Source organism: Anser brachyrhynchus, assembly GCF_964034855.1.
Source record: "Anser brachyrhynchus genome assembly, chromosome: 10".
Classification (NCBI taxonomy): domain Eukaryota; kingdom Metazoa; phylum Chordata; class Aves; order Anseriformes; family Anatidae; genus Anser; species Anser brachyrhynchus.
Window position 1 is genome coordinate 21,292,223 of NC_137705.1, and position 216,775 is coordinate 21,508,997.

Genomic DNA, 216,775 nt, shown 5'->3' on the forward strand with positions numbered 1-216,775 from the left:
AGTAAAATTATGTCTTGGTCATCATTCTTCCGCAAGGTTCTGCTCAACAGCAGTTCTGCAGATCCACCTGAATCCACCACTGTTCTCAACAGCTGCCCGCTATTAATAACCAGTCCTGGCACAGAAGTTCATCCAGAAAAATGAAGTAAGACAAAATTAATGATCTCCAGGTAACAGGGAAAATCCTAAAGACTGCAATGGGACTTACTCCAGCCTACACAGCAGGTCAGCCATAAAGCCAAAACCAGCGAGAGCTCTCCAGGTGCCTGGCACTTGTTAGGAATCCTCACAGATACTTAGCCCACATCCCCAGAGACAACCTCTCCAATTCTAATTCTGAAGGCAGCCTGGTTTTTGACCAAAACCTGAAAGAGCAACATCAACAGCACTGAACAGATCAGTGAATTTAGCTATACTTAATTTTTTGTGCTAAGAAGAACCACAGAAAAAATTGCACCTAGCATCTTGTAGCTGCTGACTAGAGAGAATGAAATGAGCACTAAGAAATATGTTAGGTATAGTTTTTCTAATCTAATAAACAAAATCTGAATGCTGAAGAAGTTTCTACATTATTTACAAAGTAACTGAAAGCAAACAAACAACAACACACAAGTAAATACTCTTTTGGGTTATTTTATGCCAATAACCTAAATAACATCCACTTGAGAAGGACAGGGAGCCAGTTATTTCTTTTTAAATTCCCTAAGTTTTTAGGAGATGTCAGAACTCCTGGATATCTCTGGAAAACCTCGACAGACTCCAGACCCCCCAGCACAGCAGCTCAGGGGTCTCTGGCCACATCCATCACATATCCCATAGCTCCGAGAGCGCAGCAGTGCCATGGGCGCACTCAGTGGGGCAGGCTGGGCCAGACGCTTGGAGGAGCCTTAACAAGGAAAGGCAGAGTCTGTGGATCTGCTCCTTTCCAAGAGAAAAAAAAATAACAGGCAACTACAACAACATGCTAAATATATGCTGCAAATCCATACAGTGGCACTACATCAAAAGAAATTAATGCGAGTTTTCCTTCCTCAGACTTCAAAAAACCATGAGCTTGTCACAAGAATTCCACTGTTACAACAGATCCTTAATCAGACTAGGTCGTCTTCTATGCATAGCTTCTCCACACTTATCAAGGAAAATCTAAAGTTTAATGAGGCTGTGCATGTAAGAGTGAAGGCTTGAATTATGCAGCCTCTAGACTTCTCCTGTGGAAGTTATTTCAAGTGAGAAGTTTTATAGTCAAATATAGATCCAAGCACATATAGCAGCAGTCTTGATATTACACCACAAGTATCACACGGGAGGAAAAAAAAAGCAGAAAGGACCACATAATTCACAAAAGTTACTGCCTACTGCTACAAGCCTGACTTCCAGATGAATCAATTACAAGTAATCTATTTACTGACACAGCCAACGTCAGCACCACGGTACATCCAAATCCCTCTGAGCAACAAATTCTTTCATAATGCAGAATTTGTAACCTGACAGCTCCTAAAATCCATTTCATTATGTTGCACTTCTGCAGCTTATCTGCATTAATAAAAGAACAAACACAGCCAGGGCTTGAACACCCCCTTCCTGCTGCATCCGCAGGGATGGCTCCACTGAGACCTTTGTGAAAACACAAGTACTGCTCCAGTCAAAAACCACTGGCACGCGTAAGTCACAGCACAACTCACCTCTGCTCGATGGTTAGTTTCAGCAATATAGACTGGAAAATAATGGTATTTACCAGGTTCATTCAGGAGAAACAACACAAGGATCAGCCCAGCAGTCAGCCTGCATGAATACTCAGCTGAAGCTCAGCTCAGATCTGCACTGGCGTAAGCACAAGCCAACGAGAGCCCAACACCACAAAACAAACAAACAAAAACTCATGCTGAAGGATTCAATAAATAATAAATAACCATCGCAAGAAATTTCATGTGATCATATTTTTGCTGTTTTATAAATTCAATTAGCAAGATAGTCATCCACAGAATCCCTTAGGTTGGAAAAGACCTCCAAGATCATCAAGTCCAGCTATTAACCTAGCACTGCCAGGTTTACTACTAAACCACGTCCCTGAGCACCACATCTACACGTCTTTTGAATACACCAGGGATGGTGACTCAACCGCTTCCCTGGGCAGCCTGTTCCGATGCCTCACAACTCTTTCAGTGAAAACATTTTTCCCGATATCCAACCTAAACCTCCCCTATTTGCTTGTGGACTCTGCAGAGATTTTGCCCCTGTTCAGCAAACACATCCTTCTCCAGCACAGCCATCCTTTTCCACAAACATCACCAGAAATCTGTGACTGGGAAGGACAGATGAGGAACCAGGAGAATGCAAGAAACCTCACTAAGGTATTAAGCACAGTCCCAAACTACTGCATTTGTAACTTCTGTCCCCAAGCCAACACTTTCAAAAACATTATGGAAACTCAGCTGGGGAGCCCTCAGCAGCAAACCAGAAAACTAGGCAGTTTTTTGTCGTAGTAGCTAACTTCTGAGATACCCATCTTGCTCAAAAAGACTTGAAATCTTTGCCTATTTTGAAGCAGGAGGAGGAAAGCCATGTAGTGAGGTCAAGTAATTTCAGAACGGAGACTTCCGATTAAAACTCTCCAAAGCTGACTCCAAAGAATGTAGTACAGATGTTTTTCCCCACTCCAACAATGCCTGTAAAAAACTCATGCTAATTGAACAGTACCGACACAAACACGCTGAACGCAAAGCCTATGGAGCTTGCTTAGAAAAATTCTGAATGTTCTCTGAATTGAAAATACTGGGGCCACAAAAATGCCTTAATGGAAAAAGCAACTATTGAAAAAGTCAAGTTAAACTCTAACTGACTCAAAGGTATTAGTGATTTCCTTCCACAAATATCAAATGGCAAAACTTCCAATTTGATTAAGAAGTTCATCTCCGGAAATATTGGCATTTAATGTTAGGCACCTATTCCTGAATACAAATCTCTCCACGGGAGCACACAGACTGCTACACTTGGCCAGCCAACTGGCCGTTCAATTCATCATCTCGTCTTTGATAACAGTCCATGTCAAATATCTCTGAAAAAAACTAAAAGCTACATCAGACAGTGATGAAAGAGGAAAAAAGGAGAGCTTTGCAGATAGGTGTCAAGCAATAGCTAAATAATATTTACTCTTAAAGTTGTAGAACGAAGACCAGAGTTTACGCGTGAGAAAAAAAAAAAGACAGTTTCTTGCATCATTCCTTTGAACAGATGCAGCGCCAGGGGGGCTGAACCAGGACCTGTGGCAGAAGAGCCCTGAAGCATGCAGGTTCCCCCAGCCTGCTCCCAGGCCAGGGATGCTGCGGTAAAACAGGATGTGATTCCGCAGCCAGATACTCCACCACGATGCGAGGCAATTGGAAAGCCTAATTAAGGGAATATGGGCAAACTTAATTTGGCATCTCTTAACTACTGGGTGCGTGACTTGGCAGCTCGAAGTACTCCTTCAATATTTTGTGCCACCCTCCAGCACTGCAGCACTGACCCCTCGGGTGCCTCCTGCTCCAGGTCAGAGCTGAGTGAAAGGAAAGGTCTCGGCCCAAGTAGTCTCACAGTCTGGCACAACAAGCAGGCTGCTGACGGCTGGCTCACGCGCTGCGGCGTGCCAGGCAGCCCTGCTGCCCGAGCAAGTACTGGTACCTGCAGTGCCTACACCCTTTCCTTTCCAAAAACTTTACGCAAAACACATGCATGTAGCTAAAAATAAAGTACTCGCTCACTGGTCCTATTTAAGTGGACTGTATTTAAGCGGACTTCCAATAAACAGTTTTGTAAGAAACAAAAATTGTTTCTTAAAGCACGAGGAAGACATCCAATGACAAACAGTAGTTTGGAGCAAGTCCCTCCCCCCCCCCTTTCAAGGATGCAGGCAAAGTGCTATGGCCAGCACCTTTGCTCACATTTTACTCAAGAAGTTGTCCCCATTTGCTTAATTGCCACCGAGGGTCAAGGCGCCCTTCAGCACGATCAAGGATAATGCAATGTAGCTGGAACTTAATGGTCGGAAGAACTGAAGCCAAGATGGCTATCAGAAAATTAAAATCACGAATATTGAAATGAAAGCATCGACCTCTGGTCCCAACACTAGCTAAAGACGCCCTAGTTAGGAACGCAGAGACTAGAAGGTTGAAAGTTTCATTTTAGAAGAGCAAACCAACACGTCTGTCTCCAAATCAAAACTGGCACCTGGAGGCCCTGTTGGTCACGTAGGCTGCACGCTGGGTGCATGCCGCATCACTGGCTCTACGCGGGTGCTCGGCGCATGCAACGCAGCCGTCTGCCTGGGAGAGGAAAGGGGAGGGGAGGAGAGAAGAGGAGAAGGTAGGGGAGGGATGCTCCTAGCAAACTGCAGTGCAGGCCTGGTGCTTGGAAACGTGCGCAGCACGCACAGCAAAGCCGTGTGGGTTGGATGCGCAGGAACACAGAAGCAGAAGTACTGAACCCCTGCCTGCACGTCCCTTCCTAACTTCTACTGCAGCCCACACCGATGGAAGCAACTGCCAGGAGCATGCATGTGGCAGACTTGTACCAGGGCCAAGTTTCATATCTGCCCTCCCTCACTTTTAAATTATGCCAAGATCAAGTTAATGGGGCTTCCCTGGTACTTTTCAGTGTAGGATGTACCTAGTCCAAACACCTCATTCACCACCTACCAAACTCTAGCATCCTCATTTGTACCATCTGAAGATACCAGCTGCTTAAAATAACCCATTTACTGTTCTGGTCTGGCCTGCTCTGCAGCAGCAGAACACCAGAAATACCGCAGCAGCAGGGAGGTCTCAAGCAACGCAGCCTGCGAGTTGGCACTACGCCACTTCTGGTGCACACTTTCACGTCTACAGCTGCAGGAGGTGGGACATGGCAGCTCTGGGCACAGGCTGAGGAACAGCAAAGGCATTGCATCTGCTCTTTACGCACAAGACAAAGGATAGCAGTCTGGAAAACAAACGCAGAGTTACCCGGGAGAGCTGGGAATTAATACGCTTCTACGTTTCAGAAAAACACTGGGGTTTTCACACAGTTTTCAAGCACAAAATGTTTATTTTTCTTCTTTTTAATCTATACAATTTCTTGGGCCTTTTAGTGCCACTGACTTTGTCAGTATACAAGGGATGGACTATACAACAGGCAATAGCGACATAAACTGTAAGATTCAGTGCAAGCTGAAGGAAAACTGGTGTGAGAACATATTTTCCGTGTTTGCTCATGAAGCATACAGACATGAATCTAAAAAACCCAAACAAATTAAAAGATACATGTTACAGAGAACAGAAATCTCTTACTACAGTAAGTATTTTGCCCAGGCAGAAGACTCTGCATAATTGTCTATAAAATTCAATTCTAACTGAATTGATGGAATAATATATTCAAAGGGTACAAACAAAATAATTTAGACAGATATAATGCTCAAAGTACAATAGAACTATACAATTCACAGCTTGGCAGCACAAGACATCTCTGCCCGTCAGCAGACAGTATAGAATGTCATTGCAGTAGAGATACAGAGCAACGCGCCTCCAAATTTGACTGCATGTTTTGTTACCTGTGCCTGTAATGATGGCCCTTAGTGCTTTCTATTAAAATGAAACTTACCATCAGCAAATCAGTTTTACCGGTTATCTTGTGCCTTTAGACTGAGAGGTGCAGATGTAGACTCTATGCACAGTAAAATGGGCAAAAAGCAACTTGCAAACAGGAGAGAGGTGTCCATGCCACCTACAGTACAAACTTAATTAAAAAAAAAAAATCAAAAGGTGGTGAGACTCCAAAACTGAAGCATTCATTGGTCATATAGGAAAAAAGAAAAATAAAAGCTTCACATTTTTATTCCACTTCGATGTGAACATGGTTAGCACTTCAGTGACAAAACCCCATTCTTAACCTCGGCTGCTGAACTGAAGGCAGAGCGCACGCACGTGCTGTACTTACACGGCTCTTACAGGGACCTGGGGACGTGCTCCTGTGATCGAGGTTTCAGTTAGAATTTTCACTTAGGAAACATGCATGGCTTTGTAATTTAACTAAATTATAAAAGCCCAGTAGGGGAAAGAAAACATAGTCCGATTCGGTGCTGATCTGGAAGAAAACAGTATTTGCCTGCCTGTTATGAAGTAAGTTGCCGTCTACAGCAACTTCACCAGAGACTGCGTAAGGGAATGAATTGCACTGCCCGAAGGAAGCTATTACCTGTTCTTATATACAACTGACTGGGATCATCCTGTAAATGCTCCTACTTTAAAATGTGCATTTGACTACTCCTCATACAAACACAAATAAATTTCGATCAGTATCTCAAACAAATCTCACCTCACAATTTTTTTTGAAAGCCTCAGCAATGAAAATTCAACCCATGAATTAAAAGTGAAGCATTTACAGCAGAATGAAACTGATGAAGAACTTCAACTGTAAACCTTCGATATCATTGCAAATAAAAAGAACTTTAACTCACAAGCAAATTGTAAATAAAATACACCTTTCAAATATTTGTATATCTCTTTCCAGCTGGAACTGAAAAGCTTATATTCAAGGCACTGTACTCCTGCAGGGTTAGTACAATTTGCTAGTCATCAATTCAAGTACATCAACTTTAAGGATTGCAAGTGTAAAACATCAGAACACAACATAATAAAGTGTCTTTAGCAATGAAATATATGCAAATATTGCCATAACAACAACCGATCTTTTGTGAAAACCCTTCACAGTGATTGCTTGATGCGGTGTATGGCTGTGTATGCTAGCAGGCCTGGCCTGGGGCCAGCAGCAGACCCACACCTCTTCCGACACGTATGGCAGCTACAGATCAAACACTCCACGTTACAACGTCGAAATCGTCGTTACCTATCAACAGGCAACAGAGCTATGTCGTTCTCATGTGTGGGCCCGGCGGGTCGGCCGCGGGCTGCTGCAGCGGCACGGGGTACATCTGCAAGCAAGTTTTGCCGAGAGCCGAGAAGCGAGCAAGGCTCTGCCCTCCTACCAGCCCCGGCTGCGCTGCCGCCCCTGACCACTGCACTCCGTAAAGCGGCGTAGGGAACACTCCTCCGTATTGACAAAGAGGCATCACATAGGGCGTTACTGGGCCAGAAAGGGTAGTACCTGGCATAGGCACTGGCAGGGATGGTGAAACTCCAGGAGTTAGTGCAGCTGACATGGGGCAAGACACTGGAACAATGCACCTTTTCCCCAATCCTGTTCTTACTGAATTAACCTACAAAAAGAAAAATAAAAAAGCATGGCTATTAAGCTTCTATTTTCCTAACTGCAGGACGCAGCGCTGTCATGCACGGAGAGGACGGCTCGTTTCTGGCCCGCTGGCAGCAGCAAGTAGCTCCCACGCCTGCGCTGCTCCCTCCAGCAGCACGATCCAGCCCCAGCCCGCAGGGCCTCTTGCTGTCTGCACACACTGGTGGTGGTGATTTTTTACTTTTGTTTTTTGAAAATTAACAGCAAAGGTTGATATAGGGAGGAGGGGAAGGGTGTACTATTGAAGGAGCCAGGAGATATCACTGAACAGGTGAGAACATAATGCCACAAAATCTGTGAAAAACCTCCACTGTCCATAGTAGCCCTGTTATCCCTCCTTACTACTGGATATCATCCACAGAAGTAAATGAAGCAAGCCAAATGCAAAATATTAAACCAAATCTCATACTGAACTTATATCCCTTCCCAAAGCAGGTTTTCAAAAATCCAGCAAGTATTTCTGTAGAAGGGTATTTGTGCTCGCTGAACTAAGGGTGGCAAGAATGGAAAGAGATTTTCCACGGAGGTTAAATATCCATGCAACATCCAGTGCTGGTGGTGGCTGCGATCAGGTCAGGTAAATGAGCAAGGACCCAGCAGGAGCTGGTCCTGCCCCAGGGGCTGCTGGAGTCAGTCCCACTATTTTGCTAAGATTCTATTAGCATTCACTTCAAATATTCTGCTTTTGCATGCTAGGCTCAAGGAAAGAGCTTTCCTCCTAAACATGGGGATGGCAGGGCTTCCCGAATTATATGCTTCGTAATGCACAATGCCACAGAAACAATAATTATACAAAATGCTGCCCGGTCTCTCTCTGGATGGGATTTACAATGTTTCCTCGCATTTTAAATTCCACGTAATTCACAACTCCCTGCCATGGTTCCCACCAAGCCAGCACCTATTCATGACATAAACAATACTCTTTCAGTTTGGGAGTATCCCATTAATACCAAAATATTTCACATTAAACTAATAAAATTGGCATGAAGGTTAAATTTCAGAGGAGACATGAATATATGTATAAGACTGCGTGGAATGCTTACTCTAAGTTTCTGGTTTTAGTCTCTCATCTCAATTAAAAATCAAAATGGCAACGATACTCTGATTTACTGATATGGGGCATTAACCTGTGATCTAGAGTGAATTTTAGAAAACCCCAAAAATATCCAATACCCTTCATTGCTTCACTACCTCCAGTTCTAAACTGAAATTTGAATCTGATGGTGAGCATCAAACTAAGAGAAAATGCTACTTTGGTATAGTGAATGCTAAATCACTAATGTATAAAAATCCACCAAAACTAACAGCAGAATCCAAAGAACAATAAACAGAGGAACTAGGTACATATAAATTTATAAGATGTGATGACATCTTTAAGCTATTATTATAACCATGCTTTAACATCCTCAAAATGATGGTTTCCACCAAACTAGACAGCTTTGAGTGGTTGACAAAGGATAGCTGTAAAGGTACCTAACCAAAATATGCAATTTCTTATAGAACCCATAGATTTATAATGTAGCACTGAAAATGTAAGGTGGCATTTTAAATCATTTACAGGACATTTTAGGTCCTGTTTAAACATTATAACCGGCAAAAGCTTTTTCTCAGATATTTTCAAATGCTGAGAAATCTACTTCTACCCAATTCTTTATCCTTTCTTTCTCAGCTACATTCCTCAGTGAAGCAGCAGCTATATTTAAGACTATCTATGTGCAGCCATGAATAAAGTGTCATCACGCTGCAAACCCAAACATTACACATACACATTAAAATCTGTTTGTGTCGTGACAAATGCATATTCACGATTTAAGGTTGCTTCCTCTACCTTCGCGTGCTTCAGACAAGCAAATCACACACCATGAGAGGCAACACGACACCTAGCTCCTGCATCTTCCCCTGTGCAGAAGCCCCTTCGTCAAAACCATTTTTAAACCGCGACTGTTGGACCATCTGTAATGAATCGATACCGATGGAGGCTGAAACAACGTTTCCTCCAGCATGCCAATACTGACCGGAACATCAAGATCAGCAAGCACCGGTATGGTCCTCAAAACACACAAGGAGTTATGTTCCCTAGCTTTAGGAAAGCCATGGAGACTGCAGTCACCTTGCTGACAAAATTCAAAGCTCCCCACTTGCTTGGGTGTCCTCTCTTGGTAGCTATCATCCCGTCATTTTTGCAAGATTGCTCAAAAAGTGCAAGTTCTGGTATCAGCAGCTGATTCCAAAATGTGCAGCGGTTACTAAGCACTATGACACACTACGTCCTAGTGACAACAAGGCTTCAGTTTCCACAGCATCTTCTGGGCTTTGGTGCTCTACCTGCAGCTTGAAGCTGGGTGCAGATCAGTTACTTCATACTGAAGCTATCTTGGGAATTGAAAGCAAGAGGTACAATATCAGAATCCTGCAACAGCTCAAGCAGCCCATGTTTAGAGGTCACTGAAAACAGATTGTTCTAACAATAGCCCGCATTCATACTTTTTTTTTTTTATTAATCCTAATTTTCCTGCAGGAAGGTGAAGTAAAAGTGGTGTTTTTCCTTTCTAATTCAACTTTAGATGATGAAACACTAGCAATGCAGAATGAGATTATAGGACTTAGCTAACTATGGATAGCATTACTTCATTTGTAATATTACAATATTAATTACTTCTGTTTGTTCTGCTGCCTGTCTAGAGCTCTGTAACATCAGCTGACCTGGCCATAAGCATGCTGAATTGACAGACACTTTCAAACTTGATGAATTTGCACAAGCAGTGCAAAATTTACATCTGTCATCACCACATAAAGTAAGTGTCTGCTAGAGATACTTAACAGGGATTTTAAAATTATTATTATTTTTTTTTGGAAGGAAGAAGAGGTTAATATCCTAAAACGTATTCTATGTTGAACAGGAAGGGAGGTTTTGTTCTCCCTCTTTCCCTCTGCATCTGAATTAGCCCTTTCTACAGAAGCAATATACTTAATGAACATACATCACCACACAAAGAGCGCTTAACCACTTCACTATCTAAGGGGAAAGCCTTGAAAGGGGACCCACACAGACACGGGCACCTAGGGCTGCATCTCTGCCCACTGCCTTCCACCTGCTCGCTCGCCGCCCCCCTGCATCAAACCCTGCCCCAAGGGCTCACACACATCCCTGCCAGCTACGAACACCTTCGTGCTCCTGCTCCCCAGATGTCTGCTTCTTACTGCCAGTCTTCACTTTGCTGCCATTTGCTCCTGGTCCCCAAACCATACATGTTCATTTGGAGAATAAGAATAATATACACATGAACAAGAACATACACAAGAAACATATGTGAAAACAAAACACACCCCAACTGGACAAAAGCTATGGTAGTACAGAAAAAAATATCTGTTCTTTGGACTCATTTTTTCAATTCTCTGCCTTGTCATCATGTGTCACCAAGCTCTAAATTTCCCCTTTAGCAATATTCATAGCTACACTACTGTGAATGTATATAGCTAATAGTTATGTATTACCTATAAATTTATAAATATTTGTTTTTACGTTAGAACAGATGAAACCAGCTAATTCTGCTGTGAAACCATAACTATCACAACACATTCTAAAAAAGAAGGATTTAAATATTTTTTCTTTCAGCTGCATGTTGACGGCTATGTATTAGCATTACTGTTGTACTTCTGCACAGCCCAACTACCACTGAAATGAAACCGAATAACAGAACAGGTTAGTGCTGGCTGCCAGCACGAGCAGGGCAAGGATGCTAATACTTGTTTATCACCCTTTTCCAGTTTACTGAAAACCCAAAGTTACGAGGTGTTACTAAAGATTTGTGTTTGTATCCTTCCAGGCTCCTGGAAAGCTATTCTGACATTCAGAGCGAGAAAGCAGCTCTGAACACTCCAAGCACAGATTCATCATATTTTTACTATTCTTTCAATCCAATGGACATGGAAGACACAGTAAAAGGTGTTAATAGTCCTTCTGCTCTGTTTTCACATCTGTAGCTATCTCCAGAGCACCTGCTTCCCAGGCAGCCAGCTCATTAAAACCAAGATGTACTAAATGCAAACAGATGTGCAGCTATTACTGACAGTGCCTAAACCACAGCACACGTCACTGACTGACACAGACCCGCATGCTTCACAGAAACAGCCGCGTTATTGACTCAGAGCACGTTTACAGCTTTTTTTTGGTAATAGGTTTTTCTTTAAAACCCACGTAGCCATGTCACAGTATGAGGGAAGAAAACATTTTTGCTACACCTTTTACTCCCAGGTATCCTCAGATAATACCTTTAAGCACACAATATCCAGTACTCTTTACATGCAAAGCAGCTCACGTTCCTAGATGGCGGTAACCACGATTACCTGGAAGAAAGAATTATTTCATCATGCCTTCGACATGGATGAGCATGCAAGAAATAGCTATTTTCAGGCAGTTTGACTTTAATTTTTCCTAGTATCTCCTACTACCTTTCAAATTACTGAAAATGAGAATCCATTCATGTTTCCATGCTCACATAAAACCTCTGAAGAGGAACATCTCAGTGCTCTTGTAATAGAATTGGAAGCCTGAAGGTTCCCCCACAAGCTTCTATGTATCAAGATTTGCAGCCAAACTGACAGGCAATTTTTTGCTGATGGAATTGTCACTTCCAGAGAAATAAAGCAGAATTTCAAGTCTACTCTTGCATCCCAATTATTTTATTGCTTTCTATACTCTGACAACAAAGAGGAAGAAAATAAAACCACTAACTCTTGAGGCAGCTTATTAAACACTCCATTAATTTCTCTTCTGAGCCAATTTCCACCTTAAAAAGTAGCCTTAGTTAAAAAAAAAAAAAAGATACCAATAACATATAGTATTCACACAGCAAACAATTTGCTGCTGTTCATTAGAAGCATCTTCGGGGGAGGGAGGAGGAGGGGGAGAGGGACAAATCCAAAAACCAGAACACCTCAGGAAAGTTGTGATCAGTATGTTATCAGGAAAGTTAGTTCTCTGTTTCCACAGTGAAAGACCTGAAAACAGCCAAACTACCTTATGTATTGATAGCAGTGGTTGGACAGCAGGAGAAAAACAACCAGCAAATGTACCCCTATGGATGTTTTGTTGCAGTTTTACTTTAGCCTAGAGATTGGGAAAACGAACACAGAAGAAAGGGGCCATCTGGTCCGATGCCTTCTTGGTCATACTTTGTGTAACACAAGTCCCAAACCTGCACCCCAGGAAGATGCCCATCAGCTACATGGAGGAGCTCTGCATGGTGCTGAGTCCCGGGGCTTTCCCTAGAGCCAACAGAGCACTATGGGATAATTCACGTTGCTTCTACTCCTGTTTAAAAGCTCTTCAAGCTTGGACATCTTTCTTTCCAATAAATTCCAGAGGATATTTCAAAACAAAGGCATTAACACCGCCTCCTGGCCCTCATTGCCAAGTGTGACACTGGACCAGCATTAGCTTCTCCCACAACAAAATACCCAGTTTGAAGGTAGGAGGCAACCTGCTCTCCTGCTTTGCTGCTTATTTGTTCAAATGTTTAGCCATTGGCACTGCCAAAAAAAAAAATAAAAATAAAGAGCTAAGTAACACCACATTTCCAATTTATCTAGCCTTTATTTCCAACATAAAGCTTTTTTTTTTTTTTTTTTTTTATAACTTTCTCTGGTGGGCTGGAAATCTGTTTAGTGCTCCTCAATTCTTTTATTGCAAAGGTATTCTTGTATTTAACCAAAAGGAAAACAAAAAGATGGTGTTAACAGATGGACTGAAGAAGAACAGCCTGAGCTTTATATTCTCCCTGTCAGGAAACTATTTTTTCCTTCCTTTATGTGACTTCCTGAGTTCTTTTTTGCCTAATACCTTTTTAAAACATGGACTCAACACTGATTTAGTGCAAGTATAACATCTCCCCATATAACTCATTACTCCAAGAACTGGCATTTTTGGGTCACTTGTCTGGCTGGCCAGGCTAAGTGTCCTTCCTCACAGTTTCCCCCCTGCTCTTTGGGCTATTCTTCTCCTAACACTGTGAAGCATTCTCCTGCCTTCGCTTCAAGATCTCCTCTAGGGTGAATTTGAAAAGGCACAAACAGCAGAATGATGCTCAACTTCCAGAACAGCCTTTGTACTGTCCTAAAAGTCTTTTAAATCACATCCATGGCCCTGTTTTCTGCTTTCTCCTCCCTGAGAGGGAGGATGGATGCAGCACAGCGGCAGCTCCTGCTCCCTGCACAGGACGGTGCAATTCAGAGGGGCTCGTCTGTATCGGAAGGTCCAAAATCATCTGTGGCACGCTCTGCCATCCTCGCGGCCAAAACACCCCAGCAATAACCTTAAGCACACTAGGCAGATTTGCTGTCTACCTCTTCTGCAGCCCCACTCCCATAGTAGGCCTTGGTGCATAAAATGATCCAGGGCAAGCTGGCGCAGTGCTTGTAGTCTGCCTGAAAGCTTTCCAAGCAGCAAGTGGCAACGTGAACTGAAGAGCAGGGAATCCCAACCTTTCTATTTCTAAGTTCTTTGTAAACAATCTGAGTTACTTCAGCCTCGTTCATTCCTTGGAACAACAGGCATATTCTAGAAAAGCACAAACCTTCTAAAACCAGCGTGTCAAGACAAGGATGTTCCTGTTCTCTCAAAGAGACATTCTGCCTTTTCCACAGGCTTGAAACAGCACATAGCAGAAGGGAAAATTAACCCTAAATTGATGTTAACAGCCCATTTAGATAAGAAAAATAACCACTCGCTTTTCCAGAGTTGAAAATAGGTGAAACACCCCCACCAAATACTTCAATCTATCACACTAGTCTCAGGGAAAAGAAATCAAGGTGCAAAAAAGCACATTGAAAAGAATAAGAAGTGACTTAAAGGGATCAAAATCCTGTGCCCTCACCATCACTTTCTAAAGCACCTCCAGAAACCTTTAATTTGTATTTACTAACATCCTCTTTGACCTGTTTTGTGAGTACTAATAGGGTCTTAAGTTGCTGTTGCTACTACACCGAACACTTTTATGCTGTTCAAACCATCACTACATAGCAGGGTTATTTTCTCTCTGTTTTTTGTTCGTTTATGGTCACTAGGAATTGATGTAAAATTGCTTAATAAACTTACAGAAATGTTTTTTTTTCCTGTGAAGTCAGTGATCTACCAACTCAGAAACCAGCAGGTAGCAAGGCAGACACAGCAGCAAGTCCCTGCTTCAGCAAGTTTCACCTCCTGAACAGCTACACAGCTGCCCTGCTGCATACAAATGCTTTTTCCCTTCTACACGCTGAATAGGCAATGGATTTCTGCTCAGGTCCAGTTATCTTGTTTTTCAGTTATTATTATCAGGTATTATATTCAAGCAGTCTCTCATTAGTTTTGTTTTCACTGTTTGTTTGCCTTTAAAATTATTTTCCTCTACTTTTGCTCAATTTCCACTCTTTCAAAAAATGAATCCAGCAAAAGTGATTAGTCAACAAACCACCCATCTGTGAGGAGGAGGAAGGAGTCTGGAAAACCGGACCAGGGTGGGAGAGGACTGTAAATTGGGATTCATTTGCTTTTGTGCCTGCCTCTATATCATCACACAGTCATAAAAACAAGAGCTAAACACAGACACAAACACACGTCACAACGTTGTTTTCCTGCTACTGAAAATGAGAGTGGATGAATGGGGGCACTTTTAATTCCCATTTTATTGTAGTTTACTTTCACAGAATTTCTGCTTTCATGAGGCAGAGAGCCTTAGAGATGCACAAGTTTAGCACTGCACAGTGCAGCACAACAAGCAAGGGTAAGAACAAAATCTGTCTGTCCCATAATCTCAGCACGGCATCCACACCGCTTCTGCTAAAACAAAAGCTTGCTGCCACCAAGCCACTAGCCCAGCCACTGTTCTGCCTAAGGAAGATTCGTGTTAAATATCAAGAAAAAGAAAATTTTAGCAATAGTAAAAACTTAACTCAAAGAACATATGGTTGATGGTACGAGTATTGCTGTATATTTCTGTTAATGAGTAGTTTGCAATTAAAAAAAATATATTTATATACATATTGCAGCCCATGTATCTCCCAATATTATTCCAAATTTTTAAAAATCTATTTTAGAACTTAATGAAAAGAGTTGGACATTTATACGAAGCATCTATTTGATGTAATTTAGTTTATGTCCTCCTCCAAATCTGAGTTCTGCAAAGGCTTTCAGACACATAGCAAAAGGTATTTTCTTCAAGGAGTGCCACTTACTCCACATGTCTCATTCTGTGTTTGCATGGGATTAGGCTTTGGCTCCATGTCCTGCCTTTTTTGGTTCTGCTTCAGTTGGTTTAAAGAAGGTTTTGCCTGGGCAGCTCCAACAGTTTTGCTTGTCCACTGGTCAACCAGCTTGTGCAGATCGTCTGTGAAGGTTCCCTTCTTGTTGTTACTGTTGTTGGCCTGAACCTGCAGAGTTGATTGCGGGAGGGGCTCAGGACACGTTACAAGACTGTTTGTGGAGGATCCTAGAAAATCACACACAAAGAAAGTTGACAATGGCATCTCCGTCTCACCACTTTGCTGCTCAAACAGTTTCTCACATACTGCGATTAATCAAATGGTGGCATTTCTGACTTAGCCTTCCCCCTCCTTTCTACAGAACACCTTTGCTTAAAGAAATGGTCCAGGTCCAATGCATTCATATTTGCAATTACATGACCTTACCTGAGCCACTAGCTGTAGTACGCAAAACTTCTCTCTAGCTGAAATTAACGACCAAGAGAGAAGAAACAACTCATTCCCAGTAACACTGACCTCCTAAGGCTTGCAAAGTGTCTTCATGGAAGACTACCACAAGAGTGCGAGGCAGCGTGTTACTTGCTAAAGCTGCGTGCATTTTAAAAATGAATTTACCATCTATTTTACTTTGATAAGTTTACTGTCCTCCTGGAAAAACTCAATTACCATACAGGTTACGAGTACAGCTGGCTACTCTGCCTCAGAGGCTCTGGGAACCTGCAGCCTCTCTGCGCTAGGACCATTTTTGCTGTCGTCTTCACATTTTGGAAAAAAACATCAGGACCATGAGTGCACAGAAGAAAGAGGAGAGAGGAGGACGTAAGTGGGTGTTTGAGTTTCTGAAACAAAGATATAGATACAGAACTTCTGGGATAGGTGAGAGCAGACAGGAAGAGTATTGACAGAGATTTAATTTTATAGGCTCACATTTTTTTTCTATTTTTTACAGAAATAACATCCTATTTATCTGTTGGCAACTACAAGTCTGACACAGCAAGATCAGCAGTGAACAGCAACCAAAGGTGCCTGAATTTGACCCGAACAGAAACTATAAAGTAACTTTCTGCAAACAGTTTTGATGCATCTACGTATTTTAAATAAAGACCATCTCTCCAAGCAAAAAGTTCAGAGAACTGTAGTAAAATTATTATATAAGCAAACACAAACATTCAGTCTTTTTTTTTTTTCTGTTAATCAGTTACCAGCCAATGAAACTGAGTAAACTAATTACTCTTACGGTTATATAAAATGTTAATAACCTTTAAATGATCATGCATTCAACCTGCAACATAACATTTAAGTCAACACTGCTCATTTCCTTTTCCTTTTTTTTTGGGGGGGGGGGGAGGGAAAGGGACCAGTGAGAAAATAAGTATTTTGACCGAAAAGCTCTTCAATTAGTGTTTAATATTTCATGCATCTCAACAGGAACAAGATAGTTTTAAGCTATAAATTCCTCTAGCAGAAAACTGCAGTCATATAAAGACGTGTATTTTAGAAAAACATATACACATAATCCAGTTTTCTGACTGCATGCGTGCACAGTCTCACACACAAAGAATACCACAACTGTCTTGCAGCATGCGTGGTTCCCCAAACATCACAGCACATGCATTATCATGAAAGTATCACGATTTATACAGTCTAATTTCATACCAGTATAAGTGCATCAGCTCTATTCATTAAACAAGTAGCTTTTAGTAAAAATTAAAAAACAAAACCAAAAATAATCCCATGCCATGAAGAAAATACTGAGAAACAAAAATGGGATAGTTACTACTACTGTGATCTTTGCCTAGACATAGTCGTTTCAAGGTGGACCCTACAAGGTAAAACAATACAAGACATACAGAATTAGGTAAGACTAAACACAACAAATCTGACGGACAAGCTTCTGTACTTTTAAGCAATCAGAAAGTAGTTATTATGCAAGAAAGGACAGACAAAGTCAGCAGTTCAGGTGAGTAAAGAAAGTCTAAATAACTGGACAGCTCAAACCTTTATTAATGTGCAGCCATTCAGAAGCTTTGAAAGGTACAATAGCATGCCAAAAGCAAGGTCCCATGACTTAAAGATGCATTTTTGTTTGTTTGTTTCAAATTGCCTTGGCTTCCTACTAGGAGATTTGGATTCCTATTTTATGCAGGAAATGATGTCAATTCAGTTTGTGATAGGAGGCCAAAAATGCTTTCAGGAACAAGTAAAACTAGTCTGGCTGCAAAGAGAAACTGCAAAACAACCCTAAAAGTCCTGTTTTACAAGTCCAAAAAGATACATTGTTCTGCAGGTCTGAGGCCAATTTTCTCAAATATTTATTAGTATGATTTGTGTCTAAATGTGAGATTCTGAACTTCAATTAAAGCAACTGTGAATGAGTTTCCCTTATGTCTTGTCCAAGTGCAGAAAAATAATCCAGCAGAGTTCTCATTTAACCAAACTAGGTGGTTTTTTGTTCTAACAAGATGTTAGATCCTTCATTGTTATTTTACATATTCTGTTGGACAGTTATCTACAGTGCCAGAAGTGTACAGAGAACCCTATTTGACAGTCAGATCTCGCCAGACATGAGCACCATTTCTATTTGAGTGCCAAATTTCCTGAAAGGTATTTTGGACTTGATAAGAAGAATATCGTCATGGTATGGCAGGAGATGAAGATCTGGTATGGGGCATGGCAAGTTTATTGTGAAGAAGCACTTGAACACATGAGCAAAATCAGGAGGCTGGGCAAAAGGCAAGATACAGAATGTGTGTGCTTTTCCTGCATGGTGAACTGGTGCCATCGGTTTATGTTACTGTGCCAGAAATGCAGCTTTAAACTCAGAGATTGCAGGTCCAGGTTGACAGAGGCTCTGAATGAGTCTTCAAAGGAGAAAGGAGAGACATCACTCAGAGACTGGAAAAGAGAAAATAAAGAAAAGAGGGAGGAAAAAAAAGGGAGAAGAAATGCTTGTGTTCTGATATGGGTGGCATGAGGAGGAACAGAAAGATTGTTTTGAAAGATTTTCTTGTTATTTGCTATAGTTTAATGAAGTTTAATGAAGTTTCTATTCCAGGGAAATCAGAAGGACATGACTACAGTAATGTCTTATGCAAGCATGACCAAACGTTTAGTTTCTCAGCTCAAAGCCTAGAGGAAAAGTACAAGTCACATTCACAACTGAACATTGTGTTGCATTTTTTATTTGTTGGTAATTTTTTTCTCTTTTTGCTCAAATGTACTTTACCTTACTTATCTCTTAAAGTTAGCTAGCACCTGCCATTATAAAAACAGCGGTAGTGATATTGGAATGCTATTTTCTTAACTATCCTGCAGCATTTTGCAGGCAGCAATGGGTAGCGTTTGGCACAATATGTATGTAAATGAAAAGCAACTGCCTGCAAAAAATACGAGCAGGCAGCTGACTACAGTACGTGCTCAAAAGCATGTAAAAACGTTTAATCACCAAACCCTCTACTTCCTGAACACCAAGTCACAAGCTAATGTGCACCTTGGATGCCAAATCAAACCTGGGGCCCCGAATCACGTGGGAAAGTAACAGAACAACGATACTAGACATATGCACAAAATATCCACATGAAGGGAGCCTACTTTAAGAAAAATGCTACGAAAGAGTCAGTCACCAAAAAGTGCTGTTTCTTCCAAGCTGTATCACTCCAGCACATTGCTTGGGAGTTGAGAAACATTATCTAAATAGTGATATTGCCTGAAACAGGGACTGCTGATCACCACCTAAAATTCATTTAAAATTCAATTTCAATTAAAAGTGCACTTGGTAATACAATTAATCTGGTGAATTAGTTTTACTTCTACAATAAGGGTGTTTAATAGCTGAAAAGCAAAGGAGATGAATCTTAATTAAGATTTAATCTCAGACTGTAAAAGTTAAGCAAAGTGTTTTACCTCCAATTCCAGAGATAATATCTGAAAAATTAAGTAGCTATTGTATCGTACAGGACAGAAAAAAATGCAGTCCCATACTTGTACTGTAACAGCTGCCAAAAAACTTGAAAGCTAAAATAAAATTGAAATGGCAATAAATTGTTAGACCATTTCCATAATCACGTATTCATGTACAATATATTAATGACTATAGACCTGACAAAAAGAGCTTTACAGGAGATCACAAGTCTAAGCGAAATGGAGCTTTTGAAAATCCCACTCACAATCAGCGCAAACTCCTCCCTAAGATGCCCTTGGAATTTAACCCGTAAAAGAAGCTAAGGCTAAAATTATGCTGGAGACCATCAAAAATATTTTATTCCACAAAAAGTACACGGAAAAGTCAATCCTGGACAAAGGGGACAGATACCAAAAGCAGCCCTGGGAGAACACTGTGAAAGCATTTAAGTTTGATGGGCTTTGTAACTAGGGAAAAGTACTGGGTAAAACTGTCTGAACATTTATTTTTAGAAACGTGCTGCTGATTTCTCTACTAATACAATAAATACGTGCCTCACTTTGAAACACCCAGGCTCCCCAAAGCATTGTTATTCCTCCATCAAGTGTATAGATTCAGAGCATTTCTGAAAACCCAGCACAACTTCTCCCAGCAGCTCTCGAACTAAAAAAATCCCTAGGAAACCTTGACTTGTGGAAAGGACCCAGGCACCTGAATTGCCAAGACACAAAGAACTACCTGTATTTGAAGGTTGTACCCCAGTTCCACGTGCACTTGCTCACCGCGTCTCAAACGCTCATGCTCTTTGCTCAAGCCTGCAGCAAAGATGCCAACACACCGCGCTTCTGGCGCCTGCTCCAAACGCTCGGGTCTCCTTCATGCTGGGTCAAACTACCTCCCTTCCAGAGGGGAAGGGGCGCGAGCTAGCGGCATTCCCACTGTCATCACCATCATTTGACACTATTTTTTCTGAGGCTCGTGGTCACGGCTGCCCTGGACACCACTAGATGGAACCACTAGACACACGTCTGTCCAGCTTTTGGCTATGGCTGCAGCAGCCCCAGCCCTGGGCCAGGTGGGACGCACACAGCCCCATCTTCTTCACAGGTCCCTTCCCACGCACACAACCAGCCGGGTGGGCCCACTAGGAAAACAGGCCGAAACAACCTTCCATCCCCATCAAAAGCTACCGGGAATTCAGCTGCGGAGAGCTGTCTAGCAACTGAAGCGACTGGCAGTATTTCAAGCTCGGGATGGATGTGTCAGGGTGAAGCGCCTGAAATCAGGTCCGTGTTCTCATATGACTCAGAAATGGGGGAGTGCCAATCTCTGAACACTTTGCCCAAAAGAAACGGAGAAGCGAGCATATGGGCCGAGAACAGAAACCAATTAGTTGTGCTGCTGAATTATTTAAGTATTGGGAAACTTTGTGATTTGAAGAATTTACATATTCCCTTGGTTTCATTCACAATATCGATGCACCCAAACATCTTTAAAATGCTGTTTTTTAATTGCCATCTCCCAGTCTTTTTGCATCCTCCCGAATAGTAATTTTGTGAAAGATTAATGAAACCACTTCTGAGAATGATATGTGCAGAAGAAGAAACTATTATGTCTATTATAACACCAAATGGAACAATTCGTGAACTGAGAATTTCCCTCAGGTTCTCAGAGAAATCCCTGAATGCAAAATTGTCTCAAAACTTGTTAAAAACTTGCATGAAAATAAATGCAGTATGCTAAGCAGTAAACATCAGTTTTCAAGAACCTGAATGATTGAATTTTATGGGCCTCAAACAAAAATCAAGATTATTTTTAAAAATATTGTTTATTCATAAAATTAGGAGGAGTGTTTTTGAGTGCTCTTGTGCCTTTGATGTATACTGCTTGAATAATTATGAGCAACACAGAACTCCGGTAGGAGATCTGCTATCAATGCAAACAAACAGTCAGTTAACCAAACGTTTTCTCCAGAAAGTTATTATCCTTCCTAGCGTTATATGTAAGTGGCCTATAGTACCTGGTCAGCCCAACATATCTTTATTGTACAAGCAAAATCTGTTTGCCTAAAAGGCAGCATATACTGCTTGGTAAAAAGGTTTGCATTTTTTAATTAGAAAGCTTGATATCATTTGGTTGAATTGCCAATTACTTTAGATGTCATACAAATAAGGTATAAATAGTAGGTGCGCAATTATCTGAATTCAGAAGTTCTGGATCCTAGCAATCCGTTTCAAAGTATCATATAAAAATCTGATACTGCTTTTTATTTGTTTCTGCTTTGATGAACTGCTAATTGACTTCATCTCTGAGGTCACATAAGGTCATAAGAAAATCAACTGAGTGAAGTGCTTCAGCCAGATCAGCTTACACAAAAATGTTTGATGGTACTCTACCTTGGAGTAACCAGATCTTCCCACTACTTATGAGTATATAAAAAATTGCTCACTTACACTACTTAAAGTGAATGCATGGGGAAAAGCCCACCTAGAAAAGACATTTTGAAAGAACTAGCTGGAGCACTATCGTCTCAGCATTTCCACATGCAAAGAGCGGGGGGAAAAAATTAAAGAAAATAGAGTGGATATAAACAGTACTGTATATTGTGTTAATACAGCCCTTGTATGGAAGTTATACCCTTCAGTGACCTTCTAGTATTGTATCAGCTTGCTACATGCATGTCTTCATAGTCCAAACATGTGTGAAAGAGACCATTCGTCTACAGAAGGATGGATTTCTTTTTGTTGTCGCTGGAACCGGGACAGCAGACATGTATATTTGCCACATTGCAAATAAAAAATTACTTCAACATAAATCACATAAAGTACAAAAGCTTTGATAAGTCCAGGGTAAAATTTACCATAAGGCTATATAATAAATGATGAGATCTTCCACACATGCTTTTGGTGCCCAGGCATGAGCCAAAAGCAGTGCAAAAAAAGCTTTCATATGAAAAATTAATATAAATAAGGTGTGTTCATGATGATTACTTAAAAGAAAGATAAAAAGAAAGAAAAGATGGTTCAGAAAAAGGGGCATCCTGCCAAACATATCAGAGATATAAAACATGAAATTGGAAAAAGGGGGTAAAAGAAAGATGGACTGTGATAAAATACAAAAGAACAAATACAAACAGATGGACAAAGACACAGGTCCACTGAGGAATCTGGTACGAGGTTTGCTACTAGATTTATAGGTCACTCTCTCAGACGTTTGGTGGAAAACCGTCCAGCCTGCAAATGAATATAAAGGGAAGAAAACAAAGACACTTATAAAGTACAAGTAGCTGTGATCAGATGTCCTATACCATCAGTCAAATCAGCTTTGTTAGTTAAACATCCACATCTCCATTTTAACTTTGCCAAAGAGGATTAAGTTAATTGACCATACACAAAGGATGCAATAACAGCAGAAGAGAACAGATAGATATTTTGTAGATTAGTTTGGCAGGATGTGCAATGCGAGGAAGGTATCTTAATCATCATTATAACTTCCAATATGCATGGCAACAAGATCAGTCAAAGCCTACAGAGGTGTGTACTACACAGAAGTATCGGAAGTCAGGACTGGGGAAACAGCCAAATCTACCACTCTACAGTCACTTAGCTGGGACTCCAAAAGCATGCACAAAGTTAACCCCTTAGATAATGGAAGCATAACTTGTTTTTTTTTCTTTTTTTTTTTTTTTTCCACATCTGAAATGGATTGCTACTTTATAATGAGGAAATCTGGGTCTACCAGTATCAAGGGCCTAGAAAAAGCTCAAAATGAAAAAAGGGAAACAATCTCCTATCCTTCATCTTTTTTTTTTCCCTTCCCTTTATTTTTCTCAGAAATCCATAAGACAGACTCCAGAAAAGGTGTCAGTATAAAGCCACTGCTGGCAAAAGTAAAAGGTAGTTACTTTCTAAAAAAACTAGTGTGCCTTCTTGAGCGTTGATTCTTAATACTTTGTAAGATACTTTATTTTTGTTCTTCTGACAATACTGTAGTGGCATTTTAAAAGATAAGCCAGTAATTTGGATTGCCAAAGGTTCATGTTCTTATATCTCTAAAAGTGAAATCCACTCCTAAAAGTTCAAGCATAAGGGAAGCAAATTAATTTTAGCATGTGCTGGAAGATATGCTGAACAGCTGGTATGAAAAAATCACCTTGGCCAGAGCTTGCATTCACATCACCTCCTTCGGGGCCTAAGCCGGAGCAGATGTCAGAAGACAAAGAGGCTTTGACAGAGCATGGCTGCTGTGTCTGAACAGACTTCCCAAATGTGGCTGATGCAGAAGAAGTTACTGCCGTCGTTTCTGGAGATCCAGATTGAGCTTTAGTTGTTTCTTTGTGGGGTGAGTCTTTAGAGTCTGAAAGATTACCTGAAAGAACAAACAAACAAAATACAAGTAATGGCAAATGCTAGGAAACTACTGAAGAAAAAAAAAGTGTCTAAAAATAATTGTTAATTTGCTACCAAGAAGAATAGTAGTCTACAATTCTGAAGTACTGTATTAAGCACAGACTTTATAGATTATTCTGTGGCACAGAATAACCTCATATGCTATTACTGATCCAGATTCTCCAAGAAGCTCTTGGAGTAAGTTTGATTTTTACAGCGTTTCTTTTCCACATTTTTAGAAAGACTGGAGTCAGGAACTCAAAGAGCACTGTTTAAACAAAGCGAGTTGCAGAAGTGCCTGACTAGGAGGATGGAGTCACAAAATGACAGAGCAGAATAAGTAGGTTTCCACTCAAACATGAAAGGTGAAAGCAAACAAATGGAGAGAAATAAAGTTGCTGAAAAGACATGAGGAATTTTTTATTTATGGCTATCTATAGATACACGCGTGACGAAATATAATCTGCATCTATATATCCACCTATATAGATATATCAAGGCAAAGAGGCTTTAACACCTGAGTAACTTTGTAATCATTTGTGACATGGATTTATCAGCAAAAGCAACTAACAGTGGCAATGCTAATTAGCGTATGTCAGTAACTAACTGCATTACAGACTGCCTGTCCTTGATCACTGAGAGACAACCTAGAGGGAGGCCCAGAAATGAGGAATGTAACTAGTCAAGGATGAGAAAACTCAGGCAGTGAATGCAGGTTCTCAAAGATATCATAAACTTTACACAATGCCTCAAAAAAGTGAAAAGTAACACTGAAGAAATGCATGAAGGAAGCATGCACTGAAGAAGCACCCAGACTGAGCAGACTGCAGTTCTCTAACTTAAAGTGACAATGAAAAGGATGGAAAGGAAGACATTGTAATGTAGAAATAGGCTTAAATTCTTTGAACTAAGGTAATGCACTGATATGAGCCAAGATCCATGAGCGGAGGCAAAAATATGGGTTTCATGTGTAAATAGAGAAAGGCTACAGACAACCCAAGAACAAGTGGGAAAATGGATGGACAAATGATCACAGACGTTCGCAGCATCTCACCACAAGGAAAGGAAGTAAAACGTATGCAAGTTAACCAAGCAGCAGCTAAAAACTTATAAAAGGCTGAACATTGCTTCAGTTCCTGTGCAGAAATAGAGATTCAAGATGGATCACAGAATGTCTTGCCTCTGAATATCTTTGCTATTCCTGTCTTAACTGAAATTCTAAATTAAAAGCAAAACCCTCTAAAAAAAAAGTCTGTTAAGACTGATGCAATTAAATTCTATAATACATTGACTTTGAAAACAAGACCTACCAAATTCAAAATACAGGGGTAATACTGAAAGTGCTGCTACTCTTCTACATAACAGCATGAACCAAGTTGAAGGAAAATATTTTTATTCTGTTCTACATCCTGCTGAAGAAATAGGCATGGGGTGTATCAATATTTCCCACGTGAATGTTATCTTCATACTTTCCAAAGAGACAATGACTCAAGACTGTCACACTGTTTGAGAGCATTTGAAAAATCTCAAAGTTCTTCAAATGGTCAAAGCATCCATCACAGCTTTTATAACTGTTTTTTACTTCACATCCTTAGGGAAGCAAATGCAATCCAATCTTATTTATATGGCATGTCATAGGAAAAAATAAACAACATGATACAGCACACAATCAATAGAGGGTAACAGTTCCTAAGAAGTGAATACAAACATCAATAAACTGTATTTGGAGAAAAGATGAGAAAATGTAACCAGGCCGTATTCCAAATTAAAGTGGGATATTGTTTCGCTGCCAAACATTGTCAGTGATGCAGAGAAGGTATGGCTCAGTGCTAGGCAGCTGTAATAAGATGTTCTCAAAGAAGGACCACTTCAAAAACAGTTCACAGTATGCAAACTTGAGTCACTGTATTAAGGAAAAACGAAATAAAAAGATTCAAACATTCAGGATGTTTTCTGCAGTCTGTGCAATTACACAGCAGAACCACAACAGCAACAAACAACAGGGAAATGGAAAGTAACCTAGTGTACCTACTTGTGCTTGATGTTCCACTCCTGAGCTGTTGAACCAGAGGATTTAATAGTTTTCCACCTTTCAATTTATTTTTGCTGGTTCTTCGGCGACGGCTGCTTGGTGGGGCAGAGTGAAGGAACCCCATGTTGGGAGGAAGGGGTTTCCCCAACCGAATGTACAGCGCCTCTATCTCATTCTTTTGCTGAGTCTGAAGTTCAGCAATTTCTTTCATATGCCTAAACATAAAAAATAGATTCAAAACTGTTAGCAACGTATTTGATAAAGCACCACATCTTGACAGCACAGTTAGTTACAAGATGAAACAGAACAGTCTTCAGTTATAAGACAATCCACTGCCTAGCCAACAGTACGTACGAAGTTAGAACTATCTACCTAGCACATGTGGTGGCTGACTTCTCATATGTTCATTTATGAGACAGAATCCTAGACAGCTAAAAAGATGTTCAACATGCTAAGTAAAAACAATCAAATTCAACATGAGATCTAACATGAACTCAAAACTATTCCAGAACTTCTCTTTTCAAACCAGTGGCTTCAACAAAGTTACCTCTTGAGGAAAGTATGTCAGTTTGAAATAGTTCGATGTAAAGAAAAACAAAAGTGTTTCCCAAAAAATGGGAGCACATGAATAATTACCTTATTAATGCAGATTTAATGATGCCATAAAGTGAGTTTAAGGTTTTTGTATTACTGTAGTTCTGTTTAAAACAAGAACCATGTTCAGTAAAACTATCATATCTTAAGCTAAACATTTTGGTTACGCTACCAGCTAATGCTAGTTTTTAGCCATCACATGCCAGGAAAGAAAGAAAGATTCAAATTTTAAAAAGTTGGTTCTGGGAACTGGCAGCACAGACAGACTCCATACAGGCTCAGCCAGCCTACCCCTGAGATTGGATAGATTACTGCATAGATTACATTACGAGAGCTACTGTAAAACTGAGTTCAGGAACAGTGATGGGTCTGTGGATCTGCTAGTCCAAACTACCCTCTCAGAGAAGGATGTGAAGATAACTCCATTTCAGCTGTCTATGCAGACATCCAGATTACTTTTATGCAGCCTTAACTGGCATCCACATTGGAACGTAACACTACACACAAACATGTTGCAAATGCTATTGCTTGCTACCAAAAAAATGCAGCTTTTCAGTAGGGAAACCGGACATCATGGCAGAAATTCTTTGCTGTTTTGAAAAAGTTACTATGGAATTGTTCTACTTCTAAATGGAATTGACAAATAAATTGACATAAAATGGTGCAGTATGACATTCAGGGGAAAGTCCCAGTGACGCCTAATTTGCTCAGGACCTGTTTACTCATTACAGCTATGCAAAACACACATTTGCTTAGCATATGCAGAGATGCTGCCCAGGTATCTTAACACAATCTACCCTAGCACCGTTTGCAAACCCGACGTACTTTTCTCTCAGGTTCTGCAATTCTTTCTTCATATCTGCATCTTCAAATTCTGAGTCATTGTCACTGCTCATGTATGACGACTGCGAGTGGAAAGATGTTATGTTGATGGTAGGAATTTTTGTTCCTTGCCCACTAGGTGAATCGAGGCCTTGTGAGCTAGCTTTTCCAGATCTTTGCAGAAAAGCAGCTGCTTTTTTAATTAAGTCGGTGGCCGCACTACTGCTCGGTGGGGATAGTTGAGCAGCAGCAGCCTGCCGATGGAAAGGCTCATCGGCAGAATCACTCGAACCCTGGTCACAAAGGACATCAACAGAAGAGGCTGTCTGCACCCGTCGGACAGCTGTCTTCAGATCAGGGCTGGAAGGTAGCTCATCCAGATAGACGTCTGGGGGTGCAGAGAACCTTAAGCAATGCGGCGCTGCTAAAGTTAATTCATCTTGCGTGCTGATTACTGAAAACCTGCCAATAGTTTTGGCTGGTGTACCACTATCATGAGTTTCAGCCTGTTTTCCATAGGAACCGGAGTCTAGAGAGTCATCCCTTTGAAGGTTATTTATCACCCCATCTGCTGTAGATATCTGCATTACATTATCTGTGTGTGTAGATGAAGTTGTAGTCTTTGCGTTCTCGTTCCTTTTAGAAGTTTCCATCTGTTTAGCTATGCTTGGTGATGTAGGTGCAACCTGGAGAAAATAACGGAGATGAATTTTGAAAGTAACTGCAACAACCAAACATAAAACTGTCCATAGTTTCTGCTTACCTGAAGGAGGCCTTTTGCTGGAGCGATGCTTGCAGCCGATCCTGTTTTATTAGTTGGGAAAAGAAATAAAAAAATCAATGTCTAGAATACCTTAGCATAGAAAAAGCCTACAAGTTTATGATCATAAACTGAAGTCTAATGGTGTAGCACTGAAGAACAATGTAAATATCAATTCCTTGTAATGCAGGAGCTAGGATTTTTATTTGTTAAATGCAGTAGACAATAATGATAACAATATAACATATCTGCAGGTAAATACTCTCTTCAGTCTATTCATTTGGGGAATTCAAATAATAATAGGAGTATGGAATTTCATTAGCCAATTGGATAATTTTAGAGAAAAACAGAAGAATGAAATCTACATTGGGCCTGCACTGCACTACCGAAGTATTCTTAATGTCTTGAAAAAATAATTAATGTCAGATATTCATGCACACAAAATGCTGCAGTTGACCATACATAGCCCATTACTTCACACCTTTCATTTGACAGATACCTACACCAACAATTTAAAGTGCCTGAAAAGAAGTTAAACACCACATTGCTGAGAGTGCAAATTACAAGCTCAAAAGATGACCATATGGACCACAGAAGCACGTAAGAAGCAAAGTATTATTTGTAATAATCAAGACAGCATTATTTCACAATGTGAACACTGTTTTTGAAGTCAAAGCAATACATGTAAGCTTTTCAGAAAGCTGCTTTCTTATGGCACATTGCACCGAGTGAACATAAGGCAGAAATCTGTCACTTCATATTCCTGAAATGGTGAAATACATTCTTGCTTTATGGTATCTAGGATACATTAATTTTACTACACAGTGCTGCATTCCACTTGCATATGCTCTTCTCTGGCTTCAGTCTGCCAAATTAATGTAAGCAACCCAGAGTCTTCCTCTCACACTGACTTAAGTGGTGGTGGACTCCAACGATCCATGAGCGTTTTTGGCACTTGACACTATTTAAGGCCCCTTATTTATTCTAGAACTGCACTACCGTGCAGTTTGGGAGAGGCAGTGTGTTAGCTCCAGCTCTGCTGGGTCAGCCAGAGATGTCGCAAGCAGTTGCAGGTACATCAGTTAGGAGTGATCTCCATCATCGCACAAACCTGGGACCCAGCTTTGCCACGACAATCTCGAAAAAGAAATTACAACCCCTTCCTGACCTATGGCAGCAGCAGTTTCAGGTTCCTCAACACTTAAAACTTCCTGTAACTTACAAGACAGGTAAATAGAGTGTTATAACTGCCCAGTTTCTTACTGTGGGGCTCCTGCTGTGTTATTATGGAAGTTGCCATTATATCTACAAGTACTTAAAGAAAGGAACTCTTTTTCCTAGTTCTCTGTGGGACTCTCTTAAAAACCTAACAAGCATCCTCCTCCCAGAGATGCTACCCTCAACCACATTATTTTTGTGAATGCCTTTTTATGTAGCCCCAGAAATCCAAGAGATGTTCTGATAGACGTTTTAATGGCACCAGAAATTTACTGTTGGGAATGTAGCCTTCCACATAAACACCTACACCATGGGCATATATTATCTATTTATTTCTAGAAGGCTTAGCAGAAATGAGCTATTTAATATTTGTTATATTACTGAAGGATCAGAAATGCACGGGGCTGGGCACAGCTCTGCAGTTAAGCAGAAGAGCTGGCAGCAAGGGGACACAGCAGAAGAGGACCAGGCAGCAGATCCATCACTGCAGTTCATTGCTGAAAGGAGCATTACCTTTTCTACTTGCTGACCCACCTCTTGCTTCTGCAGAATCAGAACCGACACCAGGGACCTCAGACTTTTCAGACTTTTAGTAAAAAGAAAAAAGAAAAGAATTTCAGTCTCAGGCACAAAGCAGGAAGCCAATACATTCACATTCTCTCTCTGCCCCCACACCCTTCTCTATACTCACACTACTGTGGAGTATGAGACTACTTTATACTCTTTTGTGGAGTGGCCTCCTAGCTTTTCTTTCAACTCCTCCATTTTCTTTTCTCCCTTGGAAGAAAAAAAGAGGTGGCAGTGTCACAGAGGGGACTGCAGCCTAAGTTACTAAAAGCAGGCACTGAATTATATATATGAATTTTGGTTTTGTTCTGTTTTGCTTCTCCAGCCAAACTGTACACTCTTCATCTTTTTTTTTTTTCTTTCAGAAGTCTCTCTTCAGAAATTCTATGCCTCTCTTTTCTTATTGGCACAGATTTTAAAAAGACAAGTTCAAATTACTGGAAACACACAACATCTTTCATAGAGAATTTTAACTGCTGTAGGTGGTCATTTATCATTAAAAACAACATTATAACTGGAGACTCAAGTGCAGCCATCTTTTTGGTAAAATACAGCATCTTTCAAACAGCTTAGACAGTTCATCCAGCTGACTCTAAATGGAACAGACTCATCCTTGGTAGTGGTGATGTAATTATCTCCAAAAGTACTTCTTTTCAAATAAGGCATACATCGATCTTCTACCAGAAAGTGCTGCAAATCTTTTGAATATCATCAACTCAACATTTTATCTGAGAGAGTGCAACGCATGTCCACAGTTAAGACACTGAGTGAATAATTACCAAGACTGCCTACTCCAGTAAACAAAATTAAAAACAAAACAAAAACCACAACAAATCAAACCCGCTCAAAAAGCTCACTTTTCCTTGGATGCCCCCCAGTGAAATCTTGCTCTGCTAAGTTCAGAGGAAGAGAAAAATCATTCCTGGAAGCAGAGCAATCTCCTACCTATCATGTCATGCATCAGCTGCAGCACTTGAACAAAACAAAGGGTCCTGAAGCATTTATTTTATTCAGACTGACTTAGAAGGCAGGTATTATAATCACACTGCCATTAATTAATATTTAAAAGCTTCCTATAGCAGTATAAATATTTCACGTTCAGTGCTACTGTACCTCACTTTCAACGTGACAGCAATATAGGCTATATTTGGTGTCTAAACTACTTCAGCAACCTACTATGTATTCTAAAATTGGTCATAAATGCATAATATGCAAATTAGACATTTATTATCACCAACTTCATGATAATGATACAAAGCACAACTCTATTTATAAACTATCATCAGTCTTTAGAGGAGTTCTGTGTAACTACTCTAATTCCACCTCACATATAAACATGACACTCTCTGCAACTTGCCTGCTGCTATTTGCATTTGCTGTGGTGTGAGGCAAGGTGAAGAAGGATATCTCCATCTAATAACTACACACAGGAACAAGGAACAGATGATGCTATGTCAGAGCCAGATGACCAAACACTACCTTCTTCATCAGAACTTAATGACTACACCCCGATGTCTTTTACCTTCTTAAACTACAAAAAAATTATCACATTTCTGCCTGCTTTAGAAACAGAATACAAAGGGAAGAGAATGCATTAAGATATAATGCCACTTTAAAACCCAAAGGAAAAAATCTGGCTTTCACTAATGAGCGTTTATGGAAAATGAGTCAGAATGCATCTGGCACAGTAAGGACTTGAGAGAACTTTCACAGTGGAAAGCAGTCAGCAGACAAAAGATGATATACCAGAGAAGCCAGAAACCCATGCATATCCTGCCATGGACACCCTTGTTCCGACCTCTGCTTTGGAGCTGTTCATGCCAGCTGGATTTAGGGGTATAAAGGGCAAAGTAATTAATGGACTAACCAGTACTGGGTAAGGTGAGATCTCAGGTGGTACATGCGACACAACTTGGGCCTCAGCAGCTTTCACTTCCTGGCCAGTGTCTGCAACATTACAGCCTGGTTCTCTTAAATCCAACACCAACTTGGGAACTTGATCCTCAGTAAACTGTGGCAAGTTAAATTCACTGTCTGCCTGTTCCAACGGCACAAAAGTGTCTGGAGTTCCTGCTGATGCAGAAGAAGTAGGGACATATTCCTGGTAAAGCAAATTGCGCAGTTTCTCGTCAAGGCTTTTTATTGTGTTGTCAACAAAGTCCACCCTGGGCGGCCCCTCTCCATCTGACTCCACGGTGCATGGCTGCTGCTGCAGCAGGCTGATCCCCACGCCGGTGCAGGTTATGGGCTGCGGCTGGGGCAGCATCACGTGTTGCTGGGACGCAGCCACTGACACCTGAGTAGGACTCTGAAGTTGAGACCCTGCCAGACTGAGAGAATCAGATGCAACAGCTGCAGGAAACACTTGGTTCACAAAGGAGTGCTGCACCATGCCAGGCTGGCTGGCCTCTGGCAAGTGAGGGATCTGAGCCGCAGGCTGCCGTTCCAAAACGACAGCATCTGAGAGCACAGGGAGCGGGCAGAGCTCTGCCGCATTTGCAGGAACTGGAGGGACTGATTTGGGTGGCCCAACACTGCAACATGCTATCTCCACATCAGGGATACACGTGCCCTCGTCTGCCGGCTGCTGCACATGCTGAATGGGCTGAGGAGTAAGGTGAGCATCGGTAGGCTCCTCCAGCAAGGCAGCATGGGGGGCAGGAGTGCCAGGTTGAGCAGGCATTGCTGCCTTTAGTGGAGAATATTCCAGCTGACCTCCGTTAGCAGCCGTCTGCTCCAGGATATTTGGAGCAGATCCCGGTGGTGCTGGAGCTGAAAACTCTGCCTGGCTCTGTAAGCCGGCTGAAGATGCTGCAGCAGGAATTTGTGCCAAAGATGGAGAGGCTCCAACAGGGCTGTCACATACACTTGCTTGTAGAGGAAGCTGCTGACAAGCTAAGACACCAGGCACATCCATCACCGCAGAGCTCGCTTGCTGATCATCTGACTGCTCCAGGTCTAGAAAGAATACAAACATCAGTTCAACTTCTGATGAGCTGTACAGAGTGAAACAGCCACAGCACAGCTTCCCTGTTGGCTGCAGTGGTAACTACACCTAGCCTGAACTGATAACCGCTTCCTCTCAGAAAATAATTGTCACAGAAGTCAAACTAGAACTGAAAATTGCAAATTATGCAAAAATATTTCACTGAAAAGACATTGATTATTAAATTAGCAGTGACTAGAACTTTGACTACCTTATACTATAAGGCAGAGTTTTAAAGCACTGGGACTTTCCTGAAACTCAGATAAATATTCCTAATTTGGTTCAGTAGCATAAACACACTGAAAATGCGTGATTTAAGGAAGGTTCTTCATAGTTGACATAAAAGACACACTCGTTTTGCATGATAACCATTTCCTAATCAATAGAAATTTTACTCTGAAGTATTTCATCTCAACACTGGAATGAGGACACGAAGGCCTGGGTTCTTCAGACTATGTGAAGTCTTGGGGATGTAAAATTGTCTTCAATTTAAACTGTTAAATGAAGACAAGTAGTCCTAGACTTCATAAGGCACACCACTGATAAGATAAGGAAGAAGAGCTTTTCTAGATCTCAGGAGTTTATCCTCAACATCTTGAAACTAATGACTGATGAGTGCAGCTCTAAGCCAAGGCAGACATATTCCGGGGTTTGTTCCTCTCCTCTCCTGTCTTCCCCAGGCCACAACAGCTTTCTAAGGGATTGGCAGGAGTGAAGATCAAAGCCAAGGGACCTTTTTTTCTCCCACACAGTTTATTAAGCAGCCATCTGATAATTACAAAGTTTTTTAGAACAGAAAGGTCACTTGCAGTATGTTTTGCCACACAACACCCAAGTCTTTTAACTACTAAGTAATATTAGGTAACAGTATTAAGCAGTATCAGATCATAGTAATAAACTACCACAGCACCAGAGCGGTAGATTGCAGCCCTCTGGGATCAAACTAACCTTGAAGTGCCATTATATACACGTTTGCCTGTCATTATTAGGTAACTTATTGAATACCACCACTAAAAAATATCCATCATTTTCTTCCTCTGACTAAATGCAACTATCCCAGCTAAATTATGCAAGACTAGGAGAGAGATGACATAGCAACTTCTGAGAAGAAAATTTTTTCTGAAAACTTTGAAGTCTTTAAATACCTGGACCTTCAGACTGCTGTGTACTCTGAGGAACCGGTGGAGAAAACTCTGGTGCATCAGTAGTAGCGTTTTCCACAACAGGACATATAATAAACCACCTTTTTCCAGTATGCAAAACTAGAGATGAAAATAAAATAGGAAGTAAACAATAGTTTCTGTTCATTCCAGACCACCCATCATAAACTAGTCTTAACTTCTATATTTAGATAGAAAGACAGAATATTTGTAGTACTAGCCAAGATTAAAACAATGGCTCCAATTTGATTCCTATCCCACAGAAGCCACGATCTGGAAGGGAGACAGCAGTACCTCCCGATTCCACCACGTACTTACAGTAAGTTATTGGAAAATGTATTTGCAAGTGTTTATTAGCCTTGGAAGGGTAATAGTTTCATACACAATTTTATTAACGGTACTGCAAACAGTTCTCACTATGGAAAAAGTTCTTAATTTTGTGAAGTTTATCTATTTTAACTAAGGACGGAGAGTTACAGCTAATACTCACTTTCAAGTCTTATCTCAAGGTGTGGCATATGAAAATGGCAAACCAGAACTGTACACACTTTGCACCTTCCACCAGCATAAATATAAACGTTATGTTAAAAAAGCTGTGCTAAAAAATTATATGACTTCTATAGGCAAAAATAAACCCTATCTTTTCAGCAGAAAATCTAGTTTGGAAGATTATCTAATTCCTGTACCTGTCAAGTTTTAAATTATCCTTCTTTCCCTGTAAGAATGAAGCAAATACACAGTACTACCCCCAGTAAGAAGAATTTTGGGAACAATGCTTCTTCCAGCAGAGGTTTAAATTTTTCCACCAACATCCACTTACAAAGAGACTAAAGGACCTATTCTTTTCCCTTCCACACTTGGCTGTAAAATCTGTAAGACATAATGATGTTCAGAAGGCCAAGATTCCTCTCAGTAATACTGAGGTAGCTAAAAACTTACAGGTTAGAAATTTCAAATAAATTACCAATGCAAACACAATCTTTTAGCTTTTTCTTGCAAATATATTAATTGTTATGAAGAGTATGCTTGCCTGTACCTTCTTGACTTTTCCTAGACTCATTATCAGCTTGTGTAATTCAGGGCTTCCCTAAACGTCCCCAGATATTAGACTAATCCAGCTCAGCCCTGCGATCTTCAAGGCTACTAACAGCAGAGACCACTGTTACACCCTTATTTCTAGATATATTACCAGCCACCAGTAGCCAGTGGATGTCTTCCTGAATTAGCAAACTTCTGCATAAGCTAATCACTGACTTAAAGCTAGAGATTAAGTTTGTATTCAAAGGTACTTTTACCATTCTGTTGATACACGGGTGTCTTCACCTGAGATTGCCGCTTCTCCTATTAAAAAAAAAAAAAAGGAACAAAAACAAAACAGAGGAACTAGCTGTCTTGGTATCAATAGAGCAGCATTATTCCAAGGAATATGTATATTGTAAGCCTTAACTGAGTAGAAGAATTATTCTTATAGCTAAGAAACCTTGTTTTAGCACGGGATATAAAACTAATTTACAGTAAGGGGATGTCAAGAAAAAGGAATCAAACTAGTAGTTTTTAATGTTTCTTACCTCATTCATTTCCAGTCTATCAGTATCCTGCTGGGGACTTGTTCCCTGATCAGAACTTCGTTCTCCTTCTGTATCTTCACTAAGCATATCTTCTGCTTTATCAATAATATCTTTCATTTGTTCAATAAATGTCTCTTTTTCACTCTGCAATATGAATTCATTCTCTACCTATAAGGTCACATCAAAATAAAGAGCAAAAGAATAACATTTTGGTTAATGTCTCATTCCACAGCTACCAGAAAGCTTGTAACAAGCCAACTTAAGAATAAATTGGCTGAAGCAACTTGTTATAGTAGAGACTGTGGGCAGCTGCACCATCAAGTCTTACCATGTATGTAGCAATTTCCTCTGGCGCATCACCATCCAAATCAAACTTAAAAGTCACCATTTTGTGATTGTGTGTTTCGAGCTGGCACTCCACCATCTTATCGCCTGTGTTACAAACCTGCAGACAAAGATTAACAATGATTATTTCTGGCACAACCAAACTAATCCTGAATTTATCCTCAGAGAGAGTGTACTTGCATTTAATATGGTCAGTTTGGGTCTGCTGGACTTCTCCTGGCGTGAACGAGCACGTGTAGATTTCTTATGTTTCTTTGAAGACTTTCCTTCTTGTTTTCCACTTCCTATTGCTCCTTCGAAGCTGTCACTCATCTCTTTACCTGAAGCAACATCTGGACTCATGTAGCTTTGCAAGAGAAAGGAAGAAACCCCCCAGGATGAAACTGCCATCACAGATGATGGAGTTATGCACAGGCAAAATAGAGGAAAAACAGAGGCTACAAAAAAAAAAAAGTGAATGTCTGCACTTCTAGACCAAATTGAGCCAGCTATGGAGAGATACTCAGTAAGTCGACAGAGCTACTCCAAGTCAGGAATGTACTCTTGCTATCACACTTAACAAGAAGTGACCTATCAAGGTTGCTCTCAATACCATAGGGAAGTCCCATCACTCTTAATACATCACTACATCCCCTAATCCATTTTCTTTAGGGATCCTTGGGGTCCCTGTCCAAACTGCACACGTTCTTATTTTTCTAAGCTTCAGCTTTCTCAATTCCAGTTTGTTCAAACTCACAGCAGAAAGTCTGAACTTGGTCAAGTTGTTTGTCAGAGATGAAGGAAAAGAAAAAACTTGGTACAGCACCCCTCAAGGACACTGTCTCCCATCTCCACAGTTCTCAAGAACTGAAAAGAGGGTATTGTGCCACAATATCCCAGATGACAAGTGTCCCAGCTAGTACCAGTCCACTATTTTTAGCAACCAAAACAGTAGCCGCTAACAACCTTATCGTAAAATAATGCGTATTGGAAAATGTCAACACGCAGTTTGTGAAGCTGCCAGAAATTTACAAAGATTCATAGAAAATGAGTCAGGAAGGAGTCTTGCAAGGTCATCTGGCCCATTTATTACCCTAAGGTATGATCAGCTCTGTCTATGCCAGTACTCACATACACTTGTGTAAAATTTATCTTAAAAACCTCCCATGAGATTTCATAACCTTCCTGGACAATTTATTCCTGTATTTATTTATCTGTACAGGAATAAAAGAACTTAAGACTAACCTACAGATTCCTACTTAAATTTAAGGCCTTTACTTCCTGTTCTAACTGCAGAAGTTGAACTGAACTGCTTAGTACTACCCCCTTCATGGGTATCTTGTATGTGCAAGTCTTATGTCAGGAAAGAGAACACATTCTGCAAGTAGGATATACCCTGGATCATACCTTTGCTGCAACTGCCAGCCTTTTTATTCGTGCACTGTTAACCTCCACTCTACAAAAATACAGCCCAACTTCAACACTGAGTTCCACGTGTACATGGAAAACAGAGAGACCTGTCTACAACTACGAGACGTGTTCTGACACAGGCTTCTCATGTTACTGCAGTCATGATAGTCAGCTTTTCACACACAGTTCTGGAAGAGGCAAATTAGAAGATGACAAAAAATTTGACATACCTTTCTACAACACATTAGATAGCAAAGTGAACTCATTTTGTCTAACTTATTTATAGTCAGAACTAACCTATAGTTAAGAAAAATTAGATTTGACTTTCTATGCAGTGTTTAAAAGCAGCAAATTCTTGAGGGGAAAAAAAGTTCAATTTTAGGGCTGCGGGGTTGCACGGTCTTGTGTCAGACTGACATTTTTTTTTGGTAGGGCAGATAGGAAACGGTAAGAGGTCTTCAAGTTCATAAATTTAACTCACCTTGTCTCTTTAGGAAAACAGAAAAAGGTCAATAAAATCCTAACCCAAAGCACAGAGGCCTGCAGCTTTATAATCACTGAAGACAAACCTGGTGCTAGCTCCTGCAATTGGCAAAGGACTCAGCTGCTTACAGATACACGCTGTTCATATCTACCTTATCCATACCCTTGCACTGAAAACTCTGTTACTGCTGCCACAAAGCAGGAGTTGTGGGATGGGAATAGCAGCATGACTGCCCCAGAAACAGCAGCCACTGCCCCCATTCAGCTCTCTCTCCAGTCAAGCAGCCACAGCAGCAAGCCTTCCTCTCCTGGGCTCTTCCTCACTACATCTTCTAAACCTTGCTGCTTCCCCTTCTGCTTTTGAGTACAGGAATGGACAGTCAAGGGCTGGCAAAAATTAAGGTTTGCTTATGTTTCTGAGGAGTGCTGAGCTGGCTGTATGAGTTATTATTTACCATTACTTCTGCAATTAATGCATTACTAGGCTTAAGTTTGAACTTGTGCACTGCAAAGCCACAGAATGGGCTCTGGCTGCATGTTCCAACTCCTATTATAATGATATGTTTGTGAATGGCTCAATACACAGTTCTCACCAATACTCCATCCCCCGTAGCATACCTGGGGAAAGATCGTTACAGAAGGTAAGACAGGATTACCCACTCCAAAGAGGGAATAAGCTACAGACCCAACTAGTATAAAATATCTTTATATAGATTCAACAGCATCAGAATCAGTGATCATACCACTTCAGTTATTTTAACAAAAATAAATTACATGGTGAAGTGAAAGCTGTTGTACATACATCACGGCTAGGATGCAATATCCAAATTAAAGCATGAGAAGTGTTGGAAGAACCAAAACAGACTCTGCATACAAAATAGTTGTGACTTTTTCCCTATGCTTGCACCCTTGCATCTTTCTTCCGCGCAGCGCCTGCTGCTCCTTCTCCTCTGACCCAAGCCAAAAAACAGGCATTTGATTCAGCCTTGTAAAGATAGAAGGGGAAAACAGCCTCCAGAAAGAAAATATTTCTTATGCCAAAAAGATTATAATGATACCTTTCACAGCTCTGTGACAGAGTTTGAAGTTTCTCCTGTATTGCCTGCTCCTAAAATGCAAGAAAAAGTTGTTTAAGTAAATGCATTATATTGCTGTATGAAATTTAAGTAAGTTTTGTTGAGACATCAGTAATCCTAAAACATTGTTTAACCTCTTCTTGGAACTTGAAAATGCCCCATTTGACCCTCCCATCATTACTCCTGACCACAGCATCAATACCTGTGCACACTCTTAAGACAGAGCCACTAAAATGCCAGTTCCCTCCTGCTGTCTCTTAGGCAGAAGAAGCAGTGAAAGAAACAAAATGTTCCTTACCACAATGGAAAAACTTCAATGCAGGACAAATCCACATCAGCACCTGCCTTTCTTTATTTTTTTTTTAATGGATGTAAATTATACCCTAATTTGCTTTATTGTTCTCTATAGTTTCCTGAAATATGCTAGGTATTTTCACTGTGTCTGGCTTATTGTGAAAATTTCTGATGAACTTGCAAATAAAAGACAAAAATTCATTGTTTAAAAACATAGCCCTCATACCATGTCTCCTCTTGCTCTTTACATAATAGAAATTTTCCCTAAAATCTTCCCTCTTCACTGGTTGCAATGCTAGCATAGGCATCAACAGCCTACAGAGCTGTTTTCATGGAATTTGTGATGATGCTGTTACTGGCCCTACTAGTACAATCTTACCACGTATGTAGGTAACATACACAGACACACACACCTTGGTTTGTATATAGCAGTATAGGTATATACACACACCAAATGTATTAATAAATATATATAATCATATATATACTTATGTAAACATACATTTATAGACATATATAGAAAATCCTTCTATAGACACACTGTCACAAAGAAGCCCCTGGACTGTCATCACCACATATTCATACCAGGGCAGTTTGTAGACCATAGTTAAAAGCATAGAGGTTAACCAGTCCACACCCCTCATTGCTTATAATGCCACACACTTGCCATGCCAAACTTGACCGCAGTTTCTATAAAGCTGCAAAATTAATGAACAGTGAGAACACAGACATAATGTATCTAGATTTTAGTAATGCACTTCATCAAGTGTCTTACAAAATCTCATTTGCCTGATCAATTCAAATTGGTTTGGATATGAGTACTGCCACACATTTAAACAAGAGACAGAGATAAAAGCGTCATGGCAGAGCAGCAACAAAATGGTGATTTGAATATTTACAGATATGAAACTCCTCTTACACCCAAGAAAACCTTAGCAATATATGTCATAAAATCAGCATGGGAAGCACTTGGATCAGTTTGACCTTTACACAGAAAGTTTGATGCCCATGCACTTTGCACAGAAGCCAGCTGCAATGATCAATGCTTACGGCTCATTACAGCTCCGAGATTCCAGTGTCTCCCGTAACAAAGGGCAACAGAGGCAGCACCTGCACTCTGCGGGGCTGGGTTCTAACTGGAGATTTTGCAGGTGTGAGAGAGAGAGAAGGGAGAGAAGAGGACCATATTGTCACTCAGAAATTCAGCTTCTCCAACTCGAGAAGCCTGTTCTACATTTCTCTAGAAAAAGACGACAAAAGTATGACATTGGATTGATTTCTTAAACTGCATGAGAGAGTGGACTTAATTTACAGGTGAAGTACAAGAATGAAGTTAGCAAAACAGCCGTTACATGTTCCTAGGTATATGATGAAATGACAAGTCAGACATGTGCCTCAGTGGGCACTGATTTCTCAGGTAATGTGGGACAACGTGCATCCCCCATCTCACACTCCACTATAGCAATTAAGTTTGTTCATATTTCCAGAAACACTATTGTTTCTGGATACTGTAACAGGATGGACCCTGCATTGAAGGCTGTAGCTTTGACATCAGCATTGATTCTAACATGAGCTGTGCACAGAGAAAAAAGGAAGGCTGGAGAAAAATAACTCGAGTAAGGGATGTGTCTGATACAGCCATTCTTTACATGGGGACTCCGCACATGAATACTACAGTCTAGTTCTATTTCTGCTACCTACATCTAACCTATAGGATAAAGGAATTCACCAGAAAATACCCTACACCACAGCGCAAATAATTCCTGACAAGAACTAGACTGCCACTGGATAGAAGGACTGACAAAATGTGGAACTAGAATCTAGTTTCAGTGTTTGTACCATTCTTACTTAACATCTTCTGGAAGAGAAGTTAAGTGGTACCTCTAATGAAATTCACAGGGTGTGTTGTGTAGGAAAGGGATGCAACAAGTGTATGGATGTATAGGTTAAAAGAGGAGATTAATTCGAAAAGATGGAAAGGGTTACTTTGGGAGAAAAGATAATTCAGAACAGAGAAACACAAGAGGAAGCAGAAACATGAAAGCAGAATTGATGAGGGACATTCCCACTTAGAAGCAGAGAACAAATTCAACTTAATTACAAAAATCCGGTACAAATGCCAAAACCTTTATTTTGATTTGCTTATAGGTATCTATTAAAGAATTGAAGAGAAGACATTCTGTCAAGACTGAGGTTTAAACAACTATGGGAGTAGAAAGAAAAGTCAAAATAGCAGACAGAAGACAAGCTTACAGTTTTATAAGGAAAAACAATAAAACCTATCTTGCTTATATGGCCACTGAGAATTGGCAATGCCTATGAGTACTTGAAGAAACAAAAAAATCCCAGGGCTAGAGTAGAATTCAGGCAATACAGGAGGGTAAAACGCTGATGAAATGCAAACAAGGCTCAAATTGAAGAACATGAAGAGCTTTTACATAGTGAAGAATCAGATTATGAAATAGTTTCTTAAGGCAAATGGTGATTGGTTGCACAATGGCTTGAGACATTTAAAATGAGACTGGACAAAACACAGATGGAACTTTATAGAACAGTTTCTTACTGACCCACAGCACTTAAAGAAGGTAATTTCTGCCTGTATTTGTGCTGGACTACTGACAAAGATGTGCTCTGTGGCTGACTTGTCCTGCTGCCTGATTACTTCAAGGAGACATTTCACAAGTAGCAGAAGGTAAAACATGCCGTTTCCAGATTCATTGGAAATAGCCAATTATTTGCCTACTCGGAGTTACTAGCATCTAGGAGAAGCAGCTCTATGTGGTGAGAGTGGATCATCTCCCTTGTGAAATAAGCCCGTGCCCATAAGGAAGGTTAAGGGGGAGACAGCACTACCTCTTGCGATGTCTCTGTAACTGCCTGGACAGCTGAGCTGGGAGCTTGGAGCTGCTGACCCAGAGGCTGGGAAAGATCTGGCTGAAGCTGCAGAAGACCAGAAGGCTGAAGAGGCAGACAGTGATCTATGGGCACTGGTGGGCTAGCTGTAGCAAGGCTGCCATGGATCTGTGAAATACTTTCTGGAGCGACGCGGGGCGGCAATAGTTCTGGCTGCAACTGCAAAGGCGGTGACATGACTATCGAAGGTTGCACTGGGAGTACCGGCACCTGGGCTCCAGTTTCCAAAGCATACTGAGTATGTCCAGTAATCTGCTGTAACACAATAGACACCTATTAAAACAAATCTCTACTTATAGTGCTTGTGACTTATATGACAAAGTACTAAAGTCACTGCAGTTCATGGAAAAAGGATTACAATTCTGCATTGAGAATATATCCATGTGGTTTCTGATTGGAAGGGCAACTAAAGAGTTTGGATTTGCTTTAAAATGACCAAATAACAAAGGGTTCTTCCTATATAGTTGTGACAGTGTGTATTCCACAAGCACTATTTTCTTTGTAGAAAGAAAACCATGTTTTGCTAAGAAATTAAAATCTTAGATTATGAATTCCTTGTCCTGAATAGTTTGTTCTGTCTTCAGTGAGCATACCACACCATCCATGCAGAGAAAAGTATACTCTATCCATAATTTAGATTTTTTTTTAATGTTGCATATGCACCATTAGCTAATATAAACATGATTAACTCTTTTGAGACTGAATATATGCCAATGCCTTACAGAACACATTGTTTTCCATTTAGTTTAAACATTTCAGATACAACTTCTCTTGGCATACTAAACACTAAGGCCTCAATCCCGCAAGCGCTTCCTTGTGTAACACACAGAGGAAGTTTCATTTATCTCAGTGGATTTCTTCAATGCATTAAAATAACTTGTGTGCGTAAGTGCTTTGTGGGAACTGGACCGATACGATTAGATGTCAACTACCTTAGAGACTAGGTTGTTATTCTGCATAACAGTTCTTTGAGTTGTACACTTAAGAACAGAATATTCGCCTTTTAGGTACATTGTGTATTTTTCCAAGGGGACTGAGCTTGTAGGAAGAAGGAAAAAGGGAGAAAAGAAAATACAAAAAGAAGGCTTTTTAGTACTAGGTACAACTGCATAGTTTTAAATTATTTTTGAAGTACCTGTCATCACCTAGAGATTTAAAATATTTGGACAATTAAAAAAAATAAAAATCAAGACTCAGATGAGAACTAGGGCACACAATTTCATTACTGCATGCTCTGTGCAGATTCTGGATATGAGCCAACATTACTATTCCAGGTTTTAAGTGGATAAATATAAAGATGCAGCGTGCCTTGCAACACAATGGTTACAAGACTACCTAAGTGGAGGTTGTTAGAGTAGTAACTGTGGTGTACAGTGCAGAAGAATAGTGAAATGCTTTTTTCATCTTATGTAACTAAAATAATCCACAAAATGTTTCAATTTATAATTTACCTGGGCAAGACTGGACATAAAGGTGCTAGACATCAATTGCAGAAATAGCCCTGCATTGGAATGCCTTTATTTACAGAAATACCTTCCCATTAGGAGCACTTTAAAAGATGAACAATCTATTTTTGAATAATCCTATGTGCTTGTCCATTTTGTTTGTATTAGCTATTTCATTAATCCTAAAAAATACAATGGAAGTCTTCTGTGTGTATTTGGTAAATAATGACTGTCTGCACTGTTTGCAAATATCAGTTCTTTGGGTTTGGTGTTTGCCACACCTGGTTCAATTCTTTCTACAGCCATTGGAAAAAAGCTATGGCTAATTAGCTCAGTGGTAACAGTCTCAGGGTCTGCATTGCCTACACTTCCACAAACAATATTTCTGTACCAAATATATGGACGAAGACAAATTTAAAAATGATGTACTACTTGGAAGATGCCATGATATGGCAGGTTGAAATGACATGTTATGAATTTTAATTGGTACATTACAGCAAAGTGATGTAGTAGAACAGAGATTTTCAAGAACGCTATTATTAACAGATTTAGTGCTCTCTCCTGCTTGGGTCAGACTGCATTTCATGTTGTCATATCACAGATGTGGCAATACAAGTGTTTACAGACTCTGTCAACGGGTCCTGAATCAGTTCGCTTGTAAACAGTGCTAATGTTGGAAGCTTCATTTTACGCTTCATTTCTTTTAAGGGGGAAAAAGGGTCTGCAGCTAGTGTTCATTCTTGTCTGATAGACCGCTGCCATGCAGATTTCTGAAGTTATCATCAGATGGTCATTTCCCTTGGCTTTACAAAGCGCGCTGTTCTAAAGCAGGTATACATCAAAACATTTCTATCATTTCACTCGCTTCTGCCAGCTCATCCATATTTTGCTATCTGTATATGAAGTCTATGCATCCTGAATGTACTGGCAGCAAAACCTCAGCATCAGCAGTGCTGGGTAGCTGCTGTCACGGCTTAGTCACCTCTCCTGTTCTCAGGAGAATGACAGCTCATGCTTCCTTGCCACTCCTTTCTAGCTCAGATAGGAGAAAGAAGAGGGAATTCAGAAAGTGCACATCTCTGCCTGCTTTTCAAAGCCCATTAGATCACTCCTTATATCCACAATATTCACCTGTCTCTGGTTTAAGACCTCAGTGCTCCACCTGAGTCCAGCTCTAGCTGAACTGCAGTCAGAATCAAGGACAAGGAGTTAACAAAACATCTTAAGGGCAAGAAACAAATCTCCCAATTGCACGTTTACAATGGAATGAGCCCCAGGAATGCCTGCGTTCAATAACCACCCTAGGGTCTAGCAGCGACACAGCCCAACGGCGAACGGATTACCTGGTTACCAGCCCCAGCCGCGGGCAACGTCTGTTCTGAAGGATGAATTATGCTTGGCTGAAGTGACTGAGGAGGTGGAGGTTGCTGCGGCTGGGAAACTGCTTGCGTGCTCTGTGTGTGATGGGGAGAGGGCGCTTCGCTCTGAATTATCTGCTGGAAGGTGGTCTGGTACATCTGCTGCTGGGAGAGCTGGGACACTGCGTGATGTGGCGGCAACGCTGACACTCCCGGCGGAGCCACAGCAAGCAATGGTATTGTAGCAGCTGACATATTTGGCACTATTGTTTGGCAGGGCAAGACCAGAGAAGCCACAGTTGTATGAGGAAGATTCACTGCCTGCATGGGGAGGGCTGGGGAGTTTGGTGCCATAGGCAGAGTGGGGTTCATGGGGAGGCTCGGTAAAATCACAGCTGGAGCAAAATATTGAGAAGGAGCAGGTATGGGGGGCACATTTGCAGCAGGTATATCAGAGAGGTTTGGAGGAAGGTTGTCAAGTCCTGCCAGAGGAGTAATTGCAGGAATGACAGGAAACTGAGGAATCTGAAAAAAATATAATATCACATAAATTGCAAGTGCTTTCATTGATGGTACAAAGTAGTTTCATTTGCCATACAAGTATGTAAAGATCACCTGTGTCATGATGATAATTATGTCTGTTTGTTAATCACTTCATTTCCTGATGTTTATAAACAGTAATAAAAACTTAATTGTTCTTTAATCATTAGAAAAAGAGCAAGAATTTCAGTTTGGGGGGGGACATTTTTATACCTTGGGAGCTTAAAACTATCTCAAGCCAGTTCGAAGCCTTCAAGCAACATCGTAACTTAAAAAGTTGCTTTCGTTTTAACAGAAATTAAAAGGAATCAGAGCAGACAAAATGCTACACTCTTTCATGCAAAATTCAATGTGACAATATAAAACTCTTGTCTTTAAAAAGGTTGGTTGCATCCCAGGCAGCACAGGAAATTCTGTAAAACGGTTTTTAAAATCAAAACGTCCCAGTGACATAGCAGACCATGATAACTGCACTGTTATCATCGAAGCAGCTTGCTTCTTCCTTTGTGGGTAAGCTGCTTCACATCACAAAGGCTGTCACTAGAAAGCACAATAGCTCCAACAAACCGTTCCAGGCCACAGAAAGGGTCCATCCCTGCTACTGAACATGGAAGCAGGTCTGAGAGCTGGGAGAGGTTTAGGGAAAGTGGTGAAGTCAAGAGCTCAAACACAAAAAACGGGCAACTTCTCATGCTCTAACGCCTGGGATGGGAAAAGAGTACACCACAGGGGAAGATGCAAAAAAAAAATAAACTAATGGGATTATTCAGGCATGACACAGGATTTTTCACAAAGTATATTTTTGATTCTCCAAACAAAAACAAATAGTAAGAAAAAAGTGTATTCTTATGGACTAAATGGGCATGCATTCAAAATAGCCATACAAAAACTGCAAATCATATTAATTATTAGCTGGAAAGCTTCACTCAAATGGATGTATTCATACGCAGTTTTCAAAGGTATTACCTGGGAAGGGGCAACAGGTGGAAGTTGTGGCACAGTTGAAATCTGAAGTGGTTTTAGTGGTGTACTGCTAGCTGCCACCTGAGAGGTCTGGGGTTGATACTGGGGCAATAGATGGGTTGCAGGCTGGATTGGACAGACTGGCTGACTGGCAAGCACCTGCTGCAGAGGAGTTTGCTGTGATATGGGTTGCTGCCAGGAAAGAGAAAAAGAGAACAAAAATGGGTTAGAGCATGTGTATTATGAAAGAATCAGTTTATTGGACACAACCACAGCTTTCTCTTTCTAGTTAATGCTGCACAGTTAGAACAGAACAGCCACTCAGAGTAAAACTGCTCTCTAGAAGAAAAGGGTGCTCCTAATTTAAATGCTATACAAGAGCCAATGTTTACAACATGTTTAAATGCAAGATACATTACCTGAAAAGACAAGTTCTAACTGTCTCGGAAAGGTTATTTGTAATGACTCAGTCGTTAAATCCCAGAGATCGTTCTAGTTGGCCCAGTAAAATCCCCACCTACTGACTTCAAAGATTCCCACTACGCAGATTATACCCAGCTAATCTTGGCATTTAAAAGCCAACTGTGTAATGCAGCAGGCATTGAAATATACAACATATTATCTGAGATGTGAATAAAACACAATAATTATAGTGGAGGACTTGTTAGTGTTAGGTCAGAGGTTGGACTCTGTGATCTTGAGGTCTTTTCCAACCTAGATGATTCTGTGATAGCAAAAGTTCTAGCTGGATCCCAGTTAATTGTGAAGTGCGGGAGTAACAGTGGGCCAACCAAAGAGGCAGCTTTACCATTTCATGGGACCAGTGTTCCACTGGCCAGCCAAATTCTATACAGTAGAACAGAAATAAAAAGCTGTATTAAAGCTGAAAATAACCAGTAAGTTTCATATTTCATGGTACTGATATCTCCCTCTTTAGCACAATTAATTAATGCTAAAAGTAGTTTAAAAAAAATAATCTTCTGTTTCAGAAGCATGGCACTGAGGCACCAAGCTGACTCTGGCCTGACCTACTTGGGACCACGGGATTAATTGATTAGCCCAGGCTCTGCAGCACATAAAATCTCATACCATGCCTGATGTTCAAAAGGTGACTTTCAAACGAATAGCCAAGCAGCACAATCTTTCATCTTTGCCACTTCCACCATAAACCAGTATTATAAAATTTTGCTATATGCTTTTTCAGTGGTGAGATTATTCAACCAGAATTTTTAGGTATATTAATGCAATAAAACTGTATGATGTGCATCAAGGAAGCCAGCTGCCACCCCCCCTTAAACTGTTAAAATTCCACCACAGTTGGTAAGTTTCCAATACAAGGATAAGTGAACCAAGGAACATTTGGCTACTGGTGCCTACTGTTTGGGTCTGAATGCATTGAATGCCACAAGCAGTGTAAGATACGCTAGAAGGCACTGTACAGGTGTTGAATAACTGCACAACACCCGTTCATCTCCCGCAGCATTTACTTAGTCTCGGCTGAGTATTCATCTTGCCACATTAAAGAAAAAACAAAGAACTGTCTCTGCGTTGCAGTTCCTGCCATTCCAGGTTTAGGAGAGCAGGGGCATTTAGCCAGGTGAAATCCCAAACTCCAGGGAGCAGCGGTACAGGTGCAAGCACACAGCATGGCCAGAGCTGGCCTGACACTGGCGATGAGCAAGGAGGAGACAGCTGAGATAGAGCCCAGCTGAGGCATTGAGCCTTGGTGGGGAGCACAAGGAGCTCCCACAGCACGGGCTCTGCTACCCGGGCTGCTCAGCTCTGCAGCAGGGACCCTCCTTCCAGGAGCAGAAGGGGCGCCTGCGCATGGTGCTGCGCTTGGGCTGATAAACCTGGCCAGCACACAAAGCCAGCTCAGGTATCTCAGCATCTGTGCTGGGTTAATCTGCAGCTCAGACAGGCGGCCAACAGATAACTGGGAATTGGGCACGCTGACACTGGCTGTTCAACCTACCTTCCGCGCGAGAGGACATTGTTAAAAGCAGAAAAACTGCCTGAATGGAGCTAAGGTAGCTAACTAAGGCCTCCATTTTCAATTCAACTTATATTTCACAAAATGCTTGTGAAGTGGATCAAGCACAGGGAGTGAAAAAAATCCAAATGAACTGCACTAATTTTGCCTCATTATAGCCTTAACGTTATAAGTGAACAGACACACAAATTGAAAAGAAAAAAATTGAGATGCAATATTGATCACGTATGTCTGAGTCAGTGTATATTCATAAAAGATCAATATATTTCATTCTTTTAAACAGACAAGTTTTATCACCCTGATTTCCCATTCTTTTGCTGACATGCCCTACCATCTGTTTACAAAAAGATCGCAGTTTTCTACTGCTCATAGTGTCATGCACGAAGACACATTATCTAGTGCTCTACCGGATTTGGCCTTAAGGAATATGTTCTGTGCTAACTGCAAAACCAGTTACCATTCCTATAACTTATCACTGTCTTCAAAGTAGGTCTTCCTAAAGGCAACCAACTAAGAATGACACAAACATTTAGGAATTCCTACATAAACGCCCAAACCAACAAGTGTTACACTGTCACGGTAAAGCTCCAGAGGCCACTACAGAGATCTCCACAAGGGGAGAGGTCCTAAATGTGTCTGAGAAAGAACAAAACTTTTGGCTGAAAGAACCATATCATCCCTGGCCGTTAGAATAAAAAGAAAAAAAAAAATATCTAATACATCATAAAATTTCACATAAGTGTGCGTTTTTCAGAGAGACCAAATTACATTGTTCCTATACTGATGCTTTCAGAAGAGTAGGGCATATTAAAAAAAATAATAACATGTAACACCGATAAATACTGATAACTGGAAAGGTATGAAGAGATATGTTATGTGTCAGACACAAAGTATGCAGGCATTTCTCAGCCTTGTCAACAGTTTCTACCCAAGGAAGCCAATGTTTTGGTAGGATCACAAAAATGAGCCACAAATTAACACATTATATAGGTCTGTGGCTACACTTCTTTCAAGCTGATACCACCTGTATACAAGGAAGCAATTGTAACCTTCGCAGCTGTCCCAGCTTGAAAGAGGTGTTCTGTAAACACTATAGCAACAGAACTTGTTGGGGAATTTGATAATCCAAAATGCACAGAATTACTATTTGGAGACAGCTCAGAGGGAGACAGATTCTTTTTGAAGATAAAGGGATCTGCTGGATGTTTATAATGAGCTACATTTAACATGCATGCACAAATCCAAAGGCAGTGTCACTGAGTGTTTGAAGACAACTGACACCAGCACCAGGCTTGCTTTATGACCTTTTAAAAATACTTTGAGCTGGAGGTGCCAAATGATAAAGTGAAATTAATACAAATCCTATTTCAAGGTATCAAACACTGATTGTGCTCATACCCATTACTCTTCTGTCCCTTAAACCCAAAGCCCATCCCCGATCCTACCTGAGGCTCTAAAGTGATGGTTTCATAGTTTCAAGTAACTCAAACTTATTGTAGGTGTCAGCTTGAGCAGAGCATGGCTAAGGACTGGGGTGAGAAAGGTGCTGTGGGGCAGCAGTCAGCCTCTCACCTGCTGGCTGGCAAGCACCGGCTGCGACTGCCCCAGCTGCAAGGAAGCAACGGTGGTCGGCTGTACCACAGGGAACGTCATCGCTGGCTCCTGGTAGTGCTGGGGTCGCTGGGGCACGACCGCAGGTGGAGCCTGAACCACAGGCAGGGCAGGCTGCAAGCAAGGAGAGCACAGCGTTAGGGAAAAGAACAGCCCTCATGCTAAAAGTCTCTGCAACTGTTAGGGATACACACGCCGGCAAATAGTCTACTCAATACTTGGTTCAAAACAGAGGAAAAAGACATAATGTGAAGCTGTTATGCAAGGAACAGAAAGTTTGTTAATCTAAAAACATGGAAAAAAGCTGTCATTCCAAAGGCCAATGAGACAACCACACTGCATTGCATTTCTTTCTGGAAGCAAGCATGCAAGCTAGTAAAACCACTGACAGCACATACACGATGATGGAGAACATAACAACAACAAGCCACTAAGTAGGTACAACAATATCCTCACAAAGACTTTTGTAATTTCATAAAGAATCTTGATCTTCGAAATTACGAGTTAATTTACTTGAAATTAAGGCCAAGAAAATGAACAGAGAAGTGAAAAAAATAAAACAACCAGTGGAAGTAAAAACAACAACAACAAAAAAGAAATGCAGATAAGGCTTGTAAAACAGCAGTTCTCTAAAACTTCAACTCCAAGTAGGTAAATATGTTGAAAATAAACAGTATGTCAGACTGATATTTAAAAGTCTAAAACAAAAAAACAACTACAGCTCCAGCTATGTGCCGATACGTTATCTTGGTAAATAACCTCCTAGAAAAATACACTGATACTTATTCTTTCTTGGAAAATGGAAGAATTTGAGTCAGACTTGAAATTCCCAAGAAACACAGAAGACAAACTCTGGAACATTTTATCTATGATACTGCAGAAAGAAAAAAATATATGGAAAACTCACTAAAAACCAAAGAGCTATTTCGCTCATGAATAAAGTTATTATCCTTTCAAAACCTTAATCAAGAAAAAGTAATGCATTTAAGGTTCAAATCAGAGATATATCAATGGAAACAATGAGTCTGCTCTAAAACAGCATTCTGCACAGCTCAATTTAATAAAAAATATTTTAAGATGTGCCTTTTGAGTGCTACATTAAATTAGTTCTTCATGCAAACAAGAAATGAGGAAGAATGCATCCCTGCAGAAGTATGCACAGAGGAATGGTGGTTTCCACAGTGGAGGGCGCTGGCTACAGGTTTTTCCTTCAGGTAAATGGAGCCATGTTTCAGTGCATTCACAAAATACAGTTCACAATTTCTTGCAGGCATTTTGGAAAATATAAGGTAAAACCAGGGAAAGTGAAGCACTTCCAAAATACGTTGGGTAAATCTGGATCAAGCAGGAAAACCATTGGTCCTGGATTTCATTTTTCTTCTGTTAAATCAAATAGCACGAAACAAAAAGTTAACCTACCACATCATTACTGTCATTTTTACTAGGCAGGCTGCTTCCACCGCTCCAGGTAGCTGCAATCACCCCATTGTTCTCTGCCAGTGGTGTTTTGCCAGAGCAAACTTCACAACAGGGCTGGAACAGTCCAGGCATGTTGACTTCTCCACAATCAGAGGATTCACAAGGCAGAGTACTTTCCGCAACTCTTGCAGATCTCATGGGAGAACTGGTCTTCTGGCTAATTATGTACTGTAAAGATTCACGTAACAAAGGCAGGTCTAAACTCCTGCCACACGGCCTGCTTATTTGGGGAAGAGGTTGTGACACTGAGTTGTCTGGAAGTTGGCTGCACAGGAGTGAGCACATTCAGCAGGCATTAGAACTTTTGACATATTTTGGTCTTTGCCAGGCTGAAATAAATAAGCTAGGCATGCCTGACAAGACTGCTTAAAGAACCCTACCTCAGCAGGGTTTACTGAGAACCCCATTGCCATTGGGGGTGATGTGCCATTGGGGGTGATGTGCCTGCTTCCCCTTCTCTAGTCTGCAGGGCTGTGTTCCCCTCTCTGAATTCTTGGGGAAGGGACATCGCATCTGGAGTCAAACCCATGACCGAATCACTGTGGCGACGAGAAGCACACGGAGCATTGCCTGTCACGTGCAACAGGTGCAGGCTGCGACAGGAACATGGTGTTGCTGCAGTTTCTGAAGGACATACCACACTTATGGCGCACCTCTCGCTGGAATCACCTCAAGATTTATGTTCACTCACATGTGTTTGTTCTTGCACCAGTAGTTCCATTAGCTGCTTTTGGTCAAGGTCATAACAGTATGAAAGTGGGAACAAGTGTGAATGTCTGACTGGGCTTCCAGTCCTTGATTTTGGAGCCTCAATAATGGAAGTAGTTTGCCATCTCTCTGCAATATTAAATCCAAACCCAGAGCCACAACAGCAGTGAATGGATGTTTGACCCTTGTCACAATGGGGAGAAACTCATACCCAAGAAGCTCTTGAACAAGTGAGAAAACAACGTGTGGCTATATTGACAGTAAACAAAACCAAACAAAACAGTTCTCAAATCTAGGCATGACTTTAAAACTAGTATTTCCAAAGCTGTTACTGTAGCTCAGTGAAAACAGATTGATGAGAAGCTCTTTAACTGAAAAAAAAAAATGACAGCTGCCAGTGAAGCATGTCTTAAGAATGGCGAAATGAACTACAAGTACATGATCTACTTAATGCATGGTTTAGATCAAGTAAAAACACAGACTAAGCAAGTCACCATTGGTAGAAACAAGTGAGGACTATATAAAGCAAGCCCTGGAATTCATTCCTACTGACAGCAGTGTATAAATTGAGTCCTTAAATATAATCTAGGCTACAGAACAGTTCTGAAAAGCTTTAGACTTACCCCTGAGGGCTGCTGGTAGTGCCCCAGCTGCTGAAGGCTATGGGGCAAGGCCTGGCTCTCACTTAGTGGTGGGCTATACACCCGTTGAATAGCCGGAGGTACTGAATCGGGCAGAGATGAGTAGATGACGCTTTGCTGGCTGCTCTGGGAATCTGAATAAACAGTGGACCCCTGACCACTGTCAAATGTGCTGTCAGCTGAAAGAAGAATAGTTTTTGTATTACAGGTTCAGCAACTCCAAGTGTTCACATAATGATTTCAGAGCAAGGTCAACATTGGTTTGTATAATTTACACTTTACTAACCTAGCCCTTTCCGTTATATAAATAAATTATACAACACAAATGTTATTTTCTACAAAAGGCAAACGCTGCTCCTTCTAAGCCAAAAATCAAGAGTAATCCCCATGGATTTCTGTCTACAACGATATCTTAGGCACATCGATATTTCCTTTAAAGGGCGCAAGGTTGACATTAAGAATTGCAGATGTTTATGGATTTTGTACAATGAAAAGACAGGAAACCCCAATCATAATGTTCATAGCAGGTCATGGAGTCCTGGAGTTAGTTCTTCTAGGGATGCACTAATTTTAATGTCTTTGTGAATTAGTAGTATTGAAAAATCACAAAATTCTTCAAACTATATGTTTTGTATTAGTTCAAATAATAACCAACTTGAGCAATACCTCAAGATGATGAATGGATAGCAAAATAATTCAATTGGATTAGGGGAAAACATACAATGAAGAAATCACAGAAAAATGTATTATGGATTTTTTGATTGATGTGTGTGACACAAAGTAAAGCAGCATCATTTAAGCAAGTCTGCAAAAAGAGGCCCTGCATCACAAAGCTGCAGGGTTAGGGCTGCACTGGCTATAAACAGACTAAGCAGTGGTACAAGAACAGATCCTACAGGAATTACAACTGAAATGCATCCTAATTTTGTTATTTGTAAGTGGAAAGCTTTAAGCTACCTGTATTTAAATCAAAATCACATAATGAAATAAAACAGCTACCTCAGTCCAGCTTTGTGGCAATTGAAGAGGACAACTCAGAGCTCTGTCAGTGTTTCTCATGCTAAGCCCAACTAATGTGCAGAATTGCATAACTGTGGTATTGGGCAAGTGTAGTATCTTTTGTTGAACAAAAATAAATCTTATAACTGTGCAACTGAGTATTACTATTTTTAAGATGTCTTTTCATGGCTTTTGAAGCCATATCTATCCAGTTTCTCTTGTTTTTTTCCTACTGCTTTTTCATTTGAGAAATGGCAAGAGACAACCAAGACTGTAGCTATAAGTAACCAAAAGGCAAATGGATTGTAACAGAAATTTAAAACCCAAACTGAAAGAGAACTGTTACCAAAAAGTTTACATCCTTTTTTTCCCCGACACTTTGCATCTTCTATTTTTCCATATTCTGAGTAGGTTTTTACTTATTTAGATTTTAAATAACAAATAGCTTTAATAGTGTCAGTGATAAAATTTCTTCTCTGTATTCATAAACTCATCTCCCTACTATTTTTCGCAAAATTAAACTCACCTCTCTATTTAGCTCGTTTACAAAAAGAGTCAGCATGGCCCTACTATAAGAAGGCAGAGATTTCTGCACCATACACACTTTCATTTTATTACAAACAATTATTCAGAACCTCAAAGGAACAAAACAAGAGCATGAAAGAAAATGTTGAAAGACATCCGATAGCAAGTTGTCAAGTAATATCAAATATTGATTAAGAGTTGAGGAGCAGGAAATAAACCAGGGGTGTCCTATTTTGCATCAAATTCTGCCAACTCGTGACCAACAGAACCACGGGAAGCATGAGCAGTGTCATTGTACCATTGGAAACAAAGAATTATAATTAGTGTTTCTCAAAGAAATTACCATAAAATAAATACATGATCTAAGAAAATGAAATGACAACAATTTAGCTTCAGAAAAAAAGCTTTGTAAATACTGCAACATTCTTAGATTTATGCAAATATGGCATTTCTCCTATCTTTTGAAGGTTTGTTTTCTTGTAGAGGCGTGCTTGGTTATTTTAGTATTCAGAGCAGACCTCTGTATAGCAATTTATACAATACCTGAATTAAAGTAGCAGCTGTCTCTTTGCTAAAGATAATGTGTCTTTAATTTAAATACACTTGCATAAAAGTCCAGAACAGTAGAACAAAAATATCATGATAATAGCTTAGTAGCAGAATAAGTACATCAGATTTTATCAGAAAAACTGGCTAGAAAAAAATCTTACAAAATTTCAAACCTTCCAAGCTAAAACTATCCAGCAACACTGCCTTCAAGATGTTAAAAACTACAAATACATTAAGATTTTAATAGCAGAGCTTGACTTGCTAAAAAAGGGGACAGACACGGCGTCAAGTTTTTTTAGCTAGCTAAAACCACTACTTCCTCATGCCTTGCTGTTTGCTGGAGATAAGTCTGATGCTGAGAAGTAAAAAGAAACAACAAGCTCTGCAAGCAAGGCAAGGTAGTTCTTTTTCAGAGATAGACCACAATCAGTGTTTGAATTTAAAACAGGAGATGGAAATGCACTTGTCTTGAAATAACCCAGTGATTAGTCATTATTCGTGAATCAACCACCATCTGAATGTAATGAGTTGGCAGATCACTGGCTTGTGGCCATCAGGGCCTGGAGGAATGGAAGCAACTACCTACTCTGGCTCCCACTGCCCCCCAGTGCAGATCCAACTACTTCCTTGCTTCAGATCCATGAGCTCAAAATGAAATAAATAGCCTGGAGGAACAGACAAAGCACCTACATCATGACTTAAGAACCCACAAAATAATTGTCAGCCCACAAGGTTTGATGTTTCTAACAAGTGTGACCAAACCATAGTTATTTCTCACAAAAAAATAGGAAATCTTGAGTTATACCATGTACCATTCAGAGGTAGCTTTTTTTTCTGCTGTAGATCTTTGCACAGTTTCACAAAAACATCACACAAACTATCAAGAGTAACTTGCAAAATGCAAGAAATTACAGGATTTTTTTTTTCATGTCTAGCAGTAGGTATCCTTGCTGTTCTATTTACAAATATATTAGTGTACATTTGTTTTTTGCATTTATTTCTACTGAAGGAGGAGCTATCTCTATACAATGTTTTTTCTTGAAACTTTTTTTTCCTTTCAAAAGGGTTCAAGGCACTTGTGGTCTCTGAGCTAATGTGCAAAAACATGCCTAATGTCTCACTGCTGAGCTCACGTTACTCTTGATTTTTACTGTAGGACATTCATCATCCTGCACACACAAAACTAACGTGAGACTTACATGCAACAGACGTGACGCTGGTGGGCAGGTTTTGCTGAAAGGGGTGCTGGTCTGCCTCGGGCTCCTCCGACTCGGACAGGATATGGTGACCGGTGTGAGAAAGGTATGTGACTTGAACCTGTTGTGCATGTGGGGTCTTCAGCTTCTCCAAGCATTCAGAATCTCGACGTTCCTCTGACTGTATTCTAGGCCAAATTCTCTCTCTTCTCCATAGTATTAATGCTACTCTGTCACGTATTGACTTTGCAACTATCTTGAGATCGTTTTCATGGAAAAATCCAGAGTCAATCTACAGAGGAGGAACAAACTTAGCAAGATCATGTGCACGTAGAGGTGCACACATACAAGTACACACGTATTACTGGAATCTCTTTCTAACAGAAAATATCACTTTGAAAAAAACACATACAATTTCACTCCTCACTAGGAATTCAAGAGCTCGATGGTTTTATGAATTAAACTTCTGTCCCTAGTGCATTTTAAAACAGCAATATTTAGTTTCTAAGACCTGAATATAGATCTGTTTAATTGACCAGTTAATATACAATGATGAGAACAAGCTTAACACAGATGGGTGGTTTTCTTTTTCTTTTTTTTCCTCCAAAGATTAACAAAATAGTCAAAGGAAAAAAAGCGCTTTTGAAATACGTCCTTTGAACTGCAGTAAATCTTATTACCCTTAATCAGAATTTATTGCCTTAACCTTTCTAGCATACACAGTTCCCCCAAGTGCTGTGCTTGATTTCACAGCAAGTCATGAAAGAAAACGTGTTAACAGAGTTTAGCCTCAAATTAACTTCTCTTAAAAGGTGAAGTCAGGGAGTATTGACTGACTTTTTATAAAAGCTTTTGCTTATCATTGAGTCAAATACAGACTGTTCACATCTGACTGAAAAGGGGAGCAAGATTTCTCAGAATTCATTTGCTCAGCAGATAAAGCGGAAAATCTGTCTTTTGCTCTTTGTTTCCATGAATCTCCTTGTCACACTCCTACAAATAGGAGCACAAACGTTAAATCAATAGTGAGCTGCCAGAGGATTGTATGTTAAGATCTGCATCTTCTGAAGGATGCATATTCTACAGATTTGGAAGCATTTATCTACCTGGAGGAAATTTAGAGGTTGTCCTTCTTTGCTCTTGCCCAAACACAAGACAGTTTTACAGCTTGGATTTTTTGATGTTTCAAATAAAGTAGTTACAAAGGAGCTTAAAATACAGCTGCAAATGGATGCTGGTATTTTCCAGTGCCAACGCCCTCAGACCTTACTGACATTCCTGAACTGCTGATCCAGCAAACGCTAACAACGGGAGCAAGTTACTATAGAGATGAACCACACAGGTCCAGAGAACCTTGTATGGTATTAACCGAGGTTGCCAGCAGATTCTTCTTTGCAAAGCCTAATGGGAAGGCACTAAAAACCTGGCGTATTAGCAAGTTTCTAAACAATTCTTATGCCTACATCTCTACTCAGAGAACGGTTAACATTTAATGAAGACATGCTATTTTACCGTACAACTGGCTGTGAAACAGGTTGCAAACCCAGCAGAACATTTCAAGTTCTTTTTGCCCATGCCATTTGGACAGTTTAGAATGCCTGACAACTGAAAACCCCATCGATAATGATAAATAATTTCCTGTACTCAAAAGATCTCCTGTGTTATTCTCTTCCACAGCATATAAATCAACACAAACTGATGAAAACACATGGCTGTGGTGTTTCATAAATCATTAGGGCTAGAAAATGACATTTAGGAATGATTGGCCACCCAACAACCTCAAGTTTGTAAGTATTTTACATGCACCCGGGTAATTGTTAATGTAATCGTAAAATGCAGGCTTTAAATTTGGGAAAGGGTACTGTATCACAGTAGTTTGGGAGTGATCTTTGAAATATACTTTATACGAGAAGTACTTCCCGATTAAAAATAAATATCACAACTATAAGCCTGGTACACTACAGAACTTCGAATCTCCAAATGTTTCCATAAATATTTAAATATAAATGTAAGATATAACAATAATTCACTGGACTAGAGCAACTTCAAAATTAAGTTCTGTAACAATAAACTACTGGAAAAATATTGGATCTATTGCAAACTAGTGACAAGATGACAGAGAAGCCTGATTTTCTCATTGATTTTTGGATACATGGTGATAAGCCCAAGCATAGTAAGGTAACATTACCAAAATGACTGCCTCCTAAGCAGAACAGGAATGGTGATGACAACATCATTAAATAGGATCCCTTGAGATTTAGGGTATAATAATAGAAACATATTTGCATGCACAAGAACATTCAGACCCTTGACTAAGGGCTTACTGGTTCTGTTTCCACGATTTTAGAAAACTTAAACAACTACAGTAAAGACATCTTTAAAATATGAATTCAAGGATTATGCATTGAAACTTGAACACAAAATAGTTTTTTCTAACAAAAAAACACAAGTCATGAAGATACAATTAAACTTTTTGTTAAAAAATATCCAAAGTGTACTCCTAACTCTTTGCAGTTGGCTTGAATCTAGCTCCCTATTTATGTTTAGTGATAGAGTGACTGAGCAGATTCCTCCTCATCTATATTCCTCCTAAGTAACACTGATAGAAAAAACAAAGTGCTTTGAAAAATTCCGTGCAGAATATTTTTGATTGATCTTTTGAACTCTTCTAATTTATTTCAAGCTGCTGTCTGAAATTAATCAGATTCCAAACAAATTTAAAGACATGCAACAGCTAACAGAAATTAGCAGAAGACTTTTCAAAATTCAAGAACAGAAGATACCTCCTTGGTCCCTAAGTGACTTGCTATTTTGAAATGCCATTTTAAGTATCTGATTCCATATTCAGTAAACGTCTTTTTCAGTTATTAGTTCTTCCCCATTTACCCTTTCTTCTAGCATTCACTCTAAAAAAGCAATGCAAACTGCTTAAACAATATCTAGAATGGTTTAAATGGAAGTTACTTTACCAGACTTGCTCCTGCTGTCCTTTGAGATTTATGCACTAATTACATATATATTTTTGTCAGGAGAAGTTTATTTTACCATTTCTTGTGCAACATCATCAGGAGTTTCCTTCTCCAGATCAAAAGTAAACTCAATGGCTCCATTATCTTTGGGTTTTCCTTTCAGTTTCTTAGGATCTTCTACCCAGAGTCTTAAGGCAATAGAGGATTTCCTACCATGGTCTTCTTCTGCAAGTTCCACTCTTACCCCAGTATCTTCAGCAAAAAAGGCATGGCTTAATAAATCTTTAATTTCATATCTGCAATGGATATAAAGAATATTCAAATACTTCAAGTATTAAGCACTTTCAAAGAACTTTGTGACAAGAAATTTGTATTAGAGGCAAAAACATTTACAGTCTTTTGGTGCTTATCCAAAACAACTTGTGTTACTAGCATAAAGAGGTAGTATTTCTGGTGTTACTGAGGATTGCTGAAAAAATGGCATTGCCTATTTCACAAAGCTTCAGCAATATTCATACACCATAAACATACTCAGAAATTGAGATTATAGCCTTGTTCAACTTTCCTCAAGTATCTGACCTTAGTGAGTTCTAAAATGAGGTTCTCTCTAGATAGTCATCTAAGGTTCCTAGGGCCTGTATTTCTTAGAGTTAAGATATATATAGAGACCAGTATAAGAAGATTAGGTTTTTAAAACCTAAGCTGGAAACAGGCCGCAATTTATCTTCATATACAGATTGATCTAAAGGGATGTTAGTCAATCCTCTACCGCATTCAGTCAGAACCAACCTGCACCACACTTGATGCTCCAGTCAGAACCTCCTGACTGAGATCCTATGGCTAGCTATGCCACTCATCCACAATTATGTTTTTTAACATTACTCTTTAAAAGTCAGAGAGACACAGCAATGAAGTTTATTCTATTATCCCGACAGCAAAGTAGGCAATCGTTTATATTTTTATTTCCATTCTGTATTTTTCCTGCACAGAGGAAACCCAGAGGCTAGAACAGAAATCCACAGTCTCGAAATTTCTGCATACACATTATTTAATACAAAACTTGCTTATTTGAAACAAACCTTTCTTCCTTATTTTTGCAAATGCACTCCCCAATTATCTCCTTAATTTCAGGATCAGTAACTTTCTCAAAGCTTGCTGGCTTTATACCCTAAAAGGGTAGGAAAAAAACAAGTTAGTCTGAAAAAGAATGACATTTTAGCTCTTCAGTAAGGATGTTTTTATTACACTGTGCAGTCAATTCAACTCTTGGAATAACTAATAAAGTTGATTGTCTACATTTAAAACTAAATTGAAGATTTAGAGCTATCATATTTCTAAGTACTGTTGCAGTTTAGGCTCATTAGTTTGTACATGAACTCAGTCATACACTATGCAAATCTCCTTTTTCTTTACTAACACTTGCAAACCTTTCTTTTGCATCCTGTGGACTCTGAAGTCCTTATTCAAGAAACAGCCTTAACTCTCAAAACACTAAAACAAATAAAAATAATTGTGTTTTTCTTCAGATAGCCAGTTGCAGGAATGGGTCAAATATACCTTCGACGACCCACCAACTATTCCAGATTCCTGTTTCCCACAAATCTTTTGCTTTTCTATGCTCCCCAGTACTCTCAAGAGCTCCCCCTCCCCACTTCAAACCAACCCAAAACCAAGTAGGGCAGAGAAAGAATGTGCCCAACAGCTCTGTGTTGCTCTTGCATTCCCCAAGCACATTGCTAGAATCTTATTGGGAATGAGTGAAAGGGCAGGCGTAACCTATAAACTGACATGAAGTTAACTTTTTTCCCCCTGGAAATGCTGGTCACTTCTAGACGTGGAACATCTAACCCATGAACACGGTCTTCCAAGGACAAAAGCCAACTACTGTTGACCGCAGAATAAAACTTACAGAAGCAGAATCTCATTCCCCATGTTCTGGCTCTACACAGATGCAACAGGAACAATTTGAAATTTCTCTCAGGTTAAGAAGGGTTGTTTTAAGAAGATGGAGTGGATTAGAATAAACACACACACTTCTAGGGTAGTCAAAGTTCACCTCTCCCTACTCTCTAGTATTTCAGGGTGAATATCTTAACATGATCCTCCTCAAGGTATAGAGACCCTTAATTAAACAAACGAACAAACACATACACACCTTACCAACATAAAGAGAGACTGTAGAAGAAGTAGTATGCAAGTACTCAAACTAAATAACAGTTTATATCTCATATCTCTGTACATGTAATCAAAATGTACTATAACAATAATTACCAGGAAGATCTGGGAAGTTAGCAGACATGTCTAGCTGCCAAGACTGACAAGTTTTCCTTTTGTGAGGTTGCAGAGAGCAAAAGAGGGAGGTTCACTCTGGATTTGGCAAAAGCAGCCATTCCCAGTGAGGCCACCCCACCATGCTCCTTGTCAGCTGAGGCAGGAGGAACTAACAGACAGCCACCATCGGTAATGCTGTTGACTTACTTCCATTCAGTTCAGCACAAGGTTTCCTGTGAATGCTTTTCATGTACATATTCAGCTATAGATAACAGTATTAACACAGGAAGTTTTCCCTTTTGTGATGTTCAGCTTAATTTAGGAACAAAAAGTCATCCTTGAAAAAATACATATACCTACTAAAACAAGGTGTGTATGGACAAAAATTCAGAGACATGTATTTTTAAATAGGTTTTGCAGTTAGACTCTGTTATTTAAGGAAACTAATACTTACAATAAAATCAATAAGCAGAACAAAAAAAGGAAACATGATTTCCTTTATCTTATAATAGTAACAAAACAACAACAACAAAACAGAATCTGATTAAGCACATAATTGAATGGGAGTTAGCCATTTAACTCCAGTCAAACCCTTTTAAAAGTTTCATTCTGAAAGAACAGTAGTAATAATCATACAGTGGCAGATAAGGATGCCTGAGGTCCTGAAAAGTGGACTTTTGGCTCACCTAACACTGTCTTTTATTAAAAAGAACTATCCCTCACTGAATTTGGTCTTGAATAAATTTCATGGATGAAATTCAATGAGGGCTGGCATCTCCCTGAGAATTTCTGAGTATTCCAAATGACATCATACTTTTACCTTTTTAACAATATTCTGTTGCCATTTAGGCCTTAGATTTGACTTTAAGCTTGGATTTACTTATTTTAATTTCAAGACATGGAGTGATCAACCTAAGATTCAAAAGAGTAAAATATGTAATTCATAGGTTTTGAAAGAAAACCACGGATGAGTCACACAAACTCAGCTTCATACTTTGGCCTAGGCACAGAGCTACTGAGATCAAAAAACATTCAGAACAAAACAGAATAGTCCATACATGTGATGGGCTCACTGCAACCAGCTAAAAATAATTATTTGAATAAGCAAAACTAAATCTTGCTTACAAAACAAGGGTTCAGTTACTGTACATTAGTAAATTGTGTCAAAACAATAGGGGAAGTCTAGTCGACCAAAGCCCAGACTTGTCTAAAATAAGCAAAAGCACACCACAGTGTACGAAAATTGTTTCATAAAAGGGCTCCTGTACGTGACTAGAAATGAATGAAAACAAAGTACCAGAAGACATTTTTAGCACTAATCTCTAAAATTCTTTACTAAAGCCAACACGATCTTTTATTTTGAAAGCAGCACATTTCTAGCTCCCCTTATGACAATAACCTTGGGAAAAAAATAAGTCAATGTAAAATGACTATGAAATCATCATCCTTGAACTGGTTTTCTTCCCTTGTATATCACAGGGTCATTACAATCTCACCTCAGAATAACAGCCTTTGAGGAAACAATGCCACGCTGACAAGGGATATGCTTTTCAGATCTGCAATGCTGTCTCCCAGTGTTTCAGGTCAGATTGGTATCACGATTCTTTCTCTATAGTTTTAGGAAATGTATATCACTGTTTCCATGCTAAGCACCAAATATTTGGGGCCCTCAGACTGAATAGGTAGATAAAGCTACAGGAGGGTGTCTTGTTCTCAGATGGGGAGGAGTTTAAAGAAATCTTTGCAAATTCACAATAAAAAACAATAGGACATATTTAAATATATTTTCAGACACTTCACTTTGCTATAGAAAATTATGGAATTCTAAGAAAACCTTAAAACATAACCCTTGAGGCAGCTTCCACCCCCCACTACTTGAGGAGCTTTCACCTTCCTAGAGGAACATACTGCTCCAATATCTGTGTGCTCACATAAACCTGCCAATTTCTTCTTATAATTGCAGAGTGCCTCACGAGTATTTTGACATAAACTGAGCATATGAAGTAGAAACAGCTTAAGGTATATCACTATACCTCTTGATTTAATTTTCTTTTCAGAATTCATAAATATCCTTCGTTTAAGTGGTCTGATGAACTCTGACACGGCTGGGATGGAGCAGGGCAGGACACCTTGGGCACCAAGGAATTAGGTTTGCCTCAAAATGTTTCTTTTGACAGATCCCTGATGACTGACCCTGATTTTTGACAGTGCAAATCCCTTTCATAAAAATAGCATCTCCTACAAACACCATTTTACTTTCCACATCCGAACATCTATTGTATTAATCTACTAAACACCTAGGCTATGAATAGATCACCAAAACAAACAAGGATAGCATATATCCTTGTGAAGTACCAAACAGAACTGCTTTCCCAAAGTGTTTTCTCAATGCCCAGATGCTACAGAATGCTTTAGCTTCTTACTCTTCATTAAAATCTCCAAGGCCACCTCATTGTAATGCCGCAAATCCTCCCTACAGCACTGTGCCCTGATGCTTACAAGCCTCCTGACAATGGAGGGGGTTTATGTGAAACACAGGTTTCTATTTGGAATCAAAGGATCCATCTCATTCATTTATTCAAAAGCCATCTGTCTTTCCTGAGCATTCCCAAGGAAACATGGCAACAAAATTCAAAGTATATTGGCTAAGGAATTATCCACGGCAGTATGAAAACTGTACAACTCTCTCAAATAGAAGTAAATTTAACACCACTACATCCAAAATAGAGGGTTAATTAGTTGACAGGAGATGTACAGGGATAATTTCATACAAATTCTTTATGAAAAAAAATCAAACACCACCAATAACAAAAAACACATGAAACCCTGTATTAAATAACGAAAGAACACCTCAGTCCAAGAACAAATCCCCACCACTCCTTCAAGAATCTCCTCACCTTCGTTCTAAAAAGGATTAGATTTGAAAGGCAATACACTACACTCTGGTATAAGATAGTTGAGTCTGCAGACAGGTACACGTAAGACGTTAAAGTTTTCACCTCTGCGTTAGGGGGAAAAAACATGAAACTCATTTTTCAGAGTTCTGAGAATACCTGCTTGTCACTTTTCCATCAGCAGAGCGCTCTTTTGAAACAGTAAGTCATGATGCTTTATGAAACGCACAACTTATGCCAGACGAGTCAATGGTAAGTCTGACCCACGTCAGGCAGTAACTTTTCTAAGGGCTTTCCTTGCACCCAGAAGGTGTCCTCCTAGACTAGATACATTCTTCTTTGAACTCCGGATCCACCTTCTGCTTGAGCATACAGTACAGTGTGCTACCTAGAATCATGTAGTTCCTGGAAGGCAAAAAAACATTTCCTCCGAAAAAGCTGAAACCACGTTTTCAACTGAAATTCCACTCTACCACACTCCTCCGAAGTCAGTAAGGTGAAAATAAAGTTCTCAGTTCTGTCAGGATTTTGTTCCAGGACATTCACCAGCGAGATCACTGTTTGCAATTATAAACTCATCTCTACTTCACTCCAGAACGTTACTCAATCCTAATGCTCATCTAAGAAGATTATCTGCAGATCTAAGACGATATCTGAAATACACCAGTCAATGCAATGACATTGATAACACTTTGTCTGCTGTGGCTGTGCTACAGCTATACAATTTATCCTATCTATACAAACAATATATAACCTGCAAATGCAGTTATATGAAAATTTATATGAAAAATTTAACATGATAAACAACATGAAAATTTAACATGCTAAGCAGAACTCTATAGACACATGGGTTGTTTTAAAGCATGAGTTTGTGCAACTAAAGCCAACAAGGTAGCCATGAACCCCCTGTGGGCACAGTTGGTCTGCAGTGAATTCTGCAGTGCATCGTTAAGAAAACATTGGTCTGGAGTTGCATGGGAAGGCCACAGACTCTGATGGTTCATCACTAAATATGCCTATTGTCTACATTAAAATCTCTTGGCAGAATGATTAAACACAAAAAAAACTGAGTAAGAAAAAACATCAAGTTATGCATGAAAAATGAGATTATGGCATCAGAATGAAGATGACTGCAAATATGCTGACAAGGAAATCACTCCAAAGTTAACTGCAGTAAATGTGGCTTTGACCTGTTGCTTGAAAAAACAGGTTACTTATGTTCTCTTATATTATCACATATGCTTAAAATGAGCCAAAAAAAGTTTTGTATTTTATCTTTTCCCCCTCATGTACATTGTTGGGTGCACCGTTGCAGTAGGCCCTAATGAGGAGTCCATGATCTTCCATAGCAATTCCAGTTTCTCTTTGCAGACTCAGTCAGAAACATTCTTCATCTCCTTTAGTTGTTCTTTACGGTGTGACAAAAAGCATAAGAAATCATTAGGAGAGGACCAGAAGAAAGGAGTGAAGAAAAATGTGTTGATTTACACTCCAGAGTTCTAGATGACAGGGCAGAGAGAAACCTCCTAACAGAGATATCTAACCTGGCAAAACAACAAGCCTCTCTGTGCATTTGGGAAACACTTTGGGAAACGATTGCTACAGTACCCTGTAGACACATAATAGTCCTCAACTAAACCTAGGAATAAAACAGTGCAATTCAACCTCTCGGTTTTCATCTGCAGTCTACTTCTATGCCACATTCAGCCTAGTAAAAAACCAACGCCAGTAACAGCTGCTATATGATGACTGCAACCCTGACTCTTCGTGAAGAGCCATTTTAAATCTCTTCCTCTGGGAGTGGTCCCCAGCCCAGCTAGGTGGTCAGAGCCAACCCTCCTTGATGGCACACGGCATGGAGAAGGCGTAGGGTCCCCAGGCCCTGTATTCCGACCCCCGACCCATAGCAACAGCCCCCCTCAGCCCCAGCAGCGCCTTGCCGGGGTGACTCACGTGGATCCATGTGGGGTCCTCTGCAGCCGCCAGCTCTTCTGTGGACACAGCTTCTCTACAGAAGCTGCAGAGCCCCCGAGAGTCGTTCCCTCTGGGAACACGGATCTTCTCCAGGGCTCCTGCTGCTCCCCTCACACACTTGCCCTGGAGGTCCTCCCCCTGCTCCTCCTCCATGTCTGACAGTTCATGCAGCTCATGGCATGCGACAGGGCATTTTTCCTCTCCACAGAGGCTTGGTTAACCCCTTCCTCATGAGGACAGTAATGCCAGTTTTTCCATCAAAGGAATCCTGGTGTCTTTGCCCCGGCTGCTATTGCCTTAAGATCAGCAGAAAAAAAGCAGTACCTTTGTGTCTGTACCTGACGCATCCTGCTTCAGCTTCCCCTACCAGACAGGTCCGTATCAAAAATACCACTTACAAGTAATAAATTGACCTTCTAACAGCTTCCTCACTGTTACTTGTTCTTCACAATAATCTTTATTTTCCATCTCTCTGGAGTTGCAAGTATAAGACCACTCTTACAAAGTTATAATAATTTACCATATAATCCTCAGCTGCGTAAAGGTTATTGTCACAAAACATAGTTGGCTCAGACTTTCAACAGTGTTTAAAAAATGACTACTTATGTCTGCAAATTGAAATATAGCACCTAATTAGGAACCCTCTGATTAATCTTTATTCTTTGCCGTCTTGGATATTGCTTTGATAAATGAGGCTATTGAGTCTTATGAAGTCTTAATCACCAATATTCCAGATGGCAAAGAGCTGTACACAAAGTTTTTCTAAGAACGTGGAGCAACGGGAGAAATCTATATTATTTGTGGCTCTGAATCCATACACACACGTACTACAGGTCAGCTTAACGTTAGCTAAACACGACGGCAGCTCCACAAAGAAATTCAGCATACTGCTCACACAAACTTCTGCCCAGTGCAGGAGACAACACAACAAACACCCCTCAAAGCCATTACTAAATGCCTAGGATAACCAGACCAAAAGGGGACCAAAAGGGGACCTAGTATCACATTTAGGAGATGAGACTTCATAGCCTAACATCAGAGTAGTCTTCTACTGTCACCACGTGAAGTGTTAGAGCATAAGGAGATCTTTCTTAAGATACATACAAAGATGGCATTTTGAGCAGATCCTAAGGACTACATACCTAAACGAGGCCAACAAGCCATTGTGCCAAACGAAATAAACTTTTCCTTGTACGGGAGGAGTGAGCAGAATAGCAATGTGAACCAAGCAGCTATCCTCATAAGGATTCAGGCAAGCAACTTCACCGAGCCATCAACTGTATTTCACTTCTTTGAAAAGATGCAGTGTGTATTTGCAGCCAGCCCATGCTGCACAGCAGAATAGCTTGTAGTCAGCAAACCAGATGTCCCATCTCTGCACACACTTCACACTACAACACCCTACAGAGCAGGCCCAGCTGTTAGTGCATCAGCTAGCAACAAAGCTAACTGCGCTGCAGAGCAGCTTCTGATGCCTCCCCCCCCCCGCCCCCCCGAGTAGCAATGGGTTGAAGGCAGCACTCCAAGGAGAGTTAAACTACCCAAACTCAGGGCTGCAGTCCGTCGGGAAAGATTCATTTTTGCCAAGCTACAAATGTCAGCTTGCAACCATTTACACAGAAATGAGATAAAGCTGTTACCCTCTTCAGATGCAACCTCCTGCTTTCAGCAAGTCATGACATCTCTTTCATTTCCAGCAGGGACACACTCCTGTTTCTTGTGATACTGACTTCAACTTTTAAACAGACTCCTGAATCATTGTATCCTCCCTCTCCTGTCAGGTTAGCATCATCGCAGCTGGCTAGCACAGCAATCTACAAGAGCACTAACCTCTTTGCAGCCTGGTCTTCAGTGATGAGGAAAGACAGATATTAGACAACACAAAATATACTTATGAAGAATGAAGTGCACATCAAATTGTACATGCAAGTGTGTGGGTATCTGACTAAAGCATCTCTATTACCCTGCATGAGAGACTACTATTCACCAAGTCAGAAAATGCAATTTTGAGCAGCGTTAGCTGACTGCAGTACTTTACAGGACCATATTTGTACTAGCGTGATTCACAAAACCTTTTGGAGAAGAGTGATCTCAAGTACATTTCAAAATTGGGAAGTTATTACTAAATATCATTTGTGAAGATTTTTATTCATCGCAAGCAGTAGGACAAGAGGAATACTAACTAATTTTGGGACCACGTTTTTGAAAGCTGAGATGTTTTTTCTCAATACATCTATAATGTAAGCCTAACAACTCTTTTTACCTTATAGGTAAAAATAAAATAAAAGCAACCTTATCTGTAGCTATTTTTGCAAATTTTAGTGCAGGCTACTTCAGAGGACTACTCTCGTCACATCCTGAGTGTGTAGACTGCATCTTTTGGTGATGGGGATATACAAGGGTCAACCCGTACAGCTCAGTAGCTCCTTTTGCAGCAACCAGATGGAAAGTAGCAGCTGGGAAAATCTTTGACAAGCTATTCTTTTTAGCATTATCTACCCTGAAAAAAAAAAAAAATACAAATCCTATACTCTTGGTTTTATTTATCCAAGCAGAGCAGAATATAACCACCTCTGCCAAAGCATTTGGCACGTCCCATTTCTCTGCAGTCAGTGATTCTTTCACCAATTTGCAGTCTTACAAACTCATAAGTTCTTTCAGGCATTCGCAGTGCAGCTCACATAGACAAATATATTTATCACCTGGGGGTGAGGGTGTTGGGAAGGATAATTTTTTTTAGTATAGAAATAATTTTAGATTGGCTTCTCCTCCAGCCTAAGTTAACCTGAAAATGCAGCAACCCATTTCCATGGTTCCAGTCTGGCAATTAACAAACCATACAGAGTTCCTAAATGCAGATGTAAAACTCCTCAGGCTCACTCCAAAACTAGACATGGGTATGCTTTCCCTTTTATACCTTCTTACAATTTGTTACACACACAAGCTGAAAGAACCCATGCTAGAAATCTGAATCAAACATCATGCGCCACATAAATATTTAGGCTGCAAACTAAAAGTTAGTCTTTTTGGCTTTGTGGGAAACTTGACCAGCTCTGAATAGTCCCTCTTTCGGAGGTAAGACTACAGCAGAGATTTTTCCCTGCTCATTATTCCCAAGTTTCATGCACCTTTAGCTGATGGAGATAAAACAGCAACAAATATTACTGAAAATATTATCTGTAGCTGCAGTATACACAAACCCAATCCAACCGTAGAACTGGAAGCATTCCAAAGAGACCTGCAGCAGTTCTCTGCAACCCAGAGCTAAGATACCTCAGTTCCTACAACAAACCACACACACACACAAGACAGTACTGACATCTCACTGAACTATGTTTTTAAACCTTCAGATTACAAAATACCAAGGTACAGATGTTAACTAAAATTAAGGAAGTTTACTCACACAGGTTACTTTCCGGTAAATTTGAGCAGCATTCTGGCATTCTGAGTAAGGGTATTCTGAGGTAGCCATTTCCAACATGCACATTCCAAAAGCATAGACATCAACAGATTCATCATAGTGTTCCTCATACATTTCTGGGGCCATAAATTCTGGTGTACCTACACATAGATGAAAAGATTGTAAGTTATTCATAAAGTCTGAATGGCTTTAATCACAATCTTTTTGCTGTGCAATCACAGCTGTGCAAGGGTGCATGCAAGATTATTTCAAAACAGGGAAGCAACTAGAAGAAGCTCAAACATCCTCCAGGGAAGAAACCCAAAGTCAATACACCCACAGCTCGCTGGTAATATACAAGGGGAGGGGATACATATCAAAACTTCAAAAGAGAGTACTGAAATGAGATACAGAACAATGCCTGAATACACTGGAAGTTACAAAATGGTTTCCTTCTCTGGATGAAGGGAGGGACGCGGTTTGTAGTGGTGAAAAGGACAAGAAATAAGAAGCTTTGGTCTTGCTTTTGACAAGGCAAGTTTGCATTTTTTCCTCCAGGGAGATACACAGCAACTACCCAGCAGACAGACAGCACTTTGAAAGCAAGCGGTATCACAAATTCATCTACAAAGTCGTGCACAAAACATTAAACATGGTTCTGTCACTGGTTCAGTGGTACAAATCAGTGAGACTACTTGCAGAATAAGGTCCTACTCCACAGGGATTAGGGTGTCAAAAATCGGATATAACTGAATAAATATTAAGGGAAACGTTGTACTTACTGCTTCATAATGGGAAGGTGCAGCTTTGTGACAAGTGGCTAATTACAATGCCTGCAAAAGTTATCTTTTATACAGAAAAGCAAAAACGAACACACGATATGTCATCAACAACTGCAGAGTAACTCCTACACTTCACACAGACTGGCAAGTTCTGTTACAAGTGTTGCTCGGCCTTTGACAAAGAACCTCTGCACAGCAAAGTACTCGGGAAGGTGTGGTCTTATCATAAAATCACAGAATCCTTACGGTTGGAAAAGACCTCTGAGATCACTGAGATCATCTGGTCCAACCATCCCCCTACCACCACTATCACCCACTAAACCACATCCCTAAGTACTTATAGAGCAAAACAGAAAATTAACATTTAGGTAGTTTATCTCAAGAACTGTATCTCCTAAAATATTGTATGCTTGGGAGTCAAGACTGACCTTTCTTTTTGCATATAGAAAAGATGAAGGAAGAGAGATAAACAGTCATCTGCTGTGGGAGAGGACAACTGTCCAGCAGTGAGCAACGGGTTAACAACAGAAACATGAGGGATCCTGGACCATGTAACCTCGCCTTCAGTGTGGTAAAATCCATCCCAGCACCCACATCCCCCTCCCCAGAGCCCGCTGTCGGTATGGCAGGTTGCTAGCAGCATCTGATTTTCAGCTATGACATCTTTCCCATCAGCACAAGCACAACTGCAAGACTCTCAAAGAGTCTTTTCCAGAGCTGCTACATCACTTGAGAATGAACAAGACTCAGACACAGAAGTGAACCTCATGAATTATGGAGCATTTCAAGTAAGTTTCTTGCAAATCTGAAAAAAAGTGATAGCAATAGACTAAGTAGCAAATGATATTCTTGACACCATTCCAAAACACCATGAAAATGACATTTTCCACCCATCCCTTGGGGGTGGGAAGGAATATATACAAGTATTGCTAACAAAACAGACCACCTAAAATGCAAAGCTGCTCAGCAGCTGTTCAGCTCCTCTCTGCAGCACGAGTTGTGCCCTGGCTGGACTCCCTGAAGAGACACACCACAAGGTCAGGCGAGCATCAGTGGAGGCACAAACACAGAGAGGGAGAAATTGGACCTCGGCCATGCTGACTTCACTGTTAAAAATGATGTGGAATTGCAGCTACTAATATTCATTTAAAGCTACTACAGCTAGGGAGAGGGCTTGCTGTAGGCAAAGATAAGGTGAGCGGTGAGGACAGCAGGGTGCACGCAGCCCTGGAAAGCCAGTCTGGGACACGCAGCAGGAGGGAAAAGCCAGAGCCTAGGGCTGGTGTCCACAGGACACCCTTCCCACCCTGCCCCTGCAGAAAGCCCACCTTCACCTTTTCAGTCCTCCCACCTCCTTGCCTACACTTTCAAGTCTTAGCTTCCCACTTGGGGGGAAAAATGCATTTTTCTACTCTGCTGTGAAGGTGGGAGCTGGCCCAGCATCAGGAGCAGAACCAGTCATACCACCAGTGCTTCCAAGTCCCCCTAATTCTTTCCTCGGAGCAGCACTACTCATGAAAAAGGTGGGTTCCGTTATACTGCCAAAATGAATATAGACAGCTTGCCAGCAACCTGCAGCCCTTTTCATTATTCAATTTCTGTTAGACACGGCCATGGCTTGACAGCATTGTTGTAAAACTCATTTTGCAAAAATCTATACTGGTATTTCTGATATTATTGCTAGTCCACAGGTAACTGCTATACTGCAAAAAAGGAGAAAATTAGGGGAAGAAATGCTGATCCCCCCTCCCCCCAAAAAAAGCCATTAGAAGGTAAGAACTAGAGAAACTTAACAAATGTAAATCAACATGATTTCACTGAAATCAACAAGGTTAAGCAGACCCACAGTAGCCAAGCACACACCCAACATTTCAATCCCAATTTCACTTCAACAGTACTGGGCTCCCCATGTAGGAAGGGTGAAACTTTTGTATAAGTAGTTATAAAATATAACTGAAGAAAACTTGAGATGCTATAACAGTTATTTTAGAAACTACTGCTTTAAAGATAGCATGCTATTTTCTTTATAGTTATGGAATAGTGGTTGTCACTGGCAGTTTGCTAATTCTAATCATCTCAAGCCTAATTTCCATTTATATAGCGAGCTGAAATACAAATATATGCATGATAACTTCCCTCACTTTCAGCATCCTTTCTCAGGAATTTACATATTCCAAGAACTATCGCATACATATCTGAACAAGGAAGATTTGCTAAGAAAGCTTAGGGTAAAAAATAAAAAATGTTTGAGAATTCGGGAGAAGGATATCCCAGACATATTTCTCACACAGAAGGCATTTAATTTAACTTTTGCAAGGGAACGACATCCTTCAAACAATCATTCAGAAAATGTCTCCTTCCAGTTCAAGCAAAGCCAAGTTATAATGCTCCTTGCATGGGTACCATTTAAGTACATCAGCTATTGTATATCCTAGTGGAAATTTCTTTTAATTTTGTAGATACTGAGTTTTAATAAATTGCAGATGTTAAGTAGGACTCTGCCAGGACTACACTGAGGCACAGACAAGCTCTGCAGTTGCCTGCAGAAGCAACTTATTTTGCTGATGCCCCAGTAAACGGGGATAAGCTGTTCCAGCAGGACCAGCTCTCTTGTGACCTCCCTGCAGAGGAGAGAAGCCTGGCTCTGCAGGGCACTACCCACAGACCAGGCTGCCTCTCCCTTCAGCAAAAGTAACTGTTATCCCAGCACTGCTGGCAGCAGAAGTCTTCCCAAGGGCTTCCCAGAGCCTTTCACAGTGCCACCTGGTTTGTGAAGAGCAGGCCATCATCTGCCTTTCCTCCTCCGCCCCTTTTCTCCTCTCTCCCCGACAGGCACTGAGCCTGTTCTCAGGGGGATGGTACACACAACCTGTTGGGAACTGTTGCTGCTTCTTTTGGAGGAGAGAGGAGAAGGATTTGTGGATGGAAAGTAATATTTCGATTAAAAATTTAACATTGTGATACAGAAGGAAGATAAGATCAGGGTACCGTTTCCAAGATAGGCCCTACAGATTGAGATTTTTATGATGGCATAAAGGGAACAGCCGCTAAAACCACTTAAGTCTCTGCTACCAGCCTACAAGTGAAAAAAACACTAACATGAAGTGTCAAAGACAGACAACTTAAAAAGACAATCACTATACCAACAGAAGGAAGCCAAAGAGAATAGAATGATTACCTATTACACTTTTGGCAAATGAAGCTCTCTTGAGGGTTGCCAGTCCTAAGTCTCCTATTTTCACAGATCCAGTTGGTCCAGTAATAAAAATATTGTCACATTTCAAGTCTCTGTGAATTATTGGTGGAGTTCTTGTGTGCAAGAAAAGAAGACCCTTCAGGATTTGCCGGCACCAGCTACGCAGAACTTTTGGTTTCATCACTTTAAATCTCTTCAGATACCTGCAGTACAAACACACAGAAGTGGTTATAAAGAAAATGAAGTGTTATTATAGATTCTAGGGGCTTTAACAACTGAAATTCATTTTGGATAAAAGCCTCTTATTAGATGCCATAATAGCAACTCAGAAATATCTCCAAATTGAAAGAAAGATCTTTTTAGAAAAGGAATTTAGAACATTCATTTTTAGGGAAGAAGATAATAAGCATTTGTGGTGCAAATACAATCAAATATTTGCAGGACTAATAGAAAAGCAATTCACTTCATGCAGAGAACAGTTTTAGAAAATATGTTTCACATATTCAGAACAGAATAATACTGAAGTTTAATTTTAACCACAAGACTTTGACCTCTGTATCACGCACCTGCATTTTTTCTATGCCCCTAAAACACTGATGAGGAGGGTACATTTTGGAAAAATGTCCAATCGGCTAATGCACCAGCAGAGTAGCACACTGGATATATGCAGTGATGAGCATTGCTCCCATTGGGGCTGAAAATCTGTTCCCGAATTCATGCCAAGTGCTTTGTATCAACCTTAACCAGATTGTCAGTATCAAAAGCTATTAAATAATATTGTTTAGCAGATAACCTAGAGCACCTCTTGCTTCAAAAAGAGATTCTACCATTCAAGTGCTATTCTGTCTGAATTTTGTAACAAAACATGCAAATACAAGCACAAAAGCGACCACAAAAATCACACCCTGACAAATCGAAACTTCACATGCAGATGAAACAAACCAGAGAACTGCTTCCAGTTACATAACTGAAACAGAAGAACGGGGAAAGGCAGATGGAGGCCGAAATTCTTCCTGTCAAGTCAATGCAGTTCAAACATAGGGACACACGACAGACACCAGAGAACAGCTCCATTTTTTCCTTTTATCTTGAGATACTTTTTTTCAGAATGTGAAAGTAGGATTTTTCTAAAAATTTCCATAGCTATTCTTAGACTGCTCACCAGGAGCACAGTACTTACGTCTTTAGTGTTCCAGAGGTCATCAGTTCGGTAACCAGTACGATGCATCTTTTTCCTTTTAAACAGGATTCCCAGAAGTCATAAAATCTTACAATGTTTGGGTGCTGTAGACCTTTCAACATTTCTGCTTCCTCTTTAAATCTCTGTCTCTCTACTTTTGTTAATTTTCTGTCCTATAACCCAAAATAAGACGTTATTAGTATTAAATGGACAAAAAATAAAGCCACTGTGCTGATACAATATTCAGAATTCTAGATTTGTTTTATGCCTGTATCAAGTACACTTATAAAATCTTTTACGTAACAGATGAGCCATGTGTATGAACTAGGGCACTCGCCTTAAATCCAGCGTCAAGAAGACAAAGACTTGCCTCGGAACAAAGAGATGTCTGTGCTATGCCACATGACAGCATTAATATTTCAGGCAACACAAACATACCAGCGTCTTGATGTATCAACATATGACTATTTACTTCTTGCTTTCGTAAGGATCATTATCTGTCAGATTAATAAAAACATTTTCATTTCCAGGTGTGCAACACAGCCATAGCAAAGCCTCTGATTCCTTTTACAGCTGTGAATACTCAGCACAGTAAATGACTGCACCTGGGAATTTATGGCAGGGACTACCAGGTGAGGTCCCCTGAGTAACCACGCTGGGCAGTCCGGATCTTTCCATTTCTCTAGGGACAAATTAAGACAATACCACCTCAAGAACAAACACATCTCTCTATTCACTTGCAGTTGTGCTTAATTTTACAGACTTTTCTTGAAAATTGGCAAAAATTAATTCAAAACTGCTCTTCAGCTCTTTCTTTAGGCTACAGGGCAATATTTATTATTTTAGATTAGAAACGTGAGTAATGTTACATTCTACTACTGCAATATTCCTAAAGAAATTTGGGAGCATTTAGTCCAGGCTGTAAAGTAAGAGTTTAAAATGCATGTAAAGCCCGAGAAAGGCTTTTTTTTTTTTTTAAACTCCCCAAGAGCTCCTACTGCCAGAAATGAACATATGCAATTCAGAGCCATAAATCAACCAAGTCCTCCCAAATGGCTTTTTTGTGCTTCCACATCAGCTGCCACCTCCTGCAGGCTCACAGACAGGTGGGCTCCAGCCGGGAGCCCCCCAGCCCACGAGGCAGAGCCCACGTCCTGGCTGCAGGGGGACGCACACAGGGTCTAACTGCCTGGGTCAAACTAACACCATTTAAACCTTACAGCAGGAAGCTCAGCTTCATGCTCTGGCCTCTTTAGAGGCGTATCACTGAAGACCACATAGCCACGGTCTAGCTCATCTCCCACGGCCAGCCGGTGGGGCTGGGAGCGCTCCAGCCCGCTGCCCTAGAAATGAAGCGTGTTCATTCCCTAAAAGGCACAATTGTGTAACTGTTCTTACTTACAGGAAGGCAGGCTCGTGAATCACTAAAATTAATTAGTTCACATATTAACCTCGGACATTCTCCTTTTCTCAGTTAACTCAGGTATGTTCACAACATGAATTCAACTGGCAGCCGGCTTACTTGTAACCGAGATCCGGAGCAGCAAGGTCACTGCGTTTTGATACGGTCTGCCCTCGCCTGTGGTTGCAACGAACTGGGCACAGCAAGGAGAACTTCGGGGGCTGCAAACACGCCAGCTTTGTACAGAGCTTTCACAAGAATAAAACCCGTGTTGAAATGGTGACATTTTAGCTCTTCTTGGAAGACAGAAAGCCTGCTTCTCCAGCAGCACGGGGGAGGAGAACCTCTTCCCAGCAGTAGCGCTCTCTGGGCTGGCACAGGGGTGGCCATGGGGACCTGCGCCCCCATCCCAAGGGGTGGCTGGGAGCACCCCGTGCCCTGGCAGAGCTGCTGGAGCAGGCGGGCAGCCACACACCAGGCTCCTACTGCCAGGAGCAAGGCGGTATTGCTGCTGCTGCTCTGGACTTACTGCGTTTTCTGTAAGTTAAAAAAAAAAAAAAAAAGGCAGGCTGTCTAATGAGCCAGCACAAGAGAGCCTGAGAATTGCTTTCAAATCCATCACTACTTCCCCTACTGCTGAGTTTCCTCTTAATTTAAACCCTGTAGAATAAATCAGACACACTGCTATTAAGGAGGAAAAGGAGCAAGTCCTTGCGTGAGGCAGGAAGAGCATAGTGTGGGCTAGCAGAGAAAGGAAAAGAAGGCAATGCAGATCCAGCAATTTCTGAAAAACCTCCTAATTAAAAAAAGTAATACTGAACCCCTTGACTCTCATTTCCAGATTTCTGAGCATTGTGAGAAATTTTCCACTGCTACTTTACGGGTAACATTTAAAAGACCATTCAGACATAGCAGACTATCGTGTTCCATATATTCTACGTATTATGAGCATTTGGATTGACAACTGACTTCAAAGTATTAAGACGGCAAGCTGAGCAACAGCAACGATGATTTTGGAAGACAAATACATATTTCATATATAACTACAGGGAAGAATCTGGATTTTTTCCCCCCAATCAAAACAATAGCTGAGCTATCATTTCCCAGGAGACAGCCCGGGCCCATTACTAACATGAAGCAGCAGAGGATGAGGCTTTGGACAAAGCTGCTGCCCTGGCAGACTGAGCTCACACCCACCGGAGGGGTCTCCGGCTCAGAGGGTACAAACCAAGCTTTTTAAATTCCACAAGGCTGAACCTGACACGAGTCATCTGCCAAAACGTAAACTGTTTCTGAAAGGACTTAACAGTTGAACTGTTTTCTACTCTGGAGCAGCAAAACCACCTCTGTTTAACTGTGTGACTCACTCGGCATTTATTCCGAACCCAAAAAACCTTCACTGGGGTCACAGACACTTACTCCCTATCATACAATCCCCCCAAGGTGGAAAGTTTCTGTGCTGGACACAAGGATATAAGTCTGAAACAACCTTAGGATATCAAATTTTAAGATGAGGAACAGGATTCTTGGGAATGGCCATGCCAAAGAAAGCTGACCCACTTAGCTTGATCTAAGGCATCACTTTGCATAATCCAAATTCAAATGAAATTTATGAAAATTTGGGGGAGTAAAGTGAGTTTCCAGATTCACCCACTGAGTCACCAACCATCGCGCTGTCTGCATGGGAGACGTTTGCGACACCATCCAGCTGCACGGGGAGGCTCCCAGGGCTGCTGCTACACACAGCGTTGCTCCAGAGCTGAACAAGTGCAACCACAGCATCGCACCGAGCTGCCGAACGGGCCCATGGTTGGTCTGCCTCACTGCTTTAATGGCACCACTTCTACTCTGAGCTTCCTCAAGGTACAAGACTTGAAAAGAAGCTGGAAAATATTTGCAGGGTGATCAGAGAAATACCAGTATCAACCTGCAGATATCTCCATGTTTCGTCTCCTTTTAAGGCACCCATGGTGCTCGGCTCTTTCCCTCCTCACAGGGATGCAGTCTTGGCCCGGGGGGCTGCATTGTACTTCCATTTACAATAACTGAAAGCTTCTTAAGTCTTCTACATAGCACCTAGGCTTCCAAAATAAACTTCAACCTTCAAAAGCTCATAGCAATCACACCGAGCTGGTTCAACTTTTCCAGACTAGCTGAATTTAAACAGAACCAAGAAGTGAGACAGCTGCTCAGCATGTCTTACTGCTAAGAAGGAATCTGTAAATTTACCTTGTTCTTCCATTTTAATAATCTGTGAGGAATAGTCAGCTTAAAAGGATTCAGTAAATAATTTGTCTGCAGCACAGTCGGAACAAAAGCCACAGCGAGACCAGATACAACAAGCAGCAGCTTTCTCACACCGTCAACGTATTAATTTTGCACATACATGCACAATGCAAACTCAGATTCAGCCTGTTATTTACTGCAGTGACATAACTAGAATAACGCCTAGCAGCACGGAAAGTACTAAGCTATACAAATCACAAGAGGAAATTCACTCTTTTAAGCAGATAAGAGATTGCATCCACTGCCACACAGGCTACAGAGCAGAACAGGTTGAAGCCTCATTCCCAAGTGCAGCCACACCGACCCGTGGTCAGCTACCTTACCCAGCGTTCAGAATTTCCCATTTTATTATCACAGCTACTCTGGCCTCCTGCGGTTACATATTTACCGAGTGCTTCTGCAGGAATAAGCCACAACAGCGTGCATTAATGGTGCATCGCAGGCACAATATCAGCAGGGGTACAGGCACTGCCCAGTCACACATGCAGCCTGGGTGATTTATGACTCCATAATTTAACCTTTCATGTAAATAAATGAGCATTAATTGGTTTAGGGTTGCTCAATGTATACTTCACTATGAAAGGCAGTCTGTAACAGACAGATAGTAAGTGGTAAGAAGAGGTACAAATTGTGAAAGCTACCTTCTCTTCGTTAATTCTCTTTGCCTTCTAACTCTCCCTGCTGCAAACCAGATGATACCTATGTGATCCATTTTAAGCATCAAAACGCTGAAAGCTATTCACTTCTTTTTGGAAGGAAAAATAATTCCCCATTAGTACTTCATATAATCGCTGTTGGTAAATTACATACTGATTCATAGAGACTTGAGTAAAATGATGTTTTTTAGCAGGAAGACACATTAAACTGAATTTCCTACTTGTAAATCATAATTCTGCTAACCAAACACCATTCTATCACACACGCTCTCTGCTTCTCCCCGCTCTTCCCAGGCAGAGCTACCAAAGCTCTCCCTTCGTTAACATAAAATTTATCCCTTCATTAAGTTCCTTGGCGGGGAACAATAGCAAAGATTGGAATTAGTAAGTAAATGTGTTAATAAAATCAAAGGGAAGGCTTACGAATTAAATTTCTGGAATGACACCCAAATTAACAGCAGGAACATGTTCTGTTAGTCATCCCCAAGCATCATTTCCTCCAGGTTGTAACATATGGGCTCTGACTAAGTCTTGGTAAGTTACACAAGCATGAGACTGGCTTTCACCTGAGTTATAGAAGATTTCTAAGAAAGATTAACCACTGAGGACAAGTTCCTTCCCTACTTAGTTGTGAGGGGCTAATAGATTTGGGAATAAACTACATTACCACCCTGTAAAGGAGACAAAAATGGAAAAAAAATAAAAATAAGATCACAAGATTTTTTTATTTTTTTTTTACATAGAAATACCTAAAAATGCTTGAAGTTGCAGAGTTATACTTACAGATAGTTATTTGATTTTGCGTAAAAGGACAAAGTCCTCAATTCAGAACCTATTTTGGTCAGTCAGTGAAGACAGAGGCAAGCAGAAGCACTAGGCCAGCAAATGAGGGAAGGACTCACCTCTGTCACGTACATGCTATGTCAGCTACAGTCCCATCAAGGGCTGCTGTCATCTTTCACCCACAATAGTGATGAAAAGGGAACTGAAGAGGCACTCCCAAGAGGGGAAATCAGGTATCTAAATCAGCAGAATGAACACCTATTCATGCTGATTTCTACAACCATATGCCAAATCTGTACATTTGCTCATGCACTGCAGCTGCTGTTCTAATCGGACATCACCTTGAGACATACATCAGCAGTGGGATCCATTGATAGCTTTCTCCTATGTTGCTATACATAATTTTACTGTAGATTTATGAACAAAAGCACAGTTCTGGTCTGCCCTACTGTCACAAGTTTGAGAGTGGGACACCCAGCATCGAGGGAGCGCACAGCACGCACCAGACCCTGTCAGGTAAGGGAGGAGCTTGATTTGTTCCTGCTGTGAACCTGGGACACATTACCTGGTACCTGCATATCACCATTAACCCCTTAAATTCTGTATTATCGGTACTGTCTTTTTCAGGGAAACACCATGATTTTGGAAAAAGTTTCAAAAGTAACTAGTAAAATAATAGGATCTACGAGTAATAGAGCTCACACCTGTGCAGGGCAGCTGCTGTGGGGACTGTTTAGTGTTATGGAGGATGACCAGATTCTCACTCCAAGTCAGGGCTGAAGACAATGTACAATCCAAAGGATATTATGTCATTTATAAAACATGCAAGATGCTGGTTTCAGAATTGTCCTGTGTTTGGCAGAGAAATGCATGGTACCAGATACCACATCGTCGTTGATGGGTCTCCCCTTTCCCCATCAGTATTTCACATTTCTAGAATCTGATTCTCCAATTTCTTCTACGGAATACAATTTCAAAACCTTCACATGCTAGAGAAAATTTGCCAAAAGAAAGTTTTCAAACAGCTGATTTTTTTTTTTTTTAAGTTAATCCAAGAACAGCTTATTCAATATTAATTGAAAAATTCTGGTAGAAATATCAATGATTGGCAACTGAACAAGATATAATATAGAGAACTATAAAATCTGATCTCACCCATGTTCGTAATTTTTTGTACCTTCTTCTACAAGAAGTAGCCACTGATTTCAACAGGAATAATTATGGCTTACCTAACCTTTCGATACTGTAATTCAGAAAACTACAGCAATTTCACAGGCCTTTAGAAATAAAGATGAACAATAAAAAATTTTAGAAGAAAACTAACTGCAATTTTTATTTAAAATGAAAACTTCACTCACATAGTACAATCACTTTTTGCATTTCAGACTTGTTTCATCCACTATCAGAGGAACTCCCGAAGACAACTGGGAGCACAAGCAGGCTCAGACACAGCATTTTGGACTGTAAAGGGCTCAAGATGTTACTGAAGCAGTTACACTCATGTACCAGGTTTATGCCTTTATTATTATTATTATGTCTATGCTGTGAATTTTTCAAGACATTTAGAACCTTTTATTCCCACTCCCCATATATTCAACAAGTATGTGTCATTTAAAGAAGTCCTAATGCAGAAAACCCCCTTTCTGCGAACAAACAACAGATGCCATTAGACAACTTGCGAATGAGGAAAAATTTTTACAGCTTCATTACACATCCGCTTTCAGAAAACATTTTTCTTCACTAAGTCACCCTCTGTGAAATCACAGCCTACTATTTGTTAGCTGTATTAGTGAGGTTTCCCAGTGGTAGCTCATTTTCCAAATGCAGAAAAATCAGTCCTTGCCCAAAAGGACATTCATAATTCAGTGAGCAGGACCTGCAGAAAAGACTAGGATAAATTACACTTATTTGCCTGAGTTCTTGCTAGAAAAATTTACAGAAAATCTGGAGCCAAATTCAAATTTTTATGGCTACATCTGGCACTGTAAAAAAGCCTGAGCTTTCTTTCCTGCTGGATGCAGGTACAGCTTGCAACTTTTTAAATTGCTTAAGAGAAGAGGCTGAGTAACAATGAAATTCACCTCTGAATGTCAGAACTTAAAAAACTTGTCCTGCAAGGTGCAGGAGAAAGGTGAATCAACATCTCAAATCAAAGCTGTATGCAAGGATCATGAAAATACATAAGAGACCCAACACCTTGGGCAGAGACTGCTTTACGGATCAAAACCCTGAAACTCAACTATGCTATGATAACCTATGGTTAAAAAGAAGTTCATGTCACAAGCAATTGAATTAAATGCAGGTAGCACCCCATTAACTCTCTTAATTACCGGTGCTTCACAGGTCCCACATAAGCCTATAAATCTAGATGAAATACCAGAAACAGTCCAGGCATGTCTCACAAAATGACTATTTCAAATGAAACTGAAATAAATGTGTTAAGAAAACAGACAAAACCCATGACATCAGATCACCAAAACACAGCTTCTGCTTCTCAATGAACACAGAAATAATAATTAAAAATAATAACAAAAAAACACCACAGGAAAAAGAAAATGAAATTTCATGTTTGTCATGAGATTTGATATTTTCCGGAATTCACTTCTGAACTAGTGTTCATTAAAGTTTACACAACAGTTCATGCTGCTTTTAAAAAGCCTTTTGCTTCACTTACTTCATGTCATCCATAAACACAGTATTTGGACGCATACAATGTCTAGTGCTATGAGACAACATCCCAAAGAGCTGAAGCTGAATTCCCACGTGCTTGTAATCCTGTTCTTGTGTCCCACCTGCAGTGGGCAGGGTACAGAAATCATCATCCTGACTTCTGCTTTCATTTCTATGAATTTTAAAGAGTACCTGCTGCAGGCTGGATACCCAGGAAGACCATGCAAATACCTAAAGGTACAAGGGCTGATGTCTGGATAATTTAATAGCTGTGGTTTTGAAGTACCCTTGTGCCAGTGCCAGCGGTTGCAGCCATCCTGGCCTGGGCTGCCACAGCAGGAATGGAAAGAGAAGTCTGGCAGCTGCCACTGCCCTGTAACCATCTGCAGGTGACTGAAAGCGTGTGAAAGGGAAGAGCGAGGAGATGCCACCACCCTCGGAAGGCTGGTGTCTCCCAAACCTGGTGAGAGGAAGAGAAGCTGGGCAGCCCATGGCAGATGAACATCATCTACAGACCAGGACAGCAGCAGGGCAGCCACTTGCAAGCATACAGAAGCCACAGATGTTTTTTCTTTAAGCTTCTCTCCTTCAAGACAATTTTCTAATTAGCTTATTTTATGGGCATGAAACCCCCATCACTTTACTGCACACAACTCCGTGCTTTACTATTCTCTGAGGCCAGCTCTCTCCCCAAAGGACAAGGTGCCACTCCTGGCACCCAAGAGGCCCAGCCTGAGCAGCGCCGCTGCTCCCAGCCTTCCAACATGAAGCAAAAATGTTATTTATCCCATGTTAATATTCAGCATGTAAATGGTAATGCTCATTTGACCAATTAGCTTTGACAGCAAAATTAACCAGCACAAAAAAATTAGCAGAATAAGGCAAGTTTTATTTAGATTTGCCCTAGCAAATTTAATTTGACTGCTTCTTGTGTTGCATGCAGTCCTGCCTTTCCAACAGCAAATTTCATTTTCCTTTCAATTTCATCCCATTATTGCTACCGTTTCCCATCTTGCTATAACCTACCAATTTGGTCCTTTAGTTTGTAAAGTACATTGATAAAGTGAGATGTCCTTACCCGTGAATTAATTACAACCCCTGATAACCCTAGGTGAAGAAGAGGACGCTCATTTACAGCCACAAGCATTCAGAAAGAACAGAGCTGTTCCCTCAGTAATGCAAATGCAGCTGCCTAGCACAGACCTTCCAGTGTCAGAGCTGTTTTGAATAGTAACATTACCTTTTGTCAAGTGGTTTCACATGAACATCTGATATGAACACAAATGTTTGCATGGGTTTAAAGTTTCATTAAAATAAGTTGTAAGTGATTTAAATTTTCTTTGCAGTAGTAGCAAAGGTAGATACAAATGTTTTTTAACTGGTTCTTACCTATTGACACCTGGGGACAGGAGGAACACATGACATTTGCATACTGACTTGTATATTTTCACTACTTATTAGTTTTTATTGTTCACGAAATACACTAATCTAGAAAAGTCACTTAAGATAAACCGTTGCCTTCAGAACTGACGTCTAACCACAAATGCAGTAAATACGTTATCATGTTTAGTATGGAGTACTATTAAAATCAGAACATGCATTTTCTCCTTCCAAAATTAAGCCTTTGAACTGTGCTGTATTCATTAGTCGCAGGCTTAGGCCACCTTATCAATCTTAGAAGGCATCGACCGAAGAAGCCTTCAGGCTTGGTCTTTAATTGCAGACCAAATATATTTATTTTAGGAAACTAACTCAAAAAATTTCAAATTAGCAGAAAAAGAGAAAACACCCCAAAACTCCCCACCGAAGCAGACAGCTGGGCTGAAAGCCATTTAACAGCCCTGGCTGCAGCAGGCCGGAGAAGCATTTGTAGAGTTCTTTAAACCTTTATCCCTACACAGTGATGAACACACCTTAAATTCTTCTCAGAAAAGCTTCCTCCCATTACATAAACACAGTTAAGAGCCATTTCTCCTTAGTTGCCATCTACACAGTACAATGGGATACTTGAAGACCCCACAGCAAAGCCAGGCACAGAGCAGATGGCCGCAGGGGGCCCCGGGGCTCCCCAGAGCTGACCGGCCGCTCAAGGCCTTCTCCTCACACAGCTAGAGGCAGGAGGTGACTCCACGTCCCCGTGTTGGGGCTGGGAGCAGGGCAGCCTGGCTGTGCCCAGGCACAGGAAGGGTTTTGTGCCACTGAGGATGGCACAAAATGGCAGCGGTGACAGGGCTGCACCAGCCACAGCATCCAGGCCAACCTCTGCTGCCTGCGCTCTGGGAGGCCTACTTCATCCACACCAAACGCCAGTTAGCTCTGTGTCTTTTCCACTATATGCAGAAAAAAAATAACACAGAGGCAATCTTAGAACTTCTGTCTCCTTCATCACCCTCTAATAACTGCAGCCTTTGTTTACCTGCATGTATATCCTGTTCTTCCCAGAGAACGGGAGAGGTGGGCAAGAAATAATGAGGGCTGCATAAGCAAGTTTAAGTTTAAGTTAAGCATCTCAAAACTTCTCACGTATTTGTTTTCACAGAAAGACTAAGAATGAACAAGCACACATTCTATCACATGCTGAATTTAGTTATATTGAGGGAAAGGAATGTAAAATGGCTAGACAAAAGTGACAGGTCTCTGCGCACCTCTTAACTAAAACTCTAATAAGGGCTTAATGCATTCTGGAGAAACTTCTTTATTTGTGACCCACTCTTCGGCCCGCTAAGTCATCCACACACAGGCACCTCACACCTGTGTGCCCAGGTTTCTCACCTATGCGATACAAAACTGAGAAGGAGCTCCTTAGTACGCCCTGCAGATCTGCGGATACACAGCACCATGACCTGCAGTATGGGCAGCTCATCTTTCTCCCACCTTGCTTTTTTCCTTGGGGTGCCCAAGGAAGCACCAGAGCACACTGTGTACCAGCTGCTTGCTGCCACTGGAAACAGATATATGGGAAGGATATAAAGCAGGGTTGAAGGGAAAAGCCAACAGAAAATCTTTTGTGTTGAAATAATATAGAGACTGGAAACAAGCTTTCCCTGTAGCATAACTGCAAAACTTGGAAAATAGGGACAGTGAACTTTCAGCACGACAAAAGCACTTTGCAAACTGGGGTATCCCTGCTCCTGAACGTTCACACAATAATTTATCTGGAGTTTGGAAACATCTTGAGAGAAGTTTTAAACGCTAAAGAGAGAGCTGTCACATTTCTTGCATTCCTAACACCATTTGACAACCTGTTAGAAAACACTCAAAGGCAAATACTGCACCCCTGACCGGGATATATTAATCAAAGTCTCCCACAATGGTTAAGAACTAAGCTAACTAAGCTGAGAGAATCACATTTGTAACTTTTTTTTTATAGACCCTTCTGCAAAGCTTGACATTCTGCAGCCTTGCCCAAAAGAATAATACTAGCCTGTCAGCTAAAACATAGTAACAGCTAAATATATAACTTCCTTTCCCTTCAACAGCAAAGCATGAAAGGGTAACATCAACACAGTTTTATAAGAAACAGCTCCTGGCTACTTTCCAATGAGATTATATGTTTGGGTTAATAAAGATAATAGCATTGACATAATGAACCCAGATTTCTCTAAAGCATTTGCTTCACATTAAGGAAAAAAAGAATGATACAGAAAAGAAAATACCCATTTAGAAAAGTTGTTTAAAATTAAGTAATCAGTCGAAGTGTAAGTTTTACATACAAAAATTGCACATCCTTGGTGATAATCAAGAGGTTCTGCAGGGCTTCGCTCTTGTTCTAATGAAGCGATTTGCATTCTTACAACAAACCGCGAAAAAAGCACAGTCACTAATACATTTTACACCTTGAAAAGAATTAGGGGAGTGTTGAAGCATAAAGATTAGAGGCCACAAAGAGATCCAGGTGCTTGCGTAAGCTGGGCACAAGCACTCTAACAGTGCTTCACCCACACTGGGTTGTGTAAGTTGGGCCGGAGGGAGGAGGCGGCTGCGGGCTGGCAGCCAGCCTTATCGAGCCACAGAGGCAGAGACACGAGGGGCACTGCCAGCCAGCTCTCCCTGCAGGGCAGCTGTAACGAGAGGCCCAAGGGGGAGCAGGAAACAAGAACGATCTTCTGTGTTGCAAAAATGCATTTCCCACTGCAGAGCACACTTTTCAGTATGCACCTCAAGACCAGTTAAGGATGGGCAATGAACATCACCGAAGAGTTGGGGCATCCTGGCCGTGACTCAAGGAGCTCAATCTACACATCTCAGAGAGGGAAAGGGATTATTTGATGACAGTCTGTAAGTACTTCAAAGCAAAACAAAGGACATCAAAACAAAGTTCATCATGGGAAAACTCTTTTTATCAAACGCATAGCTATTCTACAAGCTGCAGTTCAACAGATTCCCATCAGCGATAAAACACTTTCTCTTTTCCTTAAAGCACTACGAAGCACTGTGAGGTAGCCAGCAGCCTCCATTGCTGCTGCCTGTAACCTCAAGGCTGGGTGTTTTCCTAACCAACACGCTTCACTTCAGTCAGCAGGCCTGGCCATGAATCAGAGATTCCTCCAAGGAACTCCTATGAACAAAGGTGTTCAGGAGATCTGATGGGATGATCACGGTGCTACTTTCCGACTTGAAATCTGTGAAACTATGCTATAAGCAGCGTGCTCTTGGCCAAGGCCCTGGAATACTAATTTGAATGCTAGTTATCAAATGCAATCAAGAGCGTTCAAATCTTGGCTAGACAGGACCAAAAAAAAGCATGAAGTCAGCAGCACCAAGTCTAAACAAATTTGAGCTGTGCTAAGTGATAGGAGATCCTGCAGCCAATCATGGCAATAGTTTGAAAACTAGATAAGCAAAAGAACCCAAAACATCAAAAAAAAATCAAAGATTTTTTCAGACATATCCTGCACCAGCATATTCAGAACTGGTAGGCATAGACAGGTTTTTTTCCAAGTCAGTGTGCTCAGATCCCTTGATGGCAGCTGTTTAGTTAGCTAAAATCTTAAGACCACATACATATGGATTTTAGAATGGGATGCAAAGAATGTTTCACATACTGGATTTAACAAATGGCATCAGACATTCAGAGACTCTGCAGAAAGCAGTATCAATCAGAAAACTGAGGACAACATTTTATAAGATACTTCAAGAGTACATACAGCATACATACTTCAAATACTTTAAATGGGAAAAAGGAAGTTATGGAAAGGAATGGCCTGGCAGTTTGCACTTCCAGCTCAGGTTTCATGAGCATGGCAAAGAGAAGATATTGTCAATATAGAAACATTGTCTGTCAAAATAAAGAGCTTAAATATATTTAATTACATATTATTTCCTACGTTGCTAAAACCCAATACTGAACAAAACTGGAAAGTCAAAATATCCAAACCAATCAATATGCATTCAATGATATATATATATATATACACACACACATATATATATAACACAACAGGTAAGATGCTTGATCACGCTATTAAATATTGGTATTTAGTAGAATATTTTTTCTCATAAAAAAAGAGATATTTTAGACCCCAAATGATTGCATAGTAGTTGCTGAAGTTAACTATTGGTACATCGTACAGCACGCTTCTATTGACTTATACCAAGATAGCAGTGCTACCTGCCTTAGAGATTAGTTTGTTTCAAAGACATCAAAAAGCTACATTTGAAGAAAAGAGAAAACAACAACAACAAAAATATCCCTAAGCAGCCTGAAGGTGAGCTCCCTGGATTCTCATCTTCATCTGAAATATAATAAGAACAACACAAAAACTTTCTTTCCTTTATTCTCTCTCCCTTCTCCCCTTCCCCAAAATGCTCTGCAAACAGGAAAGAAAAAATCCAAAGCAGACTATGAAGTCCCTTACAAAGAAAATGTATAAAGATGCCATTATCCTTGGCTATCTGGCACACTCCATAGTGACGTGTACTTATGCAAAGCAAACAAAACTCCTTTCAGTTTAGCCGGTGTTTGATTTCAAATGCACTAACAAGGTGCTACAGAACTGACACCCCCCTGCTCTAAGAACTAACCCAATGGAAGCGCTTGCTCTCCTCTATTAATTTCAGTAAATAAAGAGATGAAAATCTCTTATAATGAAACAACCAAAGAAAAAAAAAAGACAATGTTACATTAATTTGAATAACACCACCTGGATTGACTTTTTTTTTTTAATTAAGACAACATTACTCCCTCCAAAGATAGATCTCTCTACTCAGTACAAGTTAATCTCCTATAAAAATAAAGAACAGTAACAAAGTTTACTAGCAGCTAAGCTAAATTACCTGGGAGCTCTGCCTATAATGCAGTTTTCAAATTCATTATACATATTCTTTAAACTTTCTAAAATTCAACTATTTCATCTCTCCTTAGAGATTTTCCTATTAATAAAGACCAATCAATATGCCCTTTTAAGACTACAAATGCTGTTTTCTCTGAAGTCCCTGTGGCTTGCACAGCATGAAAGCTTTTTCCTAGTACGAAACAACAGCTTAATTACTAGTGATGGAGAACCAGAAATTCAAGTAAGACTTTTTTTGATCACCAGCGGTAATGGACGCTCACTGTAAAGAATGCAAATCCTGTAAATATGTTTCCCACAGTCACCAAGATTAGTGACAGGTGAGTACATAGAAGGGCTTTATCGGTCAACAAGTTATTTTTCAGTCATGGGGAAAATGGTACTCGGAGAAAAATGAAAGCACAGATGTCTGCAGAATAGACAGAAAAGAACAAAGACAGAAAAATGCAGCATTTAACCACACATCAGAGGATGTACCAGCAACTGCCCTGGCACAACGACGTGTCATGGGATATAGCCTCACAGGAGAGTTCAAGACCTACTGAAATTAAAAGCAAAACTGACACCTTCAAATTATTCTTTGCCTTCTATTTCTGTGTCAATCAGATCATGGTTCTGTGCGGCACCACCTGTGTAACAGCTGCTCAGCTCTGGCTTCCCCAGCGCTCAGCATCACCCCACCAGCGCAGCATTGCGCCGCAGGGCTCAGCCACGAGGCTGCCGCGCTCCCGTGCAAGAGCAGCTCGTGAATGGTTACGGATGCAATCACAAGAGGCTTAAGTCCAACAATGGTAGATCATCACTAACAATCATTCTTAAAAGTTTCCTCAGGAAACCAGAGAAACTGGTAGGTACATGGTTTGCGTAAAATACTCACATCTAGGATTTCTGAACTGAAATTGCCTCTCCCCTGTAAAACAGCAGTAACAATAGGTTTTAGAGCCTCTGCATGGGCATTCATGATTTCCAGTTTTAATATCTTCATCCTTTTAAATGAGGTATTAAAAATCCAGCTTTATGTTTGAATTGATTTTTATAGTTTATCTCTTTATGCATTTTCTACAGACATTTCAGCAAAAGCTAGACTCATGCAAGGCACAAAAATACTGCAACAGGAAAACTGAATTTAGGTCCATAGGTCTAATTCAAGTAATCAGTAGGGTGATCAGAAAGGTCTTGTCACCACTCTTGCCTCCCAGCTGACCAGTTTCACTCTGGCACAGACCTGCTGTCAGCAGCCCACGTGCCTGTCACTCAGGGAACCCCTCTGCCAGGTCCTTCACCTGCAGGTGGCCCAGCAGAACACCTGCAAGGAGCAGGACGTGCCAAATAGCAAAAGGACACACCTGCTCTTTAACCATCCAAGCTAATCGAATTTGGGTTCTGTTTTTAGGTTCTTCCCTCTGAATTATGCTACAGGCATGGATCATTTATTGCAAACTTGCTAGAAAGAGGCAGCTCTGCCTGAGGAGGGGAATTCATTGCACAGCTTCCCCAGTGCAAAATGATCCAGAGCAGCCATGCCACCTGTCTGCTTTGGGGAAGGGGGCAGATCATCTTCCTAAACCTTCCCAAAACATCCTTTTCATCACACCCCACCTTTTCTCAGTGGTTCCACTCCTCGCTCTTCTGTCGCTGCCAACCTGGTGCCAAAGAGGGCAAATCCTGAGCTAGCTGCCAGCCTGCACGGCTCCTCCTCTGACTAGTGGCAAGTGGTCAGGCAGAAATACCCCCAGATCACCAAAACAGTTACCACGCACTGCTTTTCCACCATCATACAGTAAACAGATCCTAAAACAAAGTTAAAATAAGAGGAGGGGGAGAGGACGGAGGACAGAGAGACCATTTTCCAGCTCCACGAATTAGAAGTCAACTCTCTGCTAACACCCACCCGGCCATCATATTACCTCTGTCTGCTGCTCTCCCTGCAGTCTGGAGCAGTGGTTTTGCCTGTATTTGGAATTCTGGAAATGTATTAGGTATTGAGAGTCATGCCTCCTTCGATAAATCAGTCTCACTTAAACCGAATCATTTCCCTTGGGCACTGCTTCCTTTTTAAATCAGTCACCGAGATGAATAATTGCATAGTAAATTCAGGTAAGATACCATGATAAATAGCACAAACAAGGCATGAAAATACTGTGAAGGCTTATATAAGAGGGCAGGGCTGTCTTTAAAACTCGTCGTTACATTAAAGTGCAAGGCCACGCACTTATTCACAGTTGACCATACCCAAGCCCAAAGCATATGCTGCAGTTTCAGCCCAAACAGCTCAAGTCTGAAACAGCAGCTTGCCTGTTTATTTTCAGCTCACTCTAATATGCATGCTAGGGTGAAAGTTACAATGGAAAGTTCAGGAAGACATTACAGGAATCATGAAAAAAAATACTAAAAAAATCACTGTGCAACTGAACATTTACTTTGTTTATATTCGCACGCAAGCAGATCTCTGTTGCTGAAAGCTGTAAAGTATTTTTGAACCTTTATACTAGTTTCTAAATGAAGCTTTGTTGTAAATCCCAGGCAGTGCATTAGTGCTCATTTCTCAGCCACTCAAGGACCACAAAGTGTTTTAAAGATGCTAATTGTGCCAGATAGACTACAATTTGCCAGGACAAGTCAGATGCAGTGGGAACACAGAGGTGTTTCAGAAGTCACAGCAGGCCCAAACTCATTCAGGCTGTCCTTTCACACATGATATCCGTACAGGACTATGCACAGACACGCAGTAGAGCTGGACAGAGGCCTCCCAGTAAGCCTGGTCATCCAGGACACGTTGGATTTACTGTGCCCATACAGACGGGCACACACGCGCACCCAAGGTTGGTCTGAACACAGCCTGGCCACCTGCCTCAGCTCTCTGGACACTGTGCAGCCGAGCCCTCTGTCTGACCAGACAAAGCTTACAGACACAAAAAGGGGCACACCCAAGGAAGTTCAGACACTCGACAGCACTACCCTGCAAGAAAGAATACAGGAGCTCTTTTTTCTTCCTTCTGGTGGCAACCATAAGTCAAAGCTCTCAATCCTATAAATCATTATCCTGTTAGTATGCCAAGCAGCACCAGATTGGACATACGCTTATCTGATTTGTTTAACACCATCTGCCTTTATGTGCAAAAGAACAGTTCCAGTCACATAGATGCTGAATTGCTCTCCAGAACAGCACTAGTGGAAGTGATTCATGCCTTTATTAAATAATACTATGCATGTCCTGTTAACAGAGGCACAAAGACCCATTTTTGATTAAGAAAACACTGTCAAGGTCCATTGGTTTAATTTTACCCTGAAATGGGAGCATATGGAAAATCATCCCATAGGGATTGGTGGTATTTTCCCAAACAGATGTTCTTGCCACAGGACACATTTGGAAGGAAAGCAGGTGTGATTTATGAGATGGCCCACAAACGTAACCCTTTGCCATAACAGGAACACCATTTCCATTGAATTCCTGCATGGTGTCAAGCCTTTACAAGAAAGAAGAATGATTGTACAACTTAGACCAAAAGACTGGAAGAGAGGACACAGAATGAGTGTGCATTGGCTATTCTCATAGAACGAACTTTGTGAATTAAAGTAACACCTAGTCAAACAGCAGTAATCTTTCCCATAAAGTGGTATTAAAAAAAAAAAGATACTTCACCATAAAGATATCTCTGTAACCAATCAAGAGCTGATTTGCCACAAATCAAATTCCTGTCTCTGGTTATTGCTACTGCCTCTCACAACCAATCTTAAGTTAATAACCAATGATTTCTTCTTGTCTATTTACTGGGTTGCTTCACGACATACGCACCCCGGCAGTAACAGACCTACTTGCAGAGACGAGGTTCTGTGGAAAACCCAGCATTAACTTCAGTGTTCTAGCATCAGCCAAAACAACACATTAATGCTTCACTTCTTTTGACATCAAGCATGCATTTTTCTCCACCACTACCAAAATTCATTGAGTATATTCTGAAAGTAGAGACACCAGCTGTGCATTTTCAGGTTACACTGAGCAGACTCCAGCAGGCCACTTGGTACCCCACCCTCAGAAAGGCTGGGGCCTTACAAACAGCGACCTTGGCAAGGGCTCCCCAGCAGCACGGCAAGAAGCTATTGAGATGATGCTCATTTATTCTGCAGGCTTGCCAAAAGATGCAGAGTTATCCTTTCAAAGTTGGACAGAAAACCTTTTTTCCCCAGTCCTGTAAATTAAATACAAGTAGTCTACTTAAAACAAAACCCAGGAAGGCAGCAGAGAAGACCTTACCAGCACTTGCACAAAACCAGTGGCAGCACAGCACTGCTGCCGGCTCCCTGCTCCAAGAGCAGCCACTCAGAGGTTTCGGGGGCTCAGCTGCTGAGGAACTCCCATCACCGCCGCAGGCTGCTTAAGTCCGACAGGCTGCTTGCACAGAACACTGTCTTGCTTAAAGATCGAGTTGACGTGCTTTGTGCAGGATAAGCAGCCATCGGATTGCATCAATTTCTCTAAGTTCTCAAGTTCAAGGTTTGCTGGCATCATTGGGGTTAGTTTTCTGACTCTCAGCCTCCAGCTACTGCCAAAAATACCACCAAAATCAAATTTATAAGCAAAAATGTAAATGCATAAGCTGAGAGGCATCATGGTTCATGAACAGAATGAGAGCTTTCCTTTCCTTATTTTTTTTAATAGGAAGCACTGACAGGAAAACAAAAACCTCCACATTTTTACAGGTACATTCAAAACACACTGATTAATGCAGCTACAAACCTGACCTAACTACAGTGTTAAAAACAGACCTTTAAAAAGCTCAGCATTTGACCAGCTACATAAGCAGGTACAAAAAAAAAGGGGGAGGGGGATTTCAAGTTAAAATCTCATTTTCATGTTCCTCTACCTAAATTTTCTACTTTAAGCTAGCATGTTGTAGATGTTGGATGACACCTGAAAACTTTGACAATAAGGCTTCTGTTTTTCAGAAAAAGATACATGCAATAACTCGGGCTGTTAACAGGAAGAGTTGCTTCTGGAGACATCGTACACAGGAACTTGCGAGGTCAATTGCAGGACATGTCATATAATCTTGTTCAAAAATTCAGCAACATTCATCTTAAAACAATCAGAATTCTTGTCATGCCTTTCCTAAAGCAAAGCTGGGCTAAAACGCTGTTCCCCCTCTGTGTTCAGTTTATTCACAGCCAGTTCAGATACACTGCTTCCTGAGCCAATTTCATCCTTTAGTCTTCCTTCTATTGAGTTTTTCGCCCTTTTTCTCCAGAGCTACTGCAGCCCCCCTTGGTTTTCAGCTTGCCAGGCTAACCAAGCTAAGGTCTATCCTCCCGTAATAAACAGGGTGTTCCTCCTCCAGTAGCCCTTCGCCACACATTTGTCCTTCTTGAAGACACTGACCACAACCACAATGGTCACTGCACGCAGACAAGTCTCTGCTTCTCTTGGGTGCTTTATGGCTCTGGATGTGAAATAGGCACAGTTTTTGTTGGCTTGGCTATTAGCTGAAGTTGCACCATAACCCGTGAACTGTCTGAAACCAGTTCAACACACTCTTAATTAAATTAATGCAAATATAATTTGCCAACAGCTCAATCTGAAGATGACTTATGACTGTTCAGTTTAGACTGGCTCCTTCCCAAACTTACATCCAGCACGCGCTGATTGAAATAAGTGCTCACAGGTCTCAGCAAACCAATACAGATGCAAATCTTAAAACCTTGAATATGTGACCAATGCCACAGTATAGAATAAAAGAATCACAGCAAGTGGGTCTGGAAGTGACCTAGAAACATCATTAGTCCACCTCCCTGCCTTAAGACAGACTCAATGATTTACAAAATATTCCTGACAGACCTTACACCAGCTCCAGTGAACCTCCCTAGGCAGTATTTGTCAATACTGAAGTGCTCTGAAAGTTGGAAAGTTCTCTTTCATCTATAGCCTACATCTCCCTAGTTTCAATTTAAGCCCATTATTTATTTGCCTCAACGTAGCAGGCATGAAAAATCATTTATTTACCACCTCCCAAATGCAGGCTTTGGGGTTTTTCTTGAGAAACTGTTCTTCAGATAACTTTGTGTCAGTCCCCCCCTCCCAGAGTGGATAAACCTAACTCCATCTCACAACCAGCCCATGGTCCAGCTCTCAGCCTGCTGCGTACCCACACGCTGCACTCCGACCGATTAGTCCCTATCTTCCCTGAAGTGAGATGCATGAAGTGGTTTGCACCAGACAGCAAGCAGTTAGTTATCTGACGGAGTCATCCTGCATTTTGTACACGAAGACTGGGAAACAGGGGAACATCAGCTGGAACCAGAGCTGATGGTTCACAGCTCCACAGCTGATACACATTCCCTCTTTTGGAGACAGCTGAGACCCAATAGGTGTTGCACAGATACTTGGTTAATGTTCAACCTGAAAAACAGATAGCATTTCAATGGTCAGCAGCCCCTTGAGGTTAATATGACTTTTCAAGCATCGAGCTATTAATTTAGTTTACCCGTGGGATCTGGAATGCAATACTGCTCCAGTCCATTTTCTAGAAAAAACCTGAGAGTATCTCAGTGCACTGCTCTGCCTCCAAACCACGCGACAGGACACCCCAATTAAAGGAAAGATCCAGACAAGCCTACAGGCGTAGCAGTACTTGGGGTATTAATCTTTAAAACAGCAGCAGTTTTTCAGGAGGGTTTGAAGAAGCTCATATATCCCAACCAGACGCCCTCCTGAAACACCTCGGAAGGGACTGTGCTGCTCACTCTCATCAGGGCATTTTCCTTCCCAGTGACAGCACTCACAAACGTGCCACCAGGACAAGCTCGCTCACTCCCTCGCCCCCCCAGCACCACTGCTCTGTACCTGATGCGCCTGCTTGCAGCTCCCCACTGAGGGCACCCAGTTCCCAGCCCCAGGGCTCGGCTGGGTCCCCATGGCCTCTCCCACCACACAGGGACCCATCCCCGCTCCCCTCAGCATCCGTGCCCTGCAGAGTCCCCAAGTCACCCCTCTGTGAGCTTCCACCTTATCTTCTCTTGGAAGACCCCTGCCTTGGCAATTTTCTGCTGTGCTGAGATCACATTATTCCTTCCCTAACTCCCTGAAGGAAAAAAAAAAAAAACAAAAAAACCTGATTGGCACAACATGTTTTGATTCTCACAGGTTTCTGATTGGCCAAATTCAAGCCAGCACCAGCCGGGTGCGTAGCAGGTGAGGCTCTGTATATCCCTCTGGATGACCTGCTGGCAGAGGGCTCTCTGCCCTGTGTGTCCGACCCACAGGGAATGCCATTTTACGCTGCTCACGCATAGAAAGATGTTAACTCTTCTTCTAGACAGTGTTTTCCCGCCGCAGTACTTAAAGAGCAGTGAATATTATGGAGACATTTGGGGATCAAACAACCAAACCATCTGAAATAATCTCATTCCCCTTGCTCTGTAGTTGGCGTTCAGTGCTCAGCCTGCCTTTTCCAACCGGCTGCATTTGAGCTGTGCCACAGCTCGCAAGCAGGCAGCAGAAGTCGTTGTCCTCTATATCCACATTATGTAACTGTACCTCTGCGTGTGGCCAGATTTCTCCAATACCAGTGCTAACCACGTTTTCCAATGTACGTTCGCAGCAATTCCGAGAGGAAGGAACATTAGGAACTCACTCTTGTGAATCATCATCTTGCCTCAGTGCCACATGTGACCGTGCTGTCAGCCTGCCCACCAGAGAGCCTCTGAAGAAACAGCCATGCAGAAGGAAAAGAAGTCCTAATGGCAATCTGATCTGTGAACAGATCCAGTGGTCAATGGCATTGACTGGCTCCTGGTACTCCAGCACCCCACTCAGTTTATTATCTGCCCTGGATGGAAGAAGCCAGGCTGCTTCCCCTAACCAGGCTTTGTTAACTGCTTTCAGAGGGTAAAAGCACTCGTGCGCATCTAGTTTTGAAGTTTGTTTCTGAATTGTAGTTAATGTAGCACAAACCATTGCAAACTCCCCTTTCTGCCATGTTTTCAGCTTCAGTTCCTTACAACATCCACCCTCACTTACCCCTCTCCCTCACAGAAAAAAGCAGCAGTGTTATGAAATACACTAAGATGTCAGTGTTTCACATCCCAGTCAACATAACAAAGGTACGTACAGAAACACATCTCTGTCAGATCCCACTCAGCAATTTTCAAAATACTTCTGTAAGATCAAGTGGGAGCTCATGTGCTTCTGCTGTCAGAGAGCTTCGCTTCTTGGAGACGCCGGCACCAGCACAGCACGTGCTGAAACTCCACCCTCACGATTGTTTTGAAAACCTGTGATTATTTGGATTACTATCTTATCCCAGGTTCCACTACATGGCAAGAATATTCCTTGTAATGTGGTGGGGTTTTGTGCTCACTTACACAAACCAAGGCCATACGTGCCTGGTATGCTCAGACTGTATTTTACCTGAATAAATTCCTTCTGAGCTGATCTCTGACTGCACCAACTGAGAAATATGGTTCTTTTATCATAGAAAAAATCTCCTTAATTTTCATATTTTAACTTCACACTGAATATATCTCATTAGCTAGAGAGCATTATACAGCACAGCCAAGTGCTATTACATGTGTTGCCTTCTTCATTATAGAAGTTTGATTCAAGACAGAATAACTTATTTATTATGGGTAAAGTGAGGAAAGAGTTTCGTCACACAATGAAATTTGCAGGCGATCGAGAAAGAAATTCTGAAATGTTTCAACCTAAAAAAGATATGAAAAACTGATGTAGAGAAGATGTGATCTCAAAAATACAGTCACAAACCTAAATCCAGAAAAAAACCATCTCTTAAGCTGTTGAGAAATTTGAATTAACTAGTTTGAAATGGGACTTGAAAGAAATTATAGGACTATGCCTTTTCAGAATTGAGATAACAGATGTCAGCATTCTGTGACAGTAGCGAGTTGTGCTTTACAGCAGACACCCAGCTGGAAGAACGGATTTAGGAACTCCTAGCTGGAAAAAAATGGACAAAGCACAGCTAGTTAAGCCAGGACAGCCTCTCATTATTTGCTCAAAATCTAAAGAGATCCTATTGCAGGTATCATTTAGAGCTCAAATGCAGCTACCTAGAAATTGCTTCCACAGCTTAGATTCAATAGAGAATCACTGAACTATCGAGGCTTTGAAATACAGCAGCCAGATGATTGTTTCTCAAACAGCAGCACTACTCGAATTTGCAGCACAGAAGGGACAGCACCCATGGCACAGGGTCTGAAACACTGATGAGAGAAAGAAACAAAGGGGAGCTACAAGCCAGAATCAGGGGTTTGACTGCTGACAGGTGTTAGACTATTGCTATCATGACCTGAAAGCTGGCACTGGTAACTTACTGTTCTCCAGCAAAAGCAAAACCACCTTTAAAAAAAAAAATCACCACCGGCCTGTATGTATTAGTTTAGAGGACATAACTAATCATTGTCTTATTATAGCTTTTATATGTTGGCTGCTGTTCCAGGGAAAGATCTATTAAATACCACGTCTGGTTGGAGTCCAAATTAAAAGCTCTGTGATGACCTTTCATTCCCCGTAGTAGGGTTTTGTTCGTTTGTTTTTAAAAAGAAGGTTTTGGTTCTCCAGAACTATATCCTGAAAAAAGTGGTTTAAAATGTAAGAGACAAAGATAGAATAGGGCACACCTATGTCAAAAGAGGTCTGCCCACAAATTCAATTCACAAACCCAAATCTCACAGATTTCCACCCTAGAAATGCCAAAGGGGAGCCCTTGGTGCTGGGCACAGTGGCAATCCCTACCGGCAGAGCTCTCGGCACCAGCAAGTAAGACAGTAAGCCAGCAAAAAGAAAGAAACGGTAAGCCCACGTAACATAATATTAAGAAGGTTCACATAGAGATAAGATTTTGCAACTCATTAAACACACAAAACCAATATTTTCTAAAACTGCCACAGGCTCAGCCCTTAATAGGATTTCGTATTTCCTACTTTCAGCTACCTGGGCACGCCATGTGAAAAGACTAGCTGTAATCTGGCTCTTCTGAAAGGAGCCAGGAAATATAACTGTAGGAAATTAAATGCCCTTACCTATGGGGAAAATGAAAAAAAGCTAGGGTGATTTCTTAATTGCTCTTAAATTTACATAGCCTCTTCTAGAGCAGGAGAAATTCAAGTGAAAGTACTGAGTGACAGCTGAGAAGACTGGCTGAATAACTTATCAGCACATCCCTTTCTCCAAGAAATTTCCATGGGGAAAAAAAAGTTAATTCCCCCTCTAACAAGACACTTATGAAATGTGCGTTATTAAGACAGTGTTTCAGGAGCTAGCTGTCAGTATGCATCACAGGCTGCAAGCTACCTGCTGCCCCAACACGCAGCGTGCATTTCCTGCCCAGGACCACCAGAGCAGCCCTCTCTACTCTTGCACCTCACTATTAGATGAAATCAGAAAATTTCTCTTTACCCCCTTCTGCTCCTTCAATTAATGTGATTACAGAAAAGTGGCCTCTTAACAATTGGTTTTACCTTTCCTCAGTCCCTGTGAGCTTTATTTCTGCACACAGCTTGTCTATGCTGGGCACCTTCAGAACCGAAGGGTGTGCATGCTCTCGGTTTGCTGCATCTTGAACTTGCCAAACCCTCGGTGGTGGCAAGGCACAAAGGCAAACAACCACAACCGTGTGCAAGTAGCAGCACAGTCTCTCTCCACTGCAAATGAACCAAAAGACACAAGAGCAGCTCTCGTTGCATCCTGTCTTTCTGGATTGTTTAACCTCACTCAAGGGAAGTAGCGATGTATTACTGTCCCTTGCAAAGCAGGACAGTTCTCTGCTGCAATGCAAGAAAGCAGTGGCTTTTTTGACAAAAGCTTGGTTTTTATCAAGCTGAGAAAATTTTCAAAAAACAATCATTTTCTACTAATACTCTTGAAACCAATATAACCTGATTTACTGCAAATAGTGGTGTTTTTTTTTTTTTAAAAAAACATTTTACAAATGTAAAAGTTGGAGCTCTAAGAGGTTCCAAGTAACTGCAGTTAAATTCTAGATATCCCAAAAGAGGTTGCTAAGAAGTATTCAACAAAGGACTTCTTGCAGGAAGAAGCTGAGTTAGTCTTACCAGTAGACTCACCCAATTGCCAATGTTCACAAAGAACAGTTAAAATATCAGAAATAGAAGTAACAGAATAAAGATCAGAATCTAAATAAGAATTAGCATCCAATATGAAAAAAAAACTGCATTTTTGAAATTGAAAAGCTCCTTATGAGTTATAAGGTAATTAAAATATTCTAAATTTTATTTTTCAGAAGTTTTCAAAATGAGAAATCATCAGAACATTTTATTGACTCCAATGAAATAAATGTTTTAGCACAGACTTCCTTGGAGTCACAATTTCATTTTAAAGATCTACTTTCTAACACCTTATGATATTATAACACGTGATCAGCACAATCTTATACGCAGTATTCAAGAAAAATTTGATATATCAGCTGCAATGTAAGAGTTAAAATATTTGTAAAATCAAGACTTCTGGCACTCCTATGTAAAACTCCTATCTAGCAGGTCTGCAGCCCACCCAAACCATTCCAGGTCCTTTTTAAAGCAAGTGCTTGAGAATTCCCAACCTAAAGATTTTTCTACAAGTCATTCAGGCATGCTTTGCCTGCCAGAAGTGCATTATATATTCTGCAACACAGCAATTATCAGTTCCACACACTGCCCTTGATTTTAAAAAACTGCACACTTTAAAGGGTCTTTTAACAACAACAACAAAATATACTCGTTATGAGAGAATCTTATTTAATAGTCACTAAATTTAAGAGGACATTGAAAACTTTAGAAGCTTCTATTTCTCACCTGTGCAAACACTTTGTTCTCCTTATTAATACTATTGCACGTTTTTAAAAGCGACTCTCACATCCATCTCAGCTATGCAATAAGCAAAGATCAAGCAAGCAAGCAGTGAAGTGTTGCTAAGAATATCAAAGTAAACAGCAGCTCAACAGGTAAAAGAAAAGTAATTTAAATCAAAACAGCTGTTATTGAATGACCTCTCCACTCCACTTGTAGCATTGTTACCAGATATATCACGGCACCTATTTAACAAGGCTTAACACTACAAAATGAAGTCAGGTCATAAGTATGATGTTCTGTAAAGCATTTTCTTAAAGAAAGGTAGAATTACTGGATTTTTCTCTGAAAAGCAATGTAAGCATTTGAGCGCATAGTTTCACCTGTAGATCTAGGATTAAGGGGAAGTCAATCAGCTGAACCTCCTACTCTCTAGGTCTGTTTAAACATATAAATACAAATATATTTACAAGAACTCTGCTTTTGCATTGTGCTTTCCTTTGTGTAGATCAGAGTTCTGCTACAGGCTTCCACACTGCTGCTGTGTATTGTGCCTCATCACCTTCATTATCTCTCTGATAAAATCCTAGTTTGTTCACTCCTGCAGGTATTTTAATCTTGCAAGAGAAATAATATTCCAAAGACCTGCTATCATTGCACCATTATCAGTACAGAGAATTATTTTAAAATCAGGTAAGTTTGCATGGCAATTTTGGGTAGGCCTAAGAATAAAGCTATTGCTCTGGAAATGCTATTACATTTCAAAACACATAGCATTGTCAAAACAGAGCGAGTATAATGCTTATCGCAACACGCACAAGCTGTGACTCTGCAATTTTAAAACTTTGGTACTCATTTGGTTGGTATATGAGCATTTTAAGATAGTATACAGCTTTTTTCTTTTTTAAAGAGTGCATTAAAACAGGTGCACAGGCTTCATTAGCAATTTTTCATCTTACTATCTTAGACCTAAGAGTAATTAGCATTTCCGTTTGTTTAACATCTTCTAGTTCAATCAGTGCTTCCATTTTTCCATCCACGCAATGCAACAGACCCTGCTTTACTACAGATCACGGTTCTTTCTGGCCTTCACACGTATATCTTCTACATAACTGCATACACAGCAGTACTAAGCTGATGGAGAAATTTTATCATTGCATAAGTTCTGAACAGCAAATATTAACGAGCATTTTATACTTAATTCACCTATGCCAGGTAGTTACTGTTGAACAGACAAAGCATTCCACTGAATCCCCCATGTGGGCTGCATAATAATCCATCCATTACCGTACGAAGATGTTATCCACAACACCACACAAGCCCTACAAACAACCCAGAGCTCTATAGAGCTACATAGAGACCTTCGGTGCACAGCAAAGTGACTGGCTGCTGTGCAGAACCATGCATCCCCTCCATCACCCAGCCTGGCAGCAGCAGCACCCCAGGAGTCCCAGCACCCCCTGCCTCCTCCAGCCCCCACCCTCATCCTCCTGTGGCCACCCCAAGGAGAGCAGCACCACGCAGGATGCACGCCCTGGCACAGCCCACAGCTCTCACTGCAGCTCCATAAACGTAGCAGGACAGCACTAAGAACTTCTACTTTCAGAGGAAAAAAGGTGCTCTTGAGCCCTCAGGAAATAAGACCACAACGATGCCACCTGCACGAGCACACGAGCGTGTGCACACACCTCCTGCTGCCCACGACAAAAGCAGCGAGGGAATCGGCAGAGTGACTCGGGGAAACCAGACAGCTTTCAGTTTTCAGAAAAACTGATAGAAAAGGGAAAAAAACACTCGTTTCTTCCACTGAAGGAAAACCTGCAGAAAAATCATGACCCCAGTAGCTGTAAAACCCACAGGAAAGCACGTTTATAAATAACCGAACTGTGAGAAGCAGCTTCATGGGCAGCTCACATCTTATTAGGTACCAAGGGCTCCAGCTACAAGATGACTTCGTTAGTTACTCGGCTCACAGAAATCCATCTTGAAATATATGCTGTGTATCTTTTAAGGTACAAAGGTCAGCATTCATTAGAAGGCATAGAGTCCTCTCTTTCTATACACAAATTAGCTTATTGGAAATGTTCTAACGGCTTTTTTCCTTTCTTTAACAGGTATCTCAAAAATCACAGTTTCAGCTTTGAAAAAAATACAGGTAATGCAACTCAGATAGTGGAGACTCCAGCATACATAAAATACACACTTATGAAAGCTTTTTTATTATTATTATTATTCAAAACACATCACACATACCATTAAATTGTTAATTGCAACATCAGAATCAGGGGACCTAAGCATCAACCACCAGGGCAGTCAGAAAGACAGCAAGCATCAGCCGTTGCTGATCAGAAGCTAACCACCAGTGCACAAGAGGTTAGGTTACGAAACGCCTTTTCATCCTTCACCCTAGATTCCACTTCATTTTCCTTCATTTCTCTACACATTCTGATTTTACTCTCAGGCTAACTATCACATCACAGACTTGAAAACTGGTAGTTTGCGAGTGCCAACCGGAAAAGTTTGCAACCTTGCAAAACCCAGCTCTGCAGGCTGCATTACGGACACCGAGCCAATTACCCGGCCCTCGGCTCAGGAGCGCTCTTAATTGACGAAAGCATCACAGGGCACCAAGCTGTCACTGCTTCAGTCTCATTGCTGCACAAAGAAGCTGCCCAGGAAAACACCTGGGAGGATCGCTGGTTATGAGTAATATCTTGTAAGGTTAATCAGGAAGATAATTTCACCTGATTGAGAAAAGAACCTTCTAAAGAAAAGGAAAGGCCATGAGGAAAAACCAAGTCCATCTGCATGCACCTCACAGGGCAGAAGGTGCTACAGACCAGGGTCCTGTCACTAACTTTTGTTTTGGAAGTGTGGGCAGGGGTACAACAAAGGGGAGAAATGAAAGCAAGGAAGAAAGTAAGCTTTTTTAAAAGCCCACTGTAAAGTTTTTGTGAAGTACCATCCATTTTTAATGAATCCTCCCTACCAGGGCACAAAGGAATGCCAGGACTGGCTGATGAGTCACCTGTAATCCTTCCCTCACCTGTAACAAAACCAGATCGGCATCAGTCACACCTCACACTGATTACTTCAGACTTAGCAGCCACACCCATTTCATTTTTAGGTCCCAGGTTACTGAGCTGTGTGTTTTCTGTTGTGCCCTCTTCATGCAAAGGGCATTTCCCCAAGCGCAGCCCTGCAGTTTTAGTAATTCCACATCACCCCCTTCATGCTGAAAGACTCCTTCCCAACATGGACTGCTCTGCGGAGCAATACATATATTTATATTTTAATAAATTGAGCTGTGATGTTCAGAAACAGCACAAAAACAAAGGAAGAAAAACAAAGACAGAAAAGCATTTGTGTGGCAGAAGTTGATAAACATCCACAGTCCCAATTCTGGCAGCAGTTATTTCTGAATCCGTGTACACTCCATTGTTTCTCAAGTGTCTCATTTTGGACGCAAGATATTGCAGTCCAAAACCAAAGCTATTTAGAGGAAAAATGTTCTTTGAAGCCCACCTGTGAGTGAGCAATGGCCCGTTCTTTCCCTCCCTCAAACCACCTGAGAGATAGCTCCAACACCTACACACTTAAGTTAATAAATGAGGTTTTGTATTTCATACTTTGATGTCACTTAGGGGCAGAATAGCCCGTTTCCCATGCTTTTGTTGCCTCGGTGGTTAGAAATGTGCAATCCTGTTCCATCAAAGTAAACAGGCATACATCTCAGATCACACACATTTTAAGTATTAGCTGTTTCTCATGGTATGTGGTGCTGGAGTCACTTCTGCAATCAGTGAGCACAGCTGCTTTCCTCTGCCTGTACAGCGAGCCTTCCACATTAACGCTCCAGGGGTCTTGGTTGTGTGTTTCTCGGTAGGTGTAGGGGCTTTGGCAGAGGGCTTCAGACTGGGGGGCAAGGAGAGGGGAACTCAAGTAGTAAAGCAGTGGAAAAAAATCCCCAAAGTATCCATAATTTATTCCACAGAGTTAAAGAGCGCTTCTTAGTGCGGGGTGCTTCCTTCCGCCCCACACATACAAGCACAGATACTGCTACAGGTTTCTTTCCTCTATTTCTCAATACTTTGAAAAGAAAGCTTAATCCTCTTCCACGCACAAGGATTCACAGAGTTGTCTTTTGCCTAGAGGAAACCGCAGGGTGCCTTCATAGGAGTATCTTGTGTCAGGTAGGAACCTATCCAGTTGGCTTAATTTGACATGAGACTATAAAAATAAGGCATAAAATTGACCCAAGTCCAAGTAGGCTCTTCTGCAATCACTTGCTGCTCTGCCACCCCATCCTGCAGCTGCCAGGGAGCTGAAGACAATGTGTTTTTTCTTAAGATGAGGTGCCTGTGAAGCAAAGGTATTTTGCATGTGTCACATATGGCCTCAGCCTGACCAGGCCATTCAGCATCCCCCTTGTGTATAAACACAGCTGGGATCCAGAGAGGAACCGTCATCCATTCCTCAGGTAGCTGAAGCCAGGAGAAGCCACCTGTGGAGCACACCTCCCACTCCATGGACAAGCAGGACTCTTCCCTGTGACAACACTGACTTTCCTCCTACATGCCAGCCAGCAGAGGCATTCCCTGCATCCCCTCCCAATGCAGCAATACTTAGACCCCAAGACTAACGCTAATGGGGATGATTAATTTCAAATTCCACCTGCAATAGTCATTGGAGGCTTTACCAAAGCTTGCAGCTAAGGGAAGGGCAAGGAGCCCAGCTGCATCCTCACTCCTCCAGGAGCAGAGATTCCTCCATCCTCAGCCAAGACACAGATCTGAGCACAAAGCATCACAGCCCCCAGGCAGGAGGCCCCTCAGCAGAGCAGGCAGGTCATGTCCCCTTCCCTCTCCCCCTGCTGGGGGTCCTGGTCTGAAGATGAAGGGGACACAAGCTGTGGGACACAGACTTCCCCCCCCGCCAGCTGCCCTGTGCTGCCGGCAGCCTGCCCAAAAACGGGTCGGGGTTGTGTTTGGTCCCTCAAGGAGCAGCCCGAGCTGCCAGTATGCCACCCACCGCCTGACGTGGGGCTGAAAGCAACCAAAGCAGGCGGTCCTCAAGGCCCGACATGAAGGCTCCAAAGCAAGCTTTCTATTTAAAGACGGAATGATCTCGGCTACTTGACACCCATGGGCTCGGCAGCTAGGAGAATTTATAGCTCCAACTTGCTTCAGATAACGTTAGTCAAGTTCACGAGTCTGCTGTGCATCTGAGGACCAGCAGATTAACAGTAGAAGCCTTGCTCTCACTTTTATTTTTTTTTAGGGGAAAGTTACAGAAAGTCCCTATTTGTCACCTGGAACAGTGCCACAAGCACTTCAAGTTAACAATAAAAGTAACTCTGAATTACAGCCTGATGTTATTCCCCCCACACTTCCCCATGCTGAAAGCTCCTGGACCTTACAGGCTTTGGTTAGGCTGACCTGCCACAGGGACTTCTTAAATTCATTGAAGTAAATGGAAAATGTTACAGAAGTTATCACAACGTGCACAAAAAACTCAGAAACCTTGACCAGACAGGATCACAGATGGGCTACAAGCACTCGTTGTAGCTCATTCTTAACTCATTTTACATAATACCCTGTCACTTCATGTAAGTGGCTGTGTGTTTACTTCTGCTACTAATCGTATATACGGACCAACAACACCATGTTCATCCAAAGCAACCTATTTTCATCATGATTGCACTGTTTGCCAAAGGACAAGATGCTCTCATCCTCCATAAGTAACTGAAAGCGAGTTTTTACTGCAGCTGACAGAAAAGCAGGTCTTTTGGTGCACCGCTTGCTTTATTATCAACAACAATTTTCAAAGTAAGCACTGGTGCAGAACAGGCAGAAAACAAGTCCCAGTGCACATGACCCTAGCAAGTTCCCTTAAATAATCAGTAAAACCTAGAACAAAGCTGACAGATTTGGAATCAGTTGTACAGGATCTAGGTATCAAACGTGTCTGCAAAGAGCAGTGCAGGCCCGCAGCAATGAGATACATCTGGAAATGTGACCCCCCCTCCTGCACTACTCTGTTTTAACAGCCAGAGTTGATTCTGCGCAGCCAACCAGCACAGCTGTATCAGCTCCAGCGAGTACAACGCGTCACCCTAAACGTTGCTCCAACTTAAAAAACCCAGACAGCATCAGGAGAGCAATGTTAAAAAGCTGCTTATTGTACAAAAACCTGGAACAAACACCATAAATTTAATCCCCAAACTATGCACCAGAGAAACATCCATTTCAGAAGCAGACTTAGGCAATACCTACTTTATATTTATTTTGTAAAATAACAATTCAGTTGTCAATGTAGCAAGCAGCCAAATGCTATTTATTCTTTTAATAAAAAATGCATTTCACAATGTATAGACAACTTTTTATTATTTTCCTAAAGAAAAAAAAAACCTTCCTCCATCTGTTCGGTCTTGCTAGGTTTTAAAAAGTTTTAAACACTCGAAACAAACTGACCATGGTATTTGGACAAGTTCAGCTAATACCTGCAGGGACTACAACGTTACTGTGCTCTGTACAGAGCCACCGTTTATTAAGGTCCATATTTTGCTTTTTTCATTCACTTTCTAGCAAGACAGTTACCCAATAACTCTAAAAGGCAGCCACCATCCATATCGATTCAAATATAACTTCTCTGGATTATGATGAAACAAAAAGCCTTTTAAGTAGTTTTCTGGAGAGCTGGACTGCAGCAGGGCTTTTGGAACCTCTGAAAGAACTGGTAGCTTTAGTAACTAAATACATTACAGCTTTTCCACTAAAAAGGCATTAGAAAAAGACTTGAATGCAACAGAAAAACATCCATTTGGGGTGTTACCTAATCATTTCCTTATAAGCTAGTAATCAATGCTGGTTTAAGTTTACTTGCCTAACCAAAAATTGCATTAAAATTCAAACTAACTTTGGTAAAGTGCTGCAGAGATTCCTAATAGGATCAAATACTACTAAAAGTACATTTAATTTTCCTTTAAGAAGTTTGGAATGAAGATCAAATTGAATTTACAGAAAAGGCCAAAGGAAAAAAAATGCAAATGTTACTTGAGCCTGTATTCTCCTATCTGTTTTCCTGAGAGTTCATGAATAAGCGTTTTGTATCCCTCTGGAGCAAACAACTGAAGAACAGATGGCACTAGGTCTTATGTTACTCTTTCCTCGGTGCTTAATCGACATGTACGTTCCCATACTATAGCATTTCAGTTCACCCATACTCCCATTGTGTGCTTAACCATCACATTACTTATTAGTTACGTTGAATTCACACAATGCAGCAAAGTTATGTTCCAGTAAATCACTTACTATGGTCAGATCGTGTACACTAACACTTGGTATGAATTAAAATGTATATGCACTTATGAGGAAGATTCTGGAGTAAGGGGGAACAAGATCCACCAGCTCCATACATCTGCTTATTTGTGACAATGCTACAGCCATGACAGGGGCATGCAGGACTTGGCACGTTTGGTAGAGGTGAATAACTGTTTTTTTAGAAAGAATTGTTGGGAGGTTGGTGAACTGAAAACCCAGGTAAGTCCATTCGAGCGTAAAACGGAGCATCTTCCAAAAGAAACTTGAGGCAAGTACAATTGCATGTGTTCACTTATTTGTTCTTTCAGGGACTGAGCAGGATGGATGCCAACATGCACCGACCTCCCAGTTGTACACATTCAGAGAAAGTCAAGTCAGTGCTAACAAACAAAACAGTCACTCTAGAAAGTTTTTGGTAGAAACTTAGCAGCAGCTGATTTAGAACTCAATCTAAATTGATCAAACCCTGTAGAGGCCTGGCTGGCAACTGAGAGGCTTCCCTGCCATATGGCTTCCAGGATTAACAAATGGGAGAAACATGCCTTCCAAAAAGGACAGACCCCACTTCCTTCCGACACACCTCCCACGGCTCAGTGACGTCCCGTGATCACCTGTGCCACTTCCACACATCCATGTCTAGGTACACACCCACCCACCAACGGGGTGCAGGACAGACCTGCATCTGTCACCCTGCAGTTTTAGCAGCTGGTCCAGGCTCCCACCTCTGCCACAGCAGAGGCTCCAGACATTCATTAAGACCCTGCAAAAGCCTCACTGTCAAGCCGGCGTCTGGCAGTAAGGCAGGTTTCTCACTTTAGAGCAGGCAGAAGAGCTGCAGAAAAGAAGGGGCTTGGTTCCTCCATTTCAGGCTACAGAGAAATAGCGTGACATCAGATGAAGGTTGTTTCTAGCTGTCAGATTTCTCGGCTTCATGGGAAAAAACAAAACCAACACTACTTCCCCCTCCCTCACTAAGCCAGGCTTCAGGCACATTGAAATCAAGTCTCATTAAGATAGCATCCATATTTTCTAATATGCCAGAATCACTTCAGGGAAATAATGCATTTCTAGATGTAACCTGAATTTCACATACACGAACTCAATCAATTGGAAAGCCAGTTCTGCTGCTGCATGACTATTTCAGATCTCCTCCAAACATTACTTGCATAAATCACTCGTATTTCAGAGAAACAAAGATCTCTCTTCCAACAACGGTGCCAAGCATCATGCACTCCCATGACATGTGTTTGGCTGCCCTTTTCTTACAGGCTCTCTGGGTACCACACATCAGTGCTTAGCTTACACTTGTGTTTGCAGGCCAAACCTCCCAGAGAACCTCCCAAAGATGCAGTAAGTGCCTTGCTGCTGGCAGTGAATGGCCATGAAGTGGCAAGTCTAAAACCCGCCCTTCCTCTGATCAGACAGCTGTACCAAGCTCTTCTCAACGCTCACACCCAAACCTGCCAGTACAGCTGGGCTCCCAAAATGCAGGAGATGCGTCAATACCTCCTCAACAGTCCCTTCCTACCTGGCCCTTACAGCAGGCGCTCTACCCTCCACCCGCCCAGCCCAGCATCGCTCTTCCTGATCTCTGCAGCACCTCTAGTATCTCTGGGCATGCAAAAATCCTGACACCTCCAGTAGCTGAACTGCTGTTGCCATCCTTCTTTTAGCACATGATTACCAGCACCCCTGGGTTTTCTTCAGAGCTCTGTTACACCCTGGCCACAAAACAAGGCAGCAATCAGACCAAAATGTAAGCATGTTACACACACACCAGCCAGACAGCGTGCCAAGTGCAAACATTATTAAGATGACAGTTCCAAAAATCAACGCCCCTTCCCCACCTGCCCCCATCAGCTGCAGACAAGAGATGACCAAAGGGACCAGGAATATCCTTTACATCGAGATCTGATTTTATTTTCAGTCACTTCCTTTTACTGCAACAGGACCACACGTGTGTAACAGGGAACAGCTCAACTAGAACCAAAGGTGTACAACCGACCTTTACGGAAACATACTCAAAAGCAAAAGAAAGGAGTCTCGTTTGATTCAAAGGAACAATGTGAAGTCTGACCCAGCTGTATTTCATTTACTGAATTTGAGAAGCAGTCTATTAATAGTTCACTACCATATTCCTATCCCGTTTCTCCGTGTCATGGAGACAGCGCTCCTAACAAACACCAGCGATACAGGCACGTGTCTTCATATTGACACTGTAGAGCAGAGCTAAACCAACTGCTTAAACTGAAACAGAAATCACTATCTCAAAAATTGACATGAAACAGACAGAATTAGTCTCTGGGAGTTAATTTAATATAAGCACATAGCAATATCAGATTCAAGCTTTCAGATACATTTTCCCTCCTTTCTTCTTCCAAAGGAATTTGCTAAATTATTCTGTTCATTTACACTACAAAGTTTACCAAGCCAATAAATTAACAACACAGATAGTAACAATCTGCTCTTTTGACATCAGATGAATGCTGTCACCAACAAGGACACCATAAAAGCCAAACTACAGCACCAGTGAAAATCCTGAAATTTTGACTTTTCCATAAAGAAACCACCTGAATTCACACAGGAGCTCAGGACATCTTCCTTCCACTGCCAGAAGCTGCTTGTTAGTCGGTGTCAAGTGAACTTGCTTTAACACTGCCCATTTTATGGGCGCCCACTTCTAACAATGCAAACATTCCTGCTTACACAAAAACATCCACGCCACGGACCTTTCGTGTCATAGCAAAAGAAAAAGTGCTATGAAAGTACCAAGCACGACACTCACCTTGTAAAGATGATGAAGTCTCTCCCTACAGAACTATACTACCAGAAGCTCGACAAAAAAGCTGCAGGGGGACAAAGGGGTAATTTCTTGCCACCCTACTGTGCCATTTCTGTTTGTTTGTTTGACCACTGGAGTCCTTTACAGCGTTCTTTATTTGGTAGCTATTTGGAAAATGCAGTCAGAGCTATTTCAGCACTCTTGATTTCTTGTTTCAAATGGGGAAGGGGGTAAATTTACCTCTGTCCATCCCTTGCTCTTCCATAGCTCCCCAGACACCTCTAGCATCCAACACATGAACTAAGTGTTCACACAGAGCACCTGGAGGTCATGTCCACCTATAAGCACAGAGCAAGTCTTGTGCAACTGGTGGAAAAGGCACAGCTGCCCTGCAGCGTTCACCAACACGTTTCTCACCTCTCCACTATAGGTACAGCAACAGCAGGAGACAGCGTATCTTTTCCACGTTTTCAGCAAATAAAACCCAAATGAATTACAACTGAACAGAAACTGTAGTATTCGGCATCAAAGCAAGAACCAAGAGGTACAGTGAGGTCTTTGCGTTTGAGACAGTACAGTGTTAGGCTCTTCTGCAGTTTCCCTACGCGTTCCCTAAGGAGAACAGGATGGGGATTTTGGAAACTATTCATCCAACTAAAAACATTATTTGGCTTGCCAGCAGGTTGGCAAAAGCCTATATTCCTTATTCATGACCTAACATTTTACTTACGAGCACAATGCTTGAAATACTGTTACTGAAGCCTCACCACACAGCAATTGTATGCCAGCAATTAAAATTAATTATAGCTGTTGAAAACCTTAGAATGCAAACCCTTCCAAACTGCAAGGGCACACTAATCCCATTCCAACACTTCAGTTTCAGGAAGGAACAATAAACTTATTTTCTAGAGAGAATTTGACTAAAGCTTTAATGTCTTCACAGAGGGGTCTAAAGCCCACATCTAGCTTGGTTACCATTTGGGTCCTACTCTAATCCTACCCATGATTTTGGTTCTGAACCCTAAAGCCATCTTTTCAATGAAATAAAAGCACTGAATAAGACTGGCTTGCAGGGTCTTTGTATAGATGAACAGAAAGAGACAGACACCCAGGCAACAGTACAACTGGGCTGAGAAAACTGCTGAGCAAGGAGAGGGGATTAATGCCTGTGTGGAACCTCAACACTGTTAGCTTTTAGCTCTCAGACTCTAAAAGTAACAAGCCAAGCGCATCTCTAGAAGAGAGACAAAGTACAACGCGTTGCCATTTTCCTGCAAAAAGGCTCTCCCATTGTTTTTGATGGTGTGAGATTGCAAAGGAAGGCATTTTGTCTTCAGCAGCATGGCAGTCATGGCTTCCCCTCAGCCATTGCTATGTGTATCTGAACATTACATTTCTACAAAAAGGAGCGTACCCAAATGGCAGAGCACACATAAGAGTTTCCAAAATATTGTGAATAAAGTGATTCCTTCACAGCACTCTGACTTGTTTTCATAATGAAAATCCCTTGCTGAAGCACGAAAGTCCTGCCCAAGTCAAAAAGCACAAGACAGTACGCAGCTACTTGCACTTTCCATTGCTTCTTTCTTGCAAACTAATCCTAAAAGCAAAGACCTCATGTGGCGTTGGAGACCTGTGCCATTCAGCTCTACTTTCTCACTCCAGGCCCAAGCACTGTCTCTCAAAATTCCCATACACTCTCATTCTGGCATTACCTTGACATCCGCACAGCTAAGGGACATCAATGTTTAAAGAGAAACAGCAGCCATAAACACTTTTGTGGATTTACATCATTTTTGCTAAAGTAGCTTAATAACAAGCACTCTTGCTACAGTTAGAGGCCTAAACCAATTTGCATATATTGCATTTAAAACATCTAGCAGCAAGACCTGATTTAAATTGAAGCACATACAGCTGACAACAGAAACCAGTGGGAATTATGGAATTACTACAGATTATTTCTTTACAAACAGTCAGTTCAGGAATTCCTAAACAAGTATATGGAATAAGAAAAGCAATCACCAGTTAAACTTTATACTGCAAACTTCCCTTCCCAATCTCCTTCTTCAATTTAAATGACCCAAACACTGGAATACCAATAGAATGGATTCTCCAATACATCTGGCAGTCTTTTGTAGCTAAAGCTATTCTGTTACAGAAAATATCTTGAAAACAGATATTTTCCCAGTCCCCTGCTAGAGCATACTGCAAAAATTTGGCAACAAAATGAATTCCTGCTCCCTGTGATTGCTCTGTTGCATTCTGGCCGGTGCACACGAGCTCTGTCAGACAGCTAAACCACCCCAGCCCGTGCCCATACACACACGTTCCCTCAGAGGGGACCTGAATTACTGCCCTAAATGAATTTCAGGAGACTGCAGTATGAGCCTTTACAGGTTCACGATTCGGTTTCCAGCAGCCGCCGAACAGCGACGAGGCCTGCCTGGTGTGCTCTGCTCCCGGCACCGCCGCGGGGCTGAGCTCTCCTTCAGAGCCCCCCGGCAGCCCCCACCACTGCCCCCCAGAACCCCCAGAGGCCAGAGCCGGAGCCCCCCCAGCCCCATGGCTGTAGGGCACGAGCTGGGGCTGAGCCTCCTCCTGCGCCAGCACACCCTGCCCTCAGCTGCGCAGCCTCAACGTGCCCGGCCTGCACATTTCGCAGCTCTGCCTCATGGGAACCGCTGAGGCGAGAGACGGTGAGGGCCGGGGAGCGCTGCCCGTACCTCTTATGAGGGAAGTAGCGCTGCGGTGAATTGCAACCCTATTGTGCAACGAAACCGCCGGGGAATAAAGATGCGGCTGCACATCCATCCCTGCCTACCCCACCAGGCCGGGAGTAATTCACAAGCAGTTCATGCCAAGGGTAAATAAATAAATAACTCGAGCTTCGTGCAGCACAATATTTCCGTGCTGTTCTCACACCCTCACAGTCCATGAGGCTCGATCATCCAGGGGGAGTTTAGGGACCTGGGACTGGAACCAAGAGCTGCATCGTTAGTTCCCACTGAAATCACGGAGCAAACTCAGACTGAACAACAGCTCAAGGGAAAAAATAAATAAATCTGTCTTAGGTTTCTCCTTTCAAATCAGGTCTTATTAGGATAGATGTTAACAGAAGGGATGTACATAATAGATACTAAAAGCTTCACAAAGAAAAAAATGAAACATTCTACTGACATTTTTACAAGAGCAGGAATATATGCATACATACAGAAGCATATGATCTCCAAATGAGATTATATGCACTGTAAAATAAATAAATAAAGGCAATAACCATGTCCCACAACAGCAAAATGACAGTATCTGTATCTTCTCTCTTTGGGCATTACTGGGTGACTTCAGTCTAAAGATCTAGAAGCTAAAACAGGCCCATCATTTCAAACCTCACTGTTCAAAGGTATTTGGATACACAGGTCTTTGACCTGACTGAAGCTCTAGTGCACAAAGCATTAAAAAACGGAAAGCACTCAAGTGCTTTCTGAGGTTCAATTCAGAAGCTGGTGACAGGCACAATTTCAGAAGAGGCAAGGTAAGCGACAGCGCACGTTCCAGTCTGTATAAAAAGCACAGCGCATCTATATTTGTGGGAAAAGGGAAGCGCGCTCCTGGAAACGCATTTACGTTAATTTATACGCTGCGTGTGTTTCTTTAACCTAGACCTGCCGCTCGGCTCCTGCTAAATCCAGCTACTGCTTGTGAAGTGTCAGTCTGAAGTGGCTGGGGGGTAGGGAGGGGAAGAGGAGCTGTGCTGAGCTCTCTTCAGCATGCTCTGCGCATTCAGAGAGCGACTCGTGACCTTTTTATGCAATATGACAGCTCCTATATTACCACAGCTAGCTCGGCAGCCGGGTGCAGAGCTGTGAGGGTTAAGCCTGGGAGGAGTGTACATAAGGTGGTAGATGCGGAGCCAATGAGGATATTGCGCTATAGTTAGACACTGGATACTAAGCAATGGTGACTATAAAGGCTGCTCAAAGCTGAGCTTCTGTGGATGCCACCGGCACCTTGCCCTTAGCTCCTAGGCTTACAAAGCAGAAATAAAACACAGGTGGATCAGCCGGGCTTACCTGAAGTTCACACCAAGCAACTTCCACCCACGTCTCTGTGTCCAGCCCCTTGTAGACCGTTTTGAAGGATCCCCTCCCGAGTTCAATATCAAACTTGAGGAACCTGCCGTCCAGCGAGGTGGCAACGGCTTTCATGTCAGCCTCCTCCTCCGGCTCCTCTTTCTTTGCCTTGCCGTGGTCCTTGGAAGCATCCGCCGCCTCCTTCCTCTCCGCATCCTTGCCGGCTTCCTTCTGCTCCTCCGCCCCCGGGGCACCGCCGGGGGCTGGCCCCGGCTTCAGCTGCCCGGGGGGCTCTGTCCCCAGGCACCCCTTCTCCTGCCCCTGCCCCGCCTTCGCCCTCTCCGCGATTATCCTCCGGGTTTTCGGGAGCAGGATAATTTTCCGCTGATGCTCCGACTCGGGAAGGTCGAAAGCGGGCTCCTCCTGGTCCGAGTCCACCACGCTCCTGCGCAGGAACCGCTGGTGGACCAGCTTGGGGTCCCTGGAGCCGTGCGGGCGGAGCGGCGGGGCAGCGGCGGCCCCATCCACGTTCATGCCGGGCTCGGCAGCGGCTGGAAGCCGCCCGCGGCCGCCTCCTCCCCGCCGGGGGGCCGCTCGGCCATCGCCCCCGCTTTCCATCGGCTCTCAGCTCCTGCCGCCGCCGCCGCCCCCGGGCCGGGGGGGAGTCACCGCGCCGCGGGCCCGCTCCGGGCCGCCCCTCCGCCACCTGCCAGGGGCAACGCAGAGCGCACAGCCCTGATGCGCCGCTCGGACCCGGTCCCCCCTTCCCTATCCCCCCCCGCCCTTCCCCGGTCCCCCCTTTTCCCTGGTCCCCCCCCTCCCCGCAGCCGCGCCCCCCGCACCGAGCCATGGGGGGGCTTGCAGCGGCTGCCAGCCGGGCTGCGGGGCCCAGCCGCACCACCTTAGCCCCCCCCCCCCGTGCCCCCTTATCTCCTCCCATAGGGAGCTCCGAGCACAAAGCGGGGGTGGGCGGGGGCCCCTTTTACTTACGTGCGGAGCGGGGGGCTGCCGTGCCCAGCGCCATGGACGGGGATGAGAAGGGCGGCGGGGAGGCGGGGCGGGTGCCGCCGTGTGTGTGCGCGAGTGTGGATGCGGGTGTGTGTGTGTGTGTGTGCGTGTGCGTGCGGGGGGTGTGCAGGGAGCCCCTCGGCCCGCCCCTGCAGCACGCCCTGCCCGCAGTGCCCGGCCCCCCCCCCGGCTCCCTCCGCTCGGCTCCCGGCGGGGCTCAGGGCGCGGGGTGCGCCCCTGCCCGCGGCCAGCCCTGCGGCAGCCCCCGCCGCGCCCCCATGGGCGACGCGAGGATGGGCGACGACGACAGCAGCAGCAGCAGCAGCGGCGGCGGCGGCGGCGGCCGCCCCCCTCCCTCCCGGCCCCCCCCTTTCCTTTCCTTCCCTTCCCTCCGCTCCTCCGCCCCCGCCCCGCTTTTGTCAATGGGAAGCGCCCCCCGCCGCCCGCCCCATTTAACGCCCCGCCGCTGCCGGGCCGCCCATGGGGCGGGGGGGGCGGCACCCCGGCCGGCCCGCGCCGCCCCCGGCCGCCGGAGACAATGGCCGGGCCCCCCCAGGTGCCGCGGGGGCGTCCCCGGAGCCCCCCCTCGGGTCTCCTCCTCGGTGCCTCCGGAGCTGAGCGCGGCGGGCGAGCGATTTCTCCTTTGTCCGGGCCCCGCGGGGCGGCAGCCGAGGGGCGCTGTGCCCGGAGCCCCCCGCAGCGAGCCCCTTCCCCCGGCCGGCTCCGAGCCGCGGGGCTGGCCCTGCCCAAGGGCCCTACCTGCCGGCAGCGGGGGCGCTGCCGCCCTCTGGGGCGTCGCGTTCCGACGAACACGCGCCTTTGGGTAACGAGGATTTAACTAAATCAATACGTCTGAAAAAGAAAACCCAAACCCTCCAGATTTACCAGTAGTTGTTACCTGAATTCAGAATTCCTGAGGTTTCTTGACTGCTAAGCAACCACCATCAGTTTTTCATTATTCATTTTCATATGGGATTGTAAAACCTTTTAAAATAAGAATACTGCTGCCCATCTTTGTATTTTTTATTTTTTGTTATAGAAGCTCCAGTTTTTATTTTAAAATTGCAGTTGATGACTAGTAATTCAGGGTTTGGAAACATTTGATCTTTCAGTGGTTTGCGTTTTGAAGTGTTTGAATACAGCATAATACAATTATTAGTTCTAGGACTTGCATCTGTGGCCTAGAACACAGGTTTGCAAGATGCATGAAACTACAGAACAACCTACTGCTAGTTCTGTACCTTGGGCTCTTCTTACTCCATGGACAAGATATTTAATTAACAGAAAGCAGCGTAATATTACCAAGAGAAAAGCAGGGAAGGTTAAGAGCCCTGACACCTCCCAGTTATTTGATAAACTTGACCTTGAACTCTCATCCCAGCTAGAGAAATTCCCACCACCATGTAGATGAAAGGACAAGATTCAGGCTAATGAAACTAAAAGTAGCAGCCAACATTTCACTCGGCAGTTAGACAAAAGAAAAAGGGGAGTATTCTAGAGCTGAACAAATATCAAAACCACAAATCCACAATCAAGAAAAATATGGAGGGGAAGAAAGACTCGATGCACCCATTTGTCTTTCACTGCCAGGCCTTCTTGGAGGAAGACATACCTATGCATTCAGATGAGAACTACATCAAAAACCAGGAAACAAAGGAAAGGATATCATTATCCCTTGGAATTACTCTTTAACCTGGGGGAAAACTGCAAAATGCCCTGCAATTATGGAGGATTGAATGTTGTCTCCCTATTACAGCATTAGGTCATCCAAATTTGAAAGGATTCCCCCCCTCCCAGGGCTCTTACCAGGCTGTTTCCTCAGTGTAGAAACACTATTAACCAAACCAACATGTGTTAACAAAGGAAAACAACTCTGTTCCTTCCGACCTGTAGGAATCAGCCTACGAGCACAGCCGCAGCCTCCTAAGACACAGGCCAAGAACACAAACCCTGCTGAGCTGCAGGTGAGCTCCTTACCAGACCCAGTGCTCGGTTAAGTGAAGCAGGAGCCGTCCTCATCCCAGCTCTCTCACTGCTGAGCATCCACTGGTGCTTGCTGTGGTGTCCAGCGGCGTGAGGGCACATGTGCCCACTGCTCTTCTGGTGTCCCTTTGGCGCCTGAAAAATTAACACAATTTGCACATCACAAACTCAATAGCGACCCACTATCAAATGCTCAGAATCTGTTTACGTGGATGATTTTTAATAGTGGCCTTCAGGAAGTGCCCATCCAGACCTTCCTGGGTGTTAACAGCCAGAACAGATGCAGCACCTGGAGACACATTCAGCACTCAGCCATGCAGTCACCTGGGCTCTTGTTTCCAGCAGTCTCCCCAAAGCCCTGCCATTCAAACACAGATCCCTCATTGTCAAGGAGAGCTTGACAGATGCATAGGGTGGACTCTTGAAGGAAACCTACAGGTAAAGACTGACACAGCCTTTCCACAACCTAATCAAGGACTGCCTAGCTCATGGGAACAGGGTCCCACCAGCTACACCTCCACCAGCTGCTTCAATGGGTTTGCTCTGCCTGCCTTCACTCACCCAGAAGGAAAAGCTGCTGATTCTTCTGCTATCCTGACTTCAGCCCTGTGAGAGTAGACAGACAGGTAGATAAGGGTATGCTTTATTACCAAAGAGCATAGAAAAAGGTCAACATCTACGGTTTTCCTGATTCTTAGAGCAACCTAAGAGCAAGCTTGAAATAGATGCACCACTGGAGCCAGCTGGCATGCAGGTGGCATCGGAGATTGCAGTGCTTCCCAACAATAAGGTAGTGAATATGCTACCTCCAGCACAGCGACCTTAACCAAGCCTTTGCGTTCAAGACCTGTTCTTTGTACAGCTGAAAGCCCGAATTTGCTCTCCACGCAAACAGCCACACATCCCCCCAAGCACACGTGGACATTTCCACTAGAAAAGCATATAACGCCAAACATCCAAGGATGCTCCACTGACCAATGTAAGGAACAGTCAGCCTCTGCCAGAGAGAAAGTTAATGGCTGGTGTTACTCTTAAAAAGGAGAAAAATAGCCTTTTTCACCTCATAACAGACAGTATTTTCTTTCTGTATTTGTTAGTTTGAAGGGAGAAAGCGAAGTCCAGTTCCCCGTATGAACAACTTGACTTTCAGGTTCTCAGATACTCAGAAAATTTTTATTTGTTTAAAATAAATGTTTGCTGTGGACTGGAGAAACATTTATATTGGCCTTCAGTTTTCTATTAACTTGTTTTTTATATAATCTATAGCTTGATTAAAAACGGGTCACATACTTGTTGGGAGCTGCTTTCAGTTGCACGGCGGGTGTGCTCTTACAACTGCACATCTGCTACTGGCCCTACTGCAGGGTTATATAATAATTGTGTTTTCTTTAAAAGAATAAGAATAACTGAAAATCCTGGTCTCACAATATAGCCTCAGTTAGGTCATCTGTGTTCTGTTCTAGCCATTTGTTTATAGATACAATAGTTCAAGTCGTCGAGTTAATATAAACTTTTATTGCAAACGTGTAAAGAAGAATCTCTGCACAGCAAAATCATGGATGCTGCCGGCAAACTCACCGGGCAGGTAGAGCAGGCTGGCAGCAACAAGCGAGGAAAGCATGCATCACCCCAATCACAAGTGGATAAATGCCATTTGTCTTTGCTCTCACGTGTGACACTGGTACAATTTATCACTCCAGCATGTGTGACAACTTCAACTCCAAAGAAGTTTTGGTTTTAATTCCTACAGATTTTAGTAGTATTTTATACACCCTTTAACAAGATGCCACAACTGTCCCTCTTGGATTCCTTAAAATCTTAAAAATCTTAAAAACTTAGTGGTGCTGCAAAGAAATGCACTGAGAGCATCTGCACTGCCTCGTGGTGTCGCTGATATGTATTCCCTGATCCCTGTCCCAGGAGCTGTGCTCTGGCCTCTGGAAGGTGTAACCTTATTATACATTATATATGTATATATATATGTATTATTATATATATATTATAATTATATATTATATACTATTATTATTAATTATATATTATTAATATTATACATTACATTGTGATATATCATTATTATGTAACACAGGTATCCTTCATTTCTGTGTGATCTCCATGGAGCGTTATCTCTCCGTACCAATGCATGAAGGTGAAGTTTGTTTTTCAGACAGGCAGGCTATCACCTTTCCCACCCCAAAACTGACCAGTGATGATTAATAGTTTAAGGATTCCTGTGTGATTCAAAAGTTTGTATTTAATTATTTATCTGCTTTTATTTGCCAGGAAATGATGGCTTTGAGCCTGCAGTAAACTCAAATGAACTACCCAATTAATTTCCAAATGCTTCTGTGTGGCCACGAGGATTGCAAGAGTTCAAATAGCACACTGGTATTTCTTAAAACCTCTCTCCCTCTTCTTGTGCCATTTTGTGTCATGATCCCTGCAGTACCTTTATCATAAAAATAAAATAGATGGATAGAGCTAAATAAGGACTAGATAAACTTAAGGAGTAGAGCAAAATAGGCTGAATCAATGAGTCCAATGTGGCACTACATGACACAGGACTCCAAAAAATGTGCATGTTGAGAAAGTGAATAGCCTTTACTTCTGATTATATTTTTTTTAGCTGTATGGAGCTGTATTTTATCAAACAGCACATCAAACACATTGTGTGTTGCAAAATACACATGTTTAAAGACAGAATGACAATGCCAGTATTCCTTATAACGTAAAGGATGAGGCGTAAGTTCTTCTAAGTTTAATAAGAACACCTGCTCATCTTGTCTCTGTGCAATGCTGCTTGCTGTACTTATGTCTTTGATCCTGTTTTTTCTTACAAATTGAAGAAACGATGAGAGCGTATAACCTGACCACACAAAGAACTCCCCTTCATGCAACACACATCCCAGTGAATGGGTTCGTTTCCCAAAGAAGTGTAAGAACCAGCAGTGTGGTGGGAGGAATGCACCCATTCATCTGGCTGGCTGCAGTGACTCTCAACACACTGCTACGATAAAGTTAAAATCCTGAAGTACTTCTGCTGTGGCAGTAAGTTGAACTACAAACAATATACACAAGGTAAACAACATAAGTAACGCAGAGACCATGGCACACATGGATGAAAACAAAACAAATAAGAGTCAACACCTAGGCTGCAAACAGCCTCACGCTCCACCCTCTTCATTACAAGTCTCGTACAATTAGCACGCTGGCACTTCACTTTTATGGTAAGGAATTACAGCAAGTAGAGTATGCCATTAATGTCCTGAGAGGATTCGCAAGAAGGCCAAGGAGCTTTCTGCATTCCCGAGGTGACTGCGGTACGTGACTTGTGGCCTTTCAGCATGGACTGGCCTACTGCTGTGCTTGTAGACCATTAGAAAACAGACAATGACCTGGACAAAAGAGATCCATCGGTGCAAGAAGGTGTGGATGAGGAGTATTGACTATACAAGAAAATGCCATGTGCACGACGAGTCTTGTCACACACAGTCATATGCGGTTGCTTGGTATAATCTTGCTCTTCTCTCTGCAAGATCCCCTGCAAACGCCTGAAAAAGTCACTTTAAGCTCTGTCCTCCTTCTGGGCAGAATTACTTGCACTGCTCTTTTTTTGTGTAAGAAGTACTAATGGCTAGACACCAAACATTAGCCAATGGTGCATATGTGTTGGAGATAATTACAACCAGCTCTGGACTGCTTTTAGAGCTCCTAACAAAATCTGCTCATCCCTTGTCAAATGCCACACCAGAAGAGCATCGACATACTGTCAGTTTTCAGCATTTAATAAATCCAAATGGTACATTGCTATGTTAACAGTTCCTTCTCACCTGTCAGTACAACACAACAAAAAAAGTATCTGGAAAATACTACATTAAAAAGAATCTACACTTACTGCTTCCAGTTCCTATGAGGAAGCCAGAAAAACCACCAACAGTCCTGAGCCGTCTACATAGGAAGGCACCTAAGACCACAGACAACACATTTCAGAGCTGGGTTCTCTCTTCTTTGTTTCTCTTTTACCTTTTCATCCCTGACAACAGCAAAGAGACTGCACATGAAACCTGTATTTCTCAAGACTGCTTAGTAGACAGTAGGCATCCAGCATTAGGAAGGATTTGGGAAGAATCATCAAGGCCTGGGAGTTACAGCATACGTGCAAAAATAAAAGTGACAGATCTCACTTTGGGAACCCCATTCCAAGGTCTGAAGTCTTTTAATGTAGAATAAAGTATTAGGTAAACATTAAAAATGGGGACTTAGTGAGATTTGTAGAGTAATTAGTTTATATGTAACAACAGATAGTTCAGACAGAGTCAAATTGGTATAATATCCTTGATTTCCAGATAGGCTCTGAGCACAAGTGTTTTAGCTGAGCACATGTTTAGCCCACGTCCCTGTTCTGTTCTTATTGAACTGAGTAGCTCTTGGTTTAAATGAAGGCAGACTCAGCATGTGATATAATCATTTCCCTGTTTAACCATTGATCTGCTCACAGTTCACATGTTTGCTGGGGAAAAGCACCCATTCAAACACAATTGACCTCTTTCACACAGGTGCATGCACCCTTTGCCCTTATTGCACAAAATTCTATAAAGTTTAAATTTAAAAGGAAAATATCCTAACGTTAATTTAAATCTTAAAAATATACCAAACATGACATAATTCTACGCACCTCTCCTCCTGTATATCAGAAATACCAAACTCTTAAGCTTGCATTTTAACTTTTTATTTAAAAAAATCAAGCACTGTTTATATTACTGATTTCTAGATGAGAAAGGATGAAGACCAATTTCAGCAGCAGCTAGGAATCAGTATCTTCTTCTTTAGGACTTTGGTAAACTTCTGCTTCTACTTCCTCAGTAGGGATTTTCTCAGTTCTCAGGGTACACTGTCAATTGATTGTGTAATCAAAGAGTGAGTTTGCAAAACAATGTATGTGATAGGCAAAATCACTAAGCTCCACCAAGTGGCACAACGGAGAACGTGTTACCATAAAGATGGAAGTCTGTGCTTTGGAACCGTTTCAAAGGTGATTAGCCTTTGAAACCACTTAGCCTGCCATAATTAAGTATTCAGCTACTTTTGTTTTCTAACTCCTACAAGGAAGATGAATAGGGCACTGGCAGAAAGACGCCCTGCAATATAATTATTATTTATATAACACTCAGCTCATGATGCTGCAGTACAGGTTTCCCCATCCACCCCACTGGTTACGAGGTTAATTGCCCAAGTGTCACACTCCTGTGTGTTTTGCGGGAGCGGTTGCAGAAGTACTGCCTGTATGAACATACATGCTAGGGACACAAACATCTGCTGTTACTCATTTATATTCCATCAGTGCCTAAATAGCATCAGGCACAAAATGAATGGTGTTACCAGCACAGAAAACAAAGATGGCTCCTGCCTTGAAAGGTTTCCAACTGTTAAATCAATCCATACCCCAGAACGAAAACATTAGAAAAAGTAGACTGTGTGTGACACACGCTAACAGAGCCAAGGGAATTCCACAGGCACCAACTCACTCTTTGGTCCTCTTCCTCAAGGGAGAGCTACTTAACACCTTCAGAAGCACTCCTCTGTTCCAACAGCTCAAATTTACTTTTCTACTCTGGTTTAGTAGGCAAGTCTTAAGTTATGAATAGGTTGAGCCCTAAAGCTTGTCTGCTTTTTCCAGGTGTGACAGCTGATGTGCTAAAGGCTAGCATCTCTACCCAGAACGCAAACTTCATTGCACAGAACTCTTTTCTCCCTCATGAAGACACAAAGGATGTTACTTTTAGGTTCACTTGAAAACATGTTTAACATCAGTCCCCAGAGATCATTTTCCCCTCTCAGTGAATCCATTCAGAATTGCAGGACTCTCCCAGAACAATACTTGTGCCTTCTGGAGGTGCCAGGCAGAAGGGAAGAGCACTCTGTTGCCATTAACACACATGAAGAACTTGAGGATGAACATACTATGGAAAAGCTCCTGACACACTAGGGCAAGTCACATAGGGATACTACTAAGAAAAGCCTATTAAAACTACTCCTAATATTCTTATCAGTAGTGATTTTTATTTTATTTTTTTTAAGTGAACCATTATATGTTTTATAACTTATGTTTTAAACTCTGACCTTGGTATGGCAAACAGGTCAGACCTTCAGTGTGATCAGGGCATAGAGGGAGAGAGTAGAGAGTACAGTATGAGAACAAAAGCAGTAACTTTTGTTTACCATGCAATTCCCCAGGCAGCTGAGCCCGCACAACGGAGAGCATGGCAGCAGGGGGAGGGAGGTGCTGAAGTTGCCACTGCAACCATCAGGCATCTCAGGATGCTGGCTTGTAATCGGATCAGTCACACGGTGCTCGGAGGTAGCTTCCTCAGGCTAGGGGAGAAGGAAAAACTGATTTTAAAAAAAAAAGGTGGGGAAAAAAGAGTGAATAAAATGTCAGGTAAAGTACATGAGAAAAATAGGTAACCTTAAAGTATCAGGGCTAAGAACTGCTAGAACCAGACTTGAATGTCTCATTCCAGCAGAGAGCCCCACAAATAGCTCCACTCTGTTCTCAGGATTTCTCTGCTCAGGAAGCAGGTTTTTAACATCAGCAAAATTATTAGAAACTGGCCTCAAGAGATTTGTTGCTTGGGGATTTTTTAGAAGAGTTTACACAAGCTATCAAGACTTGTATACAGAACCTTTATGAAGTGAGGAAGCAATGCCAGAAAGCCTGTGGATGAGAATGCCATAACCTGAAGGAATTTTGTTAGCTCTCCTCCTCTCCAGATGGTAGCCCATCAAATCTTGCCACAAGCCAAGTTATCTTCTGGGTTGGGCTAACCAAAACCAACTTGGGTTGGGCTAACAAACTTTTTCCACACATATTTTGATTCTCATTCCATAAAACATCTTATCAAACAAAGCACAATCATGTCTGTTTATCAGTCTCTTTTTAGTCAGACCAGAATGACTAAGGCTCAGTTAAACCCTGCAAGCTATCTAAAAATAATCTTAGTTTTTAATCTTTGCCCAAGACAATTCACAGTATTTTTCTTCCTTTTGCATACTACTTGTCTAAGTAACGTCAGGACTGACATTAAAAGAACTTCCCTAGCACAGAGGAAAAGCTGTTACTGTGTTCCCAAGGTTTAAAGATGAATGTCTTTTAATATAAAAGTTTCCTAGCAACATGTGTCCTTAGTCTAGGATGTATTCCAAAAGTGGTGATGCTTTCAGCATTGTATCTGTTTCTCTGTTGAAACTAGTCGCTGAGCTCTGTTTTCACCCTTGCCTTCACAACCCATTGTAGCACAGAAAGCAATCTTCTTTTCCCAGGTTCAGCTTCTGTCTCCCACTTTGGTCTCACATACGAAAATACCTACCCACCCTTGTCTAGTAATACGTATTCTCTGCGTTCTTCCATAACTCTGCAGAAGCATCTCCTTTTTGCTCACTGTTGTGGAGATTATCTGTCTCCTGAACATTTCTGGATCTCATGTCATTTAGGTGTAAACTCTCCAAACTATGGAGCTATTTCATCTGTGTTTGTAGGGCTATGGACAGCACCACCATTTCTCTGGCTAGCAGTACAAACAAGCAAGAGCACCTTCTACAATAGGAACTGCATCTTGCACACAGAAATAAACACAGAGAAACTTTCATCAAAGCAGATTTTTATATGCTTGGGGAAGCAGGAAGGAAAGGAAGATGGGATGGGCAGAATTTCCTAGAACACAATTTCGTCATGACCACGAAATGACAGAGAACTTGATGATGGCCAAGGACGACACAAAAAGCAGAAAGGTATCAGCCACACATCCATCTGTCACTCTTTCTCCACTCTGTGTCAGAGTGAAGATGCAATGCTATCTTGTTTATTGTGCCACGTCCTTCCATATTTTCCTTTATCTCTTTTCCAAGGAAAATGTAATAGAAAAGGTTGTGCTAGGTCACTGAGTCTTGGCAAAAAATCTTTGGGCTGATGGGTGCATGGACAGGAGCTGGTGACAAATGATTCCTTCCCCCAGGAAGGGCCAGATGTGGGCCATCACAGTCTCTGTCCCAGGCCATTCCCCCTCTCACAGGCAGGGCTTTCTAATGCTGAGGGAAATGTCAGAGGGCAGCGCAAGTAGAGAGGCCTGCTCCTGGAGAATTACTTCATGCTCGAGAGAAAACACATCCCCCGGCTGCTGCTTTGAAGAATCAGGCCCAAGAGCCTGGCTGGTAAGGCAAAGGCAGGCCACTGTCTCCTTGGCAACCAGGAAAGGCACCCGGAAGAAAAGCAGCACAAACTGATCCTCCACTGTGACAGGAGAGCAGAAATTGATGCTTAGGGATCAAAAGGAGAAATCACACAGCCTCCTAACAGGGCACTGTGCCTCACGGCCTGATACGGCTGATCCTTAGGGAGCAGGGGACTTGTGGAGCTTCAAAGGGATGTTCAGTCCTCCCAGGCCACGTAAGGACGTGGGGCACTCGGCTCTCTAGAACATGCAAGGCCAAGCACTGGAGATCACAAAGGGAAATCAACTTGTTCCAGGCACTTGGGATGCATTAATGTGTGGCCTTAGTGGAACATGAGGGCAGTGTGATTCGGGACAGCTTCTTGCCAAACCAATCTTTTATAGCAGTCACTTTTATGGGAAGAAAATGTGCAATTTGCTCTTTGCTTGGTTTTAATCCCATTTAATAGCTATAGGAAACCTCTAGCCAGGCTTAACCAGGAGGCAAATTGCTAGGAAACACTCCACAGAGCAGTGTATGGGAGTAAGACCTGAGCTCTTTCGGGATGCCCGTCTGACTTATTTACTGTAAAAACATACTAGTGAAGCAAAACCACAAAGCTCTGCAAAAGCACAGCTTACGCAGCTGACACAATACAGTGTCAGTATTTTTGAAATATGGTATTTGCTTTAATACATCCCTCAGCAGAAGGCCACAAGACTGAGTTATAGATGCTCTAAAGAACATTACACATATTTTTTTTAACTTCCTGTGTTGAGAAATAAATCTGTAATATCACAGAATACCTCTTAATTGCTTTACTTCAACAGAAAAAGTAGCCCACTCCTTTAAATGAACGTGCCTAACGTTAACTGCACTCTGGAGTCTGTCAGGTGCTGCTCTGAGCAATGTAAGACCAGCGGTGGATCACCCCCCAGCACAGAGCTCTCCGCAGGAGTCTAGATAGGATCTGGAGTCACCCTAATACAGGTGCTTGACAGATAGGAAAATTTGTCTGGGTCTGTCTGCTAACCAAGGGGTCTCAATGCTGGAGGAGCTGCAGAAGGAGGGAATATACTCCATACACTAACCTGACTTCATCAGCAACCACCGCAGTCAGACTCATTCATGTTATCTCATTGTGTGGGAGTGAAAATTGCTTAGAAAAAATCCAGCACACACTGTGAGAAGATACGTGAACCCAATCCAACTGCTTTGAGAATTCAAGCACCTACAGAAGAAAAGGGATTCGTTCCACTGGCTAATAAAGACGCAAGTTCTTTTTCTTTGATTGGGACATTTAAAGCACAAATAACTTTGCAAAAGGGTCGTCCTTGTGCTCTGGGGGCTGGTGGAGGAGAGAGAGGCTATGCATTTCCCTCTGACCCCTGCAATCTGCCCTCAGGCACCACCATTTGGGAGGCAGTGGCTCTCAGAGCATAAATTCCTTGGTGCTCAATGTTACCAATCCAGTAACATTCTCACAAGACAGATTTGGACTTGGCACACAGCAGGCATAACTTGGATTCCTTTGCTGAATGTCAGGGGTGTCTCACCCTCTCCCTTTCTCTCCCAGGGGAATGGGCTGTAGAAGGACTCCTGCAGATTCTGTGGTTTTCTCGATTCTGTTAATTTGGGGATAAAAGTGATATTTTTGCTTCTTGCTAGGCAAAGAAAATATTCAGATAACTTTCACAGTGATGACTGCAGTGAACACAACCAAAGCTTAAGCCATATGTTTTCATTCGGCTTACAGAGCTTATTTTTTCACGCTGTCCTCTCTCCTTATCAGCTTCCACATCTTATGTACTTTATTTATAGATATCTGCCTTTCCTCATACTTCAGGAGCTTCAGCCCTAACCAGGCTTCTGTACTGCTATCTGTCACTTAACTTCATTGGTCATATATTTCACCTATCTATCATCACACTTCTCTTTCCAGTGATCCACAAAGACAATCCCAAGATGACTGCTACTAAACACATTTATTTTTGCCTTGAATCTAAAGATTAATCAGAGAGGTTTGTAGTCTAAACATTTTACCCATGGCTATGTGCTGCATTAGACTTCCACTTCGCCTGTCCAATTAAGAGGTCCCAGTGACTTTACTTGTTACCATTTAAAATGCTCTGATATATGGTGTTAATTAATTTGGGTAAAACAAATTTAAAATATGATACTTCTCAATCAAAAATCTTTGCAACAAGGCACTTTCAGTTTCGTGCCGATTATCCAGCAGCTTTGCCAGAAAGTCAAGAGTTGTGGCAGAAATACCTGGAACCAGTTATTTCCAACTGTCTCTGTGAACTCCAGGTAAATACAAAAAAGGTGCTGGAGAACAATGCTTGCAGTTACTTCATGCTTTTCCTTTGTGGGATGAAAACAGTAAGAAATGGTGGGCAGATTTATATTGCTGAGATATGGGATTTGTCTCAGTCAGTTAAATAGTTACACCTCACGATGGCCATGTTTTTGAAACCTAATTGACTCTGATTCTCTGCAGTCCAATGATACAGGATATTTTGAATCACGTTGTTCACGGAATCCAGCAGAAGGAAAAGGTCTTTCTTCTCCTAAAACAAAAATCTGCCATTTTTACCCCGGACTCAAGTGCTTTGATATTAAGATGACAGGCATCTTATCTAGATTCTATTTCCCCATGCAATTTTCACCCAGCAAGAAGCCTTTAGGCTTTCAATTAGATCAGACAACAATACAATTAGAAATACAGAAGAAGGATATAAACCATGCCATTTCTGATCACAAATTTCCCATTACAAGCGTAGAGGCCTTCTTTCAGCACTGCTTCCCATACTCTTTACAAAGTCAATCAAAAGCATGCCTTTTTCATCTCGTGCTACGTCATGCCCAGTAGTCGCTTGCTCCATGGCACACAATACAACAACAGCACTAAGCACTGGAGGACCCTGTTTTAATTCTGGCCTGTGATTTTACATGGTTCATCCTGTTGCCTACCATACTATCTTTACCAGGATACGAAGCACGCAAGTGTGCAAAAGTAACCTTCAAACATATACTTAACAAGGTACACTATGCAAGTGCACGTGTGAGAAAATCAGAGTCTAAAAACAATGGAGATAGCTCATGGTATAAGGTCAGTTTCTCCCTTTGGCTGAAGCCCACATTTTCTCCAGTATTTGGTTCCTTTGTACATGCTTTTCAGATGTTAACTATGCGTGTTATAGCTTCTATTCTTTGCCACATGCAAAACAATCAAATGAAAAATAGCCCTGCGCATCTTATCAAAGCTACTGTAATGCAACAGCTAGAAAAAAAAAATCACGCTCTACTATAAGCTCAAGTTCATTCTCTGCTTCCTTAAGTATGCAAGTATCTGCCCTATTTCATTCAGACAGGCTTAAAGGACATTCTTCATAAACCTTAGCTTCATAAATTCACAATTGTCTGCTATCATACATACTATTAATTCTCTGCTTTAAATCCATCACCTGGATTTCGGCTGTGTATACAACATTACCATTACATTACCATTACGTATACAACATTGCCATTACATGTCTTCTTCCAAATTCTGGTAACATTTGGCTCTTCTAAAATAAACTATTCAAAATAGGACAGAACTTGAAGCTCCACCAGCCAGCCCACAGGAGCTGGGCGAGGTGTCTCTGGCACTTTGCAGTCTTTCAGTACCATGGAGTCCCTGTAGCTGTTCCTGACGGACTATTTTATCCTCAGCAGCCCGTGGGCTGCTTCAGCCCTATACAACTTACAGCCTTAATGCTATTGTGAGCCTGTGAGAGACAGGCCAAAGGGCTCTGCCACTTTTCCTTCCTACTGTGCCCTATACTTGATACTGCTCTGCCATAATACAAAAATCACACTGAAAGTCCAAGTGTATCTTTTGAGCTCAGTGTTGCTGACCAGGCACATACACTTAGTTCCCTGATCCTGTTTTTTGCAGAGATTCTTGTTCTTACTTACTTTCACACCTTAACTCTCCATTTCTTATTGCTTGCACTCTGTGTTGCTCTAAAAAACCTGTGAACTTGAAGGAAAAAAAAAATCAGCAACACAGATTCATAATTTCCCCCCCCCTTTTTTTTTTTTAACAATTTGACATGATCATGTTAGATTTTTTGTTGGAACAGCTCTTCAATGCTGCCTCTGCTCTCTGCAGATTCATGAGACAAGGGTAAAACACCCAGCAACTTCAGTGGGAGGAGGGCTGAGGGCTACCATCGCAACAAGGCTACTGTTCTTGGTAGGCTTCATGAACGTACTGCACTGTAGCATTTTGAGACATCATTCTGCTCATTTCAGCATTCTACATTTTCATTAATAGTCAGTGTAGTTATTCCTTCCCCATGGGGCTGTAAAACCGTAAATAGTAAAAAGAATGAGAATAGGCAGTCAGTCAAATGACAGAATATTAAAAAGGTCATAAGGAGTACACAAAGCCAAAATAATTGAATGGACAGATTAGAGTGGAATTCCAATAATAGCTTCCCAACTACAAGATAATATCAACATGAAAAAAAAATAGCACAGAATGTTTAATTCAAGAATCAGTGGATTTGGAAATTAGAACAGTTTTAAATACGTTTTTTTCCAACACCCTAAATTCTTTTCCTGATACAGGCTAAATTACATGACCATTACCATCCTTTCACTGGAGGGCTTAATGACATTCCATTACCTGAGAATGAAGCCGAGTTAGGAAAAGCCTCAGCAGGATTCAGTTGGTCCTCACCTGGACCCTCCGTGTCCATTCCCTGTGAAAGATGCTTTCCCTTAGAGGCTAACATCCAAGCTCTGAGAAACTTGGTAAATAACACGTATCCCCCACACGTATAGAAATATGTGTAGGGCAAATCTCCACAGTGGTACAGAGCTAGTACATACAGAACCAGTGTATACCAGGACATATTCATCTTGGGTGCAACCCCAGGGACAGAGGAAGAGGGAGGTAGATGAATGATGGTAGATCAATGGCTTGTGAGTCCACCACCCTGGGACAGGCAAGCCCAGCTGCTGAGTCACTGATTATTTCAAGCGGTGTGCATTGCATGTTCTGTCCTGAGCACAAGAATGGCTGCCTTTAAGGCAGTCTTGTTAATTTCTTCATTACCCTCCTGAAAAGGATGCCAGGTCTTCAAAGACTTCAGCATCTATGCTACTTCCATAACTGTAAGTATTGTTGTCCTTACCAGATTTTCATCTAAGACAATATATAACCTTTTAGGGCTTCTGTCAGAATATGACTAGATAGGGAGAAATCCATGTTGCTAGTGGAGACCAAAGTGAGCGTCGCGTTTTCCGACAGTACCGCCTGACAACACACTGCAAACACAGTCCTTAGCTATAGCAATCGACATCACCTGAAAATCACCTTTTTTACTGGGCAAAGCTTATTTGTATTAGACAGGGAAAATAAGTAGTGTGTTGCTCTCTTGATGAAATGCCCTAGCAGCAGGTTTTTAAGGTTCAGGAAACTGCTAGCATGTCCCTGGAAATTAATGGGAGGCTGGTGTATTTCTGCGCATACTAAAAAGGTTAATCTCTGATTTTCATTGCATTGATATGTAATAACAGTAAACGGGGCGGTAATTTCTACAGAGCAAACAAGCAGCTCTGTGACAAACCGGAGCTGAAGGTGGCTCAGCACTCGGCTGAACCGAGCCCGCGTTTCGCTCCAGCTTCCACCCAAGCCACTAGTCCTGCTCTCTCCTACGGGTGAAATACCCTCTTGGACAACCAGCTCAGGAAATTTAGAACATACAGCCTAAACTGCCAGGAGTGTTAACTTCCAAAGGGCATAAGTTAAAGCCTGGCATCGTGTTGAATGGTGGAAACCACCACGGAAAGCAGCAGTGGGGCTGCACGAGGACGCCTGGTTTTCAGCTGGCCTTCCCTCCTTCCTGACAGGGCCTTCAGGAGGCATTACTGCCTGACATTTACAGCGGGCAGGAGAATTCATGCTTCTGCTATTCCTGTGTGCAAATGGCTTTTCAATAACTTACTTCCACTTTAAAAACGATCTGCTTCATTTTCAAATATAGTATTTTAATACCATTTTTGGTTTTTTACATGCTGCTGTAAACAAGGGCATGGTGCAACAAAACCAAAGTCCATATTATAAGCTGGAAAAGTAGCTAAAACATAAGACTTTCTGACTACACATCAGTGGATCAGAGGGGCCCTGCAGTTAATTTTTGGCAGCTTTGGACAACTGAACATGGAAATCTTTAGTGCATTTTTTACAAGTTTGAACAAACTTGAAAAATAAAATACTTTGTACAACTTTTCACTTATGTTGTTATATAAATTAATTCAATTTACATCAAAGTTATTTTCAGACTTCCAAATATTATTTGCTAAAAAATCTAATGAAAACCAGTTACAAAAATATAGGGGGTTTTGTCCTTTTTTTTTTTTTTTAATTTTAAAGCAAAATCCTCATTCTTCCCTTTTGCATGCTCTCCAGCTACTGCTGGATCTTTGTGATTTCATTTCATGAGGCAGAATTGCTCTATAGAAGGCAGTAAAGTAATACCTCAGCAGGGAATTCTTCAAGCTCTTTTGTTTAAGCATTTATATTTTCTAAAATGTTATTCTAGTTCTAGCAATGGAGTCCAACTTCAATAAGTAATTGAAACAGTATCTGTGCTCAGTGAATGGACATCCCTGATCTGCACCACAGGGGAACAAAAACACACCTCTGTTCCCTGCACTGAAATCCTGGCAGTTCAAGTCACCTCTTCCTGCTGATTTCCCAGTTTTTCCAGTGGGATTAGCTATTCTGTACCAAATCCTGCTATCGGGTACAGATCCATTTGGATTAATTACTAAATAGGATCACTGGAAAAATAAATGATTCCAGTGATATCTATTTAAATATACCTGGTTGCCCTGAAGATTATTTGTACCAAGGAAATAAATGAGTTAATGCAATAGACATCAGGGACTCTCTCGCAGCAAGAAAATCACCTCTGCTTGGACATGCATTTTCCCAATGTGCCAGACAAGTATTTTTTTTTTGCTAAACAACACTGAGAATGAATGAGCACTCTTCCTCCCTCCCCTTGGCTCCCTCACACAGGCACCGGTAGCCTGAAAGAAGCAGGCTGAGCTCGCGGAGCCACATGCTCACCACTTGCCAGCCCACAGCGGTGTGCTGTACGCCACTTTCCTGGAAGAGCCTCTTCCTGGGGTCCTCTTTGAAGCCTGCTGCTGGTGCAAAGGAGGCAAAGCCAACCTGAAAACATTCCTGGACGTTTGCTTTTGTACAAAGAATTCCCAGAGCTGCAGGCCTTGCTCTTGCTCTACACGGTTGGAGGACATTACAAAGAGCCAGGAGCCACCAGCGGTACTCAGGAGGAAGCTTTGGTCCGTGTGAAGAGCAGGATGAAACCTTTGTGCTGCAAGGTGCCCAAGGAGGTCGTCAGCAACCTCAGTGGAGCCAGGCTGCTGCTGGGAGCAAGGGGCTGGGGGGCTCTCCAGGACCCCTGGCTGTGCAGGCACAGCTGAGATTACGGCTCTCACTCCCTCATATTCCTGTTTTGCTTGACAGGGGAGAGGGCACAAGCTTATCGGAGGAATGTCACGGACAAACAACTGATGCTTTGCAGCACTTCTATTGTTATCATAAAACAAAAGCCCCAGCAGGTTCTGACCTGCGATGAGGGATGTGGACAGTTAAAACAGATCCTTCCCAAACACAACAGCACTGACTAGGGGGACTCCTAGAGCTGGAACAGCAACAAAGGGAAATGAGGTGCTGGGAATGCCATGAGAGGGACCCTGCCAGGACAAGCAAAACATTATTGCAGCGTCTCTCCAACACAGGGTGGGAGGAGATCACGGAGAAATTAATCCTCCAGCGCAAGGCAGATGTCCAAAAAGAACTTGCTCTGCTTTAAACAACAACCTCTAAAATGCTTTACCTGCATTTGCGTAGGTGTTCACACACTATCAAGCTTTGTTTTATCAAGGAACAACACAATGCAAGCTTTGCAGAGCTGCCTGTTTGGGAAGAAGCTGGGTAACAGACACCACTCTCAGAGCACGGGGAACAAAACAGCCAAGGCAAGGATCTCTTGCAAGTATACGGCTGTATTCAGGGCCTCTTACAGACACCTGAAATAGTCCTGTTTGCTTTTCTTTTGTCATAACAGTTTCTTCACTCCCAAGCTGGAGCGGAAGAGTATTTTCTCACTCAAATAACGTCCCTCTAGCAAAATGAATTATAAATAGACATAGGGCAAGTGTTGCTGAAGTGTAGAGGGCTTAAGTCTGTCTACCACATTTGGTTTCATAATCAGGAACATGCTGCCTTCCAAGATCTAGCCCTCCTCATTTCCATTCTTCTGACTCAAAACTAGGCCTGTGTTGGATCCTTTCATAACCACCATATGGTGCCTAGAAAACCTTTCAGATATTTGCAGTTCCCCAGGGCCTGCTCCAGATTTAAGAAATAAATTCCTGAGGATGACAATCATTCACGCCAGCGCAAACAAATTTTAGAGGACTTTTTCCCTTTTTTCTAGTGCTCAATACATTTACCCAGAAAATAAGCAGAGTCCCAAGACAAGTGGCTCCTCAGTGAAACATTGCCCAATACATCAGATTTTACGCCTTTTGATTTAAAATGCTTGCTCTTGCAATAAAAGTACATAGAGGTGCAAGATTTCTCATTATTTACCTAAGCATATTTATTACATCCTCTCTTACTCATATTCTCCATGCCTATCATTCTTCTGACTCATCTCTTCAATACTTTTCTCAGTGATTTTCATTTCTAAAATCCTTTTGCCACCAGAACTGAATGTTGTGCTTCAGGTGAGGGTGTGATGTTGATTTCAAACATCACATGCTTACATTTGCGGTGTTATTTATCTAGATCAGTAGCCATGCTCTAACACTTTATGAGATGGCTACCAACACCTTCTGATCAGCTTCTCTAACTTTCATCCTGGCAATGTCTATAGGTACTTCAAGTTTCTTTTCCACTGTTGCTTATTTTTAACACCCCTAAATCACATCAACAAGGTGCCTAGGTTGTTTAGCATTATCTGAAATACTTGGGTTTTCAGTCTTTCTAAATCTGCAGGTAGGATCCTTATCTTTTAAACTAAATTTCTTCTTAAAAACTCTTAAATGTGAGATATTCAACTTTTATTTCCTTGCCCTCAGTGTTTTAGTGGCTTCTATAATTTCTACTATTCCAGACAATGATCATTAGCAACCATTCTTAAGAGATTTTATAAATTTGGAAACTACTATTGTTGCTAAAATGAATATGCCCATTCTTCTGAAGGCATTTTAAGACAGATGGAGATGGGTGAATTGGTTTGAAGAAATTAACAACTGAAAGTTCCTACAAAAAAAAGGTCAAAGATATACTTCGATATTCAAGAAGTGAATTCTCTCCTTCTCATTCATTTTGGAAGTTCTGCATTCTATCAGATTTTGACCCCCAAGAGAAGCAGAAATAATTAACAACAACTGCACAAACCACCTTCTTTAAACTGATTAAATGCCAAGGACTTGCTCCAGATAGTGCAGGCTCTGTTTTGGGGAGACTTCTGCAAGTTATCATGCCTGGAATTTGAGCAGAGCTTTTCTATGTATCTAATATTTAGCTGTTACTAATTACAACATAAATGAACATCAGTGAGCTTGCAGTTTCATTAGGAAAATTGGTTAAAACAAATACAGCAGCCTAAAGTTAATCTCTATATGGATGTAATCCAGCCTCCCAAAGCCAATGGATTGCTGTGATGAAAATTAATTGAGCACTCTGAGAAGCATGTGCTCACTGGAGGAAAATTGGAAGCAGGCATCATTTGTAACTAACTAGTCTCTGGAAGTCCTATTACACACATTTCGGATGCTAGCTCTGGGAGAGGCTTAGCAGTTCATCTCCTCTAGCCTAGTTGACTCCTGTGACTCCAAATCGCACAGCCGGTTTCAGATGCAGGGCCTGGTCGATTCCTGCATAAGGCTGCCACCTGGCAAATAACCTACAGGAACTGGCTCCCGGTTGCAGAACCTCCTGGGACCCGAGTCTGTAAGGAATGCCCCACCACGAACGGCCCTAATGAGTAAATGTGGTGCAGCAGGCACGCATCCCTTCACATATCGCACAGACTGGGCACCCCACAGGGTAGCAGAGCTGAGTGGTCTCTTTGGGGCAGAGAGAAGGGCAGACACCACCTCACACTCGCCCTGGGACAGACCCTCCTAGGCTGGGCCCAGGATTCCCTCCTGCCCACATCCTACAATCCAGGCTGCCAGCCTAAACTCTGCAAAGGCACCTGCTCTTTCTGTTAGAGTTTTTTTCTTTTTTTCTTCACTTGTTCCACTTGGGTGGTTCAAACATCATCTCTGGTGGAAACATATTGCACAGAGCAAGCTTTCAGCAGCATAGCAGAGGCATTTTCCTTGCTAAAGAACATAATATTTCAAGGCATCCAAGACCTTAATATCTATAATAAAATCGAGCATGACAACAAACACTGTCATATCTCTGCACTTCTGAAATCATTTGCAAAGCTGCCTATCATGAAACAACAGAAAGAGAATGTTATACAGACTTCTGTCACTCATGCAATGGGTTTATTCTTCACTGATCTATACTTATTACACCAGAGCATAGGATGTGGCCCGTTTAAAGCATGCATTGATTTTAGATCATTAGTTGGCTGGCTGTTCTTCACTATCATGTAAAATAACCGTGAGCCAACAGCTAAAGGAAGATACAGCATGGTCTTGCAACCTTTTTGCCAAGTATTGTCATTTTATAGGGAAACATGGTTCCAGCTACTTGTTCTGGAAGTGAAGTTAATGAACATAATGGCAGGAAAGAACAGCTTCAGATCCAGTAAAATAAGGAAATCCAGCAGGGAAACCCATGTGGAGCAATAAAACCTTTGCTCAAGCTTTACACTGGGACACTATTTCCACTAGCAAAAAGGATGTACCTTAGCTAATAGACAGTCCGAGTGCTAGCACAGACAGCTGTTGTTTTCTGCTAGAGCTGGAGAACAATTCACACTGTTCAAAAAACACATTAGGATGTAAATAATATAAATTAAGTATACAAGGCACCAGTTTTTAACACTGTTCTGCTTTCAGCCAGTTTCCACTTCGTTGTATATTTTCATTGTGGCTTATAATGGTGTGCAGCTTTATTCATAACTCATATTAACATTCTTCACACCTTTTTTCTGCAGTAAGAGATTCTTCCTTCATTTCACATTGCAACCCAATGGCAAGACTTAACAGATAAGATTATCAGAGAGCAATCTCCATCATATATTACAGCTGAGTTGTGAGGTAAGTTTTGTTTGAGGGAATTTGTTAGCTAGGCTTCCTCTGCCTGGATACTCCCTTCAACATTTTCTGAATTCAATTTATAAAATAGCTGAATAACATATGTGCCAGTTCGATGAGGTTGCTGTATGTGTGAAATGACATCAGTGCTTAACCTGGTCCATTGCCTTTTCTGGGAGCTGCACTACTCATACAGGATTTCAGATAGACCTGAAAAATGTTATTCAAAACCATGATAGGATAAAAATATCTTCATACAAACATGGAGGAAGAAAAGTCTAATGGCACTGACTGCCCAGTTCTGTTACTTTTGGGCTGGAAACTTTAAGATTTCTTTCATCACAACCATTATCAATCATATCAAGCCAAGTAACCAAATAACTGCTGATAAATTGAATTTTAAGAATGCTCTCTTATTTATTGTTATTAAGATTGTATTAGTATACACAAGACAGCAAAGCTGTTTTGATTTAAAAATATGCAAGGATTTTTGGTTACATTTAGACTAGAGAGACATTCTGCCTATTTTCATTTCATTATTTTACCCTGAATACATTTTTAACAACAATGGGATACCCCATTAAGGATATGAAGGGCTGTCAGCAGTTTTCACTGAATGCTATGACATTTCTAGAGTACTCCAAATGATTCAAGAAATCAAAGAATGTAATCACTTCTGGATAAAACAGCTTTGTGCAACTACTAACTACAAATTGCTTAAGAGAAAAACCCTTTGGGTTTTGCCTTGAAAGGGAAGGAAGATCTCATGCATTTGGGCTAAGTGGCAGGGGAACCCCTCTGTCCTAGCTGTTCTGCTCAGGCATGCTACAGAGCAAGGGTTACAGACTGGCCATCTGCACTAAAAGATAACAGAAGAAGAAACAGATAAAAAGCCATATTTACTCTAAGTTAACACACTATGAGCCTGGCAATGCCTGATGCTGCTCTAGATATTCTTTGGTTAGACACCTATACCCTGACCAGCAATTCCTGTTTTTAGAGACTGGGCTCTCCTTTCATGCTAAATCTCTGACCCTCGAGAGGCCACACAGAGAGCACAAGTGAAGCTTCATGGCTGAGCATTCCTTTGTGTTAGTATCAATTATATCACTTTGCTGCTGACAGATTCTTGCTTCCCAAACAAAAAGAGAAACAAAACGAAGAGGGATTTGATAGCTATGCTTGTTTGGACTGTGATTAACAATGCAAAAAAAAAAGAAAAGAGAAAGCTTTTGCATCATAACTTCTGATGCATCACAGCTTAGTAGGGTTTGTCCGTGTCAGACAGAACGTATTCAAGCAAAGCACTACAGTAACAGCACAACATCAACCACTTCAGATGTTGCAATTCCCAAGCAAAATGAGGCCCCATCCAACTTTAGGTCAATATGTTATTTTAAGAATCTAAAAGGCTTTAAATTGAATTAGAACAGATTTTAATAAAAGTTTCTCCTAATTTTTTTCAAAGCAAATACATTCCATTTTTAGTGTGAACTCAAAAGATTATGGAGGCATGTAATAGATTTGAAGAATTGCACCAGGTTTTACTAGAAACCTGAATTCAGATTAATTTTCTTGATCTGGACCAACTCTTTCAAGGTTTGTAAACCACAGATTCAAAAGAAATTGAAATGGATGCCAGAGCATCCACCTGGAACCTAGCTAGATCGCTCTGTGCTCCCTTTGTGTTCTCTGCAAGCCAAGGCCTCCTGACTGACCTGCTCAACTGGTGTCTGTGACTAAGCTTTGAAACAGGGATTTGGGGGCCTCAGGAGTATACCTTCATGAGAACAGCACATGCTCTTCATTTTCCTCCACACTCCCATAGGAACTGCGCAGTCCTTGCCCATTCTGCAGCATTCCTCCAGGTTCTGAGCCAGCCTCAAGTTCTATGTTTTCTGAGACAAAAATGGAAAAAGTGACTTTTGGAGGCAAACCTTGAGGTGTAGTTGAAGACATGTTGCTTAGCTACCCAGACATTCACATCTGTATTGCCTGTCAAGTACGAAAAAAAAGACAACTATATTGGAGTGGTAGGGAAAAAAAGCACTTTAAGGGAGGTCATCTCTCCAGCCCGGTGCTCTGAGGCAGGCTCCTCAAGGCATATCATGCTCCTGCCAAGTTACACGTTGTTCCAGCCTGTTCTTAAAAGACCTCCGGTGGTGGATAATCCACGTTTCACAATGCAGGCCAATGGCCAGGGCCTTAGCAGAAGATGATTCCCTCACACTAACAATGGTCCTTTCTATTATGTTTTGGCAAATGCAGAAAGGAATTTGTTCTATCTCATAGATCAGGCTAATTCCCTCGCTTGGTTGGTTTCTGTCAGCTGAGCTTTGAAGATACCCAATAATTTCAGTCCTAGGAGAGCATTATGAGCCATTCTCTGATGAATACATCATCAAGGACAACACTGTAATGGGTTTTTAAATTGTTTCCCTTAGTCATAGGCTTAAAATAAAAATTAAAAAGAGGCGGAAGAAATAGTACAAGCATTAGACAAATGTAATAGGAATGCTTAGACACTGTGAAAACCAAGGGAGAACATAATTACAGACCATGTTTCACAGAGTGTGAGTCACTGGAGAAGAAAAAAATGCTTTAAACTTGCATACGTTCAGCTGATAATAACTGTAAGGAAAAAAAAAAACCAAGCCCAAACAGTCTGGGGCTGGCCTCCTCAAACACCTCCAATTTCTAAATCAGAAATACAAATACAAGGCCACATCCTCAAGCAGTGCAGCAGAGCGTGCCGCCTCGCACCAGCTGTGAGCCTGCTGCCATGCCTGCAGGGAGCACAGAGCCCTGAGGGCACAGAGCAGCAGACCAAGCGGTGCGAAGGCGAGTGCACCGGGCACGAGGCTCGCATGGGAGCGGGGCACCTGGCGCACTGAGCTGGGCCCGCGGACAGCCTCACAGCCCGGCCATGTCTGGTGGGTGTTCACCTTCAGCAGCAGTCACCTTCTGGTGCTTCCCACTGAATAAGAGGCCATTTTTAAGCACAGTACACTTGCCTGTGCCTAGATGAGATCATCGTAAGCTCTGTATGTCATAATACATCATATTTTCAACAACGGGAGTGGTTTTAGCCTCAGATATCAGTTAGATTTTGTGAAGATTGCAAGGAGTATTCTTTCAGACATGCAAGAAATAGTACACACACAGAACAGTGGCATAGTTTAGATTTTTTTGCCCAGCTCCTACCAATGGGAAAGAATGAACAAAAAATGATATTATGTGTTGGAAGGTGGAAGTAAGGTCAGAAAGCTTGAGGCTAAAGTAAATAGATGTCTGAAAAAACTGCCTGCATCAACACTTTTGCACAAGTAATTTATATGCTGCTAGCTATTGAGCGAAACCCCAGTGCAGCACTCCTGCCTTGTGCCGTACGTTGCTGCGTCACAGCTCAAAGCCACAGGCAAGAAGAAACACGACAAGCCTACAAACACTTCGTGTGACAAGGAGCAAGAGTTTGTTCTTCTGAAAGACACTGCTCGTAACAAAAAGGAAGACATTTTGCCTTACAACTACTCGGTGCAGCGGTGACTTTGAATACTGTACATTGCAAAGCAGTTAAAAGATTTGGGATGTTCACGTGCACCCAGTTTGTTCAAGTCTTACACAGGATTTTCTGCAAGGCAGTACCACTGACATCATGTTGAATGGCAGAAACTGGTCTTTCCTCATTTGCTTTTGCCTCTCTGGATACTTTGGCCACCATTTTTTCTCTCCTTTCCTTACAAACTGCAGAAGAGATGAACTCATGTTATGTCAGTGTGTTACTCCAGCCCTCCAAGTTGGCCTGATACCCACGTTTCACTCCGTGCTAACTCAGTTGCTGCCAGATTGCTTCCTTCTCTCTGCTGATGGCTTCTGCCGGGGTTATATCGATGTGTAATGCTGGCTGATGCAATCTGTTGCAAACTTGCATCATGGCCTGAAAGCTATCCTACAAGCCTTGCAGCAAGGCTCCATGGTACCAATGGCTGTGGGCAACTCCTGTCTAAGTATGGTGAAGATAATAGGCCACAAACGTACATTTTTGTATAAATACTCAGGCGTTGGAGCGGCCTCAGCTCTAAGTGAAGGCAGTTACTGAGGCACCGCACTACAAAGCGGCGCAGCGTTCGTTCCCTTTGAGGGGTTTGCCCACACCTAAGGCTAGCCTGGTGCATGAAGGATATGGATGTGAAGGGGAAGCAGCTGCAGAGGAAGAGCTGTGGGAAGAGCAGACTGAGATGCTAATCAAGTCTTCAGACACCCTCAAGGAAGGCTCGTAAAGCAGGAAAAGCAGCAGCAGCCCCAGCATTCCCAGTCCCCAGGCCATTGCAAGGCACAGACTCGCTCCCAAGCCCCTTTGTCAGAAGCTTCCCTGAGGCCCAGCTTTGCCTAGCAGCTGAGATCAGTTTTGAGCCAGCTCTACACAAAAAGATGACTAAATGACCACATTTCTTCAAATAACTTCATTTTGTTGCAAAATAATCTATTCTTTCCTCAGCTGCATGCCAGAACTGGCTGAGACATCACAGAGGTAAGTGATATAAATGCTGAAGCCATCCTTATGGAATTGCCTAGAGATATCTGACTCATGCTATTATGTGCAGTTAATTTTGTCTTCAGTTACTTTTTTCTTTTCACATAAAGAAGTTTATACATTGATTTCCTAATTACTGCCGTTAATTCTCTATGTAAATGAAATACCTTTCATTCTGCCTATTTATATGGGATATCAGGATGTACTACGGCAAGTAATGGACCAGCCACTACCAAGGAAATAAGACACTGCTCGGTGTCTGTAGAGCATGCAGCATGTGCCAGCACATCATCCACATTTCAGATCTTCTATAAAAAAGAGACAAATTTCAACAAAGAATATCAAAGTTTTATCCTCTTCTTGCTATACAACTTTTGTACAACTCAGCTAGACAGACTTTGAACACACACACACACACACACTTAAAAATAATCTTAAAAATATATATAAACAATATAAACATATAAACATATATATATATAAAATATATATAAACAATCTTAAAAATATATTCTTACTTAAATTTCTAATGTTGGGATTTTTATTTATTTATTTAAAAAAATATATTTCTTTTGGCCTGGGGGCTAAAATCCCTGGTTTGAAATTCTAGCTCTAGTAAGGTCAGCTAGTAAGGGGACAGCATTAGGATTTTACCATGTGTCTCTCTCACTGAGAAAAATGAAACAAAAAAATCTGGTGACATCCAGTCACTTAACAGGGCTGTATTGCAGGTGGATTTACACCCACATACACATACATGTTGTCTATATATGCATGCATGTACAGGGTACAAACATAGATTCATTTACTGGTTAACTCCTTCAACAGTTAAGAGGTTCCAGCCACCAGCAATAACTGAGAAAAGGTGGTCAAATTGCTCAAATTAAGTCACTCAGAGTTTAATAAGGTTCTACCTTTCAAGATTTCTTATTATTACACATCACTATTTAAGCACTGCAAAACTCTCATGACATTCCTAGAAAGAAAGACACGGTTGTGGTGGTAAAACAACCTCAAGATGCAAAAACCTGTACACTTCACCATGTCCCTCAAGTACCATTATTTTGTGCAGATAATGGTTTTATAATGTAATTATAACTCCATGATGTTACTGTTATTACATTTTAATAACACATGTTTAACTCTGTAAGATGATGAACATATTCACTGTGAAAAAACACGGCACAGTAATCATATTGAAAGCAATCATCTTCATAAAATCCAAAGAAACGGGAAATGTTATGTATGTTAATTGCTGTGGGGAAAAATGTAATGCCAGGCAATAGTTAAAACACCAGAGTCAGGCAAGGCAAATTATAGATCTCTTTCAAAATTAATATCAAACAGCAGCCCTACAAACAAAATATGTAAATGTCTCTACTGAAATTCAACTGCTTTCTTAAAATTGAATCTACAGGCTCCTCTTCGGAGCATTATTACAGCAGTCCTTTGTGCTTTTGCCTAGCAACAAGCCTGCTGGTGCTGGATACTCTCAGGAGTGGCACTCTGATTACCAAGCCATACCACATCTTTACATTTTATTGTTTTTGTGTGTGTGTGTGTTTGTTTGGTTTCGTTGAGTTGGGGGGGCAGCAGATGGGGGGCAGCCCTATTGCAGGATTTCTCCATGCTTGTTCTGTGTGAAATGATGAGTAAGGCAGGTAGGCTATGGAGCTCTGTGCAGCTGACGTTAAGCGAAAGATGTTAAGATGGATTTTTCACTTGCAGTGTCACACTGTAACTGTATTGGAGCCTTTCAGAAGAAAGACATTGTATGGAGGAGTCAACGATCTTGAACAGGCCGAGTTTGCTCTGCTGGGCCTCATACTTTGAGCTTGAGAAGCCTATATGCAGTTAATGTAATCTGTAACTTACCATAGCTTTGGGAAAGATAAACTGTGAGTGGATCAAGGGGTGTAAAGCATTGATCCTGACCGAGAGACCATTGCAGGTTCAGGAGTTAGTGATGTACATGGGTTTAACCTGAGTGGGTGCAGGCAGTGCTGTGCTGCACAAATCCCTTGGATTCGGGATAAACTCAGCCCCACTCTTCGTAGCAGAGGAGCCTGCCAGCTGCTGCCACATGCTGCTGCTAATTACACACTTGTCTGGCCTCGCCCTCACCTAAAAGTGCTACAAGAAGTTCTCATGAGAACATCCTGTAGGAATAGAGCTGTTTTATTGTACAGAAATCATATACTGGCTAGAATGCCCAAGAGAGCTTCTCTCCACAGGCAGGGGCTGCACTGCTCTGCATGGTGTGCTGGGGGAAAATCCATCTGGGCTCTGTCCAGTGCTGCACGAACGCAGGGTGCCTGGCATCTCAGGGGACCTTAGACTTATTAGCTTCCTATACTCCTCTTCTTATTCTGCCTTATTAAAGGAGTTAGCTTATTAAGCTATTTGTTGTCAGGCCTTTCTTACCGAGATGTGCCCCTGTACTGTGCCCCTGTACTCGGCTCTGGTGAGGCCGCACCTCGAGTACTGTGTTCAGTTTTGGGCCCCTCGCTACAGGAAGGACATGGACGTGCTCGAGCGAGTCCAGAGAAGGGCGACCAAGCTTGTGAGGGGTCTGGAGAACAAGTCTTACGAGGAGCGGCTGAGGGAGCTGGGCTTGTTCAGCCTGGAGAAGAGGAGGCTCAGGGGCGACCTCATCGCTCTCTACAGTTACCTGAAAGGAGGCTGTAGAGAGGTGGGGGTTGGTCTATTCTCCCACGTGCCTGGTGACAGGACGAGGGGGAATGGGCTAAAGTTGCGACAGGGGAGTTTTAGGTTGGATGTTAGGAAGTACTTCTTTACCGAAAGGGTTATTAAGCATTGGAACGGGCTGCCCAGGGAGGTGGTGGAGTCACCATCCCTGGAGGTCTTTAAAAGACGTTTAGATGTAGAGCTTAGGGATATGGTTTAGTGGAGTACTTAGTGTTAGGTCGGAGGTTGGACTCGATGATCTTGAGGTCTCTTCCAACCTAGAAAAATCTGTGAATCTGTGAATCTGTGAGATCCGGAAAGAGCCCTGCGCCGTCTCTCACCTCACCCCCTGCCACGCAGAACAGTGGCAGCGCAGGTAGTCAGCTCCTGCCGATTACGTTCAGCCTTCTCACTCGGGTTCATTCAGCTGCTATGCAGATTAGCCACATGAAACCTGCACTGAAAGCCAGGTTTTAATTTTCTGTCATTGTACAGCAGTGTTCATAATTCCATAATCTAATATACGGTGTGACTATGTTTACTTGCAAAAGCTGTCTTTCAGATGATGACCAATGCGCCTTCTGGCTTTAATTTATTTATAGAACCGAACAAAAGCTTTAGATCCAACCCTTGCTCTCATATTGCCAAAGGCTATCATTAAATTTTAATTGACAACCTGAATCTATCCCCAAGAGATATGCCCTCATCTCTTCCAAGGACTTGCACGGTCTTGTCCCCTGGACCTTGCCTGTACTCACCCAGAGATGAGAAGCACTCACATGAGCACTAGGATTTTTGCCAAGCTCAATTCAAACCCCAGTTCTACAACGATGAAGAACACACCTAACCTTTGCCTGAATCAAAGGCAAAATCATTTTTATATGATGGAACAGAATACCTGAGGTGGATGGTGTTCATTCCCCATGGGCAGGGTTCCCAGGAACCCACCGAGCTCTTGCACCAATGCTTCCTACAGCTCCAGTCTGAACACAGAGAATCAATCCCTCACTGGTCATGAAGCTCGTCCTCCAGCAGCCAGGTTTTGGAAAGCTCTGCAAGGGGAGGACTTTACCCTTCCAGCCCAAGTGTCAGCCGAAAGGGCCCCACCACTAGAACTGGCTGTCACTTGTGCTGCTGGGGCTGGAACCTATGGGGCATCCCCCACCAAAGGGGGGAAGGAGCCTGCAGAGGAGGGCACACACCAGGCCTTTGGCCCTGTCGGTGTTTGCTCAGCTCTATCTCCACAAACTCCACCACTTCCACAGCTGTCCGTGTGACCCTCAGGACGTTGCCTAGGACTGCGCATTTCCACCTCGAAGCACTATCTCCACACACCAATACTAAACACGTTGTCAGACAAAACCCACAAACAGTTAACAGAAGAGGCCATTATGATCTTAGAATGCACTCTGGCGACTAAGTGGGTAAATATATCCGTGTCAGCACGGATCCAGCCACAGACTGCAAGCGCTGTTTCAGAACTGAAGACGGACTATTCATTTTTCACCCGCCACCCACAGTATGCATGTCTTCCACAGTGCATTCCTATTTCAGGATATACTTGGGTAATTAAAATTTAATTTGTACAAACGCTAGCATAGGAAATTATGACAACACAGTTGTTTACATGATAAATGCTGTAAATAAATAAGGAAGATTGCAGAGAGTTATAATGTAACTTCAGGTTGTGCTTATGCACTTCCATTTTTCATCTGAATATTAAAATAAGCTTATATTAAAAACTGCAGAGAGAATATGATACACATGCTGGCTGCAGCATTTGAGCTTTTCCCACAGTAAGCATCTTTACACCCTATTTCAATACAATGAATCTTTTTTTCACAGGGCTGTTGATTAAAAAAAAAGTCATCACTGGTGCTGCTATGAAATAGGCCATGTGATAAAGTTATAAAATCATTACTCTGGAATTCAGATGGGCCAAAAATAACCAAGCCCTCATGCAGGGCTATGCCACAGTCACTGTATGTCACGGAAGCATAGATTTGCTACTTTAATCTGCAGCTCTCTCATCTTAACACAGCAAATACTTTGTAAGGAATACAGAATTCTGCCCTCCATGGTGAGCTACCACGTGCTCAAAAAGCTGTGGTGGAAACATTTGCACGGAGCCTACAAAAAGGAATTGTTCACTCTATGCACATAAAGAAACTGCTGAATATGCTCCAGAGGATTAAAGAGTAGTTAAAACACTGGGGATAGAAAAGAGATCACAGGAAGACAGAGCAGAAAAGCAGTGAGTGGCAAGGAGGAAGATGCAGATATCAAGACACATATTTTACTTAAGTACTATCAGCCTTAAAAAAAATAAATCAATACAGACTTTTTTTTTTTCAGGCCGTGAAGGTGGATGGGATGTATGACATAGGCAGTATATTTTTCTTCTGGAAACGGCCAGGTTCTCCTTCCTGCTAGTGTATTTTTATTTCTACAAAGGACTACTAGCTAAGAAGAGAAACCCAGACTACATAAACTAAAACAGTGACACCCAGAAAACCTGAAGAAGGAACCTAAGAACCTAAAGCCTATTAAGAGGTCTGGCAAAAGAGATAAAACAGGCAAATTATGCAGCAGGTAACAAATGTCCTTTTTAAAACAGTCAAAAATCATTTTATAGCCTTTACTGCTGTCTTGGTTCATGTTGAATGCATTCAGCAAAAGCTCACTGCAGGATTTTGTTCAAGTTCAGCAAGGTTTGGATCAGCTCATGAAAATACAGGTGCTCTTCCCCATATCATAAAAGATGCACAGTACATAGGCAATATAAGCAAGATGCTCACCCATACATCTACTGCTTGGAAGTCATGTTGGAAGCAGCTCCATCCCCATGAGCTATTTCACTTTAAAAATCAGAAGTCTCTTTAAAGATGCATCGGAATGATCGCTCCGCTTCAGTGGGATTGCATTAGCAGGTCCAGGAATATTGTCTGGCAGCCAGACACACAACCATTTTCTATATTACAGTATTACCTAACTAGAATATAAATATTGGGTGGGAGAGACAATTTGTCTCTCTCCTTGGTAAGCCTTGGTATAAATACCAGTGGGATAAGACACAGTCATGTGCCTGGCTGCTTCTTAAGTCACTGGCACCATAAAACTGTATAGCAAAGTGGGAAGCAGCGTTAGCAGAGTTAGGCATGTCTGCACTTACTCAGAGCTTTTTCCATAGCCTGGCTGTTGGACTTTTCACTAATGGCTAGTTGCTTTCCACAGCAACTTTATTCTGAATTTTATTTGAACAGAATGGCTCTAGATACCATGAAACTTCTAAAACAAAGACCATCTCTTAACCTGAACATATATACAGATAGAAGACTTTTTTAATCTTACTCTCCTTTTTTGAATTCAGTTGCTGTCTCTGCAGCTGCACGAGAAAACCTGTTCTAAAGCCTACAATTGTGTGCCATATTCATACTTCGAGAGACTAACCCAAAGCATCCTTAAATGCACTGTCTACAGCCCCAATTTACCTTTAATAAGAAGCCTTTTGAACCCTTTGAATAATTTTTGAAGGCAGGTTTCAACATACTCTTGATTTCTGGCTCTTAACTCACACTGGGAACTCAGAGCGTCCCTGTTTCGGTGCAGACACCAGCAAGGGCAGGAATATCAGGGTATCAGATGGCCCCCGCATACAAACAGTGCATTGTGCTTGCTATCCACAGCCCACCTGACGTGATGGCACAGCTGGTGCTGCAGCAGGACAAGCCTTGCACACCCTGCTGCACCCGTGCTCCTGGGGCAGCTCTGCTGGCAGCAAGGCAGCAGCTTCCTCCATGCCCTCCCCTAAACTGCCCGTACCCTGGACCTCAGCGCTGACGCAGTATTACTTGTAGAAACAGTTTTATGGCTTCCTTTGTTTCCAGCTACTTAGCCAGGGTTTAACTCACAACACAATCCTACTGCTTCCTCCAACTACTCGAGAGGCATCTTTTTTCAAAGCTTTGTGGAAAGTGAGAGTTAAACAAACAAATCACCTTTATCAGCCATTCCCAAATCCTTTCGAAGAATCAAAACAGGCCAAAGAACTGCAACACACTCTGGGTTAAGTTGTGTTATTTGGGCTCCGTTGGGTTATATTTTTGCAAGCCTTGTGTAACTATCCTTAATTATAAATTCAATTAATTTCCTGAATGGAAAGTCATAATATCTACAGTCAGGTATGCCACTTAAAAGTAAAGGAAGTTATTTCTTGGGTTTGTTACTACAGCAAGGTAATGTAAATATGTATTTTCTATCCTGAACAGCATCAGGACAAACTTACTCAGACCAACGACCAAAGACGCCCTTTCATTTCTGCTTATGACAGGTTTATAAGGAAAGAAAGATAAAAAACAGAGAAACATTGTGGGATAGATAGTCAGGTAAAACAAAAGGCAAGCTTTGTATATAATTACTGGATTAAATTTCATTTAACGAAATAGAGCATTTTCAATAATGACAATAAAATCCTCAAAGCTGGTTTCCAATAACTCATCAGATGCACTAGTGGTAATTTCTATTCTGCATCGCTTTTCTTATGAGATGGATTAAATATCAACAGGCAGCAGTGTGGAGAGTGTTTTAAGGACTAGAATTGTGAATTCAGCTCCAGGCTTGCCCTACGGTTACCAGAGAATGACCAGTTCCTGGAAGGCCACTTTGACAGCACACCGCTCCCACCTCTCAGTGCGAATGGACATCAAGAGCTCGGTTTGCTAACAACCCTGTTGTTCTTCCGCCTCTTTAGAAGCTAACTCATACACATCTCTCTTACATTTTACCCAATTATATAGTCCCTTTTAAGCCTTCACCACCAAAACAAAGAAATGTACCTCAAATGGAGGTAAATTTGAATCCTTGGTTTCCATACAATAACTTGAGCTGCTTGGTTTGGAAAACAGCACCTGTTTTAAACACTCGTATTTTATCCTCATGCTAGGTTTGCTAGGTTTTAGCATAATGTGTTTTTTAGGCAGGTAGCTGACAGATCAGCAGCAATTAAGTACTTCAGAGCAGTTTTAATTTTTCATATTTTTATTTATCCTGATAGCAGCTGTTTAAGAAGCTGTATATTCAGAGTAATAAATGTTTCACTTCCATATAGCCAGCACCACTGCATAAGCATTTGCTGAACAACCTTACAATGTTACACACCAAGAAAGTGATTAACCCTAATTGCTGACAACCGCTTAAATATTTAGACAATACTACAAACCGGGGCTGTAGAACACAGAGACTAGTACACAGTATAGGCAGACTGAGAGTCCAGAACAGAGCTTTCCTACTCACCACCCTAATTCATCATTACAAACCACAGATATGAAACAATGCAGTGTTTTTAAGCTAGGCTGAAACTGTAGGTTTTATTTTCCTAAAAATGTGAAGGTGGTTATTTTTGCCTTCATCCAGAAACCCCTACTTGGTCAAACATTTCTTTTTAACCATTTCCAATTGCTGTTCTGTTCATTGAGTCTCTAGCAGCCATGCCTTTGAAAAGGTTCTGAGATCGCCCAGCATGTTGGTGCAAGCATCCACTATTCTTACACACTACCATTAGAGTTTCTCTTCTGAAATAAAAACCAAGTCTCTAGAAGTGCAGCACGCAGCAATATCTGAGCCACGGTTGCCCTGGCCCCAGCATTAGGATGTTTCCTGTCTCTCAGTCATCGATTACTTCTTGTTTGTGTATCAATCCTGCAGAAAAGGAGTGCCAGAGAGAAAGATAAATTCATATCTCACCCCTTCTGCCTGCTTAGGAAGCCGGAAAAAATGATTTGGTGGTACTCAAGAATGAAATCCTCAGAAGGGACTAATAACTTCCCCTTTTATTGTAACCCTTTTACAATCCATCACGCTGACTGGTAGATTTAGGGCTTCACAGATAAACCTCCTGGCAACCAGCTGCACCGCAGACCGGATTCACATCCAGTCCTACAAGAGACAGTTCTAGTCCAAAGGATTAAAATGTGCCTGCATCCATGCCCTTAAAGCAGCTCTCCTTGCACCACAGAGATTGGCACAGGCCTGTAAATGAGGACACCTGGATTCTGTTCCCAGTGTGGATGTAGGCTGTGCTTAGAGTCACATGAAGGTCCCCTAGGAACCAGATGCAATTCACTCTGTTACATACTGAAACACTTCATCCTGAACCACCTGATCCCAAAGCAAATCTGGGGAGTCTGTGCTTGGTACCCAGCTCCTCTATCAAAATGACAACCTAAGTAGCCAGCATGCTAGGCTTCGTTTTGGGACCCACTTCCATCAGTATGCCCGACTTGCACATGTTTTGAACTAGCACATTTTCTCCTTCCACTCTCAGATGGAGCAAGAATTCACTCCATTTTATTTAAGATCCATTACCTAGACACCAGAGCGACTCTTTTCTTTCACAGAGATGACTGAAATGCTTCATTATAAAATAAAGAAGCAAAGGTGTTCCTCTCCCACGTTGCAGCAGTGCAGTTGTTAGCATACTTAGCTGTGTTCAAACCTGTGCCCCACAGACTGCAACGACGGGTTTCACACTGTGCTAGTCGGGGTGCTCAGCACCTCTCATGATAAAGCCATGCCACCACTCCCGGAAGAATTTGCTGGATCAGAGAAAACGGGATTTGGGTTGGGTTTCCCTATACTTGCCAAAGCACCCGGTGAACAGCTCCTTGCTGGGCTTAGACCTTGTTTCTCCCAGTTCTCAGAATAACTCCAAATTTAGCTCTAGAACTGCCACCTTACCTCCTCTAAGGACCACGTTCTGAAGTGAAGTGGACCCCAGTCATGCCAGTGCAAGCTGCACATGCAGCTGGGTGCATGGTGAACAGGGTTCCAGCCCCTGAGCCTTCAGGGAGATGAATTAACCAGCCCTTAGATATCAGGCAGGCTTCTGCATCAAGCTGCACAGCATGAGCAGTTCTTGACTTTAGGTAGAAGCTCAACTAGTGATTTTAATCTCCAGCTGACAGCCTTTAAAATTCACAGGTTTGGATTTAAAATGTTTTGCTGCACTTAAAACATTATTGATCAGTTCTGGTTCACTCCCTCCGCACACCAGTATTTCAGTTTGCAACACTGGACTGATACTTAGCTCCTTCATGGGAGTAATGCAAGCATTAAACTGAGATGCTCACAGTGCAACTGAGCAGATGGCAGAAACTGACACACACACACAGAAAAAAAAAAGCAGACAAAGTTTTCAAGAGTCCCAGGTGACTCAGGCTTTAAAATTAGAATATGCATCTTAATAGGGCAGTTACCCTAAAGACACATTCCCTATGCGCCTCGCAAAGCTTACAGGAAAAGCAAATATGAACGAATTATGACAAATTCCTTGTAAACTCAAATAAGTTTTTATATCCGTGGGCTATGTAACTGACATTATGATATTCTTGATATTTTTTTTCTTCATTTTATGACCTGTTAATGACTTATGGTTTAATTCCCTGATTATTATATTCTAAATCATGGAAGATTACTCACATCTTGTGCAACCATCAAGATTTAAGATGAATATAAAAGTCAGTCAGCAAATAAAACAAGAAAAGCCAACAGCGAGAAATAATTGCAAACACAAACACCTAATGAAGTGAAAACAGAGCTAGTAAACTGGCTATATTAGAATTTTTTTGATCTATTGCATCAAATACTCAGTCAGTAGAAGAAACAAAAAGCCAGATGGCGCTGCTTTCTTTAGGCAACAGGTCGCTGAAGGGCAAATGGTTTACATGTACATATATTATTGGAAATAGGAACCAAAAGAAAAGAAACATTTGTAATGTATTTCTGATAGGCTGCCAGTAAAACACCAACATAAATCGGTTTCTACAGACAGCCAATAACACTCAGTGTAACTGCAGAGGGGAATGAGTGATTGAAGATCACCAGTGGAGGGAAAGCATCTACAGGTTCTGCAGAAGGCAATCAGCACTTTCAGGTCCAAGTAGATTAAAAAAATTCCTTATGTATCATATTTTATAGCTGCAGTCCAGTCTAGGCTATAGGCTGATTGTTTATGACTTCCCAAAGCTGTTGAGTATCTTCATTGCCAGTTTTAAAAGCAATGCCAAGGACTTAAACAAAACAAACAGTTTTTCTTATATATATGCTTTGGTTCAGACACAAGCTACTGGGCAAACTAAGTGGTGCTGAGTGAAAGTCAAGCAAAATGACCTCCATAGTGAATTCTTGCCTTGAAATGTACATTTGAGATGGGATTTCCGGCTGCTACCTTAAACTGTGTCTCAGTGATAAAGGCACAAGAAGAGCAATGCAGATATCTTATTAAGTGATACAGACAGAAAGATTTCTCAGCTTCCTCCAACCAAAAAAATAAATAAATCATTATTATACTGTCAATTCCCAGCTTACCAAAAAACTTCTGTCTACGAACCTGGCAGAAAGACAATGTGAAAGGGATGTAAATTAATATTTGTAAATTTGTATGTTGGAATATCGTCATTACAAAGAAAGTATGAAAAGTACTAAATGTTGATGAGCAGGAGCCAGCAGTGTGCTGTGGCAGCAAAGAAGGCCAGCAACATCCTGGCCTGTATTAACAGGAGCATGGCCAGAGATGGTGGGAAGTGATTATCCCCCGAGCACTCAGCACTCATTAGCACATCTTTAACAACTTGCACCCAGGTTTGGGTTCCCAGTTCACAGATAACGGTAAACCTGAGTGAGTCCAACATAGTGCCACCAGGATGGTCAGGGGACCGAAGCACTTGCCCTGTGAGAGGAACGCCGAGCAAACCGGGCTTGTTCAACATGAAGGCTTGGAGAGAACCTCGGAGTGGCCTCCCGGTGCCTACAAAGAGCTCACCAAGAAGACAGAGCCAGGCACTTCACTGTGGTGCGCCGTGGGAGGACAAGAAACAATAGACAATAGTGGAAATGAGAAAGATTCAGACTAGACAGCAGCAGTAACTGTTTCACCACGGGAGCAGACAAGCAATGGAACAGGTTGCCCAGAAGGTCTCCAACTGCAGAGGTTTCTAAAATGAGGCTGGGTAAGGCCCTAAGTAATGTGGTCTGACCTTACAGCTGATCCCACTTTGAGCAAGAGATTAGACTAGATGACCTCCTGAGGTCCCTCTCGACCTGAATTATCCTATGAATCTAGAAACATATGACTTCCAGAAATACTGGGAAAACCAACCATAATTACCCATTTTCATTCAACAAAGAAAACAGTGTCACCGTTTGCACACTAAAGGAGCGTGGTCTCCCTTATTGCATACAGCAGTCACACTAAGAAGCTTATTTTGCAGTATTTATGTTCACATGTGAATGCACAAACATCCCATTGCACACAGTGGAACATGAAGCCAGTCTTGGGACAGTCCAAGCAAAAACACAGGTTCAGTCCTTACACCCTGCACAGCCCTGCTTATAGTCACAGCCCTACTGCAACAAAGAGCTCGAAGGCTGAAGCTGACGGCTGTAGGACTGTGACATTTAGCAAGGCTCACTTTTTTTTTTTTTTAAAGACAGTAAAATTAGTAAAATACATTCTGGATGGACTTCAATGATAGAGTCTATTTTTCTGATCCTCACTTCTTTCCTCTCGCCCATTGCACAACAGGTGCCTCAAGACCTCAGGAACCTCACCACTGCTATAGCAGCCCTAGAGCTGCTCGACTGTGGGAGGAAATCTTTCCTTTTTCCTGTCCCTCCCCTCCCTGTAAATCTGTGAGCTGGAAACTACTCCTAAAACCATGAGTCCATGATACAAAACAGCCCTTTGAACAGCTCTTTTTGTTTTCCTTTTTTTTTTTTTTAAATACATTTCAATAGTGTACATTGTTCTATGAATTACATTTTGGAGTGACTCAAAATAAAGAGACCTTTTCATTTAACCAGATTATTCCTTTCATTGATTCATACTTTGTCAGAAGCAGTTTTGGGGTCTGATTCTTCTCTTGTTTACCCTATGGTTGACAGGCTATGTAAGTGTTATGGAATTGCTTTTACAAAACTTTAATGTAGCAGCAATTCAGGATTTACTTTATACCTTTATGATAAATAGCAAGGTTAGATTGTATGATTTTTAACAGCACTTAATCAGCATTCGATCATCAACCAATTTAACACAACAATTTCAACAGGATTTGCTACAGTAGAAACAGCAACTTCGTTAAAGGTTCAGGAATGGCAAGGTTCACCCGAAACTTACTGCAGGGTTCTGCTGTTTATAGGACTGCTGTCTATAGGACCATGAGAGGATTGACTGTTAGCACATTTCCATCCTGGTTACGGGTCAGACAAGGCAGTATTTTCCACCAGGCCTATCATTCTGGTACCTCCCAGAAAGTACAGTACCCAGAGCCTCGGCTGCAGGGTCTGAGAGACCACCAGGGAGTGCTGTTCGTACTCCCCCATTACGCCTGCTGCCCATTGATAATGGAGGACTGATGTAACTGCAGTTGTGGTCCTGAACCACAGCTGAGCTGGGGGAAAAGCTACCTCACGTTTCTCTGGCTGCTGTATTTTTAAGACAAAGTGATTGACTCGTAGTCAAATTCAGACTCCCTACCACGCAGTCCAGTCCCTACCAGTAATCCAGTCCCTGGCCTCCGAGGTGATCCATCATTTCCCCATAAGGGATTTCAGTGGGTACCTGCTTTAAGGCAGCCCCCTCCTTTGTTCGTGGTCATGACCAAGGAACAGTCACATCGAGGCCTACTGTGGCTGGTAAGCCTGAGCAAGACTTATGTCCAGTGCAGGAGTAGAGCATACCTGCCCCAGTAAAGACATTCAGATTCATACCTGTACAAAGAGCTGGCATTGCAGAGAGATGCATTCTCTACTCACATTTACAGATAACCTCCTGCCACCCTCTCTTTTAGAGCACTGCAGCACCTCTGCTGACAACATCTGGAAAATACAGCAGGCTTCCTTCTTGAAACTCATTGTTCTATAATGTATTACTGATAGTGTGTCATCTCTGACCCATCACTGAACATATTTTGATGAAAAAAATTAAAATCAGCCTTTAAAAAATAAACATTATTCCCAGAGTTTGCACGTCAAGGTTTTTAAATAATTCTCCATCTATTTAATATAATAAGATATATAAAAAGAATTTCATGATAAGAAGATTCTGTTGGCCAGGATAAAACTATGACAACAGCTTGAAAATTTAGATGTAACGGATTCTCGATCTCTCACATTCCTTACCTAGATATAGATTCAGCAGCTCTTAGGTTAATTACGTGTTTATGCTTCTAAAATCACAGTGCCACCTCAAGTCACATTATTTGTGTACTTTGCAGCAGGCAGGTAATCCTCATAGCTTCACACATGCGTGCTTTTCTTAGCTAGGTACTTTCCCAGCCACACTAAAGCATTAATGCACATTGCAGTACATTTTCACAAGCAGTTTTCATAAAGACAGTGTACAAGCTCATCAGAACTCTTGGAGTAGCCTCACAATGCCACAGCTGCAACTTCACATCTCATCTCATTTTAGCTGTAAATTTTTTTGTGCCAAATTTTGCAAAAAGATGTGTTTTCTAATCATAGAACTGTGTATACACACAAACACATATCGGGGTTAAAAAAGGTGCAGTGATTTAATGGAACTTTAAAAAGAAGAAATTAAGATATAGCAATAGACCAAGATAAGATATTTCAGCCTGAAAACATAGAAATTATGAAGGTGTTACAACTGAGGGTAAAAATTTGGAGCTTTACTTCCTCCTCGTTACTCTTCTATCCAGATTCAACCTTTATTTCCTAATTAAAATACAAAATAGGAATAAAGGTCTGAAACTAATTTCTCAGATAGTGTTGTATGGTAACACTTCTTGAAGAGTGAGTACCATCACCTTATAGTAAAGCCAGATGTAGACACACATTGAAGCAGTGCTCACAGGATGGAGTTAATGGAAGGCTTAGGCCAGTAGTGCCAGACCTCCTCAGGAAGCGTGCACCAGAACCACTGCCCCCAAAAACCTAGGTGACTGTAGTCATCCAAAAATTTAAAAAAAAAAAAAAATCAACAGACTCTCCAGGGAAGAATGTCAATAATTTTTATAAAGCACAGATTTTTGCTCCACTGGTCAGGCTGGGCAACCACACAGGGTTTGTAATTAATAATGCAACATTAACCACATACAGGTTTCTTCCAGTCCCAGATGATGTGTGACAGTGCCACCGCTTGGGACTCTGTGTTCGGATGGGACCCCCCATCAGTGCAGCTCCGTACCACAGCCACTCCCCTGCCACTCCTTCTAACACCAATCCCGTCAGGCACAGCCTCGCTAACATCTGGAGGACATCTGCAACAGCTGCTTAAACAAACAACACAGAGCATTTTATACTACGTGCACATCTGTTTGCACAAAGCAGAATGGAGCAGTTAAGATTTATTTGAGTGTACAGCTAATTTTATGTGTGCTGTGAATACAATGCCCTGCTCAGAAATGTGCCAGCACTTGAAGGAAGTATGCATTACAGTATGGAAGAGCTGATTACATAAGGGATGGCATTTGCTCTTCACTGGGAGACTGCACTGCCTTACATTTCTAAATGTATCAAAAAGGAGTCCAAAAGAGTATTGTTGACTTGCATATCCTGGGTCAGAACATTTTCACAAACTCCAGACATCTATATTTTCATGCTAAAGCAATTGCGTAGATTCTTCTGTATATTTCTAGGTAGGAGCTTACTCATTTCCTCTTGGCATGAGTCCAGCGCTGCTTGAAACCTTCTCTTTCCCAAAAAGCCTTTTTCAAGTATGTGCGTGCCAAGCAAGCCAGCAGATCTTAAGTGAAAAAATATTTTTCATCATTAGTTTCACAGATTTTAAATCCAAAATGAACAATGGTAATTGCCAAATCTGACCTTCTGAATAACAACGGCCAGAGATTTCCCTGGGGATTCATGCATTAAGCCCACAACCAATTCTATGCGATAAGCAAAAAAGCCTGAAGTCATTCCAGAACCTGCTGACTACAAGTGAAGGATGCCACCTAGTATCACATGCCTTGATCATTGGCTTTTCATGAAATCTCTTAGTAATTCAAAATACCCAGGTCACTTTCAAAACCTTGACATTTTCATAACTATCCATGTATCCTGGTTCCTGGGGACAGCCAGGCAGAATTCTAAAATTTGAACTACTTGGGAGCACTTTCAGCAACTTGCCATCTAAGTAGCCTGTTATTTAGCAGACCTGAGAGAAAAGGATTCAATAAACCTCCTTACCACTGTTTTATGTAAAGGTCATTGACCACTAGTTGTTTTTTTTGTTTGTTTGTTTGGCTTTTTTTGGTTGATTCGGTTTTGGTTTTGTTTGTTTTGATGTTGTGGTCATTTTGTTGTTGGGTTTTTCTGGGGGATGTATTTGTTTGTTTGTTTTTAAGTGGCAAAGAATTAGTTATCTGCCTACAATACAGAAAGCTTTTCTGGCATGCCAGTGTTAGACACCCACAAATGTATCCCCATCTTCCCCGGTCATTTTTATGGACCCTTAAAATCTTCTAATAGCCTGCTTCTCTGACTGCATAGCCACAGTAGCTGTATTGCTACAACTGAAATCTCAAATCAAAAAATTTCTTTGACAATTTTCAGCTTATCTAAATGTTTTCACATGTGTCTGACCAACTCCAGCATCCACAGCTGTCTCTAATATTAGAGGTGGCTGTAGCCATGACCCAAACTAGTTCTAAGTCGGCTTCTTCCTCTTTCTCTCCAATATGGAGCCTTGACCAGACCATTAATTTAAACTTTTTTTTGCAGTCTGTATCTGCTTAATAGCCATAATCACACCAGACATTCCATCTGCCCAATGTTGCTCCAGAGTAAGGTACAGTTTTTATGTCTTGTAACACAAATACTGCAAAACACCTTATGGTTTGACAGAATTAATAGTTCATTTAAATATAGATCTATTAAAGAGAAAGGGTATGCAACAGGTCAGATCTAAATTATGTATCATGACCCCTGGACACAAAATAGACTACAGAATATTAGCTTGCAGTGTCTGTTACATCACTGGATACATCCAACTGCAGAGAAATAATTCCATAAAGGCACCATTCAGAATGGAAAAAAGCACCATTTTCAAATACATTTTAAAGTTATTTTAAACTTAAAGATTGCCTTGCTGGGAACTAGCAGACAGAAGCACAAGAAGCAGAGACTGATTTCTGAGAGATGAATGGAATATGCAGGGAATTTTGCAGTTCTGCTGCAAGACTAGGTATTTGACAGGCCCTGCAACCGTCCTTTGCTTTGTCTTCAAGTTAAATTGTTTTGTTTTGTTTTTAAATCCATCCAACTTCATTTATTCTGTGAAAATGGAAAGTGGGAGAGATCTTTGCCCTTAGGCAGAGAGTATCTCTACTACATCTTGTCATTTACAGACAGCAACATGGAAACTCCATTTTGTCTATCTTCTCCCAACTCCTAGGTAGCTCACATAAACACAAAGAGCAAGGATCAGGCAGGGAGGTAGAACAGGAGACCACAAGAAAACAACTAAATGAATAATTCAGGTGAAAATAATAATTAAAAAAATTAGTTTGTTTCCCAGACTTCACACCTACCAGGAGTCATGAACTAAGAAGAGATAAAATACTATGAGTAACTAGCGATTTTTGTACTGTCATTTTCAGCTCACAAAAGGTCAGGCATTTGTAGCAAGAACTGCTTGGATTAAGTATTTATTTTTGAAATTATTTCTAAAACACCACAGTTTTTGGAGGGTATAATGCAAGCCTTGGAAGAATAACAGGAAACCAAAAAAGGAAGAAAAAGCACAAACTAATGTGCAGTGCTTTCATCCCAAGTGGTGATTGCAATGGTAGAACACACATTCACCCATTCCCAAAAGAAATAAACAAACTACAGGATTTCCAGTGTAGAGAAAGGCTTTTTTTTTTTTTTTTTTTTTTTTTTTGCTAAGGATAGCTACCACAACAAGGAAATAAAATTTCGTGAACATAATAAATTTACAAGCCAGTAAAATAAAGTAGGGAGTGCTGAGGGAGGTGGGAGAATATAGAGGGTGATGCAGTTGTAACTGATATCAAACACCATTTTTGAAATTGCAACCTCTATATTCATGTCAAATAGCTCAAGCAGTCTCATTTTTTCATTACCAGCACCCATCTTCTCAGACCCTTCCCTGATTTTACATTTTTGAATTACTAGTCTGTTTCTCCCATAGAGAGATTATACCAAATGCCACTTTGTTTACTTAAACTTGTGTTCTAGTTCAAAAGTACCACTTTGCATAAAGACTTGTTTTTATAGTGACCACAAATATCAGGTAGTACCATGTACTTTTTATTTTGGGCTTCTTCAGATTGTCTCTTTGGCCTGGAACACAAGTCTTATGAAGAGCGGCTGAGGGATCTGGGGTTGTTTAGTCTGGAGAAGACTGGAGAAGAGAAGGTTCAAGGGACACCCTATTGCTCTCTACAGCTACCTGAAAGGAGGGTGTGAGGAGCTGGGGGTCGGCCTCTTCTCGCAGATAACTAGTGAAAGAACAAGAGGGAATGGCCTCAAGTTGCACCAGGGGAGGCTCAGGTTGGAAATGAGGAGACATTTCTCCTCAAAAAGAGCAGTCAGGCATTGGGACGGGTTGCTCAGGGGTGTTGGCATCACCGTCCCTGGGGATGTTCAAGGAAAGGTTGGACGTGATGCTTAGGGACATGGTTTAGTGGGTGACATTGGTGGTAGGGGGATGGTTGGAACAGACGATCTTGGAGGTCTTTTCCAACCTTTATGATTCTGTGTTAATAGCACTCAGAGGACATGAATCCTAGTTACAAAAAGAAAAAAATAATGGAATTTTAATGGAAATACATATCCTTTCTAGCTATTATGAGAAACATATGAATCATAGCCATTCTATTATTCCAGTTAGGTTTCATTAGTGTTCTAGTGTCATTCTGTGCCTGTCACAGTCGTCACAGTAATTTTGAAAAAATAATTAAAAAAATAAAAACATTTAACCATGACCAAGGTCTGGAGTCTAATACAGACTACTAATTAATTTCATGGCCAAGGTACAAGGATTAAGAGCATTACATCTTTTCTCTTGAAAATTGCCATCCAGGTTTCAACAGCCATTCTGACAGCGGTCCCGAGGACACATTCTGCACCCTCCAGAATCTGCTCTGCATGATGCTCACGAAAAATCCTGACTCATCCTCATGTGATAACATTTGCAGAGTTCTCATTTTATAATGACTATGCTCAAATTCACACACAAACAAGAATGACCTCCCACACAGTATTGTCTTGCTGCTTCATTTACATGGCTGCAGACTGATCACATCACCAGTCTCTTACTTCTTTAGCCACCACCTTGAGACCTCAACTATTTTTCTATGGGGAGCACAGAGTCCTTTTTGTATGCAGCAAAATATAATCTTTATTATTATTATTTAACCAGCAGAACTAGGTTCTCAAGGGTTCGATAACAGAAAAAAAATGTCAAAAATTGCCACTGAGTTGAGGAGCACTGCAATATAAAGATGCAGTGCAGAATTGACTGCTTCAGACCATATGTGAATACTGCTTCACAGGTAATTTCACAGACTCAGATTAAGCTGTTTCTCGGTTCCGGTGAGATTACACCCATTTCCCATAAGACTAATAACAACAGGTCCTATTTTTCATAAATCTCTTTGGTACATGACTGTGCAATACAAAAGTGAGATAGTATAGAGAAGGAATAACTCAACACTCCCACTTCTAAGTGTCACCTACAGAGAGCAGATCTCTAATTTTTAGGCTTAAGAGCTACAGAAGATTAAAAAGGGGCAGTTAAAATTATTCAGTATCTCTGAAAATGTCACTAGACAGTTGGGGCTGGAGAGGATTCCAACCAGCTTTTCTTGTCAATAATACAACAGCAATTATGGGCAAGCATATTTAATTACTGTAAAATTAACTGCTAACATGTCTGATAAATGATAGCCTAGTTGAGTACATTACCCAAATTCAGCTACTACAAACCCTACAACTAAGGAAAGTAAAATGCTTTTTCAAGCCTTGGACTTGCTAGGAACTGACAACATGGTATATTTATAGCTTTGCTTCAAAGTTGCCCCAGTGTCACCTCTTAACCACGCTTATACTTGGACAAAATAATTGTGCCTACCCTGGCATGCTGTAACACCCCCTGAACAATTACTGTGGTATGCCCATCCACTAGAAACACTGCAGGTAAGGTTTCAACATTCAAAAAAAGATTCAAGGAATGTTTTTTCAGTTTATGTTCATTCTTCTGCTTTTGTTGTAGATTCTCCTCAGGGTAAGAAGAGATACAAATATATCTTTGCTCTCATAATACATCGTTTCTTCCATTTTCCAAGGACTATAATAACAAAACTTTATTTTTCTCTCAAAGTGTTTTCCAGCCCACCACTCTAAAATGAGGCAGAGAAGGCGACTAGGAAACAAGATGGACGAGGAATTCCTATAAAGTCCAATTAAATGTTTGGTGTGTGGTGTGTCAAGACAATTAACTTGAAAGCGTACACAGTGTCAACGGGATTTCATAAGACAAAAGTTAATTATCAATTCAATATGTTCCTAAGTACAGTCAAATGCAAAATTCAGTGACCTTTAGCATTAAGACTGGAAGCCTAACTTGTGCTTAATTTGTGACTACCCACATCTGGTTGTCCATATGCTTTTCCATGGAAACTAAAAATGGATTCAGTCACCAATTATGTCTGCTTTAATAAAAAATAAAATAATTGTGAACTCAAAACCAAAAGTTATCAATGAAGAGTCAGTGCAGATTAATGCTGAGAACAGTATGAATTTTCACCAAATTCCACTGAAGACTGTTCAAAGGACTTTAAAAAAATCACAAAGATTCATACATTTTTACAATGATCACCACAGTTCCACTCTTATATCCACTCAGTAACCTTTTAACATCCACTGCATGAAAAAAAGCTGCAGTGATATGGTATACGATAGCGAATTTTATTTGATGTGTCAAAGTACTTAAAGTCTAAGTCTACATTTTCAGACAGACCCATTCTGCAGTCCAAGACCTCATATATATCTTCTGCCCAAATCCATCTAGAGTACCTCTTGAAGTGAACTGCACATCCTTCCTGCACAACTGATTTTCCTTCCCTCCTTGCAGATAGGGCATGGTTTTGGTCCTCATTTGTGAGACTTAGACTAAGGCCAAATTCCCAAGCACACCTGCTGTAAAGCGAGAACAGCAAAGTGTCTAGACCTGCTTTCACAACTGCAATCTGTTCACAAGCATAGGTCCAACAGCTTTGCATTTATTGCACTAAGCAACACAACTGCAGCTTTCCCTTCACAGGGCTTGCTTATGCAAAAATCCTACCAATCTAGGTGATAAAGGGATAGGTACCAATGCTTCTGCATCACCTCTTTACATGAGTAAGGTCTGGCAAAAGACCTTTATGCTTTGTATTCTGTGTGTGTTTATATTCTACACTGTCTATATACTGGACACTGTTAAATTTAAATAGCAAAAAGGGTTGCTTATAAAAATAACATTTTAAAATGTAATTTATATTGTTTTTCTTTGTTTCTTACTTTAGGCTTACTTTACTGGACTGCAGTAATTGTTGGTTATGTTGTTTTCTGTGCATGTCCCTCTACCTCAGATCTGCACATTAATTGTTTTCGCGTGCACTCTTTGCAGCGGTACAGGTGGGAGATGAGTCTAGAGAGAAAAAACAGTGCAGTGAGATTGAAAACCTGAACACACTGATGATGACAGAACTCTCCAAAACCAACCAACAAAACCAAACCCAAGAAAACGTAACAAAAACACCTAGCTTTTAATTTTGTCAATAATATTAGTTAAGAGCTTTCTAAAATACGTTTTATCTGCAATCGTCCCCAGAGTAACATGCGCTAGGGTTCGTGGCCAACACCGCTGGTAAGGCCGAGGTGCTGGTGTAAGACCAGGCTGTCCGTGAGGGGCAGCCGCGGCCCGGTGCCGCCAGGTCCCTCACTCGGCAGGAAGGCCTCGGGGGCTCCTCACTGCTTCCTCCAGCCTCACTCGGAGCAGCCTACAGATCGGATTTAGCGAGTTTTCAGCCCGCCTGGCTGCCTTCGCTGCCCCGGGCGGGCCGGCAGCGGCCTGGAAACCCGGCCCCGGGGCGGTGTGTTGTGTGTGAGGGGCGGCGGCCGCCGCGCCTGCTCCTTCCCTCCCTCCCTCAGTGGAAACTTTCCCCTGGGCGGCCGGGACAAAAGGGGCTCCCTCAGCGGGCGGCAGCGGCCTCCCCTGGGCCGCTCGGGGGAGCCGCGATGGACTCCGGCGGCGAGACCGTCGAGCTCAACGGGCAGGCGGAGGGCGCGGAGCCGGCGGCCGAGCGGGTAGGGCCGGGCAGCGGGGCCGGGGAGGGGTCCGGGGGGAGCGCGCAGGGGCTTGCGGGGGGCTCGGTGCCGTCAGCAAGGCATAAAGGGCGCCCTTCACGTTTCTTTAACCCTTCTCCTCCAGCTCGGCCCCTTCTCGGAGTGGGGGTGCCGCTGCCAGCCTCCCATTTTGTTTTGATTCAAAGACAGGCTAGCAAAAGACTGAGCGAATCCTTTTGAGCCCCGGTGACTGCTTCGTTCCTAAATTGTCAGGCGGCCTCCCCGCACAAAATCCCTGTATGGAGACGGATTTCTTCCTGGGGAGGGTTTTTTCATACAGGTGATGTGGGAGGGGATGGAGAAGATCAGAGATGTCCACACAGGAGATACGGGAGGAACTGCCTCAGGGCAGGGGCTGCGTGCTGGTGTTTCCATATATCCAAACAAAACCCAAATAAAACCAAGAGAAGAGCACAGCTTTTTACTACTCCATGTAGTCAAAACATGCCTAGAGATGTTCACTGGAAAGCATTTTATCCCATATTCTGTTTACACACAGAGGATGTTTTCCAAGTATGCCACTTTTTTGAAAAGCCAAACTGGTAAAAGAGCATCTTTCATGTTGTTTTGGAAGGGACTAAACTCTAAAAAGCAGCTTTTATTCCAGCCTAGGACTGCCACATAGAAGCAGTTACACTAAACCACCATCTATGTCACTAGTAAAACTTTCTGGTTAGAGGCAGACAGCAGGGACTGTGCAGCAGCTCTGTCCTTCCTTCCCTTCCCCACAACCTCCTGCAGCCACGAATGCCAGACCAGAAAAAAATATCTGGTTTTAATGAATCCTGGAAAGTACCTAAAGAGAATCAGTGCTGGGACATGAATGTGAAACTGACAGGCTGAAGAGATTTCCTTCAAGCCCCTGAATTCCTAGCAATTAATTTTTAAACAGTTGTGATTGCATCACAAGTACAAGTAATAGGGACTTTTTTTTTTGTCTTGGTCTGCTCTAAGAATTTTTGTGACTTTCCTGTCTTGCTTCATCTCCAGTTGCAAGCAACCATCATTATATCTTTCCAATAAAAACTGGAAGTATCACGTAAAGACTAAGCAGGGAGACATTCCCATATTGCAATGACACTTTTTTCATTTTCTAAAAGACATTCAAAGGAGGATATACAAGGTGAAACAAACAGGGACGGAATTCTTGAAAAACAAGTTTTGAATAGTAGATCTGATCAAGTCTGCAATTCACACAAAGAAAAGAATGCCCCAACTCTGTAGCCAGCTGATCCTGGGGAGGCTACAAAGCCATGGGTCCTCAACCTGCAGTTACTGGAGTCAAACGAGCATAGGTGCCTGCTCTTAGGAATGCTGCAGCGTATCTTTGGCAGGCCTGGAGTGCTCACTGCCCTTCCTAGCATCTGTCTTCTCTGCTAAATACATTCTCTTGAGCATCATTCTCTTCCTGAATACCTTTTAGGCTAACTGATACAAGATGCAGGTATGGCTGTCTTACCTTCAAAACATTGTAGAAGCGCGTGAATTTTAGGAAAAAATAAGTTGAGCCCACTGTTATTCTGAATGAGTTGTCACACATTCTAGATGTGGTTTATTTTAACTCAGTCATTAATTCAGATAATTTTTTCTCACCAGCTGTCACACTTTTAGGAGCAAGAAACTCACGGCTTCTAGTACTGGCTCGGCCTGGCACATCTTGTTGTGTAATGGGAATAATTACAGTTGGCAGAAGTGCTTGGCCTTTTGTGCAAAGGGTCTGTTCATACAAATGCAGATAGTAACAGTTTTTTCATGTTCCTGTGTTTGCTTTCTTTATTCATGCTCCATATTGAAACAGTCTAGAGCTGCCATGCTGTGAAAGCTAGTTTAGTGTTTCCATGATAGTGACAAATGCCAGCTGAAATAGTTCAAGAACTATGAAAAAGGTGAACAAGAATTGGGTAGTAGAAGAGAATATCTGTGTAGTATTTGGCTTGTATTATCAAGTTGTTGCTAAAAATGTATTCAAGATTATATGTTAATTCATAAGTAATTTTGGGACATGGCAGTTTCTTGGCATTATAGTGCAAGGAACAAACTTGAGATTTGTAGTAACCTAGTTCTACTGCATATAGAATGAAATTGCCTGTGCCAAAGCAGTGTGTATTACAAATTTAAACTCCCGTATCAATGATAATTATTTGTATTTAAGTAGCTAGGACAAACAGTGATTTAGCAGCACAAGACAGGCAGCGGTGTTATAAGACCCAATCACTGGAAAAAGCAGTAGTAATGCAACACAAATTAGTACTAAAGACATCTTCTATTTAAATAGCCGTACAGATGAGTTTAGTTTATAACTTCATTTCATAAAGTCATCAGGTGTGCTGATTATTCAAGTCATTAAATGAGTAAAATATTCTGACTTGGTCCTGGAACGTGTATAGCTTTAGGAAAACAGTGCTCTGCCCTGAGCTAACATGACTGTACTTTTCTCTTTTTCATACTAGGTGTTTAGCAATCAGCACGGCTACCACTTTTTTAAGTCATACTTGCATTTTCTGTTTTTCCATATACAGCATGGTTCTTCTTAAGTGCAGGCTTTTAAAGATGCTAGACGATCAATGCTGTCTATGAACACAGGCTGAGGTGGGTTTGTGTTTTTCCATTACCTGCAAACACACCGTGTCAACATGTGCTTCCAGCAGTCTCACAAGCTAGGTAGTGTTATGCTAGGTTAGTACTTGAATGGACAGATATCCCTCCCTCCCCCGGATGGAATTCCTACAGGAAATGTAACTGATGATTCAGTGCCAGATTTAGGGATTTTTTTTATGAGTCAGTGCTCAGTTGAACAAGTGCTCTAAAGTTTTACTGGGAGAAGAATTCACATCTTTCCAAGTAGGGGTACAAAGTATCTAATCATCCAGTGTACAACTGGTATAGCTTCAAATATTTTTCTTGGAAGAACATTTCATTTCTTTGTAGAATATTTTCTCAAATTTTCTGGATAATAAAATTCTCCGAAACAGGGGAAGTCTGACTTCAGTGGCTACATATTGACCCATTACATTTCTACTACACAGGTGATGGAGATGTAGACAAATTCTACGTCTGTCGTTATTAGTAAATAACTATATGAAGTTAGTAGTTCAATTCTACAACTTTAGGGTTAACCTTAGAAAAAATAAAAGTTCTGAAATTGTGTTCCATTTTAGTTCTGCATAATTTCTTTTGTGCCTGATCCTTTTCATGACATTACTGGAATTTTGTGCTGGAAAAGGTCTGGAAAAGTTTGCCAAACAGTGTTTTCTTAAAGATGAATACTTAAAAAAAATTAAAAAAAATAATTTTTAGGCGAGAGGTTTTTAGTATCTTTAATGAGGAAGACTTGCAAAACACAAAGAACAGTTCACTGAGGTCAGCGTGACACAGCCTTATATTTGCACTTGTTGTTACTTAGCATGTTTCCATTATTTTAAAATTAGGATTGTCCCTAAATGCAAGGGTTTAAGGAAGCGTGCTCAGTGCCATTACAAACCCAGAGGTTATACCAATCAATAACCAGACCAAAAGATCATCCCATCTCACTTTGAATCAAGCCTGTTTGACTACTAAGTGCCTAAAAACTGCTCTACAATTGCAGCAGTCACTAACCTTAACTAGAAAGAAAACAGAATGCAGAATTAGAGCAAGGCAAAGATTTAAGACTATTTCAGAGTAGGTATACTTGAAGGTGAGGAACCTTCTGACAGTGTAAGGCAGGTGTCATTAATCAGAAGCACAGGTCTTGGAAACCTTGTCCTGAATGCATAAACAATAATTAATTAGGATTGTTTTCCCGATCATCCCATACAAAACTGTGGGTCTCCTGTGTTTAATAAAGGCATTCTACTACAAAATATTAGAATTAGAAATTAGAATACCATGAAAATATTTAGTGCAAACACCTGTATCTGTATATTAAAATAAGTATTTGTATATTTTAGGAACCCAGATATGACCTGCCAGACCTGACATGCAAAACAGTTGAGCTCTGGGTCCTGCAGTCCCAACGGATACTAAGTAGCTGCAATGACAATGGCAAATCAAGATTCAAGGAAGTCAGGGTATACTTCTGATGTATGCCTTGCAGTTTCTCATTCTAGGTATAATTTTGGGAAGTTGGACATTGCTAACTGCAAAATACCATTATTCTAGGTGATTCATTTAGAAAACAGTAAACAATCCTGCGCTACTGCAGATACCTGGTAATTCCATTCACAAGAGCAGTCACACTCAGTTCAGCGTTCATAACTGATCTGGCTCTTAACTTGGAAACTTCAAGGTCCTATTAGCTCAGGCAATATTTGTCTCAGATTATTATTTTTTTGACACTTAAAGTAGTACATTTAGAAAAAAATATATATATTAGAAAAAAATCAAGAAGCTCAGTGGAGTACCTAGGAACATCCCAGAAGAGGAATGAATCCTAAAAATTTGCAGTTTAAAAGTTTTAAAATACAAGTGCAAAATAGTCTTCATTTTCATTACTGCTTTTTTCCTCTGTGAATTCCAGATGACTGGCATGTAAAAAACTCCACCTGTCTGCTCCTGGCAGACTAACTGGTACCATTTTGGGGAACTCAGAATTCAAGTTGAACAAGAAAACAAATTGTTTGTCTGAGTTTCCTTTTTTGTCGGACTCCCAACACCTTAATTTGACTACTTCAGCAGTCACTAGTGTTTGATAAATATCCTGTTCAGCAAACAGCCATATAAATTTTGTCACTAGTAATGATTTACTGCTGTAATAGAAGCAGAAATCCTTACTATAACAAGCCACTGTATTTAGCAAAGATACTTCATTATTTGTTTTCAGATGTTTCCATTTTCAGCACTGTTCCCTTCCTGTTGAATCATCAGGTGCACCTTAGAAGTGATTCATCAAACTCAGCATCTAAGGACATCTACCTCAGTGCCCTTTTTATTTATTTTTAAATAAAAGTAATGAATAAATCCTTTCTGTGTTCTGTAGGGACTCAGTTATTCCGGGTGTACTGTTAAGACAAGTAGTAAAGCAAAGCAGAGGCAAAGCCTGGACCAAAGCGGTTGTCACTAGGACTACCTGTCCAGTAACACTCAATGCTGGCATGAAGGAAGAAACATCAGGTTTGATCTTTTAGAAGCAAAAACATGCCAACTTCTGATGCAGCATCCTAGCTTCACCCTTGCAAACTGCAGTGTGCCAGGCAAGCAGACGGAGCCTGCTGCCTTAGAGGTGCTGAGCTGCGTGAGATCAAGCTCTTCCAAGATTGCTGTACTCCAGGGGGACAGGACCCGAGATCAGGCTGTTGCTGACAGTAGCAGGATACAGCAGCTCCAGCCACATACAGCTCAGGTGCTGGCACCTATGAACACATGCTGGTTTTCCTCAGCCTCCCTTGGTAACACCAGCTGCAGGGATCAGCTCGGTCTGTAGCAGGCAGTCTTGACTGCTGAGAGCCAGGTCAGGTGCTGTGATTGCATCACGACTGAGGCAGGTCGCAGGGCTCCCTTTGCATGGCACACATGCTGATCTCTTGCCAAGTGGCGCCTGCAGGAAAGCTGTACCTTGCATGCACCACAGGAAGTCTCCAGAAGCTTCACGCCCCCTGCCTGCATCCCCCTGGGTGATAATAGCACAGCTCGGTACTGCAGACTGCACGTGTGGCCGCACGCCTGGGATCTCCCTGAAACCATAACGCCACGTAACAAAGTCCCCATGTAATTTCTGTTGTACAGAACTGTCATTAACCTGGGGTTAAGGCAACAGCTCTCCTTTCATTGCCTGTCTATATTTTGCTGTCCAACATGTAGTCTGTTGTTAAGAGCTGCTGGCAGAGTACTGACTGTATGTGTTCTAGTACTTGGGGCAGTTGCCTTCAAGTTCTTCCAGAAGTCAATGCTAATTTGCATTTTGTTGGGTTTTATGGTTTTCCATCGCGAGACAGGAGGCTCCATTTCTTAAGAAACAGGAAATGATCATTTCTGGGGCTTCCATGATTGCACATCCTTTTTCCTGGCAGGAGGCTGAGAAAACCCTCTGTGCAGTAGAACCGAGGTCTCAGTCCTCTGTGCACCCCGTTCCGACTGAGAACTGCTCTGCTGTCAGGAGCACTGGTTGAAAGCCTCCTAGCAGAGTAAAATGCCGGGTTTGGGAATCTAAGCCTAGTAAATAACTGCGTTGTGGTGCTGGAATAAGAAGTTTTGCCTTAGCATGGAAGCCTTCTCATTTTATCAGAGTTCAGAAGTGACTCAACTTTCGCTTCCACAACAGTTCAAACGCTGTGGGCTACTGTGCGCAACCCAGCCATGCAGAAACTGAGGATTAACAAACAGCAAGGTCCTGACTATGCAGCAGTGTATCTGCCCCAGAAGCGATTGTGTTCTGTTGTTTACACAGTCTTATGTTGCAGCCAGAGATGTAACAAAGGAAGATGCAGCTCAGACTGCTTGCTCTTCTATATCACCAAACGAAGAGAGCCAAGTCAACCTTACCATCACATTTCTGCATTGAGTGAAAACGGTCATCGGGTCTTCACTGTAGTCCCCTTCCCTTGGGATTAAGGCCAGAGCCACAGCTACCTGTGCAGTGCTTGCCTGTGTTACATACATATTGCACCCCAGTAAACTTGGATATCTTAGAGTCACTATTTTTGGCAGGCAGTAAGTAAGTAGCTACTAGGCATAGGAAAAATCCGTCCTCTAACAGGAACGTACAACAGAGTAGATCATATTACTTCTGCAGTCTACCAAGAAGAGTTTTTTAAATTCATGCCCAGAAATTAAGTTCTACTGTTACATGCAATTCCCTACCCTTTTACATATTGTGTAGGCAAGAGTAAAGTGCATTTGTTTGTTTTTTTTTTTAAACTATATGATAAACAGTAAAAAAATCTGAGCCTAGATTTTTCTCCTGACTACTACCAGCATATTTCATGCTGCTCTTTGTGAGGAAGAAAGCACCCACAGCTGTTGTGGTGCTTGTGGTGGATGCTATACTGGAATTACAGTATTTGTTCGTAAGTATCCAAACGTTAGAGCAGTTTAATGGAGCCGGGGGTGGGAACAGGAGACTCCTTGGGGAGAGGAATGGTGACAAAGTGGGGACAGACCCCTGAGCCAGGCAAATTTCATTTTTAGGTTGTGGGATACAGACAAAACCAAACGCGTGTCTAGTTCTTCCTTCCTGAAGCTGTTATCTGTTTCAGAGCCATTCTCTTCCCTGAGCAAGGTCTGAGTAAACAAGCTGTCTGCACGAAGCTACAGTTACGTGGTTTCATTCCCCTTGCAGAAAAATCCTGCTGCTGCCCCATGGTATTTTTCTCTCAGTGAAATATTTAGACTGAGGTTGGTTACAGAGTGTCTGGTGAAAACAGGTCAAGCAGGGCATTTGAATGCCCTGGAAAACTGGGAATGTTTGCTCTATGCATCAATGTGTGTCCTATTCCAAAGAATGCTTTTAGGTCTGGACAGCGGCAAGCCTGGCTTTGAAGTTGGAAATTTGATGGTAATTAGAGCTGCTGAAGAAAGCTATTAGAGGGTGTTTTCTGCATTTCTCCTTTAAGAGAGACTTTCTCCACAGTATTTTCTGGCAAGTGTGAACATATTTGTGCAGTAACAAAATCTCTAAGAAGCAGGTTTGAAGAAGTCAGCTAGAATAAGAGTACTCTTATATTTTTAAAACTAATATACAAATAAAGTCTAGGAGCAAGATCAGTAAGAAGGATGTCCCTAACCTGCTCAGAGACTTCAGAAGGGCATCACACCTCATTTTCCTTCATCGAAGAGTTATGCATCCAGGTCTAGCCTAGGTACTCAAAGCTGCATCTAACCTGTAGAGAAGTAGGATCCCCTGGAGACATGCTGTTGAATTCCAGGTTAGGTCACCTGAATCATCATCAAGAAGCGCTCATTTTATCCATCCCTCCAGGCTTAGCAGCTCTGGTTTTGCCCTGCAGTAGGTGTTTCTTTCCCTGTTTGTTTGCTGGGGAATTCAGAATAAGTCTGCTGATGAGAAAATGGAAAGAAAAGCTACCCTGTTAGTTGGGTGGTGCTTGGTAACCACCAGTCGTATGATATTTCAACAGAAAAACAGTTCTCTGTGTATGGACCTGGAAGGTAGTGTGGCAGAATAAGAAGCTCAAGGAAAAGAGGTCAACCAAAGCTCTTAGAGAGGCCAACTCCCACATAAATCCTCAAAATAGGACTCATGAGTAATTAAAGAATTATGTAAATGGATGATGATGTCTGCAGAGAGTGAATTTAATAAGTATTTGTAGTTTTGAGTATGCCTTTGGAAGTAAGTTATTTACAGCAATTTGTTGGGTTTTTTCCTCCCAACTTTTCTCAGTGCAAACTTCTCAGATTTTCCAGACTTTCCTTTTCTCAGGGTAGAAACAGGGACTATTTAGAAGCAAGCTGGAGAAAGTGTAGCTACCGAAGCCTAGCACAAGCACAGTTTACTGGGTTGTTATCAGATGGAGGTCAGTGGTAACAGTGAAAGAAGCACCGACATTCTCGGTGTTGTTACTCTATCAGTATCACTACAGAAATCAGTTGATGGACTAAGCCGTCTCTGACGCGCTACGCCAATTAAAGTAGATGTGAATAACCTTTCTTCCTCTCCCAATTTTAGCACAGACCATCACAGTGGTTCCAGAGAAATAGACCTATGAATATCAACCACTACGCAAACAAGAAGAGTGCTGCAGAGAGCATGCTGGATGTTGCCCTGCTGATGGCCAATGCATCCCAGCTGAAAGCTGTGATGGAGCAAGGACCTTCTTTCTCATTCTACATCCCGCTTATTGTTCTCATCAGCCTGTCACTCACACTGCAAGTTATGGTGGGAATACTTCTGATATTCCTTGGTATGTAGCAACAGCAAGAACCACAGAGGTATTTCTTTAATAGGATGCAACCTGTGTATATAGATTCCCTATTGGTAAAAATAGACCATTGTATTTGAAAGTCTTTACCTCAGAATTGATTAAATTTTCCTTTAAGGCCATAGAAATATTGCAACAAAACCAGTAGAGGCAGCTTTACATGGAATCTTCAGTTTTGATCAGCTTCCTCATATTCATTTGTCAAGAGCATGAATATTTTTTTCAGAAGGCCTGAAGGAGGAAGGAATGTGATGAAATATCATAAAAGAAACATTAGTAGGTCAGACGTGATCATGCACTTTGCCTAGTTGCATAATACTGTTTCTGGCAAGACTTGTTACTTAATCTTATGACCAAAATATATTTTTTCTGTATCAGTCATATTCTTATATCACTTATGATATTGTGAACATGAAACTTTGGAAAAAAATGAAGACAGAATTGTGCATCTTCATGTTGGTGTTGCATATTGTCTTTAGTTTGTGCATCTGCAATCAAATCAAAGGTTTGATTTAGCACCAGTTAAAAATCTTAGTTTTAAATTTAGGAAATTATTCAAAGCATCCTAAATCTATAGGCACTGAATGATAGGAATATACTTATTGCTCATTTTTCAAACCGATGTTAAACTGAAATTAAAGCTACAAAGAAAGAAAGGCTAGCTGGAGCAAAATTTCACCCTAAGAACATACCATAGCTTTAGTCAAAAATATGAAGTGACATACAATATCAAAAAACACTCTGAGCAGCTTCCTGGGCCTACCAATGCTACAAGGTGATAGCCAGCGTTCACAGATGGCTTTTGTGAAATTATAGGTACCACCTTTGGCTTTCTTTTGCTCTGTGTTCCAGTTTTTAGCACAACTGAAAACAGCAGCCTTGCATTCAAGAAGGAAGTTCCCAGGAAACAAGGATGCATCTGGCTTGTAATACTGATAAACAGCTGACATAGCTTTTTTTTTTTCTTTCTTACGAAAGAGATTGAATACAGCTGTGTCTGCATTTGGTAAAGTTGGCACAAGGGCAAAAATCCAGGTCCTGACACAGAAGAGATTCCAGAAGAGAATTGGAAAAAGCAAGTTGATGATATTGGGGAAGGTGTTTCCTCTTGGAGTAAAGCAGCGTTGAGGCTTTAACTCACCTGAAGTACTGCCCTGTCCTGCCATAATCACACATTCAGAATAGGTAGTTTAAAAAAAAAAAGCGTAAGCGGTTTTCCGAAAATCAAGTATTTTGAGAAGTGTTCAGCAAACTTGTCCTTGAAAGTCATTTGGTAGTCCTAACCTTTTGGAAGTAAAGAATGTGTTGAAATAGTTCAGTTAGCATGAAACTGTAGTAATCTAATCCTACTATAATACTTAGAGAATAATTTAAGAACATGTCCACAAAGTGTCACTTGAAGTACTGTAGTAACAAAGATAGGATTACTGCAGTTCTACTTCAAAATTTAGAGCCCCACCTAAACTGACGAGCAGTACATTTTTTCCTCTAATCTTTATGTGGTCAAAGTGACAGCTCTCAAAATGTCAATTCTCCTTCCAGCATGATTTCTTCGTAACTCACAAAACACGTTAGGCCATTATTGCCCTTTGGTTTTGTTTTAAAACCAGCCAGCTGTCTGAAATGCTTTTCTTACATACTGAAGGATTAATGTTGCATTTCATTTATTCTGCCTCATTCAGGTGAAAGTACTGGAGTCCTTCCTAGTACTGATACAATGCTAGCCTCCACATGCCTTACAGACACGTGTCAACTCATTTTCAGGGATAAGCACTGCTGAGCTTAAGTTATTTCGTGTCAACACAGGTGTGCAGTAGCTTAAGCTGTTCAGGTAGTTCCCCCACACTGCTCCTCAGTGCTCTGACTGCCCTGTGATGTTTGATTGCACTGCTTCAGCAAACAGGACTTGAACAGGCACCCAGATTTCCCAGAAACCAAAACAGCATTAGACTTCCTAATTAGAACACCAACTGTACCTGGCTTTTAGTACTTCAGCATCACGAACATGTTTGCCACCCCTTTACTTAACTGATTCCAAGAGCCAGCAAGCCTTGGTTCTGTGATTAAATTCTGCAGTGCTGACAGGGGCTTTATGTTAAAAACAAAGTTTACCTCCTGCAGCAGAGCCAGAACCTACATGTCTACGTATGTGCCTTTCAGAAGGAGCTCAAAGTTTTATTTATGTTACTGAAAACTTGTCAGGTATAAACTTTCCCCCCTCATTTCTTGCACATGCACTCACAAGTTCCAGTGAACTATATGCACCTAAGAATTAAGCATCTTAAAAAAAATACGCAGAAATCAATCTCAGACCATGCTCCAGAATTCATCAGCATTCATCCGACCAGCAAAGCAATTTAGCAGAGGCTCTGAGCTGCAACACTGTTAACTGCCGGAAAACAGCAGAGAAAAATCCTGTTTTTCCACATAATTTTTCCACATTGACAGCCAAGCACACACCCCCCCTTTCTTACTGCCCTATACAAGCACTTGTTTGAGTCTATCATCAAGTCTATTATCAGTCCAATGTAACTCAAAGGTTTTCACAAAGCCTGGAATCAAAGTTTAAAGTAGACAGTATCTCCCTTGTGTGGTCCTCCCTAACTCCTATTAGCAGTTTAATCAAAGAACTGCAAGAAATAGAAGAACATGTTTACACAGCTGATGCTGTCTGTAAAAAGAACTGCAGCTACACTGCTTTGAAACCTTCCTTTGTTTAACAGATAATGCCCTTGTTTTCTGAAAACAGAATTGGTGCAAAAGCTGTACCTATCGGGAAAAAACTGTACAGCTAGGGAAGGGCACCATACCCAAATATAGGGCTGTGGCATTTTCACTGTAGGAACTTTAATTTCGTTCCATCCTGTAAGGACTTCAGGCTTCATGTATTCATGCCTGAAATTATTTTTAAATGCTTAAAGTCTGCAACAAAACTAGATTTCAAGAGATCAAGAACTCAGAAGGTTCCCAGTAATGCTGTGTACCGTTACTTCCCTTTGTGCATCCACAGAGATTAGATGCTAATGACGGGAGGCTGTTAGGCACCTTGTGATTAAAGATCTTCTCCTCAGCACTTTTACTGAGGGTGCAAAATTGTACTTCCCTTTTAAGTATGACTGGTACAAATAGCTCAGTGGAAGAAATTCTTGAACCACATGAATAATGAAGACTTATTCTGGATTTTGAAATATTCATATGCTTAAAACTTTTTTCCCCTTTCTCTTTGAAGTAAAATATGACCTGAACAACCCTGCAAAACATGATAAGCTGGATTTCCTCAACAACCTTACAACTGGACTAGTATTCATTATAGTAGTTGTGAATATTTTTATCACTGCCTTTGGAGTGCAGAAGCCAATGGTGGAGTTGGCGTCGAAGCAGTAACTGCAAGGTGAGTGTGGGCTCTGCACCGTAAGACAGGGGGAGATAGTGCAAAAGAACAGTGCCCACTGTTGTGTAACTTGAAAAACAGCTTATCTCTAAGTGAGCTTCTCTATACAGTTCTAGGCTTTACAGATAAATAAGTTTACTTCAGACTTGCAAAAGCTGAAGCTACTAGGAACTATTAATGTTGTTCCAGTGTATTTGTAAACACGGAGTTCGAAAGTTGATGGCAGCACCTTACCTTGTGACACATGCAAGGGGTCCCTGACAAACAGGAAGTGTAAAGATCTTCCTTCTGGCTTAGCCAATCCTTCTCATTGCTGATGAAGCCAAGAAGGGAAATAATGCTCTGCTTCCTCTAAATGTCTTGTTTTTGTAAGAAAGGTCTGCAACATACTGTATCCAGTCTGTTATTACCACTGATTTTTTAAATCTTTAGCCAGGGAACTGCTAGAGCTAACGAGTCCAACAACATGTCACACCACACATCATTGGAGCCCTTTAGTTCCTGTGCAGATAGTGTGTTTTTTGTCCTCCCAAGTTGCAGGGTTTTCACTTTATGGGACATTAAACCCACAAAGACATGTGCTAACGCTGTTTGATACGCTATCACTATTTGATACACATGGTCATTTAGAACAAGTTTATTTCCACCTGCATTTTAAAAATTACCTGATTGTACAGAAACAAATATAGAAATTGTGAGAATCAAAATAAATGTCAACTATAATGAGCAATTTAAGAAGAAAAACCTAAATTGCAGGCTTGCAACCTAAGATGCACTATGGCCAACAACGCCTGCCTTGAAAATAGCAGTGCTAAGTCTGTGTGGGCCAGCATTACTCTGGCTTTTTATCTTCCAAATCTCAAATCACCTTCATAAGACCTACTGAAGGAGTTACTTGATTTTCCTGGCAAGACACAGTACCCTGGCTACCACACAACCCATTCCTGTAACATCTGTTTGAGTGAACTTCCAGATGAAGTCCTCTCAGAAAACTGCCTGTTAGGAAGAACTAACTCAAGGCCTTACACTGAGAGACTTTCAAACCCCATTCTGCTTATATTAGCACTGCTAGAAATTTAGGGCAATTTGATTTTTATATAAATTTACTCCACAGAAAAAAAAAAAAATACAAGGCATTTAAACTCCTAGTCTGAAGAGGAATGACACAGAAAAAGTTAACAAGAATGGGAACCAGAGAAAAATCTGTCAGGACTCTAAACAGAATGGATGGGGGTGGATTGCAGATTCCTTCTGCAATCCATAAACTCTAAACCCAGAGGGTTTTGTGATTTAATTATGAGTAGGACCATGGAATTCCTAGTAGGAATAAGAAGTCAGTTCCCATGCAACTCTGATGAGATCACCATGACAGCATGAAGCACAGTTCTGCCTAGAGGCTGGAAATAGCACATACAGCTGGCCACATATTGATGTGCACAGCCAGAGCATTTCTTCACACACATAAACATGATCAGCATCTACTGCTGAAACTGATTTGATAAATTTTCCATGCTTCAATAATGGAGAAACGGATATTTTATGTAAACTTGGGTAGAGGCAAGACCAAAAGATGCTTAAAGCAAGTTTACATCTGTAAAAAAAAACACCAGCTGTGTGATCCTGCCTTCATGCTTTTCATGCAGTTTCCTAAGAAAATGGCTAAATGTGGTGTCTAGAATCTGCATCTTTTTAATCCAGATTTGTTAAATTTGGAAGTTTAGTTGCTTTGGATTTTTCCATTTGCTGGCTCACTTGTGCATATTGTCTCTGTTAAAAATACCTGTCCATAATGATCTGAATGGAACTTGGAAAAAAAAAGTGTCTTTTTTCACAGTGGGCTTCCATAATCTCAAATCCCCAAGAGAAATGAGCGGTCATTTTCTGGCTTTACCTTTACTGTGAACACTTTTCAAAAGAGAAAAGAATTCCCCCTTTAAGACAAATTTGCCATTTACTGTAATTCCTGCATTACTAACATCCCAATATCCATTTCTCATTTCAGAGATATGAAGCATTCATTCTTCCATAGATGCCATTTGCACTTGAGCCAGTTATACTTGGACACAAGAAAAAAATATCTGAGGATGACGACCTACAGAGGCAGCTTTCTCAGGTTTCCAACAAGCAACACATCTGTGTACCTAGAATTTTCCAATATGTTAATATTTATATTTTTTGGCATCTAAGGAATGGATGATTTTGACCCAAGGACATTGCTTCTCTGGATATTGTCATTTCAATTTGTAGATTAATTGTTAATCAGAAAAGTGGCATAAACTCAAACAGGTAATATCAACTGGTGGAACTTCACTGGTTCCAGAACTTCCCATTTTCCATGCCTTTTGCTTTCGCAGCAAGTTGACATTTTCACAGTGATAAACTGCAGGCCTTCAGTTCTAGCATGGCCCCATCGTCCTTCATTTCACTCACTTTGCACCAGACCTATGGTTTTCCATAGCACAGTGCTTTTCCCTTGCAGTGTTCAAAGGTAGCTGTGTCTTGTTTTCTCCCCCTCATCCCAGTTCCTTTATTTAACTACAGCAATGATAAGACAACTAGAAATGGCTGACTATCTTTTGGCCAGTTTTTGTTCTCACAGATAGTCATGTGTCATGTTTCTGTGGACCACCGTTCAAGCTTCCTTCTCTGTGTACAGATACACAGATAACCTCAGTGCTCCGTTTTTTGTTATTAACCATGATACTCCATATTCTGTGCATTATACATATTTCTGCAAAGTCTGATAAAACAGATACCTTTTCTATGCCCAGCTGGAAGACTAGAGGATACAGGTGATCTTCACCTGCTAAACTGGTACTGAGAGCCTGTCAGCAATTCTAGGAGTAAGTTGAAAGATGTTTAACCCTTACTTTTCCTCTTTGCAAGATATGCATTGCTGCAGTTATGTCACTCTTATGAGTTTATGGCTAAAATCACTTTTTATATATATATATATATAAAAATATCTTTTAGGTTCTTACCTGCTGGCTCAGGGACTGATACTTTTTCTAAATACACCATTGCTAGTAATGGTGTATGTTATAAGAATTTCTACAACAAAAACTTTTCAGTCTTTTTTAAAATTTTCAAAGTATTACATCTGCAATCAGGAAAGTCCTAGTTTTCTAGAGCATGCTTACTTGTGGATGCAGATTTGTACTAATGCTTTTTCTTACTATGAATTTTTAAATGCTTCCTTGCACATAATTATAGAAGTTTGACTTCTGTGTAAGCATCTCATCTCCTTTACAATTTTTATTGGTAGCATTTCTCTTTAGTTATATCTCAAGGGCAATTGATGTACCATATCTTTATTTACACGTTCTATAGGAATTATTGACAGAAAACAAATCAGAAGCTTGTCAATTAGTAAGAGAATAGACATTCTTTTTGATTTTTTGGTTGCTTTATTTCTAACTTAACATGTATTTAATCAATATCTGGCAAACAATGGTTTTAATTGTGTGTATTGTACAAATTTAAACATAGCTCAGAACAAGTACTGAAAGAGGTACTCAGGACAATTTTCCTTATTTATTTTTACAAACCAGCAAACTGTTGCAGGACTGTTCATACATCCTTGTGTTACAGCAGTGTCGGTGCTGTATTGTAGTGAACTGACTGGCCAAACAGTGGTGCAGAAAACCTTAAAAACATTTCCTTTTTGAAAATACGTGACTGTAGGCAGAGCCCTTCCAAGCATGAAATTTGTGTATGGTTCAACACTGGGCAGTAATTTCAGTAGGATCCTTGAATGTATTCCTGTTACTTTCCACCTTTTTATTCATTGGGGTGTTTGCCAGTCTGTGCAGCTGATTCAGTCTGGATTGGCTCTTCGGAGGCATCAACCTCTCTTACTGTACAGGAAATTTTGTACTTCAGTTGGATGTCTGAAGTCATTGCTTTGTGTTGTAACGCAACCCCTTTCATGGTATAACATAGCCCCTCCAAAAGGATAATTTCTGACGTGCTCTGCTTTTAATTTAGGTATGAATCAGATATTTTTTGTTGCCAGATCTGTATCTTCATGTGTTTTTTTGTTGTTGTTGTTTTTGTGGATTTTTTAAGCAAGAGAAAAATAGGAAGAAATGTTTTACTGGCACTTAGTTAATCCTGATTTTTGACTTGTCCTTACTACCCTAAAGGCAGATACAAGCAGACAAAGGCTCTGTTGTTGCTTACCCTATTTATATTTGGTAATGATTTGGCCCAGTTTTGAATGTAGCTTTCTATACCTGTGCTACTTGTTGCCACAGCCCTCTCTCATAAGCACTGAAGCACCTGAAAGCAGTCAGATGGGGCTGCAGCACAGATGTACCAGGAAGACAAGACTCACCTCCCTACTGCCCACATAGCTCTGATTTTCATTAACTCCAGATTTAGAATTTGTTTCACGTCTCCTCCATTTGTTTCAGTGCTTTGTAGATCCTCCCTCAGCTCCTTTCCCCACTTTATTCCCCTCATTATTGGTCTGTAATATTTCAGGTCATTCAAGTAATGAAGCCATTACAATAGGTTTCCCCTGAAAAAAGTAGTAGCTGTTCTTATAGCATCTCACAACTAAGCTGCCGTCCAACAGAAACTAGCAAGGCTTGTATACCCCATCTCCCAGCTGCTTATACCATAGCAGAGAAAAAATAACTATAGATGTAGCGCTGGAGTGTGAAGCATTCACCAGGTGATGGATGTGTCGACTACTGATTCCAATGGACTCTGCAAGACAAGTTTTGGGCCATACAGGAGGGAAAGAAAAATGCTCAAGCTTGAAAACATTGTTGAGTGCCCGGGGCTGAACACACAGACCTGCATTAAGGTGGTAGAAGTCTGCTCACTTGGCATCTGCCGGAGCCAGCCTTAGAACAACACAAAAGCCTTGCATCCTCCTGAGCTGCTGGAAGCATGACTGCAGCATCACAACAGGGATGTCTGCAACTTCAGAAGGCCTGGTCTCTTATTCTGGTTCTAGACACATGAAAACCTGTTCGTAAAGCCATCCATCTGACTATGAGCCTGTGCTGGACATCAACAGTATTCTACTTGCAACTGAATGTCTTTTTTTTTAATAAAAAATATGCTGGTTTATTACTGTGTGTTTTGTTGTGATCAAGCAATATTTGCAAAATGTCTTCAGACATGCAATCTGTGTTTTAAGTCTGAAGCCTTCAGAGGTCATGTATTTTTTATCAGACAAAAGCATCTGCAAGTTGATTTCAAGTATAAATAATTTAATCACATGATAATTATTCTTTTAAATCAGGTGCTTATTTAAAATCCTAGTGAGTATTTTCTAGGGGTGGCAAACAAATACATCAGTTTAAATGGGTCTTGGGTTTGCCATGCTTCTCTGGAGTTCTTGGTTGTAGGCAAGCATTTCACTTAAAAAGAGGTCATCAATAATGAAACAAGATGAATTTTCACTGGCTCTCTCAGGAAGCAGTTCATACCAGGTCATCCATTTACTTCTGTTTCATAAGCTGCTGGGCAGAGTAAGAATTACACATGCTGCTCTAGTTGTTTTCATTAGTTCCTTCAGCATCAAAGCCTGACAATGCTGAAATTTTAAATGTAGTGTTATTTACTAACAGGGTTGACAACAATTATTTACTGGAAGTGACCTGTAAGTATTTGTCTTCTGAAACAGGTCAGCAGCTAAAGCTTATTCTGCAGATGAACAGTAGGTAAAATGGGCTGAACAATAAAGTATAGTCCTGGTTACTGTTTTCCCCTCAATCATCATTCAGATGAAATTATAAGGAGTGGCCAAACCCTTCTAAGTGTTTTTATCCTGTTTCTGCCATGTCTTCCTGCAAGCCATACTGAGTCCTGCCAAACAGGATGCACAGCCCTCTGACAGTGGTGGTCATTGTTCTGCACTCACCGTGGGCCAGGGCACACTTACTACACATTACAGTAAAAGCTTGGATGCTCTTTTGTTGTTAACAGCTCTAAAAAAACAATCACAATCATTCAAATATTTACAACAGAGTTATCAGCAAGGAGTAGCAGAATCCCAAAGCTATGCAAGTTTTCCTTATTTACTAGCTTACAAAAGGTATTGCTACTGCAAATTTTATCTGCTTCAGCAAGTGCTACATGTGGTACCAATTTATGCAGTGTTTTACAACATGTTTCCAAAAAAAAGAAAAAATCCAGTGTGGAAAGCTCCTCCTAGAGTATAATTCTGTCAAACTGCAGGAGAGCAGGCTCCTCTGGAAGCGCACTTCCTCACTGCAGGCCAGTGGCAAGAAGAAAACGGAGGGTACATTTTGATACATACAGCTCATCTCTGATAATCTGCACACATAAAAGCACCACTCCTTGAAAATAAGATGTCAGGACTCCCATCAGGTTAGAGGCAGAGTAGGGCATATCAGGAGCACCGAGACTAAAAGGAGCTTTGTCTCCCCACCTTCCGCCCTTGTTGGTTGCATACAGGGAAAACCACTCTACTGCTAAATGACACCGTTTTGCTTTTAAGTAAGCTATTTGCAGGTTACACAGGTAAACATACTATCAAAACGTGAATGGTGGAGTCTCCCATCTTTGCAAAGCCAAGACCACAAACCTTACACTTCCATAAAGAAGTTAGAAATCAATAATAAACCACGAGCTTTGGAACACTCCCAGCAGTGCTGCTGCACTGTCTACAGAGAAGTTGTCTAGCAGAGCAGACACAGCACTGTCTAGTTCTTCAGACACGAGTATTATCACTATTAAACCAGCATCCAGGAGAGGAAAAATAGCATAGATAGTGCATTTCCTACAGAACAACATCGGGAAACAACTGGTACCCCGGATACCAGCAGATGGTAATTATTTATGAGTTATTCTTCTTTAGTAGAAATAGTTGTGACTTGCATCACTTGAATACACACAAATGTATTGGCCTTCCTTCACTGCTGCAGCTGTGCCTTGAAATACCCGGCACCAAGGCACCCTCCCAGCCACGCGGTGCATGGACAACAGGGGTGCTCACACGTGGCATTCTCCCCTCAGCCCCTGCCTGGTGCTGAGCAGTGTCTGTCTCTGAAATCCACACAAAATGTTATGAGTGCAGGCCTGGAGGAGTGCTGTCAACGCATGCTCAGCATTTCCCATACAATTTCTAAAACTATAACCCTGCAACCACAAAGCGCTCTCAGTCAGGACTGTGTTTATTACAGCTTCCAACCCTCCAGACATTATCTGGCCTTCTCCTTGCTGCCGTGGAAGCCCACGCGTTGCAAAGAGCAAAACAGCCATGTGCCCAGGCGCAGATATTGCCTCAAGGAGCTACCCCAGAGGACAGTGTGTGTATTCTGACAGACAGCTTATTCAGTGATGGAAAACAAGAATAAGTCCTCATTTATGAAATAACATCTCAGCACTTCATTTCAATTCCAGTTTTCACACACAACACTGCTAAGCACCACAGCCAAAAGTCTCAACAAACACTCCCATCTCAGGGCTACTAATGAGCTAAATAACCACTTTGAAGCCCAAAAAAGGTAGAAAAGCTCCCTGTGTCCCAAAGCACTCGGACTTTGAGTGTCATGTCCCTGCAGGCACAGACAGGGAGGGAAGGCCCAGGGCCAGCAGCAAGGCAGGATGGCCCAGCCCAGCCAAGTGACACCCCCAGCAGAGACAGTGCCACCCATACCATCCTTACACGCCACTTTCCACGCACACAGCTAGGTCCCGCGTGCCAAGGAAGAACAATGATGAAGACAGGTGCCTGCCCAGCCTATGGGCTGCATGGCATGGGATGCACAGGCTGAGAGCAGCACTGGTGTCAGGGGGCGCACACTCCGTGCTGCTGGGCCAGGGACCATGGGCAGCATGGCTCAGCAGCCCACCCCAGGGCCTGGCACCTCACCCACTGGTTACCACACTGAGCGCAGAAGCACATCACCCCCCTGCGGGACTCACCTGTGGGCTTCTGGCGCATCCTCTGCGTGCTCCCATTAGCAGCATCTGGTCGCAGCTTCGCTTCTTGCAGGGCATCCAAACTCAAACCAGAACTTCATCCCCCACCTCAAGGGGGAAAAGCACAGTCAGATCTTTCTCCAACAAGAGACTCCAGCGTCCTTTTTCTTCCCCCCAGCTGCTTCCTTCCACTGTTGCCTACCTCCCATCTCCCCTGCCCTTGGCTTTTGCCCTCCAGCCATCCCCCAGGGGGCCCACACGACACATCACCTCAGGTGAGAAAGAAGAGAGCCCTGCCCAGCAGCTGCGCTATATAACGAGCAGGGCAGGGGGGAGCCAATCCCAGCACCTTCAGGGGAAGCCCCCGCCGTGGCTTTATGAGAGGGCCCTGCTGTGCCCCTTGGTGCTCATAGGTGATCAAAGGGCCAGGCTCAGAGGCCACAGCTCAGAAAAGAAACTATGAGGGCCAGAAATAGTTTAATACAAATAACAAAAAGTGCTTGAGGTGGAGATAAATTGTGGCATGGGCACAGCAGAATCTCAGAGAAGGCTTTTGGCCGAGGCTGGGTGGTGTGTCACTGTGTCCCCGGTTCCACCCTCAGGTTGCTCCCTGTCACGGGCAGAGAGCAGGTGCCAGAGCTGGGTCCCCGGGGCGGGAATGGTGCGTGTGGTGTTGAAAGGCTGCTGTTCCTGGGGGAATTCATGTTTTCCGGCTGCTTGGATTCTTTGTTCTGTGCCAAAAACACACACACAGCCTCAAACTGCCATTTCTAATGGCTCCTGGCTATCACATGTGTGTCAGGAGGGGGAGCCACAAGTCACTGCGGCAAGCGCTGTGGTAAACAGTGGCTGACATGGAACACAACCTTTTAAAGAGGAATACTTAACAAGTTATGGTCCAACCTCCTCACACGGTGCTGTGTGGGAATGACAAAAAAAATTACCTTCCCTGCTGTGGGATGCAGCAGATTCATCCGAACTCACTTTCTTCCTTCTCCACAGACCACTGAAGTAAAGATCTGTTTCCGTGGCTATTTCTCCCCGGGCATTACTTCGTAATGCACACTGTGCAGCAGCCTGGCTGCTCTCACAGCTCCACAGGAGCAGCGCAGCACCCAAACAAGCAGGGCGACTTCCAGCCCTGCCGATGCCACTGCTGCCAGCTGGGCCCAGCGCCCTGAAACGCCCCGGTGCTGGCAGAGGCTCGGCACTGGCACCAGAGCAGCATGCTGCAGCACAGCTACCCAGTGGGTATGGGTGCTGCACAGCCCGCAAAAGGCAAGCTGGGCTTTATCAGCAAGCAGAGTTTTAATTATTTAGGAGAAGAGTTGTAACTCTGAGGCCATGAAGCAAAGAGCCCAACCAGAACTCCTGAAACATTGCCAGCCATTTGCCCTGATGCCAAAAATATGTGAGAGTAAATTGGTTTCATCGCTAGCCACTATTACCCCAATTGTTTGGCATCAAGGATGAAAATAATTTAAACCGTTGGAAAGGACTTAAGTTTCAGATTTGTGCCGGAACTGTGAAAGCTACAGAGGGAGACAGCAGCTCACCCTTACCCTGGAGCAGGATTTATGGATTTTGCCATGTCAGGGCGTGTGAGCCAGGAGGCTGTGTTTAGTCACTGGCCTCTGCCAGTCTTGGAGAGTCAAACTCTGGGAATGTGACTGTAACAAAATCAAGTTGTGTCAAATGCACTACATGGATCAGTGTGAGAGCAAGCTATGACAGGCCTGTGTTGTTCCATAGTCTGCTTTACCAGGTGTCTTCATGCTCTGTAAAAACTCTTTTTTTTTTCCCATGCTGATACAGATCAGGTAGGAGAGCCCAGCAGCAGGTCTCATCACACACCGTCTCTGGAGAACATCACTGGTCGTCAGGACCGTGGTTATCGAATCAAGATGCTGGCAGCTTTACGCCTGGTGTCACTGTTTTGCCTGATGTGTACATGCCATTTGTTTCCAGATGCAGGGTGCAATGGAAGAGCAAGTCTTGTTGCTGTTTCAGGATCAGGACTGGTCTATGCTCGTCCAAGGGTGGAATGTCTCTCAGCTCCATATGAGAAACTTCCTTCCTACTTGTCTGCTTCTTGTAACAACTGTGTGCTAGTCCAGACAGGCTTCATGTGTGCCCCACAGAGCTCCCTGCCTTTCAGCCTGGGGACACAGTGAGACATGGGTTTGCAAGTCTTTCCTGTGAAACAACGGTGATCTTTAAAATGCTTTAGCCAGTCAGTTTGCCTGTTATGACTGGACTTTGAATTTGGATCCTAGCTGCCATAAAGCATCTTTGTCCCTTCCTGCTTCTTGGCAGGATGAGATCATGATAGACTGGAGTGAGCCCAAGCCAGCTCCAGGGACACAGCTGGCGCCTACAAGTGAAGATGAGCCTCTCCCAGCCTCCAGAGGCTGCAACTGCACCTCACTGCTTACCCACAGAACAACCTCAAACTAAAGTGTTTGGTGGCCAGTGGATGCCAGGTTTTCCTTTCTGTGTGTGCAGGAATAAGTGTGAGAGCAGCGCTGGCCCTCGTCCCTGCTGCTCGTTGCAGCCCCAGCCTCGCTTGTGCCCCCGTTTCCTGTGCCAGCAGCCTGGGCACTGGTACAGGACATGGATCACTGTTCCCTGTAGCAGAGTTTTGCCTCCACTCCCTCCCTGAAAGCATCCAGAGCCCACTTTGACGTTGGGAACCTTCTTAACAGATCTCTGTTAGCTGTGAGACACCTGCACCAGGAAAGATGCTTGCTTCATGCCGCAGTGGGACAGCTTGCAGCCCTGTGGGCAGCAGAGGGCTGGGGTGGCAGCACTGGGCAGCAACAGGCGACCAAGAGAAGAGAAGTGGAGGCAGAAACACCCCCTGCACCCGGGGAGCAGCTGCAGGACAGGAGGGTGAGCGGCGCCACAGGGCTTGGACCCCCGGCAGCCGTGGGAGCGCAGGCGCCTTTCAAAGCTCCCCGGACAGCGTGCTGCTCAGCTCCTAGTGGGCTTGCAGATCTCAGCCCCAGTGGGATTTTATTTTTTCCTCCACAGAGAGGAGCAGCATGACCCAGCTGTCTGCACCCATCACTCGTCACGAGTAGCTGAGCAGTTCAGGCATCATGTTTTCGACCTCTGCTAAAAGACCTTTAAGTGAATTATCTCAGCACAGACAGCGGAAAGACTCATCTTAGGGCTCTCCCCTTCTGTCAGTGAGAGTTGGGCCACCAGTGGCTGCAGGGAAGGAACAGGACAGCTGGAGCTGGGGCCACAGGCTGTGGGACCTGGTGTTTAAAGATAAACGACATCCGAGAGTGTCAGGATATTTTCCTGCTGAAGATGAATGTGAAGACTCACACTTGGTATGCCCAACCCGCATGCACACGCACAGCCATGCTGTGCCCAGGGGCTGGAGGCCGCTGGGGTGCCATGCCTGCAGCAGCTCACAGCTGCCTCCCTCATCAGCAGCTGGCGAGGCGCAGCCCAGCACTGAGAGGTTTTTGCTTTACTGGGCACGATGGTATTAAACATTTATCAGCACCAAAATGTAAGAAAGCTTTTTCTTGCAACCACAGCCTAACACGGCCTGTGCTCTGAAGTAGAAAGGGCAGCTCAGGACTCAACTGAAATGCTCTTCTGCACACGCAGCGAGGCAGGGCCCCGTTCTGTCCTTCCCTCCCATAAAATCACACCAGCCCACAGTGCAAATGCTGCTGGCTCCTTCAGCACCACAGCTGCTGCAGAGCTGCAGACCCCGGTGCAGTGGGCCGCCCCCTGCAGCAGGTGGCCATGATGGTTTCTCACACACATCCAAGCCATGGTGATGCCCATGAGAAAAGCTTGGTGACGCTCCCTTCTCCTCATGCTGGGCACAAGGCCTCCCTTGTAGGGGTCTGGACACCACGTGCCTGCTCAGCACAACCACAAGGACGCCCTCTGGCCACAAAGCTGCTCCTCTTCCTCTTACACAGAAGAGCTTCATGTTGAATGGGGGGAGGAGACCTTTCCAAGGGAGGGAAAATGCTCAACTGGATCACTCTGGCCCATCATCGCTTACCTTGACCAAGATCCTCTTTAAAGCTCACACAACAGAACAGGCCAGTAACATATCAGTGTGCATGTTCATGCCACCTCAAGTCCCTTTTTGTGGGGTGAAGACAACCCTCACATTCAGTGTGTGTCTGAGTCACTTTCTGCAGAGCGGCTGTAGGCCCCACACAGGCCCCTGTGGGTGAGGAGGATTCATGGGGCTGTCCAAATGACACCAAGCCAGGTCCTCACCAAGAGACACCAGGTTTTGGACATGTATCAAGTTTGATTTCAGATCGCACAGCAGGTTAGACAAAGAACTTTGAAACCAGCTGGTAACATTAAAAATCTTGCCGCAAATGGCCAAGAGCAAATATTAACCATCAGAGAGCAGGATTCGGCAGACAGCTGCCATGAGGGCAAGGTGTCAAGGAGCACTTCTGAGAGGGGAGCAAAGAGTATCACACACCATACACAGCAGCACTTTTCTCTCAGTACAGATTTTATTACAATTTAATTACCAGCTTCATCCCATTACAAAAAAATGCCATTATTTTGTATAGAATTAAAGAAGACATATGTGAGGATAAATGATTACAAAGACAGACCCTGTGAAGTGCAGCAAACTGTTTTCATTACTTTGTGTAACAGCAACACTGATTACACAGTTAAGGCAAGGCATTTTTCTGGGCTAACGTTTGTGTATGCAGAACAGCAGTGAAAAGCATCCACAACGGCAGTCATTGACCAAATGTTTTAATGTTTTTAATTTATTACAGTATGAGAAAAAAAAATCACAAATGAAAGAAGGAAGAAAGGTAACTTTGCCTCAGCAGCTTTGAACACTGCAGGCAGCAGCTATCAAGTAGCCCTGCATGCCCCGGAGTGAATCATCACTTCATTATAGCTCTCACTTGCAGGCACACCATCCTCCACTGAAGTACTTTAAATAGCAGGCTGTCTTTAAATGGAGTTGTGCAAATTCACAGTATGATCTGTCACTTTGCTTCCCAGCCCTTCGGAAGCAGGCGGCCCAGCCAGCCTGCTGCAGCCATTCAGGGGGCTGGGGCCAGCAGTCTGCTCGCTGCTCGGGGGCTGCAACACCGCCTAGCTCTCCTGCTGGAACCTAGGGACCCCAGGCACTATATACAGGACAATCAGAGTTCAGCTTTACTTTTACTTACTTAATCAGAAAGCCCCTTCATGTGAAAAAGCAGGGAAGGATGATGACTTTTGGCTAGGTATCAGCCTTGCAGGAGGCAGGGCCGCACAGCAGAGCATGTGCTGGTGCTGCTTGATATCCTGCATGCTCCCACACATCGGTGGCCACAGTTCGCCTTGACCATCGCTTTCCTGAGTGCTATGTTCAGCCCTCCAGATGAGGATCGCTGACTTCATAGCTGCTTGGCTCCTTAGCCCTTGATGCTGCTAATGCAAACATTTTTCTGCTCCAACCAGAGTAGCACAAGGTGAGACAGGGTAAGTGAAAAATATGGCTGCTTTTTATTAGCTCCTCTATGTCTAGTGTATGTTTATCACGGTGTTGACAAGAATGGCCTCCAGCCTCTGCACGCGCAGCCACCTACTGAATTGCACACAGCCAGGACAAGTTCCCTGCACAGGCAGCTAGGTGTGTTCCTCAACACCAGCGCATCTTCAGCCATAAACGCCAAGCTGTTCTCAACTTGACAGGGAAGCTGAAAATTTGCAGCTGGCAGGCTCATCCAGAACCCTACCGAATTTATTTTGAAGTAAATAACACTGCCTGCCTAGAAGGACCTGACTCCCAAGCAGGTATATACGTGCTTCCTCCAGGAACCAAATACAGAATTATCACTTCATCTGTCTGCATTTGCTGCACAGACACATTTGTGGAGAAGTGTGTTAAACCTTGGCATTTGTTCCTGAAAGAAAAATTTTCAGAGAAAAAGAATGTCTCCCAACAGGCTCGCCTGCAATGCTCTGTTCTACCCCAGAGAATACAAAACACCCACTGAAGTTCTGCCCGACATCTTTAAGCCTTTTTAAGGACTATGACAGTGCAGGGAAAGGGAAGGAAAGGAGTCATTGCTTTCTCTGGAGACTGCATATTGCACAAACCTCTGCACACGACAGCTTTATAGCTACCCTCACTTTTTAAATTAAAAACTAGCGCTGATAAAGGAACAGATTATTTTCCATTCTTTGCTGTCAGGTCCTGTCACCAACAACAATGGGATGAATCTGAGCTTGTTTTTCCTCCCTCCTCCCAGCCCTAGCCCTGGGGATAGCTTGTCCTGGAATTTTTTTCCTGAGAGGCATCTTCATCTCAAGCAACCTCGGAAAGAAATACAGCCAGAGCCTTCAGTAAGCCTTCCTACTCCCTATGGTTTTAGAGGCTCAAGAAAGCCCCTTGGTATAATTAACTGGGAGGACCATGTGCTGCTGCGCAGCTGCTGTGCTCCTGGGGCAGTGTGGATTTGGGATGGCTCCTGGCACTGCTGGGCGTCCTCGAACCAGCAAGTACAACAGGGTCTCACCTTCAGGTTAAGCAAGGCACTGACAGCTTCTGCACGTTTCAGTAACAGCTCACAACAATTTACAACCTCTTATTCAAAGGGTAACGTGGTGAATGACCTAAGCAGAAGGAATCTGCCTAGCAGCAATGAGACCTCTAGTTTTGCTTTAAAATGAGGTGTGACTGTTGACATTATTTTGAATAACGTTTTTCATGTAAAATGGAATACTCTTCTAATGAGGTTTCAAAGTTGGCTTCAAGGCAAGGATTTAAAACCTCCTTGGAGGTCAGAAGTATTTTTTCTAGTCCCTTAAAAAGGGGTTGATATAGGATTTAAGCAGGAGTGGGGAGAGTAACAATTCATTCCAAGTGCTATAAACCAGAGATAGTTTGCTGGAGAAAATCCACCTGTTGTCACTTTTAACAAAAGGCAAGGCACAGTGAAAACAACAGAACTTAATAAAGCCTTTCCCAAGATGGAAGGCAGCACAGCAGCAGCTTGTGGCGCAACACGGGCAGCAGAGCCTCGCGGCGTGCCCAAAGCAAAGCTGTTCAGCAACGCTATAGGAAACGCTCTCAGCTCTGTCACAGTTCTCTCCCTGATAAGATTCCCCATGGAGATTAGATTGAGCAGACACAAGAGATGGTGGGATGGAGGCAGGGGAAAAGAAGTCTAAATAAACTGCTCTGCTGGGTGTTATTTTGTTTGCCTAGTATTTGTATCATTTCAGATTTTACACTGCACCAATCAGGCTATTAAGTGTTTATAATATCCCGTGGCCCGCTGCTGATCTCAGGGTATGTCTGTCTACACAAACCACTGCTCTGCTGAGAGCCGCACAGTTACCCCAGGGGAGCTGTTACTGAAACGCCAGCTCTGCAAAGGAGTGGCTGCAGCTGTGTAAAAATAGCCAGGCCAGCTCAAGAGCAGCTGCTTCAGGTGCCAGCAGCAGCAGAAACCCCGCAGCCAAGAGCTCAGCTTGGCTCACCTGTCCCCAGAGGGTCAGAAGGAATGCTTAGCCAGGTAGCTGGTGCTGACTTACAGCGTGCTTGCAGCAGTACCACAACCAGGCTGCAGCTCATTTCATTTCACTTGGGTGTTTCAGGTGAGCTGCAGTCATGGCAGTGATGACTGTCAGGATGCACTGTCAAGATTTTGCCTGCTGCAGACTGTGGCTACTTTTACTTGAGGTTGGCTCTTGCCTCAGTCACTGCAAAGCAGTAGGTTAAAACATTCTGTCACAACAGTAAAAACTGGGAGGCTTTGAGCCCTTTTTCATCACTCTTTCACACTTCCTGAAAATACTCCATGGGTCTTTTATTTAGAAATTTGGCCCTGTACCCAATTCCTCCTCTGGAGTACACCCCTGCTACAATATCTAGTGAGTGTTGTGCTGGAAAGAAATACAGTTACTGCAAGATAATTTGCTCTGGAGAAAATGATGGCATTTTTATAGCATAAAGTTTAAAGCTGGAAGACAATCTTTGGTCTGGATGTTTTGAGAAATCCACTTCAAATGACTTCATTTCTCCAAAAGCTCAGTCACCTGAATAAGTTGCAGCAACATCACAAGTTACCATGCACTGAAGGATCCCCATGCGAAATTCTAATGGCTTTCAATTTGATTTGCAAGTTGCATTCCAGTGAAAGAGGAGCCACAAAACATCTTTCTCACCAAGTACAGGGAAACAGTCACCCCAGGTTCCTCGTTCTTGAACAGGCCATTGAAGAACTACCCACTGATAATGTCACTTCCCACAACCATTTGTACTGAGCTAGGCAGGAGCTTGGTTAGGTTCCCAAAGCTAAGAAAACCCAGATACTTCATTTGCAGCCCTGACTCCCTGAACCTCCCTCAAGAATTTTCGTTTTACTCTGTTTGTATGTTGAAAATGTTTTTTGCAGGTTTTTCAGGTTTCAACTTCTAGATGAAAAACATATCATCAAATAACATTATGAACAATCTCAGGCTCTTCAAGTACATATACATATTTTTGGCCATTAAAAAAGTCACAATACTAACTCCCTGCAAAATACTGTGGATTACTCCAGTTTCTTGGATGTACAGTCCCCAAAACACCTCACTGGTAAAGACAAAGCTAACTCTAAAAAATCTTCTTGGTAGTTTCAAGTGCTTCAGATCAGACATTCAAATCCCCAGGACCCTCCACGGGCTGGGCACTAGCCTGCAGGAGTTCCAGTGCATTCAAACCATGACGAACAGCTCAACATGAGCACAAACAAGGCAGGTGTGGTGAGGCACAAAGAGGATTAGAAAACATGGCAAGGACTAGGCATACACACAGGTAACTGGCACTGAAAAGCTCTGTAGGTACCAGTGCCCACCTGAGCTCAGGTAGTAAGGATAAAGGATCTAGACAAAACAGACAATCTGGAGATGGAAATCCATTTCTTAGTAAGGCTTTGAGTGTGTGTGGTGTGTTTTTAAGTGCTTTTCTTAAATTAATTATCATAAAAGACAGTCTAGCATTCCTTAAACAGTTATGTTCCTTCATTCCAGTACAAAATACATATATGCAAAACATGGCTTAAGACCCATGATCAGTTAGGATATAATTTTATAGCTTGTATTAAAAATACTTTTATCCAAATGATAAATATTTTAAAATAAGCATTTACAAAAATAAATGGTCCATTCCCATAAGGAAGGACATATATAGCTGAAATTCTGAATACATCTTGAGGCAACACAATTATTGATGAAGCTAGTTAATAAAATCTTTGGTATGAGAGTATAGTACATTAATATTCATGCACCGTTGTCTTCCCTTGGCAGATACACTGTACAGATGTCTAAGTGAAGAGGCAGCTTTTCCTTAATTTCTTGATATGTCTTCCAAATACAACATACAAATATTTCTAACATGTCTTCCTATGATAATAGGAGAAAAGCCCAAGATCCTCCTGGCTCTTCCTATGACTTTCGTATCTAAAACAGAAATGAAGATGGGAGGAAAGAGAGAACATGAACACGGTTAAATTTCATTCTAGCTAGTGAGCAGCATCTAGGAAAAATAAAAATCAATACGAAAATTACCCTAGAGGAAAGCCTGTTTCCTTCAATACTGTATGCCTCAACAGCCAAGACAGGATAATGACGAATGTGAGGACTGCTGCAGTCCCAGACACACAAACAGGAGGTTACTGAGCTAGGTAAGGAGGCAGTTTTGCACTTGAGCATGGCCTTGGATGTGAGAGTGGTGTGAGCGTGGAATGTCACATCCAGGTCTGGTGGTCCAGTTACACAGGGGGCATTGAGACACTGCACAGATACACAAAAGAGTAACAAAAACTGGATAAAAGAGCCTTGGAACAGAAGACTTGGAGAGCTTGAGCTGCTTATTTTACAGATTCACTCAAGTCATCGAGGCACCAGCACCTCCACAGGGAGACAACATGAAGTGTCAATTGGCACAGAAACATGGGATTAAGGGCTCTAATCTGGTAGAGAAAGGCATAATACATTTTTAGCGGGAGCTGAAAACAAGTTTGTAAGATATACACTTCTAATACTATGGACAATTAACTGGGATCAAGGGACGTGATGGATCCTGTTTGGGTTTTTTTGACTGGTCCATGAATGCTTTTCTGAAAATGCATCTGTTAAATGCTGGTGACTGAACCCGATGAAGGAAGGTGATGGCAGCTAAGGAAGCACAAGAGTTAACCTCAAAGGTCTAATGGTTCCCTGTCAATCTTAAACCCCGACTCTGTGGAAAGCCCACCCAAGGGACTGATCTGGGAGCGAAGTGTAACAGCCCAGACAGCACCCAAAACATCCAAGAGCCTGTGCTACAGATCAGGGACAGCAGCCCACAGCTCCAGAAAAAAAAAAAAAAAAAGGGAAAATGACAATGCCCAAATATGACTGCTGTGACCAGGGTATAAGGACCAGAAGGCACTAATCCAAAATGAAGTTTGGGCTCTGCTCCCCACCTACCCTGTAGAGATGGCACTTCCCGCAGCGCGTGAAGGCCAAGAGGAAGCGATCTTGCTGAGCCAGCTGCCCACTCCTGCTGGTGCTGACTCGCTGGTTCCCTGCAGCTGACCCACGGGGACACGCCAGTGCCCTTCCTGCTACGGGTCGCCACCCTCACAGCACCCTCTCCGCTGGGAGAGCAGAGGCAGGGCTGGGAAGCCGAGCAGGTACCTGCCCTGCACTGCCAGCAACAGAGGTAATGCTGTAGCTGTTCAGGCCCAGCAATTGAGCTGAGACCCGCAGCCCTGGAACCGCTTGTGCTTCAACAGCTCCAGAAGGTGTGGGAGCCAGGAGGTTTGGGGATGCTTTCCTGCCTCTGCCTCATGGCTGCTGGGAATCATGACCCATTGCTATAGCAACAGGAGCTCACATGGCTACTGCCTTTAAAAAGAGCCCCTATTTGTGGCATCTTCTGTAGGCAAACTATCCATTATTTATACCTCGGCATGTCTGAAGTGCAATTTGTATCCTAACCTCATTAATGAATGATGACACCTTGACCCGCTCTATTAAGTAAGCCATGTTAGATCAAGAAGCACACCGCTCTCCCCAGTCACACGCTGAAGTAAGGCAAAAGAGAGAAAAAACACCAGGGTACATTACCTGAGTGAGAGCAATACCAGAACAATGCAAATCCTGCAGCCACACTAAAACAAGCGAGGAAAAACACCGGACCTAGAGAAAACGAAATAGGGAACCCATTAGGACAGAGCAGAGCAGTGGAAGTTTATCTCAGTTCCTAAATCATCAGTTGCTTTTAATATGCATAACTAAGTGTATTCAAATGAAGCTAGCACATTCACCATTATGTATGTGCTGTACCTAACATACTATGAAGTACATCTACTACACCATAATTAATTTCTTCTAGTTGCTTTGACACCATTCACTGTTCGCTTATGTTCACCTAACTGTATTCTACTAAACTGAAGCGAGAGCTTCCTTAGATGTTTTCTTAGTATGAAACTTTGAGCAAAAACACCTTTAAACACTACAACACAATGCTAACCAGATTACTGGGACCTCACCCACATAATGTAGGTTTTTTACTCCACTGGGTCAATGTACTGCCCATGGGGTAAGAGTACTGAGAAAATACATCACATGAGACTGCAGTCCCTCACAAGTAGGGCTTTAGGGTTTTGCTTTATCCCCTTTTTTGCCTTGTGCCTATCTCCTTTTTCCCTAAGGAAATTGCTACTGTCCCTGAATCCTGCTGTGGAGGCAGCATGCTCAAGTTCCACTGGCTTCAATCACGCAAAGTCATCTTTTTGTAAAAAGCATGCAGGATCAGGCCCCATAAAAATAACTAATGCCAAAGAAGGAAAACAGAACCAATGCCAGAAGCCCATTCAGTGCCAGCCATCAGTTCAGTTTCCTTGATTGCAACTAGTACACAGGACTTACTTTATTCCTGTAGCTATATGTCTCACTTATTTTAATAGCATCTATGCACACATTCATATAAAATGGAGCAGGAAGGGACTGCATATAATTACATATACAGGTGTTCACAAATTATGCTTTCATAACAAAAGCAAATATTCTTGTTCCTGTTTACAATTCTGAAATGCAGAGCCACACGCATACCTCAAACCCCTCACTGGAAACACTGCTTTAATGTGCCTGCCTGGAATTACATGCAGCTTAATGCTGATGTTCAATAAAACCTTTCTAATTCATACTTATCCATATACAAAAGCCTCACAAAGATTTATATCAGCTTCTTTAGCATCTAATATTCTATTTATATTTATGACTTCACTATGAATTAAACTGCACCTGTCAGTTTAAGGAAAAACGTACGCCAGACTAACAAATCAGTGGAGCCAATCACATGGATGTGGACATTAAAGAAACAGCAGCGGAGCAACAACTTGGTTGCTCTTTCAGATGTAACCTCCCTAAGAGGGTCACTAGCAGCTGAACAACCTCCAGTCCGATGGTGGCTCTTTCATCAGCATGAGAAAGAACAAATTATTTCATTTTCTTATTTCTGAGAACCTTGTCTGATCTTCCTGTTATGCTGCAATCAGCAATAGCAGTGTGAACAAAAACCTGAACGGCAACTTGGTTAAATATTCAAAGAAGTGACACAAAAATATACGTTGAGCTACACTGTGTTTCTGCCCTTCGTTTCAGTCTTCTCTTAGGAGGGAAAATGCCAAAAAAGCACATTTCATATAAGGTGCTTTTAGTATCCCATAATTGAATGCAAATTTCTATATAAAACATCAACTAAAACTTAAATGATATGAGTTCATTACGAATTTCAAAACATTCTTCATCTTTCTTTTAGTTTCTTCAGCTCTTCAATTTATTTTCAAAATATTTTTCAGTGAATAAAAAATATATGCCTCTCTGTAATCTGGACATTAAAAAAAGCAAGAGGAAAAAAAAAACATGTTTCCCTAAGGAAAATATATTTACGTTCATCCTTGCTTATTTTCCTGTCTTTGTTGTTAAATGATTTGCACTTAAATTGAAAGCTTTAAAAAATCAAAAAATTTGAAAGCTATACAGAAAAATTGATGGCCTTGCGCAAAGTCACAGCAGCAGCAGCTGAATAGCCCTTCCTATTCAAGCCCTGAACAAATCATAGGAAATGAAGAGTTTAGCTAAAACAAAGCAAGTAAAATACCATTGTGAATATTGATTAAACTCTACAGTCTCTTGAATTTCCTGGCACTGGTTTCCTCAACAGCAGCTCAGTATGCTTTCCTCCATTAATTCCACTTAAACGGTGACAGTAAAGGTATCATAAAACAAACAATTTGTTACATGAAATGCAAGTTACATGATAAAATAAATTGCATCATAATCTGAAAAGCCATTCCATAAAGTGACACTGTATGCGTTTATTTACCCCTGTCATTTAGCATACATTTCTCCATGTCAGTGTCTATCTCTGTGGAATCTGTGGTTTCTAGAAATAAAAGCAACACATCACAAGTTAGTACTCAGCTCAAGCAAACACACAAACATAATCAGCACATGCAAAATTCTGCGAAATACCACATTTCAGAAAAATATCAATTTTTGACATGAAATATTAGCTCCTCCCAAAATAAATCGTTGTTACAGTTAAACCTGGATATATTTTGATCAAAAGACAGAGTCACACCATCATTCGAATGCACTATAAATAGCTATAAATGGTTGCAGCAACACCTCTGATCTGGTTAGGCTCTAACCACATAAGTAACATCACACATAGCAGTGCTGGCATTCAGACATGAGGGACAACTACCGACAACCACTGGCACACGAGTACTTTAGAGCACTCAAATTGTTTCGCAAGTGAGAAAAGCCGGAGCTAATCCTTCCATAATGCCAGAAACTTTCATTGTGCTAAATACAAAATATTTGTGAGCCAACGTATGTGCTAATCTGAAAACAACCTTCTGATTTAATGTAGTACTATCCTTTCTGTTCTGTTCTTGACTAAATCTCCATGCTTGATTATATCTGGCAGATGAATCAATCAGAACAAACTGCTTGGCACAGATTATTTATCCAAATTCTGCTTTCAGCTAAATATTTGTACAGCTTCTTTTGAAATCTGTAGGTGCTATGAGCTAACATCTGGCACAAATAATTTTTGCCTCTAGGTAGCATTTTTTTTGCAAAATCAAGTAGAAAAGGACGTTGACCTTAACACAAGATTTTCAAGAGTTAGCAGCTATAAAACTATTTTTCTGCAATACAAGAAAGTTGTGGTGTTGTTATTTTTTTCCTTTATTTAGAGACATCCCATGCAGGTTTACTCCAAGTTAGCTCTCTGCACATATAAGATACAGGGATAACCACAGAACAGCTTTTGGAAGGGCTTGAGAAAGAATAGGCATTTAGGCTCTCCTAAAAACATGGTCTGAAAGCATAACAGGATGGGTGAGAGGACACTAAGAAAGCAGCTGTGGAGTAAAATATCTAAGCAGCACCTTTGTTTCACTAGAACAGGTCCAGACTGATTCTCTTCCCATTTCTTGCATGTTCATGCACACAGACGAGGTGAAGTAGAGCCTCCACCTCTGTTTTGGGCAGAGAGATCTGCAGCTGCTTTTTTTTTGGGGGGGGGGGATGTTTCTTTAGAGGCACCTTCACCATATGGATGTGGAGATAGCACTGCCCACTGAAGGTGTGGGCATCACAAGGGAATGCTGCTGTCACCTTAAGTGGCAGAGGAGGGACTTTCCTTTAATACTTCATGAATCTTCAAAACAAGTTTTTCATCTAAACTTCTTGGTAGACAAGAGAGGGTTTTTGTTTTGTTTTGTTTTATTTTAAAAAAAGCACAAAGTCAGAGTTTCAAATTTGATGGTCGATAGGACAGAATTTGAGAATGGTTTAAGCTGATGTTCTGCACAACAATTTGGTGCTATGTGAGGTGTCCTGGAAAGCTGCCCTGTACACCTGCCCTCAGTCAGACAGCAAATGCCCATAACCCACGTTACAAACATCCCTCTCGGGGGGGTGACAGCACGGCACTCAAGCAGAACAGAAACATCTGAACCACTTTGCTGCAGAGCTTGAGTCACACCGAGGGAGAAAGGATTGCTGCAGAGCCTCCATGGTGCGCTCTGCATCGATGACACTCTTACGTAGCCTGCCTGTTTTGAGGGATATCCTCTCTAGATACTCTAGTAAAGAAATCCCCGCACTTCACAGGAGAGCACAGCCAACCCTGAACTTTTGCCAAGCTATCATTGCATAGAACTGAGCTGATCCTTTATCTTTCTAATCCATGTCAGCTTTGAGAGAAATAAAACCATTTTCTGACTCACATGGAAATCCTGTTTGGCTTCAACAGCTTTGTCCATGTTGTGTGCCTTCTCCACCCTCTAGTGGGAATTAGGAGACATTGCTACACATTTCATTTGCAATATTATACTTGGGGCAAAGAAAAGGAATCTTGTTCTAGCACAAATACTGAAGTTGCTTTTGCAATGAAAGAGAAATCTTTGAAAGGTTCTCCTTTGTAGAATAAGTTTCTGACTACTGCTATGAGTAACATAAAAGTTGTACATGTTGGAGGTCTGAAGGATAATGCCTGTAATATTCAAAATGATTCACGTTCACAGAAATGAGAAATAATAGCTTATACTGAAAAAGTAGCTTTTTATGAAGAATTAAATCATTTGTGGCTTTAGTTCAATATACTGCACAAATGTTTATCAGCCATTCAATCCAGAATGCAGACATTTGTTTTAGTTACAGAACTCGTAAGAAGCAGCAAACACATTAATGCAAACACTCTCATCACCTTACTTCCTCCTTGGGTCAATACAAGGAAATTGCACAATCTCACCATGTAGTACTGTTTTAACTCAGTTATTTGAATTGTTATCATCGCTCTGAGGCTGGTGACATAAGATTGTACCAAGACACAGAGTATTAATGACTTACGACTGTTACTGGGAGTCCCTCTACATAACGCAACTGCAGATAAACAGCTTGGGAGAACCATGAACATCTATTTTTGCTTTGAGGCAGCCCTAGCACATGTACTTATGTGCTGTCTGAACATGAGAAGGCCCTCACCCTGCCTACTCGCATGGCTCCTCGAATAAAGCTCTCTGAATTAACCAAGGGACAGGGATGAGCATGTTCATGCTCTAGCTAACAGTCAAAAAGTTGCTCAGAGGCCCCATGCAAGTTTCCTCTCTGCTAGTCTGTCCAGGTGTGACAACAGCACAACACAGTGTGAGGGGCCGTCTGCTCAACATCTGCACACCTACCGATGTGAGTTTTATGGGTACCGATGAACCTGTGCACAGCTGTGCAATTTCTAGTACCTAGCTGAATTGAGACCATCTATAGGGGATGTAGTCAGACCTCAGCTAACGTGTACAGATAAGGTAAGAGCCATGTTCAGAAAGGGCTTGTAGAAATAAGAGCTATTGAACGCTAACAGTTTAAATTCTTAAAACATCAATACATGCTTGAAATTATATTCTTAGTGACTACACTAAGACTTCTTAAGTTGCTCTTAATTACTAAAGGCTGTCTGCTGCCTTCTAGTCAGCCTGGCAGGAAAACCTGTCGCCCTTCACCTCTACCTCAGATAAAAGTGATAGATCCAAGACTATTTGATTCAAGAGCCTGTTCTCTGAAAGGGCATGGCAGCTGCACGGTGAATAGCAGATCAAAAGCACTGCCTTAGATCTGCTGCAAGGCTGAATCAGTAGAGATTCATGTTCAGCTGAGATTCTGAGGCAGGGATGGGCCTGTTCAAGGGGGTTTGGGTGTAGGATTTGGAGAGTTGGGGGAACTTTGCAGCCTTCCTGTGCAGGCAGTGAAGTGGCGCAGTCTTCCAGACGTTGTCTATTTGTGCTGGGCAGACACAAACCTTTTCCTTCAAAAAAGGAAGGCTGAACAAAGCTAGACAATGCTGTATCTTAAAAGGTAATTACAACTTTGCAAGCTTTTTTTCTGCCAGTTGCATGCCATACTCCAGAAATAAGAGAAAGAGTGGATTTATTTGTTGGTGTTTTGTTTCTTTAGACCTACGAACTTTTGATGAAACAGTTTGAATCTAAATGGTGTTTGACCCACGTTACTAAAACTTCCTCTGGCAGATAACTGTGGAGTTTTTATAACTGGAATCAACTGACTGGTGAAGCATTAGTACTGTTAGATATTTCTTAAGGAACTCTTAAACTGCAGTCCCTTTGCACCTTCACTAACCTATATGCAGGAGCTTTCCCTCAAGCTGCTCAAGTCATTTCAGCATGCTGGAGGCCTAAACATATTTCCCATCCATTTTGAATATTGTTCTTTTCTCCAGTTCACTAGGCAGGGAAAAAAAGAAAAATCAACATACAGTAATTCAGGCTTGATACTTTTCCTTAAAGAACTTAGCTTCTTTGCAGTGTAGAGTCAAATCTGAAGTTTGGGCTTCAGTCCTTCTGGAGTATGTACATGTATACATATAGGTATTTTTGGTGGGCAGTTTTATGGACATCAGTCAGGCATGCCAGATGCATAAAATGAGCCCTAAGTGACTAATATCGTAGTTCAGCATTGCAAAGGTACATGGATGAAACATGATTTAAAGTGTTTGCTTCATCTTGAAGTAGACACAACTGGGTGATTTACAGATTGAGGGAAATGCAAGTTTCTTAGCCACTGGGTTTTTTAGCTTAACAAATTGAAGGTTTTTTTTATTCTAATACTCTGACTTGTTGCAAAGAAGAGTAAACACTGATGAAATAAAAAAGCCATGAAGAGCCAATGTTACAAAGAGAGAAATTGTCCCTCATATGAGTTATATTGCTGTCTTACATGTAGCACTTAAAATGTTTCAAACACACGCACTCATATTTCAAGGCTATCAATTATTTTTTGACACCCCAAACTCATCAACAAGAAGAGCTATGCAGTCAAAATCCCTTACTGCTTTTTGAAATTCCAGTCAGACGGAATCCTTACGTTAATATATATATATATATATATACACATGTAAATAATCTGAACAGATCATCTGAAATGAGGTTTCATAATACATTGATAAGGAAATCCACAACTCATTCAACCTACAAATCAACTTACTCAAGATTTTCCTGCTTGGCAGGTCATTATACAGCTGTTCAGCATTGATCTGTAGAGCTCTGTAAAATTCTTGACAGTGTCTGTCTCCTTTCTTTTGAAGGTGCTTTATCAGATACGAGAGCCTGGTATGGAGTGATGCCTTTGGATTCCTGAACTGTAAGAGAAAAGCAGTCATCAGAGGAGAGACTACAACAGCTAGAGAACAATCTTATATCACTTTACAATATGCCAGGAAATAAAGATATTGAACTCATGTTACATTTGATAAAACAATGGGCCAGAAAATTATGGGAACCTAAAAAGGATGTGCATTGCTCGGGACTCTTCAAGGCACTGAGCTCCATCTGGACAGCACTGCTTGTTGGAGAGCATATTGTCTCTGCCTTCCCTCTTTTTTTTTCCCGTCTCAGTAAAGTGACAGCTACTTCACATTTGATGTTTCCTCTGTATTCAAACTAATGTACTTGCCACTCCACAATTGGATTCTGACAGCAAATAGGAAATACCAACAAATGCCATAAGAAATTTTTATCTTTTCAGGTTTTCCCTTAGATACCTAGCAGTGATTACCCAAAAAGGTATTTTATACTACTTATATTAGTCCCAATATTGGAGTGTTCATCATCCCAAGATTACACATCTCATTGCTTCCAGAACTGCTGCATACCCTGTGCAGCATTTTTGAATTCTCATTACTCAGGCACAATGGCAAGCAGCTGCAGAAGAAAGCTCTTTTTTCTGTACTCTAAAATGTGATGAATATTAGAAGACCTTACAAAGAAAAATGAAAATGTGTACCTTACACACATCAGACTGATCTCAGCTTATTTGGAAAGTGTCCAAAGCCACTCTCAGCAAAGCATTAGATTTCATACCAGTACAGTAGATAATATTTGCAGTACATGTAGTTAGGATCAATTCATTCTCTAGGGGGACGGGAATACAATGCATCTGATATAACACTCCTTATTCTGGCAAAATTTCCACAAGGTCAAATAGATACATCAGGAATGGTAAGCTTCCTAAACACTCAGAGTTGACAGAAACTTGCCTGGACCTATATGAAAGTAGCTCGTTATTATTTGCTAAGTGTAGAAATCAACAAAAAAACATTTCATAAATTCCTTTTGCATTTATTCTGAAGATCTTGAGGAAATGAGACCATCTTTAATTGTGCACATGACACTGATTGTCGTAACTTGGTGGCTGGATTGGCTCAGCTGATGACGTAGCGCTGTTCTCCACCACCAAATCACTATTTATCCCCATAGAGTTTGACTGAGAAAGAATTAGATCTATGCTTTCTTAATGCAGAACTACTCATGTGCCAAAACTCTGAGCTTTGTGCAGACAATGCAATCAGTAGAGGGCAAGTACAAGCTGTTACAATGAGGATCTGGGCAGCTTTTAACTGCCTTTCAGTCTACACAGGTTTAAAAGATATTTCTCCCTAAAAACAGCTACCCGTTTTGGAAAGCTGAAGGAGGCCTTCCTCCACGTACAGCTACACCTCCTGAAGATGTTACTAACTCCATCCATTTCTCAGCCCCCACAATTATAGGTGGGAGAAAACAGCAATGAGGTGAAGAAGCAACTCAGCTCACATGTACCAGACCTAGTCTTTGAGCTGCTATCAACAGAAAACAGAGGGTATTATATTGAGAAAAATAGGGATAGAATTTTCTTAACACAGAAATTTTCTTAACTCTTCACTGTGTGAAGATACATTTGCTAATCCCTGAAGTGCTGAAATACTACAGAAAGAACTGCTAATATGAGTGCAAATTAAGATGAGAAAGAATGCCTAGGCAGATACTGAAGAATGCGGGCTTTTTAGTGTGAAAGGCTCACTAGACAGCACTCAGAAAAACAATACAACATTCAGAGATATAGTAAAATTCATTAAGTTACCTTTTCTGCTTCTGTATTGGTGAGAATTTGGGGGTAGACTCTGTTAAGCTGAAGGATAATTTTATCAACCACTTGCTCATTCAGTCGGCTATTGCTTGTAAGAAAATACATGTCATGTTGCAGCCGCTGACAATACGACTGATCTAAGAATAAAATAACACAAAGAACAAGACACAGTAAGTAATATCACAGTAAGCAAAATCACAGTAAGCAAACTGTTTTTAAGTCCTGTACATTTCACTTTCCTAACAGTGGTTAAATGCGTAAAATAGAATTATTACCATCACATAATTTTTGAAAGCCAAACTGTCTATTAGGGATATGTAACACAGCCACATGCTTTCAAAGACCTGTCCATTAAAATCACACAAGCCTGACCCCCTGGCTGCTCACTGGTACTGACCTCTCTTTCCAAAGGGAGAAGGCTCTGAATTATTTGGATGTCAAGCACTGACGGATATCTAATCAAATTGAGAGCATTCATCCAGTCCTAATATTGTTAAATTACTGAACATTTTCTGCCATTTATAAATACAGAGTCAGATTGCAGAGTTTAAAAATAACATCTTAAAAGAACTTTTACGTAAATGTGTTTCATAGATGTTCTCTCTTACATAGCACAGTAAAAGGACAGCCCAAATAGGCTTCAAAGGACGTACGCAGCTGATAACAATACATAGAGCAGTGCTGGTCTTTGCCTGCTGCTTAAGACCTGATGATGACAGCGGCTGGCGGTACAGGACGGGAAGCAGGGAAGCTCGCCCAGACAGTCACAACAGGGCTGAGATGACTTGGCACCAATGTCACCCAACCCGCCAAGAGTTTAGTGCTGCCTTTTGTCTAACAGGAGAATCCAGCCATGTGCCCAGCATAAACTGCCCAGACTGAAACAAAACTGGAACATTAGGAGCAAATCTCTGTTAAAGGGCCATGAATTTTTTTAAAGAAGGAATCCTTGCATTCCACCTCACCCAGGAGAGGGGAGAAAGAGAATTCAAAAAGCAGTAACTTTATTTTATTTTTTTACTGTGACAGTACACTCGAATACTCATTCCAATAAAACACCTTTTTATATTAATCCAGACCTCTGCAAATACACAAATCCACACTTGCTGTTGTTTTAGGCACCTTTTCCAATTTGACACCAATGGATTTTGCAGGAGTTTCCCTCTTAGAGCATAGCTTTCCCTATAGCTATTAGTGTGTATTGCCCCTACTAAAATACAAACACAGGTTCAGGCAGGTTCCACAGGTTACTGCGCCCTTATCAGATTTAGAAACAGAACATCCGTGACAATGTTTGAAGTGTTAACATGTCTGACCTGCACAAGTGTGCTCTACCAAGTCCACTGGTCAATGTAAACCGCTAAAGTTGAGCACATCACACCCGAGCAGCACAGGAAGAAAAAAAAAAGGAAAGAAAAGGAAAAAAAAGCACAGTACCTTCCCCCTGCTTAAAGCACATGCACAGGTTTTATGGTATTTTGGCTACCAGAAAACACACCACCATCACTTCTCTGTGCCCTGTGATTTAGAGAAGACAAACAGAAAAATTAAGGAGAAAGCCAGAAAACTAATGCATGATGCACTGTGCCTATGCACAGCCCTTGCTCTTCCATAGAAGTTGTCTTTTTTTTTTTTTTTAATTACACTGTCCTTTTCCTGTGTTTGTATAGTACTAACAGCATTTGCAGGAAAGAGCTCAGGAAAACCTCCCAGTGTGATCACTGTGCAGTAACAACTTCTCTGCTGCCAGCGCCACTCCTGCTCAAACAAAAACACAGCTATTGATACTGCACAGAGCGGCATTCCACAGGCAAAACACAACTGGAGTTACATTCTTACTTTTTATTACAAACACATTATTTTCATATGTTTCTAATTCCTAGCCTTCCCACTTCTCTCTTTCATGGCAGCCTTACAGTGTGCTGTTAGAAACACGGTGCACTGACATATTTGCTGAGCAAATCTGTTTTGTTGCACTAAGTTCAACAAAAGGACTGAAATCAAACTTCTCTTCAAATCCACTCATCTGGATGCGCGACAGGCTCAGGGAGGACTGGGAGATAACACAAACCAGGGCAGCAGGGTACCGTCAAGTTGTCTGTCCGTGTCAATAGGTTTTGGGGAACAAGGTGCCATGTCACCTGCTTCCTCCCTGCCACCCAGTGGGGACAGATTCCTCCTCCTTCCTCTGCCTCAGTTACATGATCTGAAGTGACTCTGAGTGTCACAAACAACTCTGTACATTCTGCACGCTTACAAAACCACATTTTGAACCAGCAGCTTACAAGCTAGCAGAGCAATTAAACTTCAAATAACACCTTGACATTCAATAACAAATGACAACAAGTGCTAAAAGCAAGGCAAAGATCCAACAAACAGGATGTATATTAGTTAGTAAAATAAAAGCAGCACTGAAGTGTCATCTCCTCTGGTTTCCACATGCTCCATTGCTGCCTCATCATCACCGATTACCATGCAGGCAGCACAAGGAAGTCTATCAGAAGCAATTACACCAGTGAAGTTAATTGTGACCAGCTGATGATCACATTTAAGCTGAGATCATTTTCTGAGCATTCAGGTGCACTCCATGTCTTCACAGTGCTTTTCATTTATACATACTCACTGAACCATCATCAGTCTTATCAAAGGCTTTTTGCTGCCATCTGAAACCTGCACACTTGTGCACCGCAGATTACATTACACAGCGTAAGCCTCACTGAGATTTCAGGAGTGGCTCCATTTTCCTCCAGTCTAAGACAGAACGCTCGAGGAAAGAGCGAGACAACCCTCTTAGCAGACATTGCTATCTGTGCCTGCCAAGGACAAACCCTAGGTCTGGCTCAGGTGTCTGCAGGATGTTTTTCCAGTCCCATGGGCTGCTCAATTTTCAAGAGTTACCTCTGAAGTGGCCTGCTTCTTGCCCCACAAAGATGCTTCACCCACCTGTACCATCATCTCCTCCAAACCACCTCACTTCAGGATGTAGGACTGGGTGCAAGGTTTAAAATGTTTTGGAGAGATGTTATCGAGCTCACCACCAGTTCAACACCAAGAAGTAACCTCCAGCATCTCCCTTGCTTCTTCTGAAGCCCCCCAGCTTTCCTGGGACCCCAAGAATTCTCTGCTCAGCCCACAGGAGCAATGGCAGTGTTCATGCTCCTGGTAGACCAGGAAAGAGAAAATGCCCATGGAGGCCACCCACCAGTGCAGAACTGTGCTCCAGCTGCTAAGTTAAATACAATAATAAATTCCACACCACCAAAACCCCACCGATGCTAGTGGCTGGGACGCAGCACCCTGCCCTGAGGTGATAAGGGTATCTGGAAAGCACACACATGCATTCCAAACCCCACGTGCTGCTCCGTGGCCCAGTGTGCCCAGGCCTGTCCCAGCCACCTCCTGTCCCAGCCACCTCCTGTCCCCACCAGTGCCACCAGCAGACACCAGTGGCAGGATGTCCCCAGGCCGCTGGGCCCTGCTGGGGCCTGCCCGGGGCTGTAGAGCAGAGGCCCAGTGACCCGCCATTTTCTGCCCCAACATGTCAATGCTCTACAGCTGCCTCACCAACACTTGTCAGTACTGAACGCACCCTTCACTTACATTTTTAAATAAAAGAAGCCCAAAGCAGCTAGCTTCACACCTGCAGTGAAACTACCAACACATTTTCAGGCTCTGTGAATCTAGGAGCTGGTGGTCTGAGACATTTCACATACCCACCCTTTATCTCGCTGCCTCAAAGAGGCAACAGCTATTGGAAAGAAAAGCTTAAATCTCTATGCTAAGGTGACTTTGTTTTTAAGCAGAAGCCACCCCAACATTGCAAGGACCATCTCATTATTGGCTGGTGCTTGCCTAGAAGCCCAAAGCAGCAAAACTGTGAGACCAGGGGACTCGACCACAGCTATAGTGCCACGGCATGGACAGACATTTTAACACCCCCCCCCCCCCCCCAAATGGGGTCGCTAGCTGCTGGCACTGACAACACAAACATGTTGCTATCAGGTTGTAGTGACTGTCAAAAACTGCTTTGTAATTTTCATTCTGCTTAATTATTCTTTCCTTAGAAGACTCCACATTGTTTTCTACATAAGGAACAACAAATGGGACGGAGCAAACTGGATTTTTGTTGCCATCCCCCTTGTGTACTCTCTTTCATGACCTACATTTGCTGCCCTTTCAGATAAAAACCACATGGCCCAGTGGCCATGCCACTTGCATTTTGGATTGCCACCTATGTTTAACACCATAAAAAAAAAAAAAAAAGAAACAACAACAAAAAAAAAGAACAACAAAAAACCCACAGCTGAATTCCAAATTTGTATGCCAGTGGTCAGTCATTCCTCACGGCAATGTGCCACTTAACTGTGCTCTAATCCATACCTGGGCCCAGGGAGACTGAACACTGCCAGCTGCCTGAAGCCAGGCAGGTAGGCATTTCTAATGAACACCTCCATCAATATTTACATAAGGACTCACGATACTGTCTCTTACACCACTATATCTTTATTATGGTACTGTCTTCTGTTTGGTTTCCCATTTAAAGCCTCCTTCAATTTACCAAGCAAACAGACAAGATAAAGCAGAAAAATTTAAATACAACAGACGCAAAACCCCAATACATCTCTCCTGTTCTTCATAACAACACATAATTTGTGAACATCAGTTCTAGAAACTTAATGGTATCTGCTAGGTAATGTAAACACGAGTTGCAACTTCCTGTAAAACTTAATCATTTTCATGAACCTCACAAAGGCAATCTGACAATTAAAACCTCAAGGCGTGGGTCCAATCATTTGCATATATCTGTGCAAACTCCCTGTTAAAGCATCTCAGCAAAGAGCTGAAAAAATCTCTCTCAACAAAATGTTAGTTTTTACTCTAATTTAGTTGTTGGCTTTCCCCTTTCAAGAGCCTAAGAAAGGCATGCTGAGGATTTAAGAGGGAATCTGGCTGCAGAGAAGTGGACCCAGATTATTAAATCACACTGGTTACCAAATGTACCCGTGATGAGGAGGGACTAGTCTGCTCCTCTGGTCTGGAAGCGGTGATATTGAGGTGGAAGACAGCTTGCCTCTCTCCCAAGCTTCACTTACACAAGGCCACCACTGCTACTACAAGGTAAGTGCCTTTGACAGCAACTTCAACAACTTATCTTTATCTGAACGTCTTTAAAAATAGAAAATAAAACAAAACAAAGAAGTGTTAAAACGCTCTTGATACTTGAACATGACATTATTTTATGTGTTCCTTCAACCTTCATATAAAAAATCAAGTAATTGGGCTCTTAAGTAACCAGGAGAGCTTGTCCTATAGGTGCAGAGGCACAGTCTTACTGAACAGAAGACTGGGACCAGGTGTAAGTGACAGATTTCTTTCAGCCATCACACTGCGCAGCTGGCCTGCTCAAGTGTGAAATCTGGTATGGAAGTGACCCTGCCCCGAGGAATTCTTTTGCCCACATACATTACAGCCCCGCTGCTTTTGGTGGAGAAACACATATGCTTAACTCCACATACACGCCTGATCGCATTTGCTGACTCTAACCCTCAGCACAACTCATGCATCCCTCAGTAAAACCTGCAGAATGCATGCAAGCACTGGAGTGCAAGCTCCCTCCTCTAAGTGCTGGAGCAAAACCTTAAAATGGAGCTCGGACAACAGGCAGCATCGTTCAGGCTAGGCGGCGTTCAGCGAACACTTCCCGAGGCCTCGAGCCTGTGCAGCGCAGCCACTCACAGACCGCCCCTTGCCTAGCAGCCGTACACGTCCTGGTGACTCACGAGCTGGTTATGGCTCACGGAATTAAATTAAATCCGGGGACGGCTCGGTGTTGGGATCTCAAGTTTTTAGGACCCGACAGCGCCGGGGAACGAACGCGCGGCGGCAGGTAAACAAACGCGCACCCCAGAAGCACGGCGGCACGGAAAGATATAGGGGAAAAACGGGGTGCCGCCGCAGGGCGCCTAGTACAGCCCAGTATGACCCCGTACAGCCCGGCCCGGGGCTGCACTACGAACGGCGGCGCCCCCCACCCCGTGCACCGCCCGGCCGAAGCCCCAGCCCCTTCCCTTCCCTCCCGTTCCTCACCGGCCATAGCGGCCCGGCCCGGCCCGGCCCGGCCCGGCCCTTCCTGCTGCTGCCGAGCGCGGCGGGGCCGCCCCGGGGCCGGGCAGCGCCGCCCGCCCCGTTCCGCCCCCGGGCGGCCCTGACAGCCCTCTGTGTGTGTGTGTGACAGCCGTGTACCAGCCGTGTGACAGTCGTGTGCAAGGACAGCCCGCCTTCCTGCGGTGCAGCCGCGAGGGGTGAGCCCAGCCCGGGGGCCCTTATCCCCGTCCCAGGCGACCCTCGGCTCCCCTCGGTGGCAGAGAAACTCGCAGCGAAGCATCTGATTAGTTCGGGTGTGTTTGCTTCCGAGGAAGGAAGTGCAAGGAACTCTGTGTACTTTAAAAGCTCCCATCAGCATAAAATTTCATAAACGTTTAATTACCCAGCAGGTATGGAGGCAAAATGATATTCCCAGATATAAATGCTGCGGAGAAGCAAGGCTGAACCTTAGGTTTGTGAATTGTGATTAAGGAATATATTACTACTGTTTTTTGTTTTGTTTTGTTTTGTTTTTTAACTGTGAAATCTGGTATTTTTGTAACGGAAAAATTTGTTGTCTCCTATGGCAAAGATACAGCATGATTTATAATTATGACTCACATTGAAAACATGGCACCCAGCTAACACACTGCTGCCCCGCACAGCCCCGGGCATCTTCAGGAACCGACTTAAGGAGACACTTTTCACTAAAACAACTTGGTTCTGTTACACAGCAAGTTCCCAAGCACAACAGCATACCCTTGCACTGGAAACAAAACCTTTGCGTGGATGGCCACAGAGACAACAAAAATAGCTGAAGGGTTAGCCCATAAGAAGTTGTGTGTCCGTGCCTAATGGGTGAGGAAGTTATACCAGTGTACTGGGATTAGTTAGAAGACAGATGATAAAACATACAGCCCTTGCTTTTGGTGATGCAGTGTCTTGGGAGCAGACATCTGAACATTTAGATGGGACCCAGGAAGAATCCAGATCTTTCCTGCATTGCTCGTCCACAGCCTGCTGGTCCCTTGCCTCTTCCAGAAGTGCTTGGCTGCATGCTCTACGGAAAGTCTGGGTTTATATACGTATACATAGTATTACATGACTCCCAGACTGACTGGAAGCTGTATTTGGTGCGTGTGTCACCAGCAGCTTTTAACTTGCTGGGTGAAGTATAAAAACGAGGCCAGTGCAGTGCATGGGCCTGCAGATCCCAGCTGCGACCGCGGCAGGGTCAGGAGAGCTGCACTCACACGGTGCTGGCTGCGAGCAGGGGTCAGCCCTGAGCCCGTAACAGTGCTGGGTTCTTCCCGTTGGAGACCTCTGCGGGTTCAGATCGCAGCTCCTTCAGTGAGGTTTTGGCCCAGCTCTGCCACCGAGCTTGCAGCGCTGAAGCCTGACGCCAGGCCTGCACAGACCTACAGGGCAGGCAGGGGCTGCGAAAGGAACTGGGGAGGACTTTCCTCACAGCCGGCTGCACATCCCTGCATGAGACAGCTCAGCTAAGCCTAGGCCTGGCCATGGAGGGGCAGAGGTGGAGTAAACCCGAGCCTTTGCTGGAAGTTTGCGAGTGCTGCCACTTGGCGGTGTCCGGGAGGAAGGGCCATACCCGGCACCAGCCCTGAGAAGCTGCGTGGGGATGGATACCGGGCTGTTCCCAGCAGGGTCAGACACAGTCCTCAAGTCTTCCTCCAGACCTCTGAGCTCTGCAGTATTCTCGCCTTTGCTCTCAGCGCCTGGCCTTCCCTGCCAGGTTGGCATTTCCACCCTGGTGGAGCACTCCGGGGGAGAGGCTCCCACCGGGCGTCACATCCAACACCCACACCCCTGAGCCTCGTCTCACCCAGCATTACATCCAACACCCGCACCCCTGAGCCTTGTCTCACCTAGCATCATATCCAACACCTGCACCCTCCGAGCCTCGTCTCCGTGAGGCTAACACAGGACATCCCCCAGCCCAGCAACCCTGAGCTTTTGCAAGCCAGCCTGTTATAACCACCTTAATTAACAAATGAGATACCCAAGACCCCACATGTACTCCTGAAAATGTCTTGGTCTATATCTCCATACTGCAAATTGAAGCAGCTTCCTTATCTATAAAAAATGTAATAATATAGGAGAAAAAAAATAAAAATAAAAATAAAATAAAAATAAAAATAAAAATAAAAAACACCTCCTTGGAATAGTTTTAGTATTACAAAATAATGTGACACGGTTATGGTGCCTGCCCTTGGGAAGATGAATAGAGTATAAGCATCCTGAGTTTATTCCGTTCACCCTCAGAAATCCAGATTTTCTGAACAGCATGAAAACAGGTTTTTAACTTATTATTATTGCACACAGAGACCTTGATCATACCCATATCAAAGTCATTTGTGGCAACCTGTTGTAGTAATAGAAACAGGCACCTTGTGGAAAGGAAATTGTCATTTTTATAGCTCCTCTCATCGTATTTTTAAGAGAATTTCATCTGTATATTAGAATATTACAGCAATAGATGTTGCTGAGCACTGAGAAGCAGTGGCATATGGCATGCTGAAAGTTTGCTTTTATGACTGTGTTATACAGCTGTGAGTTCACTGCAGTTTGTGCTCTTCTCAAAAATGACCCTGGAGTCACTACCAGCAACTAAACCACAGACCTGAAAACCTGGTAGCCTTACTGTGACACAGACTGAAACCTCTGACACAAATGATATTTAGCAGACAGTGTTTCTGAGCGCTGTGGAATGGAAGTGCAAAGCAACCGCTCAGGAGTGCCGCAGCATACACTGACACATTGCCTGAAGATATTTTTGTCCCGCAGGCTCAGATAATGATGCAAGCATCAAGGGTTAAAAAAAGCTTCTCCTCATGCCCGTGGCACGTCTGCCTTCTGTAACTTTACTGCCACGAAGGTTGCTTCGCGAAGGCAGGTACGGGAGGCAGCCGGCAGGGTGCTGGTGGGGGACACAGGTGCTGGAGGGGGACACGGCCATGTCCCCCACACACACACAACCCGTGCTGGGGCCTGGCCTTGGCAGGATCTGGCCACCGAGTCCCCTCCCACAGCCAGGCCCATGACATTCAAAGAGCACAGCCAGAAATGGAGCACAGCTTTCAGGACCAGCAGCCGGGACAAGCTGGGCACAAAGGGCTAAATGAAACCCTTGTGCTCTGTGAGGCAAATTGTGCTTTATTTTCAAAATGTTCACAGGCAGAGCAGCCCTGGGCCAGGCCCTCTCTCCCTGCTGCCGGCCAAGCTGGACCGCGGGGCTGGTCTGGCTTCTCAACCTCTGGGATTTCTCTCAGGCTTTCCCCCCCAGCCTAGCAGCCAGCTGAAGCAACCTGACCGAGTTTCATTTCCCAGCTCGTACAAGGGCAGCAGATGCATTTCCTGGGTAGCTGATCTCCAACGCAATTGCTGCTTCCCCCTGCACACCGCCTGATTTCTTTATTTATCAAGTTACTTCATTTACTAAGCCTTTCCCTTGCCATGGCGGCGTCAGCATGCCGCGCTTCCTCATTCTATCCGTTAACTGTTAAATCACAACGTGACTCCCCACTTTCCCCCAGCTGAACAGGACCAGAGCCCTCCAGGGACGAACGAAACCCGGGTCTCAACCTAGTCTCACCCTGCGTTCGAGGAGGAGACGTGCTGGGACTGCCTGAGCCCCCCTCACTTACATGTCCTGTAGAGCATGGTCCGGGCGGCGGTGGGGCTGCTCCCCCCGCTTGTGGTGGTGGTTTTTTTCTTTTTTTTTTTTTTTTTTCCTCCAGGCTCCAGACGCCAGGGCGGAAGCTCCACCACAGAGCTTCGCTCCCCGGTGGCCCAGCCTCGGGGGGGGGGGGGGGGGGGGGGCCGGGCAGGTTTCGCTTCTGGCGGCTGTGACAGCAGGGAGCCACCCACTGTGTCCTTGGGAATGTTGGCAGCGTTGGCAGAACGCAAAGGTTGTGCAGACAGCACAAAAACGGAGCACCCCTTGCTCCTGGCACACCGCAGAGGTCGGCATGTAGAATAAGCCCTCATATATCGGCCGTAACTCACGTCGGAAGCACTACAGACGGTGCTGTGGGGTTGTACGTGGGGTGACAAAGAGCTTCACATACGTGTTCAAAACCACGCGGCTCGATATCTGATCCCTTTTAAAAAAAAAAAAATTATATAAAGGAGTAAAATACTCGACCCATTATGTGTTTTTTGTTTGTTTGTTTTTCTGAAAACCCCTAAACATTGAAATTCTGTGAAGGCAGGAAGCAAATAAAGCCAACTGAGCATCCTCCCCTTAACATAGGTGCATAAATAAACAGTTGGCAGAGCTGGTAAGCTGAGATTCAGCCCAGCTCCAGGAGAGAACAAAGCCACCGTATGTGTAGCATCCTCACAGGGAAATGACCACCCTGCTAGCCCCAGTGCCTCACCTGACCGCCACTGTCCAGGAAGGACAAAAAGGACGTTGTGCAGCCAGCGCGCAGCCCACGGGCTTTATGAATTCAAGGCCAGCATCTGGGTGTGGATTTGAAGCTATTGCAGACTCCAGCTCATAGATGCAACATACCTCCTGTGGGAAACACTACTGTTAGCATTTCCATACAACCCTGACCTTGAAACACACGGACAGTCTGAACACACGCGTGCTTAAGTATAGCACCAGGAATCCAGGGAACAAGCTGCTTCAATTCTACTTTACACCAGATGAAGTTTCATTCCCTTGCTTGCTGCTCTGCCAGAGGAGTTTCACATTTCCATCATTGCATTTGCATTAGCACCAGCTACCAGGAATGGAGACTGGCTTTTGAAATGTCTTGTCGTGCAGAGAGCTGGAAACTGTACAGCGTTTCCATCAGTTAATATCTTCTGGTTGCAGTGACAATAGACATGGCTAGTTGTTGTGGAATGGTTATACAAGAGCCTTTCAATACCAACGCTGTAAATCAGCCTTCTTCATAACAGTCCTTAAAAAAAATAAACAGTAAAAAAGATCCCCTCCTCCTGTTACTGAAGGAAGAAACAAACGAGGCTCCTTGTATCGCTTTTAGGGGAACATGATTTGGTGAGAATTTGCAGAGTCATCTCAGAAGCTACCAGCTGGCATGGTGACAGGTTTTCTGCTTGGTCCTTCCACGCAGAAGATTCAATTACATCTACCATTCAATTAGTTATTAAGAAGTTGTGCTGCATGACATTTAAAACCAAAATGTAAAAACTAAAATAGTTGCACAAGCCATTTAAATCTGACAATAAGTTATAGCTGATTCATTTAGTTACTCGGGCATCACTGCTGACTGGGAGGTTTGGGAAGCAGATGGTTGGAGATCTGGGCCATCAGCCACCTCTGTCCTGCCCTTACTGCAGGGTGTGCTGCGGCCAGAGGGCAGCCCGCCAGCCCTGCCAGCCCCGCTCTGCGGTGTCGGCCACCTCCTGCAGGCTTCATGCCCCAGCAGTGTCACAGTCCTGTCTCTTCTCCAGATCCAGGACTTCTCAGGTGCATGGAAACTTTGAACAATACTAGGCCATAACAAAAAACTAGATTCATGGCAGCAGAGCATGCAGAGGAAAACAGCACCTTAAATACTTCCCAAGGGGCAGGTGCCCAAGTGAAAGCTGGCCTCTCCAAAAATCCTTGTGGAAAGCTCCATGAAAGCAATGTTCATTCTGCAGTAGGTACTCCGATATCCATCCCAAGCTTCCTTGCTCTGGCCACATCAAAATGTATTCTTCCCCCTTTTTCAGACATATTGGACATTTCAAGGTCACGCACACATTTGACAGCTCCAGGTGCTCATCAATCAGGAGTCAGGCCACCTCCAAGTCATGTCATTATCATCAGAGAAAAGCAAGAGTCTTGTGGTTTACTTCTGCTGTTTGACACTTCAGGTCTGAAACGTCTCCCTTCAAGTACAAGGGTGAGACACCCACTTATTTATAAATGGAAGCTGTGATTTTCACATATTCACCCAACTTACACTTGTAGCTTAAGAAAATATCATGAGACTTGTGACAAAAATCACAGGATCCAGCAACGCTGTGTCCTGTGCTATCCCACAGATGAAGCAGGTGCCCCCCGGGGAGGTGTTTCTGCCGGGGCTGGAGGTGCTGCATTCCCTCGTGGAGCAGCTGGTACATTGAGGCTCAGGCCCTTCGTGATTCGAGCATGGCAAATGCATTCTCTTTCATTTCTTTCAAAGTCTGAATTTTCATTTAAAAGGCAGTAAGGATCAGATACTTTCCTATAGCAAATATCATGTCAGCTGGCTTAAAAAACATTCCCTGTTTAGTATTTAGCATAAGATCTTAAAAATTGTCTTTTGGTTTCCTGCAAGCAGTCAGAGCTTAACAAGAGACCAGCGCAACAGCCTCAGCGGAGCTGCCTGCTCTGGGAAAGCTCCTTTAAAACACAGGGTGAGGGAATGCAAATGAGCGACTGCTCTGGTAAACACTGTTGGCATTTTTTTAATCTGTGAAGAATTATCCTATCATATGCTAATGTACATCAATTAACTTAAAAGCACCTATGCAGGAAGGGGGCTGCCTTGTGCTTGTTTATGCAGCTTGCAGCGTTTAACTTGGTCCTTAACTGCAAGCCACCGGTTCCATAACATGCACAAAGAAATACACATCCTCTGTAGCAGAAATGGGAACCTGAATTCTTTTGAAATCACTGGTAGCAAACATTTAAGGGTTAACTTAATAAATGTGAGTTTTTAAGTGTCTATTTTAGATTCCCAGCGACTTTCATTTCCTTC

General features: G+C 42.2%; 3 protein-coding genes across 27 annotated transcripts; 1 reads left to right on the forward strand and 2 right to left on the reverse strand.

Moving 5' to 3' along the window:
- Positions 1–5,041: 5,041 nt before the first annotated feature.
- On the reverse strand, positions 5,042–184,199 carry WNK2 (WNK lysine deficient protein kinase 2). Of its 13 annotated transcripts, none has more exons than XM_080606492.1 (30): positions 183,996–184,199; positions 123,944–124,096; positions 117,719–117,859; positions 74,674–74,846; positions 73,476–73,696; positions 69,519–69,676; positions 60,056–60,144; positions 59,053–59,272; positions 56,011–56,299; positions 52,721–52,917; positions 49,872–50,024; positions 46,310–46,498; positions 44,789–45,328; positions 41,941–42,255; positions 38,776–38,825; positions 36,026–36,191; positions 35,829–35,945; positions 35,501–35,668; positions 35,228–35,273; positions 33,918–34,034; positions 31,654–32,744; positions 29,733–29,805; positions 28,005–28,045; positions 27,245–27,927; positions 25,826–26,040; positions 23,558–23,773; positions 22,540–22,638; positions 17,282–17,326; positions 15,478–15,731; positions 5,042–7,228 (listed from the first exon to the last, which is right to left on the reverse strand). In XM_080606492.1, exons 1-30 carry the CDS (start codon positions 184,068–184,070, stop codon positions 6,878–6,880), a joined length of 6,645 nt encoding a protein of 2,214 aa, XP_080462618.1. In that variant the 5' UTR covers positions 184,071–184,199; the 3' UTR covers positions 5,042–6,877. The 13 variants fall into 13 exon arrangements, with proteins under 13 accessions (XP_080462618.1, XP_080462620.1, XP_080462621.1 ...); XM_080606494.1 differs by lacking the exon at positions 183,996–184,199 and adding an exon at positions 139,029–139,049; XM_080606495.1 differs by lacking the exon at positions 123,944–124,096 and having other exon boundaries at positions 183,996–184,198.
- On the forward strand, positions 162,388–181,172 carry NINJ1 (ninjurin 1). Its single transcript, XM_080606532.1, has 4 exons — positions 162,388–163,805; positions 172,444–172,678; positions 175,926–176,087; positions 178,090–181,172. The coding sequence occupies exons 1-3, from the start codon at positions 163,737–163,739 to the stop codon at positions 176,078–176,080; spliced, it is 459 nt and encodes a 152-aa protein (XP_080462658.1). The 5' UTR covers positions 162,388–163,736; the 3' UTR covers positions 176,081–176,087; positions 178,090–181,172.
- A 4,285-nt stretch (positions 184,200–188,484) lies between the features above and the next one.
- On the reverse strand, positions 188,485–213,877 carry CARD19 (caspase recruitment domain family member 19). 13 transcript variants are annotated; one of them, XM_080606521.1, is made up of 7 exons: positions 213,716–213,871; positions 205,404–205,484; positions 203,961–204,103; positions 202,050–202,203; positions 197,365–197,424; positions 195,102–195,173; positions 188,485–193,448 (listed from the first exon to the last, which is right to left on the reverse strand). In XM_080606521.1, the coding sequence occupies exons 2-7, from the start codon at positions 205,423–205,425 to the stop codon at positions 193,336–193,338; spliced, it is 564 nt and encodes a 187-aa protein (XP_080462647.1). In that variant the 5' UTR covers positions 205,426–205,484; positions 213,716–213,871; the 3' UTR covers positions 188,485–193,335. The 13 variants fall into 13 exon arrangements, 12 of the variants coding, with proteins under 12 accessions (XP_080462647.1, XP_080462657.1, XP_080462648.1 ...); XM_080606531.1 differs by lacking the exon at positions 213,716–213,871 and adding an exon at positions 210,054–210,731; XM_080606522.1 differs by lacking the exons at positions 205,404–205,484; positions 213,716–213,871 and adding exons at positions 208,968–209,132; positions 209,604–209,737.
- Positions 213,878–216,775: the final 2,898 nt, after the last annotated feature.

Bases quoted from the DNA above. Each gene is read 5' to 3' on its own strand.
- WNK2 (XM_080606483.1), bottom strand. From the start codon at position 115,351: ATGGAAAGCGGGGGCGATGGCCGAGCGGCCCCCCGGCGGGGAGGAGGC. The intron at 73,697-74,673 runs GTAAGTACTGTG...TTTGTACTGCAG, and splicing joins ACCTCTGGAACACTAAAGAC to GTATCTGAAGAGATTTAAAG. The intron at 22,639-23,557 runs GTGATTTTTTCA...ATTCATTTGCAG, and splicing joins GAATGCAAGCTCTGGCCAAG to GCTGGACGGTTTTCCACCAA.
- NINJ1 (XM_080606532.1), top strand. From the start codon at position 163,737: ATGGACTCCGGCGGCGAGACCGTCGAGCTCAACGGGCAGGCGGAGGGC. The intron at 163,806-172,443 runs GTAGGGCCGGGC...TCCCAATTTTAG, and splicing joins CGGAGCCGGCGGCCGAGCGG to CACAGACCATCACAGTGGTT. The intron at 172,679-175,925 runs GTATGTAGCAAC...TTCTCTTTGAAG, and splicing joins AATACTTCTGATATTCCTTG to TAAAATATGACCTGAACAAC.
- CARD19 (XM_080606520.1), bottom strand. From the start codon at position 210,429: ATGCTGATGGGAGCTTTTAAAGTACACAGAGTTCCTTGCACTTCCTTC. The intron at 197,425-202,049 runs GTAAGTTGATTT...TTTTATTTCTAG, and splicing joins GCCAAGCAGGAAAATCTTGA to AAACCACAGATTCCACAGAG. The intron at 195,174-197,364 runs GTAAATAAACGC...CGTTTTCTCTAG, and splicing joins ATGTATGCTAAATGACAGGG to GTCCGGTGTTTTTCCTCGCT.